We start from the raw sequence: 288,358 nt of genomic DNA on the forward strand, positions 1-288,358 counted from the left end.
GTCCTTTTGATTATAGGGGACTGGCATGCAAAAGTAGGAAGTCAAGAAACAGCTGGAGTAACAGGCAAATTTGGCCTTGGAGCACAGAATGAAGCAGGGGAAAGGCTCATAGAGTTTTGACAAGAGAATGCACTGATCACAGTGAACACCCTCTTCCAACATCACAAGAGAAGACTCTACACATGGACATCACCAGATCGTCAATGCTGAAATCAGATTGATTATATTCTTTGCAGCCAAAGATGGAGAAGCTCTATACTATCAGCAAAAACAAGACCGGGAGCTGACTGTGGCTCAGATCATGAACTCCTTATTACCAAATTCAAACTTAAATTGAAGAAAGTAGGGAAAACCACTAGACCATTCAAGTGTGACCTAAATGAAATCCCTTATGATTATACAGTGGAAGTGACAAATAGATTCAAGGGATTAGAACTAAAGAACTATGGATAGAAGTTCATGACAAAGTATAGGAGGCAGTGATCAAGACCATTCCCAAGAAAAAGACATGCAAAAAGGCAAAATGGTTGTCTGAGAAGACCTTACAAATAGCTGAGAAAAGAAGAGAAGTGAAAAGAAAAGCAGAAAAGGAAAGATATACCCATTTGAATGCAGAGTTCCAAAGAATAGCAAGGAGAGATAAGAAAGCCTTCCTCAGTGATCAGTGCAAAGAAACAGAGGAAAACAATAGAATGGGAAAGACAAGAGATCTTGTCAACAAAATAAGAGATACCAAGGGAACTTATCATGCAAAGATGGGCACAATAAAGGAAAGGAATAGTATGGACCTAGCCGAAGCAGAAGGTATTAAGAAGAGGTGGCAAGAATACACAGAAGAACTATACAAAAAGATCTTCATGACTCGGATAATCACCATGGTATGATCACTCACCTAGAGCCAGACATCCTGGAATTCGAAGTCAAGTGGGCCTTAGGAAGCATCACTGTGAACAAGGCTAGTGGAGGTGATGGAATTCCAGTTGAGTTATTTCAAATCCTGAAAGATGATGCTGTGAAAGTGCTGCACTCAGTATGCCAGCAAATTTGGAAAACTCAGCAGTAGCCACAGGACTGTAAAACATCAGTTTTCATTCCAATCCCTAAGTAAGGCAATGCCAAAGAATGCTCAAACTACCACACAATTGCACTCATCTCATACGCTAGTAAAGTAATGCTCAAAATTCTCCAAGCCAGGCTTCAACAGTACATGAACCATGAATTTCCAGATGTTCAAGCTGGATTTGGAAAAGGCAGAGGAACCAGAGATCAAATTGCCAACATCCGTTGGATCATCAAAAAAGCAAAAGAGTTCCAGAAAAATATCTACTTATGCTTTATTGACTATGCCAAAGCCTTTGACTGTGTGGATCACCACAAACTGTGGAAAATTCTCCAAGGGATGGGAATACCAGACTACCTAATCTGCCTCTTGAGAAATCTGTACGCAGGTCAGGAAGCAACAGTTAGAACTGGACATGGAACAACAGACTGGTTCCAAATCAGGAAAGGAGTACGTCAAGGCTGTATATTGTCACCCTGCTTATTTAACTTACATGTGGAGTACATCATGAGAAATGCTGGACTGGATGAAGCACAAGCTGGAATTAAGATTGCCAGGAGAAATATAAATAACCTCAGATATGCAGATACCACCACCCTTATGGCAGAAAGTGAAGAACTAAAGAACCTCTTGATGAAAGTGAAAGAGAAGAGTAAAAAAGTTGGCTTAAAGCTCAACATTCAGGAAACTAAGATCATGGCATCTGGTCCCATCACTTCATGGCAAATAGATGGGGAAACAGTGGAAACAGTGACAGACTGTAGTTTGCGGGGGCTCCAAAATCACTGCAAATGGTGATTACAGCCATGAAATTAAAAGATGTTTGCTCCTTGGGAGAAAAGTTTGTCCAACCTAGACAGCATATTGAAAAGCAGAGACATTACTTTGCCAACAAAGGTCCATCTAGTCATAGCTATCGTTTTTCCAGTAGTCACGTATGAATGTGAGAGCTGGACCACAAGGAAAGCTGAGCACTGAAGAATTGATGCTTTTGAACTGTGGTGTTGGAGAAGACTCTTGAGAGTCCCTTTAACTGCAAGGAGATCCAACCAGTCCATCCTAAAGGAAATCAGTCCTGAATATTCATTGGAGGGACTGATGTTGAAGCTGAAACTCCAATACTTTGGCCACCTGATGGGAGGAGGTGACTCATTTGAAAAGACCCTAATTCTGGGAAAGATTGAAGGCAGGAGGAGAAGGGGATGACAGAGGATGAGATGGTTGGATGGCATCACTGACTCAATGGACAAGAGTTTGGGTGGACACTGGGAGTGATGGACAGGAAGGCCTGGCGTGCTGCGGTTCATGGGGTTGGAAATAGTCGGACACAACTGAGTGACTGAGCTAAACTGAACTTCTACCACTAGATCATGAGTCCTGGGAGATCATGAATGATCTGTTTGCCCACTTGTCATAGTGCCTGGTATGTAGCAGGTTCTCAATAATATCTACTGAATGAATGACTAAATAGTGAAATGGATGATGGACATAAAGAACTTAGCATAGTGCTCAGGCACAGTTGTCTTCAATTACAGGTGGTAGTAGCTTACTTAATGTTAGAGTGGTGATGCCTGTAAGTTGTATGACTTTAGGCAGGTTGATTAAATCCCAAGTTGGTTTTCTCGTCTGTGTTATGGATAGTGTTGTTTTGAGTATTAACAAGATAACATAGGCAAATCACTCAGGATATGGTTTGGCACATAAAAGATAATTAGCAATGGTTATTGCTAGAGAGAAACAGTGCAAAATAAATTGAAGAATCAGGCAAATCCCTAGATTAATGTTGAGATGCTTTAAAAGGCATTGCGCAGCCTCTCTTTGCAGCTTCCGCTGTCCTTTTAAGTAGGCAGCCATTCATTCATTAAAATGTGCTGGTTGAACAGATACTATGCTGGGCACCATGCCAGCTGCTAAGAGTAGTAGCAAAAAAATGAGTAATTAACGAGTCTGAGTTTCTTTTGGGTTGATGAAAATATTCTAAAACTGATTGTGGTGGTGGTTACACACAACTCTATGAATATACTAAATTTCATTGAATTGGATACTTGAAGTGGGTAAATGAATTGAATGGCATGTGAATAATATCTCAGTAAAGCTGTTGTTGAAAAAACATGAACAGTAGATCTGTGTCTACCCCTTCCTACTTGGGCAGGTATGTCACCTCTCTACTTTAAAGTGGTAAAGAACCTGCCTGCAATGCAGGAAACTTGGGAGATACGGGTTTAATCCCTGGGTCAGAAAGATCCCCTGGAGGAGGAAATGGCAATCCACTCCAGTATTCTTGCCTGGGAAATCCCATGGGTAGAGGAGCCTGGGGCTATCGTTCACGGGGTCACAAAGAGTCAGACAGGACTGAACACGCAGGGCGGAGGTCTGGAAAATAGGAATAATAAGCGAACCTAACTCAGAGAGTTTCGGTGAGAATTAAAAGAAAGAATGTAAAGTGCAAACTTAGAGTTGGGTATGTAACAAGAGAGCTCCATCAATGTTAGCTAACAGGATACCCATCATCTTTATTAATATGTAAATGCTAAAATAGAAATTACATGAGTAGTGTGGGGAAAGTTACCCTAGTAGTAAGGGCTCTTAGCTCTACCGCGTGGCCGGCGGGGCGGGGCGGGGCCAGAGGAGGGGGCGGGGCGGGGCCAGGGGAGGGGGAAAGGGGAGGAGCAGATAACGTCTAATCTGGGAAAGAATCCATACACACAGAAAGAGGTAAAGGGCAGCCCTGGAAGAGCGAACAGCATGAGCAAGGGCATGGGGCTGAGAGACTGCCAGGTGAAGGTAAGGAGCTACTAGCAGTCTTACGGAGTTCAAGGCCAGCAGCTTGAACTCCACTGTGAAGACAATGGGGAGATCACCAGCGGGAAGTAACTGGCAAGCCTATGTACCAGTACAGTCACTACAGTGGGAGGATGGACTTTTAAAAGATGCTGGACTGAAGTGGTGGAGGAGTTAGGCGACTACTGCAACAATTCAAGTGAGAGATGATAAATGCTTTAACTTGGACTCTAAGACCATGGTATCAAGGCCAAGGCCCTTTCGATCATAAGGGACAGAGACTCACTCATAAATCCAAGGAAAGGCTGTATGTACATCCAGCAACCCCACAGAAGCCCTAGAGCAGGGATCTGGATCTGGGCAGGCATTCCAGAAACCAGGACTTGAACTAGGAAACCAGGAGCCAAGGCGGTTATCTTTCATGATTAACTCTTTCAGCATCTCTGCTCCTCTGTCTTCTCTTTTAAAATGAAGACACTTCTTGTGTTATTGATGGTTTCTGCTTTCCCATAACTCCTCCGTGTGTGTGCCCCAAGAGTAGTCTCCACCCCAATGCCACCTGAACTTCCATCTTCAGGGACCATGACCAGCTGCCTTCTTCTCTCTGTGCCACTTGGTTCCAATTTCTAAGACAAAATCTGAATGGCTATGCTCATCCTCTTGATTCAAGTCAGGCAAATCATGGTCCAAGGGCCTGCCAATAAGTGAGGCTGGTGCACAAGGTAGAGAATTTGGCCATTTGAGATAGCAGAGCTTTGATTACAGATTCTTTCAGTCACCTGAAATATGTCTTATATAGTAGGCCTAGAGGGGAAGGGATACATTTAAAATTTATTAGGCAATAAAATCAGTGTTATTAGGTAATTGTTCAAATGTGGGAGGTGAGCTGGAATGGAGGCAGGGATGAATGACATCAGGAGTTGGCCTGGGTAACTGGGCGATCTCTCAGCTCCACCGTCCTCTCTGGTGGTGTTGTCCTCAGGTTCTCAGGAAGCTTCTCCACTTGACTCAAAACCTCAGCAGAGAATGCATGATTCTTCCAGGCTGGGAAATGGGAGGCACGTTTACTACGAGGACACTGGGAAGGGTATAGGGTAACAACCAGAACACTGCAGTACTCTGCAACTAGAAACAGTGGTGTGCTGTCCAATCCTAAGCCTGAAGGGGGAGGGGAGGGCAGTTCTCAGAATCCAGAGAGGAGCCTGCCTGACAAGAGCTGTGATCTTTAGAGGTTTACACAGCCAGCCTTTGACATGATCCCAATAAGGAAGATGGGGAAAGAAACACCCTTACCTGACTCTTCTCCCTCCCTATCCTGTCCTGGCTCCCCAAGGGTTGCCTCCAACAGGAAGACAGAGGGCAAGGAAGTCCACTGAGGTATGTTATATAGCCTCCTTGGGGTGGGGGTGGGGGAAACAAGGGTAAGGCATCCAGTTCACTCTTCATCATGGGTCTGGAAGGAACCACTACTTCTTGATAAAAGTCACAAAATCTAAACGCGATTGTTCTGCTTTGCCTTGGGTAGGTCAGGAATCCATCCCTGGACCAATCACTGCAGTAGGAGCAGACAGCATACTCTGATTGGCTAAGCCAGAAGCTAAGGGTGGAGTCAGCTCTGATCCAACCTCCCAGCTGAGATGCAGGAAGGCAAATCCCCCAAGAATAATCAGGGTGTTGTTAACTGACCAGATTAAAAAGAACAGATGTTCCCTACTGCCCATAACGGAATCCATCAAGGACTTCTGATCGAGGGTGGGAGGTGGGGCTGGGATGTGGAGAGCGGTAGTGTTCCTGTTGGACGGATTAGGGGATGAGACCAGTGTGCCCTGCTGAATGAGTGAGCCTGGCAGTAAGGGATGGAGCTGCCCCTCTCCATGCCCCAGTTCCCTAGCAGGGGCCAAAGCTAACATCCTGTGGCTCCAGTGCTCACCAGCAAGCTGTTAAGTAACAAGTTCAGCCTCTCCTCAAGAGTGCTGATGTCACTGGTGAAGACCACCAAGTCTTCAAATATTTCTTGACATGCACACACTGCTACATTTATTTATTTTGGGCTGTGCTGGGTCTTCTTTGCTGCATGCGGGCTTTCTCCAGTTGCAGAGAATGGGGGCTGCTCTCTAGTTGTGGTGCACAGGCTTCGCATTGCGGTGGCTTCTCTTGTTGCAGGGCACAGGCTCTAGGTGCGTGGGCTTCAGTAGTTGCAGCATGTGGGCTCAGTCGCTGTGACGCCAGCTGTAGGGCACATGGGCTTCAGTAGTGTGGCACAGGGGCTCATTAGTTGTGACTTGCAGGACCTAGAGGGTGCAAGCTTCAGTAGTTGTGGCACATGGGCTTAGCTGTTCTATGGATTGTGGAATCTTCCTGGACCAGGGATCGAACCCATGTCTCCTGCATTGACAGGTGGATTCCTATCCACTGTGCCACCAGGGAAGTCCAAGACCACCAAGTCTTGTTTTCTGAATTCATTCCTTGCAGTTGAAGACCTCTCCAGACCCGCTGAAGTTTGCTGGAAGGTGCCACCTAGTGGAACATCCTATGATGTGCCACTTAGACCAAAGGAAAACTTAGAAGAGTTTTAGAGCCAAAAGTCATGAGCACTAGTTTGTTGAAACTTGGTCACAGATTGGAATCACCTAGGAATAACTGAGTCCTTCCCTCAGAGGTTCTGACTTAATTGGTCTGGGGTGCATGGTGGGCATCCAGAGTTTACAAACGTCCCCAAATGATTTTATGTGCAGCCAAAGTTAAGACCACTGGGCTATAGAATACCCAATCTTTTGTTTTACAGAAACACCCACAAACAATGACACTTCTCCAAGAGCCTCAGATTTCTAGGAAGCCCCTCCCCACTGCACCCCACCACATCTCTTTTTGTAATTTGCGCAACTTTCTTCTTTTATGCAAGAATGGAAAGCAACTATAGAGGAAGCCCTGATATTTATTTTAGTGGCAGTGCTAGGAGGAGGATTGCTTCTTCTGCATCTGATATTTGCATCTGACCCTTCTGACTAATACTGTACGATGTAGCCACTCAATGACGTAGGGTATTTGCTCTTTGAGATGTATGGCTTTCTCTTCCCTTTCAGATAATCGTATTCTGTTATACTTGAGGCACCTTCTACATCCACTGTCTTGATCCAACAGCATTCCTTTATAGTTGGCAGAATAGGTTTAATTGGCATCTCAGTGTGGAAATGACAAAGTAGGCTCCAAGCGAGACAGGCAATTTTCTGTCTAGAGGTCATTTCAAATAGGCTTCCTGCAAACTCTTTCTTTTTATTCAAACCAGGAGCTGAAATGCCACTAAATGCACACACTGGACTGAAGCACCATGTCTGGCTCCCCTTCTCCCATCCTACCTTGCAAGACTGAATCCCAGAATTTTAGAATTGAAAAACACCTTAACAAGCATCTGGTTCAAGTGTTTTATTTAATGCAATCATATTCTGTATTTATTGAGACAACTCTAATTCCTGTTACCACATATACTCCTGGATTCATTCATGATAAACATGATGCTCAGAGAATTTGAGTGACAGGTCTGAAGCTGCAATGAAGGTAAGGGCAAAATCTGGACTGATCCAGGCTTATCAGAGCCATGTGGGGAAATTTCAACTGCAGGACTTGTGTTCTCTTGCTCTGTATTTAGAAATTTGAACTTGTTAAATGACCAGCCTGGTAGAGAGAGCAATTTAGGTTACTGACACCAGTGTTAATACATTTTCTGAGTGCAGGTTTTAAAGAGGTGAATGTTTGATTGATGAATTGATTCATTTTCCAAATGTTTGTGGAGAACCAATTTGGGGTCAGGTACTGCATTAGACATTGAGGATAAGCTGGAGAGCAAAACAAACAAACAAAAACAAGATGCTCCCTGTCCTCATGGGGCTCACAATCCAGTGGAGGAGACAGATGTCAATCACCCTGTAACTGGAAACACTGTGACTGTTAAGGAAAGGCGTTGCTAAGAGGTCACAGAAATGGGGAGCTTAGGCAGGTTTCTCTGGGAGTGTATGATGACCTTGACCATCTCGCAGAAGAGGAGGGGCAAGAAGACTTCAGGCTTGCACACACCAGAAGTCCAACATTTGGAATTTCCTGTATTTTTCTGAGAGTCAAGGAGACCTCTCTCTCACCAGCTTGGAAATTATATTATGGAGTCACGATTATCCTCATTTCACCTATGAGGAAACTGAGGCTCAGAGTAGCTAAGGCACTTGGCCAAGGTTAAACAGTGTTAGAGGTGGACTGGTTATCACACTAACACTTCCTGACTTGCTGACCCATTCCACTTTCACATGCCCTTAGCTCAGCCTAGGCAAGACCAACCTGAGGGCAGAGCCCTTGACAAACAGGGTCAACCACATTAAGAAAGCCAAGGTGAGGCCATCGAGAAGGAAAGTCTTTTGTATCCTCATAAGGATATAGAAAATTCTTCATATTCTTTTCCGTTTCGGTTTATCACAGGACACTGAATATATAACTGTCCCCTTTGCTCTGTAGTAGGATCGCTTTGTTTATCCAAACTCCCAGGCCTTCCTTCTCCCACCCCACCTCCCCCTCAGCAACCACAAGTCTGCTCTCTTTGTCTGTGAGTCCATTTCTGCTTTGAAAATATGTTCATTGTGCTGTATTTTAGATTCCACATATAAGTGATATCATATGGTATTTGTCTCTTTCTTATTTCACTTTGTATGATAATCTCTACGGCCATCCACATTGCTGCAAATGGTATTATTATGTTCTTTATGGCTGAGTAATATTCCACTGTATGTATACCACATCTTCCTTACCCATTCATCTGTCAATGGACATTTAGATTGTTTCCATGTCTTGGCTATTGTAAATAGTGCTGTTATGAACATAGGGGTGCATGTATCTTTTCAAATTACAGTTTTGTCTGGGTATGAAAGCAACATTTCCTGTTCAGTTTCAGTTGATGACTTGATCAGTTTCCCCAGGAAAACAGCCTTATCTCATGTGCTGCTCACATGTCTCCAATGGTATTGTCTTGGTGAGTGTGATAAAGCCCTGAGAGGATCACTACCCTCACCCCCAGGCCCACCACCCATGCCTGGCACATCTTACATTGTGCTCAAAGAGTCCTGAAATTAGAGCTGGGTTTGTGGGCTAGAGTTTCTAGTGAGGGCTAATCCAGCTGATGTGAAGCTTTGATCAACAAGTCACTCAGATAAGATGTAAGAAACAGCTCAAATCCAATTTTGTGCAGACTCCTTCTGGGAGCTAGAAGGGATGGGGAAGAGAGAGACACTGAAGATTTTCCCATCCATGACCTCAGGTGCTATACTTCACTCAGCTGGCGATTACTTACACCTACTGTGTTGCAGGCCTGGGAGGAGCCACAGCTTAGCTCCCTGTGTTTGAGCAGGAGTAAGAGCTGAAATCCAGGTGCCCTGGCTCTGCTAGCTTTGCTATGACCTGGGCGGAAGTGGGCACCCTTTGGGCAAATTCCTCTACTTGGCAGGAGCACTCATTTTCTGATTCACAAAAAGAGAATTATGTGCTAGCAGAGTCAGGGCATAACATAGAAGGACCAAAACTTATGAAGTTCCTTCTTGCTTGAAGCTTACATCTAGTGAGGGAAATGAAAAATGATACCTGTTCTAAAGAAAAATCAAGCAAAAGGAGATGATGGAGGCACTTTCTGATATTTTAGATCAGCTAGTGAGGAAGCTCTCTCTAAAGAACATTTGATTTTTTTCCCTAAGAGATGGGAGGGAGAGAACCATGTGCAAAGGTTTAGAGGAAAAGAAGCAACGGCCCAGCAATTTTGCAAAGGCCCTGAGGCCAAAAAGGCCTCAACTTGGTGCATTTGAGGAATACAGTGATAAAACCAGTGTAACTACAAGGGAAAGAGAGAGGGCAAAACCTAAAAGTCAGGCCAAATGACAGAGGGCCTCATGGGTTTCTAGCACTGTGCTGGGTGCTGTAGAGGTGCTTACGTGTTGCAACATTGTGTTTCCTTCTAGGAAATTCCACTTTTGTCAAACAGAGAGGATGGAAATCCCATTACAGAAACACTGAACATCAGCTGCAGTGTAAAAACCATAGGGCTATTCAGAGCAGTATTGTTCACCATTGCCCACACTTAGATGAATAAATAAGCAAAATATGTGTATACATACAATAAATATTATTCAAACTATAAAGAAGGGTGAAATTCTGACACATGCAACAGCGTGGATAAATCTTGAAAACATTATGATAAGCGAAATAAGCCTGACACAAAAGGTCAAATATGGTATAATTCCACATATATGGAGTACCTAGAACAGGCAACTTCATAAAGACAGAAAGTGGAGTGGTGGGTGGTTACCAGGGGTTGAGGGGAGCAGGGTGAAGGGTAGAAATTGGGGAGTTAGTGTTCAGTGGATACAGAGCTTCAGGTTGGGAAGATGAAAATGTTCTAGAAATGGATGGAAGTGATGGCTGCAAAACAACATGAATGTACTTAATGCCACTGAATGGTTAAAGTGGTAAATTTTATATTATGTATATTTTTACCACAATAAACAATATTTTTTAAAAAGTCATAGGGCAATAAATATTAAAAATCACCCGGTAGCTTAAATATATATATATAAATACTATTAAAATATAACCTTCCCTTAAAAAATTCCTTGAAGGATTGGTAAACCTTGCCTGTGAGAATGCCTGGGTTTGGTGCCTTTCCCCTTCTTTGGAAGAAGGGCTGGGGATGGTTTTTTATTAGTTTAGTTTAGTTTTTTCTTTTTAATATTTATTGTGATATTCAAGATTCCTCTTTTTTCTTGAGTTGTGTTTGGTAATGTATGTCTTCTGAGAAAAATATTGTCATCTAAGTTTTCATATTTATTTGGCATAAATGCAATTTGTAACATTTTCTTACTATTTTACAATTGCAATTGTGATCATTTTCATTTGGGAAAAAACCCACAAAGTCACAGGGCTAGGATCTAGGGAAGGAAGAGTGGGTATTCCAGACAGAAGGAACAGCAAGTGCAAAAGCCAAGCGGCAGGAATGTGCCTGATGCACTCTGAGAACAGCAAGAAGGTCCACGGGCTGAGGCACAGGAAGAGTAGAGGGTGAGAGCTGTTCATTTGGCCTTACAGGACCTTGTAGCTCCTTCCAGAAATCCAGTGGAAGATGGGAAGCCATTAGAGGGATTTGAGCAGTGTTGATCTATCTACCTGATCTTTGTTAAATCAGGATCATTCTGGTTGCAGCTTTCTCTAATCTGAATCTCACTCACAAACAAGAATAAGAAAAGCACTTACCTCAGAGAGTAACTGTGAGCAGTAAAGGTGGTAAGGTTCGCTGAGGGTTTAACACGGTGACTGGCATAGAGTAAGCATCTCAGTATAAGGTAAGCACTGCTGTGACCAGACCAAAGACAGCATCCCCCTGAGGAGCCGTTTTGGAGGACTTCATGGAGGAGGTGACTGTTCAACTAGACACAGAAGGAGGGACAAGGTTTCCACCCATATAGATGGAGAAGAGGAGCAGGCTTTCTGAGTGGAATGAACTGTGTGGTCCACATCACATGAAGGAAAACAGCCAGCAGCCAGCAGGGCAGGACAGAGAGGAGAGAATGTTTGATGAGCTCTAGCAGTTCAGAGGAGAAGGCAATGGCAACCCACTCCAGTATACTTGCCTGGAAAATCCCATAGACAGAGGAGCCTGGTAGGCTGCAGTCCATGTAGTCGCTAAGAGTTGGACACGACCGAGCGACTTCACTTTCACTTTCATGCATTGGAGAAGGAAATGGCAACCCACTTCAGTTTTCTTGCCTGGAGAATCCCAGGGACCGGGGAGCCTGGTGGGCTGCCGTCTATGGGTTCGCACAGAGTCGGACACGACTGAAGTGACTTAGCAGCAGCAGCAGAAGCAGTTCAGAGAGGCATGTGGGCTCTAGAGCCTAGGTGATGGGAGTTTTGAAGGTTTCCTAGCAAGTGTCAGGATCTGAACTATGATCGCAGAAAACTGAATCCCCATCGCCCAGCCTGGAGTTGGAAGAACTGCGAGGCAGGAATCTTCAGGACGCCGGTCCAAGGCAGGGGCGGTGGAAGGGGCGTTGCTAGCAACTAGCTAGGCACAAGGGTCTGCGACTGGGCTGGAGACCCAAAGGATCAAGAGAACGCACGTACGTGGGGGGGGGGGGGGGGCGGGGGAGGAAGGCAACCAAGAGGGCGCGTCGACCCTGGGCATCAGAGAGGAAGCAATTTATTAATAAACGAAGAGCACTGTAGGAGCCACAGGCATCACCGTCGGAGTCCCGCTCCTCGGCCGGCCGGCTGCAGCGCCGAGGCGGCCCGACTTCCTCAGAACCCTCACCACAGCTATGGGCACATTCGCTCATCTAATGAAATTACGTGTTTAATGTTTTAGCCCCCAGACGTCAGGGCTAGAGAATCTGTTTTCATTTCATTCCCAAGCCTGGCACAGCTTGCCAAGGAGCTGAACAGGAGGTAGGAACCCACAAGAGGTTTGGAGAAAGGGGTCGCTCGGTGAGCTGACAGCCGAGTGCGACTGGAGGGCATTCCAAGTCCAAGGAGGCTGATCTCGCGCGAGGAGAGGTCCTGCAGAGACGCTGCGATGACCTCTCCGCCGGTGTGCAGGGGCCACAGACAGGTGGCGGGGTGGGTGAGGCTGCACTCCCCAGTCTACAGACGGCGTTCACACCTACCGCCGGGAACTCGGGGGGAAGAAAACCAGGGTGCACAGAACCGTGCGCGGGCAGCGCAGCGGCGGCCCCATTTCCCGCCTGGGAATACCAAGGCCCGGCGGCAAAAGAAGTCCGCAGGTCCTCCGGGCCGAGCCTCGCGGTGGGACGCCACAGCCCTCCTCCCAGGAGTGGAGTGTCCGGACTCCAGTACTATTTGCATATCCCCCGGGGAGCCCGAAAACTCTTGGCTGGAGTCCGGAGCCGAGGTGGCCGGGATGGACTTTGGGGGTCCCCTGGAGCGCGTCCCACAGCGCGCACCAGTTAGCGCCCAACTCGCCAACTCCGGGACTTTTGCAAAGCTCCCGCGGGCGGGGGAGCAGCCGAGGAGAGGGCCGCACCATCGCGGTCCGAGAGGGGGGAGCGGGCCGCCCTGGGCCCGTCGCACCCGGGCGGAGCGGAAAGAGCATCGAGAAGCCGCGGCCCGGGGCTCACGGCTTTCGGCAGCAGACACTGAAGAGGCCGAGGCGGAAACACGCAGCTCGGCGGGGCTCGCGGGCGGCGGCGTCGGCGGAGTACTCCCACCCCGCGGCGGCGGCGCTGTGGCGGAGCCCGGCTCCCCGGCCGGCGAGCGGCGGAAGTGCCGCGGAGTTGGAGCGGGGCCGGCGCCGCGGCCGCTTCTCTTCGCGGAGCTGCTGCCGCCGCCGGGCGGACGGGCGGACGCGCGGAACTGGGGGCGGCGCGGCGGGGCCGGCGGGGCGCGGCGGGGCTGACCGGCCCCGATGAGGCGGAAGGAGAAGCGGCTTCTGCAGGCGGTGGCGCTGGTCCTGGCGGCCCTGGTCCTTCTGCCCAACGTGGGGCTCTGGGCGCTGTACCGTGAGCGGCAGCCCGACGGCACCCCGGGAGGATCCGGAGCAGCGGCGGCCGCGGCCGCCGGACAGGTGAGTCCCCAGTTGCCATGGAGTTGGGAACACGCTCTCCCGGATTTCTCTTCTAGCCTTCGGTTGGTTCCTTCCTTCGCAGTCCGCTGTCTGTCTTCTCAGAGTCAGCGCCAGAGACGCCTCTGTTCTTCCCATTGTTTTAGGTGGGAAAATTGAGGCTCAGAGAAGGGCAGGGATTGTGCCCGCTATTCAGAAACCGAACCAGAGCTACAAACCAGGGCTTCTGATGCCCATAGGTTACCATCCTCTTTCCTGTTCCATCCTCTGTTGTGTTTCTCACCTCTTCCAGCATCTCTCCCTTTTGGAAGATCCTGTCTGCATCCCCGTATCCCAGGATGGCACCTTCTTCTGGAGGTGCCGGTCCTTCTATTTGGTGTCCAGGTCTTTTCTACTCCCCGCCCCCCACCTGCTGATCCCAGTGTTTCCTACTCAGGTTGGCCCCTTTCTTTTTTACTCATTTGCCCAAAGAGGCCTCTGGACCTCCTTCCTGTCCACAGTATTCACCCTCCCAGCCTTCTTTCTTTCCCAGATCCGGTGGATTCCTCGGAAGATGCAAAGATCATGCTCTCCTTGGAGCTTTAAGCCCTGGAGAATAGGGGTGTTTGAGCTCCTGCTCTTTGAGGGACCAGGTGCCTTTGACTTTCTGGGAGTCCAGAAGTGGGAGCTGTGGTGGGAAGACCCCCCACCCAAATTCCTCAGAGGCTATTTGTGCCCAGGGCCCTGAGCATGGAACATCAGATGCTTTCTGTCCCTTCTCAGAGTACTACCTGTGACGCCTTCTGAACTTGTCCAGGCTGATTAGGTGTGGTGTTTTTTTGTAGCCAGGACTGGGATTTTAATTATTTTTGCCTCCTCTGAACTCAGTTATGTACGTGTGTGTGTGTGTGTGAGAGAGAGAGAGAGAGATGAGTACATATAGACTGATAGCAAAAACTCTGTCACATCACTCCTACTCTCCCAGCTCCTGGCTCAGTAGGTGCCAGTCAGGATATATATGCCATGAACTGTTTCACACAGTGGGACATTTAAGTTTTTCTTGTGGGATTTGTTTTGTCTCATGGCAGGTAGATAATTTTGCATCAGGGTTGAACTTGACTGATGGTCGGCAGACAGGGGAAGAGACTGACTTTGGATGGTTTGCCCTTATCTTCCCAGGCTCAGGCTGCTTGCTGTCTTATGTACAGAGGGCTCTTTATGACAGGGCTGACCAATCTGAGGACAGCCTGTCGTTTTGGTAATTGTTGCAAACCATCCTGGAGGACCTGCTTACTCCTTCTGGGAGATCTTCCTGTTTGAAAGCCAAAGCCCCAACTCCCTTCCTAAACCCCCAGTTCAAACCCTGACAACTGACTTAGACCCATCTCTCTTAAATTCTGTATCCATATGGGTTTTTCCTGCATGAAATCTGTTCCCACCCTGGAGCAGCATCAGGGGCAGGAGGTCAGGGTTCTGTCCTCAGCTTTACTATAAACTTGTTGTGTGTATCCTTGATCACCTCCCATCTCCCTCCCTGAGCTCCCCTTTGGAGAAAGCTCCATCTGTGATATGTGGTCTCTGGTCCAGTTCTCTGTGATACCATCAGTGAGTCAGTGTGGAGTACAACAACCACTTCTGTTTCCCTTTCCTGAGGCAGGAGCCCTTTGTAGCATCCCTAGCTGTGAGGGCTCCATCCTGGACACAGCCCCAGATCAAGGGGGCATTGTCCTGCCCAAGTGCAAACTCTCCTTTGGAATAGCTGTAACCAGTTCTAAAATAGCTCCTGACATTCTGCCTCTGCCCGGAGAAAGCCCTCGTATTTCATCTGCTGTGGATGCCAGAGACGTCCTGATTTTCATTTTCTATAGACCCAGATGTGTAGAGAGAAGGTCAAGGTTAACTGCCGGTTTGGCCTGAGCTTTCAAAGTAAATTACTCTCTTGCACAAGAGGGGATTGATGGAGTAAGGCAGCCTTTGGGGCAGAGAGAGGGGAGCAACAGCTGGGCGCTGCTTGGAGCCCGTAACTGAAATGGACAGAAAGGCTTATCTAGGAAGGTCTAGTTCTTGTTCGTTTCTTTTGCTTTAGAATATCATGAAGGGGGAGAGGAGCCAGAAGTGGAAAAGGGATTTGGTGGTGATGATAGGGGATTGCAACTGATGATCTTTGCTTTAGAGAAAATATCGTGTCTCCTGGGAGCAGCAGAATGGAGCTGTTTCCCAAACGACCAGCTCTTCTAGGTGCTATAGGATTCTGCATTCGTCTGCTGCCTTTCAGGAGCACTCTGCCAAGTTTCCACACAGCCCCTTTTGTGTTTCACTCTCCTGCAGATGCAGAGCGCTCGGCCTGGCCCCCAGCCCCTCTGAAAGTCAGCTGGCCTCGAGAGAGGAGGCTGACTTCTCAGAGCACTGGGGTTCCGTCTCACGTCCCAGAGGGCTGGAACCTGCACAGACCACGTCAGGCTGCTATCTGGAGAATCTGGCATCTGGAGCACACACAGCTTCTTTCGACAGAGCTGACCAGTTCTGAGCTCAGCTTGTCACTCTTATAATTGCTGAGAATCATCCCAGAGCACCTAACTGATCTTTCGAGTAGAAATAACTACAGAGGCTCTGGAGGGAAGTCAGACAACGGACTTTACCCGAATGAAAACTGTATTCCTTGTGGGTTTGGGGGAAGTTTCTCTGATAGTAACATACTCACTATTTTAGTCGTTTAACTCTTTGATTTCTCCACTGGATTAAAGAATACAGGATTTTGAACTCAGAGGGTTTATCATCTGCTAGAATGTTAAGTCTGCGTAATTCATACTTGATTATGCTGGCTGTACCACTGGAGCTGGGTAGGACAGCTAATTTGTAAAGGACACAAAATGCTTCAAGGATTTGAGCATTCCTTTGGTTGAACAGCTGGCTTCTTGGAAAGTTGCAAAACCAAACAAGAAAAGCAAGTCTTGAAGCCATCTTCATTTTAATTTGAGGGGTGCCTCTCCTTCCTAGTCCCAATCTGTGTAACATCTTGGTGTGATTGTCTGGTCTGTTTCACATTCCAGGCTTGGGAGCTGGCTATTAAATACCCATGTTAAAGAAATACGATGCAGTCTCTCCCAAGTTCTGAGCCTTAATCGCTTATGAAAATGACTTCATTGGATAATAGCAGCTTGCAGTAGAACTTGGGATAATGGAATACCAATGGGATAAGAAGGTGGGATAATGGAATACCAATGACTTTAATTTTCAAATGTCAAGAGTTTTTCCTTATTGTGTCAGAGCTGAACTATTCTTAGAACATCCAGAAATCAAAACTTCCCTCCTCCTTCCACCCCGTTTTTTTGGCTTTCTGGTGGCAGACCCTTACCCATTAGAAAGTGAAGGACCCTAGTAAGGTCACCAGGGAATGATTTATCTTCCACAGAGGGGCTGGGATCCTTTAGATTGCTAATCCCTTCTCTGTCTGTTTGCCCAGCTGAAATCTGATGCCGCTGGGGAAGGGTTGTTGATTTACCTGAGCAAATCTGACTTCCTGCATTCCTTTATCATCCTAGGCTTGCAGGTTCCCTAGGAGCCCAACGGAGGAAGGTCTGGGAACAGAGGCCTGGGTTTTACTTCACTTTCTTGCCCCAAACTCACTGTGTGATCTCAGGAAAGTGGTTTAACCTCTCTGGGCCTTAGATTCTCCATCTGTGAAGTGAGGGCTTAGGTTCAGAAGGGGGAAGGTAAATGTGTGTCAGAAGAGCATTTCCCCTTCCCTGACCGGGGCAGACATTGCTAATCAGTCTCTTTTCCTCAAAGCCCAGACTTTGCCTTAACTGTTTCTAAATGCTGCAACTTAAGTGGAGTTAATGGCATGTTGAATCTCATCTGCAATGGAGAGGATAGATACTTTGTTAGGTCTTTCCCAACTCCAACATCCTGGGATTCTGTGAGTTTGTTTGTAAGCTTGTATTGGAAAGACCTGGTTAGTAGAAGCATGTTTAAATAGGCCACTGTATCTAACTTGTGATGAGACCACTGCTTTAGGGATATGTTCATACTCTAATGTCTTCTCTCAGACTGTGTTCAACCTTTAATCTGTTGGCTCCAGTGACACGATAACAACTAATGAAATCAGGAATGAAAAAGCAGAGGCTGATTTAAAGGATAACCATCTTGCTTGCTACCTTGTCCACAGTCAGCTCTTAGACAGAGATGGCATCAGGATCTCATCACTGAAAAAATGCCCTGAGGCAAACTTGGCAGCCAGTAGTATGTCCCATGGCAGCTGAATGCTCATGAGGGTGTTTGCAGTGGGCTCTGAATTTTGCATATATCTGTATGCCATATATGGGGCTTCCCAGGTGGAGCAGTGGTACAGAATCTGCCTGCCAATGTGGGAGACGCGGAAGACTCAGATTTGATCCCTGGGTCAGAAAGATCCCCTGGAGGAGGAAATGGCAACCCACTCCAGTATTCTTGCCTGGAAAATTCCACAGATGGAAGAGCCTGGCAGGCTACAGTCCATGGAGTTGCAATGAGTCGGACACGACTGAGCACACACACACACAGGCCATATACGTGTCAGAGTCAGCTAGGGAAGAGCCGATGCCCCAGGAGTCCTTCCTGCTTCACAGAGAACCTCTGTCTTCATGCCCAGGGAAAGAGGCAGCCTATACGTCCCTGAGTTGCTGTGGCTAAGGAGTGCTTCATGACTTCCCCTCCCAGAAATGTCTTAAGAGTAGAAACCACATCCGCTTCTGCACATAGCTAAAGCCTTGGCACTTGGAAAATAGTCAGAACGCGTTTGCTAAATGATCTCTGCATGTCAGAGCAGGAAGGGTGCTACAGAAGTTATCTAGTCCAAGCCCTGCCTATTGTAGATATGGAAACTGAGGCCTGGGAGAGGGGCTGTCAGTTGCGAGAGGGAGGGATGCAGACAGAACCCAGTTCTTCTCTGAGTTCTTCTCTAGTTCACTACGCTTATTTTTCCCCTTGACAAGGAAAAATTTTTTTCTTAATACTTGATCCTTCTCTACGATTATATCCCTCTTGAGCCAAGATTATCAGTCTCAGTTTTGGAGGCCAGTACTTATTGAGACCGATTATCTGCTGGAATTTACTGGGTTGTAAGTGTTTGTTGTTTTTTGCAGATCTATTTTTGTAAATTTTCCTCTTGAATTTTTACAGTTTTAAAGAAAGTGAAATATATTAAATTTGAAGGTGGCAGTGGGATCCAGCAGGGCCATAGAGGAGTTAAAAGGATGCGTAGCACGTGGCACCGTTAGTGCTCCTGTGGCAGACAGAGCCAGTCTGTGTTTAAGAGCCATGTCTGGTTCTGTCAGTTGAAGTTAACAGAATGAATTAAGTCATGTGGGCTGAGCTGAGTAAGGACCTATACTGCTCGTACTCAGTCGTGTTCAACTCTTTGCAACCCCATGGACTGTAGCCCGCCAGGCTCCTCTGTCCATGGAATTCTCCAGGCAGGAATAGTGGAGTGAGTTGCCATTTCCTCCTCCAGGGGATCTTCCCAACCCAGGGATGGAACCCATGTCTCCAGTGTCTCCTGCACTGGCAGGCAGGTGGGTTCTTTACCACTAGCGCCACTTACTGGAATATATTAATTCCTGTCATTGCAGTGGACTTCAGGTGTGGTGTGATCTAGAGGTTCACATTCTAGACTGAGCCCCTATGGTAGCAAAGAAATGGTTGTAGCTCTATCTGACCTCATGTCCACACCCAGATCCTAGAAGAGAGAGTCTATCTCTTCTGGTAGCTTCTTTATAAGAGAGTAGAAACTTGTTTCCTGTATACTCTAGCAAGAATCCTTAGGTGTTATTGGCCCAATTTGGATGTAACCATGCACACTTGTCAGGAGGAAGGGCTACGCTGATGGACCTAACCCACTCTGGAGCTAGGGGTGGGGCCAGGCCACTCCAATCACAGGAAGAGCAGTTTCTGGGGACAATAACTTGGATGCTCTTATGGGGAGGAGGGGAAATAAAATCTAGGGATGAAGCCAACAATTGTCAACTCCAGAATCCTGCTGACACAGTGTCCCAGGCAGTCACTACTGGGGCATCAGATTTGGGCCTCAAGGCAGAACCTCTTTGCCATCTTGGACTCAGTTCTGGTTACTGAACCTGCAGTCTGGAGGTCCCTGTTCTCATCCCAGCCCTGCCACCCCTGGCTGAGACTTTCCCTCTGTGGGTCTCAGTGTCCTCCTGGGAAAAGCTCGGGCACAAATGCTTCCAGCTAATGTAAGTAGAGGGTTAAGACGAGGAGCAGTTAAAAGCTGCCTTTATTTAATCTTATGAGTTCTGCAGCCGCCTGCCTTTCCCCTCATAGAGCTGTCCCTCTCCCTCATCCCCCTGCCCCCCATTAAAAGGCAGTTCATTGAAAATTTCTCTCAAGCTGAAAAAGAACTTCTGTCTCTTCAGCTTCCACTTTTTTTTTCTGCCTGGCCCTTCTTAGCTGGAGGAGGCGGAGTGTTCATACTTTGAAAGCTAGAGGAAGCTAAACAATTCCGCTTGCTGTGATGGGTGGGTGTGTATTTATCACTGTGTAGCTTTCTCTCCATGTGTCTCTCTCCTCTCTCTTATCTTTGGATGGTTCCTATTTGCTGCCCTCTGCTGAGTATAGATAGTAGAGAAAAGGGGAAAAGCAGGCCCATTTTTTCCTTCCCTTGGGTTCTGAGAGAATTCTGAGCTTCAGATGCTAAATTGTCTTCAGATTTCTCAGATGGTAGAAACCACAGTATGAAATGACACTGACAACATGGTGATGATGTGGATGATAATGAAGATAATAATGTTAATGACAGTGATTAACAGCAGCTACTGTTTGTTTAGCACTTATTCTGCTAGATGTTGGACTAATAAACCCTTTACCTGTACATCTTGTTAAGTACTCACAGTTATAAACAGGTGGGAACCAGTGAAGGCATGGAGGCTCACAGAGGTGCAGATATTTGTCCAAGGATGCACAGCCTGTGGTCACTGAACTGGTATTTGAGCCCATGAGTCTCTGACCCAGAGCTGAGGCCAATCAAAGGCCCTGCTTTCCATGCCGCCCCTCCACCCCGAGATCTGTGCAGAGCGGAGGGACCATGGCTCTTAGACTGAACTTCCTCGGTGGCAGAGAATGAGCCCACAAGGTCACTTGGTGACCTTGAAGAGGAGCCTTCATCCTACCCTGCTGAAGCCCCATTGGCAAAGTGACTTCCCAGTCCCCCTAGATTGAGACTGTGGGACAGTGTGTATGGCTCTCGTTTTGGAGCTACACTGCCTGATTCAGATCCTTACCCTTGGGCAAATCACTGGACCTCCATGCCGGGGATTCTTGGCCTGTAAAATGGGCATCATGTTAACTGTATAGGGGTGGGCATTCTGAGGGTTAGATGAGTCACCGCAGGTGGAAGCACCAAGCCTGGTACAGAAAGCACTCAGTGAATGTGGTACTGCTGCTACTTGTGGGCAGTGCCTGGCTCAGAGTTAGGGATCCATTCTTCGTGGCCTCCCTGTGGCAGAAGTAGGGAGGGATGCTTACATTGTCATTGTGTGGAAGGTGGATAGGTGGCCGGCCTCATGGCACAGACGTCACCAGTGGAGCAGGGCCAGATATTATTAATTAGGGATGGGAGAAGGTCATACATGCACAGGCTGCTCTGTGTACCCCACTCCCTGACTCTTTGGAATCTGAAGTAATCATTGGCCATGCCCACCCACTTTCTCATTTGGAAGAGAATACAGATCCTCTGCATCCATCTAGGTAATATTATTAGCCACTTCCAGGAAGCATTCTTTGGTTACTCCAGCCACCAAGAGTCGCTCACCCTGCCTTAGTTCCCCTGAGCCTTGGCATTCTCTGCCCACTTAGACCAGAGGCCCTTCCAGGAAGGCATGGTCTTGTCTGTCTTTCTGTTTCTCCCTCCCTGCCCCTGTCCATGTGTTCCATGAGCCTCTGGACCTCCATGTACCTGTTCCCTTGCCTCTGACACCCTTTTTCCCTGCCACCTGGCCCCTAAACCCAACTCACCCCTGCTGGGACAACTTTAGGAAGCAAGTCTCTCCTCTGAACCCCTTATGGAAGTGTATCATGCAGCGTAGTCAGCGTTTTTTATCTGTCCAAACCATCTGCTCCTGAAAGCAGGAACGAACCTCCATTCTAGTCGCCCTCTCTTGATTGCCCTAAGTATTTGCTGAGGGACTGAGGAGCAGGCAGGTGAGTGAGTGATGTGTGCATGCTAGGTGACTGATGTCCGGGTCCAGGAAGCCTGGCTCTTTTGGAACTGCAGGGTGCTTCGGCATCCCCTAGGAGCCCGTTAACAGTGGAGGCTCCAGGGCCCACGCCCAAGGAGCCTGCTTGAGCTTGTCTGGAGTGGGCCAAGGAGCCATGTATTCAATAGCTCCTGCTGAGAGTACAGCAGGGAAATCTCTCCGCCCACATCCCCAGCTTTCAGCACCCCCAGAAGGCGGACCTTGCTTTCCTTCCCAGGTGCTCCCTCCTCTCCTCCCAGGAACGCTTTGAACAGCTATTCCTGGGGAGTGCATTTATCTGCACTTTCTCCGAGTTGCCAGCCAGTTCTCCCTGAGGGACTCAGGTGTCTGTTAATAGTGGCACAGTGTCAAATGCAGACAGCTCAGAGTCCGGGATTGGCATCCGGTCTGAGCCATGCACTTTGCAAATCACTTTGCAGTGAGGGGCACGGACTCTCTGGGGCACTAATGCTCCACTTTCCATTGGTGCCTGTGATCTGCTACCCTTCCGGGATGGGTGCTGTGCCATCCTGCTGTGGGGGTAGGGGTGAGATGCCCGCAAAGGGGGCAGGTACTGAACTCGGGGCCTTCCTGGGGAGGGGTCGCATCATGGAGACCCTCAGGGCCTCTCCCTTGATCTGGAGAGAGCATGCAGTTGTGAACCAGCCCCCTGACTCCCAGGCCCAGCTCCCCAGCACTGCTTCCCCATGTCACGGTGATGATTAGATTACGTCAAGGATGAGAATATGAACAGAGAGCTTCCCTGACACATCCAGGGCCGCAGAGCTGGGAAGTGATGGAAGCAGGGCTCCAGCCGAGGTGTCTCCCCGGAGCGGAGCGGAGCGCACAGCCCGGGGCCTGTTCCTGCTGCCTCGCCACCCAGTGGGCCTCTGACCCTGGGTGACTCCATCCTCTTCCCCAGACAGGAGGAGGCCGCAGAGGGAGGCTATCGTGAGCCCCACGAGCCTGGTTCTGGGGTCGTGTGTTGGCTCTGGAATGCCCTTCCGTGAGCCGGATGCCTCCGTGCAGTGTTGGAGCAGGTCCCACAGCCACCTGGGAGCCTCGCTCCTGGGCAGCTTCCCCCAAAGCCTAGTTAACCAGGGTTGTATGTTCGGGCTGGTCCACCTCCTGGAGGAGGAGAGACCAGAGCTGTGGAGCAGAGGGGCCTGGCGGGGCTTTGGAGGAAGGGGTTTCTTAAAAGCAATAGGTTGGAAACATCTGGTGGCGGAGTGTGCGTGAAAATTACTTCCTGCTGGTGAAGCACATTGTATGTGCTCAACAGAAAACTGTAATTTTTGCATGTCTCCTCCTGAGTATTGATCAGAGTCTGCTGCTGACAGTTAAAATGTGTACGTGTATGCACGTCTGTTTGTGAAATAACCAGTTTCTAAATTTGGCACCTGACTTTAGTGAAAAGTTAGCGACTCTTGTGTTTTTGGGACACCAGGGGCTGTAGTTTCAATTCCTAGTTATTCTATTGGTAATAAACCTTAATGGCTGTCTCCTTCAGAGAATTTCTTTTATGACTTTATTTCACTTTTGTACTATATTACTTAAAAAAAAAACCACACACACCTTACATGGTGCTTTATTGGAGTTTGCAAACTGGTGGCCTGTGGGCCACATGTAGCCTAAAGGTGTGTTTTGTGTGGTTCACCCAATGCTGGCCCATGGATGGTTGGGTGTCTCTATTTTTAAATGTTAGTAAGTTGTCAGTACCTAAAACATTGAAATACTACACATTTTAAAAAATTTTCTTTTCGTACTCTTGGGAAAGAGCAGAAGAGTCTAGCATCACAAAAAGTGGCTACATCTGGGGAGCAGCTGCCCCTCTAGACAGGCTCCAGCTCTTGAGTTGACTGCCACCCCCACCACACTTTGTGATCTCAAACCTGGCTTCTTCACCTTTTCATGTAACTGCACTGGTCTCTGGGGACATTTGAGTTTGGGAGCCCTGCTTTATAAAACTTGTGTTCAGTTTGTTTTCTGTCTCATGGCAGAGGTAGGATGGAGTTTATGGTCCCCACTTGACAGATGTGACTACTGCAGTTTAAAGAGCATAAATGAGCAAGTAAGCTGAGGTTGGTCTTTCTGAGTGTAAGCCTAATGCACTTTCCAGGGGAGTGAAAATGTGGTTACTTAGAAATGTAAAATATAAGCCTTAGGCTCTTGAATCTATCTGAATGACTCCTGCTCTGTGTGAGCCTAGAAACCACTTGCCTTGCCTCTCTGTCTCTCTCGAGGTTCTGAATTTGAGGTCCACCCCGTCTAATATAGTTCATTCCTGCTGTGTCGGGGGCCGCCGTTGGTTCATTAGAACTAATGTGAACAGAGTCTGCTGTGTTTTCTGCCTGTGTTTCTTGGCATGTTAGGGAACCCCAGTATGTACATTCCTGTTATAGGGGGTGTGTTAGGAGTCTGTGAAATGAGAAGAAAGACACTTTTCCCAGCAGAAACGGCCTTTGGGAGGGGGCCCCTCAAAGGCATCCAGGGGCTTTTCTGGAAAAGAGAGCCTGTGTGAGGGCGGTTCACAGAATGCAGCCACCTGGGTCTCTGAGTAAAGGGGCCTTTACCAGGGAGATAGCTGCAGCTCTGGCCAATCCTCTCCCCGCCCCCCCGACCCTGCCCCGGCCCCTTTCAGGAACCTTCCCTTGGTGGTTCTAGGTGGCTGCTGGCGGGGCGGTGGAGGGTGGAGGTAGGGGCCAGTCCTGGGCCGAGAGTTCCGTCTCTCTCTACCCTGGCTCCTCAGCGGTAGTGCTGACCCCCATTGATCATTGCAGTCTCGCTGCCCGCTGTGCGCTGTGCCAGTCTTCTCTCCCCACTGTACTGAGTGCCCTTCTTCTTGTTCGGTCAGATGGATTCTTTACCACTGACTGTATCACCTGGGAAGCTGCTAAGTGCTCTTACTGTGCTCATTTTGCAGATGGCAAAACATGGGCGCAGGAAGCATCAGTAACTTCTCAGGTCTGCAGAGGAAACACGTGATAGGACCCGGACTCACACTTCTGACTCTCAAACCTTGCTTAACTGCCTCTTAATTACCCTGTTTCATTGATGCCTGTGGCAAGCCATTTGACCTGTCTTTGCCCCGATTTCCTTGCCTGTAAAGTGGGGATAATAGCTTCCTGGCACGTGAGCCGAGGACAGGTACAAGAGCCTTGTCAGCTTTCAGATCTGGAACTCTTCCTGCACCCCTCCCTTCGGGCCATTGCCAGGTTTTGCCATCTGCTGGGTTAGCTTTCCCACTGGGAAGGCCAGAGTCAGCCCCACACATCTGGGGTGCACCTCTCCTGACCTCCCTGTCCCCAACCTGGATCCTAGCTGGGCCACTGCTCTTCCCCTCCCCTGGCAGTGGGAGAGGTGGTGGAGCCCTGCCAGGAAACAATAGGGCACATTAAGAAGGCTGCCAGGTGCCAAGAGAGATATTAAAGGGACATTTGATTGTTTTCACCCTAATTGTCGGGCTTTTGCTCTCTCTCTCTTTTCTCTGTAGCAGATAAGGGGACCACAAACCCGGGTGTGGGTTTCATCCCTTTGTGATTGAGGGGGCTCTCTTTGACTTTGGGTGTGATGCACGTCTTTCAGCCCCTCTGATTCTCAGCCCTCTCTTCTCTCTGTATGTCTCTCTCCCTCTTCCCCTGCCCACTCCCCAGCTGTCCCCCCTCTGCCGTGTGTGGCTCTCTGAGCAAATATGATGAGAGATGAGACTGCAGAAGCCATCTGCCTACCACTGTGGAATCCACGATCCTAAGGGGGACTGTTTTTCATCTTGCTCCATCTCTCTCAACTGCATCTCTGCCGGATGGTCAGCCGTCATTGGCTTGAACACCTCCAGTGATGGGAGCTCACTTCCTTTAGCTGAGCAGAGTCCTAGGTAATCTATTGCAGCTCAGGGTGGCCTGGAGGATTTCTCGAGTGTCCACTACCCATCTTTGCAGGCTTCTCTCAAATCTTTCCTTTCCCAGAAAGTCTTCTCTGACCTTCCTGTTAGAATTAATCTCTGTTGCTTGGAAATGCATATAGAATTTAATTTATACAACTTTACCGGCATGGATGTTGTGCTGTTTTGCCATTTCTCTAGGCAGAGGGAAGTTATACTGAAGGAGCTTTCCCAGCAGGACAGCTGAGAGGGCTTCCACTGGAAAGAACGGGTCCCAGAGAGCTGTCATGTGGGCCTGGGCCTCCTCCTGTCTCTAGAAGTTCCACCCCCAAACGTGGCCAACGTATTTTATGTATTCTTGCAGTCCAGAGAATATTTTAGGCTTTACAGGCTTTGCGGTCTCTGCCACATCTCCCCAGCCCTGTCATTTTAGTGTGAAAGCAGCTGAAGACAATATATAAATGAATGGACATACCAATAAAACTTTATTTGCAAAATCAGACAGCAGACTGGTTGGCAGGCCCTGGTTTGCTGACCCCTGTTGTGTTCTCTTCCTAGTGGAGGAAATGCCTTCAACTGCTGTGTGACCTTGGGCAGGTCTTTTTCCAAGGACCCCCATCTCCCATTAAATGGATGAATGGACTCCTATGGGTTGAATCGTGTCCCCCACAAAAGACATGTTGAAACTCCAACCCCCAGACCCTCAGTATGTGACCTGCTTGGAAATAGGGTCATTGCAGATGTATTTGATTAAGGTGAGGACATGCTGGAGCAGCATGGTCTAGTGAGACTATATTGTGTAACTGACTGGAGTCCTGCTGTGAGGAGAGACACAGAGAGGGGAAGAGTCGGGGGCAGAGATGGGAGCTGTGCTGCCCTAAACCAAGGAGGCCTGGAGCTGCCAGCCGCGAATGAGGCAGAGGCTCACCCTCCCCTGGAGGCTTTGGAGGGAGCGTGGCCTTGCCAACACCTTGCTTTTGAATTTGTAGCCTCATACTGACTGACTGACAGTTTCTTTTTTAAGCCACACAGTTTGAGGGAATTCTTTATGGCAGCCCTGGGAAGACCATTTTCTCATCGGATTGTTTTGTGTGTGTCATGAGTGTGTCTGTGTGAAGATGGGCAAAACACTCTTAGCGAAGGCAGAGATGATTGTCCTAATCTCTTCCAACTACTTCAACTCCTCTTTAGTTTATGGGGAAAATCCTTACTTCCTATGGAGGATTAGCTTATTACCCTGTACATATGTATTCTTTAGCTAAAGTCATTCTCCTTGTCAAGAGATCAGCGTTTTCATTTTTTGTTTTTTTTAAAGGAAAAAAGAAAACCCACTTAGCCGTTATCCTTGAATACCAATAAGTAAACGTGTGTTACATTCTGCCTTTTACTTAACCGTATTGTCTCTCTTTTTTTTTTGAGTTCCAACTACCCTGGTTTCAGCAATTTATTTCTGTTTCTGGGCCCCCATTCTATTGATTTGGGGCGGGGATGGGGGCAGTTATTGCTATGTGATAAGTACAGAAAACAGCCCCTTCCTTCAGAGAGCTCCTGGTCTGTCGGGAACACAGGTTCACAGTGACGTGGTGCCCAACGCAGAGCAGCCTAAATACGGTGGGCGGGAGGGGTCAGCCAGGCACTGTGTGGCGCCAGGAGGAGGTCAGGAAGGATTTCTGAAAGGAGGTGACTTTTAGGGTGGCCCTGGGACGGCGGAGTCTGGCGGGCTGCTGTCTATGGGGTCGCACAGAGTCGGACACGACTGAAGCAGCTTAGCAGCAGCAGCAGTGAGAAAGGTTAGGAATTTGGTGAAAGCACGCATGTTGGAATTGAAGCCTGTCACTTGGCAGAGTCACCGAACCTTCGGGTGCCCAGTAGAGAGTAACTGCAAGGAGTGACGGCTGGGTCACAGGGGCTCTGCCTGGGAGGCGGGACCTCAGGACATGGGGAAGCTGGGGATAGACTTTTCACGGATCACCTTGACCAGATCCAAGGTGTGCCTCGGAAAGGTGAATGTGGCAATGCAGAAAGCACCGGAGCCCAGAGCACCAGGTGGAAGTCTATGGGAGTGGAGGGAGAATGAGTCCATTCATTCATCCGCTATGCCCTGCTGTGGGCCAGCTACTGTGCCAGGAAGCGAGACCACCAAGATGCATGACTCACAGCCCGCAAGCTTCAGACACTCATGAAGATGACTCCTCTGCAGGCTGCTTTGGTAAGACACAGTCCTAAGCATTTTACATACATGATTGTTCTTAATCTTCACAGCAACTCAATGGCCAACACACTATAAACATCCCCATTTTATAGATGAGGACACTCAGCACCAAGGACACAAAATGTTGCACCCCAGTCTACAGCTGGTCACTGACGGAGCTGTGGCTGGCCTGCAGGGTCCTGAACTTTCACCACTATACCAGCTGCATCTCTCGGGATCCAGTGGGATCTCCCTCTGGTAGAACAGGGGCAGGGTTCTATGTGAGCACACAGGAGAGCCAGTTAACCCGGATAGTCGGGGGGTGGAACAAGGAAGACTTCCTGCAGGAGGGACTCATGACCTAAGTCTTTGAAAGCAGAGCAGGGCTGGGGAGGGGTGAGGAGCACAGGGGTTCCCAGCAGAGAGGAAGCACAGCCAGAAGCCTGGAGTGGGGAAAACCACGTGGTGTGTACAGGGTCTCCTGAGTTCAGTGTTGTTGGCCTCTGAAAATAAAGCCAGGAATGGGCCTGGGAGAGGCTGGGATGCTGGTGGGGCCAGGTCCATAGGCTGGATTCCAAACAGTGGTTCCCAGAGATGTGAAAGGTGTTAGGCAGAGAAATCAGGTAATCAGATTTACTCTCTGATGAGTCCTGGAGATCTAGAGTTGAAAAAGACCTGGAAGTCATTTATGTCACCCATTGTCAGATGTCTGCACGTGAGGCCAGGTGGGACAGGGCACTCCCAGGATAGCACTGCAGGGTCAGAGCGCTCCAAGCGTGGGACGAGGCCCAGAAGACTCAGTCTGTGGTTTGCTGGCTTTGGGGCCTGTAGTTCTACTTCATCCAACATGTCATGAGCTAGCAGATTCTGACTGAATCCTGGAATATGCCCAGGCTGACTCTGTGCCAAACACTTGACATTGCAGGAGGAAGGGTCAGGGTCTCTGCTCTGTACCCTAGGAGCTGGGCAGGTGGTTCGGGGGCTGGGTGGGGAGAGGATGCACAGTGGCCTTTGAGCTGATCTGTTTGCTGTACCCTCTTACCTCACTCCCTCCCCACCTCACCTGCAGAATTATGAGGTCACAGATTTACCTGGGTTTGAATCCCAACTCTGTACTTTCCTACCTTTGAGACTTGGGGAAGTGATTGAATCTCTTTGTTTTTCCTCTGTTAAAATTTTTATGTAAATCAGGATTAAATTAATTCATATACACAAAGCACTTGAAACAGTGCCTGGCATATAAAAAGTGGTACATAGATGCTGTTATTATGTCAGGACCAGAATTTCTTAGCTTAACCCCAGTTATGTTGGCCAAGGTCCAGTGAGAGGAGAGAGAAACTACCTGGTGATCTGCACATGGAACTTGAGTATAAAGAACTGTTCACTGAGACAGGAGATTGGAGTAGTGAAGGATAGGCCACTGCAAAGTAAAGAGAGCTCTAAACATGTTCTGGAGAATGTGGGAGTAGCAGGTATAGGAGCATTCTGTAGCCTTGGCAGAGAGACAATTCCTAAGGAAGAGCTCCCTCCTGGGCTGAGACGGAGCACTCAGGGAAGATCCTCACCTTCCCTCACCCACCTTTCCCCCCTTGCTGAGATCTTGGTTTTGTTTTGGAGGGAACAGCTGCGCTTACTGAACGGCAGAGAAGTAGCTCTGGTGGCACACCAGCGAACCCTGCTGGGGGAGGCTCTTGGTGGTGGGGTAAGCTGTTCAAGGTGGGGTAAGCTGTTCTTGGTGGGGTGTCCCATGGAGCACATTCAGCTACCAAACTGCTCAAGGGAGTAGGTGTTAAGGGGAAGCTGCTGGCCACGGCAGCTGGATGACGCAGAACGTGTGCTTGCTGCCAGCGCCTGGACAGATCATCTGGCCCGTGGCCTGCCTTGCAAATACACCAGAACCAGGATGAAAACAAAAACAAAAGAGCCTTCCTCTTGCATGTCTCTCTAGCATCTACTCAGCATCTCTCTAGCATCTGCTGATCGCTGTTAACAACATGTTATCTGCAAGGGAAAAATGTTTTTTTAAGGGCCCAGATCCTTTTTTGCACAGCTGTCGAAGAAGGTAGATTTGAAGTCAAGAGGCAAGAAATTGACCAGTGGCACAAGAATCTTTCTGAATTGGGACAGTTAATACAGTGCACACACTGGATTCTGTACTAGCCCCAGCAGGGTCTCTGGTTGCTCCTTATAATCATGACGTGCCCCCCCCCCCAGGCAAAAATGTAAGAATATTCACACTAAGTGAATAAATGAAGATTATTAAAAACCTCATGTCCATCCAGGTCAGGTTTTGTCATTAAATGAGTTACAAAAAAGGTTTTGGATTCTGAAATCGAGGCTAAGGGATTGTTGACCCATATTATTTTCATTACCTTTCTCCACATAGCAGCCACAGTGGTCTTTTGGAAATGTGAATTGTGCTACTGGCTCTCCCAGGACCCATCAGTGGCTTCCTGTTGTTCTGAGATACAGATTCTGGGCCACTCTCCACACTGGCACCTCCGCCCTCCATTCTACTGACCTTGAACAAGCCACACATTCTCCTGCATAGAGCCTTTCCACACATCGTTCTCACTGCATATCTTCCGGCTGAACTACACCACCACACACACATGCACAAACGGCTTGGTTAACACTGCCCCACCTGTGATGTCTCAGCTTCACGTGTCCCAACCTCAGGGGAGCTTTCTGATCCAAAACCCCATCACCACCTGCACACCCACCAACTCTCACTCTACTCAAAACTTTTTTTCTTTAAAGCGTTGTAGTTTGTGATGATAAAAATAATAATTAGTGATTAGCGACTAATTACCTACCACACCATCTACATCCACCATCTCCCTACTACTGTTACAATCTTGGACATGAGTTTGAGTAAACTCTGGGAGTTGGTGATGGACAGGGAGGCTTGGTGCACTGCAGTCCATGGGGTCGCAAAGAGTCGGACACGACTGAGCAACTGAACGGACTGACTACACCATTAGCACCCTGAGGACAGTGGCTGTGTGTTTTCTCCCTCATTATTTCATCCCCTGTATGTTCACACAGTGCCTGACGTGACATATGTGATCAGTGAGAAAATGAACAAGCAATCTTGGATTGGATCCTGAACTAGAAAAAAATTAGCATAAAGGTCATTATTTAGAACAATTGGTAAAATTTGGATATTGATTGTAGACAATAATGTTCTGTCAGTGTTAAATGTCCTGCTTTTGATGTCATTAGTCATAGGAAATACCCACCAAAGAATTTTGGAATCAAGGATTCTTATGTCTTCAACTTTCTCTCAGATGTTTCAGAAAATAATTACGGATAGATAGGGAGAGGAGGAGAGAAAGGTAAGAGGAATGTGGGAAATATTGATGGCAAACATTGATGAAAGATTCATTGTGCATTTCTTCTCTGTAAATTTGAAAGTGTTTGACAAAAAAACAAAACATTTTTTTAAATGTGCTGAATAGAAATTAATGAACATAAGGGCAAAAGGATGCTAGGAGGAGGGCCCCCTCCCCCCAAGTGTGAAGGCCAGAGGGCAGGAGTGGGGCTTGATCCCTTTAGGGAACTTTGAGGAGGCTTTGTAGTTGGAGTGTGTCCTGGGGCTGAGGAAGGACCAGGTAGGGAGGGAGCCGGAGCTCTCATCTGGTCAGCCTGAGGGACTAGAGTACTCAGCCCATCAGCCAGCCTTCCCTTGAGTTGTCCACACCTTCCCCTCACACCTCCCCCTCAACTTCCATGTGGAGATTACCGAGCAAAAGCCTGAAAGCATGAAACCTGGGTCTCCTATCTGATTTTTCTTTTAGTTTAGTAACAGTGAAGCTCTCATCCAAGTATGAGGATTACTCCTTCTCCCCTAAAACTGTGACTTTCCTGCTGTCTGCCTGTGTTGAACTCACCATGTGGTTCCTGTTTTGGTTTTATATTACCATATAACAAATTATCCCAAAGTGTGGTGGCTTAACACAACGCTGATTACCTCACAGCCTCTGGGGTTCAGGAGTTTGGGCTTAGCTGAGTGGTTCTGGCTCACCAGGTTGCAGTCAAGATGATAGCTGGGGCTGCAATCCCATGAGGTCTTGACCGGGATTGAGAAATCTGCTTCTGAGGTGGCTCATTCACCTGGCTGTTGCTGGGAGGCCTCAGCTCCTCCCCGCCTGTATCTCTCCATAAGGAAGCTTGGGTATACTCACTTCATGGAAGCTTGCTTTTCCCAGAGCAGGTGTTCTGAGAGAGAGAGAGCAAGCTGGAAGCCACGAACCTTCTATGACTTAGTCTCTGAAGTCACACATTGTCACTGACGCTTTATTCTCTTAGTGAGAATGAGTCAGTAAGTTCAGCCTACTTGCAAAGAGGGGAGAATTAGCCCCCGCCTTTTGAGGGGAGTGTGAAAGAAAACTATCATACAGTTCCTGAAGGCCCTGCTGTGTGCTTGGCGTTGTAGGTGGTTGAGGATCCAAGGCACAGATCATTCTGTCCTCTGGATGTTTTCATCTGTTTAGGGAAGTAAGATGTGCTCTGAAACTGGTCATAAGAACCAGGATATCCATGGCAAATGAAGCCAGAATTGATAGCAAAGCAGGGCCCTTTAGAGCAGGTGACCCCAGGCCTGGGCCTTCAGGGTGAACAGTCATTCCCTTGGTTCTTGATCCTGACGGTCAGCACCATTGTCCATGACAGAGAATACTGATGGTAGCATTTGGTATTTTCACCATGATGGGCTCTGGGCCAAGCAGGACTGCCTTATAGCACATCTCCATGTGTGAATAGCATTCCTTGGAACTGTGAGACGAGGCATTCCTGATGCTGAGTACTTCATTTATTGCTTTGAACGTTCTTACGATGTTTTTGATATTATTCCCATTTTACAGATGACAAGGGTAAATTTAGAGAGATTAAATGACTTCTGTAAGATCCTGCAGCTGTAAATGGCAGGGGGTTAAGACCACAGGCCCTGTAGGCTTAAATTCCAGCTCCCTTATTTTATAGCTTTAGAGCCTTAAGCAAGGGACTTTAACCTTCCTGTGTCTCAGTTACCTCATCTGTAATATGCATATAAAACTATTTAATGTTCTCCACTCAGTGCCTGGCATGGGGTCAGTATTAGCTATCACTGCTCTCATTATCAGCTCAGATAGGCAGCTGTGCTGTCCCCAAGTTCTTCCCATTAGTTTGTTATAAAGGGTTGAGATGAGAAACGCAAATGGTAGCTACAACCATGCCCTCTTGTGCAGGGACCATGAATTTGAATGGAAAAGCAACTTGTCCAGGCTGAACATGCCAGCAGGGCTTAAGTGACTATTTCCAATTTCTGCTGTATTTCCAGGATAAAGTGAATGCTTCAAGAGGAAAATCTGCCCATTGAGTCCTCTGTGTCGGAAGAGGGACAAGGGGTGGCCGAGCTGGGTTTAGAGGCTAAACTAGAGTTGGCAACTTTCTTGGGAAGCGCTTTCCCTGTTGAGAAGCAAGGAGCACTGTATTGGATCTAGGTCAGGATAAAAGTCTGTGCTATGTGTCCTTGAGCTAATTACTAAACCTTTCTGGTCTCCAAGGGACTCTTACTAGACGAGCCTGGCAACCTCTCCCCTCCAGGGTTCTCCATCAGCAAGGAGGTGGGGAGGCTGTTTTGAAACCCATATAATTCAGGTGCTAGCCTTTGGGACTCTTCACTCTCTTCCAAACAAGTCTGGAGGAATCGTGGCTACTTTAAGTACCTGGAATACAGAAAGGCTGTTTGATAGAAGTCACTCCCCCTACACCCACACCCTCTTTGCTAAAACATTCTGGAGAAGAATCAGTTTCATTCTTAATTCTGAGGATCAAAACAGCTTCCAAACAAAATCAAGAACCAGGTGGATCTTTTTTGAAAATCCAAACCTGATCCTGAACCTACGGGGCTTATCTTTTAGAATTAACCTTTTTTTCCCCCTTATTTAATGAATTGGCGTTTGTCTTCTGTGCCAGTTCATTATGGAATTCATCCGAATGTTTCATTCACTGTGATCTTAGAAGCAGTGTGCGCTCACGCAACACGCCCCTACCCACCCCGCCCCCGTGGGAACAGCAGAACCTAACTTTGAAAAAAAAGTCTTCCTCCTTTCATTTTCTCACTTTGGACTAAAGTGCTTCCTTTTTTGTAAACTTAAAAAAAAGGCTAATTTTTTTCTTTTTAAAATTTGGATTTGCATGAACCAATTTTTAGAAAGATTACTGCACATCTCAGTGTATCCATCACCCCCCTGAGGCTCTGAGTGAGTCTCTGAATCCTCCGGTGGCGCAAAGTGATGGGCCGGGTGTCTGGAGTCTCCTCAGTGTGTCTCTCCTCCATTTTCTCCTTGTTAAATTGTCCTGATGGTGAGATGAAAGGGGGAGAGGCTGAGGGGAGAGGAGGAGGAGGAAGCGAAAATGTCAGCCAGGAGCCTGGGGCTGTCAGCGATTTCTGCTCCCCAGCTGTCTGACCAAAGAGCAATTACCTAAGCTTAGAGCCCTCGTCCCGTCTCTGAAACGGGGATAATGACAGCAGTTGCTGTGTCTCAGGGCTGTGTCCGTGATTACCTGAGGAAATGTATGTGGGAAAAATGCGTGATAAATGCCGTTATACTCTTGTTGGTGCTGAAATAGGATCGTGTACATGTGTAACTTGTGTGATTTAAAAAAAAATATTTTTCAAGGGTTGCTTTTATTTGTAGAAACAGAGTTTGAGTCGGAAGGGAACCTTAGGAATCTCTCAGTAGGATGTCTCACCCCGGGGAGGCGTCCTCTCCGCAGCAGCCTTCAAAGGTAGTCGTCTGGTCTTTGCTTGAATAGCTCCAGGGACGTGGAGGTCACCACCTCTCCCTTTTCTTCGTTCTCTTCATCACCCCAGTGCTTTCATTCTTCCAAATACAGGATAGGCAAGTGATTTTTCTTTTCCCTAAGATAGACAGCAGAAGAATAATGTCACGGTTAAAAATGAATGAGCGTGCCGTGGCATGCATTATGTAGATCTGCCGTCTTTACACATGGCTGCTGCAGGTATATTCGCTGCTCTCTAAACCATCTGAATTGCTTGTTTGGGGGGATCTGGTGTTATCTTTACCAGAAGCTACTCAGTTATGAGGACTAAGCCTCGCAGCTGGCAGAGTTCCGAGCAAGGCCCCCTTTGCTTTGAATTCCTTTCTTTTTTTCAGCTGGGGGTTTTTCTAGCTCTAGGAAATACAGATTTATCTGAGAAGTACAGTGTGTGGCAGTAATGGTTACTCTCTCTCCTTTCCCTCTTCACTTTTTCCTCTGAAATAGGAAGACAGGGAACACTTGGTGGATAGCCCCTTGGTCTCAGGCCTGCTTCTGCCACTGGTGTTTTCAGACCTTTCTGTTTAGGATGTAATGGTGAGGACGCAGGGGCGGGAGCTGGGACCACCTTCAGAGATCATCTCCAGCCAGCGCTTTGCAAACTGTGGAAGTCCACCTCGGTGCTTCAGAGATTTGGTTAACATTGTTTCAAATTGTGTTGATTCTTTTTAAAGCTGTAATAATGCCGAAAAAAAAATTAAAACCACTCATTTGTGTTTTATACTACCTTTTATCATGTACAAGGTTACCAGCTTATTCTTCCAACATCTGTTTAATTAAAGAGAATCCTGACATTGTAGGGCAGGTTGTGTTAAAAAAAAAAAAGTCATCTACTGTCCATTACATCAGAAAAGTTTTCTCAACATTGGGGAACTAAAGTGAAACAGAGAAACGGTTCTTTGAGGCAGGTGTAAGCTGCAAGCTGTTGCCTCTTAACTCCTGAGGTCAAATTATTTGTATTGATCCAAACCTCATTTGTCCTCACTGGTTAACCTCACAGTAAAAAAAATGCTGTTAACTTGAAAATTTTAAATTTATGATACTAAAGTGTAAATTCCTGGCTTAGACTTTACTCACTGAAACCTACCACCCTTTCAAAAAACATAGAACTGGCATCCCTTAGTGGAGTTTGGGTTCTCTTTTAGTCCATCATCACTTACTTATTAAATTGGGTCCCAGGTGGGTTGGATAACGACATGATACTTAACATTAGAAGACCTGCCTGTTGGCAGCTACATTTATATTTTCGTGTTCATGTCCAGGCTACTCATTTTCACTTGTGAGTGGACCCTGGCAGATTTTTCCCTTCTAAATTTTGTTGACCTCTGAAAGAGAAAAATTCCCCTCTCCTGTCCTCATGGATGAGAAACTCTTTCCTCTGCCCAGCACCAGGTGGTGAGGCTTTAGTTATAAGGATGTAACCTTTTACCTCCTGTCCAGTTTCTTTCCCATGCACTCAGAGGCCTGTTGGGCAGTTTGCCCTTAAAAGTCACTCCAGCAGCCATGGAGCATCTAGGATGAAGACTAGATCATGCCCAGGCCTCCTGGAGGCTGAGCAACCCCATTTCCTCCCTCTTCCTGATCTCACTGGGCCACTTTCCCCACCTGTCCGTCTGTCAGACCTCCCTACTCTCACTCCTCTCCTTCCCAACCTTTGTGAACTGCAGTGGCTCAGCATCCCGGTGATGCTGATGGAGCCCACGGTTTGTATATTCTGTGACCCCTGAGGAAAACGAGGCTCTCACAGGGTGTGTGGCAGGGGCAGGGGCAGTGGGGGTGGAGGGCCTGCCGCCTCTCCCCTTGGGGTTGGTATCTGTGCTCTTTAACGTTTCCTCACCCCAGCCCTGTCTGATGGCATGTCTGTCCCCCTCCTTTCTCATACCAGGAAAGCTGGTAGGAGATGGAGAGAGTTCCAACTTGCCTTCTAAATAAATAAAATCAGTGAAAGTTCCCACCGCCCCACAGTCAGCACATCCCTCCTTCCTTCCCCCCACCCTGCCCCCACATCAAAACAGATCTGGTTAGGGGGCCTCTCCCTCCAACATTACCCCTTCCTCAAGCAAAATAGCTCAGCAGGCATAAGCGCCTGGATTTTGATTTTGGCTCTTTCATTTGTTATGGTTGTGTGAAACCTCAGGTAAGTTGCTTGATCTTTTTGAGCCTCAGTTTTCTCCCCTGTGAAATGGAAATAGTTACCAATCATAGACATGCTGAAGGTCATCGTGAGACGGTGCAGTCAGGAGGGCTGTGCCTGGCCCTTTGTAAGGGCTCAAAAACAGCTATTAACTTTTTGGCGATGGTTGGCCTCTGGAGCCTGTTTTCCCCTCTACTAATAAACTGCGCAGTTTTAATTTACCTGTTTTACGCTGGATAGAAATGTTGGGGGTGAGGCTGGAAGAAAGGGAAGCATGCCACGGGCTTTGTCTCCTCTGCTCCTCCTGCCACCTCCCTTCCCTGTCCTGGCCTGGCCCTCCTGTTTGATCAGGAGCAAGGTGGTCCCACCTCCCACAAGCAGAGCAGGGCCTCGGCTGTGTGCTGGCTGCGCATTCAGCCCTCTTGGAACGAGCGTTTTCAGCCAGTGTTTCCTAGCAGGCTCTGGGTATCTTCTCTCTCCCCACCTTGTAGGTCCCTCTCTCATTTCAAAAGCCCTCCCAGGACTTCACGATGAAACACTTCCACCCTGGGCAAATCGTTTTCATTGAATTCTCCAGTTCGCTGTCTCCAGCACTGAAGAGAGACATTTTAATTAATTACAGTCCCCGTGGGCTCAGGGATCAATAGCAGTAAAGAGCCGTGGGATGAATTCCTAGCCTCTGCTCTGTTTCCAGCTCTCTCGTTGACCTTGCACCAGTTGTTCTAGCCCCCTGGGTCTTGGTTTACACCCTTCTAAAGTGGGAGTGCTTTTTTTCCTATAGCACTGGAAGCCTCCAAAAAGGTGTGGTAAACGGAAGCTTGTAAACTGTAGAGTGCAGGCCACAAATAAATGATTACTGAGATTGTATTTATATTTGCATCAGGGATGATTCTCTTCTGAGCCATTTCTAGAACTTTCTGGCTTTTGCCTCTTGATGCCTCAAGTCCAACTGGCAGTTTTCTGAGCCTGAGAGAAACAAGCAGCCCAGGCAGAATAAGGCAGGCGGGTGTGGAGAGAGGGTCCTGCTCTCCCAGCCCTAAGTTTCTCCTACAGGCAAGAGCGATCATACTAGCGGGACCTGGGATAAGAAGCCAAAGTCTGGGATTTTCCTGAGAGTCCTGGTCCCTGACCTTTCTGACAGTCACTGCTCTGGCCACTTCTGGCACCGAGCCTTCACAGTCACCAACAAAAGCCTTGTTTATTGCAGCCTCTTCTTCCTGCACTGTATTCTACACACAGCAGCCAGAGTGATCTTTCTGATGACGTTCAAGTCTGGTCCTGTCCCTAACCCTGCTCTGAGAACTCCCACGGCTTCTCACAGTCTTCAGGATAAAATCCCCAGTTCTCGGTGTGGCGGCCCAGGCCCTGCGTCACCTGGCCCTGTCAGCTTCTCCAGTCACCATCTCCTGCTGTCCCTCCCCCGGCTCCCTGGGGCCCAGCATAGCCCACCCAGTTCCTACCCCCCAGGCCTTGGACATGCTACTGGTTGGAAATGCCTCTAGCAGGTCCTCCATATGCTTCAGGTCTTTGCTGAGATGTCACTTCCCCCAGCAGACCTCCCTGACCTCCCTGTCTTCCTCAGTCTGGGTAGGTTCCCCTGGCACTCTGAGCTGGTAGATGTCGTGGCCCCATCTGTATCCCAGGACAATCGTCCCTTTCCTTGACAGTTTCCTGTCCCCTTGCCTACCCCTCCTCCCAGGGCGTGAGTCCCTTGAGAGCTGTGCATGTGTGACTCGGTGGCCCCAGCCCCAGTGTGCCTCCTGCCACAGAGTGCGTGCCAAATGATGGAGTCAAGAGTCGACTTAGAATGTGACCATTGGATGAGAAATCTGGAGGAACGGATCCCCTGGCCACTTGTCAGGCTCCGTCTTCTTGACCCACCCCAGCCCAGATGTGGAATTTCTGTGGGTGTGCCAGGAATCTGCATGCTTAACAAAGCACACACCCAGGTGCTTCTGATGCAAGTTTGAGGTCCTCCCAGCAATCGGATCCAAGCCTTGCATTTTGCAAAACAGGAAAGTGAGATCCAGAGACAGATAGTGACTTCGGCAAGATTCAGTCCCCACCCCAACCCTCCCTTGTCTCTCTCTCTCTCTCTCACACACACACAATTTCTGTGAGCTGAAGTAGGTCCAGTACGTTTTTCACTCCCAAAATGCTGATCTTCAGGAAAGCCACGGGAAGCACACGAGGGAATTTTTGTCTTTTGTCCCTGTTCTTGCCTTAGATCTAAACTAAGAAAACTTGGCATGTTTTTATTTTCTTTCCATAAAAAGTACCTACCTCAGAATATGGGCTACTTATTTTTAAAATTTGAAACAATTACTTTCACTCCAAGATGTGTGTAATTTTTTTTAAAACATAGGAAATCCCTGAGGTTTCATTTTTCCTTTTCAGAAGTGATTTGTAAGAGAGTACAAATTATCCTGCCTGATGCCACGACGCCTATTTTTATCCACGTGGGGATGCTGAGAGTGAACGGGGAGGACATATTTACTGTTGCTTAGAGTACCCGGTGACGCTGCCTCTCTTTAAAGCTCACTAGAGAGAAGCCGTGTAGCAGCAACTTGTGTTTGTAATTCATTCGACCAGCTCATTAGAACAAAACGGGGAGGAAGACTCCACCACGTGGGACAGATAAAGTGGAGCCTGTTCAGAGGAAAGCCCTGGAGACACCAGGGAATGAGGAAGGGCTAAAGAAGCTGGGCTTTCAGGTTTTCATAGAAGAAACTGAAGGGCTGGGATGGAGGGAGAGGGCATGAAAGAAAGCAGACCCCCGGCCGAGGGTGGGAAAGTCCTCCCGCTGAGGATCGGGAAGGACTCTCCAGTAGTGAAATCCTGCCAGCTAGTGTCCTCAAAAGTAATGAGTTTTCTCATCAAGAGAAATTTTCCAGGCTGGGGCCGTCTTACGGGCCTGTCACAGAGTATCTTGGCTGAGGGCTGGTCTGCACTAGATTAAGTCCAGGTCCCCTTCTTGCTGACTGGAGAGCAGGTCCACTGCACGCAGATCCACACAGAGAGCCCCGTAAGGGGAGAGTTCCCAGGTGGAGGCTGTGGGCAAGTGAGAAGGGAGCTTGTTCTTCATCTCCAGCTGATTGCTTGGGAATGTGAGCCCCATGAGGCCAGATCTTCAGGTTTTTCGAGAAAAGACAGACTTCTAGATTTTTTAGATGGACTCTGCTAAGTTTTAAATATCGTGTGAGCCAAATAAAGCCATCTGTGCCTGCTGGGTCTGGGCCATGCCTTGTCAGTGTGACCCCTCTGTTCCAGGATTCTCAGTTACATGAAGTTCAGTCTTTGGGGGACAGATGGGTGTGAACTGAATGAGGAGAGAAGGGTAAGAACTCTCTGTCCAGCCAGCAGATGGGGAAACAAGGACATCTGGAGTTTAAGGGGCTTCCAGAGAGACCTAGGGCAGGGTAGTAAAGCTGAGGACTAGAATCGGCTGAGGCTGATGGGCACAGTGAGGAGCGCAGTTTCCTGTCTTGCCTATTCTGACGTTTCACTTTTAGGCTTTTCTCTTAAAATCACATTTGATGAAGGGAGTGCTGGGAGGGTGACTGCCTCCTGAGGGTGGAGTTGGAGCAGGGATTCCAGCCTCCCCGTGGCCCTTCCTTCTCCGTCCTGCCTCCTCCACCGGCACCACATGCTTTAAGTTGACGGTGAGTGGCGCCCCCTGAGGTTGTGCTGCTCGGTCTGCACGTTTGTGCCCGGAGCCACGTGGAAACTCCGGTTCTCTCCTCCACGGATCTGTGTCTTTAGGCCTCCAGCCAGGGCTGACATCTCCATTATAACTGCTTTTGGGTGAAGGCATCGGGGTACCCAAATATCTCTTTCGAAACACACGCAGGAAAAGAAGAAAGGCCACAGGAATGCAACCTGACATCTGTCTCAGGCTCCAAGTATTGGACTGCCAGGGACTTGGGCACCGAATAAATTAACTTTGCCATGAAGCCAACCTCAAAAAGCCAGTCGTATCCAAACCACATTTATGGTGCTCCCCGCTGCAATCCGAGGCCTGTCTGCCTCACTTCCTGCCTCTCTTTATGCTGAGACAGCACTTTCAGGGGCGGCTTTCAGACCAACTTCAGGCTTTGCTTACTTGGCCAGTGAGTGACTGGCTTGCTTTATTTTGTTGTCGTTGTCTTTGTTTTAAGTAAAGTGTTTTAAGTATCTGTACTTTTTTCATACAAGTTTGTTGTATGAAGTACAGTAAACTGCCCACTTTAAAAGTGTATCACTTGATCAGTTTTAACATACATATATATCTGTGAAATAATCACCACAATCATAATAAACATTTCTATCATCCCCCAACAGGTTCTCTGTGCCTCTTTCTAACCTGTCTCTCCCTCTGTCTCCACGCAATCACTGACCTGCTTTCTTTCTCTCAGGATGAGCCTGCTTTTTCTAGAAATTTATGTAGAAGGACTTATACAGTTTGTGTTCCTTTTGCCTGGTGGGTTTGTTTTTTTTTTTCTTTCCTTTTTACTAATCATGATGATATGGAGATTCATCCATGTTCTTGTGTGTATCCATGGCTTGTTCCTTTGTATTACTGAGTAGTATTCCAGTGCACATTGTCATTTGTTTAGTCCATTCACCTGTAGAGAGACATTTGAGTTGTTTCTAGCTTTTGACTAGTATAAATCTAGCTCTTTTGTTTTTTGGGGGGAGGGGCTTGTTTTTTTTTTTAATTAATTTTTATTAGAGTATAGTTGTTTTATAGTGTTGTATTAGTCTCTACTGTACTGCAAAGTGAATCAGCTACATGTATACATATATCCCCTCTTTTTTTATTTCCTTCCCATTTAGGTCACTACAGAACATTGAGTGGCTTTCCCTGAGCTATATAGTAGGTTCTCATTAGTTACCTGTTTTGTGCAAAATATCAATAATCTATATATGTCAACCCCAATCTCCCCATTCATCCCATCCCCACCCAAATCTAGCTCTTGAACATTTGTGTACTAGTCTTTGTGTGGATATGTATTTTTGTTTTCTTGAGTAAATACCTACAGAAGCAAAAGAATGACTGTGTGGTGTGGCAGGTGTATGTTTAATTTGTTAAAAAACTACCAAACAGTTTTCCAAAGTAGTTGTCCCATTTTGCATTCCCACATCACTGCATGAGAGTTCTAGTTGCTCAGCATCCTGGACGGCATGTGGAATGGTAGGTCTTATTTGAGCTCTTCTCATGGTTGTGAAGAAATGAAATATACTTTTCTCACATGTAATTTGCTTGCTTTCATGAAGAACATTTCTTCATGTGTTTTTTAACCATTTTGTATGTTTGTGAAATGTCTATTAAAATCTTTTGCCAATTTTTAATTGAGTTGTCTCATTGAGGTTTAAGAGGGTTTTCAAAAATATATATATTCTATAATACAAGTCTTTTATCTGATATATGTTTTGTGAATATATTCTCCCAGTCCTTGACTGTGCCTTTTTGCCTTCCTAATAAGGGAAATTATCATCCAGTAAAGTCTGGAGCTGGAGAAGGCAATGGCACCCCACTCCAGTACTCTTGCCTGGAAAATCCCATGGATGGAGGAGCCTGGTAGGCTGCAGTCCATGAGGTTGCTAAGAGTTGGACACAACTGCAGTGATTTAACAGCAGCAGCAAAGTCTGGAGTATGTGGAGTTTCCAGAGATAAGACATTGAATAGTTAACAAATTCTGTAAACCCTAATGCTTCTGTAGAACCTTAATGTGGTCCCAACATGAAATGAAAGCTAATTTAGTATCACATCAGTTCTTTTCTTTTTAATAATTTTATTTATTTTTGGCTGTGCTGGGTCTTTGTTGCTGGGTGGGCTTTTCTCTAGTCATGGCAAGGAGGGTGCTAATTTCTAGTTGAGGTGCATCAGCTTCTCATTGCAGTGGTTTTTCTTGTTACAGAGCACAAGGCTTTAGAGTGTGGGCTCCATAGTTGTGGCACGGGGGGCTTAATTACTCTGTGACAAGTGGGATTTTCCCGAATCATCAGGAATCAAACCCATGTCTCCTGTGTTAGCAGGCAGATTCTTTACCACTGAGCCACCAGGGAGCCCTATCACATCAATTTTTTATTTGGAAATTATTTTGCGTAATATGAAAAACTCTACCATACTCGGTACTAGAAGAGATAGAAGGAAGGGCAGAAACTTCAAACATGGATACTCTTCTTAGGAGACTTGGCAGAAGGGTATAACACATGTGTTCTGATAATAGTTATTGTTATATGCTATGTGCTTTAGGGGCATGGAAAATAGGTATCAATGTTTGCAATGGTCAGGCTTGTTTTTTTTTGTGGGTGTGAAAGTCTTAGTTAAACACAGATCCTCAGGCTCAGCCTGGCAGGGAGGTTACAGCTTAGTCACTACCAGTGACAAGAGGAAGTTGTGAGAATGTGATGGCTTTTTTCTTCATGTTTATCACTAATCAGGTCCATCATCTGCGTGGTTTTGTCTTTTGTCAAGCATACCTATAAATTAAACACCAAAACAGGAAAAAGAAAAAGAGCAAAGCTTAGTATGTAGGATGAAGAGACCTGGGTTCGATCCCTGGTTTGGGAAGATACCCTGGAGAAGGAAATGGCAACCCACTCCAGTACTCTTGCCTGGAAAATTCCGTGGATGGAGGAGCCTGGTAGTCTACAGTTCATGGGGTCGAAAAGAGTCGGACACAACTGAGCGATTTCACTTTCTTTCCCTTTCATTTTAGTGGCGTGTTCTCACTCAGTCTTCAGAACAGTCCTCTGATACAGATTTTCCCCACTTTGCAGATGAAGAAGCTGAAGCTTAGGAAAGTTAAGTAACTTATCTAGTTCATACAGCTAGGACATGGCAGACCTGGATTCAGTCCCAAGTCTATCTGACTCCAAAGTCTATGTACCTAACCTTAGGCTAATTTGCCTCCCAAATAGAGCATAAGATAGGATGTGTTAAGATTCATCAGAGAGTTGTAAATAGAGTGTTGTAGAATAAGAAATGAAAAATCTTCCTTTTGGCTCTGCATCAGAAAGCACCTTGGAACAGTTCACATTTGATTTGGGCCTTGAATAATGTCCCCCGCCTCTGTAACAAAGATGGTAGAATGACACTTGAAGGGAACAGTGTAAGACAAGACTCAGAGGTGAGAACCGTCCTGGGATCTATTGACTAAAGCCTAGTATTCTTCAAGAAGAATGGTGAGAGAAAGGGTCATGAACATCAGTCCGTAAAAGGCCTTGAAAATCAGGCTAAGGTGTTTTGAATTTGATTCTGGAAGGCAGTTGTGACCATTGAATCATTTGAGCAGTAGGGTGGCAGGTACTTTTCACAGCAGCCATGTATCATGATGGGATGACGTCTAGATGGACAAGGATGTAGAAGAAGGACTGAGAGCAGTTGAGGACCCTGTCGTCTCTACTGTAGGTACTGAGGGCTGCAGCTAGGGCATTAGCCATAGAAATGGACAGGAAGGGATAATTACATAATTCAAAACTGAAAGCTACCTCCCATCCATACATGATTTTTATCCTGTTAACTTTTCTATAATCTGGGAATAATCGGACTCAGCCCCTGGTTGCCTCCTTCTTCTTTGTCCATCTGTATCTCTCGTACTTCATTGCTCCCAGACAGTGGCCAGGGAAAAGAGAGAAACTCGATTTGTCCTGTCTATAATTTGTTGGCTAATCTGATAAATGAAGTGGTGCCTGAGTGCGTGGAGAAAGCTGAAACTTTTGACCAAAGTGAAGTTTCATGTTATTCATACACTCCTTTATTAATTCAGCTAACAGTATTCATTCATTTACCTTTCCAATGTGTTTTGTACAAAATCAAGTAGTTCTCCAGTTTTTAGTGGCACTGAGTGAGTGTCCTACAAATTTAACTCAATTCTGATACTTTTCTACCCAGAGTTAGTGTCAGATACCACAGGTTAAGGACTCAGTCCCACAAGACTACCCCACTTCAGATGCCAATCACAAATCCAGGTTGTCATCTGTGCTTCTGGCTGTCTAGGTGTAAATCAGAGGTTCCCACAGCTCCTTCCTCTCGTTCAATTAGTTTGCTAGAGGAGCTCACAGAACTCAGAGAAACATTTACTTATATTTCCCAGTTGATTATAAAGGATATTACAAAGGATACAGAAGAATAGCCAGATGAAGAGGTATATAGGGTGAGGTCCAGAAGGGTCCTGAGAGGAACTAGGGTGAACCACCCTTCTCTCATGTCTGCCAACCCCCAGAAGCTCATCAAATCTTATATAAGAGTTTCTGTAGACATTAATCTGTAGCACCCCCTTCTCCTTCCCAGAGGTCCTTATGACCAGTCCCATCCTAGGACCATCTGGGGTGAGGGTGGGGGGGTCACCTTATTAGCATAAACTCAAGTGTACTCAAAAGGGCTTCTTATGAATGATGAAGGACAATCCTACCACTCTGGAGAAATTCCAAAGATTTTAAGAGCTTTGTGCCAGTAACCTGAAACAAAGACCAAATATACTTCTTTTTATACCACAACCATCCATTCATCCAAACATTTACTCATTCAGCAAACTGTCAGTCATTTGAGATATATATATATATTATTGGAGTATATTTGCTTTACAATGTGTTAGTTTCTGCTGCACAATGAAGTGAATCGGTTACATGTATACATGTATCCCCCCCTTTTGAACCTCCCTCCCACCTTCACTGTCAATCCCACCTCTCCAGGTCATCACAGAGCACTGAGCTGGGCTTCCTGTGCTTAATAGTGGGTTCCCACTAGCTGCCTGGCTTCCCTGGTGGCTCAGATGGTAAAGAATCTGCCTGCAATATGGGAGACCTGGGTCCAATTGCTGGGTTGGGAACCCACTCCAGTATTCTTGCCTGGAGAATCCCCAAGGACAGAGAAGCCTGGTAGACTGCAGTCCATGGGGTTGTGAAGAGCCGGACACTGTGGAGCAGCTAAGCACAGCCCAGCACCAGCTGTGTTACACATGGCAGAGTATGTATGTCAGTCCTGATCTTTCAGCTTGTCCCACCCTCCCCTTCCCTGCTGTGTCCACGAATCCGTTCTCTATGTCTGTGTCTCTGTTCCTGCCCTGGAAATCAGTCATTTGATGTTTATCAAAGTGTCTAATATGAGCCAGATGCTATGTTAGGTGGTGAAGATACAGTAGACAACACAGCCTCTGTCCACAAGAAGTTCATATTTTAGTGAAAAATTATTTCTGCCATCTTCTTCTGGGCTTTGTTATTATCTCACCTTTTCATGTATTTCCTACCCTCCATCTTTTCTTCCTTTTGAATTTTTTTTTTTCTCAATTGTCTCACCTTTTCATGTTTTTTTCTTCCCTGTGTTTTGTCTTGCCTTCTTTTGAATTTTTTTCTCATTTTGTTTTTTTCTTCTAAGAAAGTTCAGTGTTCTGTTTCTACACTTTGGTTAGTAAACCAAGAAATTTTAACCTGTATTTTGAATCTAAAATTAATTGATATACTTACCCTACTTCCAGTCAATACAGGGATCTTAGTGAACCCAACTTTGATCACTGCCTTCTCTGACTTAGCTGTTATGAGTGTCATTATTACTTTTAATTCCATAAGACTGTAATCTTATTGTTTATGCAAAATCTTCAAAATGGAATCAGTTTCCTTCTACCTGAAGCATATTCTTTTGAATTTAAGTAAGGGTGTCCTGATAGCAAATTCTAGGTTTTGCTTGGGAATATCTTTTGAATATGAGTTTGAGTAAACTCTGGGAGTTGGTGATGGACAGGGAGGCCTGGTGTGCTTCGATTCATGGGGTCACAAAGAGTCGGACACGACTGAGCGACTGAACTGAACTGATCTTTATTTTGCTCCTGTCCTTGCTGGACATGTAATTCTGTTTGATAGTTGTTTACCCTCATGTATTCAAAACATTATATACTGACTTCTAGATTCTTTTACAGCTGTTGAGAACTCAGGGGTCATATAATGATTATCCCTTTACATTAAAACTATCTTTTTCTGGCTGCTTTTAAGATTCCTGTCTCTCTTTGAGGCTCTGCAGTTCTGTATGATGTAGATTTTTAGAAACAGCTTTATTAAGATATAACTGGCATAGAGTAAGTTGCACATGTTTAAAGTGTGTAATTTGGTAAGTTTTGACATATGTATATACTTGTGAAACCATTACTGCATCAAGATAATGAACATATCCATCATTCCCCAAAGTTTCCTCTGTCCCTTTGTGTTTGTAACCCTTCCATCCTGTCCTTTTCCTTCCTCCTCTGTTCCCCAGGCAACCACTGATCTGCTTCCTATCACTATAGACTAGTTTGTATTTTATAGAATTTTGCACAAATGGAGTCGGCAGTATATACTCTTTTTTAGTTTTTTATTTTAAGCTGGCTTCTCTCACTGAGTATAATTATTTTGAGATTCATCCTTGTAGCATATAATATATTTTTCTCCTTTTTATTGATTGGTGATATTCCTTTGCATGGATATGCTGCTGTTTGTTTATCCATCTGTCTGTTAGTGAATAGTTGTGTTATTTCCACTTTGGGACTAGTACAGAGGTTTTGTGAATCTCTTTGATGTTCAAGTCTTTGTATAGGCATATGCTTTTATTTCTCTTTGATAAATATGTAGGAGTGGAATGGTTGGATTATATGTCAGGTGTGTTCTTTTGGCTCCCCCATGTCCATGGGTTCCATATCTGTGGATTCTATTCAACCAACTGGATTGAAAATAATTTTTTAAAAAAATTTCAGTAAGTTCCGAAAAGCAAAACTTGAATTTGCCACAGGCTGGCAAATATTTATATAACATTTACAGTGTTTTCAATATTAGGTATTATAAATAATCTAGAGATAATTTAAAGTATAGGGGAAGATACTATGCTATTTTATATAAGGAACTTGAGCATCCATGGATTTTGGTATCCTTAGGGAATCCTGGAACCAATTCCTCACATATCCTGATGCTCTACTTTATTTAGTTTCATAAAAATTGTAGTGGTTCCAATTTAAGTTTCCAGCAGCAGCATTTGAGAGTTTCAGCATCTTCACATCCCTCTCAACACTTAGTATGATCAGTCTTTTCAATTTTAACCCTTCTAATAGGTGAGTAATAGTATCTCATTGTGGTTTTACTTTGTATTCCTCTGATAACCAGTGATGCTGAGCATCTTTTTATGTGCTTATCTTCCCTGTGTATATCTTTTAGGTAATGTGTCTGTTTAAATCTTTTGCACATTCTTTTAAAAATGGGTTGTTTGATCTCTCATTATTGAACTTTGAGAGTTCTTTATCAGATATATAGTTTGCAGTATTTACTCCAATCTGTGGAAGGAGTGGTAGAAGTTTTAAATTTTGATCCAGTTTGGTTTATTAATTTTTTTATAAATCATATTTTTGTCATATCTAAGAAATATTTGCCTAACCCAAAGTCACAAAAGTTTTTTTTTCTTCACTTAATCGCTTTTGCACTTCTGTCAAAAATCAGTTTTTCATATATGTCTGTACCTTCTATTCTGTTTCATTCATTCATTGTTTCTTTGTTTTTCTTTATAACCAGTACCACACTGTCTGGATTACTGTCTCTTTATAGTTTGTCTTGAAATCAGGTGTTAGTTTCCAACTTTGTTCTTTTTTAAAGTTTTGGTTTTTTTTTTTTTTTTTTTTTTTTTGGCTATTCTAGGTACTTTGCATGTCTAGATGTGTTTTAAAATCAATTCTTGAATTAACTCTATAAGAGCGTGCTGGGATTTTTATTGGGATTACATTGACTCCGTTAGTCAGTTTTAGAAAAATGAACATTTTATCAATAGTTATTATTTTGCATATGTATAGCTTTTTGAATTGAGTTTTATTTCCTTTAGCAATGTTTTATTGTTTGTGTCTTCACATCTTTTTCAAATTTATCCATAGAATTTGATAGCTTTTAATATTCTTGTGAATATTATTTTAAAAATTTCAGTTAATTGTTGTTCATTGCCAATATTTTGAAATACAATTTGTTTTTAATATATAGTCTCCTGCAGACTTGCTAAACTTACTCATTAGTTCTAATAGCTTTTTATGTAGGTTATATTAGATTTTCTACATACACAGTCATGTCCTTTGCAAGTCTTGTCAATCTAGGTGACTTTTATTTCTTTTTCTTGTGTTATTACACTGGCTAGAATCTCCAGTACAGTGCTGAATGAAAGCTGTGAGAGTGGATATCCTTATCTTGTTTCTGATCTTTGGGTGAAAGTACTTAGTCTTAATGGTGACATTATATATGACTTTAACTGCAGGTTTTTTATAAATGCCATTTATAATATTTAGTAAATTCCTTTCCACTTCTAATTTCTTAAAAGGTTTTTTTTTTTTTTTTTAAATCAAGAAGCAATATTGGATTTCTCAGAAACTTTTTCTGAGATTACTGAGATGATTATTTGGTATTTCTTTTTTAATTTGTTAATATATGGATTATATTTGTAGATTTTGAATGCCAATTTTGCATTCCTAGGATAAACTCCACTGATTGTGATTTATTATACTTGTTATATATTATTGGATTTGATTTGCTAAAATTATATTTAGTATTTTAATATCTGTTTTGAAGAAGGAATTTGTGTGTAGTTTTCTTTTAATGTCTTTTTCTGGCTTTGGTGTTAGTCTATTTTTTTAAATCCTACTTGGGCTTAGTCTTTCCGAATCTTGGATTATTGTCTTTTATCAGTTCAGGGAACTTCTCAACCATCATCTCTTCATTATTTCTATTGTCCCATTTTCCCTTTTCTCTTCTACTGGACCTTTAGACATTTTAAAGACTTTTCCACTCTATCTTCCTTGTCTCATAACTCCTTCCATGTCTTCTTTTTTTTTTTTTCCCCTTTTTTCTCCCTCATTGCTATATTCTGAAAAACTATCTTGGAGTTCTCTTCTAGTTAATCAGCTATTTAAACTAGTTAGGCTACTGTCTTACCTACCCATTTTTTCTTTTATTAAAAAATTTTTTTTTTTCCTGTTAGTATAGTTCTAGTAGTTGTATTTGGATTTTTTTCAAATCTATTTATTCTTTTTTATAGTCTTTTGTTATTTTTTTCATATTTTAAATCCTTTTTATTTATTAAAGCATGTTAAACGCATTCTCTGTCTGATAATTTATGGACTTTTTTGGTGGGTCTGATTTTGCTGTGTGTTTTTTTCACTGCTTTTCTGGTGCCTCACTTCTTTGTGAAATACTTTGTGACTTCCCTGGTGGCAGACAGTAAAGCATCTGCCTACAGTGCAGGAGATCTGGGTTCAATCCCTGGGTTGGGAAGATGTCCTGGAGAAGGAAATGGCAACTCACTCCAGTATTCTTGGCTGGAAAAATCCCATGGACAGAGGAACCTGGTAGGCTATAGTCCATGGGGTCGCTAAGAGTCGGACACAACTGATTTTTATGCTGAGGATGTAGGCAGTTCTAGCTGAATGTGATTGCTAGTAGAGTAGACCCTATCCAACTCCTGACCCAGTGTGGCCTCTGACTTTGTCCTCTGTCCTGTGTGGTTAAAGGATGTGCAGATCAACACTGGTGTTAACCTGGTTCAGTAAATGCCCTCAAACAAAAACCAGCTTCACTTTTCTACCTCCCTCTGTATTCCCATTTTCATTTGATTTTTGGTTTCTGATTATTTCTTACTTTCTTGCAGACTTACCAGTACATTTTAATAATATATGATTTTGTCTCTATTGTTACTTTTTTATTCTTCTTTGGTTGTTTTCACTTAGTGGTTTGGTCAGAGTATCTAGTTCACCATACTCCTGGAAATGGAAGCTGGGTCTCAGACATTTTTATGTTGTGGTTGTTAGAAATTGTTTCTCCTGTGGGATTAATTGCCTTGATGTCAGTTTTTGTTTTCATTTCCTTTGGTAAACTCTAGAAAACCAAAGGAGGAAGGGGTTTATTTTTCCTATATTGTGGCCTGCATGCTGTGGTGTTAAGACCATCTAATGACCCCCTGTGCTTTACATCTTTCCCTTTTACTAAATCATCTATGCCAGCGGAGTTGAGATTTTAGTTTGTTTCAGTGTGATTAAAACACCTGTACTCCACCACAGGTGGAGTCAGCCCCTTGTTACATCCTCTCATACTATTCTTCCTGGGGGCCTGTTGCTGACCAGCTTTGTGAACCTTAGGTTGCTTTCCCCTTGTTTGAATATGAGGGAGATGGGCTGGATGTGTAAGTCCTAGTTACTGGTCCATTGGTGTCTTCCAGTTGTTAAAATTTTCACCAGTCCAAGGTAAAATGAAAAAGAAAATGGAGAGAGCAGTGAGTTTTATCAAAAAGCTCATTGTGGTGGTGCTACTGGTAGAGAACCCGCCTGCCAATGCAGGAGACATAAGAGACACAGGTTTGATCCCTGGGTCAGGAAGATCCCCTGAAGAAGGAAATGGCAACCCACTCCAGTATTCTTGCCTGGAGAATCCTGTGGACAGAGAAGCCTGGTGGGTTACAGTCTATAGAGTTGCAAAGAGTTGGACATGACTGAAGCAACCTAGCACACATAAACACATCTTTTATTTTATTTTATGAAACCTATTGTAGTAAATGATAGATTAGTCATCTCTCTGGTTTGAATGCATTTATTGAACAGAACACAAAGCTGACAACACTAGGTCTCTTCCCACCTTTCTGGGATTGGGTGGGGGGATCTTTTTAAGTCCATCAAAATCATAAGTCAAGGAATTGCCAGGTTAGATGACTGAACAGCTTCATCTTTTCCATTGTATTGAGGAGGAGAGAGATGACTTTTTTTTCTTATTAGCTAAAAAGTTAGGGTTTTGATTAATTTGGGGTTTTATTTTTTTACCATGGGCATATTAGAATAAGAGTTAAGCCTGTCTCTGGAGAGAAAAGAGGCCGTGGTGGGGCAGTACCTTGGTCCATCGTCTCAAGGTCATGCACATGTTTTCTAGGTCATGGTTTTGGTAGGAGCCTTATTGCTAGCGTATCTCTCCTGTGTACACCTTTTGGCTCTCTAAGATACTGGTGAGTTCTCTGACACTTGTATGCTTGCCTTTGCATTCCAGAATCCTAGAAACCCAGGTTTTTGTGCCTATCAGCTTTTCTGCACATGATCGGGATACACTGAGTTGTGGATTAGCTTCACCCCTGAGAGCCTGTTAATTCACATTCCCTTGCAGTTTGTCAGCTCAAAGAAATGCTGCAGGCATGGGCAGCTCTCTACCCTCAGGGGAGGGAGTGCCAAAGCCAGAGGCTTCAGCAAACAGCCCAGTGACCTGTGAGAATCTTTAAGGCAGTGGGAAGAAACTGGAGGAGAAATATTTTAAGCAGATTTTTATAAAATGTGACAGTGTTAGAAAGCCAGGATCTCTTCAAGGTCTAACTCTGTCTCTCACTGCTGTGTGGCTTTAGGCAAACTGCTTAATTTCTCTGGACCTCCAGTTTTTATCCTTAATAGAAAAAGAAGGCTGTTATCTGTCCTTCTACCTATATCTGATTGTTTTAAGATTATTTGGCTATAGAATGTAATTTGGTTATTATAAATGAGGTGCTGAGGATTGTAAAAATGGTCAAATGCCAATAAAATTTATTGATTTATTCAGTGCACTTATTATTAATACTAAATGCCTGCTCTGTGTAAGACATAGTTCTGTGGAATGAGGGTGTGCTGGTTCAAAAACCACTCCCTGCTTTCAGGAAGCTTACATTCTAGTGGAAGAAACAGATGACAAACAAACAAACATATTAATAAGACAGTGGCGATCGGTGGTGTGAGGAAAGTAACTGGTTGTTGTGAGAAAGTCAGGGGAGGGAGTTAGAGGAAGTTCTATGAAAAAGTGATGGTTAAGTGACCTGAACTCTGGGAAGAAGGCAGGAGAAGAGTTCCAGGCAGAAGGACCAGCAAGGACAGGGGTCCTGAGACCACAGAGAGCTGACTGACTTGAACACTGGAAAGACATACACGGGGCTAGAGGATCTACAGTTAATTTACAGATATATTCTAGATATTAAAAATCATTCCTAAAAATATATTTAGAATGTAGAAGGGAGAATACTGTGTGGTAGAGTGCAGGCTATGGAATCAGTTGCCCCTCGGGTTCTCATCAGCTCTGCCACTTAGAAGCTCTCTGACCTTGGACAAGTTACTCAGCCTTTCCAAGAAGCCTCAATTTCCTCATCTGTAAAATGAAGATAGTAAACCCTGAGCTTCATCCCTCAGAGGAGTGTTATGAAAATAAGATATTTTAGAAGAAATGATAAATATGAAAAAGCATGGAATGTTTAAAGAGCATTATTAATGGGAGGTAGGAAGTCTTGCCTCCTGCCTGGCTCTCTGTATCCTGGGCTTGTGGGGTTTGGAAAACAGTCAACTCAGAGGCGATGTGCCTTGGTTGGGGCAAATCAGTGCTAGTGTGCAGGTGGGAAGCCCGTTCCAGGGCTGTGTCCTTCGAGTGCTGCAGCAGTGGTGTTACAAGGAAGTAAATGAATAATAAATGAAGTGCTCTGGAGTCAGGCTGCTCCTGCAATTTTTCTGTGCTGAGGAAACTCAGCAGAAAGGACATGGCTTCACTGTGCTGTCCCTGCAAGGGGAGACCAGCTCTCTGCTGATGGTCCCGGCATGGCGAAGGCTCTGGTCTCTGAACACTGTGTGTGGCCCCAAGGGATGGAGACACTTAGTGGCTGGCAGTGGTGACAAGAGCCAGAAAGCCTGCTCCAGGTAAAAGGAAGGCTTATGAGTAAAGGCTAAAAGGGAAGGCTAAAAGTGCTGTGTGCAGATATCAAAAGCACTGATGTGGAGATTGCCACGTGGACTTCTTTTTCTTTCTTGAGCCCAAAAATGATGGTGTTTGCTCTGTGCCTGGCTTTGTCCTAACCACTTTACATTGTGACTCATGTCATTCAGAAAGAAGTTTATGAAATAGTGTTACCCCCATTTTACACATGAGGCTAGTCCTGGCTAGTAAATGGGATCTGAACCCTTGGAGTTGGCCATCAGAATCTGGCCACGTGGGCTGCGACCAGGGCCGTTGCCCAGGGCCCTGTGTTTAGAAACGTCCCGTGTTTAGATGGGCCATGCGCTTGGTTCCTTGCTCTGCTTTTGCCACCTTGAAATTTTTAGTGTATTTTTTTTTACTATATTCATTTAAAAATATATTTATCTGTTTATTCATTTGGCTGGCCCTAGTTGAGGCATGTGGGGTCTTTAGTTGCAGCATGTGGGATCTAGTTCCCTGACCAGGAATTAAACCCAGTCCCCCTTCTGGGAACAGAGAGTCTTAGCCACTGGACCACCAGAAAAGTCTCTTAATTTTTCAACAAAGGTCTCTATGTTTTCATTTTGCCTTGGGCAAAGTGTCATTAGTAATGGGCAGGGTCCATGCTCTTAGACTGTCACCGCATTATTCAGAATATTGAACAAGCTGCCTCATAAGGTAACATGTTCCCCACCTTGGAGGTATTCAAGCAGAGGCTGGATGACCCTTTGGCAGGAATTCTTTAGAGGGGAACCTCAGTGCCAGATGGAAGGGGTGAGTGTGTGAGGTTGAGGTAGACAGCCTTTAGCATCTAAGCTCCTCTGAGCTCTGAGATTCTATGATTCTGTAACTTTCCTTTCTACAGCTTTATGAAAGTCAGAAAATAGAGGAAACAGGCCCTGAGGGAAATGATCTAACGCAAAGAATTTTGTGGAAAAGTGGGACAGTTCCCGAAGGAATGAAATTCGTGGAAGGACAGAGAACCTGTGACATGTCCTTAGACAGCTGGTGGTGGCCGTGGGCCGCGATCCCCTCACAGCCCAGCACAGGTCTGCTTCTTTCCCCACGTTCATCAGAAATGTCCCCGACCAGCTGCGCATAAACCAGATGAGCGTGAAGTGGGGGCCCTCTTGATCTTCATGAGCCTGCGGAGTCCCCCCGAGGGTCACAGGCCACTGCCGCAGCTGGGCACACTGCTTAGGGCAGCACAGATGGGCTGAGTCTGACGCCACAGTGACACCTGTCCTTGGGCTGCGCTCTTCACGGAACCGCCGCCTGAAGACTGACTTGAACTGCGACTCAAGGGAGGCCTTTGTGGGTGACTTCCCCAGGAGTTCTTCAGCTGTTTTCTGGTGCCCTGGGGAGTGTGTGCGTGTGCGTGTGTGCTTGACTGAGGGTGGCAGTGAGAACGGGAGGAACAAATGGCTTTCCAGATGTTCTCTCGTGCCTGAGCCCCTGCCTCTCAATTCTGAGACCCTAAGCAGGTCATCTCATCTCTCTGAGCCCGTCTCTGCCTCCATAAGGGGACGTGAGAGGAGGCATGTCAGCACTTGACTGGATCCATTTTATCTCAGCGGTTTCGTTAACACGATTTGTACAGTGCCTTCAGGTTTTCAAGGAGCTTTTCACATCTGTGATCTCACCAGATTTTCCTAACAGCCAGAAGGTCATATGGCCTCATTTTATTGATCAAGGCACAGAGGCTACAGAGTCAGGCCTGGAAGTTCACAGTTGCGTGGGAAAAGGGATCCTTTGTGTTCTCCAAAAGTTTTTCCTTCTGTCTGTTGTGCTGATGACAGGGCCCCACAGTCTGACATTTACGTGGTCCCAGGCCTCCTTGAGTGCAGTGACATTCAGGAACCCTCGCTGGGCTCCATCCTGGGTCTGCTCTGGCTGGAAGGGGGGCTGGCAGGGTCACCTGGATCCCAAGCTCTAAAGCTAGACCCTACATGTTTACAGCTCCAGTCTGTCACTCACCAGCTTGCTGCACTGAGACAAATGGCTTAACCTCTTGGAACCTGAATTATCACGTGTGAAGTAAGGACCACCAAAGACTTGCCACACAAAGCTATTGTGAGAATTCAATGAAATAATCCATACAAGATGCTTAGCCCAGTGCCTGACCCAGTACATCTTAGCTGTCATCGTTGCTATTATTATAATCATTAGCACTTTCACACTAAACATCACCATCTTCAGATGAGCTACTTTCCATATTTTGGCCATTATAAATTAAGCACGTTTTTAATAAACTTGATTTTAGGCTTGAAGTGGTAGATTCTTCTGGTTTTCTTTTTAGCATCTGCTAGGAGTATTTTTAAAAGCTCTGCCTGAATTCACAGGGAGCCCCTGTAAATCCTCTTGAAAGCAGATCTCATCACTAAAAACCCACAAAACACCTTCGTGAGAATGGAGAAGTCAGGCCTTAATTTATGGCGTCCACTTCTCGCTGCCATTTGGCATCTTGCAAACTGCCGCTGCCATTAGCTGCCACTTTTGAGTATTTATGATTTTGCAGTTGGAGCACTTTGATTCTCATAACAGAAACAGGGTCACATTTAGAAAATGTACCCTACGCCGAGCTGGAAAATGAGATCCCCTAGGGTGGCTGATGAATGGGGTGCCCAGGGCAGTGTGGCCTGCCAGCCCTGCTGAACTGTGCCCTTCCTGCACACCCTGATTGGATGCTGTCTTTGTGTCTGAGGCCACAGCCTGCCAGGCCTGGACGTTCTGCTTGGCGGTGACCTGGGGCTGGGGCAAAAGACATGTAGTTAAGTACCAAACTGTTTTCCACGTGGTTGCCCTTGACAGGCTTGAGATTGGCAAAGACAGAGCTAGGGGTTTGGCAGGAATTCCTCGATGGTCCTAAACTGGTTCTTCACATCCAGGTAGTGGAGAGAGTTTGGGATATTACAAGCAAGGAAGTGTGAGTTAAGTGTGACACCAGCCAACACACTACACTGGCAATAGGCAAGACACTGTCTCCTACTTCAGACCTCCGTGTTTCTTGCGCTCAATGGGAAGATCTGGTCTTAGTGAGCTCTGAGGACCGTTCTTCCAGGCTATTGGTTCCCTTGAGGTGCTTTCTTGCCAGATTTTACAGGACATTTGGACAATAGAAGTTGAGGGTTTTCAGAGAAGGGAGCAGACCTCATCTTAGTTGCAAATTAAAAAAAAAAAAATCAAGGAACTTCCCTGGTGGTCCAGTGGCTAACTCTGTGCTCCCAATGCAGGAGGCTTGGGTTCAATCCCTTCTCAGGGAATTAGATCCCACATGCCACAGCTGAGACCCAGGGCAGCCAAATAAATAAATAAACATTAAAAAAAATCAAGATATTTATTGTGTATGAAGAGGAATACCACGTCCATCCTTCTGTAATACATCAGCACACTTGTGAAAGCCTATCCACCAGGAGAGTCTCCAAGACCTTGGACGGGTCTCTCCTCCTAGACTAATTTCTCCCCCTGTAAAATCCATCTAGGAGACGGCATCACATTATTAAATCTCTGTGTCTCCTTAGACTCCTCTTGGCTGTGATGGTTTCTCAGACTTTCCTTGTTTCTGGTAACCTTCACAGTTTCGTGTAGGAGTCCTGGTTGGGGATTTCATAGAACCTGTTGGAATTTATCTGATGTTTTTCTGATATTTAGATGGGGGTTATGAGGTTTTGAAAGGAAGACCACAGAGACCTAAAATTCCATTTTCCTCATATATATCAAGGGTACATACTACCCACGTGACATATGACTGCTGCTTTTGACCTTGACCACGTGGATGAGGGATAGTTTGTCAGATTTCTGCACAGTAAAGTTATTCCGTTTTTCCTCCTTTCTATACAGTACTGTCAGGAAGGAGGTCACTGTCCGTAGCCCTTGCCTTCCTCTTTTGGGCTCATTCATTTGTTTCATTATGCTATTGACTTCTGCTTACATGCCTGGTGCAGTGTTTGGGACCAGAGATAGGGAAGGATAGAGGACTGGGCCTCTACCCTCAGGGAATTTACAGTCTAGAAGGCAAAGCAGAAAGTAGACTTGAAGTCACACACACGTCTGTGGTAAGTGCAGTGACAAGCTTCCACAGGAACACAAAGGAAGTCCCCTCACACCAGGCTTTCCTATTTTATGTTTCTGCACTTTAAGTGAATTTTCCAAATTGCCTTCCATCTCCTTCAACCGTAAAATCATTTAAGATTTTAACATTTAAGTTAAAAAAAAAAGAGGCCAGCTTATTTCCTTTCCAGACTTATCCTGTGACTCCTGAATGTTATTTTTTTAAACATCTGCATCACACTTTCCCTGTTGAAAGCATTTTTTAGTCATTAATTAGCAACCCGCATTAATATGCAGATTGAATTAATCTATTTCAGGCAGAAGTTTGTCTTGAGGAAGCAAAATAGCTTAAGTGTTATTCCTCCCCACCTGCATTTCTCCCCTCCCCCGCCCTCTGTCCCAATCACTATTAGGATTATTGCTGTGATTATTAAATGCTGATGGGGCACCGCACGCGGCTGCCGCGCTTCCCAGAACTTGGGGGCGGGCACGTCCCTGTGCTCTGGACTCAGAGCTGTGCAGAGGCTGCCGTGGGGGATTCATTAGACTGAAATTGGCCTCATAAATAGTCATCCTCAGGATACGGTTCCAGCTCTCCTATTTCTATTTTAGTTGCACTAAGCTCAATTCCTGTTTGGCTCTGTTATTTTCTGAGAAGGCTTTGCCCTTAAAAAAAAAGTGACTCCTGCATAGTATACCTACCATTTATTGAGCTCTTACTACGTACCAGGAGCTCTGTACTTATATTCGATTCACAACACCTCCTGGGGACAACTTTGTGGTTTTCCTACCTGTAGAGATGAGGTGACTTAGCCTAGTGAGGTGAGGCTCAAGGCTGGTGAGGTCAGCGCTGGGACTTGAGCCCTACACTATATGGCTTCAAAGCCCTCCCTCTTCAGGCCTGTCTTTGGTCCATCCTTCAAGGCCTTCCGAGCCTCCCTCCCTGCTCACTTTTCATCCCTCTCCCCCCCATCACCATGTCCTCCCTTCTCTTCTCATGGTGTCAGGTGGCGAGGGCTTTCCAAGGGGGTTTCATTTCTGCCTCTTAAGAACTCTTTGGGGGTTAGGGGCTGACTTCATCCCCACTACCGAGGCGACACTGGCTCAGGACCCTTCTGCCTGCCCAGCTCAGAGCCACCATCCTAGGCAGGATACATCTCTGTCATCACCAGCCACCTGTGGAACACCATTTATTGGCCCCTGCTGGGATCCCAAATGCAAACGTTCCTTCCTTGCCCTCAGTGAGTGCATGTTCTACGGGGCACAGGACGCCTGGAGTTCCAGGTGTCTCAGTAATTGGGCGCTTGTTTCTGGTCATATAGTCATAGCTGTCTGTACTTTAATAGGCAGTTACTACATGCCAGACCTGCTCAGAGATGGACATCCTCGACTCCTGTTCATTCCTCACATCCTCCCTAGGAGTGAGTTTGTGGGAATCCCCATAAGAAAATGGAAGATCAGAGAAAATTGAATTACTTAAAAGACAGACACTTAGGATGTGGAAAAGCTTTTGTCCAGACCAAGATCTAGCTGAATCCAGAGCTGTTTTTTAAGTTACCCTGACTGCTTCCCTTTTAGTACTTTGTGTGTGTGTGCACACACACACATATATACATATGCAAACTTATACTTACCTATATCAGGTACTGGGCCAGGTCAGTAAAGAACATTATTCTGAACAGGATGCATCCTTATTGTTTTGGACCAACAGGCTGATGGGGTGACAGGCCCAAAAATAACCCTCAAATGTGATTTGAGTATGATAGATGCCACAGGCAGGCCCTAGTTGTGGATGACCTTGGGCAAGTCCCTCAATGTACCCCCAGTTTCCTCACCTGTGATATGGTGCGGGATATCTCACATCATTAGGATAAGGTTTAGAAGACAGGAAGTACATAAAGCACTTACGTGGTTAGACCAATGAATGGGAGCAAAAGTGTTAGTGAGACTCTAATCACAGGGTCGAGTACTCAGCAAGGGTCAGCTAGGCATAATTTTGGGGACCTCTCAGTCAGTCTTGTATCGACGATGAGATGTTTGGATGCTTAAGGACATGGACCATTTCTGATATTAGTAGGTCTTTTGGGTACCGGGTTGAATGTGAGCCTCCCCAGCACATAGAATAAACGTTCACCGATGGACTGGAAACCATCCTGTTTTGCGGCTCAGGGAGAGTCTGGGAAGCTGTGAAAAGTCCTGCAGGGAGAGCTGTCAGTCTTTATTTAGTAATCTCAAGTGTTGAGTCCAGCTTCGTGGGGGAGGAAAGGGAAATTCAAGGCCAGGTATACCGAGGTCTGTGAAACCATCATGAAGACATTGTTTCACTGTGTGCAGTAGAGTTAGACTTGGAGTTGGGTCCCTGTGGCCACCTCCTAGCTGCATGACCAAGGCCAGACACGGCAGAGCCTCCACTGCCTCATTTATAATTTGGGGGAAGAATACCTGCCTTGCGAGATTGTGACGGTCAAATAAGATAATGCTCGGAATGCATTTAACACAGCTTTCAGGGCAAAGTAGAGCTTAACTGCTCAGGAAATGGCTGGAGATGTTACTTCAGGGGACTCTTTGCCAAGAATCCAAACCCCACAGAGTTCTGTCTGATGGATGGTCTATTTCAGACACATGTCATTCCTACTTATGACTGCGGTTCTTTCTGGAAATGCCCATGAAAAGAATGTTAGATGAGAGGCCCCGCCCCAGCCCATTCCTGAGGAGTTGGCAATTCCTTGGAATGCTGGGCCTGAGCTGAGGAGCAGGGCTGCAGGCTTAGCCAACCCAGAGTTCTTGGATGGTGGAAAGAGACATCTGGGGGGAGAGGGAGGATGCTGACCTGTATTTTGAATGCTGCAAAATACAGATGAGCTCAAGCACAAAAGATAATCCCCAGTGATTATGACCATCCCGAGATCACCACAGTTGTATTTTAGTATCTGTCCATTCACGTTTTGTTGTTGTTATGTGTCTTAGTTCAGGATGCCATAACAAAGTACCAACGACTGGGTGGCTTATAAACAACAGAAATTTTTTCTCAGGACTTCCCTGATCCAGTGGTTAAGAATCCACCTTGCATTATAGGGAATGCAGGTTCAATCCCTGGTCAGGGAACTAAGATCCCACACGCCGTGGGGCAAGTAAGCCAGTGAGCCACAACTAGAGAAAGCCCGTGCGCCACAACAAAGACCCAGAGCAGCCAAAACAAGAACGAAAGCTTTTCTCACAGTTTAGGAGTCTGGAAGTCTTGAGGTCAGGGTACTAGCATGATCGGGTCCTGATAAAAGGAGCCTCTTCCACGTTGGAGACTGCCGACGCCTCGTTGTATCCGCACACAGAAAGAGAACCAGTGTGATGGTATTTGGAGGAGGGGCCTTTGGGAGGTAATTAGGTCATGAGGTTGGAGCTCTCTTGAATGGGTTAGGGCCACTCTTGAGATGCATTTAGATAGCAGCACTCCTTTCCCAAAGGACATTTGAGAAACCATAACTTAATCATTTTGTCAAGTGCTCACTGTATGGCAGATGCTATTTAATAAATTAACTGTATTAACTATTTTAATCCTCATGATGACCCCCTGAGGTAGAACTATTATCTGCCCCTGTTTTGCACATGAGAAAACTGAGGCACAGAGTGGTTAAGCATTTTGCTCAAGGTCACACAGCTCTGACATGCAGAAACTAGGAGTCTAGCCCAGGTTGTCTGATTCTGGATTGTGAATTATTTAATCGTAAGTAACAGTGCCTACTTTGGTTAAATCTCAAAGCGAAGGAGAGTTGTTTAGATGGGAAAAGCATGGCCAACTCCAGGAGCACTTGGGTCCTCCTGACGCATAGTTCTGAGTTAAAGAGCACCTGGGTGAAAACAGGAGGAGTCAAGTCATTTGTTCAGCAGATACAGTATCTCCCATCTGTCCCCTATGTGAACTACAGAGTGCTCAGGAGGGAGTGAGGGGGAAAAGCAGGAGTTGTCCCAGTTCTTCTAATTAGTGGCATTTAAATTTCTGAAGTGCTCGAGCTCTGAGCTCTAAAGGGCGCTTAGGGAGCTTCTAGTCCACAGCCCTCGTTTTACAGACAAGCATCAGCGGCCCAAGCAGAGAAGGTGGTTGCCCAGCAAGTGAGTGGCCGTGCCAGGAACCAGAAGCCACATCTCCAGCTCAGGGTAGCACCATGCCGGCAAGCTCTTAGTTTCTGTTGCCACATTCCACACCGGCTGGGGGTGAGAAGGCTCATTTTCTGCTAAATGGGGGCTTTGCCCACCCTAGGAACTAAATGGCTGCCTGGTGATGGTTGGATCACATAGTTAGATACCCTGCATATGGCCTACTTTACATGTTGCATGATCACAGCCACATTTGTGTTGAGAGTCATTCCAACTTGCTTCATCAAGAGATGGGATTCCAGCCCCTCAGAGGCTTTCCTGGGGGCCACCAGAGCAGGTTTGTTCTGTGAGCTCAGAGGGCAGTGCTGGGACTGGTGAGACTGGGGGAGTCCAGCACTTATCCATTTAATAAGTGAGTTTAGAGAATCTAATGCCAGGGAGGGTGCTTGGGAAAGAGTGACAATCCAGGAGACAGCAAGGACAGCAGATGTGGAAACACATCCAGTAAAGTGGAACAGGTTCTATGAGAGAAGTGGGTGCTGCAGCCAGAGCAAGCACAAAGCAGGGCAGTCACTTCCGCCTGGGAATAAGACTTCAAGGAGTCTGTGGCTCTGGGCTCCGTGTGGAAAGCTGAGTGTTTGTTTGCCAGGCAGGTGGAGGCCGGGCATCACTGGCTCAGAGAACAGAGCATAGTGGTGTGAAAAGTCCACAGTTTTTATGTCCCCAAAGTGGTTAGGTGTAGAGCATGTGGTCAACTTGGGGGGGAACCCCAGTGTAGGATAAAGATGGGGTGCTGATGCCCAGGAGCTGGAACTCAACCCCATAGATAGTAGGGTCTTGGGAAGCTCATGAGGCAGAGAGAGTGGCTCATCTTTGCAATCTAGAGAGCTCACTGAACTGTAAGGGTAGAGAGCAGACTGGAAGGGGGACCGGAGGCTAGGAGACCTGTCTGAAGACTTGTGTGGTGGTGCCAGGGCATGAGATGAGGACCAGAGCACACTGGCAGTAGGGCTGGACATGCAAAGACAGAGAGGAGGCAGATGTGGGGGCATCAAAGAGGTGGAGTCAGCACGACTCAGTCCTTAGGGGGACAAAATGATGTGGAGAAGAACAGTGACAGTGACGTGCATGAGGGCTTAGCTGTGTGCCAGGCACAGTGCTCTGCACCCGCCGTGGGTTATCTCATCAGCCTCACCACGGGCGTTGTCCCTGTAAAAGCACTGTCCTCCCCTCACAGTTGGGAAGCGGGCTCAGAAAGGTGAAGACTTAAATGCAGTGACATAGAGGACAATCTCCTGGCTGAGGTTTGCACCCAGGCAGTCTGCTTTCAGTGCCTGCTTTCATTATCCTGGACCACAGTTGTTGGGGTTTAAGACTTCCATCCCTGGGTGAGTATGGACACTCTCCTCTACTGCCTGCCGTAGAGAGGAGCTGGAAGGGGAGAGGGTGCCCTGGTCACATTGTCCTGTGTTAGAGATGGAAGTGTTTCAGGCTCAGGGCTCCAGATGAGGCGCTGAGAGGTATGCAGACACTGGGAATGGCTAGGCATGGTTTTGAAATAGTTTGCAGTGGCTTTGGGCGTTACAGCTTCGCTTTCTTTCCAATGCTGTGGGAAAGGGTCTGGACTGCAAGTCAGACTAGTTTAGTCTCTGCTGCTTTCCATCCACGGGACCCTAAGTAAGTCACTTCAAGTCCTTGGGCCTGCACTTCCCCGCCCCGGGCCCCCCCACCCTGCATAATGAGGTTGTTGGTGCGGTCCTCCTGTGTGTGAAAGTCACCTGGAGGGCTTTTTCAAACACAGATTTCTGGGACCCACTCCTAGAGTTGTGATTCAGTCGGACAGCTGGTAGGGCCTGAGAATTTGCATTCCTAACCACTTTCTAGGAGCTGCTGGTGCTGCTGGGGTGGGGACTGCACTTTAATACGACTGTCTTAGGTGCTGTCTCTGTCTCTTGAGTTTACAGCTCCATATCCGTGGGCAGGGGACACACTAGGCAAATGGACTCTCCCAAGCTTATACCAAAGAACATTCAGTCCACAGCACAGAGCATCAAACGAGTGAAAGGGGTAACACTTTGAAATGACAACAGAGTACAATACACCCTGCCTTTCCATTCTCTTCTTCTCTCTTTTAACCCTTCCCCACCACCAGTGACCCCAAGTCAAGATCCTTCAAATAACTTGTTTCCTTGTGTGGTTTGGGGGAATGGATGGGTCAGTGGAAGAACCCTACATAGCAGCTATCATCAGGGCTAAGACATCTGCCCTGAGCAGCTGGTAGATTGAAAACACCCAGGATGGGCATAAACTCCCCAAATCCTAGGGGCTCAGCAGCTTGAGAGAACAAACTTCTAATACAGTGGTTGTTGTTGTTCAGTTGCTAAGTTATGTCTGACTCTTTGCAATCCCGTGGACTGTAGCATGCCAGGATTCTCTGTCCTTCACTATCTCCCAGACTTTGCTCAAACTCATGTCCATTGAGTTGATGATGCCATCCAACCACCTCATCCTCTGTTGCCCTCTTCTCCTCCTACCTTCAGTCTTTCCCAGCATCAGGGTCTTTTTCAGTCAATCAGCTCTTCACATCTAATAGGGTAGCCAATAGGCTAACCTTCTACCTTGGTTGACAGTGAACTATGGCCTGAGCTTTGCCACCAGGGCAAGGAAAAGAAAATCTCTCTCTTGTTTTCCCCCAGAATACTCATTTCGGCCCCTTTAGACTTCAAGGGTATATAAGGGAATGTTTTTTTTTTTCTGACCACACTCCAGGCATGAGCAGCATCACGTGTCTCTGTGACCCTGTGCCAGGAATCTGATGAAGAAATTCCAGGGAGACAAATGGAGATTACATGGAAATCAATCACGCGCAGCTGGTGTTCTCTGCAGGAAACTGTTCAGTTTTATTTCCTTTTCATTTTTCTCCTCATTCCCTGGGATCAGCTCCTTTAAGAGCTTGACACCAGCTAGACTTGTGTGATTAAGTGGTAAACTTAAGTTGGCTGCTGGAACCTTCTGCGTGTTTCTGGGAGATTGATTGTTCAGGGCAACCAACCAAGACTCAGGGTCATGATTCTTCTGGACCACTAAGAGCATGAGGACTGTTTAAAGGTACGTCTTGAAGTGGGCTTTTTTATGAATTCCCCTTACCATAATTTTGGTAATTAATTATTTTCCCCTTATTTATAATTTTGGCTACTTTCAGCTGCCCGTAATGATATGGAGTTTCATAATCTCATATAATAAGAACCCTAGCAGAAGGGCAACTGTGAGATTAATTAACTCAATGGCTTAGCAGTATCATCTGAGATTTGTATTCTTGCTCACCTTTCTGCTTTGCCATACTCAACATGTTCTCCAGAAGTTAAAATTCCTCATTGTCTTAAGATGGCTGCTGTAGCTCCAGCTAGCACCTGTAGATGCGAAAAACTGCTGGATAGATAACTGGAAAAAAAAATCAGAGTTCTGTTAGGAAGGAGAAGGGGGCTGGAGTGAGAAACAAGGTTCAGAAACATTTAATTAGGTACAGACATCTTATCCTGGCATAATGAAACTTATGCAGTATGTCCTTAACTTATATTTCCTAGTTTTGTTTCCTGCTGTTCTCTTTGTAGATCCATTGGGCAGCCAAACAGGATGACCGTGTGCTATTGCCAGAATTTGCCATACATCTCACTCCTACCTCCTTGCCTTTGCTTAGACTGTGTCCAGTGTCGGAATACACCTAGTCAGTGATCCCTGTCTCTCAGCACAAAACATGTCAAGGGATAGGTATAGAAATGGGACCTTGGGATTTCCCTGGTGGTCTAGTGGTTAGGATTCCGTGCTTTCACTGCTGTGGCCCATCTTCAGTCCCTGGCTGGGGAACTGAGATTCCACAAGATGTGCAGAGCTGCCAAAAAAAAAAAGAAAGAAAGAAATTGACTTTCTGTTTTCCTTCCCATCCCTGTCTTTTAAAAACAGTCTCTTTATTGCAAAATAAAATACAAGATACAGAAACCACACACAGGAAACTGCAAACTTAATAAATTACTATACTGTAAATCCCCTTGCAGTGACCACCTGCCAGAAAATAGAACATTGCCAGTCCCTCCAGAAACCCCTTCTTGTGCCCAATTCAATCATCATTCCCTCTTACTCCCTAATAGTAACTTTACTTTTATAGCAGTCACTTCCCTTCATTTAAAAAATAGGTTTATCACACCAGTGTGCATACCCAACAGTTTAGTCAAGCAGTTTAGTATTACCCATTTTTAAATGTGAGATTTTTTTGTTGTTGTTAACTTTTTATTTTGTATTGGGGTATAGCCGATTAAAAATGTGGTCAGTTTCAGGTGAATAACAAAGGAACTCAGCCATACCTATTAAATGTGATTTTTTGAAGTCTCTTTTAATCTACAGCTTCCCCCGTCAGTTCTTTCTTTTTCTGATAATTTATCTATTAAGAACCCAGGCTGGTCATGTTTCCAGCAGTATGGATTTGACCGATTGCACATTTTTGGTTAAAGTTACCATGTTTGTCAGTTTTCTTTATTTTCTGTAAATCAGAAGCTTTATCCAGAGCCTCAGTCAGCCTGATGTTGATCCCTCTGGAAAGAATACAGGTGATATTATGTTTCTTCATCAGGAAGCACACAATTTCTCTTGGTACAGTATGTCCCCTACAGACAAAAGAGTTCTGCTCCAAGAGCGCATTCGTTAAGTCTTAACTTGTTTGTAAGTCCAACAAAGTTAGCCTAGATACCCATCTAACGTGATCAGCTATACAGTATTGTTCTGTAATAGGTTTATAATATTTGTCACACAAATAATACATAAAAACAAGCACAAAAAATAAAATGTTTTTAAGCTTACAGAATAGTACCTTGAAAAGTACAGTAGCAGTATAATTCAATAGCTGGTGCTACTTAGCAGTACAAGTTGCATCACCACTGCTTTTATGCTTGCTTCTGGACATCCTGGGCTTGAAATAATGAGATTGGACTCCCGTACTCTGTACAGTACTGTACCGTAAGTACACAAAAGCACAACCACTCTAGAGCATGCAGGCGTGTGACCGTGTATGCCGGACACCTGAACTACCTTACATGATTGGACATGCCAAACACACATCTTTGGAAGTTTGCAACTTGAGGGGTTGTGTCTAGGGGACTCGCTCTATTCTAATTCTGTTGTCTCTTCTTCATTTATTTGGTGGGAAGCTGTTCAAGTTGGATCCTGAGTCTATGACATACCCTTCTAATCTTTAACAGTAGCTTCTTTGCTCTCTGCTATATAAGATGTTCCAGATTCACCTGGCATGTCTCCTCTCTTGAACCTAGAATTAGTAATTTCTCTAAGAAGCCCTTTGGTTTCTTTTAGTGGGGAATGATATGTTAAGACCATAAAATGAGGACTAGAGATGCCTTTCGACATTGGACTTGTTCTGACCTTTTCATTGGACAAGGTTGGGTGATTATAAATGCATTTATATTTTATTTACATTTAAAACTAAAGTACCCCATGATGTATATATTTATGTTTTATTTTTTTATTTTATTATTTTGGAGTCACACCATGCAGCATGCAGGATCTTAGTTCCACAACCAGGGATAAGCACAGAGGCTTAACCACTGGACTGCTAGGGAAGTCCCTATATATGTTTAAATTCAAGATTTTAGACTTTTTTCCTTTTTCTCTGTTACATCTTTTATCTCCTTCACGTTAAAAACCCAAGTTTTCAGTGACACAAGAGATAGTAAAATTAAGCTTTTTTGTCTCATCTCATAAACACAACAATATCAGAACAATAATATTAATACCACTAAAATACGATTACTCAAAGCACTAAAAAATCTTTTTTGCATGTACTCTCCCCCTTCTCTCCCCATTGTTTTTGTAGTTGTCCTCTCTCTGTATTATACTACTCTATCCCTCTTAGCTTACACTTAATCTTAGTTCTACGGTAGTTCTTAGGTAGCTTGGTATTTAATGTTCATGGAGAAGGAAATGGCAAACCACTCCAGCATTGTTGCCTGGAAAATCCCATGGACAGAGGAGCCTAGCAGGCTACAGTCCATGGGATCGCAAGAGTCGACACGACTTAGCAACTAAACCACCACTACCATCAGCCTATGTATTGATACCTCTCTAGTCAGATTGATTGTCTGAACCCTATTTCCTATTAGATTCCTTAGGGAGGGCTCATGGGAACAAAAACAATATTTCTTGAATTCTCAAATGTTGATAACATTTGTGCCTTTTACACTAGTCTCTTTTGCTAGGTTTAAAATTGTTGGTTCACATTTTCTTGAGCACTTTGTATCAGTCCAATTTCTTCTGGCATAAAGTGTTACTTTTAGAAAGTTTGATAATCTAATTTCCTTTGCCATGGAAGTGCCTTGTCCCTTTTTCTTTCTTGAGTACCCAAAAGTGTACTCCCTCCCTTCCTCCCTTTCTTCCTTCCTTCCTCTCGGTAAATTTTCTGGATTATACCTTAGTATTGTCCTGGATTGATATTCTTAGTTATGCAGTTTGCTCTTTTAAAATGCACTTTCAAATCTTTACTTAAGTTCTAGGAAATTTTCCTTGAGTTATACTTTTAGTATTTTTTCTGTTACCTTGTTTTGTTTTTTTCCTTCAGAGACTCCTCTTAATCTATATGTTAGATCTTCTTTGCCTATCTTCATTATTTGTCACTTTCTCTTGACTTTTTTTAAAAATTTCTTCTGGATTTAAAAAAAACATTAACTATTATGGGGTTTTTTGTTTATTTGTTCATTGTTTCTTCTAGTTTAATCTTCATTTCCAGAGTGATTTCTTCTTTTATTGCTGATTCTTTTTTTGTTTTGTTGCCTCATTTTTTGTGTCTTTCTAATTCTAGTATGTTGTTCTTTCATATCTTGCAGCATTTTGTTAATGTCTTTTAAACTCATTTTTTAATACTAGGTTGCAGTTTTGATCTATTTTATGAGCATTTTTTTCCAGGCATGCTTTCATTGCCCATAGGAATGCTATCCTACTTTCTGGTGTGTTTTTTTTTTTTTTTTTTTTTAAGATAATAATTTAGCGTAATATTTGACATCAGTACTTTGCTGTCCATTTTTTGGTGAAATTCGTTTTCTTGAACTTTCAGAATGTGGGGTTTAGTAAAGTTTTTCTAACTTTATAGAGCTGCCTCTTGGTTTGTAGTATTAAAAAATATGGTGGCTTGCTTGCTTAGACATCCTGGCTCAGTTTCCCTCTCCCGCTTTTATCTGAAACCCCTCTTTCCTTTGTTGCCATTGCTCCCGTCCTGCTCAGTTTGAACTCTGCTCAGCAGTTTCTCCTCAGTGAGCCAGACCGCTCCAGCCCATCAGACCTGCATCCTGTGGCCGTCTTACGCTCGTCTCTTACTGGACTGGGCAGAAGCCCTCTGGGCTTCAGCTGCTGTTCTCGCACTGGTGCGTTGTTCTTTCCCGGTTGGCGTCTGCTGGCTGTTTGGTGTCCACTCGAGGACTGGCAGCCACTTTTCCCGTGGCTGCTTTTTATCCTCCTGTACAGACACAATAACACGTAAGACTGGTGCTTATTGGTGACTTGTTCTCACTCGCCCACTGGTATTTTAGGGTTCACGGGGATCCCTTGTGAGCTAATCTGGTTGCAATTGTTGTTCATGGGTTTTGTTATCTGTTTGCTTTGTGCAGTAATTCCGTGTGAATTCAGCTCTGGTTGTCGTCATTTCCAGAGGCAGGAAAGGAAAGTTGGGAGGGTACCAAGGCTAGGCCTTGTCAGTATCATAGACTGGTCAAGACCTTACCCTACAGGAAACCTTTCTTCTTCTTTTTTTAAGAACAGCTTTATTAGGGAATATTTAAATAAACTTACCCTACCATAACAGTCACCATGTTAAAGTGTACATTTCAGTGGGTTTAGTATAGTCACAGAGTGGTGCATCCATCACCACTAAAGCTTTCATTTCTTAGTAACCTTTGTAACATTGCCTCTGGAGTGGGGAGGTTGACAAAGGAGGAGCTTGTTTCCCATGGGGATCAAACACAGATTCCTGAAGGGGTTCTGCAGGCCCCTTGTATGAGTGATATCTGGCTATGAAACGGAGTGTGGCAGGTTGGGGAGATTATGGAAGTCCCTTCTCCCATCCGATGGGGCATCTGCTGGCAACTCAGCTGCTGTCAAGAGTTACTGTGCTGGGTTGCCAGGTCTTCCAGTTACTCAAGAGAAGCTGGACATTTGGATCTTTAAGAGAACTTTCTGGATTTCTAGTAGCTCTCAACATATGCTTTATTTTTTTAAAGCACTATGTGTTATCCCTTGTAGATTGGAGGTGACCTTAGGCCTTTAGTTTGAGACTTCTTTTCTTTGACTTTGTCTCATTTTATTTACTCTATTTTCATTTTTTAATTTGTGTCTTTGATCTACTTATTATTTCATATCACCAAGTGAGTGAGATTTTCCTGGTGTGTCACGGGAGCCAGGCGAGAACCTGGTAAGCCCCTAGAAGTTCCATTAGTTCAGTGTAGCCGTGTTCTTAAATGTTAGGAGTAAACAGTCCCATGAGAGAGAGAGGGTTTGTTAGGTCTGATTCTCACATTTGTCTTGGAACACCATCACACTATTGAATGAGATGGTGTGGTTTCCACCCTTGGTTCATAGTCAGCTACTGATGTTTTTGATGCTAGCACTTCTGTGTGGGCTTCAACATCTTGTCTTCCCAAACCCAGCTGCTAACACCATCCCCTCCCCTCTTATCTTGCACCCCAGCAGAAGAAAGAAGCGATAGTATTTGATTGAGCAATGCCTTGCTGTTACACCTCTTACCTCTGTGGTTTTGATACCAACACTGTGAAGTTGTTACTCCCATTTTAGCTGTATAGGAACTGAGGCCCAGAAAGGTTTAGCCATTGCCCAAGCCTCTTATCTGACCACTTACAGAGTCCTGTAAGTGAATCCTGTCTGCTGACTTTTGAATCCTATCAGTTGCCTTCAAAACCAGTGTTCTGTTGACTTCTTTATGCTATCTTGCCCTTATGACTGTACTTTTATCTGAGTGAAGCTGCCTGGCGCTAGCTTAAAGTTGAATTTTCAAGGTTAGCAAACCTCACTTCATCTCCACCTTCCTAATATTCTCTGTTTTTATTTTTTATTTTTTATTTTATTTTTTTTTATTGGTCTTGCTTAATCTCACAAGACCTCCAAAAATTGTCTGGTGGTGTAAGGTTTCCTTTCCTGCTTCTACACGAGTCAGTCTGCACGGCAATGCCGGAGACTAAGCTCAAGTAGAAGCAAGAAAGGCTATAGCACACTTGTATTAAGACTCTTTCAGTTGCAAGTGACAGAAACTCTTCTCATACCAGCTTAAACGTAAAAGGGAATTTATTGGATTATGTAACTGAAAAGGCTGGGGATGCACTGCCTTCAGGCATGGCTGAATCCTGGGGCTTCGGTGTCTGCAGTAATCTGTGTTTAATGTGGGCTGTTCTCCTCAAACGTGCTCTCCCCGTCATGGGGGCAAGAGGCCTCTGGCAGCTCCAGGCTTCCTCCCTGTAGCTGGGCAGCTCCAGCAGCAAGAGAAAGGCTCTTTCCTGATCCTTGTAGTCTTAGTCACTGAGCCACCCTCCTGTGTCCACTGTGGTTTATGACTTATCTCTAAAGCTTTCTTTGTAGACAGAAGGATACCATACTCTGGTATATGGGTCAAGTCTTCACTTATGGAACTGAGGGAGAGGCCAGTCCCCTAAACCTCATGCAGACAGTGGGAGAAGACTGGTTCCCCAAGGTCGTGTAGGTTCTAGAGAACCAAAGGAATGAAGACTGGGAGGGCAGTTTCATGCTTTTATATTTAAAGCAGCAGATATTTTAATGTTCAGTAAGTGTCTTTTGGACGATAAACCATTATTAACAAGAATTCTGACTTTCCGAGAAAGAAGGGCTGAGTACAGAATTTTAACAGCACTTCAAAACAGGTAATCTGTTATGAGCAATTCAAATATTCTGTTTTAAAAAAATAAAAGAACCACTGGGACATTTGCCAAACCCACACCTTTCATAATAGAAAAAGAAAAGCAAGCTTTATTTTCTCATGCATAACCATTATAGGTACAATATAGATTTTCTAGGGTCTTAATACAACTTCTTAGTGAGCAGTGCTTCATTTATCTGGCATCATTAGGGAGTGAGGTTTTCTGGGTGAGTGAGTTAAGCAGATATGTTTGTGCTTTTAAGATTTAAACTTGTAAAAAAATATATATTTATTTCTTAAAACAGAAGATGCTGATATAATAAACATAAATGTTTTCTAAGCCATTTTGCTCCACGCTTCCAGAAGTTAGGGTATATGTCAGTAGGTATCAGAATAAGCACAGATTGGACATGACCTTTCTTTTCGGGATGTGATTTGGTGGTGGTGGAGGTCGGGGGAATGATAATACTTTTGTGAAAATAGCCATGAGTACGTTATGAAATAGAAGGCTAAATTCTTAGGAATTTTTCAGAGGAAACCTGGATTAATGTAATTGCTATCTGATTTCTTCCTTTCCTCCCTGTGTCTCCCTTTCTCCTGTTCATGTCCATGAGTCTTTAGGGAGAAGTAGACCTCTTATACATTCAGAGGCTACTTAGGCTCTTTGCCTCTTCACCAGTATCTGTGAGCTGCTTTTTTCTTCTTCAGTGTGTATTGTCTTGAGCTGTTCTTCCTCACTGCTTGGTCTTGGGAATAATTGAGCATTGACAGGAAAGATCAGAAAATCAAGCTTTTAAAAATGAATAACATCGAAATTCACACATATACCTAAATTAATAGACTTGGCAAGACAGGAGTTTTGTTATTTTTCTATAAACTAAATCCAGGTGCTTTGGGACTTGTTCTGGAGGAGGAAATGACAACCCACTCTAGTATTCTTGCCTGGAAAATCCCAGGGACAGAAGAGCCTGACTGGCTACAGTCCATGGGGTCACAACTGAGCAACTGACACATGGGACTTGTTCAATGTGGATTCATACTGGGAAGAGATTGGTTATGTCTCTGAGACTCTGACCACCAGTGGCCTGGCTATTCATGACTATTCAAAACTCACAGCTTTGATCATGAAGTTGAATTATTGTTGGTACCCAGCAAGGCCTGTCTCTGTCATAGTTGATGACAAAAGTCCAAAATTTCAATTATATTTCTCTTGGATGGTGGTTTTATAAACTTTACTTAAGGACTTACCTGGTCCAGTGGTTAAGAATCTGCCTTCCAACGCAGGGAACGTGGATTCGATCTTTGGTTGGGGAAGTAGATCTCACATGCCACAACCAAGACCTGAAGCAACCACGTAAATATATAAATATTTTTAAACTTTAGTTCAGAAACCTTTTTTATTTTTATTTTACTCTTTATTTTGAAATAATTTTAGATTTACCAAAAAAAAGTTGCAAAAATAATCCTTTGTACTCTTCACCCAGCTTCCCCTAATATTAACATCATTCACAAACATAGTAGAGTTATCTAGACCATGAAACAGTATTCATCAATCTACAGACCTTATTTGAACCTCACCAATTTTTTTCCCCACTATTGTCCTTTTTTCTGTTCCCAGATCCCACATTACATTTAGCCATTATGTCTTCATAGTCTCTTCCAATCTGTGGTGCTTCCTCAGTCTTTCCGTTTTTCTTGACCTTGGCACTTTTGAAAAGGGTAGCCAATTATTTTGTAGACTGTCTGCCAATTTGGGTTTGTCTGATGTTTTCTCATGATTAGTTTGACACATTTGAGCAAAAGTACTACAGAAGTGACATGTGCTCTTCTCAGCGCATCCTATCAGAGGCATAGGATGTCTTATTACCAGTGACATTAAGGTCATGTAGGCCAGATTCCTCTAGACTAAATTACTATTTCCCCTTTTGGGATTAATGAGCCTCTTGTAGGGAAATACTTTGAGACTATGTGAATACCCAAATTCGGATATTTTTCTTCAAAGGATGTTTTATGTGAAAGTCTAGCATAGAAAATAAGTAGCAGTGACTTGTTTTTAATGAAGGGAACATGGATTGAGGGCAGCAGCCTCTTCCCCGTTCCCTCCCTAACTCAGTCACTGAGCCACCTCTGTTGAACCACCAAGCATCCCTGGATGCCCTTTGAAACTCACGGCTCTGGACTGTGGTTTTTGGTTTTGAGTTTTTACGATGTGTACATACTGCTGTAAGCCCCTGCACTCGGAATATTCTGCAAGACAATATTCTTTCAACATGGGAAGGATCAGCAGACATTTATGTTGCACCTCTGTGTACCAGTCTCTGTGCTGAATCGTGGGAGTAGAAAATTCATAAAACACAGTTCCTGCCCAGTAATCCTGCATCTTTTCTTTCAGAACAGAGGGGACTTTATAATTATAGACTCAAGGAAGAAATGTGAAAGAAGGAAACAAATGAAAAATCGACTTTTAAGTGGGGGAAAGATACTGGAGGATTTGTGGTTTGTGTTTTGAGTGAGTACAGAGGCCACTTTGACCTAACTAGCCATCAGGTCTTGGTCAAAAGTATACTTTCTCCCTAAGCAGTGTGTGTACTTTAGTGGGAAAAAGAGAGAGAGAGAAAGAAAGGCAGTTCTACCACCCCAGCCCAATAAAAGAACCACCATTTGGTCCTTTGATTCATCTTCCCGTATTTGAAAGACTCCAAATTCCCGTCCTTCATGGATGAGGTGTTTTAGCTGTCCATAATTATGTTATTATTCCAGACACTGTCGGCACGCTTCTTGCTGAGGAAAGAAGGATTAGGCCAAGGAGGCTGGAGCAAGGCTGCAGCCGTCATCTGCCCCATGCCTGGCAAGGGAGATTATGCCTCCGAAACGGAGGTTTCTGGCTGAACCTTTGTTACTTAATTAGTCGCCTGTCTCTTTTCCCTCCATGACAGTGGCAGGATCCAGGACGCACCCTCTTTTAGACAAATGCAAATGCCTCTAACGAAGTTTTCTAGTCATCCCTTTTCAACACATCTGAAAATTGTCAAAACCTTTCTGCTGCTGCTGCTGCTAAGTCACTTCATTCGTGTCCGACTCTGTGTGACCCCATAGATGGCAGCCCACCAGGCTCCCCCGTCCCTGGTATTCTCCAGGCAAGAACACTGGAGTGGCTTGCCATTTCCTTTTCCAGTGCGTGAAAGTGAAAAGTGAAAGTGAAGTCACTCAGTCGTGTCCAACTCTTGGCGACCCCATGACTGCAGCCCACCAGGCTCCCCCGTCCATGGGATTTTCCAGGCAAGAGCACTGGAGTGGGGTGCCATTGCCTTCTCTGCAAAACCTCTCTAGTCACTGGCAATTCAAGGGTGGGAGATAAGTTTTAAAGACCTGTGTTTCTCCAGGGAAGAAACTAGCAAATGCCATCTCTTTAAATTCTGTTTAACATGAAGCCTTTATTGACTGCTCGTGATGATTCTGCATAGTTTAATGCTCTTTTAAGTGATTATTATTTAGCTTCTTCACCAAGTCAGTGTGGCCTTGTGGATTGGTAAATTTAGATGCTGATCACAACCAGAAGCCAATGTATAAAATGGTTACAGTTTAATTAAGTGGTAATAGATCTTATGCAGTGTCAGGTTAAAGGGAATGTATAAATATTGCTTTATGAACCAGCTTCTGCAGACAGTAGACACCAGCCTCCCTCTCCCCTCTCTGTCTCATGGGATGAGTTACAGCATGGCCCTATTAACTGTATTAGAATGTGAGGTAGGGTGAAGGGGTGACCCATTATTAAACAGCCGCATCTAGCCAATCAGCCTTAAAAAACTTGATATCAGAGGTCAGTAAAGATTCCTGACACTGTTAATTTTATTTTACGAAGCACCATTGAAACACAGTGACTCATGCCTTCTCTCTGGTTTTTGATGGAGAAAAGGAAGAGATGAACTTTTGAAGCCTCCTAATAGATTTGCACTAAAGAGCAACCATTAGTTCTACCTGTTCACCTCATAGGTTGGGGACCTGGGAAACCAAGTCTCAGAAGGAGAGGGACCCGGCTCTTGGCCTTGTCTGGCAGCATCACATGCTGCTGGTGATATCAAGGACCTCAGGGCATTTACTCAAAACCTGAAGTCCCCGACTTCTGGGCTGTTCAAGAGATGAAGACCTTAGGCATCAGAGTTCATTATTCCACAGCTCTGTGTTCAGCACCAAGGGAAAAAGTGTCCCATTGCCCTTCTCTCACCAGCCAAGCAGGGCCCAGGCGAGAGTTTTCTTCTTCATACCTGAGGCACGTGACTCCCTCCACCTTGGTTGACCAGAGGGCCGTGGACTCAGAGTCACATGTGATTTTCCCTGAGGAAAATCGTGAGCCCAGGATAGGGGCTGTGCGTGGATTCCCCAGTACCTCTAACTTAGCAGTGCTCCTGTTTTGCCGTTGGTCTCTCCTGCACAACTGAAAGCTTGTGAGGAGAAATTCCTCCCTGCTTGGCTGTTACGGTGCCCCAGTGCCTGACATGGAATATGCCCTGAAATGGATGAAGGAACCCCAGATCTGTAAGTCTGCACCTTCAAAATGGGAATAACTAGACCCCCTTCTACCCTCTGCAGGGACAAGCAAGGTGACATATGCAGAAGAGCCATGAGGTGCCGCAGAAATGGGAGGAGTTCACGGTGGTTACTGGTGGTCGTGTGGCAGCGCAGGCTGTAGCTGTATTGCATTTAGCTCCTCCAGAAAGACACCCCTCATGTGTTCTTCTCCTCCACCTTACAGGCGAGGAGGGCTACAGATAGGTTGAGCTACCTCCCAGCTTCATGCAGGGATTCCAAGGCTAAGCCGAGACCTGGCCCCAGGTCCCTGACTCCATCCTCTCAGCTCACTGCGCCAAGTCCTCATCCCTGCTGGAGAAGCTGTGGAGTATTTAATTAGCTAGCCTGTGATGTGCCGCCTGTCAGAGCTCATTACTGTGGTGGGACTGGTGGGCGTTCCTCTCCAGATCCCAGCCCCTGTTGTAGTTCAGCGGCCCCAATTAACTCCAACACTCGAGGCAGCCCAGCTGCGCAGGTGTCCCGGAAGGCCACTTGGAGGCGGGCGCCCTGACCCCCCCAGCGCCCTGCAGACGTGTCCTCCTCCACCTCAGCCTGACCTGCTGCCCTTCCCCTGAGCTCCCTGTTGATGCCAAACAGGAGCCTTACGATGTTCGGAAACATTTCCCAGTTCAGAGGCACAAGATCATTTTGCTCGGCCCTGAGCTGGGCTCTCGCCAGAAGTCCGAGCGGGCTGGTGTGGTTCTCTTCCCAGAGGCTAAGTGCTCAATGCCCCAGACTCTCGGTGCTCTGGACAAGAGACGGGTGTGTCAGGATGCACCAAAACCAGGGGTGAATGGGTGCCTTCTCTGGACTGGACTCTGTTTTTATCCCTTTGTTTTATTGTTAACACCAGGAAAGGCACAAGGAGGTTGGGGAATTGGTCCAGGTGAAATCAAATGAAAAAGACATAGGAAGTAAACATGATGCAGAATTCATGATTCGATCTTGGTTTGAGGAGAAGATGGCTATACCAGCAGTTTGGATACAGCCAATGGCAAGTGTTGGTAGAGAAATTAGAACTTTTATTCAGTGCTGGTGAGACAGAAATGATACAGCTGCTTTGGGAAAGAGTCTGCAGTTCTTTAGCGGTTAAGCGTAGAGTTACCATTTGACCTGGCAGTTCCACTCCTAGGTGTGTATACCCAAGAGAAAGGAAGACTTACTTTCACACAAAAACTTGTACACGAATGTTCATAGCAGACTTATGCATAGTAGACAAAAGGTGGAAACAACTCAGATGTGTGTGAAATTATGAATGGGTGTACAAAACTTGGTGCATCCATACTATGGAATATTATTCAGCTATAAAAAGGAATGAGGTACTGAGCCATGCTAACTGAAAGAAGCCAGGCACAAATGCAAAAAAAAAAAAGCGTAAAAGATTGGTGAGCAAATGTGGTCAAATATTAATCATTAGTAAACATAGGTGAGGGATGTACTGGTGTTCTTACTGTTTTCTGTTGAAATTGTTCAAACTATTACAGGTTGACAAATAATATTTTTAAAAGGCAGGGTTGGTGGAAATTTTAGAGCTCCCAGAGGTTGAGGTAACTCAGAAGGCTTTCAGACTGTCCTCCTTGACCCTTTGTTTGCATCCAGGATGAGGCTGAGCAAACAGTTGTCTCAGCCTTCCTTCCTGGGGAATGAACTACATTTCTGAGCAGCACAGACCCCCACTTGGCTGTTCTTAGGGAGTGCCCGAAACCCAGAGCCAAATACTGTGGGCCCACATTTTTGACTGTCAAAGTAGAGACTTTCTTCTGACCTCCCGTGGTCCAGAAAGGCCGCCAAGGGTCCCTCTGCGCACAGCTCCCTTCCTGATCTTGTTCTGAAGTGAAGCCGAGTTCTGTCTCCTGCGTGGATAACACTAAATCACCAGCAAGCATGATTTCTGAAAAGGAGTTCTCAGTGAAGCTTTCTAAACCTGACATGTTCTTCTCTTGTTGGCAGTATTTAAATTTAGGGAAACATGTACGGAATCTTGTCAAGACTTTTGTTTCTTGTCCCACTCTCCCAAGTATGAAAACAATCAGCAGGGTCTCAGGCGGTGTTTAGACACAACCCTTCCAGAACAAATGGTGAGACTAGTCATCGAGAACGTCAGACCTGCAAGGGCCGCGGAGCTGCCTGATGCCTTCAAGGCCTTCCGCAAGCAAAACCCGCTGCTCTCCCACCTGGTGCCCGTCCAGGAAATAGAGTCCAAAGTGCTTGCAAAAAAAAAACCCTTTAAACCAACAACTGCTTTTACAGTCTGCAGGCTGATTTTTCAATGTGCAGATTTGCTATGAATTTATAGAGTGTTTTGATTCTAAATTCACAATGTGCATCTTTAATGGCTCCAAGTTGGGATAATTTCATGCTGTTTATATCCTAGCAGCAATGGTTTATGCATATTTCCCAAGTTATTACCCTCCTAGGAGAAGAGTGAACAACCTCCTTTTACAAAAGACAGTCCCATATGTCCTGGTTTAGTGCATCTCTCTTCAAAGATCATTTTGCACTGAGACGTGAGGAAAGCATGACAGCTGCTGGAGGCACCCACCCCACTTTGCAGTCAGGTGGGTTTGTGGGTTTCCTAGACCCTCATACCCAGCTCCCAGCTGGCCCTGCATTTGAAAATCTCCAGTAAGGCACCTGCAGTCTCCTAGACTGTTTCTGTTGAGACATTTTTCAACCGAAGGGGAGGTTGGGGAAAGTTGCCCACCTCTCTCTCCTCCCATCAGGAAAGAACTTTCTTATTGTACAACAAGAGCCTTTAGAAAATGATCTGAGAATTTTCTTTTTGGGAATCCAGCCTGAGGAGGTAATCAGAAATGTGAGGCATATGGGATGTTTATTGAAACTGAAAATAATTTTTTATTATAGTAAAATACATGTAACATGAAAAAATTTTAATAGTGGAAAATTGGAAGCAATTAAATGTCCAGCAGCAGGGGACATGATTCATCCATGTATTAGAATATAATTCACCCTTTGAAACCATTTTCAAAGAACTTTTAATAACAGGAGATTTCTCTTGACACAATGATAGGTGAAGAAAGCCAGTTCCAGACCTCCAATTAGGTCTTCAGATTTCAGACGTGTGCATTGAAACAAGATAAAACGGGTAACACAAAATTATTAACAATGGTTCTTATTGGCTAGTGGGATTGTGGGGTTTTTTTTTATTAATTTCTTTTATTTTGAGATTAATTGTAGATTTCACATGCTATTGTAAAAATATTTCAGAAAGATCTGGTATTGCCTATACCAAGTTTCCTATAAAGGGTTTACTTTTTTTTTTTTTCTACCTTTCTCTTTTTCAAATAATCTACAGTCAGAAAACAAAGACATGCACAAAAAATCTACAATTTTAGGGGAACATAAAATTAAAGACTATTATTTTTTTTTAAATGTATTCATCCTTCCGAAGAAACTTGCTCCCCTTTTTCTGTACTCATAGAGCCCTTTGCCTGGCCTTTTGGTTCACTGTAGATCTCAACACCTGCTAGTAGTGTAGTTAAGTGGATCCTTGCCCATGTATAGGTTTTCATACAGTGAGTTTACGTTGTAGAAACAAGGCATACCTTCTAGAAGTAACAGATTTACTCAAACTCTTTGGAGCAGAGAGGACAGAAATGCAGTAATTTTATATTAAAATAAAGTTAAAATAAGACACCCGAATTATAGAGTGGAAAGTAAGTTTTGAGACTTGAGATGAATATTTAAGACAAAGTCAAGTCACCATTTGAGAAGCACAGTCAGCAGCTGTTGAAGAAATGCTTCTTGTACTCAAGTTTCGCCCTCTGCTTCTGCCACTGGCTTCTTGTCCCAGCGGGGGTTATCAGGGAACACACAGCCCTGTGGGAAATCAGCAGAGCAGTGAGTGATTGGAGCCACTCTCCTTAACTGAAGAAAAAAAAAAGGTATTTAGATGTTCTGTCTGCCCTAGGGCCAAATCTTACTGGAACACACACTGCCAGGGAGTCGGGGACCTGGGGTTGGATTCTTGACCCCAGTGTTGACCTCTGTGGTAGCCTGGCAGGACATCACGTCCCTGGGCCTCATTTTCCTTACCCGCAGAATGAGCTGTTGAGACCAGACCACTGGTTGCTTAGGGCGCCATAACTCTAAGATGCTAAGGTCAATCAGCCTGCAGCATATGACTTTACCAGGCTTCCCAAACTCCTTCCACCTAACTGAAAATGCAGACTGAACCTGTAAGGATTTTAGCATCCTCAGAAGTTAGTCTTCATTGATTTGAGTATTTCTCTGCCTCTTTGGTGGAGAAGGCAATGGCAACCCACTCCAGTACTCTTTTGCCTGGAAAGTCCCGTGGACGGAGGAGCCTGGCAGGCTTCAGTCCATGGGGTCACTGAGAGTTGGACATGACTGAGCGACTTCACTTTCACTTTTTACTTTCATGCATTGGAGAAGGAAATGGCAACCCACTCCAGTGTTCTTGCCTGGAGAATCCCAGGCACGGGGAAGCCTGGTGGGCTGCCGTCTATGGGGTCGCACAGAGTCGGACACGACTGAAGTGACTTAGCAGCAGCAGCAGCAGCTGCCTCTTTGGTGTACCTTCCTGTCAACACTTTTCTTGTCATTTTTTAAAAAAGGATCTAGAAAAAGAAGATTTTAGATACTGATTAAGAGACTATCCCTCTTCCCCCCTCCCCTCTTTCTTTCCCCTAAAGATTATCTTAGGGATATCAAAAGCAATTTTTATAGGCAGGTTGATCTTTTATAGGAGATGTGTTTACAAAGCATGAAATTAACAATTTTGCACAGTGCCAAATAATTGCCTATAACATGGTGACTTTTGTAGTAAGTTTGCAGCTTGAGCAGTTATTAGCAAGGTCAGATGGTACGTGCAGTAATGCAATTAGCAGACCTCATCACCAAAACAGGAGTTAGCCAAGTACCTTGTGAGGGAACACATTCCTCCTTCTGAAGAGTTCGCCCATGAAGTAATTTCAAATGTTGAGAACAGTACAGTCTGTTCACGTTGCCGTCCAGCAAACCCTACAGTGCTATAGGGCCATTCCACTCCTGGAGCTTCAGGCGCCTACAAACCTACATACAAGGCTACACTCCTTGAGGGGCGGAAGAGGTTCACCAAGGAAGGTCCAAGCACTTTACTGCTCACAAGAGGGTTGGCTTTACCTTAGACTAAACATCACATTAGAATTAGGGAGTACCAGATGGCTATTAAGCTCAATAAATGTTAACCTCTCTGGGGAAGAGACAATAGAGCAGACACTTTTAGGCCAAATAGCTTGCACATTCCAGGAGCAATTTAGGATATCCTTAAGTTCATAAAGATGGCAACAGAATATTAAGTTCCATTTAGGAAAATCCACTCAAGGAGGCATGTTGGTGTGTGATTTTTGGACATGCATTGTAACTGGTAGTGTTAAGTGATGTATTAGATCAACCCTGAAATATCAGCATTGTAACCCCACAGAAATCTGTTTCCCACTTATGAGTTACACTCCAGCCTAGGTCTCAGGAGCATTCAAAAGGGAGTGGGAAGTTGGGGGGAGTGAAATTATTGAGAGAATTTCAAGGAACTTGGCTAAATTTCATTTGGAAAAATATAAAGAATCTGAGGTGCTCTGTCTTTTTGTGGCTCAGATCCAGGTGCATGGAAGGAAGGAGACTCTCTCTTGCTTTTTGTTCAGCTGACTGGCAGACTGTGTACTCTAAAACAAAGGGAGCAAATAACTGTGTGAGATGTGCTCTACTGCCTAGCTAGAGATCAGATTGCAAAAATAAAGGGTACGAAACTTGGAGACACACAGACCTGGGTTTACCACTTGCTACATCTTTGGCTTTGGGCAAGTTACTAAATCTTTGTAAAATCCTGGCTGCTCGCTGCAACTTGGAGATCATAATTGCATCTACCTCACAGGGGTTGTTTTGAGGATACAGTGAGGTGATGCACTGAGAAGAAATTATTCCAGAGACCAGCATGTAATATGCACCCATCATCCATCCTGTCTTTCCATTCATCCTGCTGACATTTACTGAGCACCTCTTGTGTCTGCTGCTGTGCCAGGTGTGCGCAAGCCAGGTGTTCCAGTGAGCTCCTCCCCTTCTGGAGAGTATAACCCAGGCACAGATATGCATGAATTAAATAATCACTGTAAATGAAGATCTCCTTACTAACCTAGTGCTCAGAAGCATAGGACTATCTTGTGTTTTCCAGAAACCTAGATTAAGAAGTCAGGAAAGACTTCCTAGAGGAAATGGCATCTGAGCTGAAATGTGAAGTTCATTTGGTGGAGCAGGAACAGGGTGTGACAGGTGTCCTCAAGGAAATAGCTTGTGCGAAGTTCTCATGGTAGGAAAAGGGAGGTGCCTCTGGGGAACTGAGGAAAGTGACTAGAGCTCTGAGACCCAGGGAGGCACGTGTAAGATGGGTAGGAGACGCGGGCAGAGGCCAGGCCGTGTAGAACCTTGTAAGGCTGTTAAGGAGTTTGGTTTCATCTGGGGGCTTCCCTGGTGGTTCAGACGGTAAAGAGTCTGCCTGCAGTGGGGCAGACCAGAGTTCAATTCCTGGGTCGGGAAGATCCCCTGGAGAAGGAAATGACAACCCACTCCAGTGTTCTTACCTGGAAAATCCCAGGATGGAGGAGCCTGGCAGGCTACAGTCCATGGGGTCGCAAAGAGTTGGACACGACTGAGTGACTTCACATTTCTTTCTTTCATCTTAAGAGGCTTGGGATTCCACTGGAAGTTTTTAAGCAGGGGCCCAAAAACTGTTAAGCTCCATAAATGTTGGCTATTATTGTTCCTTTCCAGGAACTTTTATCCTACATCCCAATGTTAGCTCTCTTACAGGATCCTGTGAATACATAAGTTTATAAAAAGACTGTTGATCCATTTGGTGATCTGAGAGCAGGATTTGTAATATGCCAGATCCACATGGTCCTGTTAGCATGTGCTTCCTCCTCTGGGTGGGGTTGGAAGGGCACCAAGAGCAGCCGGCATCAAGACTGAAGGGTGGCACTTTGAGAACCAGAGCGGGGCCAAGGTGGGCATGGCCAGGCCCACAGACTCTACAGGCTAAGCTGGGTAGACTTACACAGCCCATGCCAGGCCGCCTCCAGGCCTCCAACAGTGGTTGATACAGGCTCGCGGGGAGGACAGTGGTGCCAGGGAGAGAGGCTAGCAAGGTGAAAGCAAACTGGATATTGGCCTTAGAGAGTCTGGGAGAGAGCTCAGGGCTGGATTGGCAGAGCGTAGGGGGCACTGGGCTCTGCGTCAAAAGACCAAGGGAGACTCCTAGCTGAAGGTAGGCCCTTGTCTGAAGGAAGAAGAAGAGTCTGGCCTCTGAAACTAGTGTACAAAATCCAAGTGTTGGACCAGCATGAGGATGCGAAGTCCCCAGATGTGGGGTCCAGCAATCCTACCCTTTCTCCTGCCAAAGGCTAGATTGATCCCCAAATCCAGGTGACTTGGTTGAGGCTCCTGGTAGTGATCATGTGATCCCAACTCTAAGAACAATACTGGACACATCCACCTGTGACTACATTTGATCTGGGGAGTTCTTGTCAGCTATCTGGTTCAAAACTGGAGCTTCTAGAAGCTGCTGTCTAACAAAACTTGTGTTTCACATCTTTTGACCTTTGTCCACTCATCTATTTCCTGTGGTGAATCCTGAAGTTGAGGTAGGACAGTATGTTTTCCTCAGGCCTGACTTCTGTCTAGCTCCAATCTAGGTGTGAGCCTGGATCACCAGTCATAGAATTACCCAAACTCAGCATCATTCTGCCAGATAACAAAGGCAGAACCAGACTGGAGAGGACCTGGACCCACAGACTCAGCAGGCTCTTTAGAGATAAGAAGCAGATGGGTGGAGCAATTTCCTCACTGGTTTCATGGGTGACCCAGTTCAGAAGATGGTGAGGACTGCCTCCATGCATCTGTTCCTTCATAGTGATGCTTTCACGTCCATGGTCTCCTTTGAGCCCCCATATGCTGATGGAGTAGCCTGGGCAGCTGTTATCCTCCCCCCGTTCAGATGAAGAAACTGAGGCCTGGTCATCAAGGGTCACATGTGACATCACAGCTCCTGGAACATCAAGTGGCCAATTGGGGTTCAGCTACTCGGAGTGGCTTGTGTTGCTCAGTCTGTGTCTTAAAAAAAGGGAGGGAAAAAAATGAACTTGAACTAGAGACTCGATGGAGAAACAGTAGCCTGGACAAATATTTAAACTCTGGAACTGAGGGCAGGGCTATATGTAAAGGAGACAGTGCTTCAGGTGGGGTTAACAATGGAGTCAGGGGCTTTTGGGTATGATTTTGGTGCATTCAGGCTTTCCAAGTTCAAGGGCGTGAACAAGTGTGTCTTGTGTCCATGTCCGTCTGGTGAGGAAGCTCAAGTTAATACGTCTATAAACCTTGCATTCTTTGAGCCCTGATATTTTGGGTTGGCCAAAACGTTCATTCTGGTTTTTCCATAAGATTACACGGAAAAATCACAATGAACATTTTGGTCAACCCAGTATTTCAGACAATGGCCGCGTAAGTGCCACATGTCCAGTCATCTGTGACTCCTTTAGGAAACTAAAGTGCGCACCAGGAGAGGGAAGGAAGAATGGAAAGCCACACCTGCAGATAGAGTTCTCAGCACACTCAGGTCAGCCCACAGGGTATGTTCTTAGAAAACCAGCCTTCTACAGGTGAAGACTGCCCCGCCTGCTCTGCCTCCCTCTCATGGGATTTTTAAAGTCTTGTGAGATGAAACCGGAGAAGGCAATGGCAACCCACTCCAGTACTCTTGCCTAGAAAATCCCATGGGCAGAGGAGCCTGGTAGGCTGCAGTCCATGGGGTCATGAAGAGTCAGACACAACTGAGCGACTTCACTTTCACTTTTCATTTTGATGCATTGGAGAAGGAAATAGCAACCTGCTCCAGTGTTCTTGCCTGGAGAATCCCAGGGACGGTGGAGCCTGGTGGGCTGCCGTCTATGGGGTTGCACAGAGTTGGACACGACAGAAGCGACTTAGCAGCAGCAGCGAGATTAAATGGGGCCCTTCCCATCTGAGACAGCTATCTTCTCAGGTCTCACACCTGCCAATAATGCATCTTATAATTATGGCCTGCCTGGGAGCACATTTCTGCCTCCTGAGTGATAGCTGAAGTTTCTTGGCGAGTGAATGCCATCCACAACCAGCCTCTCTTTTCCTGCCCTGCTTCCTGGTGGCCCCTCTGTGGCCATCTTCCCCCCCTACACTGGCCTCCAGGGCTGCCTGCCCACAGGACTTCAGTCGTTTCACCGAGAAGGGTCCCCCAGAACATTTAAGACTTCTTTCCTGTCCCAGGGCCACAGGGAGGGCTGAGCTCCACTGCAGAGGAGCCACGCCAATCTGATTAATGAAGGTAAATAAGGGCGTGATTGGCAGTGGCTTAAGCTCCTGGCAGGTAACCTAGGCAACAGCAGGAGTCTGCACCTCCGCTGGCAAGTAACATGGAATCAATTTCTTCATGCATCTATGACCTTCTCTCTTGCTCAAAGTCCAGTTCAGGGGCCTTGAGAAGGAGCTGGGCTGTTGGATAATGTGGGGAGGGGAATTGCTGATCCTCTGCTGGGTTTACCCTGGGTGTTCTGTCCTCTGAAGGAACATGACATGAGCAGTGTAATTGGCAGACATAACGTCACAGGCCTCAGGGTCAAAGGCAGCTCCCAGCTTTCAGTTTGAGCCTTGGTTTAGCCAGCTCTGTGTCCCATCCCAGCTGCTACTTCCTAATCAGTTTCTTCACCTGTAAAATGGAATGACAGTAATGGTGCTACCTTCCAGGCTTGGTGTGAGAATAAGATCTGTAAATTGCCTAGCATAGCTTGTCCCGTAGGATGCCCTCTAAATGTTGGCCTTTGGGGTTTTTCTCTAGGAGAGAAAGAGGCTTGGGGTGCTCTGTCTTCTAATGCTCTCCCCTTTACTACCAGGAAGGAAAAGGGCTCAGCTTAGAGATGGGTTCAGAATGGGAGGCAGATAGGAAAGGGGGCCACAGATGGGCATTGCCAGGAGAACCCCTGAGGTGCAAGAAGCAGACAGGAAGGTTGGGGGTTGGGGGCAGTTGCCTGAGGGTTAGGGGACCAGTGGAAATGTCAGCAGCGTACCCTGAGCGGCAGTCAGGCTGTTGGCGGATCTCTTGAAGCCAAGGATAAGGAGATATTGCTCCTTTTAGCACTTTGGTTCCAGCCAGAGTTCCCGTCCAGCAGCCCCAACAGCTTGCTGAACACATACTTTTATAGGTGCTGTTCTTGACTTGAATGCAGGCCAGTTGAAAACGTGATTTTGGTTATTTTTCTATCATGTGAAACAAAGACCATGGGGAAATACGATCACATGAAAAAGACATGAAATTTTCCTGTTTAGTGAGTGAGGCCAGAAAATGCATAATGTGTGGTTTCAGAAGCTGTAAGTAGATTAGGGAGAAAGTTTGCAATCTGGGAAACATTTAAGACTTTTATGCAAGTTATAAAGAAACAGAGGAATGCCAGGAGCTTAATGCCCAGAATATCCCTGGCTGAATAACCTCAAACAAGCCAACCTCAGGGGCTCAGTTTCCTTATTCAAACTTCTGGGAGGAATGCTCAGTATATGGTTAATCATGCTTACCTCTAGGGAGTGGGTCTTGGGTTTGGGAGTGGGAAGAGATGTTTATTTTTCATTGTATATCCTTTTGACTTTTTGAATCTTCCACTTTGTACCTTTATTATTTTTATAATTGAAAATCAAATATAGGGTTTGTCTTTAAAAAATGCAAGGAAGGGTTGGCTTGGATCATTGGTTTTCAAACTTATTTTTTACCAGTAGAACCCTTGTCGTATAAGCTTACACAGAAGCCTAGTGAATGTAGGACAAAGAAGAAATTGGAGCCTTTCTTGCCAGGCCTCCCCTGCCCCCAGCTCCCAGTTGCTGCATCTCAAGGGATCCATTGAACATAGTTTGGAAATAACAGGTCTAAATGATTTCTTCAGTACCCCCTCTTCACAGTTCCAGGCTTCCCTTCTGTTTAGTGATGAAGCTGGGGCATCCTAGCCCTGGGGTACAGGCTACTGCTATTTTTTTTCTTCTTTTTTACTTTTTTTTTTACTTTATTTTTTAATTGGAGGATAATTGCTTTACCATGTTGTGTTGATTTCTGCCACACAACAACTTAACTCAGTCATAACTATACACATGTCTCCTCCTTCTTGAGCCCTCCCTGCCATACCCACACCCACCCACCTCTCTAGGTCATCACAGAACACCCGCCTGGGCCCCCAGTATTATATAGCAGCTTCCCACTAGCTAGCTATTTTCACTGCGTAGCTGCAGGCACTCCCTGCCCCTCTGAGGAGTCTGTCCCTGGGCAGGGGTTGGGGGGTTGGAACTGAGCTGTGCAGAGACTGAGTGTCGCTCAGACTCTGGGGAACAGGAGACAGGTCACCCTTAGATTCATTAAAATGATAGAGAAATGTTGTTAACAGCTGGGTTTTGCAGTTCTCACAGATAAGTCTGAACCCGGGGCTTTGATAGGCAGGATGCTAAGGGGATGGTGAAATGGTATCAGATGGGAGAAAACTCATTCACGTTGTAAAAATGTGGTGAGGAATGTAGACCCACTACTTGTTTACACTAGGTATTTGGCGAGTTACTTAGCTTCTCCGAGTCTCTTGCTGAATCTGTAAGAAGGGGAAGTACTTGTGCCTACTTTCTAGGACTGTCGGAAGTATAACATGAAATCGTAGGTCTCAGTGCTTGACGTAGTGCTGTGCACACAGTAGGTGTTCAGTAAGTGTTGGGAATACTAATCATCATCACCAAGCTCCTAGACAAGTCAGGAAATGGCCTTCCTGTTTCTTCCCGTGTATTAGTTAAATCTGTAGCCTCTCAGTACCTCAGTTTCCTTACCTGTAAATTCTGATTTGCTCAGGATGCTCAGGAATTGCAGATTGGTGGCCCGCTGGAGCAAATCTAGAGTGCAAATTTTTGTTTATCCAGGTAGTATGTTAAAAATCAAGAAATAGTCTCCAGAAATCTGAATTATCCAGACTCTCTTTTAAAAATGGAACATCTATTTCATTGGCACTCACTTGATAATAGTCATCTGATGCCAGGGTAGCCATAGCCTCCCCTTACACAGGCAAGCATTGGTTTGCGTTTTCACCAGACTCTGTCCTCTATGTCATCTTACACCTGGCCACCCCTCTTCACCTTTTGGCAGTTGAGTGGGAAAAGCCTAGACTAGAAGGTTTCAGGAATTCTGTGCCTTTATCATGGCTCTGCCACTTGTCCATCCCACGACCCTGAGTATATTCCTTCATCTCCCTGGACCACATATTGCCATCTATAAAATGAGTGAGTTGAGCTTCCAGTCTCGGCTTTCTTTGAGTGTTCTCTTTAGTCTATAAACATTTACTGAATCCCTTCTATATCCAGGAATTTTACCAGGCATTTAGGAGGATGCAGATATGACTAAGAACAGGTGTGGCCCAGAGATCTTCTACAGAGAGGCCACCCCAAGGGTGGACTGCAGAATGGCGTCAGTGCACAGTGCAATAAACACAGGCATTGAAGATAAGCATTTAGAAACTTTTATGGCAATTGGACTTTGCCATGATAGCCAAGTGCATGCTCAGTGGACGGGTTTTGTTGAATATAAATCAGTTCATGTGTTGTCGAACTCATGGTGAGTTACAGGAGGCACAAGCTGCCTACTCATTCCAGCTACTATTGCTGCTTAACAAACTGTTCCAACCCTTCATATGTTAAAACAACAGCAGTCATTTATTTGCTCACAAATCTACAATTTGAGGAAGGCTGGACAGCACAGGGCACCTCCATTCCACACAGTGCCTATAGGCTGTGCCGGGGCCGGCAGGTCCACTTCCAGCCTGGCCCACTCACGTGGCTAGCAAGCTGGTACTGGCCATCGCCTTTCCATGGGGACACTTCTTCAGAGCAGCATAGCTGGGCCCCACTGGCCAGTGTACTAAGAGAACTGGGTAGAAGTGCATGGCCTTATTATGATCTAGTCTCAGAAGCCACGTTGCATCTCTTCTGTCAGACTTTGTTGGCTGAAAGATTCACAAAGTTCTGCCTAGCTTCAGAGGGAGGGAACCTGGGTCCTTCCTCTTAATGCACTTGTGGAAAGGTTCTAGAAGAACATGTGGGACATAAAATTTTGTTGCAGCTGCCTTTGGAAAATATAATCAGCCACACTGTATGGAGGTGTATTCATTTAATGAACACAAACTTAGTGTCTTCAAGTGATGCACATTTATTAGCTCAAAGTTTTCTAGGTCATGAGTCCAAGTTGACTCAACTGGGTTCTCTGCTCAGGGTCTCACAAGGCTGAAATCAAGGTGTTGCTAGTCTGGGCTCTTGTCTGGAGGCACTAGGAAGAATCAACTTCCAGGTTCATTCAGGTTGTTGGCAGATTCTGTTCCTTGTGATTATAGGGGTGGGGTCCCCACTCCTTGCTGCTGTAAACCAAGTGTTGCTCTCTCCTCCTGGAAGCCACACACATGGCCCCTGGATCTTCAAAGCCAGCAATGCCATGTTGAATTCTTTTCACTCTTTTAATCGCTTTGACTTCTTATACTGCCAGATGGAGAAAACTGTTCCTTTTTGTGCAGCTAGATTATGTATGTCATGGTGGATAATCTCCTTTTGCCATATAACAGAATGTAATCAGAAGAGTAATATCTCATCCTGTTCCCAGGTGCCACCCACACTCAAAGTGGAGGGGAGTATAAGAGGATGAGGGTGATTGGAAAGCATTCTTAGAATTCTGCCTATCGCAGATGGCTTGGTTTTCAATGAATTAGAAATTAAAACAGTGGTTCTTCATCACAGATAGTTTGAAAGCACTGGTGTAGAACCCAGTAGAGAGGAAGGACATGTGTGCAAATGGATGTAATTTGAGACCTCAACGGCTTACTTCCAAAAGGAGAAGGGTACAGAGGTCAGTGGGAGGGAAGATTATTGTGTAAGTGAATGGGGACAGAATTAGAGTTTCTTGAGGATGTGGTGTTTGAACTGAGCATTGTAAGATAGGTGTGATTGGGCTCTTTAAAAAATAGGGTGGCAGACTTCCCTGGTGGTCCAGTGTTAAGAATCTGCCTGCCAGTGCAGGGGACACGGGTTCGATCCCTGGTCCGGGAAGATTCCACGTGCTGTGGGGCAACTAATCCTGTGCACAACTACTAAGCCCACAGCCATAACAAGAGAAGCCATCCTGTTAGAAGCCTGCACACTACAACTAGAGAAAGCCTTCACGAGCAAAGACCCAGTGCACCCCCGAAATAAAGAGCTAGTACAATTTTTAAAAGTAAGGTGGGTACTTCTCTGATGGTCAGTTGGTTCAGATTCTGTGCTTCCATTTCAGGGGGCATGGGTTTGATCCCTGGTCAGTGAATTAAGATCCTACATGCCATGTGGAGTGACCCAAAAAAAAAAAAAAGGTGGCAGGATTCCAACAATTCTATTTCTCTTTGGCACCTTTGGATGCAAACACAGAACTGAACTGAATCTGCTGAATTCTCTCTAAGGTAATTTTGTCTCTTCTCTGTAACCACAAATAATACTGCATAACAAATTACCGCAAAGCTCAGTAACTTCAGGCAACATCATGTATGACTGCTTACAGGTCCACAGGTCATCTGGCTGGTTTCTCTGGCCTCAGCTGGGCTCTCTCTTGCAACTCTGATCAGCCATGGTGGTGGTGGCAGGTACCCTGGGTGGCTGTGCTGGCCTTGGCTGGGCTCTCATAACTTTCAGGGCTGGCTGGCTGGCAGCTAGTCCTGTATAACCTTGATTTTCTAAACATATTTCTTCTTCCACCTGCCCCTCACCTCCTTCTAGCATACTAGCCTGGGCCCATTCCCTGAGAGGAGACTGAAGAACAAAAAGAGGGGGAGAGTGCAGGTCTTAGAAGTTTAGACTCAAAACTGGCGCACTGTCACTTCTGCCTCCTTCTTTTGATCAAAGCAAGTCTCCAAGCCTGCCCAGATTCAGAAGTGGGGGGGGAACAGACTCTATTTCTTGATGGAAGAGCCAGAGGATCCCATTGCAGAGGGTGTGGACACAGGGAGGGGAGGAGAACTGGAGCCACTTTTTCAGTCTATACCACAGTCATCCTGAAAACCTTTCTAAATTTTCTAGAAGAAAGCAACAAGAGCCCCTCCCAACTTCAGATCCATTGTTTCTCAAGCTAAACAAAGGCTCTTGGAGAAGTTTATATATGAAAAACCATTTGGAAAATGTAAAGTGGTCCATTAACCAGAGTTATAAGAAGCTAGACTTCTAAAACTGTCTGCAGTCTTTGTATGAATAGAAGACAAAAAACAGGAAGATTTCTGGGCAACCTTTTCACCTTCACCAGCCCATATTGTATTCATCCTTCAGTGGCTAGCCCCAATGCTCTCTGCAAAACTGCTCCCGGAACAATTATTTTGGGAGAACAATTCTTTTCCCAAATTGCAGTAGCAGTTTTTAGAATGAAATTATTTCAAATCTGGCCTTTGACATAGACAAAAACCATGTCTTTTATGATATTCCCTGAAGCACCTAACCCAAGGCCAACAAATAGTAGTTGCACAATAAATGATTATTACATGAATGGATGGATGAGAAAACAGATGGATGGCAGATGCTTCAGCAGTTGACTGAAGCTTTGTTTTAGCAGAATCTGATATTATCATAGACTTTTGTTTCCTTCCTTCCAAATAAGCATGTCAACTTGAAATCTTTTGTAGCTGTTCCATGTCTACATGCTTTAAAGAAAAACCCAGAAAACTGATTGCAGAAGGGAGGAACCCTGTTGTGTTTTTCCGCATAAACCCTGTCACATTAGCATAGCATTTCAAACTGAGGTCCATGAGTTCCCAAGGATATTGATCATTTTCTAGCTAGGGGTGAGGCGTGGGGGGAGGACTTCTCATCACATAAATTTGTGAAATGCTGGGTTAAATAGTTAGACAGCTTTCTCATTTGTGAGTCTTCATAGAGTCTTTAATATGCTAATATACATCTAATGTATCTCCAAGAGAGCATTAGAATATGTAAGGATTGAAAATTGGAAGCATTACTTTTTGTGGGGGAGCCAGGGCAGGGATGCAGGGAGGAAGGAATTGTGATAATACATAACATAATATTTATCATTTTAACCATTTATAAAGGTACAATTCAGTGGCATTAAATACACTCATGGTGCTATGTAACCATTACTGCTACACCCAAAACTTTTCATCATCCCCAACAATAACTCTATTTATACAAGAACAACACTTCCCCCCTCCCCGCCCCCGAGTGGCACATTACCTCAATTCTGCTTTCTGTCTCTGTGAGTTTGCCTATTCTAAGTGCCTATTCTAAGAAATGCACAACATCAGAGTTGTGAGTCAAGTTTTATCTGGGGCAAAATGAGGACTATAGACTGGGAGACAGCTTCTCAGATAGCTCTAAGAAACTGCTCCGGAGAGGTAGGGGGAAAGAGCAGTATATATGTGATTTTGGTGAAGGAGGAGAACATGCAATCAAGCACACATTTTTGCAGAAAGTTTCTGCTAATCTAGTGAAGAGGAACAGATGTCACTGTTAATGATTTTAGTGCTTTTCTAGATACGAAGAGATACAAGAATTAGGCTTGTAAAATCTTCTGAAAATATTTAGCTATTTTCTGTTAACTATTTAACTGATCCATTCTGCCAGTTTTTCCTAGAGCACAGAGCACCTCATGGTCTCCTGATCACTACCTTGAACTCCTTTCAGGATGTGTTGAAGGTCAGTAGCCGCAATGGCTATTGACTTCATCTTTGAGGAGGCAGATGGCAAGTACCAATTTTTAGTTGGCACCTCATGTAAGTGGAATCATATAACATGTGTTCCTTTATCTATTGATGAAAACTTGACTAATTTCTACCTTTGACTGTGGTGAACAGTGCTGCTGTGAACATTGGCACAACAATTATCTGTTTGAGTCCCTGCTTTCAGTTCTTTTGGATACATACCTAGGAGTGGAATTGCTAGGTCACATGATACTTCTGTGTTTTCATTTTTGAGAAAGCCACCAAACTCTTCCCCAGAGGCTTCACCATTTTATGTTCCCTCTAGCAACACATGAGGGTTCTAGTTTCTTTGTCAACACTTACCTTCTATTTTTTAAAAGTATAGCTCTCTTGGTAGTTGTAAAATGCTATCTCCTTGTGGTTTTGATTTGCATTTCCCTAATAACTAATGATGTTGAGCTCTAAGAGTCTGTTATTCATTCTGAATATAAGTCCTTTATTAAATGCCTGTTTTGCAAATGTATTCTCCCAGTCCCTGGTTTGCTCTTTGAAGAACAAAGACTTTTAATTGTAGTGAATTTCAATTTACCCATCTTTGACACTGTTTGTATCCTATTTAAGAAAGCTTTGCCTTGCCTAAACTTAGGTCACTAAAATTTGCTCACATATTTTCATCTACAAATCTTGCAATTTGGCTCTTATGTTTAGCTCTGTTATCCATTTTGAGTTGATTTTTGTGGATACTGTGAAGTAAGAGTTGAGGTTTATTTTTTGGCAGATGGATATCTAATTTTTGCCACTATTTGTTGATAAGGTAATAGTTTCCCTGTTGAATTTCCTTAGCACTTTTGCTCGTAATCAGCTGATTATCTGTCTGTACTCTCCACTCCATTCCTATTGATTGCGTCTTTCCTTACTCTAGAATCACACTCTCTTGGTCACTGTAGCCCTTGCAATTAGGACATACTAAGTTCTACAACTCTGTTCCTTTTGTTTTTTTAATCTTTTGGCCGTGCCATGTAGCATGTGGGATCTTAGTTCCCTGACCAGTTATCAAACCTGCACCCCCTACACTGGCAGCTCAGAGTCTGAACCACCGGACCACCAGGAAAGTCCCTGTTCCTTTTTTTCTAAATTGTTTTTGACTATTCTTCTAGGTCCTTTGCATGTCAGTTTTACAAAGATTGCATTGAGTGTCTAGATCAATTTTGAGATGATTGACACATTAACAATATCAAGTCTTCTGATCCATAAACATGATATATGTCTCTATTTATTTAGATCCTTGATTTCTTGGGGCTTCCCTGGTGGCTCAGATAGTAAAGAATCTGCCTGTGATGTAGGAGAACCAGGTTCCATCCCTGGGTTGGGAAGATCCCTGAAAAAGAGAATAGCTACCCACTTCAGTTTGCTTGCCTGGAGAACCCTCATGGACAGAGGATCCTGGCAGGCTACAGTCCATGGGGTCGCAAAGAGTCGAACATGACTGAGCAACTAACACTTGATTTCTCTCAGCATTGTTTTGTAGTTTTCAGTGACAAGGTCTTGCATAGCTTTGTTAAATTTATCCCTTAAGTATTTAATATTTTGATTCCTTTATAAATGATATTTTCATTTCCATTTCTTTTTCATTGCTGATACTTAGCAATATAATTGATTTTCATGTGACAGCATTGTATCCTTTGATGTTGCTGAACTCCCTAGTTCTGTTGATCCTTTTATAGATTCCTCAGCAATTTTTTAGTATACATAATTGGGTCATGGACAGATACTGTCAAAGAGTGGAGACCTAAAAAGACAAGGGACCTGCCTGCTGTCTCACTATGCAAAGTTGGGGGTCTGCAACCTGGGTCATCTGGACCCTCTTTCATGGCCCTCTCCACCACATCCAGTTACTTTGCAGGAGTTCAGGCCTCAAGAGAAGAAGTTTGTCATTTAAGATTAGATTTGAATGAAGTTTTTTCCTCTCACTTAAAAGTCTGGAGGTTTGCATTCCATGGCTGGTTTGGCAGTTCTGCTCCATAAAACCCTCAGGAACGTAGGCTTTTTCCCTGCAAATAGCTTCATTATCCCTAGACTATGGACCTCCATCTCATGAGCCTATATGGTGGCATTTGCATTCTAGATAGCACAGCAAAAGAATAAAGAGAAAAAAGGTACCCACCAGTGATTTCTTCAGGTGGATTCCATGAATGACTGCACAGCACCTGTGCTCACATCTCACTGGGTGGAACCCAGTCGGATCATACCTAGCACAAGGATGTCTGGAAAATATCATCTTATTCTGAGCAATCATATTCCCAGCTGAAATTTCTGTCACTGTGGAAGAGAAAGGGAACAACTGCTGGGGGATATACAGCAATTTCTGCCACAACCTAAAGGTTAGGAATACAGAAAAGAAATAATCTGAAAATTGTTGACAAAGAATTAGTCGATCTAAGAAAGAATTGGAAAATTTTATTCCAGCCACATTTGAGGATTATAACCTAGGAAGAGCATCTCAGAAATCTCTGAGAACTGTTCTGCCAGTTAGAAATCAAGGCAGAGTTATATAAGTTTTTTTAAACTGAAGGCTATACATTGACAGTTTACATAATCTGGATCTCAGCAGCATCCTGGTAGATCATGTGACCTCTTGCAAAATCAAAAAGGAATGTTATCTTTTAAGGAGTTGTCTTACTAATGCTGGGAGGGTGTTGCTGTTTATGGTTGAGCAGGTATTCCTACCCATCCTGGGGGTGGGGGTCGGGGGGACGTTGGTCCATGCATGATCCGGATACACAGTGTGCAGTGTGGAGAAAGGGGAGGCCGAAGGGCAGAGATTTTTTGTGTTTAAATTTTTCTTGTCTTGCTATAAAACATAAATTTCATTTCACAAAATGAAAAGAGGGAAAAGATGGAAGAGTTCAAAGTCGGTTGCATCTCTTTTACAGATTGTTTTAGGATCAGGTGAGCCAGCTGTCTTTAGTTTTACAGCCCATTAAGTTGACCTGAAGCCATTTAGTCAGAGGATAAACTTAACCCTCAGAACCACTTATGGTATTAAGTCTTTGTAACTATATTAGTTCCTGGAGGAGGAAGTAGCAACCCACTCCAGTATTTCTGCTTGGAAAATTCCATGGATAGAAGAGGCTGGTGGGCTACAGTCCAGGGTTTGCAAAGACTCAGACACTACTTGATCACACACACAATTATATTAGACATGTAAAGCCTTTGACTGTGTGGATCACAATAAACTGTGGAAACTTCTGAAATAGATGGGCATACCAGACCACCTGACCTGCCTCTTGAGAAACCTGTATGCAGGTCAGGAAGCAACAGTTAGAACTGGACTGGAACAACAGACCGGTTCCGAATAGGAAAAGGAGTACATCAAGGCTGTATATTGTCACCCTGCTTATTTAACTTATATGCAGAGTACATCGTGAGAAATGCTGGGCTGGAGGAAGCACAAGCTGGAATCAAGATTGCCGAGAGAAATATCAATAACCTCAGATATGCAGATGACATCACCCTTATGGCAGAAAGTGAAGAAGAACTAAAGAGCCTCTTTTTTTTTTTTTTTTTTTTTTTAGTTGGAGGCTAATTGCTTTACACTAAAGAGCCTCTTGATGAAAGTGAAAGAGGAGAGTGAAAAAGTTGGCTTAAAGCTCAACATTCAGAAAACTAAGATCATGGCATCCGATCCCATCACTTCATGGGAAATAGATGGGGAAACAGTGTCAGACTTTTTCTGGGATCCAAAATCACTGCAGATGGTGACTGCAGCCATGAAATTGAAAGATGCTTACTCCTTGGAAGGAAAGTTATGACCAACCCAGACAGCATATTAAAAAGCAGAACTACGTTGCCAGCAAAGGTCCATCTAGTCAAGGCTATAGTTTTTCCAGTGGTCATGTATGGATGTGAGAGTTGGACTATAAAGAAAGCTGAGCACCAAAGAATTGATGCTTTTGAACTGTGGTGTTGGAGAAGACTCCTGAGAGTCCTTGGACTGCAAGGAGATCCAACCAATCCATCCTGAAGGAGATCAGTCCTGGATGTTCATTGGAAAGACTGATGTTGAAGCTGAAACTCCAATACTTTGGCCACCTGATGTGAAGAGCTGACTCACTTGAAAAGACCCCGATGCTGGGAAAGATTGAGGGCAGGAGGAGAAGGGGACGACAGGGGATGAGATGGTTGGATGGCATCATCGACTCGATGGACATGGGTTTGGGTAGACTCCAGGAGTTGGTGATGGACAGGGAGGCCTGGCGTGCTGCAGTTCATGGGGTCGCAAAGAGTCAGACACGACTGAGCGACTGAACTGAACTGAACTGAATCATGAATAACCTTCCTTCATCTAGAAAAGATAAAGCAAAAGATGTCTTCTCATTCATTCAGTCAACAAAAATTGTTATCTCCTATGCTCACAGACCCCACAGTTTGAGGAAAGATAGGCAATGGTGACATAAGCACCTGAATGAATGTGAAATCACAAAGGGGAGATAAGGATGCTATAGGAACACACTCAGGGATTCGGAGCTAGTCAGGGAGGTCACAGAAGGTTTGCCTTGGGTCCATTTCTGTAGGAGAATTTCTAATAATTTCATAGCAGAGTGGTGTGTTCTGAGAAAAGTAACCTTTGTGCCATTGTGGTTATAGCTTATGTACCCTGTCTGGGGCACTGTCTGTGCAAGAGATCCTTGTCTAAGAACAAGGATGCCAGAGTGAGAGTAGGATCGGGGTAGGGGAGGTGGGGTTACTGCTCAGGAAGTTTCAGAGTACTTTGCGGCTTAAATCCCACAAAGAATTTCTCAAAGAGAAATGGAGAAGACCAAGAGTTCAAAGGTTTCAGGATGTCAGGTGGAGGAGGCCAGGATCATAGTCCGGTCAGAGACTTACTTTCCTTATGGACCAGGAAGGAGGCCAAAGAATTTGGGGAGCCCAGAAGGAATTTTCTAGTAACTGTAGTCATCTGTATGGAGGAAGAAAGCTTCCTGTCCTCTAAGCACCCAAGCCAATCTCGGGGCCCATCCATGTGCCATGACAAAGAAAGGGTTACTAGCTCCAGTGGACCATCAGTGGAGGTAGCGTCTCATCTCCCACTCAGCGGTTAGATTCTGTGTGGCTGAAGAATGGCACAGGGGAAGGTCCTAGCAATTGTGGGTGAAAGGAGGGCAGTGCCAGAGGAAAGGACAGCCATCGGGCATCTTATGCTTCTCTGCTTCAAGCAGCAAGACAGCAAATAGCAAGCAGCAAACAGCAAGAGAGCCTGAAGAAATCAGCCATCAGACTACAACCTACCAGGTGTACCTGACAATTCACTCTTCCAGCTTACAATAGGCATGGTAGATGGGTCCCGTCCTTTGGCCAATGTTGGTTGACTCATAAGGGCCACTTTGAGCACTGTATTGAGAAGGATTCTCAGAGTCTGGGAACCATAAGGAAAAATACTGCTTCATCCTAGTGTAATTGTGAGGAAGAAATGGGATGATATATGTAAGAATGCTTTATAAATTGCAAAACTGCTATCCAAATAATAACTAATAATGGTAGCTATGATTTTTAGTGCTTCCTAAATACCAAACACCGCCAAGAGCTTTACTTCTCACAATAACCTTTACAATAGATGCTGTTAATATCTAGCATTTTACAGTCGAGGAGCCGCAGCTTGGAAAAACAATATAATTTGCCTAAGGTCGCACAGCTAGTAAATGTAGAACCGTGACACAAGCCTCCATGTTTCTGACTCCAAAGCAAGTTCTTTTATAGACTTTGTTTTGCTGTCTTTAAAATGTAGGGGATGATGATGATTAATATTACTATTAATAGAACAGCTGTTCTATTACTGGGAAAGATTGAGGGCAGGAGAAGGGGGTGACAGAGGATGAGATGGTTGGATGGCATCATTGAAACAATGGACTTGAATCTGAGCAAACTCTGGGAGATAGTGAAGGACAGGGAAGCCTAGCATGCTGCAGTCCATGGGGTTGTAAAGAGTTGGATACAACAACATTCTTTTACTTGGGGACTCAGCCCTAATTCCCCAGCTAACGGGAATGTGTTTGCAGCCATTTTTCAATCCCTGGAAGGGTTAGAACTTGCCTTCTGTTCAGTGTACCAGTTTTGCCTTTCTTTCTCCTCACCCATCTCCATCCACTCTGCAGAGCAATGTAATGACCCTCTCTTATGTTGTACTCACTGAGCCTCTGAGAAGAACACTTTTTAGAGGGCTGCCTGTGGTTGTTCAAGACCCCTGGTGAACAGGGCTCAGAAGGATGAATCACTTGTGTACATTGTGCTTTCCTGGGAGCCGACCATCCTTCCTGCATCTTTCCAAGTGCAAGGATGCAGGAAGCAGCAGGCCAGTGTGGAGTAGGAACTATTAGCTGCGATAATGGCATGCATGGGGTGATTGGCAGTTTGCAGAACACTTTTCATACCGTTTTTCCTTTCCAAGACTCAGTTTTGCCATCTACAAAGTGGATGTAATGACAATAATAATACAGTAAAGTCTCATCTTTCAAAAGTCTCATCTTTCAAAAGTTCAGTCACTCAGTTATGTCCGATTCTTTGCAACCCCATAGACTGCAGCACGCCAGGCCTCCCTGTCCATTACCAACTCCTGGAGTTTGCCCAGACTCATGTCCATGGAGTCGGTGATGCCATCCAACCATCTTATCCCCTGTAATCCCCTTCTCCTCTAGCCTTCAATCTTTCCCAGCTTCAGGGTCTTTTCAAATGAGTCAGTTCTTCACATCAGGTGGCCAAAGTATTGGAGCTTCAACTTCAGCACTAGTCCTTCCAATGAATATTCAGGACTGATTTCCTTTAGGATTGATTGGTTTGATCTCCTTGCAGTCCAAGGGACTCTGAAGAGTCTTCTCTAACACCACAGTTCAAAAGCATCAATTCTTCAGTGCTTAGCTTTCTTTATGGTCCAATTCTCATATCCATACATGACTACTGGAAAAACCATAGCCTTGACTTGACGGACCTTTGTTGGCAAAGTAATGTCTCAGCTCTTTAATATGTTGTCTAGGTTGGTCATAGCTTTTCTTCCAAGGAGCAAGCGTCTTTTAATTTCATGGCTGTAGTCACCATCTGCAGTGATTTTGGAGCCCAAAAAAATAAAGTCTGTCACTGTTTCCATTGTTTCCCCATCTATTTGCCATGAAGTGATGGGGCCGGATGCCATGATCTTAGTTTTGTGAATGTTGAGTTTTAAGCCAGCAGAGGGTTAGCTTTTAATAAACTCATCACTTAAGGTGGAAATAACATAAAATCAGAATCACCCTTGGCAATTGTCTGTAGCATATAAAGACAAACCACCTCTCAAAAGCCCAATTTAGGCAGTTTCTCCTACAGTTTTAAAACCAATATCTTTTTCTCTGGTTGAAGTCATCTTGGTGCCTTCTGAGGTAATGAAAGTTCTTATTTCCCGAGAGTAGGTTCGCTCAGCAGCTCTGTGCTCACAGTACCAGAGGCCAGAGAAAACTGGACCCCTGGGAACGCCATCCAGGGAACAGGCTTGCTGAGCAGGGGGACAGGAAGATGGTCAGCCTGCCCAGTTAGGATTTCTTTCTCTTTCTTTTGGACCATGTGTCACTGAATTCCTGAGGCTTTAAGGAATATACACACATATATATATATACTGTGTTTGTATATATATATATATATATATATGATTCAGTTCCATTAGGTCTGATTTTCTGACTTGCTGTCTATGAACAGGATTAAAACTTAAAAATAACATGTGATGAAGCAGACACCAGGCTGGGTGAGGGGAGATCCGGACTCAAGACCCCAGCTCAGTCCTACCTGTATTCATGGTATCATGGGCCTATGGACCTTCAAGGTGAATTCATCACCCAAGTGTCCAAGTCTTTAGGCTACATTTCTTTACTCTAGACTTGCAGGACCTTCATGATTCTTTTTTTTTGAAAAAAAAAATACATATGTCCATCCCTGCTTTTACCTTCCTGCCTAAGCTGGCAGCATGTCTGCCTATACCAGTGTGATGACAGTCTCCTCTCTGGGTGCCACCCTCCGCCTGGGCTTTCTTCTCCACTTGGCTGCTAGAGGGCTTTCCAAATGCACCCTGATCTTGCCACCTCCTTCTGCAGAATATTTAATTTCCAAACGCTTGTGGGGAAAGAATCCTCCTTCCTGCCCACCTCTCATCCCCACCATTCTGCTCCTTCTCTGTGCAACACACACCCTCCTCTTCTTTTGGTCCCTGCTGTGTTTCGTATTTGCCTGGCCACAGGGTCTCTGCACATCCACTGTATGAAATGCTCTGTTCTCCTCTCTCTTCTGAGTTAATCCTGCTTATACTCCATCCATTTCCTAAGGGAAGCCTTCCCTGACTTTGTGATCTGGATAAGACCCTCCTTATCTGATCTGAAAGAAATGGACTCTCTTTGCACCATATATCCTTCTTTTCTGCACAGGGCACTGTAGCTATTTAAATTTTTTTGTGGTTGTGGATTAAAGCCTGTGTTCCCTGTGGCCCACACACTACTGTAAGTTCTATGAGAGCAGAGCCCTTATCTATCGTGCTCACAAATGTATTCTTTATATGTAGCACAGAGCCTGGCATGTGCTTGTATTCAGCAAACATTTAAGTAAATGGATGGATAGATGGGTGAGATACCCAAATGAATATTATCAAATTATCAGAGTGTTGTTATTTGTTTTCCCAGTGATTAACCCTTTGGAAACTTCCTCTGAAGAATATGATACAAGTTGCAATCTTTCTTTTAGAATGAAAGAGAAAAGTTACTGAAGGTTCCATGTGCCCTTTAGATAATAGGTATTATGAAGTATCTTGGCTCTTTTCTCTCTGCTATTTAAAAAGTCTTATAATGAGCTTTCACACCCTCCATAGCAAATGACCTTTTCTAGAGCCATCGGTACAAAACAAAAGAGTGAATTAGACGGGTGGAATGCTTCTGCCCTTGGGAGTACAGGATCAGCCTTTTAAATACCATGGTTCCTGTTTGTGAATGACCTTGCCCTCTTAGGGAATGGGGCCCCATCCAGATTTCAGATTCCGACATCCTGGTGTTATGACCACAGGGTTATTAGAGCCAGGAAAATTGACATACCCGATTACTGGGTGGAACGGCAGAATCGCCTGACATGGCCAACTTGATCTTGTGGTTGCAGTTATAGTGTCTCCAACCATTCATAAACAGCACCCTTTCGGGGTGATTGCTTTCTCATACTTCCTGGTCCTGGTTGTAGTGAAGGGTATATTTTCTCAGAACAGCAGCTACTAGGTAAGGGCTAGGGCTAGGTCAGCTCATTTCATCTGTCTTGTGCAATGTCCAAGAGTGGTCCTCAGCCTACAGTGAGGGTACATTTCCTCTGAAAACAAAATCATCTTTCTCTATGCATTTCTCCCAGGTAGAGAGGGATTCTGAGATTAACAGGTGGATAGGTAGTAGCATATTTTATTATTGTTCCTTGCTCAAAGACCTTTTGTGGCTCCCATCTGCCAAACAGCTCAAATGTAAGGCCCTCAGATTCTGGTCCAGACTAACCCTAACTCTGACTCTCTTTTTTCCTGACTTTCATATCCCACTCCCACCAGCCAAATCAGGCTCCTTGCTGTTAAAGAAACAGGCCCCTTGCTTTCTAACCTCCATCTCTGCACATGCTTCCCCTCCAGCTGGACTCTGTCCTCCCACTGCTACTAGTCAGACTCTTACTCACCCTATTAGGCCACTTTCAATTTTTGCAGGAATTTTTCTCTGATGGTCTTAGATAGAATTTAACCTTTGGCTCTTGTAAATACCTATAGAATTCATCTGTACAACGTCGAGGGCACTCACATGACAGTGTTGTGTGCTTTTTCCTTTCTTATATCCATCCTATTTGTTGAAGCTAAGAATGATCCTATTTCTCTTTATTTCCCCCACAGTTCTTTGGATATAAGTGAAAGAAAGAAAGAAAGTGAAGTCGCTCAGTCATGTCCGACTCTTTGCAACCCCATGGACTGTAGTCCCCAGGCTCCTCCGTCCATGGGATTTTCCAGGCATGAATACTGGAGTGGGTTGCTATTTCCTTCTCCAGGGGAATCTTCCCGACCCAGGGTGGGTAGGTGCTTTACTGTCTGAGCTACCAGGGAAGCCCTCTGTGGACATAGTAGGTCCTTAATTCTTCGATGGAGTCATCCTCTTTTATGAGATGAATGAAGAAATAAAAACAATTCAGCTTATGTCCTCAAGACTCATGAAGAAAGTACATTTATCCAGTTGTCCAAACTCCCTTGCTTAGAGTCACTTTATGCTTTTGGATAAATGAAGTCCTACCTGGCCCTCTTTGAAGGATAACCTTGAAGGCAACCTTGAAGAGAATGCTCTGCTCTATGTGTGTGTGTGTGTGTGTGTGTGTGTGTGTGTGAAGGTTATTAGAATAATCTACTTAGCAGATAAACAAATGTTTGGAATTATATAGAGTCATTTAAGCCTCAAAGCAAAATCATTCCGGTGCCTTTGTAGGGTTATTTGAGAAGGAGGTTGCAAGCAAGGAAACTGTCCTAAAATTTGCAGCAGAATCTAATCCATTATAGTCCTCAAACCCTGGACGAAGCAGGTGCCCTGCTCAGTTTTTCTTTCAGCATTGCAGTTTTTGAGCACACAGCTCTTTTTCCATTGTTTTGAAAACACCAACCAGCTGGGCCAGAGACATAAGCGTCCTCTCTGAGCGGGAGTTGCCGAGTCTGCAGGGTCAGGATTAGAGTATGTGTTTTAACAGACCTTTCTCCTTGGGCAAGATACACTTGGCTCACTTCACCACCTTTCTTCCCACCCTCCAAAGGATGCCAGGCACACTAAGTAGTGATTAAACAAAAGATTAAAATTCCATTTGTGTGTGTGTGTGTGTGTGTGGCTGTTTGAACACTAATCGATTCTTTCAGTGGAATGTTAAGTAAAAGCATGCAGCTACCAGAAGCAGTTATTTAGAGCAGCCAGTCAAAATCCAGTTCCAATTTATTGTTTAATGTGATTTCCACAATCATTCTGCCAGCCTCCTCCACACACTCTCCCTCACCGTCCTTGCCCTCTGCTCCTTCCAAACCCTTCTGCTTCCCGTAGCAAAAGGACATCTAGAAATAGCGGGGAAGGTAAGTAGCAGAAAATGGTTGTTGAAGGAAAATAATCACAGCTTTTATAGACAAACCTGTGAGTCTGTAGAATTAAAATTGCCTCTGGCCTGAAATCCAGACTACCTTTTTGCATAACATTAAGTGATGGCATTGCATAAGAATTGCTCTCTTTTAAGAAACACTGTTAGCATTTTTTTTTTCTGGTTGTGAAAAGTCTGTGGCATTTGTTTCTGTTGTAGAATGCCACTATTAACTAAGAACTTTCTTCTTTCCTCAAGAACAGTGAGTTTCCACATGGACACATGACCTCCTGTTAATGAGGAAATTCTCTAAATCCTGTTATCAGCAGTAGCCAGTTGAATTGGCTCAGGTGTTCAATAAGTTTCTTCTGCAGGGCTCACAGTTTTATTATTAGATTCCCATCCCTGTCCTTTCTCCCCCAGACATGGCCATCACATACACCAGATCATGAACTTTCTCCAGAAATAACCTATTAACAGTTCTACTCCTTTACCGAGGGGACCTAACTTTATGCCAGATACTGAGCTTGATGTGTTATGTGGATGAGCTCAGTTCATACTGTCAACAACCTGCACTTTATTCTGATAGTTTTCCCTATTAACCAGTCCAGGAAACTGGGGTCCATCTGCCCAGGGAGTAAAACCTAGGTTTTTCCAACTCTGGAGTCAGAATGCTCTGAGTCATCCAACTAGACTTCCTGCCCCATTGATGAGCAATCATTCATGCAGTCATACACCTGATACTTACTGAGGGCCTAGGTATTGACCTAGGAAAACAGTGACAAATCAAAACAGACATGCCCCTGCCTTCAGAGAGCTCACAGTCTAACCCATGGAAAGAACAGCCAGATTTGGTTTGATCTTTGGGGCTGACAAACTATGGGATTTTTGGCAACTCTGTTCTACTCTGTTAGCCTCAGGTTTCATAACTGTGGGTGAGACAGCTGGATTTTGGCAAGTGGTTTTCCACCGTTACTGTGAATTACATGGAGATATGTTTAAAGACCCATTGCTTCCTGGCCTCCTGTACCCAGATACTTTGATTTCATAGTTTCATGGTGGGGTCCAGGAAATTTTATATATAATGAGGGCTCAGGTCTCCAAAGAACCATCCTTTGAGAGCAGCTGATCTGGTTATAAACCCATTAGCACCTGCACGGGATCTGTGTTGTCACACCTGTGTTCACAGTGCTTACCACAGTGCCTGGCACAGAGTAGATCTTGATAAATATTTAGCTATTTGGAATGATCTATCTGTGGGGTTTCTATGGGTGGATGTCAGAGATTTCTGATCACAATTTTCATTAAGGTTTCTGGATATGATTCTAAGGGCCTCCTGGGCTCTGAATACTCAGTGGTTTTAGGATTGAAACCAACTCCTTCTTTGACCACTAGCTCAGACCTATTATAGGAAATCTTTTTAACATGTATAGTTAAAAAAAAAAGGCGGGGGGCTTCCCTGGTAGCTCAGCTGGTAAAGAATCCGCCTGCAGTGAGGGAGACCAGGGTTTGATCCCTGGGTTGGGAAGATCCACTGGAGAAGCGAAAGGCTACTCACTCCAGTATTGTGGCCTGGAGAATTCCATGGACTTCATAGCTCATGGAGTCTCAAAGAGTCGGACATGGCTAAGCAACTTTCACTTTCACTTTTCTTTCACTTTCATAGTAAAATCTGAGTCCTATATCAAGATGATTTGATCAGATGTCAATTTATAGTAGATCCTTAAAATCTGAAGGCTACCCACATTCTGTGTGTAAATTCTGAATGTCTTCTAATACAGTTTGTGATTTTCTTGGTTCACTTGAAAGTACTTTTTGGGCAAGTGGTGGTGTCTTTATTTTCCAGGTAGGAAAATGAAACTTATCCAAGACCACACTGCAAGCTCTCTCCACTAAAATCCAGAGTGGGAATCAAAGAACATGCCTTTTCTCTTCTGGCCTACTTATGTGCCCTTGGTTGGGTAGTTTGGTCTCTTTGGACCTCAGTTTTCCCGACTGTAAGATAGAAAAAAGGTGGACTTACTGTTTCTGAGAGGCTGCATTGCTTGGATACTTGAGAACCTCCTTGTAACTGTATGTTTAACTTGCCGAAGTCCCTGTGTTGGCAAGCTCCAAAGTCCTCCTAATTTAGAGAAGAAGTAAAACTAATGCTTCCCTGGTGATTTAGCCAGCAAAAAATCCACCTATAATGCAGGAGACCCGGGTTCAATCCCTGAGTCTGGAAGATTCCCTGGAGAAGTGAATGGCAACCCTGTCCAGTATTCTTGCCTGGAGAATTGCATGGACAGAAGAGCCTGGCAGGCTACAGTCCCTGGGGCTGCAAAGAGTCGGACACGACTGAATGACTGGCACTTATCATCTAAGAACTGAGACCACCTAAAACAGGCCATCTCTGGAGATCATTCCAGAGGGGCATGCATCATTAAGGCAAAGGCAGTGAGGTGGCAGAAGGTGTTAAGCATGAAACGCCCAGAATTTTGGAACCTTCATTCTGTACCCTGTCAGTTCAGCAGTTCACTGTTCATTCTGAGAATGAGATTCAGGGGAGTTGATCTCTGTGCAGTCACAGCTGTAAGATTCAGCCCCGTACCCCGTTCCCAAGAACATGAAAAGACTTCCACAAACATAAAGATGAGACAGCGTCCTTTCCAGAATCTTAGACTCTTGAAATGTCTTTGTAAAGGTCACCTCATCCTTGTTTTTCGGGGATCAGCAGCATCACCTAGGAGCTTGTTAGAAATGCAGAGTCTCAGGCCAAGCCCAGACCTCGTGTATAAGAATCCATGTTTAACAAGATACTCCTGTGATTATATTGCACAGGAAATTTGAGAAGCACTAGCCCTAACTCCAATCCTTTGGCCACCTGATGAGAATAACTGACTCGTTGGAAAAGACCCTGATACTGGGAAAGATTGAAGGCAGGAGGAGAAGGGGATGACAGAGGATGAGATGGTTAGATGGTATCATCAAACTCTGTGAACATGAGTTTGAGTAAACTCCAGGAGTTGGTGATGGACAGGGAAGCCTGGCGTGCTGCAGTCCTTGGGGTCATCGGACATGACTCAGCAACTGAAGTGAACTGATCCCTAACTATCCCCTCCTTCACATCCTGATGAACAAGCGGGCATCCTGTTCCTGGCCTCCCCTAACATCTTCTTCCAAGTGGGCCTGTTTCATCTTAAGACCATCTTTTGGAATTCCTTCTCCGTTTTCAGTTAAACCCTCAGGCATTCAGTAACTTCTGCCCTTGGCTCTCACACTAGCCTCAGGGCCTCACAGAACAAGATAAACCCTCCTGTGTTTCCCAAGGCTTCTCATCTCTGAGTCCTCATAGAACACACTTTCTAATCTTCCTCATGCATATCTGTATATGGAAGCCCATTGCAAACTCCCTGGGGCCTAGAAAATAACACAAATGAGAGATGAGAGCCGGGTCACATCATAGAGTCTTTGTGACCCCATGAATTGTAGCCCAACCACCAGGCTCTTGTGTCCATGGGATTTTCTCAGCAAGAATACTAAAGTGGGTTGCCATTTCCTCCAGGGGATCTTCACGACCCAGAGATGGAACTCACATCTCCTACTTTGGCAGGCGAATTCTTTACCACTGAGCCCCCTGGGAAGCCCTATTTCCACCCCCTACACACACTGGCAGTTTAAAAAAAATCCTCAAAAACCACCAGATTGTGTTTGCCAGTGACCACGTCTAAGGTTTTTTGTGACCTTCAATGATGATATCTGCTCAACTAGGATACAATAGCCCAGGTATGGTTTGACCAGCGCAGGCCAGGCAGGCTTATGACATCCTGAATTCTACACCAGTAGTTCTCAAATGGGAGTGTGCATCAGAATCTCTTGGAGAACTTGTTAAAAACCTAAGTCTCTAGGCCCCACACCTGGTTTCTGCTGCTGCTTCCTGGATGGGGCTCATTTCTGACGAGTTCCCAGCTGCTGTGAGAGCTGCTGGTTCACACTGTAAGAACCACTTAAGATTGGTTCCTCCTATTAAGATAGCCTGGGTTTGTAGAACCTCTTTCGTTCCACCAGTGACCTAACATAGTCAATGAAGTTCTCAGTCTTTGGGTAGCAGAAGAGGGAAAAGGAATTGGAGGGAGGGCTGGAGGAAAGATTGCTAACCAACCCTGATTGACCAAAGATTGACCAACCAATCCTGACGTCTAGAGGTAGAGTGCTTAACTTGGGCATATCCCTGTCCCATTCCAAGACTTAGTTTTCCTGTTTGTGAAATAGGGCAGTGGCCCCAGATCAGTTTTTGAGTTTATGTGTTTGCTTGTGTGGAGATTTGATGGTCAGTTTGTTTTTAGCAGAGGACCTTTAGAAATGAAATCTCACATAGAACCCCGGTATAGAAAACAGAAAGATGCATTGCTGGTCTAACTGAAGTGCAGGGGTCAAGCTCTTACTGTCAGTCTCCACCTTCTCAAGGCAGCACTGAGATGTCTTCTGCAGAAATATGGCTCAATACAGTTGAAGCCCCCTGAAGGAACTTCCCACTCAGCTCCTGTGATTTCTAAGACCCTGAGAACTGTTTGCAGGCACGTGACCTTTGTTTTTGCAGTTTTCTTTCCCTCTCTGACCATGACATATGGCATGTCCACTTTCAGAATTTTCTTCCTGCAAGTCAGAGAGGTCTGCAGGAGAGACACTGCTGAGGATTATTATCATTAGAGCTGTTGTAGGGATACTGAGCCCTTGTGGAAAATGTGGTAATGCAGGGATCAGCCAGGGACTTAATAAACAGGTATGAGGATGATTTTATTCCAGTGGCTTCTTGTTAGTGCTAATGTTCCAGCACACCACGCGTTCAGGGCCTTCGTAGGTAATTATACAGGAAATAGTACTAGTGGATCCTGCACGCCACAGTGGCATGAGCAGGTTTGCGGGCTTTTTAAAGGGCAAGGTCATGGGGAAAGCTGTTCTCATCTAGGTGAACACAAAAGATACAAATAGTGGTGTGGAGCAGTGTCAGGCCCTGGGCCTGACTCTTGGCATGGGAAAGCATCTGGCACCTTTTGATGACCCCAGACGCTGGAATGGAGCCTCTGGGAAACTGCTTCCTTAACAGGCCCACCAGGACAGACTGCCCTCCTGGAACTGACATAATAAATGTCTTCAGCTCCAGCCTCTGGGGACTGCTTTCCTGTGTATTCCTGTTTTCTTTCAGTCGTCCGAGCGCTTGTTCAGACCTTCCACACATGTCTGCCGGCTGCTCCCCCCCTCTGGGACCGGGCCTTCTTTGGGACTGCAGAGATGACCGTGACCCAACTCCTCCTCCTGTGCTCCGAGCTCCTTGAGCCCAGCCCACTCTGCCATGCTCCACCCACCCAGGGTGTGCGCTCTGCCTGCCTCGCATTTCAGCTTATCTGAAGTCCAGCCCAAAGGCCCCCGTGAACCCTTCCCCAGTTCTCCCAGGCAGAAGTGAAGTCCTCTGGCTCTTTCTCGGAACTTCTCACCCCAGGTTCATTTCCTCTGCCTCATCCGGTGCAGAGCCACTAGGCAGTGGTGGCTCTTAAGCACTTGGAAGGAGGCTGAACTGAGATGCCCACAAGTGTGACATACACACTGGATTTCGAAGACTCAGTACACACACAAAAAGAAACATAGACTTAACCTCAACATTTGCTTCTACTGCCTGTTGAACTGATCTTACTTTAGATGAGTGGTCCCCAACCTTTTTGGCACCAGGGAACAATTTCATGGAAGACAGTTCTGCCACAGTTTTGGGAACCCCTGCTTTCGATGGAGTATATGGAGCTAAATGAAATACATTATCAAAACTCACTTCACCTGGTTTAAAAAAAATAAAGTTACACATGTGGCTCATCTTGGTAGCTTACATTATATTTCTGTCAGTGTCATACTTGCCGCTTTCTCTCTTCTGTAAAAGGAGTGTCTGTCCATCTGCTTTCTCTCCCACAGGTTTATAAGTTCCCGGAGGGTGGGCACTGTGTGTCGTCTTTCTGAACTTTGCACACCCGCTGGCACAGGTGGGCAGCAGTAGCCAAGTTCTGAGGGAATTAATGAATGAACCACTGATGGCAGACGTTCATCCCTTAGGCCGTGTACTCGCTGGGTCTCTTTGTTATTAAACTTATTTTCCCTTTTCTTCTTTTTCATAGTTTTTGTCTTTTTTTAAGGGCTCACACAATCAGCTGAAGAAGAGCCTTTTCTTTGGAGACAGGCAGAGACTGAAGGACTGGCACGACAAAGAATCCATCAAGAGGGATGCTCAGCGTGCAGGTACGGAGGGCTGGGCATCCACGAGTGGGCCCCCTGGAGAGAGCTTGCACATGTGCGTGTGTATGTGTGTTTTATGGGGGCGTCTAGACCTCCTGCTGACTCCCTGTCCATTTGCCATTATCCCTTCCCCTGGTTTCCAAAGCCAGCCCTCTCCCCTCCTTCACCTGTTAGCTGACCCCTTTCTCCATTCACATCATCAGATCCACTGCTTTCAAGCCTTTGCCCTGAAACCTCTATGGTGATAGAAAATGTCTCCCTCCTGGAAGATACATTACCACTAAATGAGGAGCAGTAATAATAAGAACCCACATTTACTGAACACCAACAGCGAAAAGGCCCACGATCCACACTTTGCACGTTTTCTTGATGAAACCCCTAACCAACCTTTGTAGCTCATTTGATGAGAAGGAACCTGAAGCTCAGAGAGGTGGGGTAATTTACCTGCAGACCCACAGTGAGAAAGAGGCAGGCTTGAGACTTGAACCCAGGTCTGGAGGGCTGAGTTTTTCCCTCCCCAGCATCACAGCCACAAGGCTGAGTGAAACTCGTGGGCTTCTGCTGAAGCTTTCTTCACCTGATTAGCCTTTCGAACAGCTCCTGCTCCACTGCAGAGTTGGAATGAGTGAGGTTTACAGAAATCATGTGGAGAGTTGTCGCCAAAGGGCCTGCCTAGGAGCCAGGAGAGCAGCTCTGACGCCACGTACCAGCCATCTGACCCTCAGATAAATTCCAGACTCCTGGAGCCTCGGTTTCCCCTGTGTCCTCAGGGCCCATGCTTCCTACGTTGATAACCAAAGGGTATGGTTGTGAAGGTGACAGATAAAGTATAGCTTTACAATACTGAAAAGAAATATAAGGGGTTTGTGTTTTATTCATTTTTATATCAGAGGTACCCAGCACTATTGATTTTCTTTCTTAAAATGTTACACTGTGACAAAACCAGATTACAAGAAGCTCTGAATAGAGCTGACATAGTAACTGATGGTCAGGGAAATCAAAAGACACATCTGCCAGTGATTTAGAATGAAGGATTGGAATGCTACTTAGATTAGGAAAGGAAACATTTGATTTCCCAGGCACTTATACCAGAATTATTAGAACATTGGGCTCACTAGCCAGAAAAGAGTAAGCAGTGGTGACATTATTAAGAATAATAGTAACCAGCCCAAGTTGAACACTCACTGTGTGCCGGGCGTCTTGCCCTGCATTCCCCCCTTAATCATCACACTGAACCTTTTCATCCCAATGAACTCTAAGGGAAAAACCCAAGACACAGAAAAGCTGAAGGCACTTCCAAGATGACATCCAGGAGCAGCAGGGCTGGGCTTCAAACTCCCCTCTGTGCAGCTCCAGGGCCTGAACTCGGAATCACTCCCCTGCACTGCCCCCTCCACCAGAGCTTCCCTCCCTGCCCAAACAGATGCTTCTGCCCTTCTTTGTCTGCCTGCGGCATTTGTGTCCCTTGTGGGATCATGCTGGGCACTGGCCAGCAATGTCTTATCCCAGAACCATGCAAGTTACAGGCAGCAGAGTCCTCTCCATCCTCGGGCTGGGTCAGAGCAGGCACCACCCCGGGCTCCACCTCTCTACTTGCACCTTCTCATCACGCTGATGTTGACAGCATTTACTTTGCAAAGTAAACTGGGTGTTGCTCAGGCCATGGGCTCCAAAAGATGAGATGATTTTCAGTTAGCTGATTCTATTACCATTTCTTCCATTCTGTCGCCAATGGCAGGTGCTTGGTCTATTATTGCAGGGGTTGGGGGACATCAGCACATACCATCTGCCCCCCGGAAACCCAGAGGGTAATTTCCTGGAGCATCAGGGACTCTTTCCCCAGATGGCTGGTACAGAGAAAGGAAAGCTGGCACTGGATCCACCCAGATCCCTGACTAAGAGCCACACTTTTCAGGCAGTTCAGGCCTAGGCAAGGCAGATCGTCATTAGTTTGCTGACTTTAAAAAAATCAAAGCATCTTTGATCATTTGTGGCAATTTTGATTTACATGTAAAGTTTGAGTTGCCTGGAGAGGAATCACAGTATTTCCTCAAATGGTTAATAGGGTTTATCTTTACAGAAGGCTCTCAGGTATGCAGCCTCTCGTTTGACTATCTCAGGATGGTGTGGGTACCAGACAGGAACAAGCTACAGTTCACAGAGCTAGTATGACTGACCCAAGGTGGTTCAGCTCCTAGGAGGTGACCTGGCCTCCCATCCAGGTGGCAGACTTCAGGGTCAGGGATGTTAGGGGCTCCTGGCAGAGGGCGGGGGAAGCATGGGCATTGGAGCCCAGAGACCTACTTTTATAACCTGAGTCCTGGTTTTTCTTTTTTATTGCATAATTTTATTTGCTTATTATTTTTGGCTGCACTGGGTCTTTGTTGCCACACTGGACCCTCTCCAGCTGTGGCGAGTGGGGGCTACCCTCCAGTTGCCGTGTTTGGGCGTCTCGTTGCAGTGGCTTCTCCTGCTGTGGAGCCCTGGCTCTAGAGCACGCTGGCTTTAGCAGTTGTGGCATGCAGGTCCAGTCACCCCATGGCATGTGGATCCTCCCGGACCAGGAATCAAACCTGTGACCCCTGCGTTGGCGGGCGGACTCCTCACCACTAGCCCACCAGGGAAGTCCCAAGTCCCGGCTTTTCTCTCTGTAGAAAGAGGGCTCACGCGTCCACCCTGACAGCCCATTGTGGAGGTTACAGGAGGACAGAGCTGTAGTGCATGGCCCAGCCATGCCTGAGTCTCACTCCCTTCCCCTCTTTAGCCCTGCAGAATCTGGAGAAACACTCTGTATCAAGTGTAAGGACTTTTCTTAGTGATTTAAGCACGTTTTTCCTCTTCCCTTTCCCACTGCATTTAATTGGCAACCCTGATTTTGCTCTTTGCTTCTAGGAGACGGAGAACAAGGGAGGCCCTTCCCATTGACCTATGCTGAGCGAGTGGACCAGGCGTACCGAGAAAATGGATTTAACATTTACGTCAGCGATAAAATCTCCCTGAATCGCTCTCTCCCTGACATTCGGCACCCAAAGTGAGTATAACTTCTCTCATCTTCTGGGATCTAAGGATTTTTGCCCTTGACTCTTGTTGAGGATTAAAGGAACAGGTCCATAAAGCACTGCTGGAGGAGATTCCCTCTGTTATCCAGGGCCTTTGTGAACAGGTTCCTGTGAGCAGATTCTCCTAGAATTTAGAGCTGGTGTGGCCAAGGGACGGTATTGTTTCCCCTAAAGAGTTGGTCTCCTTTCTCTATTCATGCAGTGAAAACCAGGATCTCTGTATTTTCTCTCTGGACTCTGGCCCACAGGGAAGTCCAGACCTCAAGTTGCAAGACAAGTGCAACAACAGTTTCAGCCCTCCCTCGCTCCACCTTCTGTGTGTGACATTTTTATTTCTTTTTTTTTAAAACTCTTTATTTTAGCTATCCTATGCACCTTTTTGTCTGTGTATCAGTTATAAGCTATCCCAAATCATTTTGAGAGTGTACATGTCATTGTGATTATAAGGATAACAGTGACCGCTAACTTTGAACACGTAGTGTGTGTCCAAGCACTTTGTGTCGTGTCTGTTCCCTGCAGTGTAGGCCCTCTGATGATGCCCATGTTTACAGATGAGGAAACTGAAGCTTAGAGGGGTACTGCAACTCATGTAGGGCCACACAGTGACTAAGAAGCTGAGTCCGTTCTTGAGCTCCAGTTCAACCAAAAACTCTACTCTGGATTTTAAGCCATCCTGCCTTTCACTTTTGAAAGGAGTATTGTGGTGGTAATGGTGACTTTCTAATAGAGCAGTATGTCTTAAAGTTGCTGTGCTTCGGAATCACATGGAGGGCTATTAGTTGGAACACAAGATGTTGAGCCTCAACCCCTTACTTCCTGATCCAATAGATCTGGATGGGGGCCCAAGAACTTCATTACTAGTAAGCTCCCATGTGGTGTTCATGGAGTCCACACCTTGGGAACCACTGCTAGCAGATTTCAAAATTACTTCCAAGACAAAAAGAGACTCACAGACTTAGAGGATGAACTTATGGTTGCCAGGAGGGAAGGACAGGGAAAAGGGATAGTTAAGGAGTTTGGGATGGACTTGTACACGCTGCTGTATTTAAAATGGATAACCAATAAGTTATCCTACTTATTAACCTACCTACTTATTAACCAACCTACTCTATAGCACAGGGAACTCTGCTGAATGTTATGTGGCACCCTGGGTGGAAGAGGAGTTTGGGGGAGAAGCGATACATGTATATGTATGGCTGAGTCATTTCGCCGTTCACCTGAAACTATCACAACATGTTAATTGGCTGTATCCAATTACAAAATTTAAAAAAACTTTTTTAAGTTTATTTTTTTCGTGAAGGCAGTTCTGAGTAACAGTGGAGCAGAAACTGCTTTGCTCAGGGACTACAAAATTAGAGGCCAGGGAAAGATAGTAACAGCTAACACTTATTAGATACTTACTGTATGCCAGGCATTGTTCTCAGCCAGTGGTTCTCAAAGTGTGGTTGCCAGGCCAGCAGAGCTTGATAGACATGCAAATTTCTGGATCCTAGCCCAGGTTTACTGAATCAAAAGCTCTGTGTAGGGGCTCAGCCGTCAGGTGATCACCTCCAGGTGATTCTGATGCAAAGCTCAAGTTTTATATGTGCATTCTTTTTTTAATATCCTTTTCCATTGTGGCTTATCACAGGGTATTGAATATAGTCCCCCGTGCTGTACATTAGGACCTGTTGTTATCCATTCTAAATGTAATAGTCTCCATCTACCAACTCTAGAACCAATGGTACTTTAAGTACGTTAACTCAGCCAAACCTTCCCCAAACCCTGGGAGGTGGAATGAGGTCCAAAGAGTTAAATAATTAGTATTAGATGACATAGCTGGTAAGAGGTAGTGCCAGAATTTGCATGAGCGAGTCTGACCTAGAATCTGAGTCATTAGGTCTTTCCACCGCTACGAGCTCAGTTGGTAGAGTATAATAATAAAGAATCTTGGTAGCATGTTTGGCTACCTAAAAATGCTTTTTGGCCCCTTATTTCTTTCAGTCCCTGCAACATTACTTTAGGGTTGGCATTATTATTATCATCTCCACCGTATAGATGAGGAAAGTACACAACTATGAATTTTCACGCAAAGGTGTGCTGCTTGCCCAGACCTGTGGATTTCTTACAGTGAGGGGAGGGAGCGAGGGGCCTTGCAGGGCTTACCTGAGGGGTTGCAATTTGTTTCATGGTCTTCACTATCAAGCCTGGGATTTTTTTCATCTAAGTCTGAAAATGTAGTTCAGATATTTCTGATGTTGCTGGATTTAGAACTGTGACCTGACTCCAAAGGTCAGAAACTCAATTTATATGTTTAGCCCCTTGCAGAGTTCAGTTTCTGCACTAATTTCATCCTTCTAAAAGTCTAGGGAAGTTCATATGGGAGCATTATACTCTCACCTCAGCCACTGCTCTGTGGTTCTGTAGACTCTCAACTTTGGCTGTACCTGGGGTGGTTTTAAAAATTACAAAAGCCGGTGCCCCACCCCAACCACTGGATTCTGAATTTCTGGAGGTATAGCCTGGGTCTCAGGATTTTCTAAAATCTCAGGATGTGATTCTCACATGTAGACAGGGTTGAGAACTGCTGGTATGAAACAAGGAATATTTTTTTTATAATGAGAGAGAAGTTTTCATCCACTCACTCATCTGTTCATCTAGTAAGTGGATATTCATGTTCCTCTGTGTACCAAGCCCTGTTCTTAATACCAGGAACACATTGATAAATAAGCCCTATTGCTTCCTTAGAGCAGAGGCAGATGGCAGAAGCAGGTCATTACACCACAGATGAGAACCAGTGATGAGATGGGCATAGGGTTCTGCACCAACCTTTGCGAGACCTCATTGCAAGTAGAGAGCTAGGCAAGACAGTGCACATTCTTTGACTTACGGGGTGTCTCTCAGCTGTTAGAGGGGAAGTCAGTGGGGATGTGCCCCTTTGTCTCCCAGTGCAGTGCTGTCTCCCAACAGCCAAGAAAAAGAAAGGTCTTCCTTTTCAAGGAGTCCCAGGACCCACAGAGAGGTTTGTGAATAGAATTCAGGAGGGTCTGTAAACTTGAGTGAAAACAACTTTGCATTTTTCTTTTCATGAACCTCTCACTGAAATCTAGTGCTCACTTCAGTTATGAATGTAGGCAATGAAGCACCTATGATGTTGTCGCCAAAAGAAATCATCTACTTTCCCATCACTTTACAGATATCTTGAAATGTCACAGATACTCATCACTGCTTTGGGATGAAGGTAGATTTTAGAACTTCCGCTTGATCTTGTCATCTAATGTATTAGTGAAGAAGCACATTTATGACTCTATTTCACATTTCTTTATTATTTTGATAACTGTATTTCAGCCTAACTGGTTTTCTTTACAAGCTCATATATTGTATTTTATTCATTGTAAACATTATTTTGAGAAGTGACCATGAGCTTCACCAGCCTGGCAGAGGGGTTCAGGGTCTGGGTTTAAGGGAAGGAAGCCCAGTTCTGGGTGGGTGTGATTTCCACCTAAGGCTCCTCTATTACCAGTCCACCCACCCAGCCAGTATTCAAGTTATGGTGAAAGATGTCGCTTAATCCAGTGCTCCTGACGCTCCCCACCCCCCGCCTTTTTTAGAATCTTGTCGTGGAAGCTGGTTTTTCATAAATGAGTTGACAGGTTTCTTGAAGAACTTTTTTCTTTCTCCAGGGGAAGTGCAGTGGGCGGGGGATCTCTCCTGCAGTTTGACAGTGGATATGTGCAAGGAAATTAGAGCAGTCGAGCTGCTTGGTCTCGCTGGTTTCTTTTAGCTTAAACAACCTCTCTGGCAGGAGCTGAGGTTTATGTTTGCCTTCAGCTCCTTCAGACTGAATTTTGGCAACAGCATGTCAGGAGCAGAACTGAGGGGCTGTTTGTTTGTGCCAGCAGCATTCACTTCCTCCAGAAGCTGCATGGGGGACCGTACAGCCATGGAGAATGGAGACGGGCGGTACAGCCCCACTGGCTGGGTTTGCATAGGGGAGGTGGCCAGCTGGCTCTGAGCGGGCCTGCCCGCTGCACCTCCTGCCAAGGGAGCGGGAACAGAGGATGGCTGGTGGGCTGGCCCACTTTCCTTCTCCCCTGGGGGGGCCCTGGTGGCCTGTTTGGCAGCTGCACGTGGAGCCCCTCCAGGGCACAGAGCTGATGGCAGTGGAGTCCCAGCTGCTAGAAGTGTCCTGGGTCCAAAGATCCCTGGGCGAACCCTTCTGATGGGTGATCAGAACCCTTCTTCTGTGCATGGTGGGGATGAAAGCAGTCTACAATCCTGACCTGCCTTTTCCACTCCATGAGTATAGCTTTCAGTAATGATGAACTGAATGGCAGCTTTGTTGTAATAAAAGGCCCAAGTCTACCAGGTTCCCGGTTCCATGCTCCTTTTTGCTTTTTGTTCAGTTAACATGGTTAGTTTTCGGTAAGTGTTCGGTTTCTTCAAAAGAATTTATAAGCTCATATTATTATAATAGACCTGGATTCTATTGAGTGCCTTGACGTCCCCAACAAGCTACAAACGCAACAAGGGAGGGAGTTGTAGCCTATTACCTTTGACATATGTTTATTAAATATACTCTCTGAAAAAAATGATAACTTGCTGGCACAGGAAATTTAAGTCAATCACAGTTACCGCTATGGTAGTAGTAGAAGTAGCAGTAGTGATAATGCCCCAATATAAATGTACATGTAGACATAAAATTTGTATTTAGGGGCCAAGATATAACAGGAACCAAGTTTACCTGCCTGACTGAAACAACCAAAAGAAAACAAAAAGTAAAATATGTGAAATAATGGTTTTTAAAACTGTGGACTTCAGAGAATGAAGGACAGTAATCTCTAAGAGATGGGAAATAAATGAGAGAATCCTACAAGGACCTCACAACTTGTTCCCTAGAGTTTCCAGGGCATGGTGCTGGGAGGTCCCCAAGCAGAGCCCTGAGGACTTTGAGTTGAAGAGATGGAGCTGAGAGTCCAGAGTTCACAGACAGGGGACTGGAGAGGAGAGAGCTGTGTGGAGACTGATCTGCAGAGATCTCCAGACCCCCTGAGTACGGAGTAGACTGTGCTGATGGGTGTGGGGAAACTGGGGAAGGAGCCACCCAGAAGTTTGGGAGCAAAGAGTGCTCGCTCTCACACTGGACCGGAAACCGTGCCTCTTTCCTCCACTCGGACTGGAAAACCTCGTGTCTGTAACTCATGGAGAACTGGATCTCACACTTAGAAGAGTTTTGTGTCAGTGGGGACTAATTAGCCCTCAACTGAACAGTGCTCTGGACCAGTCTGAAAAAGCATAAATTATGCCCGAAAAGGATCAAACTGTTTCCAAGTAACTTCCTCCCAGGACAAAGCTTGAGAAACTATAACAAAATATTCAGCACCAACCAAGGTAAAATATAATCAGAGGCTATAAGATGTGCAAAAAAGTAGAGAAAGATGGCCCATAATGAGGAAAATACTTTTATCAAAATTGACCCCAAGTTGATGCAGATTTTCGAATGATCAGAGGACACTAAACACTTATTATAACAGTATTCCATGTGTTTAAAACATTAGAGCCTTGGAAGGTGTAAAAAGGCTCAAATTTGGGCTTCCCTGTTGGCTCCACATTAAGAACCTTTCTGTTGATGCAGGAGACGCAGGTTCGATCCCTGATCTGAGACGATCTCATATGCCATAGAGCGACTAAGCCCGTGTGCTACAGCTGTTGAGCCTGTGCTCTGGAGCCTGGGAGCCGCAACTGCTGAAGCCGACACACACTGGAGCCCCTGCTCCACAAGAGAGAAGCCGTCACTATGAGAAGCCTGAGTACTGCAATTAAAGAGCAGCCCCCGCTTGCCACAGCTAGAGAAAAGCTCACGCAGCAACAAAGAATCAGCATAGCCAAAAGTAAATAAATAAATAATTTTTTTTAAAAGACTCAAATTCTAGAAATGAAACTAGCAGTGTCTGAGATGAAAAATGCAATGTATAGGATGAATGACAGGACAGATATTTCACACACACAAAAAAATTAGTGAACGTGAGGAAAAGAAATTACTCAGAATAAAAACGGTAGAAAAACCATTTTTTAAAATGGATGAATGGATGAATGTTGATAACATTAAACAGTTGAATATTTATGTGATTGGAGTCCATGAAGAAGAAGAGGGAAATAATGGCCAGAAGTTCTCCAAAATGAATGACAACTATGAAATTGTAGATCTAAGGAACTCAGTAAAAACTAATCTCAAGAAGCATGAATAAAACAACACCAACACATCATAATAAAATTATTGAAACTCAGCAAAAAAGAGAACAAAATTTAAAATAGCCAGAGAAATAAAACTTGTTCTAGACAGAGGACTAAAGATAAGAATGACAGAATTTTCACTGAAAACAGCACAAGTGAAAACACGGCACAGCAACTGTTTTAAAACCACTGAAAGGTAAGACTCTGACATCCTAAACTTCCCTACCCAATGAAAATATAGAAATAAAGGCAAAATAAAAACTTCTCAGACATTAGAAAAAAGCTGAAAGAATTCATCACAGCAGTCTTACACTACAAGAAACACTGAAGGATATTCTTTGACAGGGGAAGATATCAGATGGAAATAGGAGCCCTCATTCTCAAAGAATGATCACTGAAAATAGTATCTATGTGGATATATATTATATGCTGTTTTTCTTCCTGTTTAAATCTTTAAAAAGATGTCTGACTGTGTGAAAAAATAACATATTATTGTATTTAAAGTATAGATAAAAATGTATCCCACAATAAAGGTTAGAGGAGAGAAATGATAGTATACCATTATAACATTCTCTGTACTATCTGTGAGGTGGTATACTGCCATTTGAAAATAGAATTTATAAGTTCAAAGCTTATACTATAAACCCTAAAGCAAGTACTAAAATAGCAAAAGCAAAGAGTTATAGCTAATAAGACAGCAAAAGAGGTAAAATGGAATCATGAAAAATATTCAGTTAATCCAGAAGGCAGAAAAACAGGGAAGAAAAAGCAAATATCAGAAAGGAAATGTAGAAAATAAGTACTAAGATGATGAACTTTCACCTAACCATATCAACAATCATGTTAAATAATCAAATTATTAACTATTTCAATGGCAAAGCAAATTGTCAGATAGGAAAGCAAGATCCAAGTACATGCTGCCTGCAAGAAGCACACTGTAAAGATAAAGATACAAATAAATTAAAAGTGAAAAGATAGATAAGATCTTCTGTGCTAAACTAGTAAAACCAGAATTGCTATATATTAATACTAGTCAAATAGACTACAGAACAAAGACTATTACCGGGGATAAAGAAGGTCATTTCATAATAAAGAAATCATTCATCAAGAGGACATAGCAATCCTAAATGTTTAAGGATCTAATAAAGTTTCAAAATACATGAAGCAAAAAGTTGTAGAACTGCAAGGAGAAATAGATGTAGCCACAGTTACGAAATTTCAATACTTCTCTCTCAATAACTGATACAACTAGTAGACAGAGAATCAGCAAGGATATAGTAGTCTTGAACAGCACTGTCAACCAGTGTGACCCAGTTGACATTTGTGGAACACTCCACTCAGTAGCAAAATATATAATCTTTTCAAGTGCATACAGAACATTTACTAAGATAGACTATATTCATGACCAGAAAACAAGTCTTCATAAATTGAAATGGATTCAAGTGATAGAAATTATGTTCTTTGACCACAGGGAAAATAAATGTTGAAATCAGTAATAGAATATTCCCTTAGAATTTCTAAATGTTTGGAAGCTATATAATTCAGGACTAACAGATGGGTCAAAGAAGAAATCAAAAGGAAAATTAGAAAGTATTTTGAATTGAATGATAATGGAAACTGAATGTATCTGAATTTATGAGATGTCACTGAAGTAGCATGAAAGAAGAAATTTGTAGCATTATATACCTATATTGGAAAAGAAGAGTGGTCTCAAATTGATGACATCAGCTTCTACTTTAAAAACTAGAAAGAGTAAGTTAATCTGCAATAAACAGAAGAAAGGAAATCTTTTTAAAAGATCAAAGCAGAGATCAATGAAATAGAAATAGAAAACCAATAGAAAAAAAATCAATGAACCTAAAAGATAGTTCTTTGAGATGGTCAATTAAATTGATTAACATCTAACCAGACTGATAAGGGAAAAAAAGAAAGAAGACACAAATTAACAATATCAATAATGAAAAAGGTGACATAACTACAGATTCTGTTACTATTAAGAGAAAATAAAATAATGTTCTGGACAACTTGATTCCTATAAATTCAGCAACTTTTAGATGAAATATCAAATACCTTGAAACTACCAAAGCTTACTCAGGATGAAATAATTCATTTAAATAACCTTATATGGGAGCCTGGCAGGCCGCAGTCCATGGAGTCTCAAGAATTGGACACGACTGAGTGACTAAATGACAATATCTAGTAAAGAAACTAGAATTATATTAAGAACCTTCCCACAAAGTAAACCCCAGGCCCAAATAGTTCCACGGTGACTTCCACCTCCTGAAATTAAGAAACCATACAAATTCTACACAATTCTTCCAAAAGATTAAAGAGGATGGAGTATATTTCAAGTCATTGTGGAGCCAGCATTACCCTGATACTAAAACCAAAGACAACATAAAAAAGAAAATTACAGACCAATATCTCTCATGAACATAAATGTAAAAATCCTCAATGAAATATTAACAAACCAAACTCAATAATAGTTCAGAAGGATCAGTGTGATTGAGTGGGATTTATTCCAGGGATGCAAAGATGGTTCAACATCCACAAATCAATCAGTGTGATTCACATTAACAAAATGAAGGATAAAATCTGTATGATCATCTCAATAGATGCAAAAAAAGCATTTGACAAGATTCAGCACCCATTTGTGATTAAAAAGAAATCTCAAAAGTGGGTATAAAAGGGATGTATCTTAATAAAGGCCATATGTGACAAATGCACAACTAATATTCTACTCAATAATGAAAAGTTAAAGCTATCTCTAAAATCAGGAACAAGGCAAAGATATCCCCTCTTGCCATTTGTATTGAAGCCCTAGATAGATCAATTAGGCAAGAAAAAGAGATAAAAGTCATTCAGAATGGAAAGGAAGAAGTATAACTGTCACTGTTTGCAGATGACATGACTTTATGTATAGAAAACCCTGAAGATTCCACCAAAAAACCATTGGAAATAATAGAATTTAGTTGGAAATGGATTTATTATCATGGTTTGCTGACTGTTGCATTATCCACAACATCCAGATGAAAGGATAGGGAATCAAGAAGAGGGAGAGCACTGAGGGGAAATGGCTCCCTGGGCCCAGGAGAGCTAGCAGCTTAGGTCCTATTGAGGGACCACCAGCTTCCTCCCATGATCATGTGGCCTTGATGTTGCTGGGGCTTGAGAACCAGGAAAGCCTGATGTTTATAAATATTCCCAGAAACAGACAGGGAATCTTCTAGAGTAGTGATGTGAGCCCAAACAGGAAAGGCCAGGGATATAAAGGAGTTGAGGTTTCCTGGCCCAGAAGGTATCACCAGTTGTGCATTACCCTGGGGACCAAAGGAAGCTTTTGGCAGAGCTTCTGTGTTCTTGGGCTCCTGCTGCATAGAGGTCTCCTGAAGATATCTAGAGCTAATCAAGTCAGGAATTTACGGTAACCATGTATGTGTGCTAGGGGCTCCTTTCTCACTCCTCCATCCCCATTCTGTAGCCCACCTAAGATGCAGCCTGCTCCTATTCATTTATATTGATGTGATCAAATGTCTGTCCCTGCCTTGAAGAGAACTCAAGGCTATTAGCCAATTAAAACTATCTCTGTAAGTCATTCATTCACTAGTTCAAATATTTATTGTGTGCCTACCATGTGTGCTTATTGTGTAGGCTAGTCCTTGGGGAGAACAGCAATGAACAAAATAGGATTTTATTTCCCATCCTAGAGCTTATATTCTACTGGGCAGGGGAGGTCATAAACAAACAAATGAACATACTAATTTTTCAGTGATATACGAGAAGAAAGAAGCAAGGTAGGAAGTAGAGAAAGTGATGGGAATAAGGCATGTTTTACTTCAGTGGTCAGGGAATGCTTCTCTGATAAGGTAACATATGAACATAGAAATGAAGAAGTGAGGGGCCTAGTAAAGCAGTTAACTGGGGGAAGAGCCCTGCAGGCAAAGGAAACAAGTACAAAGACCCTGAGACCATCGTGCTTGGCTGTGGTGCCCAGTGACCCGGGAGGAGAGTGATGAAAAGCAAGGCTGGAGGAGTATCAGAGTCATGGTGAGGCTTTGTTGTTGTTGTTCAGTTGCTAAGTTGTCACAACTCTTTGTGACCCCATGGATTGCAGCACGCCAGGCTTCCCAGTCCTTCACCATCTCCCAGAATTTACTCAAACTCATGTCCATTGAGTCAATGATGCCATCCAGCCATCTCATCCTCTGTCATCCCCTTCTCCTCCTGCCCTCAATCTTTCCCAGCATCAGGGTCTTTTCCAGTGAGTTGGCTCTTTGCGTCAGGTGGCCAGAGTATTGGAGCTTCAACTTTTGGTGGGGCTTTGGCTTTTACCGAAGTGAGTAAGATGGGAAGCCTTGGAAGGTTTTGAGCCAAGAGCACCAGGGTCTGGTTTTCATTTTCAAAAGGATCTCTTTGGTTGCTATGTTAGAATAGACTGAGGTGGCCAAGGATAGTGACGGGGAGACTGTTGGGGTATATTACAGGACAGTGACTCAGACCACAGTGGGAGTAGGCTGCTTTCTAAATACACTCTGAAGATGGAGATGACAGAATTTACTTACAGACAGTATGGATATAAGAAAAAGAAAGGAGTCAAGGATAACACTGAGGCTTTTGGCCAGAGCGGCTGGGGAGATGGAGTTGCCATTTACAGACTGGAAAGAGCAGGCTTGGGGGAAAATCAAGATTTGTATTTCAGTCAAGGTTATGATGTTCTTAAAACATCCAAATGAGGATGTCAAGTAGGTTGTTGAATAAATTGATGCCATTTATGTTGTGAAAAATGAAAATGGTAATGGGATCCTTTTCTGATTATACTATATATTACATTGTGGTTTTAATTAACTCACTTTCCTTGACTAACAGGAAATGCCTGAGGCATAACAGATAGTAAATCTCAAAATGACCCAAAATCAGCTGTGGTCTGTGGCGTGGTGTGCAGGATGAGAGTTTGGGTGGTGAGGGTGGTACACACCTTCCTCCATCCAAATACAGTGGTTGTGGATGGCTGAAGTTTGTTCATACCCCTCTCCCGCTCTCTACAGCGCCAGAGGTATGTCAGTCCTGCTGTAGAACAGTGACAGGCTTGGAAGATATATTTAGTACGTATTAGCAGTTCTTACCGTTCTTATCATGATTTGTGTGGTGCAGAAATCTCACTTGACACTTCCGTAATGGAGTACTTGAGTGTACGAGTAGCGCCCCAGAGATGCTCAGGCCGAGCGCGACCCGGAATCCCTAGTTTGCCAGGTTGTTAGCGAGGCAGTTGTGTAGGGAGGAGCAGTGGGAGTAGAAAGAGGCTTGGCCTGGATGATTGTGAGCTGGGGAAGGAAGACGTTCAGGTTCTCTGTAGCATCAGTGATCTTCAGGAAGCTTCAGTCATCTCTCCTCTGAAATTAGATTTCTCTCTTCTGAACAATAGTGTTCCTTCCACGACGACCATTATTGATCCATCAGACCTAATATTGGGATTTAAAGGTGCTCATACATCTTAAGATGAAATGGCAGCCAATAACACTTCTCAAATTGACTTCTTTTCTGTAATTTTTAAAACAGAGCTCAGTGAATTCAGCCCTTGTGTTGAAATTACAGAGATAAATGGCTTACACACAAAAATGGCTGCCTGTCAACTGAAAATCAAATGGGCCTGTATCCCTGACGATTTATGCTGGGCGAAAACCACTCAGCATCCACGTGAGCTGCTGTGTGATTTGTGTTCTTTTATCATTTCGGCAAATGGATGCATTTTCTAAGTCTTCTTGAAATGAATGCTACATCCTCCATGAATAATAACAATGCCTGCCATTTATCCAGGTGCTTGTGTGCCAAGCCTTGTGCTGAGGGGCCCATCAGCCTCTCAGCTCACCTGTGCCCACTATGAGGTTTGGGGTGATGATATTTTTCCCTCCTTTATGTTTCAACATCATCTTGTCATTTACAAAAACTCTGTCACAACTCTTTCTGAGATTCTGGCCTCTCTGAAATCATGGGTGTCTAGAGGGGCTGTCTGGTCCATTTTACAGATGCATGTACTGAACCTCAGGGAAGGTGAGTTCTCTGCTCCAGTTCACATGGTCCATAGAAGGCACAGGAGACTCAAACCTGGATCCTAGTCTATGCTCCTTCTGCTAAGACTGAGACCCATTCCTCACGGGGAAGGAAGGAGACATTTTTAAATTCAAATCCTTTGTGCGTGAAGGTTCTTGGGCCAGGTGTAGTGAGCAAGGTTGGCTAGATAAATGGACGCAGCCCAGACACTACTTGAGTTGCTGTTCACTCCCTCTGCTGAAGGTAACAGATGCTTGTCCAGGAGCAGATAAATTGCCCTCGGTGAAAGTGGTTACAGAGATGGGTTTGATTTCTAAGTGGTATTGGCCTCGCAGAAATTTAAGGAAAAAGAGAATAATGACTGGAAGATAAAGGCAATTATTAATTCTCTCCCTTCATTAAGATGCTATCGAGGGCAGCATGATGATAAGACAGGCAAAGCAGCTCACTTAGGAGCACTGTTACAGAAACCAGAATGGAACTCCCACCTGGTTATAAGCCTCCTTCTCCACACCTTTTTTGGGGGATGAATTCAGTAGTACTGCCACCTGCCTCCAACCCGAAATCTGCCTGGTAGAGAATGTTAACAGTTTAGCATTCTGTAGATTTTTTCATTTGTTTCTGTAACATATATAGACATAGCAAGAGCTTTGGGGGTTTTTGGTTTGGGGTTTTCCCCCCACAAAAATGTGGTTACACTACATGTATTTTATTCTAACTTTTTCACTATGGTCACATCTCCAGGACATTTCTAATAGCTGTGTAATATTACTCAGGAATCTCATCAATTCAACCATTCCTCTGTTGACAGGCATACAGGTTGTTTCCATTCTGGAAACCTAGGCAAAAACATCCTTGAACATGTTTCCTTCAGTTTGGTTCCTTCTTTTCTCGTTTCATAAATCATGAAGAATCTTGACATTAAAGCCCTTTTCCTCCTTAACCATGTTCACCTGACATCTGGCATCTAAGGGGAGGTGTGGTCCTTATGGTTTGTTATTTCATGCTGACAGTTCCGGGCATCTTGACCTCACATACCGCATTGATAACCAGAGTTCCTCCTTCCTGCTGTCAGCCCATGTTTAAAGTTTGAGTACTTGGTACACACTGTGTGTTATATTTGCAGAAGGATCAGTTTTAGCGTGTAGGAAAACTGAGTGAAGAAACTGTTGGATTTTGCTATGTACTTAAAAAAATTGTTTTTGTTATTGTTATTGTTGTTGTTTTTACACCTATCTCAAAACTAGATCTGATCTGAGCAAAGGGTTTTCCAAAATGTGAGTTCAAAGGGAGAAGCCAGAACTGCACAAACCAAGATCTTTAAATATTGCTTGTATTTGAAGTCTCAGGAAGGTTAGGCGGGCACAAAACTGGTGACGAACTGGTGGTGCAGAGGTGCGTAATTAACACTGATAACCTTTGGGATTCTCTAAACTGTTGAGAGGAGGGAAGAGCAGGTGGGTGCAGCAAAGCCTGCCTTGAACGGAAAAGGACCTTTATAAAGTTGTCAGCCTTGGCACATGTTGTTGCACTCATTTTCCAGCTCCTCTGGTTCCAGCCAGACTGTTAAAGAGAAACACACCCCTGTCTTATCCCCAGCAGGGTGAGAGCGGAGGGCTAGGGAGCCAAGCCCCTGCTGCCGAGGGAAGGCTTGCTGTCAGCGTGCCGGGAGAGGCCCCAGACCTGCGTCTGGAGGGATGATGAAGATGAAGGGCAGGAGCTTTGCACACTCCGCCCACGAAGACCCAGTTTCTTCCTTTTGTTCCAGAGCCTGGAGCTATTTATAACTTTCACAAAGCTTCTTGGGGGCTCCAGAGCTCATAAGACATAGTCTTTCTGAGACTGTTGTATTATAAGGGACTGTCTTCTACATACAAAATAGAGAAGGGAGAATTTCAGAATTTTGAACCTAAACCATGTGCTGGAAAATGACCTACACTGTGGCCTCGGGGAGGTGGAAAATCAGTTTTCTGAGCCAGATGCTGTACCAGGTGCATTCACATATGGTGTCTCTTTTATTCCGTGGGACAGCCTTAATTAGGAAGGAGTTATATCCCCATTTTACCCATGTGGAAACAGGCTTAGGGAGGCCATGACCTTTGCAAAGTGACCCACAGCTAGGTAACTAAGGCTAGACTTGAACCCGGATTTGAGGGTCTCTTCAGCTTATGCCCCTTCCCTGCAGTTTCCTCCTTAGAAAGTACCCACTATTTGATATATGGGTTTTCTGTCTCACTCTGTGACCCTGGGAGGGTCCCTCCCTATTATAGGCCTCAGTTTCCTCATCTGCAAAACTAAGAGTGCAAACCCAACCTTCATATTCAGTTCTTCTCATTGACTTTTCACATTGAAGCTGTGTAGCCTGGGAGCAATGCCTTTGCCTTGTTCCTCAATCCCGAAAGATGGTATCTTCTCCCACCCCCAAAACATACAAATCAGTTCTCAATAAGCCTTATCTAGACATCTGTTTGGTGGCGGAAGGCATGTTGGGTTAGGTGCTGTGAGAAATGGCTAAAATGTTGCCCATTTCTAGAAGAAGATTGTTTATCTAAGAGTGCAAGCACTGGGAACTTTTAAACAATAGAGTTACTCCACAGGATTTTCTAAATGATCATTCCTTTCAAAAAAGACTCACCCTTGTAATCATTGAAGGACAGTTTGCTGTCTGTAGTGTGCAGAGCATAGTGGTGGTGAATGGTGTGGTCCACAGGTAATTTTCATGATGTCAAGGTAGCCCAATTGGCACGGTATTGATAAGGCATTGCGAATCATATGAAACAGTAACAGTGTGCCCCAGCAGTCTTAGTGTCCATAACCTGGAGGTCCAGATTTCCATGTTAGTGATTTTTCTGGAGAAATTAGAAATCTTAATTCTAAAAGAGTCCATTATTTTCAAAGTTATAAAGAAAAATGAAGAACACTTCATCTAGTTCTAGTACAGTGTCTGGATGCTTGTTTTTTACTCCAGGGAATAGACTTTTTACCGGCTGCATGATTACTTCAGTTAATGGGGAATCCTCTGCAAGGAGACAAGGACAATAAAGGGCAGTGGGAATGTGGAAAAAGCCAGCTAGGCTCTCCAAGAGGAGCCGGGGAAGCTGTGGCACTGCTCCATCTCTCAGGGCCTGAAATAGGAAGGACTTTCTAAATCCAACCACCAGGTTTTCGTAAGATATCAGCAGCAGAAATGTCTGGATCCTTCTGTTAAGAGGCCTTAGCTTTTCTCCATGTTGCTTTGTGTCTGCTCCTCTCATTATCTCTGGGACTGCCTTTCTATATGTCAAGGTTGTGTACCCAAGAAAGAGAATTTGATTGACCTGGTGAACCCCAGTTGGACACAGATTTCTTGCTAAACTGTCAACCACAGACAAGTCAATGGATTAGCTGCCCTTGGGTCCAGGCTCTGCTTCTGCCTCTTGGCAGTGGATAGTGTCCACTGTTGCTGCTGCTGCTGCTAAGTCACTTCAGTCGTGTCCGACTCTGTGTGATCCCATAGACGGCAGCCCACTAGGCTCCCCCGTCCCTGGGATTCTCCAGGCAAGAACCCTGGAGTGAGTTGCCATTTCCTTCTTCAATGTGTGAAAGTGAAAAGTGAAAGTGAAGTCGCTCAGTCATGTCCAACTCTTAGCGACCCCATGGACCACAGCCTAACAGGCTCCTCCATCCATGGGATTTTCCAGGCAAGAGTACTGGAGTGGGGTGCCATTCATTGCCTTCTCCAGTGTCCAGTGTTAGGGAGTTAAATTTTTTATTTTTAATTGGAGGATAATTACTTACAATAATGTGTTGGTTTCTGCGATACATCCACATGAATCAACCATAGGTATACATATGTCCCCTCCCTCCTGAACTTCCCTTCTACCCCTTACCCCATCCTACCCCTCTAGGCTGTCACAGAGCACCAAGTTTGGGTTCCCCGCATCCTACAGTAAATTCCCACTGGCTGTGCATTTTAGCTGTGGTCATGTATGTGTTTCAGTGCTACTCTCTCAAATCATCCCACCCTCTCCTTCCCCCACTGTGTGCACAAGTCTCTTCTCTATGTCTGTGTCTCCTTTGCTGCCCTGAAAAAAAAAAAATATTATATATATATATATATATTTTAATATAGTTCCCTTCAGAATGATTGGATTGTTCTTTTTCAAGGTTGACTCAAAGAAATTTTTGAAATGCTTCCCTTTGATTTTGATTTCTTTTTTTTTTTTTTTTTTATTCTAGTGCTCCAGCATTAAGCCCTAAGGGTGCATCTTAAGGGCCAGTATATTAGATTCATCTTCATGCCCAAGGGCTCAGAAGCCTTTAGGGAATATTAAACTGAGGGCTGCTCAGTTGTAGATGAGTCCTCTCACTGCTTCCCATTCCCCAGCACAGCTCTCTGTCCAGGCCACTTTCTCCTAGTCAGTGAGTGAACAAAGTTCTCTTCCTGCAGCAGGAGAGAGGCTGCCCCCTTCAGGTCAGAGAGGATACCTCGGAACGATTTCTGCTTCTGTCCAAAAGCATCCTCAGGTCCAAAACAGATGCATGTGGCTGCAGGGGCTTAGAGGTTATTTAGCTACATAAGCAAGAGTCTTATATTGGTTTGGCAAAAAATTCATTCGGTTTTAAGTAAAAATAAAAGACACATTTTTCATTACCATCAAGAAGTGTATTGAACAACATATTTCCTAACTGAACGAACTTTTTGGCCAACCCAATAGTTACAACTGACAGAAGTCTAACTCAAACTGATTGAAGAAAAAACAGTGTATTGTCTCGTGTAACTGAAAAGGCCAGGAGTAGAGCTTGGCTTCAGCCATAGCTGGACCTAGGTTCCTAAATGATGCTAGCAGGAACCTCTCTCGGCTCTGTTTTCTGTTCTTCTAACTTCATTTTAACATAGAGAACAGTCTGTATGGTGGCCTCAGGCAGACAAGACTTCCATCCTTCCATGTTCATTTACAGAAAAAAAAAAAAAGCTTCCCTCTCTCCCGGCTGTCTCAGCCACAGTTTGTTCTGGTTTGCAAGTGCCCACCCCTCAAACAACCACGGGGCTGGGGAGCTGCAGTTGGCTGAGCCAGGCTCTCTTGCCCACCCTCAAGGCAAGACAAAGACTTCTCTCAAACCCTGTGGAATCAGAGGGTGGGAGATTCCCCAAGGAAAATCAGGATGCTCTTACCAAAAGAAGGAGAAGGAATACAGAGCAGGCATGCCAGACTTACTTTGTCCAGCTCCCTTACCAACATGAGAGGAACTTGGGATTGGCAAGAAGTGACTTGGAGTGTTGTATGGCAGAGCAGAAACCAGACCAGGACTTCAGTCTCCTACTTAGTTTCCTCAGCTTTTGTTTTTTTAATCTCTTCATTCTTCTTTTTGTCTGTGCAATTAATAGTATACTCTCCCTATAAAAATATTTATGTATACAGGGAAGATGGCTTTAAATCTAGGTTCCAGCCATTACCAACTTTTTCACCCCTGCCTTGTTTCCTCCTCGTTGTAATGGGAATAATGTATTCCCATCATTCCCCTAATGATGCTCTACATTGTAAGAGCATTGTGACAATTAATTAATGCGTATAAAGTGCTTACAACCTTGCCTGACATAATGAAAAACCCTTAGCAGATATAGTCCATTATCATCATTGTCATCGTCTACATTATTTTTAACTACTATCAGTACTCTATAGTTTCAATTTTTCATCATTTATTTACTTTGTCCCCACTGATGGCCATTCACTTTGTCACTACTCTCTTCACCATTTCAGAGTGTGTTAGGGGACACCCCTGGCCATGCCTCTTTGTCCTCATGCTGTGCATGTCTAACTAAACTTTGTCTGGTCAGGGTTGGGACCTCATTAGACTGTGAATCAAGATGGAAGAGGTGCTTGGGCAAGGGGTGGGATATTTTGCACTCAGCTCATAGTCGTCAGGTTTGAAACGCACAGGGACCTCTTCCTCTGTGGTGTCTTCTGAGACCAGAAATACGGAGCCACGAGGGCATCGCCATTGGTGTCGTGTGATGTGTTACATGTCCCTGCTTTGACCCTTCGTGAGGGCATCGCTCTGCCCTCTCCTGCCCCCAGGGGCCTCTTTCCGGCATCTCAGGAGGCCACGCTGTATCTGGGAGCCCACGGGGACCTAGAGCCATCAAGTCAGTGTGCCGTGTGCCATGTTGTAGAAACAAATATATGTTCATAGAGGAGCGCTGAGGAAGATGCCCTGCATGTTTCACGGAGGTCAGCCCCTGGTGTCAGGATGTTGCCGGCCTTAGCAGTTGTCTTCTAGCCTTTCTGTGTTTTCCAGCTTTTCATTCTGAGCAGTTACCACTTTTGTCATCAGGAAAGATATTGTAAACATTGTTTTAGGTACATACACTCTAGATTTGAGTTTGGGGCCCAAGTCACTTTCCTCTCAGGGCTCCATTTTCCCCAGGTGAAGAATGGGGTTAGCACTGCCCAGTTTGTCTCCCTCCCAGGGGTTGATGCACCTTGGAGACAAGAGAAGGGAGGGTGTTCTATAAACCTTCAGGCATGATGAACCAGGGGAGGGCATAGATTACTACTGTCTGGTCAGAGCCAAAGCCAGCCTCTTTGCATTGGGAGCAGTGCCCTGGCTTCCCCTTGCCAGAGACCACTCTCTGAAGGCCATCGGGTGAAGGGATGCTTCCTATTTATCACACACAAAAGGGCCGGGTGTGCCCTACTATCCAGTGTTGAGATCCTGAGACACGACACACAGACAGGTCTTAAAGGGGACAGCTAAGGTGGGGACTTCACAGGATGGCCTTCTCTCCTCCTCCCTGCCACCCCCACTCCCCCTCTGTCTGCTGCGATCTGAGGAGAATGGGGGCTTCTCCCATGAACTCCCAGCGGGGACGTGGCCTCTGGGCAAGTCCGTGGAACCACGTTTCCTGTGGGATACTGGAGAGATTCATTTCAACATGTCACATAATTTTCTGTTTAAACCAAGAAACTCTACTAAATTGGGACCAAACTAGTGTTGAGTGCCCATGCCAAACTGCTGTTTTGTGTTTATTTAGTAAATAAATGAGTAGGTGAATAGAGGAAGGAGAAAAAGAGTAAACCACCCCTCCCCCCTAAAAAAAAGCACATGATCAAGTCTGAGCCTTTTTTTAAGTTCTGAATAATCTTTAGTTCCAGATTGGGTTAAATTAGAAGTGAATTTAGTCTGTTATGGCTCTGTCTGCTTCCTTTAGTATATGATGGTGTGTCTACCCATAGACTGTGGGGCCCAACTTTGGGGTTCAAGAAAGCCAGGGCTCTCTGCTGGGTAATAGCTCTATTGTATTTCTCTCCATGGACTTCAGGCAGTTTATTACAGCTAACCCCCCTTCCAACCCGGCTTCAATCGAGTGAGCCTCCTGTGGAATTGGATGGAAGGCAGGAACTTTTGTAGAAAACTAGATAGCACCTTTCTTGGCCACAGAGGACTCAGACAAATTAATGGAAAGGGCTTTTTAAGAAGAGATGCTTTCCTTTATTGGTGAAGACCAACATAATGAAGTTGAAGAAGGTTTCCCCAGAGGGCTGGCTGAAATGATCAAAGGGGTTAGAGAAGTGGGGGAAGGGTTGGAGGAAGGCTGTGTGGGGCCTCGATAAAAGCAGTCCAGCCAGATGGATGAACAGGAAGAGGTATAAAAGAAGTCCAGAGATTGCAAGTAGAAAGAGAGACTGACCTGTTCATCAAAACTGGACTGCCAGAATTAGGGGCACCCTGTCCATGCAGCTGAAACTGGGCTCACAGTCAGATACCACAAGGTCAGTCCTGCCCTGTCCCGCCCCCCAGCTTCCCTTGATGCCTCTAGCAGAGGTAGGATTTAAAGCTAAGGAGACCGCTGACCCTGACCTGTTTTTTCCTCCCAACGCTTCTTTCTGAAAATTATCAAACATAAGGAAAGCTTGAAAGAATTTCACACAGGACACTCATGTTTCTACTCTCTAGATCCTGTGATTAACTTTCCTCTAATGATTTTATCACATACACATTCATCCCTCTCTCCATCTACCAGTCCCTTTACTGTCTATTTATTTGTTTATTTTTGGCCGCGGTGGGTATTTGTTGCTGTGTGTGGGCTTTTACTAGTTGCAGTGAGTAGGGGATATTCTGCAGTTGCGGTGTGCAGGCTTCTCATTGCAGTGGCTTCTCTTACTGTGGAGCATGGGCTCTAAGGCACACGGTCTCAGTAGGTTGTGGTGCACAGGCTTAGTTGCCTCATGGCATATGAGATCTTCCCAGACCAGGGATTGAACCTGTGTCCCCTGCATTGGCGGATGGATTCTTAACCACTGGACCACCAGTAAGTTGTAAGGAGAGCCTGGCTTATTTAGACAGTGGATTGCAGTGGCATACAAAAGAAGATATTTTCTTGTTATGCTTATTGTCCTAGGTGTCACAAGTTACCCCCAAAAAACTTCTTAGCAGCCTTGTGAAACCCCCTTGCATGATGCCTTTTACATCCTTGCTCCCAACTTCCACTCCTTGTGCCAGAGACTGGCACAAGGTGGATAGTTTTGTCATTCCCTCTGGGCCTGCCTGGTCTTCAGCTCCTCTTTTCTGGGCCGTGCGAAAATCTCTAATATCTCTATTGAAACATACCCCAACAATGAAAAGAAATGAAAGACGAAAAGATTCTTAAATTTTCTATCATCATGTTGTTAGCAATAATATTGGTATTGTTTTTCTAAAACTATTATTATATTATAGGGAAAAGCAGCCTAGTAATGTTGATGCTAAGAACCCTGATTTTTAGCAAAAGAGTTAAAATGTAAAACCAGACAAAAGCCTAAGAAAACTCCAGACCAGTTTCCCTTATAAATATAGATGTAAAAAGCCTCAACAAAATACTAGCAAACCAATATATAAGGATTATATAAGCAACATATAAGGATCATGCACCATGACTAAGTAGAATTTTATTTTACGTATTTTTGACTGTGCTGGGTCTTCTTTGCTACACACAAGTACCCATGAAGAGGCTGCCAGAAAGAATATTCTCGTCAAATCAGGTCAAGCCTCTATCTCCCACTACCAGTTTACAGGAGCCAACATAGGGCAGATAGAGGAACATGTTGAGAGACACCACAGCAATGCAGAAAGCAAAATGAAGACTGTGGGAAATACTCTAGGACAGATGACTGGGTTTCCTCAACAAAATAAAGGGTAAGGGGAAAAGAGACTAGGAGACACATCACCTAAAGGCACTAGGTCAGCCTTGTCTTGATCCTGGTTTTTAACAACCAGCTTTAAAAAGACACAGAACAGTCAGGGAAGTTTGAACATCAGCTAGATATTTTCTGATCCTAAGTAACTATGTTAATTCCTTGGAGCTTACCATGATATGAAAGGCCCAGGGAACAGGGCCTTCCACCCTCAGGTTTAGGATAGGGCTGGTGGAGAGCAAAGGAGACCCAGTTTATTCTTCCAAGTTCATGGATACATGGCTTTTCCTCCATGGAGAGGAACTTGTGCAAGGGGTGGGGAAAGAGGCAAGAGTACTATGAAAGGGCTAGCCGCCACATGGAAACATGAAGATGAGCAGCCGTGCTCCTGTCACAACTGAGGTACAAACAAGTTAGTGCGTGTAAACACCAAACCCCAGTGCTGCTCCTCCACCGCTGGGAGTTGTTGTTTTGTAACTTTCATGTACAGAGCTGGGGGATCATGTGTGTGTGTGTGTGTCTATGTGAGTGTATGTGTGTGTGTTTATGCGTGCTAGGATGCCAAGCAGAAGACAGTTCTGAAGTGACCGTGGTGTCCGCAGCTTTCCCTCAGTCCCTAGAGGCTTGGAGAGGAAGCAGGAATTGCAGTGAGCTGAACCATCAGCCTGAGTTCTCTGGGCAGCCTGAGAGCTGAACCTGTCCTCTTCATCTCCTGTGTCTCCCTCTAGCTGCAAAAGCAAACGCTACCTGGAGACGCTCCCCAACACCAGCATCATCATCCCCTTCCACAATGAGGGCTGGTCCTCCCTCCTGCGCACCGTCCACAGCGTGCTGAACCGCTCACCCCCGGAGCTGATTGCCGAGATTGTGCTCGTGGACGACTTCAGTGACCGAGGTAGGGCCCCTTTCACCCAGCTGCCCACCCTCCATGCTCTGTTCCGTGACTCGCCGAAGGGATGGCAGGTTTTCCCTTCTTCAGCAGCACTAGCATATGGGCCATGTGTGCTGATACTTGTTCCGTGCCAGGCCACGAACCTGGCACTGAACACACGTTATCTCACTTAGCCTGGGACTGACTTCATGGGACCAATTGAGATGTAGTTACCAGTCACCGTGAAGTGGGTTCTGTTTTTATCCTGTTTGTATCAATGTAAAAATGCATGAAACTGCAAGTAACAGAAAACTCTAGCTAACAGCTCAACAAAGGGGGTTATTCATTTATTCATTCATCTCATAAAGAGGTCCAGGGTTGGCACAGCTGCTCAAGTCCTTCATTGGAGAACAAGACTTGTTCTCTCTTCCTGCTTCCTCATCCTCATGGTCCTAAAATGGCTGCTGTACTTCTGGGAAGTCTACCTTTCAGGCAAGAAGATGGAGGAAGGGCAAAGAGAACAAAACCTCTTCCTTTGAAGATTTTGCCTTCTTATTCAGAATGCAAAGTCTCCCCAGTGATTCTGAGCCAGAACTCTGACATTTGGGCACCCATATCAGCAAGGGTAGCTGGGAAGGTGAGTGTTCTGATTTGGGGCCTCTTTATGGTAGAGATAGGAAAAGGAAAAAATTAGAGGAGGCATCAGGTCAACCCACTAACAATATCTGCCACCCCATTTTACAGATGTGAAAACTGAGACTCATAGAGGTTAAGTGACTTGCCCTTGGTCCCACAGCTCTTGGGTGGTAACACAGTGAACAGACCATGTCTTCCTGGCCCCACGCACAGTATCTTAACCTCTGGACCACACTGTAGAGCCTCTTCACTGAGTCTTACTCATGGGTTTGTGAGACACAGAAGTGGAGCCACAAATGAAATCCAAGAAGAATTTGTCCTCCAGCCAATGGTCTTACACTTATTCTTTGCATCAGAGCTTTTACCACTTGCAGTAAAATCAAGCAAAGCCCTTTCCTTTTCTCACCTTCTAGTAGGGGCACTAACAAGTAGTGAAGAGGAGCCTAATAATAAATAATATTATTTTTATCCAGAATTATCCAGAATAATCAAAACTTGAGTTTCTTGTGCCCCATTTTAATACTGCACCCCTAATTACCTGGCATATGTGTATATGTGTGCGTGTATATATACTCAAACATACACACATCTTACATTCAGTTCTTATTACCTCTAATTCTTCCCTCACTCGTGACATACACTCATTCTCAGGGGGCCCTTTAATTTTCCTTCTTTGATCTTATCACAGCAGAATTAAAATACCAATAAGTATAACATGTGAGCATTGTATGTATAAACATGGACCTGTCGTGTGTTTATCCTACTGGACTCCACATTCTGAGAGCTGGGTCCACCCGGTCAGTCTTGTTCACCACACATTCTCAGCTCCTTAGGCATACAGTAGGTGCTTAATACATGTTTGACGAGTGAATTATCAGAGCTCCTTTCTCTGTCCCTTAACACTTCTGCCATGGTTACAGTAGTGTCTTTATATGAGATGTATTTATGTCCCTGAAGTGAGGTCTGTGAGGCCTCCTGCAGGTGGGTCTGCGTGTCTCTGTAGCACCGTTCTTTAGCAATAGTTGCAGCTTTGCTCCTGGCCCTGGCACTTACTCGGTCTGTGACCTTTACCTGGTCACTCAACCTCTCTGCTTCAGTTGCCTCATCAGTGAAATGGAACCTGCCTCTTAGGTGGTCATGCCTATTAAATGGGTTAATATATGTGAGGTGGTTAGGACAGTACATGGCACTAAGTGAACATCAGAAATAAACATTTAACCCTGGCATCATCATTATTGTTGTTAACATTGTTTATGACTGGTTTGTCAGAGGGGGAGTCAGGGACAAATGTATAGACGTCAAGGTCCGGTCTCCCCCTTTCCATGGGTGAAAGGGCTTTGCAAATTGTAAAACACTAAACAAATGTGCTATTGTCCCACCTTCAGCCTAAATTGTCTTCCCATCTATTCACTGTTTTAAGAACCACGTCTATGGGCCAGAGCCATGTATTATCTCACTTTTCCTTCATGACAGCCTCTGAGGGAGAAGGCCCTGGCTTGGAGCACGTGCTTCTGTGTAAGGAGGGGCCCAGGGGTGCCTCAGGGAGCACTGTGAGGGCTGTGGAGAACCTGGCCGGTGCAGGTGGGGTCCACATAGCTCTCCTAGCAGGGTCTGTCCTTGATTTGTGAAAAACCGTTCGCTAAGAGGAGCTCCACTGCTTAGAGATGTGTGAAAATCACAGCGTAACTCAGCCTTTGCTTGTGCAGATGGGAGGCTGTCCTGGAGCCGTGGACCGAGCTCACCGAGAGCATGTGGCCGCTGGCTGCAGAGGAGGGATGAGCACCTAGCTTCCCCATACAGCCTCATCCCCCTCGCCTCAGCTTCTATGTGAAACGAACTTGGGAAAGAAAAGGTAAATTTTATAAGGCTGGCATTCACCAAGTGCATCTGTTTCTCCAGAGACCAAAAGTATCAGTTGAATGCAGTACCATTCCCAAAGCCTAGTAAGGGAGAGATGAGCACTGTCCCGTGTCACAGATGGGAATGAGAACCGAGGCCCCTTGATTGGTGCCCTTTTTTCTCAGTGACTTGGGCACAGAACCCAGAAGAGAACTCTTGCCTCCCGCCCCTCAGTCCTGCACATTGGCTGTCAGATTTCGCAACCTCCATTCTTCAGAAAAGCAATAATTCTTCTTATTTTAAGAAGAAATTCTCAAGGCAGCTTGGGAAGAAAACTTACTCAGCAGTGATTGTTTCAAAAATGAGATTTGGGAGAAACAATTTCAGCATTATAGAGAAGCCTGTCTAAAGTACGGCAAATATGGGCCATCGTGAAAGACAGATTTCTCTGGGCCACGTGAGCAGAGGCAGTTCTTTAGAGTTGAAATTCATAGATGCTAACTACGGGCTCGATTGGCACTGCCTGGCAGAAGGCATTTTCCTCTGAAATGAGCCTCTTCCAGGATCCTCAGGGCAACTAATTGTAATTCAGCTGAGGGTCGAGACCTTGGGTAGGAGACAAAATTGGAGCAGATGAATTCTTGAAATAAGATCCAGAGCTTTGTGCAGGGAGCACTGGGGACTAGAGCAAAGGCAGACTGGAATCATCCCAGCCTTGCTTGCAAATAGAGTGCTGTGGAGTTTACAGGGGGCTCCAGAAGCTTCTCTAATGTGGGTGCTTCCTTGAGGATTAGGAGGACACAGAGGTGCTTTTTCTCTAGTGGGAGAGAGAGATGAGGCGGGAGGATGGCAGGCCTGCCTCCAGATTGCACTGCCTGCATAGGAAATCTTTATTTGGAAAAACAAAAAGGGTCTTTGTTCATTTTTTCCCTTCTATTCTCCTTCCCCTTCTCATTTCCAAACAGTATCGGTTTTCCAAAAAAAATAGCATATGTAGTCATGGAAGGCATTATTGTCTTTGGATGAACTGTGGGCCTCCTGGAATGATGAAGTGCAGAAACAAAAGTCTGTGATACAGTCTCATTGACATCATCTCCCCCAGCTCAGCTCCCCAGCAGCAAACAAAAACATACACAGTACAGGGTTCCCTCGGAGGAGGTTCTTAAGCATTTGCAGAACTGTTGACGGCTTGTTGGTAGTGATTGGTGCTGGAGGGCATATGGACATTGCGGGGCCCATTAGTGCGTGTGGTCGAGACTCTCAAAATTGAGACCAGGGTCCAAGGTCTTCTTTCCACCATGAGCTTTTTAACTCTTCCCTGTGCTGTCACACCGGGCCAGCCCTGTTGTGATACACATAAGGAGATCCACTTGCACTGACCTGATTTGCCCTGCAGTGTCTCACTCTTGACACAGGCCCATGAGCGTCTGTCTGTTCCTCATTTCTTGTCATCTCTCTCGCAGCCCTGGTTTGTTTCCAGGACCACCACAACCTTCAGGATGGCCATTCCCCACTTTCACTGTATTGTTCAGGTTCTTTTCACCTTGAGTTTTCTGCTGCTCATTTTGTTGTTTCTGTACAGTTGTCCTGATCTCATTCATATTCATATATTCAGAAAATTCATGAAATGACTCTATGCCTGTCACTGCAGTAGGTGCTGGGGCTACAATGAGAAGGAAATAGACATCTCTTCTAAGGATCACACCCAGCAGGGCAGACAGACAGGGTAAGGGGCAATCATAAGATCATGGAACATGTGCCCCTTGCTGGAGGTCCAGGCGCTGTTGAACATGGAGAAGATCAGAGAAGAATTCCTGGAGAAAATCCCAGCTAAACTCGATCCTAAGGGATGAGTAAATACTGCCCAGGGTAGGGGAGCGAGGAGAATGTTCCAGGCAGAGGGAGCAGCGTGAGCACAGGCTAGAAGTCAAGGTGGAAACGTGGAAAGTGCAGAAAGAGCCGTCTGTCACCTCCTCACCTGGAGGCAATTACTGTTAACACTTAGGCTTCTCCAGTGGTTATTTTTAAATAGGCCTTATTTTTTAGAGCAACTTTAGGTTCACATCAAACTTAAGCTGAAAGCACAGAGAGCTCCCATCCACCCTTCCACCTACTGCACACATACCCCCCACACCCACACCCTGCTCAGTGTCCTACACCTGCATCAGAGGGGTAGATTTGTTCCGATGGATGGGCTGTATCAACGCATCATTATCACCCAAAACCCATAGTTTATATTAAGGTGCATTCTTGGTATTATATATTCTGTGGGTTTGGATAAATGTATAATGACGTATATCTACCATTAGAACATCATACAGAGTAGTTCACTGCCCTAAAAATCCTCTGTGCTCTGCCTTTTCATCTCTCCCTCCCTCCTAACCCCTGGCACCCAGTAACCTTTTTACTGTCCCCATAGTTTTGCCTTTTCTAGAATGTCTAATGTAATTGGAATCATACAGTATGCAGTCTGTTCAGATTAGTTTCTTTGACTTAGTAATATGCATTTAATGTCCCCCCGTCTTTTTATACCCTGTAGCTCATTTCTTTTTAGTGCTGAATAATAGTCTATTGTCTGAATGTACCACCATTTATTTATCCATTCACCTACTGAAGGGCATCTTGGTAGCTTCCAAGTTTGGTCAGTTATGAATTGTTGTTGTTGTTGTTGTTTAGTCGCTTGGTCATGTCCAACTCTTTGCACCCATAAACTGCAGCACGCCAGGCTTCCCTATCCTTCACCATCTCCCAGAGCTTGCTCAAACTTGTGTCCATTGAGTTGGTGATGCCATCCAGCCATCTCATCCTGTGTCATCCCCTTCTCCTCCTGCCTTCAGTCTTTCACAGCATCAGGGTCTTTTCTAATGATTTGGCTCTTGGTATCAGGTGTCCAAAGCATTGGAGCTTCAGCATCAATCCTTCCAATGAATATTCAGGGCTGATTTCCTTTAGGATTGACTAGTTTGATCTCCTTGAGTCCAAGAAACTCTCAAGAGTCTTCTTCAACACCACAGTTCAAAGCATCAATTCTTCAGCACTCGGCCTTCTTTATGGTTCAGCTCTCACATCCCCACTTGACTACTGGAAAAACCATAGCTTTGACAATGCAGACCTTTGTGGACAAAGTAATGTCTCAGCTTTTTAATATGCTATCTAGGATTGTCATGGCTTTTCTTCCAAGGAGCAAGCATCTTTTAATTTCATGGCTGCAGTCACCATATTCAGTGATTTTGGAGTCCAAGAAAATAAAGTCTGTCACTGTTTCCATTGTTTCCCCATCTATTTGCCATGAAGTGATGGGGCCAGATGGATGATCTTCGTTTTTTGAATGTTGAGTTTTAAGCCAGCTTTTTCACTCTGCTCTTTCACCTTCATCAAGAGGCTCTTTAGTTCCTCTTTACTTTCTGCCATAAGGGTGCCATCATCTGCATATCTGAGGTTGTTGATATTTCTCCCGGCAGTCTTGATTCCAGCTTTAGCTTCATCTAGCCTGGCATTTTGCATGACGTACTCTGCATACAAGTTAAGTGAACAGGGTGACAATATAGAGCCTTGACATACTCCTTTCCCAATTTTGAGCCAGTGCATTGTTCCATGTCCAGTTCTAACTGTTGCTTCTTGACCTGCATTCAGGTTTTGCAGGAGGCAGGTAGGTAAACATCATTGTACAGGTTTTTTGTGTGTACTTAAGTTTTCAGCTTACTTGGTTAAATACCAAGGAAGGTGATTGCTGGATCATACGGTAAGAATATGTTTACTGTAGGAAACTGCCAAACTGTCTTCAGGGTGCATTCCCACAACAGTGAGCGTGAGTTCTTGTTGCCACACCCTTGTCCACGTTTGGTGTTGCCAGTGTGTTGGATTTTTGCCAGTCTCCCAGGTGTGTAGTGGTTTCTTACTGTTTGGATCTGCACTTCCTTGTGACACTTGCTATTGAACATATAATCTGTCATCTGAATGTCTTCTTTGGTTCCCAGTTTCTGTTCAGTTCCATTTTCTTTTTCATACCCTCCCAACACCCCCACCCCACCTTCTTGCAGCCCCTCTGAAGTAATCCATGTCAATAAGTGTGGTGTGCATCCTTCTGGACCACTCTGCTTCATCATACTAACATGTAGTAACAAAAACAAATATTTACTGAGCATTTGTGCTCAGTGCATTCACCTATTCATCACTTCAGCACTAGTGTGGCTTCTGTCATTCCCAGTGAGAAAGCTACTGAACTCCATGATCTTAAAACCTCCTTTTTCTACTTAAAATAGGTAATATTTTATCCCCATTTTGCAGATGCGAAAATTGAGACACAGGGAGGTTAAGTAAATGGCCAGTCTGCTTAGATCAATGAGGCAGAGCTGTAATTTAAAACCATGCATCCTGGGAGGAAGAGAATGGGTACATGTATGTGTATGGCTGAGTTCCCTTAGTCTCCACCTGAAACTGTCTCCACATTGTTGAATGCCTATACTTCAATATAAGATAAAAAGTTAAAAATTTTTAAAAAGGCATCTAAATAAAAAGGAAGAAGTTAAAAAAATTTTTTTTAAAAACCATGCATTCTGACTTTAGAACTTTTGCCCCTAATCTTCACTGGTTTCTTCTCTTCCCCTTTTAATGGAATCAAACTGTACACATTGCTCTTCTTTTTGCCCCCATTAATGTATCACAGATATCCCTCATGCCAACAGCTATAGTGCTAACTCATCTGTTTTCTACTTGCTAGACAATAATAATCCACAATGTGAAACTACATTTAGTTCCTTTACATCACGCTTTATGTAGTGGACATACAGTCATGTTTCACTTTGTATCCAGGTTTCTTCCACTCAATTTTCTACAGTCATTTCCCATTGTCATTATAAAATGACTGTCACATCTCTCCTCCTCTGAGTCAGTTGTGAGATAGAGACAGGGTTCACGTAGCCCCAGAGTATCAGGTGCACTGTTGGGAGAAGCTGATCCAGAGGGCACACATGGATCCGTCTCCACCATGTTCCTCCTGAGCTGGCTGATGCAGGGACAGGCTGAGCGGCAAGGAGCTGCAGGCCTCCCTGGCAGAGCAGCCGGTAGCTGTGAGCTTGCCACAGAGGGAAGCATAAATTAACAGGACCTGTGGGGCAGCATAAGAGTTCGTACTTCGGCCTGCCCCATGTCCCCTCTCCTGGCCACCCTAGAAGTGAAATATTGGGAAGCAGTTCCATCTTACAGATGACAAAACTGAGGCTTTGAGAGATTGGTGGGAGGTGCCCTAGACTGCTTACCTGCCCTTAGAGGACTCTCCTCCTGGCTGCTCATCCCATTTCACAGGAGGTATCCATCTTTCCCACAATGGACTCTGTAACCTTTAGAATCACACTTCTCGTGTATTAGTCTCTAGGGTGTCTTACCACTAAGAAAATCCACAGGTTTCTTATCCTCTTCTCCTTTCATATAACATCTTGAATGCTTCTCTCTCAGACTCCAAAGGAGAAAACTGCTAAGAAGATTAAAGCTGTTAGAGAGTATCAATTATTTTTTAATGAGGGAAATCGATAAATCTTTTGGTGGCTATCTGGCAAGAACACAGCATGCAAGAGTTGATATGTTTATGGGATATTTTGTGCATCTTAAAAAAAATACACAGGATTTTATGAATCAAGCACTGTATAAATGATTTACTGGGATAGCAAAAAAAAAAAAATCAAATAAATACCTCTGCTTGCCTCTGAAGCATCAAAAGCTCTGATGTTTGGTAAAGAATGGTTCCTGTAGTGGAAAATAGCTACATTATATTTTCAGAAAGGTGATGCTTCTATTGAGGTGGGCAAGCCTTCTACATTTAAAAAACTCGCCCCTGCAAAACTGTGCAAAATTGCTGATATTCTCCTGATTCTCTTGTGAGGATTAACGTCTAACCTTTTCCACTGTTTTGGTGTTCCCTTAAAAACGTAATGGGGGAGAAGCAAAACCCAACGAAGCAGGTGATTGGAGGTCCTTGGAATAAGATCTCCAAGGAGAGAGCCACAGAGCTGCCCCCCCCCCCCAACTTCTGTCATAGTCTGTCTTCAGAAAGCCTCTGAGCCTCTCCACCAGCTTAGGTCTGACATGAATTGTTATTTGCTCAGGGTCTAAAGGGAGATGAGATTTGAGGCTGAAATAAAAGTAAGAGGTTCCTTAGTACCTAACTTCATCAAGTGCAAACCAACCAACTTTTCCTGTCAGCTTCTTTCAACTCAGTAAGTTGGGGGCTGAAAGGGCTGGTTTTGTCTGCCTTATAAAGGGGAAGAAGCAATAGCATCAATAGTAACAATGCTGCTTACACCTGGACAGCACTCACTATGTGCCAGACACTGTGGTAAGCAATTTAAACATAGTATGCCTAATTTTGGGGGCAGCCTCTTAGAAGCCAACATTTATTGCCTAATGGGAAAATTCAGCTTTAGTAGAAAATTTAAATCCAAGTACAAGGAGTTCACCTCCTCTCCATATCCCACCCCCTAAATAAAACAACTTTTAGGTAAAATCAACATCTTCTTGGTGAAGATATGAAGTACTCAGTCATGACATTTGATACACATTCATATGTCTAAGAAGTATGTTCTGTTTTCATTCACAATAAATGTAACTGGACAGGTCTGATATGCAGCTCAAGTTCCTCTGCTTGCTACTCAAAAGGTCAACATGCAGGAGACAAGTGATGGTAGAAAAAGAAAAATTGCTTTATTCAGGAGGCCAGCAACCTGAGAAGGTGATAGACTAATGTCCTAAGACTACCTTCAAGTTGATGGTTATGAGATAAAAGTTTTGAAAGCAGTGTGTGAGCGGGAACTGCAGGGTACACGGTCAGCTCATGGTCAGCTCATGCACAATTCTCAGATGGGTTGGCATCAAGATGAAGCTTCAAGCATCACACCTCTTCTGGTTTCAACCAGTCTGGTTGCGCTTGCAGTCAGCCGTCTTCTGGTGGGGATCTGCCGCCTGGAAAAACAACTTAGGAATCTGTGTCAGGTGTTTATCTATATCTTTCAGGGAACTGGGAGTTCAGTGACTCTGTGGTTGGTTTATACTCTAAAGTGTTATCAGTTTCTTGGCCCAGCAAGTATTCTTACTTTCTACATCTTCATAAATCCTAATCATTAACTCCTGAACCAGCCTTTTGGGACTCAGGGGAAGCCTGGGAGACTATAACATTTCTACATATAAGAGGCAGGTGGAGGACATGGTGGGGGTGTGGGGGTATGTCCTGGGAAGGCCCCATAGGGTCCTGCTTGGTTCCAAAATACTAGCCAGCTCCTCTAGATAATATTGATTCTAGCAGGTTAATGAAGCAAATCAGCCAAAAAGTTAGCATTAACTCTAACCTGCTGCCCAACACCAGACCCGTGGCCAGCAGTGAAATAGATTCATTGCCAGAAGATACTTAAAGCAGTTCTTCCCAACTTCCTTGCAGAACTTACAGCCCCCAAAAGGTTCAGTCACGTCTTTATCAGGCAGTCACAGCTCCAGAGCCAATTTTGGTTTGATTTGAATCCAGAGGCACCTTCAGATCTGTAAACACCGGAGGCTTAAAATGTTACCAATTTTCGTAGCCCAAAATAGGCAGTGCTTGACAGTTCTGAAGATCAGGAAGGCCAGATCCACACATTTATATGTCTCTTATTTATTCCAAAAATTAAAAGATGATTGCAGCGCTGTCAATCAATATCGTGTTCGTGGGCATTGAAGGCTTCATTTCTCTTTTTTCTCTTTTTATTCTCCTGCTTTCCTATCTCAAATAGAAGAGTCTCATGAAAATGTAATTTTCGCATGATTGTATAGAATAAAGAAACAGGCATAGGAAAACCATAGTAACATTCTTTCCTCTTGTGCTATTTAGGGATGTTGATTCCTGTAAAGTATTAACAGATGCAGACTGCCTTTTTCAACCTTTGGGATCCTTGTATATACTCAGGTTCTTTCCTTGAAAGACCAAACTACTTGCTCCTCCCAGAATGGTAAAAAGAAATAATTTTATTTGTTTGCTTTGTAAATGCAGACCTCTTCAGAGATGCCCACATTGTTTATGAGCAGCCAGGAATCTCAAAACAACTAATAACTCCTACTGTCTATTGGAGTCCTCTGTTGTTGTGCCTGTTAATGAATGGAATTTATTGGGCATTGCTAATAATATGTAGTGAGGATGAAAACAGGTGGAATTATAAGGTTGTTTTCTGCCCAGTCTTCTCAGAAACTTTTAATTTTTTTCCCCCATGTGCCATCATAATATATGGTCTAGAATATTTTAAATAATAACTGCACTCCAGTCTCTGCTAATGGAAAACTCAAACTTCCAGTTGCCTTCCCAGAAACCTCCACAGCGGCCAGATTTGTTTTAACTAGGCGAGAGGAAAGACCAGCCCTGACCTTTCCCAGAAAACATGTTTCTGCTGCCTTATGACAGAAGAAGGGGTACTTTAGCTCATGAGTGAATGAAGATGACCTATAAATAAGCCTTCCTCCTAAGCAGAGTTGACTCCCAGTATTCTCTGTTGTAGACACAGACCCTGTCTTTCTGGCCTTTCGAGCTGAAGGAAGGTGGGGGTGTAGTCAGTTTGGTGGACTGCTCTTTGCCTACTGTTCATTCCTTGTAATCCTGAGGGACAGTCAGTCAGTAACACCACCCAGCCGTGCTGAGGGCTCTAATCCACCTGGCCAGTGCTGTCCCATCCCCATGGCCACAGTGATTCATCCAGGGTGCCGGCCTGTGGCGCCAGCTGAGCCCCATTCCACCCCTGTCCTTTTCCCTCCCATGAACCAGTACACTGTCTTCTTGTGTGAACTAGCTGGGCCTGGGTTTCCATCACCCCCAACCCCAAGGCCGTAACTACCATCCTCCCTTTCATGGGTCAGGTCAGGATTAAGTGAGATAATGCGGGGCCCAGCACATGGTCAGTGGTCAGTAATGGTCCTTGTTAGTAGTGATGCCTTTGTGGTGGTGAGGGTTACCATCGCTGTTCTCTGAAACAGGATGATGAGCCCTCAGCTACCCCCATCCACCTCACAGTCTCCCTGTAGAGATTAGATGAAATCAGAATGTGAAAGAGCCTAAAGAGCTAAAAAGTGCCATAAAGACTTCCTGGAGGATACTGGTTGCCACAGAAGGAAAGAACCCTGAGGAGAACTCTCCAGTCTGGCAGCCAATGAGGAAAGTGACCTCATAGGCAGGTAGCCCACAACTGGAGTGTGTCCCCCATGGTCTCTGGTTCCAACTAGGTTCAAGTAAGACGTCTTAACTCTTATCCCTTTTGGCACCACAATTGACCAGGGCCCACAAGCAGAGATACTGATTCTGTGGTTCTGGGGTGGGCCCAATAATCCGTGTTAATCTGCATTCTTTTTAAAACTATTTATTTATTTGTTTATGACTGCATTAGGTCTTAGTTGCAGCACTCAGGCTCAGCAGTTGTGCATTGTACGTGGGCTCAGTTGCCCCTTAGTATGTGGGATCTCAGTTCCCCAACCAGGAGTCAAACTTGCGTGCCCTGCTTTGGAAAGCAAACTCTTAACCACTGGACCACCATGGAAGTCCCCTGACCTGCATGCTTAACAGGCATCTCAGATTATTTTGATAAGTTGAAATGCTGCTCAGATTTGGAAAACACTGGAATATAGGAACAGAAGACTGTGGATCACAAATATATACTTTATGATACAGTTGGATGGTGGCATCTTTGAATGTAGACCCTGGATTGCTGTAAGTGCAGAAAAGTCGTGGCCCTTATGGGAGGAGCTAAGTTAAATGCCTTCAACCTCAGTCAGACCCTGTTTTTCAGGATGCCATTCATAAATAATTGCCTCACTGTAACAGGCCTCTGGGGATTTATAGTCCCACATTTAATTTCAACCGCTGTTCATTAATCCTGATGATCTCACTTAAATTATTAAACAGTCATATTCCAATTTCGAGGGCACTAATTATATTCTTGAGAGGCTGTTATTATCTGGATGATCACATGCACTCAGCCAATACCAGACTGCTTTCTCCCCACTCATCAGAATTTTATACTTTTTCAGGATTTTGTTAGTTGCTGAGTAGGTGTGTTTCAGATGGCAGGATCTCACTGCCTAGGAATTAGGAGATATTAGAGCAGGGATTCTCAAATTCTGGTGCACGTAAGGATCACCTGGAAAGTAGGTTTAGCATGCAGATTGCCGGGCCCTGCCCCAGTGAGAGTCCAGCTTCCCAGTTTGGGTGGAGCCTGGAATATCATATCCAGAGCATCATATCCAGCTCTCTGGGGATTATGATCCAGAAGGTCCAGGGACCACCCTGGGGAAACTAAAGCCCAGAGAGGGAATAGCTCTTGTTCAGAGCCCTGCGGCAAAGCCACAAGCTACATCTCTGGCCTGTTGTAAGGACCAAATGAGATAATAGATGGGAGAGCACTTTGGAAAGCCTTTAGCAGTCTATAAATACAAGGATGCACTATTATTTTCAAACTGGAATGGCTTTGTGACAGAAATGGCTTGGTACTTTCTCTCTAAATTACCATAATCACCTGTTTGAGGCCCCAACCAAGCCCATAACTCTAAATTCACCAGGCATGGAATAAATTCCCCCAGAAATGTCCAATAAAATGTTTTCTGATGTGAGAATGTGCTTGTGTCCTTGCCTTGGGTCCTCAGTCAGAAACTCCCTCCCTTTTCCGTGGCCGTCCTAACCAACATCTCCAGTTTGGGGGTACCTGGCAAAAGCCCTGCTTTACAACTCATAGATTTTGGTCTTTTCTGGGATGATTAAATCTTACCAGTGAACAGTTTGCCCCCAAAAGCACTTCCTCCATAGGAGCTTGCTTATAACCACTTTCATGGCTTTAGATATAGAGAATCTCAAATCAAGACACCCGGGTTTTGGTTCTTTCAGCCCAAGGTCCTCACTTCCTTATGTTGGCTGCAGTGACCTCTAAGGCCTGGTCAGCAATTCTGAAGGGCACCTCTCTGCACCTGTGTCACGTCTGTCCTGCTGTGTCACAACTAACTAGACAGCTCTTACAAAAGTGTTTCATCATGTTGAGTTACATTCATCCTCCTCGCCGCACCCATCAGTGGGGTCCACCTCTGCCCTGCTCTTCCCATGAGTCCCTCCAGGTTTCTGAAGGCCCTGTGCAAATCCCCACCCCCAGGTTCCTTCCACTGCAAAATAAATTCCTAAAAAATGCTGTAGAGTAAATTCAAGAACAGACACTCCAGTTCTATTCACATTTCAACCTTTATTTTAAAATGTTTCTTCCACACTCCCACAGATCCTGTCTCTCAGCGAGCTCTCCACGTGTAAAACCTCGAGTTCAAGCTCTGCGAGTCACACACACACACAGTCTATTGTTAAACCTGGAAAAAATCGAGCCTCACCACTGATGGAAGAGAGCCTCGCGATCCCAGGCAGCATGACTGCAGAGCCCAGGGAATCCCCGCCCTGCTTTCGGGAATCTTCACCCAGCCTGTGCATTTTAGATCCGAGAAAGGGAGGCACTCCAGGCCCTGTGGTCAGGTGACTAGTTCATGATCAAGTGCCGCTCCCAGTGTGGGAGCACCTGTTGCTGGCCTGGCACAGCCCCCAGGGCTGTCTGGCTCCTCCGGAAGTCAGCCACACAGTCAGATCCCACTAGTGCAGTCAAGTATCCGCCCCCATTTTAACATTTTGCTAATTGCTAACACAGCATGTATACTACACTCTTTCAACAGGGCTGAACAACAGTTCTAGTCATCCAACAAAGGCATTTTGCCTTATGACAATTTATTTGGATGCTCGCCAGTGTCTACAGCTAACTTAATTACACAAGCCCACCTTGGCAGTAGCAGGAATCAAATTTTATGACCACCATCTCCTCTGCAGATATAGCATAAAATTATGCATGTGCAAATTAAATTTTTCTAAAACTAGATGCAAATTTTTAAGTTGTTTGGTCTTTGAATCCTTGGGTTCTAGGTTAAGAGAACTCTTAATCCCTAGGTTAAGAGTCAGACAGTAGGGTGACATTGAACTAGTACTTAATCTCTCTGTGCCTTACTGAGTAAAACTGAGTTATTTTCTTAAAGAGTTGTGCGGTAATTGAGATGTTGCTCACAGAGCGCTTGGAACAGAGACTGGCTCAGATTAACTGTGGGTTAACTATACCATGATCATTAATCCAGATGCTGTAGCATTTCTTGATTATGAAACTCTCTGTGTTCATCTGTTCCTTCTTTTCTTTCATCTCCCTTTGTATCTGCAGCTTAAGGACCCTAAAACTTAAACTGTCATTATTAATATTAATAATAATGTTTGAAAACAATAATAAATCCAGTGTTTATTGACATTTCTTATATGCCAGAAAGTGCTAATTCATGATCTTGCTGAGTCCTAGGAAATTGGCATTATTGTCCTGATATTACAGATGATGAAACTGAGAATTAGACAAATTCAGTTCATACAGCAAGCAAGCCGCAGAGTCAGGGTCCAAACTCAGGTACATTTGGATCCAGAGTACTATATTATTATGTGTTATCACCTCTGTGATGGTAGGAATAACATGGAAGGATTTCATGCTGTGTATTTTCCTATTTTACTTATCGATTCATTCACTCTTGACTCCCTAACTTTGAAAATCAGGGGGCAGGTTGACCTGGGATGGAATATCCACCTATCAGGAAAATGAATGAGAAACGGGACATTTTTCTGCCTTAATTCCCACATTTGATTTGCTGAGGAATTTTCCCCCTCTAAAGGAAAGTGTGATTTTCTTTCCATTCAACCTTCATGCTGCTGGAAAGTTTTAAATTATTCAAGACATTGAAGGTTTATTATCTGCTGCAAGGCTGTAATGTAATTGCAAGGTATCATTTAAAGAGCTGTCTGTCTGTGTGAACCACCTTGTTCTGAATACCTGCTCCTGCATAGAGCAAGAAGATATATATTTAAGAGTGGTGGTTTATAACTGCCTTAGATCAACCCTATTATTCTTCCTTGACGTCTAAGCCTGAAAATAAATGTCTGGTGATGCACGGAACATTAAAATCACTTGTGTATCATCAGTGGTTTATTTCTCTTCTATCATTTGCATCTTGATGGACAGCCATGTGTTTGAGGGATTTCATTTTCATTAGTCTTTGATCACATTGCCCATGTATAATGCCAGTTTGGATATTAACCACCCCAATTAGAGAATGCCTTTCAAGTATTGTATCACCCCCAATCATGCTATTCACACCATGTTCATCATAAAGATATAAATGCCAACTCCCATCTTATTATTTCTTTTGACACCTGTTTCCATATAGAGAGGTGGCCTTTCCCAGTGTTAATCATGAGTAACAAAGAAAATACCTTCGTGTGGGGGTGGGTGGGGAAGATTTTTCCTCCATAAATGTCTCATCAATTTAGTGGCGTTATGGAGTAAAAAGTTCATCAAGTGACTTTTCCAGGTATTGATATGGAACAAATAGACCAGTCTTGGTTCCAGCCCTGCCAGTAAATAATAGCTTTGTGACCTTGAGCAAATTACATCATCTCTTTGGGCTTCAGTGTCTGCATCTATAAAGTATGGATGACTTCTCACATCCTGGCAAGCTTTAAATCCTAGAACTTTAGAATGACTTTTTTCACCCCTTCCAGAGAGTTTAGAGTTAGGATTTGATGCCTGATAGTTGTCTTAATGAGTATCAGCTATTAGATACAGCATTACCCTGAAGAACAACTGAGGTCTATTTGCCCTTGCACAAAGTGACCCTGTGGCTCTGTTTTCAGAAACCCAGGTTTGGTATTTATATTTTTTTGTAAGTCTTCTCAGTTGCTGCATGACTCTTAGATGATATTTACTTCTTGTCATCTCCACTGTGTCTGTCCCTAGGAGTCTCTTCCCCTTTTAATGTGCTGTCTCAAATCAGCTTTGGAATAAAAAATCAATTTATTAAAGTTATTAGAATTTTATCTAAAATGGGGGTTAAATAGGTCCTAGGTGGGGGTAACTCAAGGCTCTCACCTAAGCCATGATCCATGGGTGCCAGGTTTAGTAGCCTCAGAGAGGGCCACTTAAATTCATATTTAATTCTAAATGGGAGTAATCAGGGAGGGCTTCCTAGAGGAGGGGGCATTGCCTAATGAAGGGGGTGTCCTGGTCGGAGGGGACTGCATAAGCCAAAACACAGAGGCAAGATCGTCTGTCAGCAATAGACTGATAGTAGTGATTGTGAGGAGACTGCCCTCTGAGTGAACGGCCTTTGTGATTCTCTGCTGAGTCAGGAGCTCAGCATTTCCCAGTCCCCACTGGGACATAATCTGACAAAGGGTTCCATGTAGGAAATGCAGTCTGCAAGACTGTAATTTTTTTTGGAGGACTCATCCTTTGTTTTTCCCTTTTCTTTCTTTTTTTACATTATGACAGTATAATAACACATTTACAAGAGACTTGGAAAATAGAGAACAAAGTTACATATAGTTCCACTATATATTCCAATTATTTTTTAAGTAGATAAGGAGATTGTAGTTTAAATTCTGAAATATCAGTACTTCCAGACATTTAAAAAATTCCAATATGTCAGTGTTTATGGGTCAGTGAGAACAGAGTGTTCGAAATCAGAGCTGGTGCAGGTAATGCAGGATCTCAGGTGACCATGATTATCAAATTAGAGAACCATAAGCCACAGTCCCTCCTGAATCCCTAGACCTGTGCCAATACAGGAGCCACTAGACACACGTAACTATTTACATTTAAGTTAATTAAAATTCAATAAAAGTAAAAAATTCAGTTCCACATATTTCAAGTGTTCAGTAGCTTTATGTGACTAGTGGCTGCTATATAGGGCAGCACACAGAACAGCAACAGAGACTTCTATCAGATGGCTCCTCTCTAGATGGCCAAGTGTAAAAGGACAGTCAGCATTCACACTACAGAGCAGGAGATTGGGGAGGGCGGCGGGAGCAGGATGCAGAGCTTTGTACAAAAGGTCAGGATTTGCCCTATGCTTGGACTTCCCTGGTGGCTCAGGCGGTAAAGAACCTGCCTGCAATGCAGGAGATGTGGGTTCGATCCCTGGGTTGGGAGGATCCCCTGGAGAAGGAGATGGCTACCCACTCTAGTATTCTTGCCTGGGGAATCCCATGGATGGAGGATGGGCTACAGTTCATGGAGTTGCAAAGAGTCAAACAGGACTGAGCGACTAATACTCTTCACTTCCACATGGCCAGGGCCTGGGCAAGATCCTGGTCCACAGTCCATAGCTCAGAAGTCCTCTGTGACCCATGCAGGGAAATCGATTTACTTCTCTCTGCTGGTGGGAGCACTGACAGTATATATCAAAACTCCTTAAAAATACCCTTTGATATAGCGGTCCCATCTCTAGAAGTTTTTCTCAGGAAACAATCAAAGATGTGCAAGTAGATGTATGGTCATGTGTATGTTCACAGCAGTGTTGTTTATATAGCAAAACTGTATGGAAATAGCCAATAGTGTGCTGGAAAATGATTACAACCAGCTGGAGTGAAGATGAGCTGCCCTCATTTGTAGCATTTGCTGATTTCTGTGCTGTAAAACTTCCTCCGTGGCTGATTTCAAACTACCAAAATAACAGAGTTGAGAACACTCACAGTTGCCTCTCATGAGTCTGCACAGCCCACTCAAGCACCCCACTGGCAAATAGCTTACCTGTCTGAAAAGAGGAGACTGATTAAATAAATCATGGAAGAAAATGCTGTGAAGCCACTGAAATCAGTGGTTCTCAAATTGGAATGAGCGTCAGAATCACCAGGAGGGCTTATTGAAACCTTGTCGGCTGGACCCCACCCTTAAGAGTTTCTGATTCAGTCTGTCAAGACCTGGCTGAGAATTTGTATTTCTAGCAAGTTCCCAAGGAAGACTGATCCTGCTGACCCTGAGTCATCTGTAGAACTACGATTATAGAAGAAAATTTGATGACATGATTGTCACTGAAAAGATTCATTTTTTAAATAAAAGTTACGTGAGTGTGTATGTATAATAATAATAATTGCATTTATTGAGTTCTTAGAATGTGATAACACCATGCTATTTAACTTGCATTATCTTATTTAATTATCCTACAGAGAAAGTAATGTTATTATTATCCATATTTTATGTATAAGGAAACAGGCTTAGAGAAGTGAGGAATCTGCTCTGCAGTCACACATCTGATGAGGGGTGGGACTGGAGTTTGACCCTAGAAGCTGACCTTGGGGTCTGCCCTTGGACCACTCTGGTATGCTGCCTCATGTGCTTTCACTCTTAGCTCGTCTGTGGCCGTACAACACTGAACACGACACAACACCTGTGGTTATTTCTAGATGAAGGCGTCTCAGGAGATTTCTGTGTTTTTCTCTGTATTTCTGTGTGTTCTCCAAATTGTCTACAGGGCAATATTTTTGTAATCAGGAAAAATATCCTGCTTCAGTTCAGACACTCAGTCATGTCCAACTCTTTGCGACACCATGAATTGCAGCATGCCAGGCTTCCCTGTCTATCACCAACTCCCGGAGCTTGCTCAAACTCTTGTCCATTGAGTTGGTGATGCCATCCAACCATCTCATCCTCTGTCATCCTCTTGTCCTCCTGCCTTCAATCTTGCCCTTGCACAAAATGCTGACATCGGGGTCTTTTCTAATGAGTCAGTTCTTCGCATCAAGTGGCCAAAGTATTGGAGTTTCAACTTCAGCATCAGTCCTTCCAATGAATATTCAGGACTGGTTTCCTTTAGGTAAACATAAATAAGAAAGGCCATTGTACCCATAATTTGGGATCTGCACACCTTGCCCTTGGCATCCTTTGAGTTGGGCACTTTGATTCATGGTCCTTCTTGTCTCTGCTCAGCCGTCAGCATCTATTCACCACTTGAGAGTTTATATAAAGTTTCCACTTTGGGGAGCTGGCCTGATCCTCACATCTAGCCTCTGGGTTAAGGTCTGACTGCTTCCATTTTATAAGTGAGTCACCTGAGGCTTATTAAAGTGAGGTGACTTGTCCAGGGTTACACATCTAAACAGAATAGTTTTCCCTTCAGTTATGGCTCGTTTATTTTCTGGTTCCTACTCCTACTTCACTGTGCAATCTAGTAGTTCCCATGTATTGAACACTTACGTTAGGCATTTTACCTACAGGACTGCACTAACTTCACAGCAACCCTGGAAAGAAGATGTTATCAGCAGTTTTTAGGAATGCTGTGCAGACTCAGAGAGGGTAAATGCCACCATGTACAAGGTTACAGAGGCAGTTTTGTGATTCCAAAGCATTTGGATTCATTTGGAGAACATTTATAAAACACCTACTATGTAATATTCAGCAGATACCTGATACTGGCCATTCTTTGCCTGACTCTGCACTCAGCACCCCTACCTGCCAGGGCTCAAGTGGGAAGGCTTGCTTTGCAGCCCTGGGCTCAGATCACTCTTTTTTTTTTAAAATCAATTAATTTATTTTTGGCTACACTGGGTCTTCACTGCTGCTTGAAGACTTTCTCTAATTGCAGCGAGTGGGGATTACCCTCTAGTTGCGGTGCTCGGGCTTCTCATTGTGGTGGATTCTCTTAACTACAGAGCCCGGGCTCTAGAGTAACAAGTTTAGTTGCCCCATGGAATGTGGGATCTTCCCGGACCAGGGATTGAACTCATGTCCCCTGTGTTGGCAGGTGGATTCTTAAGTACTGGACCACCAGGAAAGTCCCCAGACCACTCTTAAGCACCCTGCACTCCCCCCAGCAGCTCTGGTGGGAACAGCTCTGAGCACTGACAGCCCCTCTCCAGGTGGACACAAAGTCCCCTCTGTAGGGGTTTTCACCCGAGAAGCCTGGCTTTCGATTGAGTGCTTACTATGTGCCACACTCAGTATCAGTGGTTTGCACTCATATCACAATAATTTTTCAGAACAACGCCTCATAAGGTGTGCTAGAAGAATCCGCATTTCTCACGTGCAAACCCTGAGGCTGGCAGAGGGGAAGTGACTTGCCCAGCATCACACAGCCTGTCAGTGCTGAGCTGGGGGCTTCCTGGGGCTGGGCAGGCCGCTGCTCCTCACCACTGCCTTCTGCCGTGACACCGCCTGCCCTGAGAGCCTTGTCTGTCGTTCAGGCAGCAGAATGGAATTGGCCTGGGACCTGTCACTGACACATGCCATTTTTTTCAGTATGCCAGTTACACACCTGTTCGTGCAGATAGCTGTTCAATGGTACTTAATGCTAGGAAGCCTTGTCAGTGGCTGGTGTTCACTGGGTGAAACCCAAGTTGAATGGCAGAGACACCAGCAAGAGTGTGAATGATGGGTTGACCAGCAGGTGCAGTGATGGAGAGCTCTGAGCCCTGCCAAGTGCCTAAACACGTCCCTGCAGCCTCCAAGCCACAGCTGCACTCTCATGATTTTCTGGCTGTGTCGAGGGGCCAGACTTCCAGGCGTCCCCGTGGTCCAGTGGTTAGGGCTTCACCTTCCAATGCAGGGGGTGCGTTTTCCATCCCTGGTTAGGGGGCTAAGATCCCACGTGCCTTGTATCCAAAAAAACCAAAACGTAAAACAGAAACAATGTTGTAACAAATTCAATAAAGACTTTAAAAAATGGTCCATATCAAAAAAGGGGTCGGGAGGCAAACTTCCATAGCAGGTCCTTCCGAAGGTTCCCTCACATTTTGGGGTTGAGGAAGCCTTTGATTACACCAAAGACTTATATCAGGGTGTAGCTGTATATAGCAGGGAAGAAACTTCACAGGGCCCCCAGTTCAGGAAAGCAAAACTGTAAACTGTTTTAAGAGAATGAAATTTTCCTTTGTGGTAGGCACTGTGTCCTATGAAAGTGATGCTTGGATCCAGGGACCCTCACTGTCTCTGACCTACCCCCTCCTCTTTGGTACCTGCCCCATCCCTGAACCCAGGCCTGGTTTTAGCTCTGGGGAGTGGTGAGACGCTCAGTCAGCAGTTGTTCTTCCAAAGGGATTATTTGTAATAGGACCTTGGGTTTGCTGTCCGTATTTTTGTTTTCTGGGGCTGGTTATGGTTTCCATCTCCAGGGGCAGGAGGCCTTGGTGTTTGGGGTTTTGTTTTGTTTGAGGGTAGGGCGGTGGTGGTAGAGAGCATGAAGCAGCAGTTAAGAGTAAGGAATGGACAACTGTGACACTGCCACCACCACGAAAAGTCACTCTTTTACAAAAATGTTGTAATGTTGTGGTAAAAGCCACATACTATAAAACATACTATTTTAACCATACTTAACTGTGCAGTTCAGTGGCACTAAGTACATTCACATTGCTGTGTTAACTCTCACCATCATCCGTCTCCTGAATTTTTCATCTTCCTAAACTGAAGCTCTGTCCCCATTAGACACTAAGTCCCCACTCCCCCTCCCCATGTGGAATCTAGGTTCCCCAACCAGAGCCCGAACCCACGTTCCCTGCATTGGCAGGCGTATTCTTAACCACTGCACCACAGGGAAGTCCTACCACTGTACTTTCTGACTTTATGAATTTGACTCCTCTAGGTACCTCGTGTAAGTGGAATCAAACAGTATTTGTTTGTACCTACTGTATATTGGAATGCATAAAAGTAACCCTTTAAAAATATCCCACCACATATAATTTAATCATTAGCCAAATTCCAGGCCAAGGTTCTCACTGGGAAAGCACTTGCCATCCCACCCAGAGGAGTGGAACAGGGTTGCTGAGAGGCCTTTTGTCCCTTCCAACCCCCCACCCACTTTCCAGAGGGAACGTGGCTGTGGGGGACCGTGGAGGCCCTAGGCTGGAGTGGGCAGCATCTCTCAGGAGTGCTGGGTGGATGGGAGAGTTGGAGGTCACTGCGCCAGGCCATCTGCGCCTTTCCATGGCTCCACAGTCTCCGCTGGGCCCCTGCTGCCAACCAGGCTTCCAGTGGGATTTTAGGGTTAGCCTGATGAGCCGCAAGACGGTCCCTACCCTGAGGGGCTGGGGTCTAAGGGCAGGAGAGAACGGGCAGCAGGTGGTGGGGGTTCAGAGGTGAGAGCGACTTCTTCCCACTCTCATCTTGTCCTCCTGGCAGACTGTCCACCTTTCTGGACCAAGCTCTGTCCTGTCCTCAGACAAGACAGGGAGGGTCCACACCTCCTCTCTGCCCAGCTCCTGACCCCTCAGCTGGCGTGTCGCGCCTACCCTAGCTTTGTATGTCCGCTTCCCTATCCACTTCATGTCTTAGTTCCCTCTGCGTCGTGGGACGCTCTCCAATGCCAGGTGCATAGCGACATCATGAAATGTCTGTGGAATTAACAGATACGAATCAAACCTGGAATTAACAGATTTTTTAATCAAAACCCACCAGTGCTCTCTCTCTCCTCTCATTCTCTTCCCTGGTGCTGGGACACCATGTGTTGGGATGTGCGCTAAGGTGTGTTGCATGCGTTTTGTTGCTGACAGCTCTTAAAACAGCAATGTTTGTGAATTACTTCCTCTTATTTTACAAGTCAGAGCAAATGTATGGTTATTATTTGCCTTACTTAACTCACTGTCCTCTAGAAAACAGGACCTGAGCTATGATTAAAGGATTGCAAGCCCAAGGCAGTGAGGGTGAGATTAAAAGGGGGAATGAGGCGGGGAAGGAGAGGCTGTTACAGCCGTGGGTTCCACTGCACAGTGACCTCCAGCATGAGCACGTGTGCTCTCCCAGTAGAGGTTGGTGGGGGCGGGGGGGGTTGTTCTCCCAGGGTTACAAAGAACGGCATCCTAGTGTAGTCCATGAACTAGAGAAAGAAGGGCAGATTTTTCTGCCTGGCTCTCTGTTATCTCCTGTTTCCCTTGGGGCCAAATTCAGACTAACTTCTAGCCCATTGGCAGTCATTCAGAAAGCTAGATTCCATTCTCCGCCGTGATTTATGTGTTTCATCTAAGTCTCCATGTAACCTGATGTGGATGGGGTGGGGGATCAGGAGAGGGAGTGAGAAAGAGGAGAGGAGGGGAGGGGAAGCGGCTAGTATATCATTATTTCTGGCACTTGTACATTTGCTGCTCCCGTGCTTTCCTGGGTGGGAGGACAAACGGTGGCATCACAGCTCTGGGAGCTCTGGGTGTGGGCCTCGTGCACAACCCCGGGTCTATCCATGTGGGCCTGTCACTTCATGAACATCCTCAGTCATATGTGTTATCATCTCAACTCCAAGTCCATCTGATCAATCAGGCATTGTTTTTACTTATCTCATCCTCATTTCCCTAACCAGATTGTGGAGTTGTTGCGACGCTGTCAGTATATCATGTTGAATTATGACATGTGCGTGATGGATGTAGGACGCTCCCTTGAGATGTACTGAGCACATGCTGTGTGTCTGGCACCCTACAGCTGGGTTGGGACAGAGGAGGGCTGGGAGCTGCAGGTCAGGGTCACATGTCTGCCCTCACAGGCAAGACCCAATGTGGCCAGGAGGGCAACACCCAGAACCCAGCCTGTCTGTCTGATCTCACACCCCCCAGTATCCTCCTCTCTCCTCCTCATCACTCCCTTTCTACCTCCTCGAATCCCTTGTCCCCCACCAAGTCCAAGGTGATCGGCTCCTCCCACCTCTGAGGAGGCTTTTCTGATGCTCCAGCCCAGGGAGTCCCTCCCAGGGTCCTGGAACTTGCATGCCAAGCCTACAGCGTGGACCCTCAGTGTCTGCTCCCTCCTGTTCTGGGCCTGGCACCTGCCCCTCCAGCTGGAAAATGAGCAGTTGAAGGGCAGACACACATTGGGGGTGGGCCTGCTCAGAAACATTGTCCTCTGTGTGAATACCTGCTTGAAAACGATGCGTTTGAGGCAGCAGCTGTTATTGTGTGTCCAAGGGTGAATTTGGCAGTATCTTGACTTTTCATTCTAAGCAAGACTCTCCGACCCCTCACTCCTCTGCCTAGTGTAAGTTGGTTTGGTCCCAAGAATTGATTTGGTGGTATCCTGACTTTTCTTTCTTTCTTTAATTTATTTTTTATTGAAGAATAATTGCTTTACAGAACCTGACTTTTCTTTCTAAGTGAGACTCTCTGACCCTCTCAACTCCCCCCCCCCCCCCACCTAGCATGAATAAGCTTGTTTGGTCCCATCTTGTAGGTGAGGTCCCTGAAATTCAGAGGATAAGTGACAAACACATCACACCAACTCCAGACACCATCCCCCATTTCCACTCTCATTGTAATCCAGTGATGTTGGTGACATAGAAGTAGCCACATTTTAGAGATGAGGAAATGGAGACCCAGAAAGGATTAATAAAGGCCTCAAGCTGAGTCACTCAGGCCTAGAACTGGGTTCACCCCAAGGTTTACCCTGCCTCCCAGCCCCTCTCTCCTCCTCCAGTCTCAGATCCAGTGCCGTCCTCAGACATCTGGCCATAGAACTCAGGGAGTCTTCATTTCCTGACAGTCTCTGTTCTGATGTTTTAAAAACAGAGACTCTTTAATAGTTACTTTTATTTGTTTGTTTACTTGCCTGCTCCAGGTCTTGGCTGCGGCATGCGGAGTCTTCCATCTTTGTTGCAGCATGCGGGATCTTTAGTTGCAACATGTGAACTCTTAGCTGTAGTACGTGGGATCTAGTTCCCTGATGAGCTGTCAAACCCAGGCTCCCTGCATTGGGAGTGCAAAGTCTTAGCCAGTGGACCCCCAGAGAAGTCCCTGTTCTGAGGTTTAGAATACAAATGGACTCTGAACTTGAATTCATTGCATCTTCTAGAGGAATCATAAAGGTGTCTCCAGCTAAGAAGATGACATCTGCATTTATAAAGCCTTCTGAGTGTTCCTACCCTTTCTCTTGCACGTTCTCGAGAGCCTACAGCCATGCACATCTCTGGGTTGATGCCAGGGTTTGGTGGGGAGACACTCCCACATTGTCCAGACTGCCTCTTGAGCTTATGCCTTCCCATCTACATGTGAGAGGAACTAGGTGTGGAACCCTTGAAACTTGAATCACCTGATGCTTCTTTCAGGGACAGCAGGGAGATCTGCAGGCAGGCACAGTGTAGGTTCAGGGTGGAGGTGGGAGAGGATCTGGGAGAGAAATCCAGTGCTGGGCCTGAGGGAGGGAGCCCAGCCTATTGGGAAGCAAGTCCTGTCACCAACTCACTAGTCACCAGCGAGCCCCTCCCTGGGTCACAGTTTCACCTTCTGTGAGGTGAGTATGGCCTATATCTATGATTTTCCAAATTTTTTGGATATAGATATATATCTATATAATTTTTTCTTCCTTCAGTAGTAAAACATGTTTTTTAAAAATTATACATTTTAAGTGTACAGCATCCTAGTTCAACATCTATTTACACTATAGAGTGATCTCCACCACAGATCTAGTTACCATAAAAAACTTCTTTCCACAGTGACTTTACCCAAGAGCTTGACATGAAAATGATTTTTTTTTTCATTTAAAAATTGTAAATAGTTTTTAAAATATTTTAAAGACGATAAAGTCTTCTCCCCCTTAAAGGTAGGAGGATAACCTGGGTTCAACTCCAGAGCTCCAGGACCCACAAGTGAAAACCTCTGTGGTTTCTCAGCCCTGGGTCCCATAGGGAGGAGGGGCAGGCAGGGGTCATCCTGGATAAAGAGAAGTTTCAGAGGCTGAGCTCACGAGGGCCTTGGTTTCCAAGGGACCCCCTGTGCTTGAGATCAGTGATTCTCAAAGAGGGGTTCAGTGGATCCAAGAGTTAGGCAGGTTTTCATTTCCTTTTTCCTTTTGAGTTTTAATCAGTTCAACTATTATTTTGGCAACTATAAGGACACTTCTCTTTGCCATGAAAATTCACACTGAAAGTCAGAAACCTTGGTTTCCTTGGTTAGTATTTTTCAGATAAATCTCTGAGTATGTTTATGGAAGAGGCCTCTGTAATATTTTTCTTTCAAAAGGGACTGTTCATTACTTAAATTTGAGAAGCATTGGCTCAGTTCATGCCAGGAAGTCTGCCGAGTGAGCACATTTTGGCAGGGACGAGGGCCTCGTGTGAAAGAGCAGCCCGAGGAGGACAGGATGCAGAGGTGACTGCACTGCGGGGGTGAGTGCCAGGGGCAAAGGCTGCAAGTCAGTGTGCACACCTGGGCCTGCTCCTGTTAAGTATCAACCCTAGCAAGTCATCTGTGACCATATATATATTTTTCCCAGTGCTCAGAAGTGTATAGATTCAGTTGTTAATAGTGGCCTGGGCAGTGGAATTACACATGGTTTTTATTGTCTCTTTATTCCTGATCCGTTAAACTCCTTTAGTATTAGAGAACTCCATTTGGTAAATGAGTGCTCCTTTGCTCTAAGTCATAAATTTCTAGCTTTGAAGAGTTTATGTTCCTTTCAAGGTGTTGGATACAGCCCCATAGACCTGCTTGTTTGGCCTTCAAAGTATTTTTTTTAATATGATTGAATTGCCATTATTTAGAAGTTGGGAGAATGCCCATTAAAATCTGGTACTCCAGGTCTCCTGATGTCATGTCTGGGCCCACATTCCCATGTGACCCCAGCTGGGTTTGTAGGTTTCCATCTGGTCCATTTCACACTCGTCCCTCAGCTGCCTGGCCCCCATCTTCTCTCTATCCTGCACCCTTGAAGCCTTCTGTAGAGTCTCTTCCCACTGTGAGCCAAAGTGGGGACTTACATGAGGCCCAGGGTGCTCCAAAATTTAGGATTTAGGGGCCGTGACTGGGTTGGAAGAGATGGTTTTGAGACCCTTTTGTACAGGGCTTTACACAAGATGAATGGGGAGAATAAAACAGAGCATTTGGGGAAGCCTCCTCTGACTACATCCTCAGGAGGTACTGAACAATGGACCAAAAGCATTGTTGAGATGTTGGTACTCCTACCTAACAGTTCATATTTCTGAAAAGGCCAAATGGAAAACAGTCTTTACCACTTTTCTCCTGAGATGAAACTCACAGAATCCTGGGAAGGACTTGAATTTAGGACAGTAAGGTGCCCTCTGGCCTTGATGAAGTAGGAGAAATGGAATTTGAAGTATTGAAGGGATGGGGGGAGTGTCTTTAGAAGATGTAAACTGGGGGAGTGGGGGCTGAAAGGTAGAAGCCCTTTTTCCTGGCATTTGGTGTGACCATAGTAATAATAACTATGGCTAGCAGCGTTGATGCTCGGTCTGTCTCAGACCTGGGGCTTGCTGAGCACTCACACCCATGATCTTATTTCATCTTAACACCCTAAGAGAGGAGGTTCTGTATTATCCCCACTTCTCAGATGAAACAGAGGCTTAGAGCAGTGTAAGTGACGTGGCAGCGCTGGTCTGTAGAAAAGCTAGATATTCAATCTAAGTCTGCCCGCATTTGGAGCTTGGCTCTCAGCCACTGTGCTGTATGTATTCCCACTCCTGTGTGTCCCCTTCCATTTTTCACCTCTGCCAGTAATAATGACGTTCCCATCATCTGAATCTTTAAGCATCCTCTTATAGAAACAGTCCTGCCTGGCAAGCTGGAAAGAGGTTGCTATCCCCATGTAACAAGAAAGGGAGGAATCAAGGCCCAGAGAGGAAAAGCGGCCCACACGGCTAATCCTAGTTCCTCAGAGCATCTCCAGGACACTGTGCCCCATTGATTGTGACTGTCCTCTTCCCAACAGTCACGGCCCTTCAGAACTTGCTTCCACAAGCCTCTGCCTCGTTGGACGTGTGATCATCAGAGCTGGGTTTTTCCCCCCTGTTTTCCGCCTGTGTGTGTGAGTCTTGCCACTGGAGCCTTATTAATCATTTGGAGTTGAAGGTTACGAAGAAAAATATGCCAGAGCGTGACAGGCCATTAGTATTTGTGTTGTAAGGAAACCAGTAATCATCTTAATTGGTGCACACTTCGGGGCAGAGCCGGGCTCTGTTCTGAAGGCTTGTCTCCTCCATATACCATTAACACATCAAAAGCCACGGAAACATACCTCCCAAACCACTGCAGTCCGCAGAGGCAGCTTTCACCTCTGAAATTCAAGGCTGGTCAGATTAGGCCACCTTCTTCAGTCAGACCTGCTGGGCAGAGTCGCCTGACCCTAGGAGAGATTTATGAGGTTGGTGGAGCAGCCCTGTCTCTGGGGATTCAGGCCCAGTCCCGCAGTTTGGATGGTGATCAGATTTCCCTCCTAAGACACAGGTGGCCCCGAGGCCATGAGCAGCCTGGGGAAGGAGCACTTAGTGACTTACCCCTTCAGTGACCACCCCCGCCTCCAAATCCTGACAAGGTTCTGGCTTTTTTCTGAATATTTCCTTCCCTTTAAAAAACATGCAAACCCTCTCCTTCCTCACCTCCCTCACTAGAGACTCTTGGAGGGACAAGGCCCAGCCCTCTCTGACAGTCTTCCTTTTGTGTATCACCCCAGGCCAAGATTTTGTCCAGCTCCACGTTTATCTACTTTGTATTATGACGAGAGTAGCTATCTTTGTAAATAATTATTTTATTATATCAAATATGTCATTTAAAAATCTATCTTTTCCTACCTCAACCCCACCCTGCTTCCCAAGAGTCTCACCATTCTATACAGGCGCTGCTGAGGGGGATAAAAAAAAAAAAAAGGGAATTCCACTTCAGAGGGCGGTTTGGAAATATCCAGAAAATTTTAATGTGCATGTCCTGTGATCTAGGAATTCCATTTCTCAGTGTCTGTTCTAGAGAAATAGTCACGAGGAACATATCAGGATGCTGACTGCAGACTCTTTATAATAGTACCAAATTAGAAACAGCCTAAATGCCCATCAGCAGAGCCATTTATTTATAAACACACACACACACAAACAAAAGCAATACTTTTTCAGTGTTTTCAATGTGTATGCATATGTCTGGGTAAACATATAGAAAAAGGCATGGAAGGACATACTCCAAACTGCTATCAGTAGTTGCTTCTCACACAGGAGAGTGAACCAGGATCAAGGCATAGCAAAAGAAATTAAAGAAACTTTCTTTGCTTGCTTGTATTTGGAGTTTTTTTTTTTTTTTTAACAAGGAGAATATGTATATTATTTCTCATTTAATTGAAAAATAATACTATCATAAAGGAAAGAAAATGTTTGACCCAGCGGTTTATTTCCTGCAAGGTTCTAGAGATTTTAGCATGTCCCCTTTCTAGGGTTACAGAAGATGAGGAGATTTGTCTTAATTCTTTACAGGCTGCATTTTCACTTCTTAGCACGTAGTTGTCTGGATACTTGACGGTTTAAGGCCCTGCTTCCTTTGCACGGATTCTTTATTCCTAGTCTGTCCTTCCCCAGCTCACCACCCTAATGATTCCACTGAAACTCTGTTTGGGAGAGCACCACTCTCTGCGGGCCCCTCCCCAGGGTTAATCCAGCCCTAGGGTGCCGCTGCTCCTCTTTGCAGACGCCTGCAGTGTTAAAGGAAAGCATGGTGGTTAGGAGCACATGCTCTGCCGTCACACCAACCTGGGTTCAAGTCCCTACTCTGCCATTCCCCAGCCGCATATAGGACCCTCCATCTCGCCAAGCCTCAACTGCCTCATCTGTGAAATGGAGATGACAGCCCCACCTTATAGGACTATTGTCATCATTAAATGAGATGATATTAATACTTGCAGGATGCTTGGCACAGTATCTGGTGCAGAATCACTCTCACCATGTGTCAGCTGTTGATATTATTCTTGTAGCAGAAATATATCTTCCTCAGTAGACCTGAGGCTTCAGCTCGGTTGTCTTGGCTTCTGATCTGCTCACGCCCTCCCTGGCAGATAATGGAGGCTCTGCTAAGTGTTATTTTGCACTGAACTGTGCAGTAAGGAATATGAAGGAATAGTGTTCCGGACATTGGGGATTTTCTTCTAAGGGGACATGGAAGCCCTAGCAGATGTAAAATATTAAAAGAGGCCACCCAGACAGTAGGTTAATTGGTGATATTTCATTTATTTTCACAAATCTGATTTTCCACAATTTGCAAAATGACATGTATCCTTTTTTAAACATTTTCCCCTGCCTAGGGGAAGGCAGTGGTAACCCACAGGAACAGGACCACCAGTGGGGGAGAGGCAGGCCTGTGACAGACCCAGATAGAAAAGGCATTGAGGAGCCTGAGCCATTGCTGGCATGCCGCCGACCATGCCACCTGGCTTCTGGGGGGTGCCAGGTGTCCACGACTCTGCAACCCAGACAGCCATCTGGGTCTCTGTGTGGAAACAAACCCCTTACCAGGGCTGAGTGCCTCTCACCACAGCCAGCCTAGGCCAGTGTTTCCGCTTTGGTCTCGAGCTTATGATAGCCAGGATGTAAGCAGTTCCTTCTGTCGGGCCCAGCAGCGAGCATTAGAGGTGTGTGTGTTTGTGTATGTATTTGAACACAAGTTAACAAATCAGACTACATGCCTCGAACAACTAGTACACAACCAGAGGACTGGAACAATCTATCCGGTGCTGCTCTGGGTTCAGAATGCACAAACACCCAGCCCAGCACTGTGGAGTCCCCTTGGAGACAGCCTTCCAGTTTTCTGGCCCTTGATACATAAGTAGAATATTGAAAGCAAAAGTTGCTCAGCTGGGGCAGGGAGAAAAATTACAGGGGCAGATAAAATAGACCAGAACTTATGAACAGAAAACCTCATTCTGTCCATGCTGATTACTAAGTGCATCTCAGAAGGAGCCCCTGGGTTAAAGGAGCAGGTCCTCGGAGGTGGACCTTTACTACTCTCAGAGCCTTTTGTATGGGCAGGCCAGCTGTATTAGCAGGCATATCATCTTGGAACCATAGAATCAATCACACAGTCCCAGGGCTGGAGGGGGCCTTCAAGGCCATGTCATCTTTCTCCAGCATTTGAATCTTTTCTGTGGTTTGCATACGTTCAGCCTCTGAGTTCTTCCAGTGATGGACAACTACTGTCTTATGAATGATCTCATTCCTTTACTGAACACTCTCTTATTAGAAAGTGTCCTTTACTGGACACTCTCTTATTCCTTACTTTGAGCTGAACTCACTCTCTGCAAATGTTGTCTTGGTACGTTCTTCTGAAGGCCGACAGCATGGGGTCAGAGACAGGACATGAGCTGGAGGCAGAGAACCTGGTCTTCTCATCTACCTATTGTTGACTTTGGGCATAGTACCCCATCTCTCCCAGCCTCAGTCTCCCTGTCAGGCAAAATGGCACTACTCCTCTCACCTCGGTTAATTGGCAGATCAAGCAAGACAGCAGGGAAAATGTCGTGATGGATCTACATATACTGATATAGAGAGATAACTATAACATATTTGTTAAATGAAGGGGAAAAGACAGACTTCAGAAGAAATAGATAAATAAGCACAAAAACACTGGAAAACTGGGTGAGAAGTACACCAAACTACTAAGATAAATAAGCACAGAAACACTGGAAAATTGGGTGAGAAGTACACCAAACTACTAAGACCAGCCTCTTGAGAAACCTATATGCAGGTCAGGAAGCAACAGTTAGAACTGGACATGGAACAACAGACTGGTTCCAAATAGGAAAAGGAGTACATCAAGGCTGTATATTGTCATCCTGCTTATTTAACTTATATGCAGAGTACATCATGAGAAACGCTGGGCTGGAAGAAGCACAAGCTGGAATCAAGATTGCCAGGAGAAATATCAATAACCTCAGATTTGCAGATGACACCACCCTTATGGCAGAAAGTGAAGAGGAACTAAAGAGCCTCTTGATGAAAGTGAAAGAGGAGAGTGAAAAAGTTGGCTTAAACCTCAACATTCAGAAAACTAAGATCATGGCATCTGGTCCCATCACTTCATGGGAGATAGATGGGGAAACAGTGTCAGACTTTATTTTGGGGGGCTCCAAAATCACTGCAGATGGTGACTGCAGCCATGAAATTAAAAGACGCTTACTCCTTGGAAGAAAAGTTGTGACCAACCTAGGTAGTATATTAAAAAGCAGAGACTTTAGTTTGCCAACAAAGGTCTGTCTAGTCAAGGCTATGGTTTTCTTAGTGGTCATGTATGGATGTGACAGTTGGACTGTGAAGAAAGTTGAGCACCAAAAAAATTGATGCTTTTGAACTGTGGTGTTGGAGAAGACTCTTGAGAGTCCCTTGGACTGCAAGGAGATCCAACCAGTCCATCCTAAAGGAGATCAGTCCTGGGTGTTCATTGCAAGGACTGATGCTGAAGCTGAAACTCCAATACTTTGGCCACCTCATGCGAAGAGTTGACTCATTGGAAAAGACCCTGATGCTGGGAGGGATTGGGGGCAGGAGGAGAAGGGGACGACAGAGGATGAGATGGCTGGATGGCATCACCGACTCGATGGGCAAAGATGAGTTTGAGTAAACTCTGGGAGTTGGTGATGGACAGGGAGGCCTGGCGTGCTGCAGATTCATGGGGTCGCAAAGAGTTGGACACGACTGAGCAACTGAACTGAACTTTCCATTTTAGAAAGAAAAAGATAAAACATTCAGAACACTTGACATCCAAAAATGGAGTCCACCTGTATCAGTTGTAGTGTTTCTTTCCCTTTGGTCCACCTGAATCACTCTGGTGCGTGCCCTAACAGAATTCTGTGCAAGTGTCCACCTACAAAGAATGGCCTTAAACATCAACCAAAAGAATCAGCCACTGTTTTAGGTCCTGCCCCCAACTGCCTCCGGGCCTTTGCATCTGCTGCTCCCTGTATAGCACCTGGTAATCAGTCTGTGTCATACTGATGGGTGGTCACATCTGAAACACAACCATCTTACAAGCAGACTTGGATGTGATGGGCAGAGGCATACCCTTCTGTTAAACAGGGGGTGATACTTGAGTAGGAGTTTCATGAGTGGTTCTGATTTATCAGTTCACTGATAAATACCAACTCTGAAGATGGCTTCTGCTTCCTGATGGTACGTCCTATTTTTGGAGACTCGTGAGTGAATACCTGGATGACAGAGCCCCCTGAACATGCTTGATGTCTTCCCTTGGGTGACATGTTGAGTCATGTCATGGTGACATGGATTTTTAAAAAATAAAAGCCGCAAGTGGCAAGGAAAATATAGCAAGTCAGGATCATTCACCAGACATCTGTCAGCACATGCCACACTGCTATGCAGATGCTGTGAGGGACAGGAAAATAAATCACTCTCGGTCCTGCCCTCAAGAAGCTTGTTGCTGGGCAGAGAGACAAAAGTCCTGAACCTGGACATGCATGGAAAGCAGAGCGTGTGCTACATTCAGGGGCATCTGGAGAGCATCATTCACATGGATGCTGATTCAGGAGCACTTTGAGCTGAGCCCGGAGGAAAGAATAGGATGCCCTGGGACAGAGAAGCAAAGAAGGATGCTCTGAGCTGCAGGATTCGCAAGAGTAAAGGAACAAAGGCAAGAAAATTAATCAAGTGTTATCTGCAGAGAAAGGATCGGATACAGGGTTGAGGTGGGAGACAGGTTCGGAAAGGTGGGCTCTGGACGTTGCTGGGAAGCCTGAAATGTCACCCGATGACCTCAGTAGACCTGTGCTGTAGCAGCAGTGTGGATGGGAGGAGAGGAAAGGGATTAGAGGCCAAGATGACCAGGTTAGTCCCTGATGTGGAAGTCTCTATGAGTAGCTGAAGATCCCACAGTTCCTCCTCCGGTGCTAGCCAGTGAGGAAGCAGGGAGGAGAGAGGCCCAGATGAGATATCTCAGGACCCTGCAAAGCAGATTTCCAGAGGTTGAGTTGGGATTGGAGGGGTGGGTTGGCAGTAGTTAGGGTGGTAAGGAAAGCTCTGACATATGCTCAGCTTTCTCTTCCTGCACACCGAGCAGGAAAATATCCCCCAGGGGAAGGCTTTTGCCCTTTAACAATTATGAAACTGACAGGTTGACACTGTGGTTAAAGTGGAAGAATTTTTTTTTCTTCTTTAATAACACCTTAAATGATAAGTGTGGAAGCCGGCATCCGAAATGAAACACATGTTGCTCTCCAACACCTGACAACCTGACATAATTTAAGAGGAGCTACCAAGAACCCACAACTGAAATTGCCCATGAATCTGCTCCCCTGGATGGGCTCCAACTGGGTGAAAAAGTGGCGACAGCCAAGTCCAAAGGACCCAGCCTTCTATTCTCTTGTGTAGCTGATTGGTGGGGAGTAACTCTCAGAAAACAGGGGAGACTGTAATTAACTTGATAGTGGTAGTTCCTGGTGTATTTTTATTCATCATCTGATTATTAAACAGATTTATGGCTCTACCCACCCAGTAAAAAGGGACCAATGCATTTAGTTGAAATTAAAAGTGCAGATAAGCTGCCTGTTTAGATAATAGCATCTCTTTTTTTAATAGATTACTCATCTTCTGTGAAATAGGAGAGAGGAGTTAATTTGTGTGATGAAGTGCTTTCTATTTCTGGGAGCTGGCTGGTGGATGTGATTGCTTAAGGAAGGAGTGTAATTCATTCTTAAAATCACCAAAAGCATGTTCAGGCCAAATACCTGTGCCCTGAGGAATGGGGTAATTTGTAATGTGATGCCAAGAAACAGAGGGCCTTGTGGTTTCAAAGCAAATGTTTGGGGAAGGTGTACAATTTGTCTTTAGGTTGGAGGTCAGATCCCCATTCATTCTCAGAAAAGTGCCAGAGAAACACAGCAGACCTCAGAGGTATTGGAGGTTTGGTTCCAGACTACTGCAGTATAGCGGATATCACAATACAGTGAGTCACACACATTTTTTTGGTTTGCCAGTACATATAAAAGTATATTTACCCTATGGGATTCCCTGGTGGCTCAGAGGGTATAGAGTCTGCCTGTAATGCAGGAAACCTGTTTGATCCCTGGGTCAGGAAGAGCTCTTGGAGAAGAAAATGGCAACCCACTCCAGTATTCTTGCTTGGAAAATCCCATGGATGGAAGAGCCTGGTGGGCTACAGTCCATAGGCTCGCAAAGAGTCAGACATGACTGAACGACTTCACTTTCACTATGCAGTAGTCTATTATAAAGTGTGAAATAGCAGTATGTCTAAAGAAAACAGTGTATATACCTTAATTTTAAAAATACTTCGTTACTAAAAAATGCTAACCGTCATCTGAGTCTTGTGAGTCATATTAGTAACAGCAAAGATCACTGATCATAGATCACCATTACAAACATGAAAAGTGAAAAAGTTTGAAATATTGCAAGAATTACCAAATAGTGCCACAGAGACACGAGGTGAAAAAATGTTGTTGGGAAAATGGTTGATAGACTTGCTTGACATATAGTTGCCAACAAGCATTCAATATCTTTGAAGCTCAATACAGCAAAGTGCAATAAAATGAGCTTTGCTTGTAAACCTAACAAATTAAACCACCAGACCAAGAGGCCACTGATTGTAAGGAATAGTAAAAAGAGACAGATTAAGGCTGGAATTCACAACACTAGCAGTGTGATCGTGGGCAGTGACAGACCCTACTTGAGTCTCAGTTTCCACATCTGTCAAATAGGATTAACCCTCATAGGGTGGCTGTCAAGAATGTGTGTGGGGTGAAGCCAGCCAAGTACCTGGGACAGCGCCTGGCGCCTGGTAGGTGAAAGCCTGAGTCTGCTGCCCCGTGGCTTCTGGCTTCTGCTCAGGGACTCACTCTATTTCCACTCTGCATGGAGGGCCCCCTGGAAGTGTCCATGTGTGCAAAAATACTAGGAAGGGCTTTGGGCTTTACTGAACACTTGATGGATGAGGTAGAAGAGGGAGATTTACATCACAGATGCCACAGCCACCCACATACAACTCTTATCATTGCATTGTTTAGTTGTTAAAGTCGTGTCAAACTCTTGCAACCCCATGGACTGTAGCCAGCTGGGCTCCTCCATCTGTGGGATTTCCCAGGTAAGAATACTAGAGAGGGGTTGCCATTTCCTTCTCCAGGGGATCTTCCTGACCCAGGGAGCGAACACAGGTCTCCTGCATTGCAGGCAGATTCTTTCCTACTGAGCCACCTGGGAAGTGCACAGCTCTCATTAGACATCCCTTTTCTCCCACAGCCTCTGGTCCACACCACTGGGATGCTTTGCTCTCAGTCTTCCCACCACACAACACCCAGGCTCACTGATTCCCTTCTCCTCCTCCTGAAGATTCTGCCCAGAAATGTATTTTGTTACTGGAACGTGCCCATGCACCTTTCACCCAACTTCTCTACCTCTCTTGCCCACTGCCACTTATAGCTTACACACACGCCTCCCCAAAGTGAGCTCTCCCCCCTCCCCAGGTATGCCATGGTGCAGACTTTTCCAGAAATATATGTATGTCAGGGGAAGATTTGCTTCTGGGGATTGGAACTCCATCAGAAGTTATCCAGTGTTATAGGAAATCACATCAATAGCAGTGCAGCTTGTGGTACCTAAGTTGCCAGCCCACAGACCTGCACTGGTCTGTAAGGTGAACCAATATGTGTTCAGTAAATGACACTTGGAACTGCAAGCACTTGGCTACTTCACTGTCTTCCTGTAGCCATTCCAGATATTTACATATTGAAACACATGTTACTTCATTATTTCTTCTCTGTATCACAGTTGGGGGATCATACAGAATTTTCCCCACTTAAGTGTTAAGCACATTGTTATTTATGAATTTTATTCTAGGATACTAAAGGGGGGCATACAGAACCACTGCCAAATAAAGGGACCTGAGTAGGAGAGGGCTGAAACGCCTGAGTCAGAAGGTGAGTCAGCCCAGTGTCGGTGCCGTGTTGGCTTTTGATAGTTTGGACCCAGTTCCCATACATCTCCTGTGTCCTTGATCTTTTTAGCTGCTTCAGGCAGTAGGCCCAGAGAATGCAAGAGCCCCTATACATGCATCTGCCTAACAGCTGTTAGAGGGAGAGGAAAGACACCTAAATTGTGCTCTCTGAAGTTTTTGGTAGAAGGAAGTTGGCCATTTGGGAGTAATGACTTTCTCCAGGCATGTGGTGTTCCAGAGATCTCAAATCAATGCACAGGAATTCTAGTAATGACCTACTGAAGTAATCTATGCAGTAACTGTCCTGCTTATAGAACTGGACCCTCGGTACATTTTTATACATTCTTAGAAGTGTAATAACAACAACAATGGGGGTCTTTTACAAAGAGCACTAGCCTCAGGGGTCAGGGGCCATGGCCAAGGACCTCAGGGTCAAGTGGTGCATCTTCTAATACTGTAGATTCCAGACTGTGCCCAGAGCCAGGGTTTTTCACACTGTGGTAGACTCATTGGAGAGTCATGAAATCACTTTGAGGGGTCATGACCAGCTTCTTTTTTTTAATTTATTTTTTGGCTGTGCTGGGTCTTCATTGCTGTGTGAGGGCTTTCTCTAGTTGCAGACAGTGGGGACTGCTCTCTAGTTGCTGTGCATGGCCTTCTCATTGCAGTGGCTTCTCCTTTTGCAGAGCACATGCTATAGGGTGAGCAGTCTCAGTAGTTGCAGCTCGCAGACTCTATAGAGTGTGTGGGTTTCAGTAGCTGCGGCATATGGTCTCAGTATTTGCATCTCGTGGGTTGTAGAGCTGCGGGCTCAATAGTTGTGGCACACAGGCCTAGCTCCCCTGCGGCAAGTGGGATCTCCCTGGACCAGGAATTGAACCCGTATCCCCTGCATTGGCAGGCAGACTTTCAACCACTAGACCACCAGGGAAGTCCCATGACCAGCTTTTTAACAAAAGTAAAATACAAGAGGATAGAATAGAAGAAAACATATCACATCACACCTTGTGTTTCAGTTCTGTGTATGTGTACCAGGCCTGGTATAAAATGTGCTTCTCTTTATGGGCCGCAATCACAAGATTGGAAGCCACTGCTCCCTAACATAGGGAATCAGAATCTCCGAGGCTGTCCAGGCAGTTGTGTGAAAACCGTTCCCCTAGGGATTCTTTGAGCTGTGGTTTGAGAAGCCTTGCCATGAGCCTCTCAGGAGGTGCAGTCATTCGTCAGATCTTTCTCACTTGAAGGTGAGAGGAGGGTCAGGGCAGGAGGTGAAGGGGAAGCCCAGCCAGGTGGGGCCCACTGTGAGTCTGAGGAGAACAGGAGGACACTCATCTCCTCCACGGTTTTGCTCCGGCCGGGAAATAGTTTTGGATCCCTTGGAGAGTTCGTTTTTCAGTTATTCCAACAGGAAATATGGGCTTCTGTTTCTAATCGTTTGGAGACCCTAAAACATCATCGTTTCGTATCCATGGGAAGATTGGTTAGAGGACCAACATCACCACCCCCCTCACCCTCTCAGATACTAAAACCCATGGATGCTCAAGTTTTTTATATAAAATGGTGCAGTATTTGCATGTAACCTTTATACATCTGAATACTTTAAATCATCTCTAGGTTACTTGCAATGCCTAATACAGGGTTCAGTTCAGTTCAGTCGCTCAGTCGTGTCAACCCTTTGCGACCCCATGCACGCCAGGCCTCCCTGTCCATCACCAACTCCCGGAGTTCACTCAAACTCATGTCCATTGAGTCGGTGATGCCATCCAACCATCTCATCCTCTGTCGTCCCCTCCTCCTCCTGCCCCTAATCCTTCCCAGCATCAGGGTCTTTTCCAATGAGTCAACTCTTCGCATGAGGTGGCCCAAGTATTGGAATTTCAGCTTCAGCATCAGTCCTTCCGATGAACACCCAGGACTGATCTCGTTTAGGATGGACTGGTTGGATCTCCTTGCAGTCCAAGGGACTCTCAAGAGTCTTCTCCAACACCACAGTTTAAAAGCGTCAATTTTTTGGTGCTCAGCTTTCTTTATAGTCCAACTGTCACATCCATACATGACCACTGGAAAAATGCTGTATAAATACTTGCCAGCACACAGCAAATTCAAGTTTTGCTTCTCAAAACTTTTTGGTGTTTGTTTTTTTTTTTTTTTTTTTTTCTGAGTATTTTCAATCCATGGATGGTTCCATCCCCAAATGCAGAAACCACAGATACAGGGGGCAACTGTATGGTCACAATCACCTAGGTTTATTTCCCTGGGGTCACCATCTGCGTTAAGTTAGATAATTGTCTCAAATGTTTACATGTATCGGAATCACTTGGAGAGCTTGTTAAATTCCAGATCAACAGGCCCCACCCATCTGATTCAGTTGGTCTGGAGTGAGGTCTAAGAATTGGCACTTCAAATAAGTTTCCAGATGCTGCTGCAACTGTCTGGGGATCACACTCTGAGAATCACCCTGTTGGATCAGCAGAAAGGAATGTGCCTGGCAGGGTTCCTGACACACAGCAGGAGGACAGAAAATGCTTTCTTGATTAAGCTGAGCTAGGCACTTCCCTGTCAGGCCAGTGGTTAAGACTTCATGCCCCCACTGCAGGGAGTATGAGTTCGATCCCTGGTCAGCAAACTGAGATCCTGCATGCTATGCAGTGCAGCCAGTAAATAAACAAGTAAACTGAATTGAATTCTCTCTGGAAGAAAGGTCTTGACTATGGAAGGGTTGCTTCACTACTTTTAGCTGTGCAGGAATGGCTGGTTGGCAGTGAATTGTAAGCTTTTTAAATGTGTGAATTGTATGGTATGTGAATTATATCTCAATAAAGCTATTATCAAGAAGCGGAGGAGGAAGGGGGAAAGAAAGAAATGATTGTTTTTGTTTTTTCAAAAACACATATCAAAAGTAACTGTTGTGCCTTAGAATGTGTTATAAAAGACCTGTGTCAAAGGAGAATAAAAAAGGCCTTCTAGCTGAATTTAGAGGCCCCTGTCAGCTCTGCCACTCTCTGAACTTCCTCCAAGGACTCTGGGTCAGAAAAAAAATATGTCTCTCCTGAAGGGCTCATCTGCTTTCCTTTTCCAAACAGTAAATGATGCTTAAATGCCTATACATTTCCCCTATAAAAACCTATCCTGGTGCAAACATAGCTTTCCTTCCTGACCTCTCTTTTTAATTTTCTTGCTGTTTATATTTACTTGTCTGAAAGTTTTCCAAGTAAGTGAAAGCCTGATGATAGGGTGGAGGCTGTGGAATTGGAAACTGGTATCAAACCAGTCAATCCTGAAGGAAACCAACCCTGAATATTCACTGGAAGGACAGATGCTGAAGCTGAAGCTCCAATACTCTGGCCACCTGATGTGAAGAGCCAAATCATTTGAAAAGACCCTGATTCTGGGAAAGATTGAGGGCAGGAGGAGAAGAGGGCAACAGAGGATGAGATGGTTGGATGGCATCACCGACTCAATAGACATAAGTTTGAGCAAACTCTAGGAGATGGTGAAGGACAAGGAAGCCTGGAGTGCTACAGTCCATGAGGTTGCACAGAGTCAGACACGACTCAGCGACTGATCAACAACAAGCCCCCTGGCAGAGCGCAGAGACCAGGGGCTTGGCAGGGCAGTGTCGCTTCACATGGTTAGTGATGCCAGCTTTTGGATTAGAACACCTGGTCTGATTCCTGGCTGTTACCTAGTATCTGGACATAGACTGGCCCAGAGCTTTTCTGAGCCTCTTTCCCCTTCTGTAGCCCACAGGGACTACCTTACAGAGTTGCTGTAAGAATGAAATGAAACAGTGTGTATAGGTAACAGCACTTAACGCTGGGCCTGGGCACACAGTAAGCGCCGAGCAGAAACCATGACCATGACAGCGATGATGAAGATGAGGCTCTAACTCACGTTAACAGTTGACCTGCGTATCAAAACAGCATGCAGGGAGATGGTTTTGCCTGCCGGGAGCCCTTCCCTCTTCCAGATGGATTGGCAGTGCCTTAAAATACAGTGTCGAAGACTTAAGAGTGAATAGATCCATCCTGAAATCAGATGAGCTATGACACTTGAATAGCCAGAAGCCCAGCAGAGCTGAGACATGACAAGACCCAGAACACCTCGAAGTCCCAGAAGCCCGGCCAAGCGTAGGGAAGGCAGCCTTTCTCGTCGCGGCCTCTGTGCTATTGACAGCACCCCCGAGGCCAGAGAACCAACAGCGACACAGGGATTTGTAGGATTCGTGACGTGCTGCGTACTTTCCCCGTCCCCTTCCTCTTCCTCCTCGCCCCACTCTCACTTCCATCTTCTCCTCTTCCTTTGGGGTCCCACCCACACGGCCCTGTCCCACATCTCGGGGTTCTGCCAGCACTGGGGACACCCCGAGCTCCTTTGTTTTTGGTCCCCTCAGCAGGAGTCTCTGCAAGGCTTGATGGCACCAGAGATTGAAGCTCTGGATTCTACCTGGGAATTAATTTGATTACACACAGGAGCAAAGATTCCTGAACAAACTAAAACTGGATTTGCGTCCCGTCTTCACCACGTACCTGGCTGGCTGTGTAACCTTGGACCAGAAATGTCTTCTAAACCTAACTAACCTCATCTTGAAATGAGGATGATGAACCGTGACCTGCTTCCTTCACAGGGAAATCAAATCAGATCAAATCAAATCAAATGAAACGATGAAGGAGGCAGGCGTGTGGATTCAGCAGGGATTTGCAGACGCCTCTGGCCTCGCACCAGGCACGCAGGCCACACTGGCGAGCCAGAGCTCGCCCCTCTGCCACCTGCAGTGGAGGGAGGCAGAGTCAGTCAGTGCGCGGGGAGGAACCATGACCTGAGCTCAGCAGCGGGAAGAGCAAGCTTCAGGGCTCTGGGACCATCTGCCCTCAGGATCTGCTCTTGTCTGGGAGGTCAGGAAGGGCTTTAGTGAGGAGGTGTGACCCAAGATCTGAAGGATGAACAGGGGTTAACGAGGGGGATATGTGAAGAGGCTTGGACGCCAGCGATCCAGGCAGAAGGACTGGTTTGGACATGGACACTCAGGCAGAAGGGGTCATCATGGGGTCTTTGGATGCCGGAAAGAAGGTGACATATCGGGGGCTGTGAGGAAGGGAGGGGAGAATGAGACTACAGAGGGGGCAGTATCAACCACACACAGCCTGTCATCCTTGGGAAGGATTTGAGACCTTCTCCCAAGAGCCAGGGGGAGCCATGGAAGGATTTTAAGTGAGAGTGGAAGGGTGCCAAGGTGTCATCTACCTCTTTTCCGAGGGGCCGCATGACTGCTGCATGTAGACTAAAGACAGACAGGGTGGACACGGGGACAGAAGTCATGGCTATGCCAGTTGGCCACGGACCACAGCGGTCCAGACAAGGGACAGCAGTGGCCTGGATTGGGGCCATGTTCTTGCTGTCTGTCACTGTTTCAGTGCCAGGATGTGAGACCTCACCCTTCTGTCTCCGTGTCCTCAGGCTGTAGCAACAAGGCACCACAGACCAGGCAGCTTAAAACAACAGGAGCTTAATCCCTCACAGTCCTGGAGGCTAGAAATCTGCGATCACGGCATCAGTGGGGCCGCACTCTCTCTGCAGGTTCTCACAGAGGATCCCTCCTTGGCTCTCCCTAGCTTCCAGTGTTGCCAGCAACCCTTGGTGTTTCTTGGCATATAGATGCACCACTCCAGCCTATGCGTCTGTGATCCCATGGCCTTCTCCTGTGTGTCCAAATTTCCTTCTTGTAAAGGATACCAGCCATTGGATGAGGGCCTGCCGTAAACCTATGTGACCTCATCTCAACTTAATTACATCTGCAAAGACACTATTAGGTTATATTCATAGGGTACTAGGGTTTAGGACTCCAGCATATCTTTTGGGGGTCAGCACTCACCAACTTCTCATGCACAGCTTGCCAGATAGAAGCATCCTCAGAGTCATAAATGCTCTTCAGAGCAGACAGGAGGGAGAGGCGCCATTCAACCCAGGAGCCAGGAGGAGGACTGTTCCCAGGGAAATGTGTGTGTTACCAGGTGGGATATACAGGGAGGACAGAGGGAGAATAGGCCCAGGGTTCTGGTCATCACTCAGGCCTCAGCTGCTCAGAGATGTCAGCCAAGGCCCCCACTGTTTTGAGCCTTGGTTTCTTCTCCAGTTACCAGAATTGATGATAACTTCCCTGCCGGGCTCCCCTTGTGATGGCTTTGGGGAGCCTAATGAGATGGCCAGCCTGTATTTCCCGAGAAAATACTGTGTGCCCAGCACTGAGATAACTCACTGGGTATGTTCCTAGGAAAGGGACAGCTAGTCCAGAGGAAGCTGTAATATCCTTCCATATTAACACCCCCACCCCCACCCCCCCCCACTGCTGCCTTTCCCTAAGAGCACATTGGTTATAAGCACAGACTTCTTCAGCACCAATATCATCCAGTGGGTGGGGTGGGGATGAAGCAAGAGAGGCCAGAAGTGACAGTTCCAGAAGCTGAGTGATGGGTCCTTGGGGCTTCATTTTTCTATTCTACTTTTTAAAATATGCTTGAAATGGTATTTAATTTTTTAAAAAGTTCAACAAGGAAGCCTACATACAGACTCTCAAACCAGATTGCCCAGGTTAAAATCTGAGACCTGCCACTCACTGTGTAGACCTGGGCAAAGTTACTAAACCTCTCAGCACCCATGAGTTCTCATCAGTAAAACAGGGATACTAGCCATGACCTGCCTTGTGGAGTGTTTGTGAAGATTCCATGAGTAACTACATGCAGGGTGCTTGAGCTGGTGCCTGGCAAGGTGCATACTAAACATGTGGGGATCATTAGTTACAGAAATAATGGTCCCAAAGATCACTGTGTTGCTGGTCCAAAGTCATCACCTTCAAGGGATCACATCTTTAGCCTTGCAAATCCTCTAATTCAGCAAAGCGGTCCCCAGACTTTTTGGCACCAAGGACCAGTTTTGTGGAAGGCAATTTTTTCCACAGACCAGGGTCAGAGTGGCAGGGTGATGGTTTGGGGATGATTCTCATAAGGAACACACAACCTCGATCCCTCTCATGTGAGGTTCACAGTAGGATTTGAGCTCCTATGAGAATCTAATGCCGCCACCACTGATCTGACAGGAGGCAGAGCGCAGGCAGTAATGCGAGCAAGGGGGACTAGCTGTAAATACAGATGAGGCTTCGCTTACTCGCCCGCTACTTACCTCCCGCCATGTGGCCTGGCTCCTAGCAGGCCATGGACTGGTACTGGGCTTTGTGGAACCCTGTTCTAGCTCATACCTGCCATTTGGACTCTGTCTTGGTTTGGGTTTCCTGAAGCAGATCGTGAGATGGGATGTGACTACAAGTAGTTAATTTGACAGAGGCTTTCAGGAAACACCAGCAAGAGAGTGGGGAAGTGAGAAGAGGAGGGGGGAGGCAGCCAGGAAGGGCAACCACGGTGACCCCACGGGGAGCCCTCACAGAGCACATGCTCGGAGTCAGCCCACCTGAGGGGCGAGGGCGCTGGGGTGGTTGTCCACACGCACCGTGGTCCTTGGCTGAGGTCCACCATGTGGACGTAGACCCCCAGGCAGCATCAGGTGCTGGCAGGTGGGAAGCAGGCAGAGAGAGAACAAAATACTGAAGGGGTCTGATCCATGCTCTGCAAACACCTGCTGAAGGCCTTGCACCGATGGGGGCTAACCTTCGGGATCAACCTCACCCCTTGTTGGATAGCTCTGACTTATCCTTATGTTAGGAATTGTTGTTCAGTCACTCAGTTGTGTCCGACTCTTTTGAGCCCTTGGACGGCAGCACGTCAGGCTTCCCTGTCCTTCACCATCTCCCAGAGTTTGCTCAAATTCATGTCCATTGAGTTGGTAATGCCATCCAACCATCTTATCCTTTGTTATCCCCTTCTCCTCTTGCCTTCAGTCTTTCCCAGCGAGTTGGCTCTTCACCTCAGGTGGCCAAAGTACTGAAGCTTCAGCTTCAGCATCCATCCTTCCAATGAGTAGTCAGGGTTGATTTCCTTTAGGATTGATAATAAGGGCAAAAGCAATTCTGTTTTGCTTTCCAATCAGAGCAGCCCCTGGAATGGGCACGATGCTTCTGTGGCACAGGGCGGCTGCCACCTTGCTGCTTCAGGCCAGACATCTCTCAGCCCTGGCACATCATCTCAGCACTGAGCCATGATCTGGCCTCAAAGTCTTCCATAGCACTGCTTTAGCTACCCATGACAAACCTATGAGTATAGGCATTTCCATGACGCCTGTTTGCCGTCCTTGCCCTAGGGTTTATGAAGCTGGGGGGAGCCTGAGAGTGGAAGACTCACTACATGATTCTGGGCAAGGCATTTAACTTGCCCTAGCTGCTCCTCTCTGGGTCGAACAGAGGAGTTAACAGAATGGAGGAAGAGATGGGCTTTGATGTGGCGGGAAGAGCCAGCTCTCTTACAGTCAGGGATGGGTTTTAGACCTTGGCTTCATCATTTATAAACTGAGTCCTTTGGCTAGGTCACACCACCCATTCTGAGCCTCACCATGTCTTTTCATACAGGACAGGACCATAGTACCCCCATTTGTAGTGGTGTGGTAAGCAACAGAGATTATGTAGGCAGAGAGCTCCATGTGTGAGCAGAGCCTCAGTAATTGTTCCCTATAATTGTTATCATCATAACTATCATCATCTTCATCTAAAGTCCCTTCCAGCTTGAAAATTCTGACTTTATGAGATGTCCTCATCCAAGAAGATGGCATGGTAAAATAAGGCAACAGTCCTGATTTTGTGTAAATGTTCTTTCTAATAAGGACAGGAGGAACATAATTGCCCCTAAATAATTGCACCGACTTTGCCACAGCTGTCAGAAGGCCTTAATTGGTCCATCTGTAATGACTGCGGCCATCTGCGTGCGGGGTGATTTAGCGGTGGGTCTCTGCCGGAGCGGGGCCCTCATGATTAGAGCCGGACGGGGCTATATATCTCCCTCTGATGGGAGTAGTGGTGTGTGGTATAGGAGATTAGCTCATCCTCATGTTAATGACCGACCAGTTGAACCTAGCCAAGAAGCGCTGGTCACAAGACAATGACTATGGATTTTTTTTTTTTTTTAAGGTAGTGTTCCTGCCCTAACAGCAAACCTATCTGGAGTGTGATCGTGCCTCTTGCTATCATGTCTCGCTTCCCAAGAAAGTCTCTTTTGGAAAGATTTAGTCCCTCAATTAGGGCGAATTGATTTCTGCTCTCTACAGAGCCACTGTTCCAAAGAGAAGTGGGAAAGGGCAGGAGGAGCCATATTAATCTTTGTGAGCAAGCGAGAGGCGACCTGGAGTGTTTTTCAGCCTTGCCGCCTTGGGTTGTATCTGGAGTTAATCTTTCCTCTGTATATCTTTTAATTGCTCCGACTTGCAGGGTGCCAGACAACACAACACAAAACATACCTCATCTCTAGTCCTTAAAGTTTCTGAAGACTTAAATCAAGCGTCTGGAGCAGTGTTTCCCCAAGTGCACCAGCACGAAAGTGATTTTAAGTGGTACCTAAGATGATCTCAGGTGGCTCTGAGACTTCACATTAAGTAACATTGACTCATGGGGAGAGTACATTTTCTCTTTTCAGATCTCTCTTTCATTTCCTCTGATTACCTCCGATGGAAGGTCTCGGCTGGCTACCCTTATCTCCCTTCTTTACAAAGAGGGAAGCGAGATCTGGCTGAAATCTAGTAACATCACTTTATCCTTATTAGTTTGGCTTCTTTAATTCATTAGCTCTTTATCACAAATGGTACCGATTTTCCACTTATAGTGTTTAATGTTTCCTTTCAAAATAAAGTTAATTAAATAAAATTATTAGCTTGAAAAAAAAGTGAGTTGATTTAAAAAAGAAAATCTTAAGGAAGTTGTTGTAAGGTAAGTGGAAGTGGCAAAAATCATGCCAGTAATATGATGATGAGAGATTGGGAAAACACAGCTAGAGAGGCGGAAAGCCTCCTCTTTCTACAGCGAACCCAGCAGTTTCCTGGCTGTACGACCTCAAGCAAGTTTCTAAGCTTCTCCGAGCATCAGTTTTCTCATCTGTCATATGGGGAGACCTGTGATGCAGAGTACGAGTTTATGAATCAAGGGAGATAAAATATGTGAAGCTTCTTCGCAAATCATAATCTGCCTTCCCAGTGAAAACTGTTCATTTTTATACAGGGTTTAGAAAAATCAAAGGCTCAGATGGTTTTGGATCAAGCAGTCAAGGGGCCCTGGCTCTACTGTTAACTATGGCACCTTCCCTTCTCTGGACTTAATTTCTGTCTATAAAATGAAGAGACTGAACTACTCCAGTGCTCTCTAGGCTGTCTATGCATCAGAATTATCTGTGGGTCAAGTAAAACCAAAGACCCTGATGCTGCCTTCAGTCTCCCAGATCATAGGGAGGATCCATGCAACTGTATTTACAGTCAGCTCACAGATGATCTGGCCACATGCCCTAAATCAGGGGCACCTGTCCAGCTCTAAGCCCTGGTGGAGTGAATTCAGAGCAGGATTGTCTGACTTTCTTAATCCAGCATACTCTTTTTTAAGGCTCCTTCATATTATTTCCATAGCTCGTTCTCTTTTATTGCTGAATAGTATTTTCCCTGATTGGATATACTGCATTTGATTTATCTGTTCTTCAGTTGATGTGTATTTGGATGATTTGATTTTCACTTTGGGGATATTATGAATATTGCTGCTATGAACATTAGTGTACAACTTTTCATGTGGATATATATGTTTTGGTTCTTTTTTTAAATTTTACTTATTTATTTACTTTTGGCTGCACTAGGTCTTTGTTGCTGCACGTGGGCTTTCTCTAGATGTGGTGAGCAGGATCTACTCTAGTTGCAGTGCATGAGCCTCTCATTGCGGTGGCTTCTCTGGTAGTGGAGCATGGGCTCTAGGGCACACAGGCTTCTGTAGTTGTGGCACATGGGCTTAGTTACTCCCTGGCTTATGAAATCTTCCTAGACCAGGGATCAAACCCATGTTCCCTGCATTGGCAGTCAGATTCTTAACCATCAGAGAGCAGGATGTCCAACATACATTTTCATTTCTCTTAGAAATAATTCAACCTAGAAGTAAAATTGCTGGATTATATGGTAACTGTGTTCAATTGTTTGAGGAACTGCCAGACTGTTTTCCAAAGTGGCTGCACCATTTTATTACAGTCCCATTGACAGTATATGAGAATTCTTATTTCTCTACACCCTTGTCAACACTTATTATCTTACTTTTTCATCATAGGCATCCTAGTGGATATGAAGTATCTCATTAAGATTTTGATTTATATTTCCCTGATGACTAATGATGTTGAGCATCTTTTCATGTGTTTGGCCATTCCTGTATCTTTTTTCAAGAAGTGCCTATTCATATCCTTTGCCCATTTTTAAAAATTGAGGTAAAATCCACATAACATAAGGTTAACCATGGTAAATATATAATACTCATGTTAAAGTACATGATTCGTTGGCATTTAGCATATTCATAATGTTGCACAACCATCACCTTTATCTAGTTTCAAAATTTTTTGTCACCACCAAAGGAAACCCCCCTACTTATTAAGTAGTCACTCCTCCTTCCCCTCTGCTCCAGTTCACTGTAATCACTGATCTGCTTTCCAGGTCTGGATTTACCTAATTTGGAATTTCATACAAGTGGAATGCTATAATATGTGATCTTTTATGTCTGGCCTCCTTTACTTAATATAATGATTTCTAGGTTCATGCACGTTGTGGCATGTATCAGCACTTCATTTCTTGTTGTATGGATATATTCCATCTTTGTTTATCTATCTGTGAAATGATGTAAATTTGGGTTATTGTCACCATTTGACTGTTGTGAGCAATGTTGCTGTGAATGTTCAAGTAATCAAGAGATTTTTAGCTGTGCCGGATTCCTTGATCCCTTGCATTCCCATAAATTTTTGGATCAACTTGTCAATTGTCAGTTTCTGCAAAGAAGCCAGCTGTGATTTTTGATCACATTGAATTTGTAGATCAACGTAGGAGGTTGTGATCTTCACAACATTAGGTCATCTGATCCATGAACATTGACTATCTCTCCACTTATTTTGATTGTTCATTTCTTTCAACAGTGTTTTGTAGTTTTCAGAGTATACAGTTTGTACTTACTTTGTTAAATTGTAAGTGGTATTTTTACCATTTTAATTGCATTTTCAAATTGCTTTCTTATTTGCTAGCCTGTAGAAATACAGTTGATTTTTAAATGCTGATCTGTATCCTGAAATCTAAGTTTACCTGTTCTAGTTTTTTGTAGATTTCTTAAGATTTTCTGTGTAAGCAATCATTTCATTTACAGTCTTTCCAATCTTTACGCCTTTTCTTTGTCTTACCAATTGCACTGACTAGGAATTCTAGAATAGTGCTGAAGTAAAAAGAAAGTGGAAAGCCTTTCTCCTGATCACAGGAGCAAAGCATTCAATACTTCACCATTAAATATGATATAAACTATAGGTTTTTTGCAGCCATACTAGTTTTCATAAAGGGGCCTAACCCTGATTAAAATCAAGAGACACTAATGTTAAGGCTGGCATTTTTAGTAGAAAGAGAATGTCTTTGAGATTTATTTATAACAGCTTTTCCAGGCATGGGCCAGAAGCCAGCCTAACATTAGAATAAACAAAAAGAGGAATTGGTTGTCATATGTAATAAGAACAACTAGGAGTCTATCTGCTTCAGGCACAGGGCGATCTGGAGAATCAAAATGTTATCGGGATAATGTCCCTCTTCATCTCTTCACTCTTTCTACTTGTTGACTTCAGTTTCAGCAGATCCTCCCAGCATCTCTCATCACCTCATTTTGCTAAAGATGTCAGGAGCAGCTCCAGACTTAGAGCCAACCAACCTAGTAACTCTAGTAAGAAAAACGGGCCTCATTGTTCAATAGTTCTGAGAAAAAAAAGTCTCAGGATTCATTGTTTGGACCAACTCAGGTCACATGTCCATCCCTGAACCAATCACTGTGGCCAAGGGAATGGAATGCCCTGATTGGCCAGGCCCAAGCCACATGCTCCTCCCCTTGGGAACCAGGAAATGAGGTCAAACCCACCCAAGTCTGGAGGACTGAGAATGGGAGGGAAGAGGTAGTTTCCCCCCAAAAAGAATCAAAGTATTGTTGCCAGAAAAATGAGAGAATGCGTCCAAGCCAAACGTAAATCACAGCTGCCAACTCTGTCATACAGAAATTCTGTGTTGCAGGTCTGGCACTAACACTGGCCCTCTTTAAACTTCAGTTTCCCCCTTTGCAGTACACAGGTGGTGCTTCCTGCCCTTATTGGCCCCATCTGAGAGACCCAATAAGACAGTGTACCAGAAATCTGTCTAAACTGTAAAGTGCAGAGCACACGTAAAGAAGGGGTCACAAGAATGATTACTCAGCAGCTGTTCTTACCCACCTGTCCATCTGTTCTCCTCTCTCTGTCTTGCAGAACACCTGAAGAAGCCACTCGAAGACTACATGGCCCTTTTCCCCAGCGTGAGGATTCTCCGAACCAAGAAACGGGAAGGACTGATCAGGACCCGGATGCTGGGAGCCTCAGCTGCAACTGGGGATGTCATCACATTCTTGGACTCACACTGTGAAGCCAATGTCAACTGGCTCCCCCCCTTGCTCGGTAAGGGAGGCTTGCAAGGTGAAGCAGGCGGCCTGGAGTGCACCAGTGGCCACTGGCCCCAGCTTCTGCAGGGAGTCACCTACAGGGCTTCCCTTGCCTGCCTGAGATGCACCCAGCATTGTGCCAGGTGCCACGAGGGTGTCAGGTCTTCAGGGGTGCTCAAAGTGGCCTTACGAATCCATGCAGTCCTGCCCCTTCATTTTGCAGAGGAGGAAGCTGGGACTTTGAGAGGGGAAGTGACTTGCCCAGAGTCATAAAGCACGTTAGTATTAGTGATATGACTGCTTCTCCCAGGTCACTTCACGTGTCAGTGGAAAGCAAGCCAAGACTGCCTACTGCAAAGAGCTAAATCTTAGCAGTAGGCATCTTGATTTGATGATGTAAGGGACATCATCAAATCAACTCAGAACAGTGGTTGTTCATTGCGTTGCTACTGTGAGCCAAGAAAGTTGTAAGCTTTATCTCCAGTCCTCACAAAACCACACCAGGTTGAAAGTGTCCCCTTTTTATATTAGAAGAGACTGAAGTTCTGAGATAATGAGTGACTCGCTAGTTCCCTTGGGCAAAAAGTGTCAAAGTCCCAATCTGTCTGACTCCAAAGTATATCCTCTTTCAGGATTCCACACTGTCTGCCTAAGTTCATTTGCTCCTCGGGGAATTTCTGACAGCTGTCAGGGAAGGGCTCCAGACAGAGGGCAGTGTGATCCAGGAGTCCACACAACCTGAACAGGAGGGAGACCTGAAGCCAGGCTGCCAGGCAGTGAGGTGCCTCATGGCTGGTTGAATAACAAGGTCTGAATCCAGAGGTACTGAGCTTTGAGGAAGGCAGTGAGCTGCTGCCAACAGGTAGATGCTGAAGAGGAAATCCCCTAGTGGGGCTGGTGGCCAGGTGAGGAACAGGGATGGAGGCAGATTGGGGAAGATCTGTCAGTCCAGAGAGAAAAGTGAAAGCCTCAAAAATAGATGAGTATGGGACTTCCCTGGTGGTCCCGTGGCTAAGGCCTCTACACTCCCAATGCAAGGGACCTGGGCTCAATCCCTGCCCAAGTCAGGGAACTAAATCCCACATGCTGAAAATAAAAGATCCTGCATGCCAAGTCCTACATGCAGCAACTAAAACCAGGTGCAGCCAAATAAATAAATAAAATTAATTTGCAGGGCAGCAGTAGAGATGCAGACACAGAGAACAGACTTGTGGACACAGTGGGGGAAGGAGAGTGGGGCGAATTGAGAGAGTAGCATTGAAACACATACTCTACCATATGTAAAATAGATGGCTAGTGGGGATTTACTGTACGCTGCGGGGAGCTCAGCCCAGTGCTCTGTGACAGCCTAGACAGGAGGAATGAGGTGGGAGATGGAAGGGAGGTTCAAGGGGAGCGGACGTGTGTATAACTATGGCTGATTCATGTTGATGTATGGCAGGAGCCAACACTGTATTGTAAAGTAATTATCTTCCAATTAAAAAAGGGAAAAGAAAAAAAAATGGAGGGATATGCTCTCCATAAGAGAAAACATCGAGAGCAAAAGGACTCAAGATGAGGACAAGCTTGAGCATGTATCAGAATCACCTAGAAGATTTGGTAAAAGACAGAGTGCTAGGCCTGGCTCCAGAGTTGTTGGTTCGGGAGGTCGAGGTGGGGCCTGAGAAGCTGCATTCCTGACAACCCCTGGGTGATGCCAGTGCTGCTGGTCCGGGGACTACACTTCAGGGAGCACTAGTTAGGCCCCCATTCAGAAGTGAGGACAGAAGGCAAACCCTACACAGATTAATGGAATAACCCAGCATATTTGTTTCCTAACACAGATAATCATGAAACTTTAGTATGAGATTATTTGCTTCTGGCCCCAAGGGTCCAGGTTCCCACTGGGTTAGAATATAACCCAGATTTTTCTGGTAAACTATTTCATTAAACCAAGAGGTCTAGATTTGCCTCTCATGACTGAAAGAGAACAAAAAAGAAAAAAAAAAAAGCCTCATTCTAAATACCCTAATTTATAGTCGTGAAGGAACATCCCATTTGGTGGGTCATTCAGTGACTCATAAAGAGAATGAAGTGTTAGGCACGATGCTGAGCTTGTGGTCCAAATAGCCTTAACTCTGTTTCTATGGAAATATATGAGGGTAATTTTCATAACCTACAGGCATACATGGAAGAAATATTCTTCCTCTTTTTTTTCCTTTTTCCAATAGAAATGTGAACCAGTGGTGTAGATGTAAAAGTCTGTCCCTGCTAATATGAACAGCTGATATAGCCCACCCTGGCTTTTGTGTCCGAAGCCATAAGCATGCACAATTCACTCTGCCTTCTTTGGAGAGTAGGCATTTCTGAGCCTGAGAAGGATTTAGCCCTCTCTTCCCCAAAGGAAAGCCACTCTTGATCATCATTTTCTTCATTTCTATCATCATCAGCATCATGCTTCTGTAAGTCCCTTATCTTTTTAGGCCACAGCTGTTTTTGAAGGTGACAGTTATATGGTAAAGGAGACAGGCTAGGCATTATTATCCACATAGAGCAAATAAGAAAACTGAAGGGCAGAGAGGATGAGGCTCCTGCTTCTGAGCTGCTGTCAACAATCCTGGGCACAGAGGATGTCGGCAGAGAGGGGGTCACCTGCTGGGCTAAGCCTCTTGGCCATCATCCTGCTTGGTCTTCACAGAGACCCCATGTAGTAGTTGCTGTCTTCCTCCGTTCTGTCAGCCAGGAAACCGGGGTTCAGAGGCACCAGATAACATTTCCCAAGGTTATACTGTTCATAGGTGGCAAAACCAGGGTTTGAACCTGGGTACCGTATCTCCAGGTGAGGATGGCACCATGGAATGCCACCTGTCTGATGCCACCACCTTGACCTCACACCTCCCACAATGAGCCGGCATCCAGCAGAGCCTTGTGTCCTCAACCCACACCCTCCCTGGAAGGGAGGTCCCTCACATAGCCTTGAAGAATTAGGAAGGGAAGTGAAAGTCACTCAGTCATGTCCAACTCTCTGTGACCCCATGGGCTATGCAGTCCATGGAATTCTGCCAGCCAGAATACTAGAGGGGATAGCCTTTCCCTTCTCCAGGGGATCTTCCCAACCCAGGAATTGAACCAGGGTCTCCTGCATTGAAGGCAGATCCTTAACCAGCTGAGCCACAAGGAAAGCCCAAGAATACTGGAGTGGGTAGCCTATCCCTTCTCCAGCGGATCTTCCAGACCCAGGGATTGAACCGGGGTCTCCTGCATTGCAAGTGGATTCTTTACCAACTGAGCTATCAGGGAAGCCCCATTAGGGAGAAAGGGCCCTTCTCTAGATCTTTCCCCAGGAAGATTCTTCAGTTTCCTTAAAAATTCCTAGGGAGCCTTCCACAGGGCAGATCCAAGCTCCACCCCAGGAGATCCTGATTCAGTGGGCCTGGGGCAGCCCAGCCCTGGGGGTTGGGGAAGAACACTTGAAGACACCCTGCGTGCTTCTGACACTGTTGGTTCCAGATCTGTTCTTGGGGACACAGTGTCAAAAGCACCATTTTTCAAACTTTTATGACCGTGTACCACAGTTAGAAATACACTGGGGATATGTCAGTCCATTACACAAATGCACACACTGATGCAGTATGACTGAAATATTTCCAAAACAGTGCTTTCCCTCATCACCTAGAATGCACCCTGATATTCAGTAATTCACTGTTCTTTCTTCTTCATTACAAATACACACACATACAATTTCATGACCCACCTATGGATTGTGTATTGCAGTTTAGAAAAAGACAAAACTTCCACTTTCTCTCCTGGAAGAAAAATCTACTGTATAACTCAATGAATGAAGCCTGGGCCCTGGGCAGTTGCCAGCCTACCCTGGCCCTACCAGACTCCCTATTCCAAGCCTTGAACTTGATCCCTGGCCTAAGCAGCAAGGCACCCCAGCATAGCCCACTTGCCCCTCATAGCAGATTGTCTGCCCCAGTCACTGGCTGTAGTCAGGGCTTCTTGGCAGAAGGCACGCTGAAGGGCAGACAGTGAATTTTATAGAGTCTGCGTTTGTCTGGCTTGACAGGGACATAGAGCCATTTTGAGGTTAAGACCCCCATTTGCCACCTTGGATCACCTTGCAGGCAGAATTCCTGCATGGCCGAGGTCCACCAGGCCCTGCTTGCCCTGAGGAGCTCCTGGGATAGTTCTCTCACTCGTCAGTAGTTCTGACTGTTGGAAGAGGTGAACTGGCCTCTCTCGAAAGGACCGTTTGTTTTCTGATGGCAGCCAGGAGGGTCAGGCAGTCTGCCATGAGGGGTAAGTGCTAGGGTGCCTCGATGCTGGGCCACAAGTCAAGTTAGGACTCAGAATGGGGAGCCTGGCAGGGCCAGAACAGGGTCCTTCCCAGAAAGAAATTAATCTGTTTTCATAACAGTGCTGAGCATGATGGGCACCTGTGCTAAACATCCCCAAACGTTACTCTCTGCAGTACTCCTGCGACCATTCACAGAGGAGCACACTGACACTCGGAGTGCTATTTATGTTGCCGACCCAGGAACCCATCGTGGATGGCAGGATGGGCTGGGAGCCCTGGTCCATCTTACCTAAAGTTTGCACTCTTTCTTCCTCATGGAGTCTCAAGCTCAAGTATCCAGAGAAATCACCCAGGAAGCATGTTAGAAATGTGAATAAGTCGCAGAGCAGGATCATGCACGTAGCTGCTTTCCCATCCAGCCTCCCTAACGGGCATCTCTTGGCTTCTTCAGACCGCATCGCTCGGAACCGCAAGACCATCGTGTGCCCAATGATCGATGTGATTGACCACGATGACTTCCGGTACGAGACGCAGGCGGGGGATGCCATGCGGGGTGCCTTTGACTGGGAGATGTACTATAAGCGGATCCCCATCCCTCCAGAACTGCAGAAAGCTGACCCCAGCGACCCATTTGAGTAAGTATGAGTTACCCAGGTCAGTCCCAGTGGCTGACCCCAGGAACCCCTCCTAATGCACACAGAACTCAGGATCGCCACCTCTCCCAAAAGTCTAGTGTAGGGGGGGTGGGGCAGACCTCCCCAACCAGAAGCACAATCCCTCCCAGCTTGTCACAGAGCTTTGGCTCATGGACCACCAAGCTGGTCACTTCTTTGCCTACCCCAAGACTGGCAGTGGGGGTGGCAAGCCTAGTGCCCGGTTGTAGTCTCATCATCATCATCATCATCATCGCTGTCATTGTCATCGTCACCACCATGTTGTTCGGTCGCTAAGCAGTGTCTGACTCTGCGACCCCATGGGCTGCAGCACACCAGGCTTCCCTGTCATTCACCATCTCCCGGAGTTTGTTCAAATTCATATCCATTGAGTCGGTGATGCCATCCAACCATCTCATCCTCTGTCGCCCCCTTCTCCTCCTGCCCTCAATCTTTCCTAGCATCAGAGTCTATTCCAATGAATTGACTCTTGGCATCAGGTGGCCAAAATATTGGAGTTTCAGTTCCAGCATCTGTCCTTCCAGTGAATGTTCAGGGTTGATTTCCTTTAGGGTTGACTGGTTTGATCTCTTGCAGTCCAAGGGGCTCTTGAGAGTCTTCTCCAGCAGCACAGGTCACCACCATTTACTGCGCATTTTCTAAGTGCCAGGTGCAGTGCTGAGCACACTACACGCTGATCCTTTTAACCCCAACAGCCATGTGTAGTAAAAAATTACCATCCGTGTTTTCCATGTGGGGACACCAGGGCTCCAGGAGGAGCCTGTCCAGGTCCCACAGCTGTGAAGGGGCAAAGGCTTAATACCGCTGGAGCCAACTTTCCCATCCATCAGTTACAGCCTCTTGGAAGTATCAGGGAAGTAACAGTTTGTCCCCCAGTGGAAGACTGGGAGCACGGGACTGGACCCATCACATCCTAGAATGTGAATACTGGAGGGAACCAACGGGTCATGGGCTCCAAGCCCTTGCAGAAGAGGAGACTTGGACCCCAGGGCAGGGAAGGGCTTCCCTGAGCACAGTGTGGGCTAGCAGCTAAGCCTGAAACACAGCCCAGTCCCTCTCTGGTCCCCCGAGCTCCGGAAGGGTCTTTCTGACTGAGGGAATCAGTCAGCTCACCATCCCAGCTGTCACATGAGCCCCTCCAGCTCTCCTTCCAGAGGTGTGGGACAGTCTCTGGGCGTGAAGCCGAAGTCCAGCCTTTCCTGCTGGGTTAGTTTCCTGATATGTTTCCTAATTATCACTGCAATAATAACATACCACAGCTTACTGGTTTATCAAAACAGCACAGATTCATTCTCTTCAAGTTCTGGTGGTCAGAAGTCTGAAAGGGTCCTACTGGACTAAATCACAGCATCGACTGTGCCACGTTTCCTTGAGATGCTCCAGGAAGGGACCCATTCCCACGCCCTTTCCATCTCCCAGAGGCTGCTCTAGAGAACACCCGGATGCTGGGAAACATTGAAGGCAAAAATAAAATAAATCTTTAAAAAATCCAATTTATAAAAAGGAGGAGGAAGAGAAAGAAGTGTGAGGAGGAAGAAGAAGACGAGAAAGAAGAAAAAGGAGAAGAAGAACCACCACCACCCGAGCTGTCCCTCAGTCCAGTAACACCGGAGTCTCTGCGTGGGGACCCAGCCATCCGCTACTGGGTGATGCTGACACGTGGACAGAGTTGAGCACCACTGGCCCAGATGCTTCCCAAGGGACACTCCACCCTTTGTGCCCTCCGATTCCTTCCATAAGTCTCTCTTCTGTCTTGCACTAGGACAAAACCTGCCACAAAGAAATCCTGGTCATTTTCTGCACTCTTCCCTACAGTGCCCAGCAAGTGGGCATGCCACAGGCACAGTGCCATGTCATGATATTTGAAAGACACCGACTTCGGTGGCAGCTCATCCACTTAGAAACTACATGCCCTTGAGCAGAGCATAGGGCATTTCTGAATTTCAGATTTCTCCTTGTGAAGAGAGGGCTAGTAATAGGGTTTTGTGAGAGCTGGAGATAGCGTTGGTGAGGTGAGTGGCACCCACTGGACGCTCAGGACTGTTGTAATTATTACTGTTAAACACGGCAGGAAACAGACCAGGCTGGAGAAGAGGCCTCCCTCTGGAGGCGGAGCCCTCGAGCATCCAAAATGCCTCACAGCTAATATCCTGCCTTTTCCACGGCCCCTGCTGCTGGCATCCACCCAAACTGATATTTTTGTGCCGTTTTAGGTTTGATTTTCCATGAAGCACTGAGTCAGAACCACTCTCTGCCCCTCCAGGCATTACGGCCCCAGCCAGAAAAACCCAAACCCCACAACCTTCATAAGACAGAGGAAAGCTGACACTAATAACACCTTACTTTCCTATGGGACTGAATACTTTCTACACGGAGCATCAGTGTGAGCTAGGGAGAGTAGCTGTACATCCTCGTGTAGATGGGGAAGAGGGCTCAGAGAACAGGTTAAGTCAGTGCTGCCCTGTAGAAATGTAATGCAACTCACATGTGCCTCTCGGTGTCCTCAGAGCCACATTTAAAACCCAACTAATAAAAATAAATGAAATAAATAAATAAATGAATAAAAGGTAAAGAGAAGCAGACAAAATTCATTTTAGTAGTGCACTTTATTTAACCCAGTATGTTTAATGTTTAAATGTTTTAAATGTTCTCATTTTAACATGTAGCCCACACTTTGAAATTATTAATGAGATCTTTCCTTTTTCTTCATATTAAGTCTGGGAACTCCAGTGTGTATCTCACACCGCCAGCACCTCCCAGTTCAGACCAGCCACACATCAAATGTCAGTAGCCACATGTGGCCCCCATACTGGGCAGCAGAGGATTCTGGGGTTACACTGTCTGTCCCAGGTCCCACCGCCGGTTAGGGAGAGCTGAAGTTGGAGTGAGGGTTTCCTTGTTTCTGATCCCAAGTCCTGTTCACTCATCACCTATTTCTGGATTGTTCCTTCCCAAGAGGAAGTAGTATATTGTAGCCACATGGGGTGTGGCTGTAGCATAGATTGGAAACTCAAATCCCAGAGGTGCTGCTTTGTAGCTGCAAAGCCTTGAGCACGTCACCTGTCAGTACTCTGGTTTCTGCGTGCATAAAATGGGGCAATGATAACAGGGCCTCATGAGGTCAATGTGAGGAATAAATTCATTTTAGTAATAAATTAGTTCAGTGCAGCAGTGGGCAGATCTGAGCTCTAGGTCTGGGATCCAGGGAATCCCTTCTGAGGGTCCCCTCCTGTGCTGTCCAGGCCCGTCCGCTGCAGGAAGTCTGGCGAGGCGCATGGGGCACTTCGGTGCTTTCCTAATCCGTCCACTTCCTGAGCATGCAGTTCCCAAGGCCAGAGGGTTGTGGAGGCTGCTTCTGCAATGGTTTTTCTTTATGTGTGTGCATGCCAGGTCGCTCAGTCATGTCTGACTCTTTGTGAGCCCATGGACTATAGCCTGCCAGGCTCCTCAGTCTGTGGGATTTCCCAGACAAGAATACTGAAGTGGTTGCCATTTCCTTCTCCAAGGGATCTCCTTGACCCAGGGATTGAACCCATGTCTCCTACGTTGGCGGGCAGATTCTTTACCACTGCGCCACCTGGGAAACCCAGTTTTCTTTCTTTTTTTTTTTTTTTTTTTTGAGGGTTTGAAGTTGGAGCCAGACACGAGCACAACCACTCAGAGAGGTTTTCATGCAGTAAATGCTGGTGGCTCCTCCCAGGGGAACTGGGGGAGGCCACACCCCATGATTGATCATCTCAGTTCCTGGGCTCATGGTTTTTCCTCCCTTCTCTCTCCCAGCTCCTACTTTGTCCGTACCCACTTCAAATGCCTCCCCTCTGAGCACTCTTCCTCGACTCTTGCCCCAGCCTCTCTCCTCACCCCCAAAACATGGAGACAGAGGTGCCCTCCTTTCCCGTAGCACTGGTTGCACCTCCCAGAGACCCTCATTACACCCCACCTGGCTTCTGCACCCTCCCATCCTGAGGTGACCACCCTGCTACACCGACATCCCCTGCAGATTCAGTCTGACCCCAGTTTACCTCCAGATTCTTCCAGCATCTGCTCCTCAGCTGGCACTCAATGAATAAACTAATGAGTGAATGAATGAGTAGAGGAATCTTATCCCAGTTTCACTGCAAGAACAGGACTGTGGCTTCTTCTGTAAACTCTCAGCAGAAAAACATGCCTATGCCTGGGCTTGAAAAGTAAGAATCATCAAATCTTCTTATCCAAAAACACAGAACCTAAGCTCCATCCCCCAGAGATTGTTGTGTAGGTCTGGGGTCAGACCCAGGAAGCTGAATGTGTTTTCATCTCTCTAAGGCATTCTATAGTCTAGACAGGCTTAGAAAGACCTAATCCAGACCATTTAACCAGTGGGAGAACTGGAGATAGAGAGAGAGAGACATGGAGATATATAGAAATATGATGGAGCTAACAAGGCCCACAGAGGGAAAACACTATGATTCCATTCCACAGGCATTCTTAGGTGTTAACCATGTGAAGGAATCTGGGGTCCACTGGTTAAAACATAGCACTTATGAAGAAGGAAGAAAGCCAGGGGCTGCACTCAGAAGGGATTTGGATTCCCTGCTGGACACGAGGGCTGTGTTGATGGAACAGTGGGAAACGGCATCCCTGGGGAAACAGCAGCATCCGAGAGCGGGATACACACGGCCAGGACGTCCGCTCTTCACACCACCTCCTTCTTCCCGCAGGTCTCCCGTGATGGCCGGTGGACTGTTCGCCGTGGATCGGAAGTGGTTCTGGGAGCTGGGCGGGTATGACCCAGGCTTGGAGATCTGGGGAGGGGAGCAGTACGAGATCTCATTCAAGGTGAGCCAGCCCCTGGAACGCCCCCTGTCCTGGCAGGTTGCCTACCTAGCAGTGTCTGAGCCTGGGGAGACTGTGGAGGCCTCGGGTTCTGCAGACCATCGCTCAATGTTGCATCGTCCCTTCTTAGATGATAGTGTTGGAATAGGACAGGCCTCATTTCCACTAAAGAGATGGCGTGTCCCCATTGAGACGCCCAGCGCACCAGCAGAGGGGAAGAGAGAGCCAGATAGTCGAACAGGACACACAGGCTGGTGGAAAGCTCTGCTCTGAGAACGATCCCTGGCCCTCACAGAGGCCGACTTGTCCTTAGTGGTTCCTGGCCACCTGTCTCAAGTTTTCCCTTTGTGTCTGTTCCTGCTGGAGTTTGATATACAGAAACCAGGGGCTAAGAGCTCGAGTTGTGGCATCAGAAAAGTCTGGGCTCCAATCCCAACATCACTACTCAGTAGCAGTGTGGCTTTGGGCAAGTTAGATTACCTCTCTGAGCTTTCTTTCCTCATCTAAGAGGATAATAAGACTACCTACCTTACAGAAGTTTTGTGACGATTAAATGAGATAATATCTAGAAAATGGTTAGCACCCAACCTGGGGACACAGCCACCAATTAATAACTGGTAGAAATTATTAAAGAGTTGGAGAATAAATATTTACTATAAGCTATTAGACCAATCCATGGGCTGTAGAATCTTCTGATAATGGTAGTAAAGGAGACGATGGTTACTAGTTAACTATACAAACTTCTGAGGCCAACTTCTGCCCCTTTTTGTTGGATTTTTGTATTGATCTCAAGTGAACAATGAAGGCTTTGTCCATCTGTAGGGAAGACTATCTTGTCTTGTGCCCCTGTGGTCGGCTAGGGCCTACTTCTAACACCCTTGGAACCCTTGGTAAGGTATATCCCCAGCCCATGAGGAATGGCCAGCAGCATTACTGGGATGAGTCCTGTGAATGCACAGCCCTGATGTCCACCGAGTCTAGCATCTACTTCCTAGGCAAAGGACCATTGTCACACACACAACAGTTAAGGCTTCGGTGCTGGGGTTAGATTGCCTAGGTCAGGTTGTAGCCTCAGTTTCTACTTCCATAGAATGGGTATAGTGACCCTCTAATCTTCGCAGGGTTGTTGAGTGGATTAAATAAGACCGTTCTTGTTAGGTGCTTCTCAATAAATATCCTGAAATAATGAAATAATAAATAATGAAAAATTATTTTCTTTATTGTCATTGTCACTGCCACTGGCTGAGCAGTTCAGAACGGGGGACATTAATTCTCTGGCCACCTGATGTGAAGAGCTGACTCACTGGAAAAGACTCTGATGCTGGGAAAGATTGAAGGCAGGAAGAGAAGGGGATGACAGAGGATGAGATGGTTGGATGGCATCACCGACTCAATGGACATGAGTTTGAGTAAACTGCAGGAGTTGGCGATGGGCAGGAAAGCCTGGCATGCTGCAGTCCATGGGGTTGCAAAGAGTTGGACACAACTGAGTGACTGAACTGAACTGAGCAAGAAAACAACCTAGAATTCTCCTGAAACATTATTTTGGTTTGAAAAACCATCTTTTTCCATTTTACCTTCAGATTTCTGAAGTTATCTCCCATAAGGGAGCCAGCCCTTTAAATAAAACTAATATTAAAATCCAGGGGTAGCATTAAAAGTATTTAGCAGTCATGATGGCACCAGCCAGTCAGAGCGATGCCAGCTGTCAAAAAGCATCTATCCACTCTGGTATGCAGCAACTCAGGTGCAGCCTGGATCAGCGCTGGCAGGACCCTGTGCAGAGCACTTCACACGTGTTGTCTTATTTAATCCTTACAACAGCCCTAGGAGGGTGGTATCGTTATTATACCCGTTTCACAGGGAGGCAAGTGGAGTTCAGACCAAGGTCCCACACAGTTAGAACTAACAGAAGCAGGACATGAACCCCGGCCTGCCTGACTGCAGGGTCTGCACTCTGACCTGCTGTGTTGTACAGACCTCTGCAGGGGCGTGAGAGCGCTTGAGAGGAAAACTAGCCTCAGAGGTTTCTCTGCAATCTCTTACTTCCTTCTCAGTTTTTGCCTCCTCCTGGGGGCAGTTAACCCCCTCTTGGGGTTAATTACTAGGCGATTCTACAGCCTCTCGGTGAATTGAATTAGTAAGCAGTCTAAGTCAAAAATAGTTTTGCTCTCCCAACCAAGTCTGGTGCATCAGTAGAGGCTGCCCCTCATTGTGTGAATATGTATTGTGAGGCTGCATTCAGAAAAGGAGTGGTGATTGATTAGTGATGTCTGCCATGGGTGCAGGTTTGGTGGGTGATAGCACGTATGTCATTTATAATCTCTAGCCCTTGCAATTTAGTTTTCCAAATGCCACATCCTTACAGGTACAGTAGAACCACACATAAGGCATCAGAAGAGTTTTAACTTCACAGTTCCTCAGTTTACCAGTTAAACAAACTTAACTTATGAAGTTTGTTTCCAGAAATGGAGACATCAGAGTTCTGAGTTCTCACCAGAATATGAACGTCAACAGTATAATAATCTTTGTTTGTTGTATCCCAAGAACCAAAAGGATTGCCTGACAGGAAGAAAATGCTTAATAAGTAACTGTTGGTTGACTACCCAGAGCAGGTGTGTCATTGCCTGAACCAGCCTCCCTGGTCAGAAAGTCCCCCTGCAGAAAGTCCGTGGAGAGTGGTGATGGTAGAGAAAGGAGCACAAAGGAATTTCTAAAACCCAAGATGATCTCATTCTGTGTCTTTCAAAGACCCATCTGATGATGGTCATCAGGCAATCATGGCAGAACAAATGGCATTCTCCCCGCACAGTTTATTTACAAAAGACTCAGTAATGGGTGATGAGGTCTCTCATCCGGGAAGGGGAGGGAGGCTGGCTCCTGTTTCCATTTGATCCAATTATCTCCTCCACTCTGGAGAGGAAATGAGACTGTGTAATGAGGAGTCTCCCAGGTCTGGGAGGGAGACCCTTCTCCCTTGGCTTTCTCTCAGGCTGTGGAGCTGGCAGCAGCCCCTTTGCCAGCACATTGTCTCCCGGGCAGGCTTGCCCACAGCGGTGAGGGCACAGGGGAGCCCAGTTGTCTGCCTGAAATGCTGGGTGTTCAGTTTCAGCCAGAGCAGGGCATTTACAAAGGGCCAAATTGCCTCTGATTAATCTCTGCTGGGCTCCCTTTTCTTCTTGGTGACAGAGAAGAGAGACTGGTCTGAAAAGCATGAGTGTATTTTCAGAAATTAAGATAAATTGATACATGCCATCAGGGCTGATGGATTAATAATTTGGCTCCAATTTCAGACCAGGCCATCTATCCTGATGGGAAAACCGTAAAAAAGATGTTCCGAAGGCTCTGAAATTTCTAGAAGAGTCATTGACTCTTTTCTTCTTAGTCAACAGCTTTTCTTTCTAAAAGGCACAGTCACACTATGAGAGTTCTCCTGCCTGGCAGTTACACTCTTCCCAGTTCTGGTGGTCAGATAACTCTTTAACCCTGTAGCCTGGCCTGCACCCACCTCCATGAGCTGCTTACCATTCCTTGCTTTCTCTCCACCCTCCTCCCCACTGCATTAGTCTAGACTCTTAGTAACAGATAACCAATATCCTGGTCAATCTGGCTTAAGCAAAAAAAGTCAGAATTGATTGGCCCACACGACTGAAATTCCAGGGTAGATCCTCCAGGTCCAGCTGGATCCAGAGACTAACCCATCTCATCCAGGCTCCATCTCCCTTAGTCCCTCAGCTCTGCTTTCATCTGGGTGGCTTCCCTCTCAGGCAAGCTTTCTCTCATGGAAATACCCAGCAGCCCAGTGGAAAGAGTTTTTGTTTCCCCTCATTCCTATAGTAAGTCCCCAAGTCAAGTCTCTGACCTTCTGGCTCCTTGCCTATCCCGGAGCAGTGTTCTGATTGGTCAGCTGCTGTCTGAATCTGATCGGTCACATGCCCACCCCGGAGCCAGGAAGGTGGGATGAGCTGGTTCCCCAAAGGAAAGTCTAGGCACTGTGTGCAGAACAGAGGCGGGACAGGCAAACCACAGAGGTCCACCTCACCCAGCCATGTGGGATGCTCGCAAGCCCCAGGCTCACATGCTTTGCCATCTTTGGGGGCATGCACTGTTCATTTTTCCTGAAATGCCCTTCCTTAGTCTGGCCAACCCCACTTATCTTTCTGGGCTCAGCCTGTCTTATGCCTCCTCTCAGCCTTAACCTGAGCTCCCTGTGATGATTAGGGGCCACCCCAGGGTCACTTCCAGCGTGTCTCCAAATTCCTCCCACTGACATGACCCAAAGATTAACCTGTCTCCCTAACTATACTCTAAGCTCCCTAGAGGCAGGGAGGGAGTCTTGTTCATCTCTGTACCCTAGTTCCTGGCCCATCATAGGTCTTTTAAATACCTGTTAGTGGCATCAATTCCTATCTGATATCCTTTCTTCATGCTGCCCTTCCCAGCCTTACATCTCCATCTTTGGGTACTGGTGGTGTAATGAGAAAGGTACTCAGCAAGAAGGCAGGGCACTGGCTTCTCATCTCTGATACCTGTCCACCTGGAGACGAGCCAGTCGCTTGACCTCTCTGGCCCTCCCATCCCGCATGATACCGATAAAGTTTTCCTTCCTACCCAAGGTAGGCTCAAATAAAATGCTGTAGAGAAAGCCCTTGGCCTTACATGAGCACGAGAGTGGTTTGGATTAGAGGTGGTGGTGGCAGGATGAGCAGGAAGGGGACTGCACAACATCCTCAGGAGGCTGAGGTTAGGATGTCTTCAACTCTGAGCTCCTGGAGAAGTGTCCACAGGGCAACGTGGCTGAGCTAGTGTGAGAAGGACATGGGCTTTGGGACAATGAAAGTGGGCATATCTTTTGTTAGCAATTTGGCAAAATCTGTTACATTTCAAAACAAGCACATTCTTTGACCCAAAATTCCACCCTCAGCAGTTTAGCCGAGAGAGACAGAGCAAAGATTGAGGCAGGAGCTATTTGTTGAAGTGTTACTTACCAGAGGGGAAGACTGAAAATGACCTTCAGTGTGAGATCTTAGAGGATACATAAGTTAGAGCACATCCCAGCAGTGAAATATTATATAAAAGAAGTTTGATGCGCCCAAAATTAAATTTTAAAAGATGTGAAAAATTGTGTGTGATATAGTCTCATGTTTGGTATTCAAAAATATGGCAAATGCAGGGCCCTGGTGGCTCAATGGTAAAGAATCCGCCTGCCAATGCAGGGGACACAGCTTCAGCCCCTGGTCCAGGAAGATCCCACATGCCGGAGGACAACTCAGCCTTGTGCCACAACTACTTAAGCCCTCACCCCTAGAGCCTGTGCTTCATAACAGAATCCACTGCAATGAGAAGCCTGCACACCGTCATGAAGAGTAGCCCCTCTCCTCGCCACAACTAGAGAAACCATGCATGCAGGAACGAAGATCCAGTGCAGCCATAAATGAATAAATATGTCTTTTTTTAAAAATGTGACAAATGCAAACAACAACAACAAAACCTGAGAAGAGTATCATTACACCAGCTAATGTTTACTGAGCGCTCATAACATCGCGTGGTTGGAGCGGGGTTTTCAGCCCTGTCCTCTGACTTCAGACTGAGCCTCTGCCCTGCTGTCTCTGACCCATGGTGCCTTGAAAGTTTCTCACCCCCTTGGGGCATCTAGGGTGGAAGGGCTGCAGTGAGGTTGTCCCTTCCTATCCATGTGTTTCTGTAGCATTGAATGTGTTCATCATCACACATATCACTTCTAGAATCAGGAGAGAAATTAGGTTTAACAATAAGGAAAAACTTATTTTTTTCAACCCTCTCGGCCCATCCCCCCGCATACCTCCCAGTGCTTTGTTAGGGCCATTTGCCAGTTCAGGGAGGCATTTCCCCCAGGTGAGGCCCACAGAGAAGGGAGTCACAGTGAGGAGCCCCTAGGGAAGGATGGAGCCCCCTGAGTACAGGTCCGCTCCAGGAGGCAGAGGCAGCAGTCCCCACTCTGGGAGAGTGAGGTGGAGACCTTCTGAGGGCCTCTTGGGGCAGGATCAGCTGAGCAAGGGAGTGACAGAGAGCCACACGAGGGGACCAGAGAGAGCCTTGTTCCCAGAGGGAAACCCACACGTCTGAACAGAGGCAGGAGGCCTCAGGGGTGGGGTTTGCTTAGTCCAACGCTGATACAGTTACCCAAGGCCAAGCCAGTCCCAGACTGCCTTGTGCAGATTTAGAAAACTCCCAGACCTTGCTTCCATAGAGCTCACAGCGTCATCAGGAGGATTAAGTGAAACAGGGTGTATGAAAAGAAAGCAGAACACACAGCAGAAGCTGGTGAGGGTTGGTGGTGCTGTGACCTGATGCCCGAGTGCTGGCAGGTGGCAGAGCCAGGGCCGAACTCCAAATGTCCTGACTCTCAGCCCAGCGCTTATCTCACTCCACCTGGAGGGAGGGGGCAGCCTAGAGCAGGGCCCCAGAAGTCAGAACCAACCCCAAAGGGGTTAAGTTGCCACCCAGGAGGGTGTTTGGGGCCCCCACGCAAGTGCCAGCCTGCCGTCACCTCTCCCATCCCTTCCACTGCCCCGTCCAGCCCCCTCTGACTCAGACAAGTTGCAGCATCGCTGCCGGGAACCCAGCGCTGGCTCCTTCCTTCCCTGGATTATCTGAGGATGCTGGGAACTTGCTCTGCTGTGTGCAGCGCTTTCCTCCTGGCCATGTGTGACTTTCTAAGAGCTGTCTGCCGGGAACAGGGAGGCATTCTGCCCCTGACTTTGAGCAGCCATTTGAGATTCCATGAATGTCTCTGTGGGCACCTGCCCCTCCCACCATTCCTCCAGGAAAAAGGCTCGGAGGCCCGAGGGTCACCTGTGGTACATCACTCCTTAACCAGCACACAACCATCTCTTCCTGCTTCAGTCTTTTATCACTAAAAATGGCAATAATAACTTCTTCAGAGGTTATAAAAACTAAATGGCATAAAATATTTGTTTGGCCTAGAGACAGACAAAAAGAAGGCAGTCAGTGAGTGGTAGCTGTTTGGATCAAAACCTTCATGTTAAAAAAGGAAGCAGAACAGCCCGAGGATAAAGTACATTGGCTTTGAAATCACACCACCTGGGTTCTGGTACAAGCTCCATCAGCTAGTGGCTGTATGACCTTGGGAAAGTGACTTAACCTTTCTGGATTTCTTCATCTGTAAAGTGGCAGTAGAATGACCCTTACTTCATAGGGTGGGCGTGAGCGGGATATTAGTCAAAATGTGTTAAAAGCTTAGCTCAGCTCCTGGCGCATTATAAATAATCAATTATGATAGCTGTTAATGTCAGCATTGTGGTCAATGTGTATGGGCTGCGGTTGCAGGAAGACAGGAATAGGAGAAGCTTCGAGGCTGGTGAGACAGAGGCCAGAGACCTTGGCTCCAGGCCCAGCTCTGAAATGAACTCCCGGCAAGACCTGGGACAGCTCACCTGCCTTTTGGGCTGAACCTTTATTTCCTCACTGAAAGGACACTAATAACCCCAAACTCACAGCGCTGTCTAAAGGCATAGTGAGAACTGGCATTGCCACTGTCCTGAGAAGGGCTGTCTGTAATCCAGCTAAGCTCGTTCTCAAAGCGGTCCCCAGCCCAGCAGCACCAGCATCGCCGGGAATTTGTTAGACGTGTAAATTCCCAGACTCCACGCAGACCTGCCGAGTCAGACATCGTAGGAGTGGGGCCCAGCAGTCTGTGTTTTAGCAGGCTCCCCCGGTGATTCTGATGCTCACTCAGGATTGGAAATCATGGCTGTAATGAGTCGGTGAGGTCTTCCGCAGAGTGGAGGCTCAGGCTGGGGTGTGAAAAGGCCCCACGGTGGGTGGCGGGATGGCTCACAGGTACCAACACCGTCACCCCACTTTCAAGGCTCTGTATGATTAGGTCCATCCTTGGCTGCCAGTTTCTGATTCATCTCTTCCAGAAGGGTTTTAGAGCAAGGCCGACCAGCCTATGTGTGAGTGAATGAATGTTTGTACTGGGTTGCACTGTTCATGGAAAGGAAAGCACACGTGCCCAACAGAGAAACATGGGTGCCCTGCAGCTGACTCCCACAGCATCCAGGGTGTATGGACAGGTCAGAGGTGGCTGGAACAGGGGGCAGAGGCCTTGACTGCAGGCCTAGGGTGACCGCTTTGTCCTGCAAACAATATGAGTACCAAGAGGGATCTTTGTGGAAGACCATGATAGGGTCAGGACTAGGCTTGAAAAAGATCAAAGTGCAGTCTCAGGCCAGCCTAGTTCTGGGGGCCTCCACCCTGGATTCCACTCTGGGCTCTGCCGCGTACGAGCTGCGAGCCCTGGGGAAGGCGCTGGAGCTCGCCAGCCTCACTCTCCTCACGTGTGAGAGGTATGGCAGTGCCTTCCTCACTGGGTGGTTGTGAGATGGCCCTGTATCATATGGGAACCAAAACCTAACAGATCCTGCAACTTAAGTCATTTATTAAGGGAAAAAAAGCTCCAGTGTACAGCGGCCACCTCCCAGTTTTTGGCCAAGTTGACTAAACACCTCAGGATATCACTGAAACAACCAGATATCCAGTTTATTAATTTAGACACACATATGCTTTAAAGTATATTATTGATATATAAAAGAACATTGGGCTTCCCTTATAGCTCAGTTGGTAAAGAATCCGCCTGCAATGCAGGAGACCTGGGTTTGATCCCTGGGTTGGGAAGATCCCCTGGAGAAGGGAAAGGATACCCACTCCAGTAAAAATAATATATTAACCTAGAAATAAATTTAAATGAATTTTTAAAAACTAAAGTTGGGCTTTTTTCCTCTTACCAACTGAACCCGGTAACCATTATAAACATCTAAAACTAACATGAGTGAGATCCTTTCCTAAAACAGTATCTTGTTGTTCAGAACAACCTAATATGTCCAAAATAGTATGAACTTCTGGAAGACATGGATCCAATGTCATTCCTTCTTTCCTGAGGGAAGTTGTATGGCCTGTATGTGGCGTGCCCCACCAGTAGAGCCAGCTGCCACGTGCCCAGGTGACAACATTGGGTTTGCTCCGAGTCCTGTGTGCCTCAGAATTACCTCATCCCTAGGAGGGAGGCACAGTAATTCACCCCATATTCACCCCATATTGCAGATGAGGAAACTGAGGCTTTCAGATTCACAAAACTTGCTTAAGAGCCGGAACGAAGCTCATCACCACTACCCTTTGTTCTTCTTAAACTCACAGATAATGCAGAATAATTGGTGATGATTATTCTCTTAATTGCGTATTGATGCAGCAGCTCCCAAGCACTGGTGAATAGGGTTTGAACTTCACTGGGGTCCTCAGCCGAGCTGCCAACAGCAAAAGCCATAGCTGGCTGATGGCTTCTCCCTTCCATGGGCAGGTAGGATGCCTGTCCATTCCCGATTGGTTTCCAGGCAGCCATTCCCTTGAGAGAGAGGTTTCTCCCCACCCCGCTCGCTGGCGCATCCCCTCTGCGGGACGGCCGCTCTGACGCCTGGTCTCCAGGGCCCATTGTGTCTTCACACACATGCTCATCACCACTCGTTTCTTTCCTCCTCAGTTTAGGAGATAAGAGCGAGTAATTGTCTTTTATAGACACTGTAATGAAGCCTGTCATCACACAAAAGAAGTTTGCTAATAAAATAAATCAAAGCAGCAGAGGAAATGAATGGGGAGCAAGCTTTTACAATTAGATTTGTACTTGTCTAGTGGCATGGTGCTTCCAGGGAGAAGACTGGTGCAGAGGAAGCGGCACCGGGAAACAAGCCGGCAGGGTGTGCTCAGAAATTCCTTGCGGTGGACCTGGGCTCCCTGAGCAGGCCCAGGAGCAGAGGCCAGGGAGGGCACAGAGAGCGAGGGAGGCAAGACGGCTGACCCCAGAGAAGGGCTGTAAGATGCCATCTCAGCCGCCGGTCTTTGTCCCCATCCACATGCGACCGGGTCCTGGCCAAATGTGGGTGCCTCTGCAGCGCCTCTCCCCTCTGCCCGCAGCGGGGCTCTTCTCCTGCCGCTGCGTTACCTGGGGGAGAGAAGAACCCCTCGGGCAGCCAGGCCCGGTGACTATGCCCCTCCCGCCTGGCCCTGTCACCCTCCTGGTCAGTTTCAGGTTCTGCCACCAAGTCAGAAAAACGACACCATCTCTTTGCGCTTCACTTTCTCCATGTGGGAAATCGGGCCACAGGATATAAAAAAAAAAAAAGCTGGTGGTGTTGGGTGTATCATTCAAGGCAGTGGTCCTTCTCATCCTTTCGCAAAGAGAAGTGAGTAACACTAATCAGGTTTGCTGTGGCCCAGCATCAAGCTGAGTGCTCTTCGCGGCTTGTCTCAGGCCGTCTCGGCGGCCTTGCGAGGTAGCAGTGACTCTCATCCCCCCGGTCACGCGGCTGCACCGGTGGCACTGGCCTTAGAGAAGACTGTCTGCCCGTACCACCCCCTTGCTGCGGTTGTTGTGGGTCTTGGGGGGCTGCTTCCTCTGCTGTAAAGGCAGGGAGGTGGGGGGCCTGAAGGTGCACAGGTAGGTGCCCTGGGCAAGGAGCTGAACCTGGAGTCCATCTCCCCAGCCCAGAGCCAGTCAGGATATAAGTCAGTGCCTCCAGCTTTTATCATGTCCCTAGATGGAAAGTCCCCTGCAGCCTCAGGATCCTGCCAGATAACCAGCGAACACCGCAGCGGGGTGGTGCCTGCTGCGTATGCTGTGTTCTGAGTGGCCAGAGTGTGGTGGTTTTTTGGTTTGTTTTTTTTTAGGATTTATTTGTTTTAATTTTTGGCTGTGTTGGGTCTTCATTGCTACCTGTGGCCTTTCTCTAATTACAACAAGCAGGGGCTACCCTTCCTTGCGGTGCTCTAATTATGGCAAGCAGGGGCTACTCATTTCTCTTTGCGAAAGGATGAGAACTACAATCGCCTTGAAACGATACAGTATTTGCCCTTTCACCCAACACCGTCGTGTTTTTTGCTTTCATATATCCTGTGGCCCGATTTCCCACATGGAGAAAGTGAAGCACAAAGAGATGATGCCGTTTTTCTGACTGACTTGGTGGCAGAACCTGAAACTGAAGCCACGCCTTCAGAGTGGCTTCCCTTGTTGCAAAGCACCGGCTGTAGGCTTGTGGGCTTCAGTATCTGTAGCACGCGGGCTCAGCAGTTGTGGCTCTCGGGCTCTAGAGTGCTGGCTCAGTAGTTGTGGGACACAGTCTTAGTTGTTCTGCAGCATGTGGGATCTTCCTGGACCAGGGATCAGACCAGTGTCCTTGTATTGCAATGCGGATTCTTAACTACTGGACCACCGGGGAAGCTCCAGAGGGAGCTCTGAAGGGTTGGATGTACCCAGAGCTGCTCAGACTGCTCAGGTGCTCCCAGGGAACTCGGCGGTTGGCAGCAGCTTTCACTGAACAGGTATGCATCTCTCGGAAGGCAGTTTGCATTCGGACTCAGCTGTCAGTGAGTCAGGTCCAGGGCAGGGAAGCCATTGTCCAAAACCAGGACTCCTCCTGGGCTCCGGACATCCTGGGAATCTGAGGGCATTTTGGCTGCCTCAGACCTCTCAGTAGATGAGGGTCACCCTCAGGAACCTTCAGGCTGATGGCCAGCGTGGTCACGGCCAAAGAATCCTGAGGTCACAGCACAGAGAAGGATCTGGAAATCCATCTGCATAAAGGAAGGCTCCTTGCCAGGCAAAGCCGGAGACACAGCCTCGTTAGCTAATGCAAGTTTAATATGGAGTCGAGAGAGCTGGATGCCAGCCTAGTCCACTGCCCAGAAGACATTCAGCATAGAGCAGGGGAAGGTGTGCCCCACCTGCTCTGTGCCACTCCGCCTCCCTCAAGGCAGGGGCGGCCCAGCAACCCGGGCAATATCCGCCAGACAAAAGCATCGCTTCCACATCAGTCACTCTGTATAAAGGAAGAGTTATTGTTATAGGATGCTGGCGCCTGATCAATATCTCCTGCTTTGAAAATAAACTTCTTGGCTTGGCCCTGACATTAATCTACCATCAGGAGCCCATTATCTCGAGACCAATGTTCTGTTCTATTGACTTGCTCGATTTTTTTTTTTCTCCCCCAAGACCAGAATATAATTGCATTTCTCCAAGCAGCATTTCCACTAATTGCAGTCCCACATGTGCCTATCCCCTCATGGGATATGACTGTTTCCTTCCCGGGGAGGCGTTCCCTGACAGGTGGGGGTAGTGCAGTATATCCCATCTGTCTGTCCAATGAGTCCATCTAGTTACCTTGCCTTGGCTTCTGAAGAGTGCACATCACCATTCGGAAAGTCCCTGTATTAGGTATCTACTGCCACAGGAAAAAATAATCTCAAAGCAGCAATAGACAGTTATTATCTCAAAGTCTTGGAGGGTCAAGGATTTGGGAGTGGCTAAGTGAGATAGTTCTGCCTGGGTCTGTCACACAGTTGTGTCAGCCAGGACTGCAGTCATCTGAAGGCTTGACTGGGTCTGGAGGATCCACTTCTAAGCTGGCTTATTCACATGGTGGGCAAGTCAGGACTCTTAGCAGGAGACCTCAGCTCCTCACGACCTGTGCCTTTCCACGGGGCTGTTTGAGGGTCCTCACAATGTGGCAGTTGGCTGCCCCAAAGCAAGTGATCCCAGGGAGCAAGATGGGAGCCACATTCTCCTTCATGGCCATCATTTCTGTAGCATCTTGTTGGTTACACAGGCCAGTCCTCATTTGGCTCTTTTGGGAGGGAACTGCCTAAGGGTGCAAATACTGGGACACGGGGGTCACTGGGGGGCGTCTCCAGGGCTGGCCAGCACACTCCGGCTCCATGAGAGCAGGGGTCTTGGCCAACTTTTTCACTGCTGTATGTGCCCAGCACAGTGTTTGACACGTAGCAAGCAGTCCACAAATATTAGCCACATGTATGAACCCATCATTGCAGTATCTCACACTGCTGTGACTAGGGGCTAGGGCTTGTGGTAAGCTCCTCACCTAAAATACCTCATCCCCTGAACCTACCTCAGTTCATCCTTTACAGATGAGGAAACTGAGCCTCAGAGAAGTTAGGTGCCATCATCCAAGCCACAACGCTGGATAGTGACCGAGTCGGGATTTGAACCCAGGACCGCCAGAAAGGGGTCTGTTTAGGCTGGGCCTCTAAGAGGGTTGACTGTACTTGTTAAGAATTCTCATATTTTGCCATCAGACCAGAGTTCCTACTCAGGGGACCTCTGTGATGCCGGTTATGAAGGGAGACTCAGGAGCAGCACCGGCTCCCACACTGCAGGCAGCAGTGCCCAGCTGCGCAGCTGAGCGAGCCAGCCTGCAGGGGAGTCAGGGCAGGAGAAAGGTGACTGCTCAGGGTGACCCAGCAAGAGATTTACAGGCCCAACAGGGAACTCCAGCAGCCCATGCCAAAGTCAGCAAATACACAGCCTAGTCTCTACCAGCACAAAGTACAAAGTGATCATCACAGTCCTGCCCATAGAGCCCTCCATGCCCCCTTATAATTCTGACACTTATCCAGAGCTCAGATTCGAGTCAGCTCAGTTCAGTTCAATTCATTCGCTCAGTCATGTCCAACTCTTTGCAACCCCATGGACTGCAGCATGTCAGGCCTCCCTGTCCATCACCAACTCCTGGAGTTTACTTAAACTCATGTCCATTGAGTCGGTGATGCCATCCAACCATCTCATCCTCTGTCATCCCCTTCTCCTCCTGCCCCCAATCCCTCCCAGCATCAGGGTCTTATTAGTCAGTTCTTCATATCAAGTGGCCAAAGTATTGGAGTTTCAGCTTCAGCATCAGTCCTTCCAGTGAAGACTCAGGATTTCCTTTAGGATGGACTGGTTGGATCTCCTTGCAGTCCAAGGGACTCTCAAGAGTCTTCTCCAACACCACAATTCAAAAGCATCAATTCTTCGGCTCTCAGCTTTCTTCAGAGTCAGCTCAAACTGCGTTTAAATTTCTGGCTCTACCACATACTAACCCTGTGACCTCAGAGAGGTTTCTTAGCTTCTCTGAGCCTCTGTTTATTTATCTGTAAAATGGAGCTCCGTTACTACCTAACGTTATGGGTTTTCTGATGAGGCTTCCATGAAACTGTGCGTGTGAAGCTCACAGCAGAGTGTTTGGCTTGGAGTCAGCACTCGATGCCCTGAGCTGTTTTTGCTGCTCTTGTCATCACTGTGTTTTCCTACATCCCTGGTCCTGTGAATGGGGGCTTTATTACACAATCCAAGCTGATGCTTTCTAGGGATGCACAAAGGAACGCTGGCCTTTGAGGAGGCTGTGAACTGGGGGCAGAAATATCATCTCTCACTTCTCATCCTGCAGGTGTGGATGTGTGGAGGTCGCATGGAGGACATTCCCTGCTCCAGGGTGGGCCATATCTACAGGAAGTACGTGCCCTACAAGGTGCCTGCTGGAGTCAGCCTGGCCCGGGTAAGCTGGTAGCTTCCCTAGGGGGTGAGAGGTTGGCCTGACTTCAGCAGATCAGAGGCACCCCATGCCCTAGGCCTAGTGGTCCCCAGGTGTGAGGATGTGTGCCATCCCCACCCGCCAAGGAATTCCCTCATGGTCCAGCAGTTGAGACTCCAAGCTTTCACTGCCAAGGGCATAGCTTCAAGCCCTGGTTGGGTAACAGATCTCACAAGCCACACAGCACAGCCAAAATAAATAAATACGTGAAAAAATTTGAAAACTTACTTAAAGCCCTGCTTAATCACTTACTAGCTCTGTAACCTTGGGAGGCTTGCTCTTAGGCTCTATTTACTCCTCTGCTTCAAGGAAGCTCACTTTTTCCAACTCTTAGCGTGGCCAGAAGACTTAAGGAGATAATTCAGTTTCCCAAAGTGTGACCAGGGAGGTGATTTTAGGTGGTAGACATAGGAACATTTTTATTTCCATGCGTTTAAATTATATGTGGATTAGTGTAGCAGAGTCATGATTTCACAGACATTGTGACTTAGGATAAAGCTAAAGTTGGTGCCAAGTTAGACTAGGGGTGATTTAAAGAAACATGTTAGATAAAAGTTAATATAGGTAGAGTGGCATGTTTGAGAAAGACTGAGATGGTACTTAGAGTTTCTCAGGTGGCACTAGTGGTAAAGGACCCACCTGCCAATGCAGGAGACATAAGAGACATGGGTTCGATCCCTGGGTTGGGCAGATCCCCTGGAGGAGGGCATGGCAACCCATTCCAGTATTCTTGCCTGGCGAATCCCCATGGACAGAGGAGCCTGGTGGCTCCTCTCAGTTCATAAGGTCACAAAGAGTCAGACACAACTGAAGCGACTGAGCACGCACATGCATGAGATGGTATCTGAAAGGTCTGGGCACAGTGGTGGTTAATAAATGTTAGTGTCCTCTCCTCATCCCCTCTCCATTTTCATGCCCAAAATTCTATGTTAAACTGTTTTATTGCCTTAAATGGTTTATATCAATCATCACTCTAATTAGTGGCCATTATCTACAAATGGAAATAGCCAGAAATTTTTATTTGTTTTGTATTACTAATATTTCATTAAGCCATAATAATAAATTTTAAAATATTAAGAGTCTTGAAAAAATCAAGAGGACTGCAAAAGAACAATGAAGGTTGGGAGAGGTGGGGGGCAGAATCTCAGAGGGTAAAGACAGCCAGGAAATTTGGGGGATCTGGAAGGGTCACAGTATAGCTTTGCCTCTTGGAGACCCCCACCCTACCCCTGAAGACCCCCACCCTACCCCTTGCCAACCTGTTTGGCTTCAGTCCACACAGCCTCCTGCCCAGGCCACTGCTTCTCCCTCCCTTGTCACCTGACAATCAGCGATGTGCAGAATTGCAGCCGAGGTCGAAAGAGCCCTTGTACTGTGACTTACAAGGAAGACCAAGATGGTCAGAGGGGCAGTAGTCTTCCAGGATGCTGGGCTTGGACTACTATAGGGACTGGTGTTGATGGAAAAGAGAGCCAGCAATGCCCTCTAGTGGTCGAAGATTCCAACGACAGCCACACTAGCTATCCCTGCTTGGGACAGCCTGGTCCTATGCAGGTGTGAGTTCCAGTTCTGCAGGAGAGGCAGAAATCACATTTCCTCTGAAATATTGTTGGCAATCCCAGAAGAAGGTGCCAGGCAGAAAGACTCCAGAGTCTCTCAGTAAGCCCAAGACTGTGACTCTTCCAGCTGCTGGAGACTGTGGGACCATTGAGACACCTCAGACCCCTGAGAAGGACCACTCCCAAACTCCTTTCCCTGACCAGAGCTGTCATGTCAATATGACTCACCTGGGAAATACACGCCATCACTCCCTGTTTATTGATCCATGGATGAACAAAAACTTCCTGTGAGCCAGGCCTTGTTCAAAGTTGGCATCTTACATACTTACCTCGCTTAGTTCTCTTAGTTGTTTTTAATCATTTTAGAAATGAGGACAGTGAAATGTAAAGACACAAAGTAACTAGAGCCAGAATTCAAACCCACTTAGGTCTGATTGGTGCCTGGCACAGTGTAATTATCCTTTAAATAGTGACTGCTATTGTTATTACCAGTATGTGTTGGCATCAGTATTAACAAGGTTGGGAAGTTGATTTCAATGTCTTATCTGAATCCTGTGTTGTAACATTTCAGCTTTTTTCACCTGTCACTACTGAGTCAATCTATTGGCTTTAAACCCGTTAGCAGTCTGCATGGTGCCCATGTAGGCTGGCAGGACCAAAGGTGCCTCAATCAAGGTCTCCTGACTTTTTATGACAGTATCTAACTATTTTTGCTTAGTTCCAAATTATAATTTACATGTTTTTCTCAGTGTTTTATCAACCAGATCCTTCTAGAGCATTATCTCCTAGAACATCGTATTGATAGATTTGAGAAGAGATATTCTGAAAGTCCCACGACAGACAGATAAAGAGGATAACCAAAATCTTACTAAAGGTGTACAGACTTGGAAGGACAAAGAGACAGGCAGCAATAGAACAGCGATTCACAAAGAATGAATGGCCACCAGCTCGCCTGCCTCAAGAACCAGTAACCAGGCAGTTTGTTCACTAAAGTTGCTAAGACCCTTCTCACCTGTGCCTCTGGCCAAGGGGTCTTTGGGAAGGCAGTAACAGAAACCCAGTCAAGCTCGATGAAACAAAAGTTGACTTTTGTTTAGAGACTTATTCCAAGATTCTGGGCAAAGGTCTGTGATCCAAGCATAAGAAGAGCACGGGGAGCCTCAGGTAGGACTGGAACCCAGAACTAGAAAGGCGTTGTTGTTCGGTCACTAAGTCGTGTCCGACTCTTTGTGACCCCATGGACTGTACCCTGCCAGGCTCCTCTGTCCACCGGATTTCCCAGGCAAGAATACTGGAGTGGGTTGCCACTGCCTTCTCCAAGAGATCTTCCCAACCCAGGGATCAAAGGAAGGTGCTCGATCCCTAGGCTGGGAAGATCCCATGGAGAAGGGAACAGCTACCCACTCCAGTATTCTGGCCTGGAAAATTCCATGGTCTACACTCCATGAGGTCGCAAAGAGTCAGACAGGACTGAGCAACTTTCACTTTTACTTTCAAGGGTAAGGATAAGAGGAACCCACAGCCCACTAAAATCTCAGAGTCCTTTTCATGACTCTAGCAACGGGAGAAGTAATAGACATAAATGTAAAGGTCCTTACTTTGGTCCAGTAACTGTACAAAAGTTCAAGATCTGGGAGAAATTACTTACTAAACCGTCTGGAAAATATAATACTCATTAAAATAGTAATTTAAGTATCAGTTAAAATTAGAATATTATTTGATTTTATCCTTTAAAAAGGACACTGATGAATTTCAGCACCTTTCCTTGGTCAGTTTGGCCATCCTTGCCTATGGTTGGAGAGAAAACCATGATGGTCCCTCATCATCTCTGTGGCTTCAGATAACCAGTGAGCCAGAGGACCTGAGTGGAAGACCAGGAAAAGAAAAGTGTTCACATGTGCTGGCCCCTTTAGGCCTTCAACTTCCTCTCAACACGATTGCTTTTTATTGTTGTTATTTTTTATTTCTTTTAACGGAAGGTGGGGGGGGGGGGTACTGCACTGCATGGCTTGTGGGATCTTAGTTCCCCAACCAAGGATTGAACATTGAACATGGGCCCTCAGAAGTAAGAGCGTGGAGTCCTAGCCACCAAACTGCCAGGGAATTCCCAGGGCACAGTTTTAAATTAAACCCAGCCTCTGCCGTGCAGGGGCCTGGTGGGGATAACAATGTTCCTGAGTTGATTGCTGACCCACTGTCAACCTCTTCAGAACTCAAGAAAAAATGAGGCAGCAGCAAGAAATTTTGTAGTTTCCTACTCCCAAACTCAAAGCCAGCAAAAGTGAGGAGTTTCAGCTTCAGTACCAAGGCTTCCCTTCTCCTTACTCAGCAGTCAGCAAAGTATTTTTGTGTGACCTATGAGCTAAGAATAGTTTTTACATTTTTAAATAGCTTAGGGGGAAAAAATCAAAAGAATAATAATATTTTGTGAAACGTGAAAAATCAAATTTCAGTGTCCATAAAGTTTGATTGGAATACAGCCACACCCATTCATTGATGCAGTGTCTAGGGCTGCTTTATAGCAACATCAGAGCTGAGACCACATGGTCTGCAGTGCCTAAAATGTTTACTGTCTGGCCCTTTACAGAAAACATTTGCCAACTGCAACCTTACCTTCTGCCTCTAGGGCAGTCATTTACACCGAAGTGTGTGTGACTGATGTGCTAACTCACTTTTATTCTTCAGAAGGAAATCTGGATTGCAAAAGGGGGAAAATGATATGATAAAGCCTAGAGAATAAAATGGGAGGGGAGCGGTATGTGGGGTTGGAGGAAGATGTTTAAGAGCAGGGAATTTCCCCTGAATTCTGATGTTTTGCTCTTCCAAGCCAAGTAAGAGGTTGTCAGCAGGTGGAGTCTACACTGCGGGTGGAGTGAGAGATTCTCATCACAGTTACACAGAAGAATTCACTTTTCCTTTCTCTCCGAATCTACTCATAAACAGGATATTTCCTCACCTCTTGCTGCTTTGACTTGCAAGTAATACGGTTATCTTTTTTTTTTTTTTTTATCTTTGTGCTTCGTAATAAAAGTGGCAGCAACCTTAATACCTCAAAGGATTGTTAAAAATTCTAGCTGCTGAGGGAATTTTACCTCCTGGTTGCAAATTGTAATTCGTTTTTACTAGCCAACTTGGGCAGAACTCTTAGTTGAATGTGACAAAAGCCCAACTCAAATTGGGTTAAGCAGAAAGCCAAGTTACTGACCCACGTAAATGGAAAGCTCTGTGCTAATTCTGGCTTCAGACAAGGCTGGATTCTGGAACCAAAAAAGTAATGTGTTCCTGGCTCTAACCCTCAGGTCTGCCTCATTCTGGGATGACCTAACCTTGGACGGGGTTTTCAAATGCCCCAGCGGCTCTCCCTGGCATCTTACCCATCGGATCTTACCCAGCAATTCTTCCAGAACTAATGCCTCTTGGTTCTGATTGGCTTGAGCAGGTCACATGCTCATTCCTGACCAATCCGTATGTCCCTGCTATCTATATTCCCATTGGCCAGGCTGAGCCACGCGGCTTTCCTTCGGCCGTCTGAAATAAAAGGCAGGGGTGGGTCCCCAAATTCAGTGGGAGGCAATCTCTAGGAAGGAAGGGGCACAAGATGGTCAAGAAAACCGGCTTCAGTGTATTTACTCAACCGTCAGCTATAGAGCTCTTAAAATGTTGATTTAAAAAATGGAAATATTGAAGGTTTAAAAACAGTGTGGCAACAGCACTTGATACAACATAAAATAAGAAAGGTTGACCTCAACCTCACAGACCGTTTGCACCCCCTGCCCTCCTTGACCCTACGGAAAGCCTGACGCTCGCACCTGCCCGTCTCCTTCAGAATCTGAAGCGAGTGGCGGAGGTGTGGATGGACGAGTACGCGGAGCACATCTACCAGCGCCGCCCAGAGTACCGACACCTCTCCGCTGGGGACGTGACTGCCCAGAAGAAGCTCCGTAGCTCCCTGAACTGCAAGAGTTTCAAGTGGTTTATGACCAAGATCGCCTGGGATCTGCCCCAATTCTACCCACCCGTGGAGCCCCCGGCCGCAGCCTGGGGTGAGGTGAGTGTGAAGGCTAGGGCCCGCAACATAAATAGGTCTTCGAGTCAAAATGCACGCGCAGGGTCCATAATTTAGAGAAAAAAGTGCCGGTAACGCAACACTGTAAATAAACTATGTTTCAATTAAAATTAAAAAAAAAAAAAAAAAGCTTAGTGTCATCTAAAAAGTGCCAGAAGAGGTGTAACATACAAACTTTCTCCTTTCTTTCTCTGGTCTCTCTTCTTAGCCTTGGGGTGGTGGTTTTTGTTTGTTCGCTATTTAATGTTACAAGTAGAAAAAAATTAAAACTTTAAAGTATTGCATGAATTTTACTATTCATCTTTATGATCTGCAGTGCCAGTTTTAAAGGCCAAGGGAACATTCAATTTATGTACAACTGGTGAAATTTCACAATCCATATTGTAGACCTCACCCATGCATATGTATTTCTTACCAGAGCCGTGGAAACACAGCACAGAACTAACTCAGCTGTACTTCTTTCACTTCTTGATATGGTACACATCCTATCAACATCTTCCTGATGAGTGGGAAAGAACTGAAGGAAAAGGAACTCTAGGTTGCCCCTTCCTTCCCTTTGCTTCTGTGCTATTTGCTGCTGAAGTAGTTGGGTCATCCAGGGAATTAACGCAAGAACGAAAGGACATAGACTTCCCTGGTGATCCAGTGGTTAAGAATCTGCCTGCCAATGCCAGGGACTCGGTTTTGATCCCTGGTCTGGGAAGGTTCCACATGCTGCAGGGCAGCTAAGACCTCATGACCCAACTACTGCAGCCCAGGCGCCCTAGAGCCTGTGCTCCGCAACAAGAGAAGCCGCCACGATGAGAAGCCTGCACACCGCAACGAAGGCCCAGTGCAGCCGCAAAGAAAGAAAGGACACGATAGGGTTTCCCAGTCCCTCCTGTGTCTTGGACACGTTCCTTTGTGAAGCTGAAGCTGGTTCTGGTTGGAAAGGAGGATGTAGCCTCTGGGACAGGCCAGCACCCCCACTTAGACACAGCTGTGACACCCTCAACCCCTACCTGCTTTGAGCGTTGCTGAGTTCCCGTGCCTCTGGGGGACCCAGGGACTGTCCTGCAGGGACTCAGAGATGCTGTATGTGAGCACGGCAGAGAGGAACAGCAGGCGCTCAGAGTCTGCGTCAGCTCTGCCCACGTGCGTGCTCTGTTAGCCCATGAGATTTCACTTTCAGGTCCAAAAGTAAAATTATTAGGACATTTTAGACAGTGACAGCACAGCTTTAAACCGAACGCAGACTCTGAGTAAGGGACCCTTACCCGCTGCCCTTGTCACACACCCAAGAAGCGAGTCCCGCTGGAGGAGGCAGGCAGTCCGTCACCGCATCCCGGCTCCTGGGTCTCTGGCTGAGAAGACCACTCAGAGATGGGTATAAGGGGACTTGTGGAGGGGGAGCATACACGCTGGGGCTCCTTCTGTTGTAAGTGACAGAAGTCCATTCTAAGGTGGAAAGGGCAGTGATTGATTCTCATAGAAATCTTGGGTAACTGTGGCTTCAACTGCAAACGCCTGGATCCAGGGGGTTCAAATGATGTCAGTCTCTTTTTTTTTCCTACTTAACTGTGCTTCCCTGTGTGTTGTCCTCATGCCGAGAGTAGCAAGATGGCTCTGGGAAACCTTGGGCTGAGAGAGCCCCAGCTTGGCCAACCTAACAGGAAGTAAGCACCTCTTTCCCAGTAGAGTCTGCAAAGGTTCAGGATTGAAGTCTTACTCTTGGATCCGCACAAATCACTATGGCTGTTAGAGGAAGAGGCGACAAGAGTGGGGTGGATGTTCTGGCCACGGGATGAGCCAGGAACCGTGGCCCCCAGGAAAATCAGAGCATTGTCAACCACAACACCCTGGAGAGAAGTATGTTGGGCTGCAGACGCATCAGGTGTCACTTGTGCAGCCAATTAGAGGGACGTTTCCCCGCTAAGCCCTCTGCCTGGCCCCACCGGACACCAGCGCATTTTCTAGATGAGGTGCCTCTTGATTTCCCTCATGAAGCTCTTCATTTCTTTGCCACCTCATTGGCTTTCTCCCCCGTGTTAGTTCAGGTCCTCCAGGAAGCAGGCACCAAGAGGGGATTAGGTGAGCAAGACACTTACTGGGGCATCGCCGGAGAGAAATGAGCAGGGAGGCGAGGAGAGCTGCCAGACCGGCCTGGCTGCCCTCTGGAAGAGGGGAGGAAAGGAGGAGAGTGGGGGAGTGGGGGAGAGCCCCAGCCGGAAGTGAGGCTTTGAGGAAGTCTGGCTGTGCTAATGAGCAGTCCAGGCAAATCACCTGCCAGAGGAGTCCACCTCCCCCGGGGACGGGCCTGCCTCTCTCCGGCACTGCTGGAGGCAGCCCAGGGGAGCGCAGCCTCCCCTCGACACAGTGGACACAGTGGCGGTGTGGCTCACAGCAGCGGGACGGTGAGATTGCCTACAGCTGGACACTGGAGCTGGCCTTTTCTCTGCCCCCGACACCCTCCACCCCTCCATCACATGGGGAGCCATGTCTGTGAGGTTGGAGCTACACGACATGATGCCGGCCCCTAGCACAGTGGCCTGCCTGCAGTCCGTACTGGCTGACCAGCGCATGCTGAGGCCCCTGCACTCACAGGGTGTCCTCCCCCGCCTTAGTAAGACTCTGTTCCTCTTTGGAGCCTCCCATTCACCTGCCCCAAGGCCCAAGAGCAAAGACCCTACACCTTTTCTAAAGTAGTCTTCAAGGCATAGCCTCTACATCACCTGTAATGAGGGTAAAATTTGATCCCTGGATCTGCTGGGTCAAATTGTCTGGGAGAGGAGGCGGGAGTCGTCCTGTCCACACCCCCTCCCCTCCAAGCCCCAGCCCCACCCCAGGACTCTGCACACTCTAATTCAAAGCAAGGTTGAGTGGAGCTGCTCTCTCTGTTCCCTTATTAACAGGTTCTGTCCTACCCACCAGTCCAGGACGAACTTCATTAGGAGAATTCAGCGCTCTGACCACTGACATCCCCTACTTTGCCTCCCTCCTCCCTCCCCAGCAGGGGCCACGCTGGATATCTCCAAGCACCTCACTGCTTGGTCCTCTCTGCTTCTTTCTCATCCAGATCCGCAATGTGGGCACAGGGCTGTGCGCAGACACGAAGCACGGGGCCCTGGGCTCCCCACTGAGGCTGGAGAGCTGCATCCGGGGCCGCGGGGAGGCCGCCTGGAACAACATGCAGGTAGGGGCTGCTCCTCGGACTGGCCGCTGGGTTCCCTGTGCCGTCATAATCCTGCAGTGCTCATGTGGTCAAGGCTGGTGGGGAGAGGCCCAGGCAATGATGAGTGACAGGTCAGCCCAAGGGACATGTTATAAGAGCCTATTGGACACTTTGGAAAGAGGAATCCTGCACATCAGTCTGGACTGTTGGTTACAAGTGACAGACACTCGGCCCGAATGGCTGTCAACAGAAAGTTTCTGGCTCATGTCACTGAAGTCTCGATGATGTCATCAGGCTCTCTCCAGGGCCCCAGCTCTGCTTCCCTCTCTCTTGGCTGCATTCCTTGGCTGACTGTCTTCCCAAGTGGTGGCAGAGGTGGCCACCAGCGGCTCTAGGCGGCCGGCCGCCCGGTGAAAAGGCATGTCCCTTCCATGAGTTCCAGAAAAGACCTGGGGCTCTCACATGCTGGGTTTCCTGAGCCAGTGATGATGGAGGTATGACACAGTCCTCTTAGTGACCTGGGTCACAGGACCCTCCTGGGGCCTAGGGTGTGGTCATCCTCACTCAAAAGATAGGGTGACACAGGAGAGAGGGTTGGATATATCCCACAGGATATAATCCAGAGTGAGGAGTGCAAGCCCACCATGTAGAAAGACATGCCTCTCGCAGGAAACTGCACGTAGCTTTCCCTGGTCCCTTCCCAGGTTCACCCCACTGTTAACTCACACGGTATCCACTGAATCTTGATTCAAAGACACGTGGTTTATAGTCTCCCTGCTGTGGATTTTCTGGCATTTGGGAAGTGTACACTGATGTAAGACTATAATACGGGTCCTTTAAAAACAGATCAGGAGGGCTGCACAGCATACACGCTGAGATTACACCACCTCCTGGCAAGCACAGAACCAGCCTCCTAGCAGGCACAGTGCCAGCCTCCGGAATGTGTGACTTCCTCCCCCATCCTTTCTTGAAAACCATTCTTATTAGATAGTGGCTCTTACTGACTAAGGGCTTCTCAGGTGGTGCTAGTGGTAAAAAATTTGCCTGCCAGTGCAGGAGATGCAAGAGATTCAGGTTCGATCCCTGGGTCAGGAAGATTCCCTGGAGGAGGGCATTGACAACCCACTCCAGTATTCTTGCCTGGAGAATCCCATGGACAGAGGAGCCTGACAGGACAGTCCATGGGGTCACAACGAGTCGGACACAACTGAGCAAGTATGCCTACATGCTCATTCTGAGAATTCTCAAGAATGCTCAATTCTCTTCTGAGAATTCAGAAGAATTCTCCATAGCCCTGTATGGCTGCTCCTTGATCCTGGGGCTGCAGAAGAGACCAGGAGAAATACAGGGCCTGGATAGAACAGGTCTAGGGAGCTCAGCTTCAGAATAGCTCCCCTTGCAGGGGAGAGTCCACACGAAGACAGAGGATTCGCTCAGGCTGACTGCAAACTGTGCCTGGAGTGTGGGTGTGCCAGCCTCCACCATGAGGCAGGGAGTGTGCCAGCCCAGTTGCCCCACTGGGATCTGTTTCCCGTGGGGCCCACAGCCACTCTGAGTGGTGAGCTGTAGTGAGCCTGAAAAGGAAGAAATGCAAGTCTAAGCTACAGCTCCTGACCTGGAGGAGGCCTGGGAAGTCAACATTCAGGGAGCAGTAACTGGCTAACCCCACCACCACCACCACTGCAATTCCCACCTCTGGCCAAGATGGAATTACAGGAACTGGGTTTACCCTTCTACCAGAAGCATCCAAAGAAATGGACAAAATATGTGAAACGACTGTTTTCGGGAGAGCGCACGTCAACCCTTGAAAGACAGTGACCCTTAGAAGACAGGGAGCCAACAAGCACAATGGTTGTCCTGGCTTCCTTCCTTGAGAGAGTTCCCAGGCCACAAGTCAGGAGGGGAGAAGCCCGGGGGAGCCAGGCACCCGCCCTGAGTTGAGGAGGCAGCGCAGAGAGTGCAGGAGGTCAAGGTGGCCAGAATTCACAAAACGGAATCCTGGAGACGTGGAGAGAGCCGGACACAGGTAATGCCTGAGATTTACAGAGGGCCCCCCTGCATATTCAGCAGAGTACTGACGTGTGTGAGGAAGCTCCTGGGGCTGGACAAAGAACCAAAGAACTTGAGAGGATTCATATGGAAAACTGGACGGGACCTAGAATAGCCAAAAAAATTTTCAAAAGAAATACAAAGTGAAAGGACTGATCTTAACATATATTGTTAAAGTGTCACTGATTAAAGCAGTGCCATATTGACATAAAGAGAGAATAGAGACTCCAAAAATAGATCCATCCACACTCTTTAAAGATGTTCAAGGGAAATTCAGTGCAAAAGTATAATATTTTCAACAAGTAGTGCATATCCATGTGCAAAAACATTTTTTTCAATAAATACCTTATACTACATAAAAATATTAACTCAAAATGGGTCATTGACTTAAACGTAAAACTGAAACCAAAATTCTTTAGACGAAAACACAGGCAAAAGTGTTTGATCTTGGTAACCCAAGCAATGGTTTCTTAGATACAACACCAAAAGAGAGTTCATGAAACAAAAAAATTGATAGATTGGACTTCTTCAAAATGAGACAAGTCTGTTCTTAAAAGACACTGTTGAGAAAATAGGAAGACAAGCCACAGACTAAGAGAACATGTTTACAAAGCATATATCTGATAACAACTATAAATGTTTGTGAGTGAGTGAGAGTCACTCAGTCGTGTCTGACTGTGAACCCATGGACTATACAGTCCATGGGATTCTCCAGGCCAGAATACTGGAGTGGGTAGCCAGTCCCTTCTCCAGGAGATCTTCCCAACCCAAGGATAGAACCCAGGTCTCCCACATTGCAGGCAGATTCTTTACCAATTGAGCCACCAGGGAAATGTTTAGAGTGTAAAATTTCTCAAAACTCAATAAGAAAATAAGCAATGCAATTTAAAAATGGGCAAAAGGTGCATAGAGATTTTAGTGAAGAAGTCATGAAGTGAAGTGAAGTGACTCAGTCGTGTCCGACTCTTTGTGACCCCATGGACTATAGCCTACCAGGTTCCTCCATCCACAGGATTTTCCAAGAGTACTGGAGTGGGTTGCCATTTCCTTCTCCAGAGGATCTTCCCAACCCAGGGATCAAATCCAGGTCTCCTGTATTGCAGGCAGACGCTTTACCGCCTGAGCCACCAGAAATGCTTAACTTCATGCACATCAAAAATGCTTAACTTCATAGTTATAAGAGAAATGGAAATTAAAATCATAACCTATTAGAAAGACCAACCATACCAAGGGTTGGCAAGGATGTAGATGAATTGGAACCATACACTACTGGTGGGAATGTGACTGGTACAACCACTTTGGAAAACATTTGGCAGTTTCTTGGAAAGTTACACATTGATGTTTCTTGTGATCCAGCCATCCCTCTTCAAGGGGTTCATCCAAGAGAGAAGAAATGTCCATGTCCATACAATGGCTGTACACACGTGTTCATAGCAGCCCTATTTGAAATAACCAAAAACTAGAAACAACCCAAATGTTCAAGAACAGATATATCGAGTATCATGCAGTGAATGAATACAGCTTGGCAACAATAAGGAATGAATTGTTGATAAATGCTGTAGTTACAATGTGATTAAATCTCAACAGAAGTGTGTTGAGTGAAAGAAATCAGACAAAAAGGATCGATATTGTCTGATTCTTTTTATATAAAATTCTAGAAATTGTGAGCTCCTCTTTTGTAACAAAGAAAGGAGTTGCCTAGGGGCCTGGGGAGGGGCAGAAGGAAAGAGATCACAGAGGGCAGGAGGGTGCCTTTGGGGTGATGGATATGTTCACTACCCTGATGATGATGATGATGGTGGTGGTGTCACAGGTATAAGCTATGTCAAAATGTGTCAAGCTGTGCACTTAAAACGTGTGCAGTTTCTCACATGCCAATCAATTATTCAGTAAAGCTGCTGAAAAAAACAAAGTTTATCAAACCTATATAAGATATGAACCTGGTTTGGATCTTAATTCAAACAGATTGACTCTGAAATGTACAAGGCAATCTGAAAACGTATGTACTTGAGCTATTTGATGACATTGAGAACCTTCTGGTAGCTTTTCATTATTATCAAGGCACTTACTGGAGTCATGACACCAGACATGATAAGATGTCCAGAATTTGCTTCAAAAGAATGTGGGGATGGGGGATATGGTGCAGGGGGAGCTCTAACAAGATTTGCTGTGATTTAATAATCGTTGAAGCTGGGTCACTGGGACAGGTATCATCAATATACTTTTTATATATAATATTGTTTATTTAACCCTAAATATCAAAATTATCATTTCAACATGTAATTGAAGGTATTTTTTCCTTTAAACACAGTTTTATTTTTGGGGTGAGACTACCTTTTGCTTTAACCAATGAAAATCTAGCAGTTGCTATAAGTGTAAAATAAACAATTTTGGAGACATGGTTAAAAAAAAGAGAGAGAGGGTAAGTATTTTTATATCAGTATACAGTGTTCTGAACCCCTGTGTTTAAAATTTCCTGTAATTGCAAAAGCAGAGAATCCCCTAGCTTGGCTTTGCTGTCGGCGTCATGGCGTCCCTGTGCATGCAGGTGTTCACCTTCACCTGGAGAGAGGACATCCGGCCCGGAGACCCCCAGCACACCAAGAAGTTCTGCTTCGATGCCGTCTCCCACACCAGTCCCGTCACCCTCTACGACTGCCACAGCATGAAGGGCAACCAGCTATGGAAGTACCGCAAAGTAAGACAGGGTGTGGTGGCGGGTGGACAGGGGAGCCTGCTTGATTTTAAAAAAAAAAAAAAAGTGCCTCCCCCATTCTCCCCAGAGCCCCCTCCCCCATGCATTTGTTACACAAACCTCCCTGACTCTCCTGTCATCAAAAGAAATCCGAAACCCAGCTTTAGTGTCTTTTTTTTTCTTTTTCTATTATTTTTAATTTTTTTTTAAATTCAGCTTTAGAATCTTAAATGTTGGCAGCTGAGTCTTTTTTTTTTTTTTTAACCACCTTGAAAGCAAATGAAATTTGACTGGAGATGGGCACTGATTAGGGTCCCAGCCCGGAAGTGGCAGACATCAGTTTTGTCCTCATCCCAGCAGGCGCTGCTCAGGCACGTGGCAAGGCCAGCCTCAAGGCAGGTGGGCAGTGTCCACTGTGTGGTGGGGAGGCGAGCCGGGCAGGCCCGCGAGCCCCACCCCCGTCCCTCGCCGTCGTTGCTGCTGCTTGTGCTCACTTGCCCCGCACGGCCCGGCTGACCACCTACCTGCCTGTTTCACAGGACCAGACCCTCTACCACCCCGTCAGTGGCAGTTGCATGGACTGCAGTGAAAGTGACCACAGGATCTTCATGAACACCTGCAACCCCTCCTCTCCCACCCAGCAGTGGCTGTTTGAACACACCAACTCCACAGTCTTGGAAAAATTCAATAGCAACTGAAGCTATTGAGCCCTGAACTATGAGCCCTCACGTTCCCGCAGTGAGCCAGGCAGGGTCCCCTCCAGCACTCCCTGCAGCCTCCCTCTCCGGAGGAAGGCAGGGCTCCCAGGGCTCCCCCATTCTGTACAAGGTGCTGGCCAGCCAGGTCATGGCAGAGGGGGCTCTTGAAGCTGGGCTGGGTGTCTGCCCAGCCCTGCAGGCCCCAAGTGGTGGAGGCATGGAGAACAGACCCCACGAGAGGCCCCACTCCAGAGCAGAGCCCGCTGCACCCCTGGCGGTGGCGTGGAAACCCAGGAGAGCCCTTTCACCCCGTCATCATGTTCCCTTGAGCGGTACACGGGAGGAATGCCAGGATAGCCCTCGGGCACCCAAAACACAATCCTCCAAGGCTGCCTGAGCTTCAGCTGGCTCATCCATGATGGTCCTGTAGCGAGAGAGAGGCAAGTTGTGTCTGTAGGCGCCAACTTTAAGCAACAGTGCCACTCATCAGCAGCAGAAGGGCAAGAGTCGGGGCCATTGGTTTCAGCCTTTTCATTTTGGCCTCAGCTTGGGATAACTGCAGTTACTCCCCAGCATCTGTTCTCTGTCATGACCCAAGGAGATGCAGTTAGAAGCCGTGCCTGGGGCCCTCCGAGTTCAGTACTGACCGCCGGCCAGCTGTCAGGCCTGGGGCAGAAGTGTGGTCCTCCTTTGCCACCGTGGACAGCCCGGGCGTCTCCCCTGGCTCTCGGGGTGCTCAAGATGCCCATTTCAGTGCTCTCCAGGCTCGAGGACAGTCCGGCCACCAGCTCTTCAGGACTGGGTTTCAGATGGCCTTGAGTCTGTGGCGCAGGCATAGTAGAAGACCTCCAAACTAGAAATTCTGCTTGAATTTTCCCCATCAGCGCTTCCGTCTCTCTCTCTCTCTCCCTTCCTCTCCCTCCCTCGGGCAACTGCCTGCCTCAACAGGAGCAGAGGTGTGACGTGCTGGCCTCACAAAGTCTGGAGGCCGCCGAGGTGGACCGCAGGCCGGTTGCCTAGCCCCGACTCATTGTGGGTTTGGTTCTCATTTGGAATTCTAGAATTTTTAAAGAACTCTGTACTTGGGTCACCAACTAGAGTGCCACATAGGATTCTGGTATTTTAGCATCCAGTATGGATTTCTGGAATGCTGTGATTGAAGGAGCCAGTCAACTGTAAAACCTTCAAGGCAGCCCCTAGCCTAGAAACAACCTGTGAAGTCCAAGGTTGGTGGTGTTGGGGGACGGGTGGGGGAACCCACGTCCATCCGCTCATACCAGAGACCTGGGTGTGACGCAGTCCTCAGCCCAGGCCAGAAGCTGTGCCATCCCCACCACAGTCATGGCTGCGGTGAACACCCCAGCGTCCCACAAACAGATATGCACTCCGCTCCATGACGGGCCTCTGTGTTTACCTTTTGCTTTGTTAATTATGTGTCAAACTCCCAGAGGGCTCCCAAACTAATAGGAAGTGTTTCTCTAACCAGCCTGCCACCCACTGATTCAGAAATGGAAATCGCAGTCTACAGCCCATTGCTCCCGCCAGCTAGCCCAGGAAGTCCTTCAAATCCGTGTTCCAATTAGAGTTGAGCCTCTCGATTGTGTTATTTACCAGTGAAATAACTGAGACATAAATCTGGGAGCAGAGCCACGGATCTGCCTTTGAGATGCTGGCTGATCTCGTCAGTTATCTGGGGAGGGAAGTAAACTCTCCCAGCCACCACCGCCCCAGTGAAGCGTGCAGCGGGCAAAGCCTCGCTTCCACCTTCTGCCTCAGCACAGGTCCCACTCTGGCCACCTGTCTGCAGGAGAGGCGGCCCCATGCTTAAAAAGCTTGCTTGTCCATCTTGTCTTTTCCAAGTGAGTGCTATACCTTTCGGCAGTAACCCTCTTTAGGAAGGAGTCAAAAGATGGGGGCCCTTCCAGAATCTCGGAAAGCAAGAGTGTTGCAATTTGGGAGAATTGAGGTAGGATTCATCATCAGAAGTAATGCAGTGATATTAAAATGAAAACTGTGCCTTTTAAAAAGAAAAACATGCAAACGTACAGCCAATCCCTAAACTTGAATCATTTCCTAGTGCCTTGCTAGATGTAAGGGGGCAGGGTTGGGGGGGTGGGGTACATTTTTGGTGATGTGTGCAATCCCTGTTGGATGAGTGTGTGTTTCCTAATGTCTGATTTCAAGCAGGAGGCGTTGGGCCTAGAGCAGTATCTGAAACAGCAATGCCCCCCAAGGGCCGGAGGGCCAGGTGTTATTCCATTCAATGCGAGTAACACCCTGAATTTAAAGGCAACTGGATGGCTCTTTTAATCCATGGCCAAGAAGGGTCTCAGCCACCCCTGGGAGAGGGGCCTGTTTGGAAGCCACGTCTGCAGCCCCCATCCCACCCCCAGCGATTAGATTTGCAATAGGTCCCACTCCAGCAGGTGACAGTGTTCTCGGCAAGACCAGGACGCATGTGGAAAGCGGGAGCAGTGGCAAGCAGTCTTCATGTGTCCTCTTTTCTATCCTTTGGTTCTCCTTTTGAGGCTGGTTTTGCACCCTCAACAAGGGATGGGTAGATCCTCTGAGCACTCGGACATTTGCAGTTGCTGAACCCACATCTGTGGGTGCCAAGACTTGACATAGCTTGTAATCAGGGAAGGAAGGAGAGAAGTCCATTCATTAACAGACCAACCATTCGCACATAATAGCCATTCACTGTTGTGTCTTCATTTTGGAAAACCACCTGTCTCAAGGATCTGTGAGACTGTGGAGGTGCTGTCAGCCAGGTGATGGTGAGAATGTGGACTCCTTCTCCTCTAAAGCCTTTCTTCTGAGCATGAGGTCACAAAACAGGGTGTGCCTACAAAGTATCACACCTGTGTGGCCCCCAGCAGCCTTTCCAAAGGGGGACTACAGGAACATTTCAGAATGCAAAGAGCATCTTCCCAGTAAGTTCAAGGCCATGGAGGTAATGCTAAGTGTGTGGGCACGTGCGAGAAAAGCCATTCCACCTTGTGCTTCCAGCTGGAGCTTTCAACTTTTAAAACCATTCAGGAGCTATCAGTTCCCCATTTTTGGAAGAAATAACTCAAAGTCAGAAGGGAGTACATCCACAGAAGAGATCCGATGGGGGATGCAACCTCAGAACCTGGGGAGAAATAATGATTCTTTTTGGAGATGTAGAATATGGATTCCCAAAGTCCACATTATATTCACCACCTGTTGAATTTCTTTTTCTCTTTAAGAAATAGATGATGTCCTTGAAGATGGCTCCACATTTTTGGGTATGCATCTCTATATTTCTAATCTCTGAAGTTTCAAAGGAGCCGCAAAGCACTTTACAGAAGTAACTGAGAAATCTGGACACCTTGCTTCAGAGATCCCTGGTTTGCACAAGACTGGGTGATCTCTGTCATTCTTAGGAGGCAGTGCAACTTTGATTAAGTTTTCTGAGGATTTCTAAGTATGGGAGAAGGGCAAGGAGTGGGTCCTGTCCTGGAATTCTTTTCTGCTTTCAACTGATGCTTTTTTAAAAAATTCAAGTAATAATTTAGTTCTAACTAGATCTTGTGCCAAAGCCCACTGTCACCTCTGGGGTGGGAGTTGCATCTACATTCCAAGTGACAAGGTCCTCTTAATGTCTGCTCTCAAAATGTCTTTTGATTCAGCTGTGCCGGCCCACAGAGCTGGGTTCCTGCTGTGTTTCAGACTTGAAGGAGGATCCCAGAGGGATTACACGCAGGGAATATCTGAGAGGTCAGATGTGGGATTCCATAGAGAAAGCTTGAGACCACCAGCCTCTCATCTCCTGCCTGGAAAAGTGAGCCTTTGTGAAGACCTGACTTACCATGTACAACTGTGATTGTGACTGTTGTTGAGTAAACCTCCAGACTTTTCTCTAACGTGGTCTCTGGCTAATTCCTTGTCTGCGCCTTTCTCCAGTCCTTCATTCCCTGTGTATTCATTGAGCACCCACCCACTCAGGGTGTCTGCTGGGTCCTGGATAAATTCCCTACACCCATCATTCTAAGGAGGAAGACAAACCGCAGGCAGCTCACCACGATGACTGCAGATGTGAACAGGGCCATGGAGGTTATAAAACAAGGTATTTTAGAGACTGGAGTGGGGATCAACATGAAGCAGGATAGTCAGGGAATGCCTCCGTGAGAGCTGAATGACAAGAAGGGAGTCTGAACCAAGAGGCAGTCTGGGCAGGAGCATTCTGGGCAAAGGGAACGGCCAGTGCAGAGATCCCGAGGCAGGAAGGAGTTCCTGTGTTGGAGGCAGGGAAGGAGGTGAGCTCACAGACTTAGCCCAGGTAGCCCACAAAGGATCTTGCAGACTACACCCAAGAGTGGAGGATTTCAGTGACAACATGAAACAAGTTTAGCTCATTTTCTGTGCTCACCCATGAGCCACAAGTCCCTGCATACCAAAGCATCACAAAAGCTTTGGATTATCAAAGCTTTTGAGGGTTGGATTACATAATACCATGTGCTGGAAAGAACCCTGGCTGGCCCTGCTGTACAAGGTGAGATCTTATGCAAATCCTGCCCCCCAGCTAGGTCCCAGTATGACACCGTGAAGGGAGTTTTCCCATGGTTCTCCCGCCTGTGCTCCTGTAGTTGAGTCTTGGTGTGGGGATGCAGGAGACCATGAGCAGAAGCTCTCCTGGTGCTGTCATTCAGCGCCCACTAGAGGGCGCTGTTGACCGTGGCTTGGAGAAGGTTCCTTTACAGACCTGGGATCTGTGCAGGTTTGAATCCTGGACCAAGAAAGTAGATACTGTCTTTCATAACTTGCATTTCTTGTTTGTTTGAAAATCTTTTATAAACACCCATAAATTATAAATGTTTTAATGGTGTCTTTAAAGAATTTACTAGGAAATAAAGTGGGGGCTTCCGTGGTAGCTCAGACAGTAAATAAACCACCTGCCTGCAATGCACGAGAACCACGTTCAATCCCTGGGTCACGAAGATTCCCTGGAGAAGGGGATGGCAACTGACTCCAGTATTCTCACCTGGAGAATTTCACGGACAGAGAGACCTAGTCGGCTACAGTCCATCGGATCACACGACTGAGCGACTAACACTCTCACTTCACTTTTTTTTTTTTTCAAAAGGAGAGAACATTCCAGGTGTGGGGCAACCTGGCCAAACGCCCTGTGCAGGATCGTGATAGGTATGAAGGTCTGTGAGGCTGGAGCAGAGTGGGGGAGAGAGGAGGGAGGCGAACCAAGCCAGACCCTCTGGGGCCCTGTGGGCCATGTTACAGGGTCTCTGGTCTTTAATTCAAAGCCAGCAGGAACCATTAAAGGTTTGAGGCAGAGAGAGCATAAACTGTGCCCTTGAACTGAAGTCTAGAGCCAGGAATGAGTTGCTCAAGGTGGTGGGCACGTACTAGGACCTGGAGCCTGCAGAGTGACAAATCTAGGGCAGCTGGCCCGCACGTGTCTCATCCATTTCAGCTCCTGTCTTCCCAGCACTACACGCGAGCAGAGAACCCAAGGTAAGCAGAGCACGTAGCCACACACACAGTGGGAGCCCCTTCGTGTTGTTGCATGCTTACTGGGAAACAGATTCAGAGAAGGTGGCAATTTGCTCAAAGGTTGGCATCCTTTTTTTTTTTCTCCTTGTGTGATTGGGGTTGGGGCTTTGGAGCCTGGCACTTAGTAAGGGTTCAGTAAGTACTTGACAAATGGACGAATGGATGAATGGTCTAGTCTCAAATTAACACTCACAGCCCACAGACCCTAGAATGAGTTCTCCTGTCTGTGTGTCCCTCAGCAAGTCCTTTCTCCTCCCTGGGCCTCAGGTTTTCCTTACAGCCATGAGAAGAAGGGGAGCAAGTTAAATAAAGGTCAGCATGGAACCTTCTAGTCCTCTAGATCTTGCCTCTCATATTTTGAAATGGCCCAGATCTTGTTAGGGATTTATTTTCCAAGTTCGCCTAGGAAGTGGGGTCCCCTCCCGATTCTCTTATTGGTGCCTCCCACCCTCAGGTTTCTGGGCTTCTGGTGGAGTGGGTCCAGGAGTCGGCATCCAGAGCTGGCTTCCTGCAGCTGCTCACAGTTCTGCCAATCTCTGGCCTCAGGCAGCTGCCTCCTCTTTTGTTCCAGGCTTAGCATACCTGGCTTCCCGGATGGTGCTCAGGGCAGTCTGCAGCTCTTTGCCTTCAAGTCTGACTTGGTTTGGGGCTGGCATAGTGACAGCCCTGGGCACACTTCACACCCACTCTCACAACAGAACTCCACAGAAACAAAGGAACACGGTGAGCCCTCAGAAAAAGCAGGTTTCTTAGCAACTTTTACAGCCTTTGTTCATGAGCTCCTTGGAACTGAAGCAGCATCTGATCTCCTGCCAGCTCCTGCCTGGGGATGGGGAGAAGGGGATGGCGGGTCTGCCTTTGCTGGAGCTGGGAGCTCAGCTCCCCCACCACTGGCCTGTCAGTCAGCCTGGGAGGCAGAGCACTAAAAGCCAAATTTGTCCAGGTTCTAAGAAAAGTCCTCGCCATGGTTTCTACACAGCTGCAGAATTCAGCCAGCAAACATGTACTGAAACGTATTCTGTGGGCTTATGGTGGCCCCTGGTCTGTGCCCAGAGTAGTGAATCCCAGCGCTGTCCTTGGCCTGGGAAAGACAGAGGTGAATAAGGGACCACCTGCACCCTCTCACATCTCTTGATAAGAATAAAGGAGGACCCAGGCAGGTGAGGGGAAAAATTACTTGACTCCACCTGGACTCTACATGTTGCAGCTTCCACTGGGATCTTAGTTCCCTGACCAGGGATTGAACCTGCGCCCCCTGCATTGAAAGTGTGGAGTCTTAAACCACCGGACCACTAGGGAAAGTCCCCTTGCTGCAATCTTGAGGTCACTTGTGGACACGTGCAGTGTAGAGTGGTGGAAGATTGGAGTTGCCCAACATGCAAGTTCCCAAATGAGGTCAATTCAGCTCTCACACCGTAAACAAGAGTCCTTCTTGCCATCTTACTCTGTGCTGCGCTTCTTACGTTTTTGTGCTTTCATGGGTGGTTTTGGTTTTAAGACGCCCTGCAAGCATAGAGCTGAAGTGCTTGCAGCAGACGGACAAGTGGGTCTGGAGATGGAAAAGCCCTGGCCTGTGTGGGCACCGGAGCCCTACTGGGAGGGGTGCAAGCCCACAGTCCATGTTTTAGTACCTCTTTGTTGATTGAATTCTGCAGCTTACATGATTTACTACAGGCCTTTAGAATAAAACCCAAACTTCTTAGCCAGGCCCCAAAGCTCCTTTGGAGCTGGTTCTTGGCCGCTTCTCCATCACCCACATCATCCATCAGGTGCCCACACAGGCCAAGGCCTTCCCATCTCCAGACGCCGCTGGTCCCTCTGCTCGGAATGTTCTCCACCTGCTCGGCAGCTTCTTCTCCCCCTTTGGGTCTCAGCTCAGCTGTCAGAGGCCTCACTCAAGAAGCCTCTCTATCGAGAATAGACAAACACACATCATTCACTCTTTCTCAGCAACTCTGTAGCTCCCCTTCTCTTGCTTATCCTGACAAAACAGTCCATTCCCATGATGCACAGTAGTTTTGTTCAATAAAGTTGCTTTGGACGCCAAATGAGTGAACCCAGAACTATCGCTCCCAGGGGAAGCACAGGGTTAGGTTCCTCCAGCCTCTGGTCACCACACTGTCATCACGCCATCAATACATAACCTTGTTTTATGCGTATTTCTGTTTAAAGACACCTCATTTCATATAGATCATTAGTTCATTCACATTGAAATCACAGCCAACAACAACACTATAACTCAAGCTGCAGTGAAACTGATCTAACATATATCTTTTCTCCATCAGGCACAACCCAGCCTTCTTAGGAACACAGGACAGCACCTCAGCACTATGCTTACAGGACATCTAAAACCAAAAATCACCAACAAAAGCACAAAAATGTAAAAAATGTGGCACAGAATCCTGGCAAGAGGACTCTTGTTTACAGTGTGAGCGCTCAATTGACCACAGCTGGGAACATGCATGTTGGGCAACTCCAGTTTTTCACCATTCTACACATGAACATGTCCACAAGTGACCTCAAAACTGCAGCAAGGGGACTTTCCATAGCAGTCCCGTGGTTAAGACTACACACTTGCAATGCAGGGGCACAGGTTCGATCCCTGGTCAGGGAACTAAGAACCCACATGCCTTGGGGCACAGCCAAATTAATTAATTAACTAATTAATTGCGCAGGTTCGATCCCTGGTCAGGGAACTAAGAACCCACATGCTTCGGGGCACAGCCAAATTAATTAATTAATTAATTAAAGTAGCCTCTAAAACATGCCCCCAAGTATCAGTTTTGAGCTTATATTTTAGTGAGTAGAAGAATTTGCAAACAAGAAATTAATGAATGAGGATTATTTTAATTGTTATTTTATTTCTTTGTTTGGGTGTTTGATGTCTTTCTCCTTCACTGGACTTCATGAGGGTAAGGCTCTTTCTGTACTGGTCACCATTTTATCCCTAGCTCTTAGCAGAACTGATTCGGACTTTGGAAATTGTTGAGCCATGATGAACCAAATACTTCCCTCTGGAATTTTAGTTTTGTGAGATTTATTAACACTCATTATTTATTTCAGCATTAGTTGTGTATTTAGTTAAGGCCAAAATGAAACTGCTTTCTAGGGCTTTTTTCTGATCACACTCACAGACGATTGATAAATCAAAAGTTGACTTTTTTTATGGGCATTAGAATTTTCCAGTGAGCCAAATAATTACATGCAGTCTCCTAGTCTTGGCTGAATTATTCCTTAGAAACTTGCTTGGTGACCTGGCATTGAAGAAAGAAGTGGATAGGGCTAAGGGAACATTTGCCTTCCCTGTGACAGAGTATACACAGGCCCCTAAGTCCATACATAAATTCACTTCTGAAAATGTGACTAACGTCAAAAGTCAAACAACAAATGTATTCTGTCAACAGAGCACATCTGTTCCTAGGTAATAAAATGTGGTATAACACTGCCAATTACACCTGCATTTTTGGACACAATCTTGGGTGATATATATTCAGTCTTGGCTAATATATCTTCAGTTTGATTGTTTCCCTTCACAAATCAAAAAACAGGCTTAAGAATATTTAGTGGAGGCTAAAGATTGATCCTTTCAACAAATCTAATTGTTTCTGTATCAATTATAAAGAGTTAATGGTATCCTTTTTTCCTTTTTAGAACAGCTTTATTGAGCTTTAATTCACCCATTTAGAGTACAGAACTCGATGTTCTTAGTATATTCACAAGGTTATGAAGCCATTACCACTTCCCAGTTCCAGAACACTTGTCCCCCTAGAGAGAAACCCTGTGCCCATGGGCAATCACTCCCCTCCAACACTCAACCTCCCAAGTCCCTGAGCCGCTGGCAACCACTAAATCTTACTGTCTCTATGGATTTACCTTTTCTGGACATTTCACATAAATGGAATCATAAAATATGTGACCATTTGTGTTTGGCTTTCCCTTAGCATGTTTTCAAAGTTCATACATATTGTAGCGCATATCAGTACTTGATTCCTTTTTATAGATGTCTGGGTAGATCACATTTTCTTTGTCTGTTCATCAGTTGATAGATTTTTGAGTTGTTTCCACATTTGGGGCCATGTGAATAATGCTGCTATAAACATTCACGTACAGGTTTTTGTGTGGATATATGCATTTGTTTCTCAGGTAGAGACCTAAAAGTGGAATTGCTAGGTCATCTGGTAATTCTGTGTTTAACATTTTGAGGAACTGCTGAACTGTCTCCCACAGCGGCGTCACCATTTTGCATTTATACCAACAGATGCACATTTCAGTTTCTTCAGATCCTCACCAGTATTTGCTGTGGTCCGTCTTATTGACTGCGGCCATTCTAGTAGGTGTGAAGCAATATGTTAGTGTGGCTTTCATTTACTTTTCCCTAACAATTAGTGATGCTGAGCATCTTTGCATGTGCTTATTGGTCATCTGTATACTCTCTTTGGAGAAGTGTCTATTCAGACCCTTTGTCCACTTTTTAATTGGCTTGTCTTTTTGAGTTGTGCTATGTATTCTGTATACAAGCTCTTTGTATATGTGATTTATGAACATTTCCTCTCATTCTGTGGATTTGTTGCTCACACTTGGTATGCAAATATGTCACATCACTACTGTTAGTACTTTCATGTTTCCATTCACAGAATTTTATGAGATTAAGATGCAATAAAATAATCAAAATTTCCCAATTATTGCTGGGTAGATGGATATGGAGACCACCCATGTAGAAGCCAAACAGTTGGCAGATAAACAGTGCCACCCTGCCATCTTGTCATATGATGTCTCCTTCCCTAACATGCAGAAACCTGAGCTCAGTAGAAAGCTTAGAGGTGTTAGCATGTAACATACGAAATAATAACTGCCATTTATTGAGCACTTACTATGTGCTAGACATTGTGCTAAGTGCTTTATATTAATCACATTTGAGCTTCACTGGTGGCTCAGAAGGGAAAGCATCTGCCTGCAGTGCAGGAGACCTGGGTTCAATCCCTGGGTCAGGAAGATCCCCTGGAAAAGGAAATGGTTCTTGCCTGGAAAATCCCATGGATGGAGAAGCCTGGTAGGCTACCGTCCTTGGGGTCGCAAGTCAGACATGACTGAGCAACTTCATTTTCACTTTCAAAGTCCTGTAAAAGAGAGATTAATCGCTGTCATGTCCGATTCTTGGCAACCCCATAGACTATAGCCCGCCAGGCTCCTCTGTTCATGGGATTTTTCAGGTATGAATACTGGAGTCAGTTGCCATTCCCTTCTTCAGGGGAACTTCCTGACCCAGGGATCAAACTTGAGTCTCCTGTGTCTCCTGCTTTCCAGGTAGATTCTTTACTACTGAGCCATCATCTCATTTTACAGATGAAGAAAACTCAGACTCTTATTAAAGTTTAAGCTATCAACGGTTCTCAGTGAGTAAAGTGGCAGAGCTGGGATTCAAACCAAGTGCTTCTGAGTAAGGAGTCAGTCCTTGCTCTTATCCACAATACCAAGAGCTGCGCTCAAGTGCCAGACTGCAGACCACGGCCAGAGTCACAGTAAGATCTCATAGGTCTTCAGTGGAATGAGGAAAATGAGGCTAAATTTATACCATTTTGGGGGCTTCCGTGGTGGCTCTGTGGTAAAGAATCCACCTGCCAATGCAGGAGCCATAGGAGACTCGAGTTCAGCCCCTGGATCAGGAAGATCCCCTGGAGAAGGAAATGGCAATCCACTCCCATATTCCTGCCTGGGAAATCCCACGGACAGATGAGACTGGTGGGTTATAGTCCATAGGGTCACAGAGTCAGACGCAACTGAGCACAATTCCATTTAGATGACTGGCCTTTGAGATTCTTCTTACTGTTTTGGTATTCTATATTGCCTACTAATAGTACCAAAAGAGGCATTTTTCTTACTATTATTATATAAGAAATATAGTCACATGCTAAAATATTCAACTAGGGAAAATGGTTATTAACTTCAACTTCTTTCTACCTTTCCTCCCTTGACCTGCAATCTCTACTATAGAAGCAACCACAATTACTAGTTTCTTGTGTATCCTTCATATACATGTGTGTGTATATGTATGTGTAAAATTTTCTTGAAATACAAATGGAACTTCTACTCTATATACTGTTCATATTTTCTTCACTTAATAAATATCTTGGTATAGTTGAACACTGAAAAAATATTGGCTGATTCTCTACTCAGGTGGCCACCAGAATTGGAGAATTAGTGTTGCAGACAGGGGAGCAACATCAACAAATAATCCAGGAATGGATTTCAATGTATGACAAAAACCACTGCAATGTTGTAAAGTAATTAGCCTCCAACTAATAAAAATAAATGGAAAAAAAAAATCCAGGAATGGTTCCTGCCTTCATGGAGTTTATCCTGTATGAGGAGAGATAGTCACACAACAAAAATAATAATAAAAGAAATTAATTACATGTTGTGATGAATGCTATAATAAGACACTGAATAAAGAATAGTGATGGGCAGGGGGGAACCAACTGCTCTTCATCAGGATAGACTCTCTAGGAAGATGACACTTAAATTAAAATTTGAAGGATGAAGCCTTCAAATAGAGGAGCAGGCGGAACAGCATTTCAGGCAGAGGGAACTGCCAATTCAAAGCCCTCAAGGTAGGAAGGAGCTTGGCTTATTTGAGGAGCTTAAAGAAGAATAACAGAGCTGAGGAATGAGGAGCAGGGCAAAGAGATGGCAGCCTCCCAGGATGCACTGGGAAGCTGATGAGCGGCCTTAAGGAGGGTGTGGCATGGTCTAGGTTTGCTCCCTAGAGAATAAGTGATTTAGGAACAGGCCAGTGAAACATTCCAGGCAAAAGATCATGCTGGGCTGGGCTGAGCTGCTGGCTGTAGAAAATGAAGGGGAGAAATTCTGACTATCTATTGGAAATAGAAGAAAATGCCTTGATGATGGGTTGGCTTGAAGTAGAGGGAGAGGGAGGGAGAGTCAAGGATGATAACGGTTAGAGTTTATGGATTTGGGTGTCAGAAAAAGTTAACTTGAACATTGTGGTCTGCAATGCATCTAAAGCTTTCCAAGCAGAGCCGAATGTTGTTATCTGGAGTTCAGAAGAGAGGTCTCAGCTAGAACTATAAAACTGGGGGCTACTGATCTGCTATTTTAAATACCTGGGGGTAGGTTTGGGTATGGAAAAGAATGTTAGTTGCCCATTTAAAAACCTAGCTTTTCTTTAAGACTTTAAGTTCAACTTATGAACCTTGCGATTCTATTATAAATCTAGTAAATTTTTTGTATAAAGATAAGAACAATCACTTTCACTTGTTCTGTGATTACTATTAATTCTTAAGTTTAGTAGATTCAGTCCTCCTTACACATTGAACAGACTTACAGCCTTAATTAATCAAATTTCCTTAGACATTTCCAACTACAATTACTAATTTAATATGCTTGATTTTCTCAAACATTTGAAATGGCCAACAGGGTAGACTTACAAATCTAAAAAGCCAGATATTTCTAAGCACTTAAGCAAATGTTGTAAATTAATTACCTAAACTTGTAAGTCAGACTCTCAGGGCCATTTCAAGAATCTTAAATCCTACACAAAGCAGGATAAGATCACAGAATCTTCTCCCTCCTGTATTCATTCCTGCAATATCTGACTATTTATTCATATCTCCTTTCCGGAGTTATAGATTTATTCCCCCAGCAAGGAGACTGGAATTTTTTTCAGATATTACTATTTGTAACTAATCTATATAATAGCACAAGGAAAGTTTATGATAAAGGTTTCTTTTGTTGTTGTTTTGTCTCTTTTTGTGGGTTGGTGGGGGTGGAGGCAGGTAAAGCAGAAAGGATAGCATTATTGCTTTGCCAGGAAAAGGGAAACACACCAGGCCTCTGCCTTGAAAAACTATGTCTCAAGCCAGGGAATTTGATGAGGGTTTTTATAACAGTGGGTCAAAGATGGGGTCTGACAAGATTAGGGTGTGAATAGGGCTTGTACTCCTTTAATCTCACCTCACATAGTTGGTCTCCTAATCTTGATGAACTTCTCTGGTTTCTTTAATCTTAAAGGTTTAACTCTTAAAATTAAAGGTTTCTTTAATCTTGCCTCAGATGGTTTCTAGGCTGCTCCTCAACTGTTCCAGTCTACCCTTGGGAACTCAGGGAAGGTCAAGGAGACTGGAGTCTTGCCTGGCAAAGTGCATTGCTTCTCTGTTCTTGGAGCCCTGTAATCCAGGCCACCCGACAGCTATTCCTATTTCCAGGCAACCAGGTGATTCCTTAGCTCATGGCTCCCTTCCTCCATCCTCAAAGACAGTAACTTTTTATCTCTCTGACCCTTCTGTATTAGTCACCTTTCCCCTGAAGAAAGACTATAAAATTATATGTAAAGGCTAGTTAAAAGCATGTGCCACCCCCCCCCCCCCGTCAAAAATACATAGAGGATGGAGGTAATTAGGAGAGAAACATAACAGTAATTTAAATGGAGAAAGGTAAAGATTTCTTAATTATAATGGGACTGTAGTAAGGAGGCATTCCCCAGTAAGAAGTAAAGAGAACTCACTCTCAAGAATACAGGAGTAGCAGATATAGGAAATCCAAAAAAGGGACACATGTATACGTAAAGCTGATTCATTTCACTGTAAAGGAGGAACTAACACAACATTGTAAAGCTACCGTACTCCAAAAAAACTAATTAAAAAAACTATACTTCAACAAATAACTTTTTTAAATAGATGGCCAAATAAATGATGGCCAGTGATATAGTATCATATTCTAATAAATACTTCAAACACAAAAATAATAAGAATAACATATATAAGGAGCAGACAATACTTTCTTCTAGGGCTCAAAGTATTGAAAGACAATACTTTCTTTTAGGGCTTTCTTCTAGTTGCTCAGTCGTGTTCAACTCTTTGTGGCCCTTTGGACTGTAGCCTGCCAGGCTCCTTTGTCTATGGGATTCTCCAGGCAAGAATATTGGAGTAGATTGTCATTCACTTCTCCAGGGGATCTTCCCAACCCAGGAATCTAACCCGCATCTCCTGTGTTTCCTGCGTTGCAGGAGGATTCTTTACCCATTGAGCCATCAGGGAAGCCCACAAGAATAAGGACCCCATTCCCCTCCCCACCAGAAGGATGGTGATAGGAGAACCTAGTGCAGAATAAACTGTACTGCAGCACCCTGGTGCTAGGTGCAAATGCTATTTTGAAAAAATATAGGGAAAAAATATGGAAAATGTAGGAGCTCTTATCCATACCAATCAAGTTTGAAACCATTATCACACACTGCCTTGTACAGATAACCAGGTGTTTTTCTGTGTGTCTGTCTGAACTTCCCTGCTAGAAGCTATACTCTTTTAAGCCTAGGATTATATTTCATCTTGTTCCTGTGGCCAAGCCTGAAATGAGTATACACACTATATGCTCAATAATTTACTTTTGAATTTATGAACTCCAAGGGAAGAATCTTATTAAACTTGCCTTTTTTTCTATTAATTTTTATTCTGTTTTTTCCTACTAGAAAGGCAAGAAATGTTTATTGGGGAAAATGCAAACATAGAATAACAGGAGAAAAATATTAATCCTATTTCCACTCCCCCACAATAATTACTGTTGATACTCCAGTGTATTTTTTATGTACAAATAGTTGTTTTTCTTTTTTAAAAACATAGATGTACACACATCATATCCTATACGCAGGGTTAGGTTGTTGATTTAACCATTTCCAGTATGGAACTTTTCAGCTCTTTTCAAATTTTCCCATTATAAATAATCCCATAATGAACACTGTTGTGTTTAAAATATTTTCTAGTAGGCCAGTTTCCTAAAATGGCTGTCTCACATGCGAAATTACTAGGCTACAGGGTACAAATACGTTTAAGGTCTCTGAAGAAAACTGAAGATCACAGGGCATCTGTTTCTAAACATGGAAACTGGTAGTTTCCCGTTTTCAACAAGATACAAACCAGAAGCCTCTTCAATGCCACTAAGTACTACTAAAATAGGTACACGTGCGACTCTAACGCTCCCTGTCCCCTTCATGTCCCTCCCCTGGTGAAAATGCCTCCCAGCCCTAAAAGACTGCGTGACTGCCTGACCCTGGACTAATCCCTTTGGGCCTTTGGCCCTCATTTGTCCCCAGGCCACCCAGTGGAGAGGTGGCCCGACTAGGCGTGCTGGAGCAGATCTCCCTACGGCCCTGGGGGTGTGCGTGACATTCTGGGCTCCGAACCCCAAGTCCCAGGCTCTGCAGGGCGCGGCCACCTCGCGAGTAAACCCGGAGGCTTAAAGCAATAGAAGCCTCAGCTTACAGAGCTCCAGGGAGGGCCCAAAATACGGCAAACCCTTCTCCACGCCGAGATTGGCCCAGCCTTTTTCTGCATCTCCTCCGCAGCCCCTCCTCTTCCCCGCGCGGTTCTCTCAGTCCACCCTCCAGACCTAATCCTGACTTCCGATTCTTCCCAGCTGAAGGGTCACCCAAGCCCCTCGGGTCCCAGTCCCTCTCCCCTTCCGCACCGACCAAGCCTATCCCAGTCTCCACAGTGGGGAGTCTCCGCCACCCCTAAGCTTCTGACCGCCTTACAAGACCCGCCGTCAGACCCCCATCACCTCCTCTCCATGTCTTTCCACGTATCTGTCCCGATTGTCCCTCTGTCTTTCCCGCCATGACTGTCTTCCTATCCGGTTTCTGTCCCGCGGATCTGCGGGTCCTCTGGCCCTGGTCCTTCGTTTCACCCAGTCTGAACCTGTCATGACAGAACCTCTCTCTCTAGGTCCCCCCCTCACAAGCCCCACCGCGTATCTGTCCCTCTGAGCCTCCGCCCACGACTGTACTTCTGTCCCCAGAAGGTGATACTCTGTCCCTGGAGTCTGGCCCTCCGTCCAACCGGGACCCTGCTAACCATCCCTCCCCGAGCCCAGAAAGTCTGCGGCCCGGCTCGTCTCCCTCACCCGGGGAACTCTTCCCTCTTCCACTTTCTCTACTTTGAACCCATCCCAGCAGAGTCCAGGAAGTAGCCAGGCGCCGGGGACTGGCGGCGATGGCGCCCAATGGGACGTGCCAGCGGCGGCGGAGGCCACGCCCACAGAGGAAAGGCTACCAATGGGCTCTCGGAGGCGGGACTTCCGCTGTCCCGCGGAGGGCGGGGGGGAGCGAACTGTTGTGGTGCGGAGCGTTGGGCGGGCGGCGGCCGGGCGGCCAAGGGGCTGCCTCGGGACTCGGGGCGCAGCCGAGCGGCTGCAGGGGTGGGGCGGGCCAGAGGAGCCGCGGGGCCCGGGCGCCGCGGGTTCGAGGCCGGGCCCCGCGCGGGGAGGCCGCGCCACCCCGGGGGAGCTGCCCGGCGGCGAGTTTGCCCGGCAGCCGAAAGAAGGCGGGAGCCGGCGGGGGCCCTCAGAACCCTCTGGCAACCCGGGCCCGGAGTCCTCGGGGAGCTGGTGCTTCCTGGGACGCCCTCCTGGACGTCTCCTCCGAAGGGTAACGGTTCAGGGCCCCCGGTAGAAGGCGCCTCAGGGTGACTCCCGGCGGGGCCCTGCAAGCCGCGGGAGACGACCCCGGGGCCGCGAGCAGGGAGGAAGGGGCTTGGTGGAGACGCGGGCCGGGAACCGAAGGAGCCGGAGCGCGGCAGAGCGGAGCCGGGCCTCCCAGGCGCGGGGCCGGGCAGCGCCTCGGCTGGAGACGGACTCTGGGACCCTCGAGCGCGGGGGCCTCGGCGACCTGCCCCGCGGGGAGCGCGGCTGCGGAGTGGCCTACGGGGGACCTTCCCCCAGAGGGGCCGGCCCGGGGCGAGGAGATGAACGGCTTTAGCACCGAGGAGGACAGCCGCGAAGGGCCCCCCGCCGCCCCCGCCGCCGCCCCGGGCTACGGCCAGAGCTGCTGCCTCATCGAGGACGGCGAGCGCTGCGTCCGGCCCGCGGGCAACGCCTCCTTCAGCAAGAGAGTCCAGAAGAGCATCTCGCAGAAGAAACTCAAGCTGGACATCGACAAGAGCGTGAGTCCGCCCCCGCCCCCGCCTGGGTCCCCGCGCCGGGTGGCTCTCGGGCCGCTGCCCCTGGCTGCGGGCGGGACTCGGGGGCCCTCCCCGCCCTGGGCCTCGCCGCCCTTTATCTGCAAATTGATGAGTTGGACTCGGGCTTGCAAAGGCCGCTCGGCGTTGACGAGCTCTAACTAGGACTCTGCCCAAATCCGGGAGGTTGGTGGCGGTTCTGCTCCGAGGACCCTTCCTGCCTGGCAAGATCTGACACCAGTTTTTAGCGCGTTTTATCGGTGTAGGTAGAGGAGCAGGAAGAGGTGGGTTCATTTGGTTGGCCCACGGAGGGGCAGGTGATGAAGGGACCCGGCTCTTCTCCAACTTCTCCCTCCTTCTCGGATCCCTGTTATTCCTTCAGAAAAGGAAAGGTGGCAGCTCCTTTCCTGTCTGCGGCGGCCTCAGCTTCTGCACAGGGTCGCCGAGCTCGCTCCTTAGCAGGCAGCTGTGGGGAAATGGGATTTTCAAGGATGTGGCAGAAATAAGGCCAGGACCTGGTCGTGGGAGGTGGCTCAGGCGGTCAAAGTGATTTGAAAGGAAGAAATCCTACTTTTATAGAGTTAAGTTCTTCAGAAATGCCCTGGGAGCGGTGGGGGTGGGTAATTTAAATTTGAATAGAAAACTTTTCCGGTGCGATTTCACAACTGTAGTTAATTATTCTAAAAATTCTGAAGGTGTGTCTATTGTCAACCAATTAAGAACTTTTTCCTTTGACATCTGTTGCTGTAAGCCTAAAGTGGCTGCCAGGTGATTAGGAATTGAAAATGAGTTAGGGGGGTATTTAATATTCAGGTCGACCAGCTAGATTAGATGGCTACCATCTCTTCTCTTTTAAGACCAAAATTTCTCCACTTTGGGGGGAAATCAGAGATTGCTCATTAAACTGAAAGGACACCCACTTTTTCCACTTCTGATGTTACAAGGGAAACTGAGACCCAGAGATAGGAAGCGAGGGTGCCAAAGTCACACAGCACCTAAGGGGCTGGTTAATTGAATCTGTTGTCTGATTTACTTCCGGGCCTCACACATAAGGCTTGATTAAGTCTTCAATAAATAAAAAATTAAAAATATCTTCCATGCGCTTTCTTCTACACTCTTACTCTCACGTCCAGTTGTTGTTTTAAGCTAACAATTATATTTGCAACTTTCCAATGGAAAGATGCTATTTTTAAGTGGTTAGGGGTGAATTGATGGCTTTCTCACTACAAGTTTCTATCAGTGAATGAAAGGAATTCAACCGAGAGCAAATAACTGGCTAGCCACAGTGGTGGCCTGGAATGGGACAATATGGAAGTGAAATGCTCAATTCAAGGACAGCAGTGGATTCATCCTCATGGAAGCACTGCCCACCTTCTGTGTAGATGGTTGGAAGTCTTTACTTAATATTTTTTCCAGTCCTTAAGAAACAGAAATTCCCGATTCTTTTAAACCCACCCTCTGAGCAGTTGTGTTGCTGCATCTGGGACTCCATTTTCCTGGTGACCCCTCTGGAAAACCTGTGAAAACCTGTGTAGGGCTAGGTTGACTTTGATACACACTGTCTGGAAGAGAGGCAGCCTGAGCCCAGTACTAGAGTCCCCAAAAGGTAATGCTTTTGAAGGAGTAGGATTTCAAGGCAGACTCACTCATAGTTTGTTTCAAGGTGGTGTTGTAGTGTCATTATTTCTGAAAGGGATTCTATTTCATTCTCACAGGCTTAGGCAGGAATTCAATTCTAAATAACTGCTGTGTTACAAGAATTTTTAGCTGTTGCAGAAAGTGAAACAGGAAAAAAAAAAAAAGCCTTTTCTATCACCCTCCTTCCTCCACCCCCAACTCCCCAAAGGCCACTGAGCTTTGAAATTCTGAAAACCAATATGTACTTGAAAATGGTTAAGGAAGAATAATGACTATTTATCTTATAAAAGGGTCTAGCAGAGAACCTTTTAAAATAATAGCACCTTAAATCCAACTCAGGCAGTTTAACTCCTTCTGTATAGGCATTGGCAGTGTTCTGTGATTTATTAAGATATAACATGCTTTCAAACATCACTCCAATTGACATATATCTGCTTTTTTCTGGAGGAAAGTGGAAGTGGAGAGCAGTCTAAGGAAGGTATTGCAGTAGGAAGGACACGTGCCCGGGGTTAGAAGGTCTGGATGACCTTGGCCAGGTCATTTCCTCACTTAAGGTGGCTTTAGTTTATATCTCTAGAAAAGGAGATGGGAGCCGGGGGGGTTTGCACTAGTGATTGCTGAGTTCTTTTCCATCTAGGATTCTATTATTCTAGCATCTTGACCTGAAAATCTCCCAGTCACAGCTTTAGGAATCATGCCTCTGCCTGTTCTTTTTCTAAGTCTGTCAGTCTGTGAATTTGAAGAACAGCTTAGTCTTACATGTGAAACTAGCTAGCATGGGGGATGTAGGATATGTTGTGAATGTGCTTTCTTCCCTGATGAAAGCATGTCCAGTCGTCTATGCATCAGCTGGATGGGATTCTTTGAGACTGTGACACGTGCTGTGTCTGAAAGTCCTTTGACAGAGTTGAATCTGGCAAAGTCATTCAAATTTGTAGCCATATGTAAATGTGGCTTTTACTGGCCTAAGCTGCTTTTAGATGCAAGGGGCTGCTTGTGTTGGTACAGCAATGTTTATTGGATACCTGCTGTTTGCAAGACACTATCACAATGTAAACATAAAACTACTCATGGCTCACTAATCTAACCACATGAAAGTGCTGATTCATGTGAATAAGAAACAGTTTCCATTATTTTCTCCACAGAAAGGCCTGAATTAACTACGCTGGTTACCTATCAGCTTACTTTTATCTTTAAGCAGTAGAGGAATAAACTCAAATTCAGAAGTCTCTCAAGAACATTTGTGTAACATCTGGTTCAGTGTCAACAACCCCAAGTCATTTACACAGGCATTCAGTTTGTTAGGTTCTTGAATGGTTCCTCCATCTCAACCCTGGTACTTATATTCTTAATAAAAACACGTCCTTCACATCTTAGCTGCTGCTTCCACCTTCACTTACTATTATGCCTCCAGCCTCCATTAGAAAATCAGCAGTGGTATCCAGATTCTTTTATGTGGTTTCACCTTGTGAGAATCTCTGCACCTCTTTCTGCTTCTCTTTGTGGATTCCATGAGTGCTGATGCAAGAATTATAAATTGATACATAGAAATAGTTTTTCAGAGGGTTGTCATGGTACAGTAGTTGCTATTGTCAATGTTAAAATAGGATGGCCTGTTATCCTATCATTACCACAGTGCCCACTTTCCTGCTCCCAGGGGCAGTGCATTCCAGCCCCATGTAAGTTACTCACTCCTACAGGTCTGAAGATGTCATGTCGCAGGGGAACTCTGTCTTGTTTGAAGGAAAGTCTAAGCTGTTCTCATGTCCCAAACCCCTGAATTTCTCCTGATGCTCCTGCACAGGCAGTCACTTTCACCTAAGTGATACAGTCTCCTCAGGGCGTCCTCACTCACACCTTCTGTCAGCCTCCTTTGAAACTTCAATCTTGGCTGTCCCATCCAGAATGCTTCCTATCTCCCTGCAGTCTTCTTCTGGTCAGGGACTTCCACTCCAGTTACCTCAGCTGCAGGAGCCCTGCCCTTTGCTGTGTCTGTCACATGTGTTGTGTTTATCATCCAGGGGGAACTTGATTTATAATGAACTGCCCGGTGTGATATTAGTGTTCTCTTTGAGGAAATGATGGCTTGTATCTGTTTCTTCCTGTGGTCTCTCCAATGCCTCACAAAGGAGAAAAGGCCAATAGTTTGACAGATACCTGTTGCTGTTTCCATGGGATTGGCAACTCTGACTTTAATTTGCTTCCCATCAGGTAAGGCATCTGTATATTTGCGATTTTCACAAAAATTTCATCCAGAGTGTACGAAATAAAAGGAAGAGGAAGACAAGTGACGATGGCGGAGATTCTCCTGAGCATGACACTGACATTCCTGAGGTAAAAGTCCAAAACTTCACCTTGAGAAAGCTGGGAGAATGAATTCTGACCTGATCCTTACCTCTGGCCTGGTCTAAGAAGTAACTTAGTCGCCTTTGTGTTGCTGTGGTGTATTTGAAAAGTGAATCATAGCATCATAGTAATATGGAATCTGAGGGCTGAAAGCTTAGAAATCAACTGGTCTAACTGCCCCACCATTTTACTGATAGGCACAGACACTCAAGGTCACACACTCAGTTTGGGGGCCCCAGTCCAGTGCCCTCTTCAGTATCTGTGCTGCCTTTCTTCAAGAAGCCCCTGAAAAGTATTTAAATACAACCACAATGCTGAGTTTTTCAGAACTTTGGTTTTGCCCTTAAAGATGGAGACTGAGTATGTATGGATTGGGGAAGTCACTTCCGCTTTGTTTCCTGGTCTGCAAAATGAAGGTGTAAATTGTCAGGTCCCACCAGCTTGGATTTTCTATCACTCTCTGATTCCTGGTCCAGGCTTATTCCCAAAGATCTATTCCAAGGTCAGTTACACTGGCACAGAGTTTCTCAACAGTGGCACTGTTGACATTTGGAGCCAGATAATTCTTTGTGGTGGTGGCTGTCCTGTGCCTCATAGGATGTTCAGCAGCATCCCTGGCCTCTACCCACCAGGTGCCAGGCATGCCACTACTCCCAGTGTCTCCAGACATTGCAGGTGTCCTCTGGGGGCAGAATTGTCCTGCTGAGAACCATCGCTTCTCAAACCAGAAGGCCACCATCCCGTCAAAGTGCCAGTGTCTATTAAGCAAGGTTAACAGGAATGAATATCGAATTTTCATTCTGTCTAAATTGTTTTCACTTAAGACTCAGCAAAAGAAGAACCATTTATAATGTACATTGAATATTTGACGCATGAATATTTCATAAGGCAACCGCCTGTTAGCACTCAGGGTGAAAATGACTGTGTAGGAATAGAAAGAGTAGGCGGGCCTTTGTCTGCAGATGCGGAGGAAAATCTTTGAAAATATGGCCCTTTACCCCTGCCCCTCTCTGTGTCTCCTTTTCTATCACTGGTTTACAGTATCTTTCTGATGCATTTAGTATTATTATTTTACGAAGGAATGGATGTATTCACTATCAAAATGCTTTTCACAAAAAGAAAAAGATCTGAGGAATGTTTGAAAAGAATGAAGGACTTTGGTCCCTCATATTGATCATTCATTTTGTTTTTAAGTGCTCTCCACCTGCCTGAAGCAAGAACATCTCTTTTAGAGGCAGGTAAAGGCAGCCCAACTTTCCGGGCCTTCACTATTTCATGACTGTGCAGCTTTCCTCTCTTCCTTTATTAGAAAAAAATAAAAGAGTCCTTCCCCCTCTGTTACCCAGTCATCTGCAGAGACCCAGACCCTAGCCTGCTGATTTGTACATCTACTACAGTAGCTTTGAGCTGTCTCTGGGTGGGGGGCTGTTAAGTATCCTTACACCTGACGGCTAGGCCTAGGGGAGAACTATCAGAACACTAGTACATCCTGCTGTCCTCCTTCATGCCCCTCTGTCCACTCTGGGCCGAGCTCTAACCTGTCCTCCAGGATGTCTGTCTGCTTTTCCCTTTTCTCTCCTTGCCTGCTGCCCCCTCCAGCATCAGCACCCCTGCTTTCCCATCTCATTTCTGGATCATCACTGCAGCAGTTCCCTCTGTCATCCCCCCGCACCCCAGTCAGTCTTCCTACAAACCACCACAGATTCATCTTCTGGGGATAGCACCCCCCTCCCCAAACCAGGATCACTACTTCTGCTTGTCAAGACATGCTACCACCCAGTCTCACCCTTTAAACCCACCATAAGTGCCTCTGATCTCCTAGCCCGTGTGTTTCTCCCCTGACTTTCTGAGCTCATGGCCTTCTCTATAATTCCCTACTCTCTGTTCCTTGCTCCCTTTTGAAACCCTGCCTGTCCTTAGCATAAGCTTCACCACCTCCATCAGCCTTCTAGGACCACCCCTCCCTGGCCAGAATTCTGCTTCCACTGTTGTTTCTGTCCTCCCAGCCAGTAATTAGTCCTCAGTGGGCCATTTCTAAGACTTGTCTGTAGTCCTCTCCCTCCCCACCCCTACCTAGCATAGTGCTAGGCACGTGGGGGCATTTGATGAGTCGTGGCTGGTCAGGTGATGGATAATGTGTTTCTTCTCTTCTCTCTAGGTTGATCTGTTCCAGCTGCAGGTGAACACTCTCCGACGTTATAAACGACACTACAAATTGCAGACCAGACCAGGCTTCAATAAGGCCCAGTTAGCAGAAGTAGGTAGACAGACTTGCCGTCTAAAGAGGGAGCGCAGCACTGTGCTGCTGACTGTGACCTTGATTCTCCCTGTGTATGAACCCCTCCATACCTCTAGAAGCAACTTCCTCTTCCCTCTTGCACAATTTAGAATCCCCCAGCTTTAGACCTAGAAAGGCCTGATTTCCATAAAAGAAACCAGGGCACAGAGAAAAAGAAAGGACTTGCTTAAAATCACATAGCAAGTTGGTAGCTTGGAATCTCACGACTCCTGATTCTAAGTCCTGAGAGTTCTTTTGTTTGCTTGTTTGTTTGAATCTTGTTTTGCAAGATTCTTTCCAGATACGTTCCATTCTGTACATGAGGTGTGTCTGATTAATCATCCCTAAACCTTCACTCATAGTCTGCAGGAGCTATTTTTCTTTCTTTGTTTTCTTTCCTTGATTTTTTTCTACTCTGATATTGGTAATAGAAGTGTTTATTATAATGAATGGAGCACAAGAATGTTTTCTCCAGCCCTGAGTCCTTATCTAGTTCAGGGCGTGGGATGGGGTTGGGGTGCTCCATTGGCCATTATTTTAATATACTGACAGCCTGCCTTGATGCTCTGTCCTATTGGTATGTATATGGGCATCCTCTCATCCTTATTTTCTAAATGTATTTTTCTCTCTTTTATAGAAAATTTGGAAATGATGGAAAATACAATCCAACCACCCAGAGACAACCACTCTGTAGTTTTCATTCTCTGACTCCCTTTTTATCTGTCCTAGAGCCCCTGGTCCATTCAGAGATTTCCTTATGGGCTCACATCCCTGTTGGTTTTTGATCTTTACTTGAGAGCTTTCTTGCTGATCCATCATTTTTTCTTAAACCTCTCCTTCGCTAGCATCCAGCTAAAACATAGAAGTACATAAGCCTTTCATACTTCAAAACCAGTGTCCACCCCCGGTGGGAAGGATGGGATGAGATGGGGCAAGTGGAGACTGCATTCTCAGGACTTGAAATAGATCAAAGTATTGGGAATACGTAATATATGATGAATTTTCCTTCAAATCTGATGTCTTTCAAGAAGCAGTTACATACTATTTAGATGATTTTTTTGGGTCAGACCTTTACATCTGTTCAGTTGGCTGTTTGACACAATTTTAAAAAGACACTTTTCGGCCCAGTTCCAGGGTCTAAGAGGTTATGGTAGCAGCTGGTCACCCAGAGCAGTCCCAGTCTCCTCCTCCATGGAGATGACCTTGAGACTATGCTGTGATGGATAGGCTATCTGCCCCTGAAATAGGACTGCATCTTGAGAGTGCTGTGGGTTAAAATGTTGCTTTTGGAAGCCTGGAAGCCAAATCCCCTAAGCCTGGGAAAGAAGGGCATTCACATTCTCTATTCTGGAGCACTGCGGGGAGTTGTGCAGTAATCATAACTCCCTCCCAGCTCTGGAAGCAGCTTCCTGTTTCCCTTTTACACAGCTGAGAATCCACGGCCCTGGCTTATTAACATGCTTTCTTGGGCTCTGTTTTTCCCTCCCGTATAGACTGTCAGCCGACACTTCAGGAACATACCTGTGAATGAAAAGGAGACCCTTGCTTACTTCATCTACATGGTGAAGAGTAACAAGAGTAGACTGGACCAGAAGTCAGAGAGTGGCAAGCAGCTTGAGTGATGACGAAGCACACCTTCAAGGAATGAAGTATAATACTTAATGCACAGGTGACATCTGCTACATTTAAGCCCATAAAGACTGTTAAATTTTATTGTAAATAAAAAAGTTTGAATAATGAATACTGTAAATCTTTTCGGGCAGGAGGATTATATTCTCATGATTCAGCATGTTTATACACAGACTTTCTTTTAAGGCAACTACCGGACTAAAAAAATCACAAGATCGGAAAAAGAATGAAAGGAAAACAATGCATTACTGCATTCTACAGCGCATTAAGTCAATTCTGCTGGACACGTGGGATGACAGATATTTTGGTAGTCACCTTGTAGTTCCACGAGACCGCTTGTGAGGTATAGCCCTGGACCAGCAGCGAGGTACGGCTGGCAGAGAGGTGCATGAGCAAACGTCTGCCAGGGGCGTAGACGCCACGCTTTGTCGATTATCAGCAAATCATTTGAGCCTGGCCCCTCACCGGCTCTGTGCTGTGCACACAGTAGGCACTCAGGCAGGGTTTACCGACACATCCAACTGAACTAGCAGAGCCAGTCTTGGGCTTCCCACCTCTTGGTATCAAGGCCTCTGCTGTTCCTGTTGCTCACCACTTCACTTCTAGAGCGTGAGGAAGTCCTGATGCACCAGCAGGAGGTTTCAGGTCAGACCGGGACTCCAGGGCAGACTTATGTGCCAAGCTGTATTTGTGGAGGTGCCAGAAACCCTGATGCAGAGTCCCTCCTGGGAGCCGTGGCCCGTTGTGCACCCCTCCACGCTTCATACTTCAGGGTGAAGTGATGTACTGGGACTTCAGTCATTCTCCTGGGCCAGAAATGCTTTGACACATGGAGATATTTAGTGGTTTGGGGCTCTTGTTTTCAGAAATACTAATCCTTAATTAACAGCCACAAGGAAGCTGCCAAGGACCAGGTGGTTTCTGCTCCGAAGTCCAGCTCTGGGATAGAAAGTCTGACCAGCTTTGGCCTCCTTGGGGGTCAGCAACAAATCATGGGTTTGAGCAACACAGGTCAGTGCCATCTGATGTTCATTTTTGTGAGCAATTTGCCTCTCTTTTAGGGGGAAGGTTGCTAAAGTGTTTTTTTTTTTAAGTATTAATAATTACCTGATTTTTTTTTATGTTCAAAACTTCAGATTCCTCTATCTAATTATATCAGAGCCAAAGTATCCTTTGAAAACAAAGCTTTATATCCAAAAGTATGCTTTTGCAAAATTTTCTAGTCAGTGTATTGGAGGGCAGAGGATGTGGACAGGGAATGGGAAGAAAAGAGAAGAAAGGACTTGAATTCTAATTTCTGACCACCTTGACAAAAGTTGTGGTCAAAGGTACCGCTTTCTAACTCAGTTTTCATTCTGAGTTCTTCCTTAAGCCTTAAAAAATAGAAGCAGCACTGGACAGCATAGCCTGGCAGAGTGTTTTAGTGTCTCATAGATGACTTAATCTGAGCATCCACACAGAGAGGTCAGAACAACCCCCAACACATACACACCCAGCCGGGTGGTAGAGTGGCCAAAGGTGTCAGTTCCACGGAGCGTGCTTTCTGTGGACAGGGCTGGGGCCACCACTGTCCCTCAGTAAAGCACCGTGTGTTCAGGTGCAGCCCAGCTTTCACCAGTGTTCACCACGCATGTCTAGCAGATTGCAGCCTTTTAAGATATGTATAAATGAATGTACATAGAGCATACTTGAGACTGAGTGGATTTTATTTTCATACACCTGGCCATGGATGGCACATCAGGGTGCTCTGTGTGTGTTTTCAGTTGTGCAGATTCAATAGGTGTTTAAAGAGTCTCACTACTCACAGCTGAAGGCTCTTGATGTGTGGGCATCAAGAAGGCTCTAAAGTAGATTTTTTTTTTACCCCTGAGGAGCTGAGTTAGAATGGCTTTGAAGGCATCAAACACCAAGCCCCCTTTATCCAAGATAGTGTTTTCTCCTCAGGCTGGAGTTAGGGGGCAGATAGGCTTAGGACATTGGGAACCTGCTCTCTGGAAATGTCCACAACTCCTTGAGAAAAAAAGTGTATTTTTCTGATGTTTGAACCAGAGTTGTGGACGTGTAGGTCATGTCACTGTTTCTTCAACAGCAGATCTGTGTTCCCAGTTAAGAGACAGCAATGCACTTCTGTACAAGAAGCTGTGGTATTAGGTCCCATCTGTTCAAGAGTGGCTGTGAGAGTGCTTTCGTTCCCACATGAAGCCTGGGAAGCTTCCCCCTCAGCCAGATGCTGTGCGCCCTCAAATCCTGTGCCAGCTTTCCTCTAAGGAGAGGGCCTTTGGAGCGTGGAAGTTGTGGGTGTCTTTTCAACCTTCGAAAGCATCTTAGATGAGAGAAAAGACAAAACTCTCTGAGCTTGTATTTTTCTTGTGTGCAGAAATCTATTTCATCAGACCACTAAGCCACTTGCCTTAGCCTCTTCTGCAGTTTCCCATGGTTTGATCTGGAGCAGGAGACGTCTACCTGTTAGAGGTGGCCAACCCTCCAAAGCAACCAGGTCTGGCTGTGGGGAGCAGTGGGGCTTGGGGAGCGCAGTGCTCATCGTGGCTGCCTGCATTTCTCTGCCACCCGGCAAGGACTCTGCTTCTCTCTACCTGTCACGTCGCAGCATTGCCTTCTCTGCTGTTGGTGCTCCTGGGCAAAACTGGAATATGCAATCCAGACTGGCTTTGTCTTCTTCAAGAGCATGGCTCCTGCCTCAGTTCCAGCCTGCTTCGTTCTTTCCTGTGCCCTGAAGAGTGTGTCACATGGAATTGTCAACATCTTGCCATCCGTGTTGCTTCCTTTTAAGGTTTTTAAAAAACAAATGGACAGACTTTATTTCAGTGAACAGACTCTTAGGTTGGCAACAGCATGTGAAAAAGATCATAGCCAAATCCCTTGAGAGATTGCAACCAAAGGATTCAAGACCAGGGGTGTAAAAGGAAGAGGAATTTCATGTATGTGATGTAGCCGCCAAGTTGTTAGATGTTCCTGTCATAGCTAAATAGTCACAGCTAGTCTTCCAGAGAGCAGATATGAATAACTGCTTACAGCTGGAATGTTGCATCTAACCTTGGCATTTCAGCTGTTTATTTGTGGGAACTTTTTGTTAACATCCTGGAGGGCACCTGCATGGTAGGAAGGAGAAAGCCAGAGTGGGAACTTACTCAGGAGCCCAACCACAGATCCCAGAGCTGTTACTGCACGGAAATCATCTGAGGACTCTGTCATTACAACGACAAGATCCAAACGTTGGGAAAGGACCTCTAAGTCATCCAGTCCAGTCTCCCATAGGTGCTGACATTCTGCCTACAACCGTCCCACCAAGGATTGAGCATTCTGGGCTTAAACACCTCCGAGGACAGAGAACTCACTACCTCCTGGGGAAGCCTGTCCTATCTTTGTAAACCTCTGGCTTTTCTGTGTTCTCAGTAATTTCCATCTTAGTCTCTGCCTAATGGGGGCCAAGTAAGTTAGCCAAGGACTAATCGCTGGCACCATCCCAGGGTATAGTGTTTGTCTTTGGGGAAGGAGCAGCTAGCAAACAGACACTTTGGTGTCTGAATGTTCTCCCCTCTAAGTATCATTAGTCCATTTAGTTCCTTATTGAAGATGTTGAGGAAACCCCAGTTATACTCCCTCAGTCTTGCTAAAACTGATGGAGGAGGTCAGGGGAGAAGACAGTGCTTCCAGAACTGCTAAAAAAAATACCTTAGGACAGAAGAGGCCTTAGTTTTGTGTTTGCCTCACAAAACTTAGGAAAAGTTTTAGCTGGAAGATTGTAAACTGTGATCATGCTGTCCTGGAGTTGAAAGCTTAAATAGCCCCTAAGGACTTATACCTTAAGATTCCTGCAAGTACTGCACACACTGCTTTTATGGAGAAAGCAAAGCTTAGGAACTTGGGGGAACCACATGTCTCAGTGTCAGAGAGGTGCCATATTTTCAAGCTGGAAACTCCTTAAAGGTTGCCATTGCCCAGTCATTGATTTTTAGAGATGGGGAAACCAAGATTCGAAAAGACTTGCCTGAATGCTTTGGCATCATCTAGACCCACTTAGCGCTTGTTCACTTCACAACTCACAGCGTAGCTGGAACCCATTCTGCAAGGGAGCTGCTTTCAGGTCCTTGAGACCTGCCCCTGAGCAGAGGTCCCCCAGGCCAGCCTGGCTCTCAGGGACTATGAACCAACCTGCAGAACTCCAGGCTGTGAGACCTGACTGGGAAGGCCATCAGTTGAGTTTTGTAAAATGAATGGGAAGGGAGATCAGAAAAAGGCTGTACTTTAAGACCAAGGTTCCAGAGTCCTAGTGGGAAATGTGGTGGTGTCCTAGAATCTAAGTTCTCATGAAATGCGCTTGCCTTTCAGGTGGCTCAATCAGGTGACCCTGACTTGAGCAGACACAGCTCTGTGGCCCTGCCATTTGCTGCCCCCATCCCTGTTAGCGAGAGAGACAGTTGAACTGAAGGACAGGTGAGCTCAAGACCACGCCCTGGGAAGCGTGGTGCTCTAGGGGTGCTTTTGTATTCCTTTCATTTTATTACAGACTGTTTCCAAGTTCATGGTTAGGAAGGGTAAAGTCAATCCCATTTTTTGAGGTGGAATCCAGCCAGAGGCAGGGTGGGACTTTTCTTACAGTAGGAATGTCTACAGTCATTTCATCTGGCTTGCATCTTCAAACACAAACTCTTCAATGGCTTTCATTTAATGAACATATCTTTGCCAATGGCAGAGGCTTGTGCAGGATCCCTGTTACACATGTCTGTTATCTGTTGAGCCCATCAGAGTGTTTTAGGGGTGCGGGTTGGTTTGGGTTTGGTTTTTTTTTTTTTCCATTTTGTAACTGCCTTATCAAAAAGCAAGTGCCCTTCCATTCCAGGCCTCTTCATTGTACATGTTTCCTGCCAATTGGGGGGATCATTTGTATTTTAATTTTGTAATCTATGGCTCTGTACTGTTGAAAGGCTCTCAATTCTGTGGGGTCTCCTTAGTATGTATATGACTTTTCATGTTGCAATATCACACAGATGGGATGGCCCGACTTTTGCTCTTAATAAATGATCTAAATGAGAAACAAGAGACACATTCTGTTGTTCGCTTTGAATGCCCGCATGGAGCTCAGATCTTTCACTTGTGCGTTCGGCCCCTAGCTGTGTAGGACAGTGACTGAGGATATCCGTCTTCCCTCCATTTGCCCTTCCACCCCCAGTGCACCCTGCGTGAGTGCAGGTCACAGAAGTCTGACCCTGCCCTCCTGCTCACTCCTGTGCAAACTGACTGCAGCTGATCAGCCGGAGTTGAGCCTGAGTGCTACCCAGCATAGCAGGTACCCCGGCCCCAGAGTTTCACTCTGGTCTCCGGTTATCCATGTATAGTTGTCCACCCATCTACTGGATGGATGGTTGCAAATTGAAATGCCTACTGGGGGGTGGTGCAGAGGGAGTTGCAAACTGGAAAATCCAGGTCCCTTCTAAGGGCAGCCACCACTGTGTGTTACACATTGTGTTGAGTCGTTCAGTCGTGTCCAACTCTCTGCGACCCCGTGGACCATAGCCCACCAGCTTCCTCTGTCTGTGGGGATTCTCCAGGTAAGAATACTGGAGTGGGTTGCCACGTCCTCCTCCAGGGGATCTTCCCGACCCAGAGATTGAACCCAGGTCTCCTGCATTGCAGGTGGATTCTTTACCATCTGAGCCACCAGGAAAGCTAGCCTATTTTCACCACATGGGCATGCACACTCTGAAATTTTAAACAAATCTTCAAAGTACAGTTCACCCCCTCAGCACCCTCACCCTCTCCCATTCTACTCCCATGCAAATAGTGTGGAGGTGGATTTCTCAGCATCCTAGGTGGCAAGGAGAGTGGGGAGTCTTGTCACCTGGAGCCTTCAGGGTCAGTGATAGGTTGTTGCTGAAGCATGCCATTTTTCAGAGTCACCTTCCTCCTGAAAGCAAAGGAACATCCAGTCTTCTACCATGCGGTCTCTTGATCTGAGATATAACATAAGTAGTTCCTTCCACTTCTGTCTGTGCCCTCCCTTTCACATGAAACTGCTGAGGGCTGCCTCTGACCCCTCACACACTGCAACTAGGAGAGGTGCTTTATTGCCAGGCTTCCCCTAAACTGGCCAACCCCTGCTGAAGTCAATCTCATGTGAGGATCCACAGACATCAGTTGTGATGGACAGTCATGACGGAAGGATGAGCCCACATCTTACTGAACCATTAGGACGGAGGTTCTACTGGGGACCAGACATCCTTTTTTCAAAACAGAACTTTAGAATGTTGAATATCAGATCAGCTGAGGTCCAGCCTTTTGGAAGGGTGGCACTTGCCACCTCCCACCACCATCAGACTGTTACAATGCCAATTCCTGGGCCCCACCCCAGACTTTCAGTATGGAAAGCTCAGGGGCCGAATTCCAGGAATATGAGTTTTTTAATTTCCCCAACTAAGACTCAAGCTTATTAGAGTTGAGAAGTGCAAAACTGGTCCAGCGGTTTCTCAATTCAGCAACTTCAAACTCATCAGGAATACTGGTTAGAAATTTCCAGTAAGACCTACTTAATGAAACTCTTTGCCAGGGCAGCCTAGGAAAAATCCCCTGGGGAATTTGCGCATCCAGATGCAGATGGCCCTGAGTCCAACCATCTAAGGCCCAGGAAGGCAAAGAAGCTACCATTAGCCTCAAGCAGCTCAGAAAGATCAGAGCTGAGCAAATACAGTGACGTGCACAGCGAAGACACTTTGAAGATGAATCATTGGAATAGATGCTCTTCCCTCTGGAGAAAAAACAAAAAACAGAATGAAAATAATCCACAGTGTAGGAAGACATGTAGGAAGACAAAAAAAATGTCTGGAATTGAATCTTCCATTTACTTAACAGTTCTTTAGTTTGTAAGGATCTTCTGCATCCAGATATAATAATAGCCATTGAGTGCAGTGTGCAGGCTTCCCAGGTGACTCAGAAGGTAAAGAACCCACCCGCAATGCAGGAGACGGAGGAGATGTGGGTTCAATCCCTGGGTCAGGAAGATCTGGAGAAGGAAATGGCAACCCACTCCAGTGTCTTGCCTGGGAAATCCCATGGACAGAGGAGCCTGGAGGGCTACAGTCCGTGGGGTCACAAAGAGTCAGACACGACTGAAGTGACAGCACACGCAGGCAGTGTACACACCAGACAACCTGTTACTAATTTTACATGCACTGGTGTATCCAGTCTCACTACAGTCACATCAAGTAGGAACTGTTACTAACTCCAGTCTATAGAGAAGGAAACACAGGCCCTGAGAGGTCTAGGAACTGTCCAAGTAACAACAAGAGCTGGAGGCGCTCCTAGGAGTGAGTCTGAGGATTGTCCAGCCGAGGGACACTCGTCAACTCCACCACCAAAGAACTCGGGAGCACCACGCTCGGCAGCTGTGCAGCTAGCTGCAGCAGTTCCCCTTGTCCTGATCAACTGGACTCACTCCACTTTAATGAGGGATTCCTCGAAGTCACTCAGACTCTAGTTAGGAAATTTAATAGGGTTTAATGGAGGTTAACAAGGCACATCCAACTTTCCAGCCAGGTTCTAACTTACCAGAGCTGAACAGAGATTAACAAGCCCAGAAGGTGTAACGGCACCTGCATGATTTAATGGGGTTAATGAAACTGTCAGAGGCTGGCTGAGAGGGACAGACCCGGAGCACGCCTCTGTTAACGAGTCAGTCTGCTGAAGGTCAACAGACATTAAAAAGCAGATGCTGGCCCTGGCTTGCCCTGGGGCCAAGGGCTAGCAAGGAAAACAAGACCACAGCCAGCGTGCCAACCATGCTCCCTCCGGGTTGGTGGGATCTGGAATTTTATTTTCTTCTTTGTGCTTTCTTGGTATTGTCTACATCATTTAGAATAAGCATGAATCATTTTCACCAAAACTGTAAAATAGCAAAGCAGGTTTTTTTTTAAGTGCTCTCAAATGCTCCCTTTGTATAGTTTGTTACATCATCCTAAAACCTGTAGAAAACAGTAAGAGAAATAAAAACAGAAGCAGTAATACATTCTTAAATTAAGGCAGCATGTAACCGCTATAGAGGGCTGTCACCTGTCACCTCCGAGGGTTGTTGTCACACACCACAAAGTAGGGGTGTACAGAGTGACACGTCAGGGGGACAGTGAATCCTCCTCTGTCTCCCAGACTGCTGCAGTTTCGGACCTGAGCACTTACTATCTGCCAGGCCCAATATTGAGCTCTTACGTGCTATTAGTCTATTTGATAGATAAGGAAACAGAAATGTTAAAAGGTGAAAGGGCTTGTCCCAGGTCAGCAGAGAGTGGTAGGTGGGGATAAGTCAAACACAGGTCGGTCTGACCCCAGAGTCCAGCGTGCCTGGATGCCTACTAACTGGTTAAGCTAGCATTTCACAGGAGCATTGTTTAGAACAATGAAGAACTCTCAAATATGTCAAATAATAGGGGACTGATTTTAGCAGTATTACACTTATGTCAACATTGTGAAATACATAATTACATAGAAGGGTGTTCCTATCAGTTTAGAAATAGCAGATATGTATATTTATGTATGCATATTATATGAATATATATGTGTGGGTGGGTGTGCATATTTATATATCGTATGTATACAGTTGGCCCTCCATATCCACAAGTTCCAAATAGATTACAAAGGGCCGACTGTACCATGCCATTTCATATAAGGGACCTGAGCATCCATGGATTTTGGTATCTTTGGGGATCTTGGAGCCATCTCCCTGTGAATCCAGAGGGATTCAGACTTTATACACTGCATGTGTGTGTGTGTGTGTGTATGTATGTATACACATGTTTATACACACACACATTCCTGAATCTGTGATTATGGGCATATCTGTAGGCATAGCAAAACATCTAGCAACTCCATGTGTAGCCTGCTGTATCTATATGATTCAGAGTACAGGAGAAAGGTCAGGGAGGAAAGGGCTCTCTGAAAATCAAGGGGGCTTCCTGGAAAAAAGGCTCCTCTGTAGGCCCTTGAGGGAAATGGAAGACAGGAGACAGGAGTGAGGGCAAGTCCAGTCCGGTACAGAAAGCCTCACACGCTGGTCTGAGGAGCTTGTACTCTGGAGTCACCAAACCTGCTATCATTAAACAATGAAATGTGATGAAGAAGATGTTTGTGTGTCTACTGGGAGCCAGGGGGAATCTGGAAATGGATTCTGCCCTCCAGGAGCTGGGAATTTCAGAGTTCAGACCCAGACAGGGGTGGAAAGCAGTCCTTCCACTGCTGAAATCCTAGGATCTGTAAGGAAGCCTCGGAACCCCCGAGTTCTGATGAAGGAGCCGGGTGTAATGAGCTCTGAGGTCTTGGAGAAGCCAGTGAGGCTTACAAAGTGTGATGAGCTTAACGCAGCCAAGGTGGCTAACGAGACTTCATGAGAGTTCACGGCCACCAGCAAGGCTGGACTCTGCTAAGGGGGCAGAGGTAACATACCTGTGCCCAGCTAGACCCCTCTGAGCATCCTGCTCAGGAGACACAGGGCAGCAGGAGTCGGAGGGCCCCAAGGAGAGCCAGTGCCGCCAAGGGGCAGGGGTCAAACTCGGCTATGTCAGCAAGCAACTGCCTGAAATGAAATCATCTGATGAAGCGCAGCACTGCCGGAAAGAATGAGGTGTAAGAGATCTCAGCTTGCCTACCAGGGTTTAGCTCAACTAGGTGAAACTGAAACTTGGCTGAGCCCACAGTCCAAGGAGGCCTTGCCATCTCCAGTGGTAAGGGTATTTTCTTTGTGGTTGCTCATATCATCTTCAAATGCATACTATTCCTGTTTCTATCTAGGAATATTTTCAAAACTGAACATGAAAAAAGAAAAGTGGTGAGGATGACCTGTAGAAATGGTAGCATTTATTTGTTAAACACCTACTACGTGCTGGACACTGGGCTAGAACACCTAAGTTCACAGTTCTAATCCTCACAGAAACCTTCAGAGAAGTTGTTACCATCCCTAGTTTTCAGATGGGTAACTGAGGCTCAAGAGACGTTAAAAAGCTTACCTTATGATGAGCCGGAATTTGAACCCGTATCAGTCTGACCCCTCCATACATCATGCGGCCTCTACCAGAGAGAGTAGAATACTGGCCGTGTGGTGGAGATGGAAGAGTAGTAAAAGCTATTAGAAAAACTCAGGATCCCAATAGTCTAGGATGTTTAAAGGGAAACAGCCCCCTGCATTCTGTTAGCCCAGAGCAATAGTGACAGAAGGATGTTGTTACCAACAGAAGATTATGTTTTGTTCAGTAGCTCCCATCCAAAGAAACAGAAGGAAAAAATATATATATGTGATCCATCTTACACTCCACATAGTAAGAAAATACAGATCCCTACCCCAAGGTGCCTTTAGAAGATCTTGGATTGCAAAACCCTGATGTCCTTTGTTGGATGCTTTTGAATTGTGGTGCTGGAGAAGACTCTTGAGAGTCCCTTGGACTGCAAGGAGATCAATCAGTCCTAAGGGAAGTCAGTCCCAAATATTCATTGGAAGGACTGATGCTGAGGCTGAAGCTCCAGTACTTTGGCCACCTGATGTGAAGAGCTGACTCACTGGAAAATACCCTGATGCTGGGAAAGATTGCATGCAAAAGGAGAAGGGGGCAACAGGATTGGATAGTTGGATAGACTCAATGGACATGTGAGTGAAAGTCACTCAGTCGTGTCCGACTCTTTGCGACCCCCCTACAGTCCATGGAATTCTCCAGGCCAGCATACTGGAATGGGTAGCCTTTCCCTTCTCCAGGGGATCTTCCCAACCCAGGGATTGAACCCAGGCCTCCCACATTGCAGGTGGATTCTCTACCAGCTGAGCCACAAGGGAAGCCCAAGCATACTGGAGTGGGTAGACTATCCCTTCTCTAGTGGATTTTCCTGACTCGGAATCGAACCGGGATCTCCTGCACTGCAGGCAGATTCTTTACCATCTGAGCTATCAGGGAAGCCAATGGACACAAATCCAAGCAAATCTCAGGAGATAGTGGAGGACAGAAGAGCCTGGCATGCTGCAGTCCACGGAGTTGCAAAGAGCTGGAAGTGACTGAACAACAATGACAACAACATCCCTCTGGAGTTAACCTCATGCCCAGGACTCCTAGCTCTGTGAACTTTCTGGGTCCCCTCTCTGCTCCCCTCAACTTCCAAAAGAAGTTAGAAAAAGTGTGCCCTGGGACTGTGGGATCACTGCTTTAAAGTGAAAGTGAAGTCACTCTGTCGTGTCCGACTCTTTGCGACCGGATGAAATGTAGCCCACCAGACTTCTCTGTCCATGGGGTTTCCCAGGCACGAATTACGGAGTGGGTTGCCACTACTCAGGGGAGAGAATTAGACTGATGCGCTACACTGGATTGGCCACCAGGTGGCGCCCTCCCCTTAGTCAGTGGCAACCCCAGGCCACCTGGCAAAGCTCAGGGCTATTTTCTGTTCCCCTCACAAGCTGCTGTGTTTGGTAAATGCCTTGATTCATATCAATGCAAAAATCTGGACAGTCAGAGCAGAAAGGGACTTAGTTCTCTGGTCCTAACGCCTCATTTTACAGATGACACCAAGGTCCAGTGGGAGCAAGGAAGTGCCCAAGTTCACACAGCAGGCTGAACTCTTGACTGCTGGGTATATTACTTTTTCCACCAGGCTAACTGCTCTCACTCTCCCCTGAACACCTCCCACACGCACCCTGAGACTGCCAGAATCCTCCTACCCTGAGCCAGAGCTGGCTCAGCTTCCCTGCCGTTCCCTGCTGTTTCCTCACCAGGCACAATAGCTCAGGTTTACCACTTCCTACTCTGGGCCAGCCTGAGAGCTTCCCACTGGTTATTTAACCATTACTGGATCTTGCAATGTCTCTGCAAGCTATTCTGCTTTCCTTTTTACAGAAGAAGGCTCAGAGAGGTTAAGAAACCTGCACAGTGCCACACAGCTCATCTAACCAGCTCATCTGGCTGTGAGTACAGGCCCTCGGGCCAATCCCAACCTCCTTGTTGATACCTGCCTGGTCTCTTATGCTGTATTCTCTGTTTCAAAACACTATCAAAGACCTTTCCGCCTCCTTTGCCTGACAAGAGTCCAGTGGGGCGAGGAAAGGTGTTGTTAGCCCATCTTAGAGATTAGAGGACTGGGGCCCTAGAGGGTGATTGGTCGTCTGAAGTCACCTGACTCGTGGGAGACTTGGACATGGAACAAGTTTCCACCACCAGCAGGACACTCTGGAGGACTCTCCACATCTCGTAGCCCAACCTACCGCCCTGCTGCTGTCCCTGAAAATCATGGAACTCAGTGGCCAAAACTGCAGGTTTGGAGATAGGCGGGACTGCGTCTGCCTGCCTTGTGTAAGTCATGTGACCGTTAACTACACACACCCCCTCTGTGGTTGTTGGGATGAGTAAGTGAGTCCATGTAGGTTAAGCAGTGCTGTTGGGTACACAGGAAATGCTTAGTAAATTGTGGCTGCTTATCGATATGATTAACTAAAGCTCTGTATCTAATACTCTTGCTACACAATCTGTTAGGTCTGTGCTGTCCAAATGATAGCCACTAGCCATGTGTGCTGGCTTTTGAATGCTTAAAACAATCCAAACTGAGATGTGCTTTAACCTGTGTAAAACACACCCCACTTTCAATCAGTATGGAAAGAATATGTAAAATATCTCAATAATAATTTTTATGTTGGCTACATGTTGAAATTATATTCTAGGCATATTGAGTTAAATACATATATCAAATTTAATATTAAATATTGCCTTGGCCAAGAAGTTCTTCTGGATTTTTCTGTATGGTCTTATGGAAAAACCAGAACAAACTTTTTTGGCCAACACAATATTATATATATTTAATATATATTTTTGCCTCAATAATAAATTCACCTGGTTCCCTTTATTTTTTAATGTGGCTACTAGAATATTGTAATTACTTACATGGCTCCCTTTGGTGTGCTGCATCAGGGAAATATACTATATTCTTACACTAAGGGCACTATGCCACTTAGTGCTTCATTGGACAGTTTCAGAAACTCAGCTGTCTCAGCCTGCCTGCCCCTTGGTTTGTCTTAATGATGCGGGCTATAAGGGCTTTGAACCAGGACTCTACTCACTGGCTATGTGCCTGTGGGCAGGTTGCTGCAACCTCTGTGCCGATCTTTCCAAAACAAGCAAACCAAAATAAATCCTCACTGCCTCACAAGGCTATTGCAAGGATTAAATAAAATAATAAAAATAGCTCTGCCGTGGACACAACACTAAGTGCTCTACGCGCTTTATCTCATTCAGACCTCACAAGCCCCAGGAAGTTGGGGCATTTTGTAGATGAGGAAACTGAGGCTCAGAAGTGTTCAGGAACTTGTGCAGAGTCTCATGGCCACTGTCAGGTTCTAAGCCCCGCCCTGGAAGGAGTGGGGTTAAGTAGACAAGGGGGAAAGAAGAGTACAGCTCCCCAGGTGACCTTGGGCAAGTCTCTCCTCTCTGCAGGCCTCAGTTTCCCCTTCTGTAAAATGACAGAAATGTTTGGATGGTGTATAAGGATCCTTGAGGTCCCAGTATGATGGGGTGCTTGAACATTTCAGGGAACATAAAATTTCTGGATGGCTTCGAAAGTCCGATGCCTTCCGTTGTTCATTCTGTGGGGATAAATGTGCATTTCTGTTTGTTTTAATAACATTTGTAGGAGCTTTATATAGTGTCTATGTCTGCTTACATTAGACGCTGTGTATTATAGTTAAGAGTCTTTCACTATTTCCCATATAAACCTTGTTTTTTATGGGTTTGGGAGAGCTCAGCTGTAAAAACTCCCTTGGTTGAAAAAAAATTTTTTTTCAAACAATTTAGGTTTAAATCAGGAGGCTGATTTCAGACACTTTAGGGCCTGTGTATTTTTTCTTAGCAGTCACTTTTCATTTAAAAAATGAGATTGGCTGATTTCTTAGTTTCATTTCTTTCATGAAGATTTAGGACTTCCTTGTTGGTTCAGATGGTAAAGCGTCTGCCTACAATGTGGGAGGCCCGGGTTCAATCCCTGGGTTGGGAAGATCTCCTGGAGAAGGAAATGGCAACCCACTCCAGTATTCTTGCCTGGAAAATCCCATGGACGGAGGAGCTTGGTAGACTACAGTCCATGGGATCACAAAGAGTCAGACACAACTGAGCAATTTCAGTTCACTTCACTTAAGCTGGTTGCTCAAAGAGAATGAGCCAGAGCCTTTTCCAGTAGAGACCTAGGCCTGCTGACTGCCGGCTAATGCCAGCTCAGTGTTTGACTGTTGTGTGACCCCGAGAGCTGGTCTTGTCACTCCCAGAGTCTTCCTTTCTCCTTCCACCTAGGGGAGCATAATTCCTGCCCTTCTCCCTTCTCCCTTCTAGTAAGGACAAAGATGTCCATACTAGACATTTTTGTCTAGTAGAAATGAAATAGAAATGAAAAGTACCAAGGAAAGGTAAATGTACTATACAAACATCAAAGGCTGGAGCAAAGAATAACATGGTGTTTTTCACCAGCAGAATGTAGATTCCTAGAATCAGCGTTACAGTTAGGAAAGAACCTGGAGGTCAAGGAGCCCACCCCTTCCTCATTTTATAGATGGGATCCATTCTGAGTTGGAACAGAGGAGGATTCCAGGGGAAGACTATAGTTAGAATCTAGATCCCTTTACAAACCCCTTCTTTCTTTCTCTACTTATTTTGGAGACCAAAGAAGATCAGACCAAGAGAGGCTGTATTTGTATGTACACATACACACCCTGGCGGTGCTCCAGAATATGGGGGAAACCCAAGTCCCCGGAGGCAGCCAGACCTGCTCTTTGATCCAAGCCCAGCCTGCCTTTTACCATCTATGTGACCTTGAACAAAGTTCTTCACCTCTCTGAGCCTCACCTGCCTGAATATTAACCTCTTAAGGCTTGAATGAAATAATACATGCTAAGGGCTTAAATAATGTCCTTAATAAAATTTAACTTTTTTTTTTCAATAAAAAGACTACATTTACTGTGTGGAAGGAATAATAAGCCCTTCAAGACAGATATTTACTATTGTATGTTAACTGGTGATGATTATTAGGAATCTCATTCATTATTTATACCCACAGTGCCAAGCACAAGGTGGATGCTCAATTAATGCACGTTGAATAAACAGTGTACTGAGAATACCCTGGCCACAGGAGAAATTAGAAGGAAGTTTCAGCTTAATTTTTATTGCAAAAATAATACTTATTCATTGTATAAAAATACATATATACATATATGGCTAAGCAGGAGGAAAAGTCAAAATTATCCTTATTCCTACAATTCAGAGGTAGAAGTGTAAATGTTTTGGTGTACAGCTATCCACGTTTTCTCCATGAATGATATTTATGTATTTATTTTTATGTAAAGCAGGTTACTAACAGTCTTCAGTAAACTAAGAATGTTTTATTTTCCCTCAGTTATATCAAGAACAATCTCTGTATCAATTATATTTTTTCTTAGGGGCTGAGTAGTAACCCACTGATGGATTTATTTAACCAGTTGTGTAATTATAACACTTTGGAGATCCCTCTATCCATTTCACTCTTTAGTAGACTAGTTCTGTGCTTAAAGCTTTATAACATCAGTATTTTCTTACAGCAAACTCCTGGAATTTACTTTGAAGTTAGTGATCATACTCCACTCCCCGTTTAAAAAAAAAAAACAAACGATGTCCTTAATTCAAATTAATAATGATACCATCTGTCACAGCCAGGTGGAGGTAGGTTTCCCAGAAAAGGCGCTGAACCCTGGGAGAGAATGAGAAAGTAAAAGGCAGGCTCCAAAGCTACTCCATGGAAATGGAGCTAATGACGGAGGAGAGGGTTGAGAGCCCGGTGTAGGAAGGTCTGGACCCCTGGTGAAGAAGGTCTAGAGCCTTCAGCGAAACTGGTTCGTGAAACCCGGAGCAACTCAGCTCTGCCCAGGGGGCTCTGCTTTTGCAGCTGGGAGTGAAGGCTGGAAATATGGCCCGAGGGTTCCAGGCGATGGAGTTAAGTCCTGGGGAAACTGAGAGGACATCCCAGCGACCCCCTCAGTGGGCACTGGCTGGCCCTGTGTCTCCCGGGTGCCAGGTCTGAGATCAGGACCAGACGTGACTGGGACCGATGTGAGGTACTCAGCTGTCTTCTCCAAGAGGGTTTGCGCCCAGCGGGATGGGGTTTTCGGAGCCGGCTGCCGCGGTCGGTACCCCTCGGTACCCCCTCTCCTTTCACTGGACGGGGCTTCGAGAAAGCAGGACCGGGTGCGCATTCTTCCCGTGCCTTGGATACTTCATGGTGCTAAAAATAGTCGCGGGCGGGGTACTCCGTGTATAGCGAGCTGATGGTCTGTAAACTCAACTGGAGTCCTGGGTTCAAATCCAGAAAAGGTCCCCTCCGTGCCGGGGCACCTCCGTCGGCTTGCTCCCCGAGTCCCAGTTTCCCTGTGCGTGCCTGGATTTTTAAGGCGCTTCCCAGCCCTCGGAAAGAAAATTTAAAAAAAGAAAGCTCGATTTTTCTTTCCTGCTCCTCCCTGAGGGGTTTGGGGCCTCAGGCCGTGTATCAGGGCCGCGCAGCTCATTACCGCGAGGTGTTGCCCTCGTTAAATCGCGGGCCTGTTTGATCTGGCGGCGGGTGGCGAGAGGGAATAAAGAAAAAAGTAGGGGACTCAGAGTAAAGAGAAGCTCACACCTCCGCCGCCGTTTCCTCGCGCCCATAAAACACCTTTTATTAACTCCTTCGCGTCCGGAAAGGCCCCCGTGGCCGCTCAGCCCCGCCACGGGTGTTTACAGCTCAAACTAATGGGGCCCCATATTCACCCCGATGCGGGTACGAGGGGCCTGGAACACGCCTGGCCCCGGCGCTGCCCGAGTCTGCTTTCTAGGCCCCAAGCTCCGGCCTCCAGCTCCGGATGTGGAGCGGGAAAGCGCCGAGAGACCCGCGCACCGGCGTCCTGGCGCTTGGCTCGCAGAGCGCGTCGGAGACCTGCCCGCACTGCAGAGTATGCGTTCGCTCCCGCAATCGTGAGATAACAAAAGCGCTGAGTACAGAGCCTCGCACACAGTTGGCACAAACCAAACTGGTTGTCTGTACACTAATATTCAGGGACAGAGACGCCAGCATTAGCCCGCCCAGTTCAGCCCGGCACGCATCCGAGCCTTAACAAATGCAGCCAGTTTTATTTTCACCCTCACACCTAGCCGTGGAGGCCCACGTGGAGGCTCAGAAACCGCCGCTCTCCTCCAAGGACCCGAAGTGTGCGAGTTAGCCACCACGCCCCTCACCCCGTCCTTTCGCACGAATCCGTACTCGCAGGAATACTTGTTGAGTGCTTTGCTGCTAGGGGGAAATGCCTCACAGCGACCATGAGCACTCACAAACTCCCCTTCCTCACGTCTCAGATCAGAGCTGCTCCGTCTTGTCGAGGCCTTACAGGGCGCTGGGTCTGGTGCCCCGCAGCCGTTTGTCGGCCCCACCTCAGCCACGGGGCTCCGTGTGAGTTCTTGCACCAAGGCACAAATTATTATTGTTAAGTTCATAATTTCACAGAAGTGAACGTATTCCGGAGGGCATTCCCCTCTTCCGAGCCACCCTGCCCTTGTGTAGCCTCTCGTTTGTGAGACAGGCCCCCTTCCCAATCGCCCCAGGCCGCCGATGGCAGACACCGATGTGCAGCACCCATCCACAGACAGGCCCAAATGCTGGCCCACAGAAATCCTAGGCTGTCATATCTAGGTCTAATGCATTTCCAAGTTTCCCTTCTTTAGGTTCACTATAGCTATCATGTCTCCCCATCATCTTCTAAGGAGAACTTTGCTTTTTATACCAGGAGTAAATTCTTTATCTGCCCCCTTCCCTTGATTTAATTTGCAGTTTGGTTCGACATTTTATCACAGGAAAAAAAAAAAGAAGTAGGAACAGGAGGTTCTCCAACTAGCAGAAACGATGGAGAAGACCGGGGATAGCCGCCAATATATCACACAGGCTTCTGCTGATTTCAAAAAATGTTTTATTAGTCAAGAGCATAGATACTGCTTTGGCAAAAGGAGGGGATGGTGAGTGGTCATATAGATTTGAGGTAGAAAAAGGGTGGGGATGAGGGAATTAAACACCTGAGCAAAGCAGGCATGGTAGGTAGTTTAAATACATAAAAACTTTTCAACATAGGGAAAAGTTTTTATTTACAAAGGAAGGAAGGAGGGGAAAGGAAGAAAAGAGCCGTTTTCCTTGGAACTAAGTAGGAAGTGCAGTGACAAAAAATAAAATACAATAAAAACATCACTGTTTGAGGAAAAACAAAGGCAGCCCTTTCATCTTCCTGGTTTGGTTCTCTTTCCCTGGCAGAAAACTATTGATTCCTCTTATTGCATTTTAATTAGGGAGGAGAACGCGTGCGCGGACGCGCGGAGGGTTTTGACGCGAAGCCGAGAGGGGCGCGAGAAAGAAAGGCAGATAGTGGGATGGGGAAGGCGTTAGGGGTCCTGATTTCGCCCCAGAAGGGTTGGAAGGTTACGTCCTAGCGTGCTTGGGTCTCGCAGTCCTTCCTTCTCGAATCGTGCAGCCAAGAGCCGCCCTCTCGGTTGCCGTGGGGGTGGGGATGGTTTTATATATATATATATATATTTCTCTTTCTCTTCATGTATTAAAAACAATTTCAAATGACATTGCACGTGCGATTGAAGTGTGTAGTTGCAGCCGGCGACCTGCCAGCACGCAGCGGAGGCTAGGCGGGATGCTCCCGTAAGACCCTGGCATCCGGAGCCGGGCACTGGCCTCCGCCTTCTCTCCTCCCGGGCTCTGGGTCGGGCAGCTGTGGCGGGATCCTCGGCGCAGGCCTCGGCTCACTGGTTTAACTCCAGCGCCCAGACTTGCTGCGGCCAGCCTGTGCGCCCTTTAATCCTCTTCTCGCCTGGGCCCAGGGCAGGAGGAAAGCCTTCGTGCTGCTGCTGCCAGAGGACACACACAGAGAAGGGGCGAGAGAGACAGGTTTAAATGTTTCTGCTCCGCTCGCCCAGGCGTAGAATAAAAGTAGGGGTGGGGTGAAAGGTGTTGGGAGCAGTAACTGGGAGCCTTTAAATAAGTGACGAATTTTTGTTTGCAAAATAGGCAAACAGGCTCATAAATTTGCCTTTATGCGCCGAGTTCCCGGGGGACCCGGATGGGCTGGGCAGCTTCTGGGGGGTTGGTAATGAGAATTTTCTGCGGCTGGTAAAACTGTTGCTCGTAGGTTTGGCTTTATGGCGCCGAATGGGGACTGCAGGGTTTGGGATGGGAGGGGTGGCAATCAACACTTTCCTCGCTCGCGGACCTGCACCGGCGACACATAGCGCCTGAGTATGGATACCGGGCTGGGTTCCTCCAACCGGCTCTGGGCGCTCAGAAGTCTCCTCGAATGAGGGAGGAAGTCGGTCTGGCCTAGCATCCCTTTTCCCGGCTACTTGAAGAAGGCAGCGATGTGCAGGGGGTGGGGATACGCCCAATAACTGCTTCCACCCAGGCATCCGGATCCCCGGGCCTGCACCTCTTCCAGCCCAAGGCAGTGGTTTAGGGATTCGCTGACCACGGTTTTTCCCAGTCTCCCAAAGTGACTTCCCTAGATTAGCACAGCTCTTGCAGGTCAGAGAAAACCCAGGGGGCTCTCTAGTCAACTCCAACGAACGGTGGTCCCCAGGGCACCAATCTAGAGAAACTAGGTGGGTTCCCCAGGCTGGGAATCACTGTCTTCAGAGGCCCCAGAGCCCTGGGCCAGGGAAACCGACCTCCAGAAATTGTCACTGGAGAGAATCCAGAAAGGCCTAGTAGGGACTGGGATCTCCAAAGCCAAAAGAAGTCTTCAAGGTGACTGAGGAACCAGTGGTGGGGAGTGGGGAGCAGGGAAACGTCCTCTGGGCAGAGAATAAACTGACTTATTCTACCGAAGTAAACAACTCCTTGGGTAGGTGGCCTCCACATCCTGTCCAGCTCTGGGCCTCAGTTTCCCTATGTACAATGATGAAAATAGACCAGCCTCTTCAGCAAAGATCTTTTGAAAACAGCAGCTGAGCGCATATGCATAAATTCACATTCCGGCAAATGTAAGTAACAAACTCCTACAGCATTCTTAACCTGGCTTCCAGGAGAACCCAGGGACGAATAAGGACCCCTCGAAAATGTAAGTGAAATATATGGTTTGTGCATTTTCTCGGGGTCTGAAGCTTCCAATGGACTCTTAAAAGGGACCCTATGATCATGTCCGAAAAGGACGAGGTTCCGTCTAAATTCACAGTCTTACAAACACTACCGCATTACATATGAATTCAAACATGAATCTACCTCCCTTCACGCAAATAATCCCACAGTTCGACCGGCTCAGAACTCCCCGCAGCCTCTCAAAACCTTACGCGGGGCGAGGCAGACTCCTTCCACTGCGTATTCGGCCTGCGGGTGCTCATTGCGCCCGCGCCCTTGGCTAGAGCACGCAGGCCCCCCGGACTTACCAGCTCTCTTTTCCGCTTGCTCTCGCGGCCGCCATCCGCCTTCTTCAGTTCGGCCTTGAAGGCCTCGGGGTCGCCGGCCTGTGCGTCCTTGGCCAACACGTCCATCAGGTAGGCGATGTAGCTGGTGGCCAGGCGCAGAGTTTTGATCTTGGAGAGCTTGGTGTCCGCCGGCACGTTGGGGATACACTCGCGCAGCTCCGCGAACGCGCTGTTAATGCTCTCTGTGCGTCTCCGCTCCTTCTTGGGTCCTGAGCCTTTCCGCCGGCCCAGGCGGCCGCCGAGCGCCTCTAGCCGCCCGGGGCTCTGGCCGGGCCTGGCGTCTGGACCGTAGGAGGCGGCGGCTGCCGCGGCTGCGGGCGGTGGCCCGCCGGCGGGGAAGTCCGGGGCGGCGTCAGCGGGGCTCAGCAGCCAGCTCTGGAAGTAGGGCCGCTCCTGGTGACAGCGCGAGGCAGGGCCGAAGAGGAAGGGCTCGTGGAGCATGGGGTGCGCGGGGTGCGGATGGTGATGGTGGTGATGGTGGTGATGATGTGCGTAGCTGCCCACGAGGTTCATGTTGGAGCGGCCCCTGGCCTGCGCCGCCAGCCCGATTAGCGCCGCCCCATGCGCCCCAGAGGCTGCCGGGGCCACCCGTGGGCTCTGGGGCGGCGCTCTGGTAGGCACCGGCTTTGAGAGATTCTGGGGCAAGGTTGAGGATAACACTCGCAGCCCGCCGTCTTCTTGTCTGCTTCGGTCGCAGGCCAGGACGAGGATGCAGAGAGACCAGTTTAACCCTTCTGCGGCCTCCACTTCAGGGTCTGGCTTATATAAGGCCGGGGCTTTGATGTCAACCTCTCCCTGGAGCCAATGGCAGGGGGGCTGGGAGGAGGAAAGGGGGATGGCCGTCCCTGGTTTTAAGCTCTGCCACTCGACTCTAGCCGCCTGCGGGGACAGGGAGGCGCCCAGTCTCCGCCCCTCCCCCTTTCTCCCCACCCACCCTCGTCCCCAGTTCCCGAGTTGGGGCTTCGTAATTGAGGCACAGGCCTGTCAACGCCCAGGTCGCCGTCTGCCACCTCCTCCCCATGTGCCCAAGGAAAGGAATCATGGAGTAAAAAGGCCTTTACCTAGATTTTACAGATAGGGAAACTGAGGCGCCGAAAAAAATAAAGATTCTCATTTCTAGACCTTCCAGAATCCAAGATAAGAATTCCAGAGGTTACCAATCCTGAGCTCCATCTGCTGTACTTGGCCTCAGAGCCAGAATATGAGAGCGGGACGCTGGTGCAGGACAGGCCCCTAACGTTCTCCCCTAAGCCTCCTCAGTCCTTAGGCGCCGGCCCATCCGGCCGCACTGCAGCAGGCCCCGCAGCTGGCAGAGCATCCGCCAACTTTGGTCAAGTCTTGTATCTGCAGCGCAGGCGGCCATTCACCGGAGTAGAGGTCGGGGACAGGAGGTGGGAGGAGATGGGTGGCGAGTAGGGAGAGGAGGGCTCTGGGCCCACAGGCATTTACTAGTTTGTTCCGGGCTCCAGAGCTTGAGATCACTCTTCTGGCCTCGGGGCGCCTGATCTTGTCCAAAGACCGGCCGGCTGACGAAGGGGCAGCCTCCTCTCCGCCGAATTCGAACGGAGGGCCCAGAACTCAGCTACGTTGGGCCGCTGCATGCAGGCCACCGCAGCTTAGGCGTTCGATTCTCGGCGCCAAAGCTCACACTGCGAGAAATCAGCGTTTGGCGGTGAACTTACACCGAGGAGACCACCACCTCAACACTCTGCAGGGCTCACGCAGTGGGAGAAACTTACTACCCACTGGCGTAGACACCGTCCTGGCCGCGCAGACCTTCGCGATTTTCCTCCCGATAGGGCCCTTCCACTCGTCGGATTCTGTCCCCAAGGGCCTTTATCTGGGCTGCCACTGGGGCTTGGGAATTTCAGGGTGGCCGCGCTTGCGGCTGAAGTTCTCAGTCTTACCTCCCTGATGGGGAGCTTCTCAGCTGATGTCCTCATACCTGGGCGCCTAGAGCCTCACCCGCCTTTCTCAGTCAAGCCCCTTTCCTAGGTTGGGTAGAGGGAGTGTACCCCTTCTCTCAAAAACAATCTGGAGGGGAGGGCGAAAGGAGAAGAGAAATACATGTCTGCTCTTTTTAGACGTCAAATTTACTTCTTCACCCATTTTTTCAACAAGTATTTGCGTGTACAGTAAATATTTGTGTTGACCACTGCTATCTGCCTTGCACAGTTAGCAACCCAAAGGTAGAGGGAGAAAGGTCAACTAGCTCATTGCACAGATGGGAAAAGTGAGGCCCGGAGATGAACGATTTTCCTTGGGCTCGGGTAGCCAGTGGATACACAGTATTCTTCTGTACAGAAGGAATGGGGACAGTGCAGGGGGGGAAACGGACAAATACTTTGTCCAGAGCCGGTTCCACTTGTGGGAGCTCGGCAGGGCTGTGGGCCCTGGAGGTGCGTGGGGGAGGGAGGTCCCTGTTTCCTGCCGGAGGCGGCTGGAAACCCGCCGCTCTCCTGGGCGCCTGGCGCCAGCAGCGCTGGGGTTGGGCCGAGCGCGGAGCCGGAGGCTCGCAGGGAGGGAGCACCCCCGCGCCCAGTTGAGCCGCGGCTCCGCGGAGTCCCGGGCCTCCCTGGCCTGAAGGCGCTCGGAATTGAGGGTGTGCGGGTAGAGACAATAATGACTCTGTGATGGACCTCAGTCGACACACACCCAGCCGTGGTCCTAGTCCGGCTCGATCTCTCAGGACCACCGTTACACATGTACATATAGACGCACGCAGCCTCACAAAAAATCACCAGCATACACCGAAGTCTAGGCATTCATGCAGACGCCACAAAATATGCATATTATCTCGGTAACCTATTTACACCCATGTGACATACAACAGCATTTCAATTTTCATGCATTCCTAGAATTTTACACGTTATCTCTTCGTCACCCACGGAGCGTGCATCTAGCTTCAGATGTGTGACAGCTCTGGGCCACTCCCAACCCTCCATGTAGGCACACTTACAGACACCATTACCGCAGAGACACATCAGCTCCACACAAATAGCACCGCTGAAGGGCTTGACATATACTCTTACTGTCACACTTGTGCACAAGCCCAACCAGTTTGTATCTGTTTCTTCCTGTATTTCTTACTGTATACAGTATTTATAACACAAACTTCTGAAAACCCATCCCACATTTCATGCATTCTCAGTTCTCACAAACACACATAAGTACAGTCACAATTACTACTATATATACACACGTGCTCAGAAAAAGAAGTTTTCGCATGTTTGTCCATTACACACGGGCACACAAATTCCAAACACTGAGACAGATTGACATCCATTCTGTCATACCCACATAGTCACAGTCACAAGCCCTGGAGGTGAAGTTAACAACAGTATGCACATTATCACAGCCCCCCTCCCCGCCCCCCTCCCCTGCCATGATAGGTAGGTAGGTACACACAGTGACGCACACACTCCCAGCTCCAGCACCCGCCCTCATGTGTCGCGAGCATTTTCCAAGGTTACATAGGTCACTCAGGGTGATTTGAATACTCTCCAAATATCCAGCCTGGTTAGTGTGGTAGGGAATGCATTATCAGTACTGAATGATGAATCCCAGTCTCATGAGATGTCTTGAAGGGTCCCCAGATCTCCTGGCAGTCCCTTCTGGGTTGTTAAAGAGCAGGGTATGTGTAGTCACCTGGGCCCTAGAAAGCACTGCTCTCCACCCACAGTCAAGAGGTTGAAGTAGTTCTAGCAGAGCGGCTCCAGAATCTGGGACCACAGCCCTCGGGGACCACTGGGGCTCAGACTGGCAGCACCCAGGGGAATGGATGTCAGGGAGATGGCCTGAGTAGAACACAAGGCGCCTAGGCTTCAGACCCACCTTCTGGGAGACCCCAATGGGCTTTGAAGTCCAACCTGGCTTAGATGCGTGTGGATCAACAGTGGGGACCAGGTAAAGGTATTCTGTCTCCCCTTCCCAGGCTCTATGGTACGCAAGGTCTGGGACCCAGGAGTTTAGATGACATTTTTCTGAACTGAGAGGCGAGAGATGAGCATGGAGTTCTGGTTTTACCTAGCACCTCACTGTGTTCCTTTCCCTCTCTGAGCCTGTTTCCTCATTTTCAGAAAAGAGGGATAGAACTGATAGTCCGGAAACGGGAAATTCCCAGCTCTGGGCTATTTCCCGGACCCCGGCTCTAATTCCTCTCTGGGGGCTCTCGGACCTAGCTCTTGGCTTTTGGGCTCCACTAACAAAAGGACTCTATCGCACCCCCCACAACCACAGACCGAAGGAGCGGGAGTCGGGGACTCAGGAGTGGGGTGGGCCGTCCTATCCGCCAGTCTCAGATTCCCCCCCACCTCACCTCCCTTCCACATCCCGCGGTGCTCGCTCCGGCAGCGTCTTCGGGAGGTCTGGCACTCCCAGCATTTTTAAACGCTCTCTTCTTTCTCCAGTTAGGCTAGTGAGGTCGTGCGAGAACCCTCATTCCATTTTACGGGATCTTAAGCACAAAGAGGTTAAAAATGTGTATTAAAGGAGCGTTTAAGCGAGTCTCGCTGGAGAATCGCGCCCGCCCACCCGGACTGAAACTCCGCATGGGCATTCATCCTGTCCCGGTGTGAAACTTCGCATCCTCTGTAAACTGGGGTGCGGTTATACCCGCCGCAGAGGGCTGGTGTAAGATTAAGCGAAATTATATAGGTGAAGCTCCTGGCACCTGATGGTAAACCTGGATAAATGGTGGCTCTGTTTTTAGGAGTACAATATTAATTCCACAGGGAAAGTAAGTTACCGCGTCACTACAGAGCCCGGGTGAGGGAGGGCATCCACCATCCCCTCGCAGGGCTCTGTTCTGAGCTGACGGCTCCCGTTTCTGACCGCATCGAGCCTCCGTCTTTCCCCACCGACCCTCCAGAACTCCACTGTCAGGAAGGAGGCTGGAGATGGGGGATACCGAACAACGACAGGTCGGGGATAATGTTGCCAGAGTCCTGAATTCCAGTTCCGGATCTCACCCACCCGCATTTCATTTGCTGAAGTGTTTGGCGGTGTAGTTACCGCCTCCTCCAGGACTCAGTTCTCTCATCCGTGCAGTGGACCGGCTGTATTCAAGCCTCAGACGCCTGGGAGTCCTTCTCCGGCCCGCCCTACTCCTCCCTTATTCCCGCCCCTGGGACTGGCAGGCCTGGAAGAGCCTGAGCCGCGGCGCCTACCGCAAAACCGTCTCCCGCTGCGTTCCGTGACCTTGACGCCACCAGCAATCCCCGCACCGGACCCCTTATCTAAATAGGGCCGTAAATCAAGGACCTGTCAGGGCCCGGGTAATTACAGGAACTCCATAAAAAGGACCCGGCCGGCCGCCTGTTTATATTAGCGCGGTGTAAAATATTCTTGCTGTCTTGAGGAATCGCGTCGCGCAGTAACGCGCCATAAATCAGCCCGCGGGCCATTTACCCCGCAGTTTGAGTGCGCAAATCCCTTAAACATTTCTCTGCCGCATCTAGAAAGTCTAGGACTTTCCACTCTGGCCCAACCTGCTCCCCAGGGTTAACCCTGGAGTGGGGTGCGTGTGGGGGGTTGGGGGAACAATCGGGGTAGGGAAGAGACAGAAAGGTGGGTCTATATCCCCGAGATGTTCCTGGGGTGAGCTTTTGCCTTCACCAGTGTGTGAGAGTAGCAAGACTACTGAGATTTCGTGTTAAAACCTGCTGAGAAACCTATCAAGAGAAGGGAAGGGTCTTCCCTAAGGACACACAGCCGAAGGGTGGCAGAAACTTGCAGCTGAAGCCTAGTCACCTAAGGGAGACCTGGATTCCACGGAAGCCTCTGTCTCCTCTTATGTCCCCCTTTCCTGGGATGAGGTGTGGACTGGCCAGAGAGGGTCCAAGCCACCAGCTGACATTCCACTGTCTATCGTTTAGCTTCGAGAACCCCCGAGCTTCCTGCAACTGTGCACAAAATTATGTGCGAATGCTATTCTCTGGCGGGGTTGGAGGGGAGCTCTAATTCCTAGTCCAGTCCCCCTTGTTTTACAGGTGGCAAAACAGACCTAGAGGATGGGGACGCACAGCTAGAAATCGGAGACCTTGCTGCTAAAATAATCCCTTCTGGTTTATCTCCCCCACACTCTTTCCTAAAGAAAAACTAAGATTGTGCGGTGTGTGTGTGCATGGGGGGTGGGGGAATGAAACCCTGTCCATTCTTAGGTTTGTAACAGCCTCAAAATTACGGAATCTATTTAAGGTAAACCTGATGCTGCCCATTGCCCAATGCCTAACACAAATCAAGCTTATGGAAAAAGAATATTAAATTTTCCACGTTTTCCCTCGGGTCTGGAACCCCAGGATTCAAGGGAGAATTAAACATTTTCCTCTCCCATTCCCTTTCTCTTCCGAAGTCCGTAAATGACAACGTGTTTACACAAGTTTTTATGTCGTCTGAGCTTCGTCCCGGCTCCGCTTCCTCCTCTGTGTATTTTCCGCGCAGAGAGATGTCTGCTTCAGGACGCGTTCAACCTAAACAGAACCCCGTCTGATTGGAAAATGTATTTATTTGAAAAATCGTAACTCACAGCTTTGGTGAAAACGGCCCCCAAATTTATGGGATAGCTTGGGGCGCGGCGGTCGTAAATTAAAAAGCACTGGACAACCCCCTCCCCCAATCCCCGCAGCGGCACCAGTCAGGTTCTCAGGAGCACCCAAGGACTAGCCCCCTCCCCGCTCCACCCCGCCGCAGTCTGCAGCCTCAGCTCCAGCCTCTTGCTGTGGCTAAGTGGCTGTGTTAGGAGGCAGGTGGATTTCATTCTGGTTCCTTTCACCCAGTCGGGTTAATTTCAGGGTAGCCTCACCGCGACCTGTTTCAGGTGGTCGGTTCACAGTGAACAGTGCTCTGTTGTGCACCGGTCTGTTTTAGGCATCTCGGGTTTTCTCTTTAAGTCCACGCTGGAAAGTTTCGTGGTGGCGGGCTGCTTGTCCCCAGTCCCTAACCGAATGATCCGTGGGGTGCCAGGCTGTCTCATGCCGAGAGGTTTACCTCTGGTCAGTGTCGTGGTCAGTTTCACCGACCGACTCCTGCTGCCCAGGTCAGGGAAGTTTTTTCCTTTCAGCCCAATCTGAATTCCCCTGGAGGATGGAGTCAACACACTCCGCATAGTTGCGCTATCCTTCAGCCAGCCTGCGCCAGCTGAGGACTAGGATTAGAGGCTGGAACTGCGAGCACATCCTGGGGGACAGGCGCCGCGGCCGCCGGAGGTGGGGAGCCGCGTAGTCCAGGCGGACCTGGACGCGTGGGGCCTTCACCAGCAATCGTCTGCTTCCTTCTGCAAACCCGGGCTGAGCCATATTGCTCCGTCTTTTTTTTTTTTTTCCCCCTTCACTAACGATCAAGCGCCACTTTGGCAGCATACCCACGGGGAGTAAGGCAAGGTCTCCGCTCCCAGTTTGTCTGTCTAAGCGCTGCTGCCTCCGGGAGAGGCGTTTAGCTACTTAAAACTTATGCCTTTTGCACTCGTTTCTTCAAGGTAGGCAAAGGAGCGCTCTGGAGCGACGCAGTTAAGCGCAGGAAGAGCCGCAAAGTAGTGCGGGAATCCCAGAATCCGAGGTGGTGCGGTAACTCATCCCAACCGGTTCTGCCGCGGCCACCTGCCTCGCAAGCCACTGATGTATACGCAGTAACGTTAGTTGGCAGAAATGCAGTACCTTTATTAGGCAGAGAAAACCCAGTTAGATTAACCTAGTCCGTCCAGGGAGATCAAGAACTGGTGTGAGGTAGCATGGGCCCGCAGTGGTGAGGGGACAGAGCGCTGCTCTTCCGCCAGGTTCCCTTAACGCGGGGGTCTCGGGTGGGACAGGGAGGACAGCCCTCCTTCCTCAGGCCTGCTTCCTTCCAATCTAAAATGGCCTTGCTCTAACGAGTGTTGGGATCTGCACATTCTCCTCCGCCCCGGACAGCACTAGAGCCAGAGATGGACTTTCAGAGCTGCTTGGAGTCCGAGGTATTAATCTTGGAAACATCTATGCTAAGCCTTTCCGCACTGGGTTGGGAGGAAGAGATCAGCAGCTGGCTACACTTACTGGTACACATTCCGGGCTCCTCAACTCTTTCTGCGTAGAGGCGCTCAGAACCCGAGCCTGTGGGCAATAAACGGTATCATTATTAATCTTATTATTTTAAACCGGGCCAGACTACATCTGTCATCTTTCCCATAATGGTCAATTGTAAACACACTTTACAAGAGAAAAACAAAAAAAGGGATTTAATGCTGATGCTGGGAAAATGCTTAGCACTGGCGTTGCTGGGGAATTGGCAGGCTCTCCAGTCCTTTGGGAGAGAATTTAAGTGCTTAGTAGTTTTTTTGGTTTTTTTTCCCATTGAATTTCTAAATCTCTCAGGGGTCTTTCTTTGTCTCTTTAGTTTATCGAGAGAAGTCCTTCCTTTAAAAGTCAGTGACGAATCAGTGGGCCTTGCCTTGGAAATCAGGAGAGAGTGGAATAGGAACCTGCAAACTTGGCAGACAGAGTCTTGATCATTTTCACTGTCACTGTCAATCTTCTTACCAACCTGGTCCTCAGTTTCAGCCTCTTTCTGCCCTAGTGTTCCGCCTTGCTGCAGCAGTGCGTTGGTGTGGAGCAGGGAGATGAGAGATAAGCGAATGATAGAAAAAAACAGAAATCAGAAAAGAAAGGCAAGAGGCATGTGCGGTGACTGGTGAAAGGGGAAGGATGCTTTGGTTTTATCTCATTATCAAATATTAGAGCAGGTTTCCTTCCAGAAAGTCTGAGTTTGACTGCCTTTTCTTGGTATAAACATCTCTGTCTAGCCACAGAGACACTCCTGTCCCCTCACACACACACATAACTACCCCCCCACCCACCCACCCTCCACACACACACCACAGGACACAAGATTGTCCTCATCAGCTTACCCAGACCATCCAGAGCATGGAGCAAAGAATAACAAGAAAGTCACAGTGAAACCCAGCTCCCAAACTCAAACCAACTGCTGCCGGTTTTTAAATTCATTTTCATCTATGTAAGCAAGCCCCCAACCCTGCCAAAGTCTATTTTTTAAAACAACGACAAAGGTGACAGGAGAAAGAGAGAACAGAGAGGAAAGCCTAGAAACCAGAGCAGAAATTAATTCAATTACCTCTTTTCCCCTGCCATAAATTCCGCAGAGGAAATCAAATCTTTCTGTGCATGTGTGTAAAACCCGATCAGTCTATGGAGCTTGCCGAAACCCATTATGTCTTAAACTGGGTATCCTAATTGGATGAATGTGAATGTACCAGGCAACCAGGCATCAACTGAGCCGAGATTTTCCAATGGCATTCTCCATGGAGCCAGAGAGGATAAACATCAGTTGGAACCACATGCTAATCAGTTTGCCCTCAGAGAAGGGGAACCTGGGCGCAGAGGCATCCTAACATTTTGCGTCAGATTGTAATGGAATATTTCTTGTAAACAGCCGAGTGTCTCTCCCAGGCACTCACCTGACATGTTTCTTGTTGTTTAAGTTCAGATCTGACAGATGATGATAACCTGGAAAAGAGAGAGGTTGTAAATGCTGAGGACTGTAAGGCTGGGCAGTGTAAAGGACGCCTGCTCGAGAGTTGGGACAGAGCTGTGATTTGTAGGACCCCAAAAACTTGTCAGGCCGCTCCGGGCAGGCAGGGCAGCCGGGAGAGGGGAATAGCGTTCCAGGGGGGAGAAGCACACAGAAAGGAGAGCTATGGGCTGCTTGCTCCAGGAAGCACGCCGCTTGTTTTGTGTTCCGTTTTGTGAGATGGAGACTGCCCCCTCCCTCGGACCCTCCCCACGTCGCACTCCCCTCTCTCAGGGGCACGCTGATTTATAGCACCTGTTAGGAACACATAATGGATGCAATTAGCTGTGGCACTAGAGGAAAAACTTAACAGGAAGAGTTGACTTTATTCCAATAAAAGATAAATGTGTCTGTTTTCATGAACTTAGCTCATTAATTTCAACTTCTGGAGCCAGTTTTTTTTTTTTTTTTTTTTTTTTAGAAAAATCATTGCTGTTTTCTTCTTGAAACTCATGCGTTCATTCTCGAAGTTTAGTAGGTATCACACTCCCCTTGTTGAGCAGGTTTCTAACACAGGGAAGAGGAGGAGTGGACATGGGATGGGATCTGCATTTCAAGAAAGTCCTTTAGTAAATTCTGATTCAGGAGCCAGGGATATTTTAGACTTACATCCCTCAGGTAGAGACTCAGGAATAACCTATTTAATGACAACAATTCTTTGTCTTGGTAACTGTGTGACTAGCAAAGTTAATATACATACACAGTTAAATATGACAGTGTCTGTTGTGGAAAATTTAGAAGATATAGAAAAATATAGGAAGAAAACTCAAAACTTCCTTGATCCTAACAGGTTATTTAAGCTCCCTGGGCTGTAAGCTTTCTCCACAGAATCCTATAGATCCCCAAAGGAGACAAGGCTCTTGTGTTCACCTGTTCTAACCCTTAGCACCCAGCACACACCTGGCAGACAGTAGGACCTCCAAAAATTATTCACCAAAAGAAATAATTGGTTAAACAGAACTGTAGGATTTGATGATCTCTAAAGGTACTTCCAACCCTGACATTCTATTTTTCATTCTCTGCTCTAGGGAAAAAATGTAATTGCATAAACTCAGATATATTTGTCACTGGGACGCTTGACATTTAAACAGGTGTGTTTTTCTTCTCCATGTCTTGTCACTTGATCTGACAGCTTTCTGCTGCTCTATCTGATGTTAGTTTAGGGTTGTCCTTGCCTGAGGCAGCCCAGCTATCGCCGTGGACTGGAACTGAGCGGGGCGGTCCCCACCTTGTACCAGAGAGAACAGTCAGAGTAGATTTTTGAAGACTCCAGCAAAATGGCACAGCCTAAGAAAGAAGATAGTGGGGTGTCTGCTGTTCACAAATGTGAATTTTGGGGACTTACCTGGCAGTCCACAGTGGTTAAGACTCTGGGCCTCCAATGCAGGGGGTATGGGCTCAATCCCTGATTGGAGAACTAAGATCTCGCGTGCAGCACAATGTGGCCAAAGCAATTCTTTCCTGAAACCATGAGCCAGGCCCCTCTCCTTCTGTCTGGCTGTACTAATGGCATTGGCAACGGCATTAACCTTCAGTAGAGGGCCATGCCCTCTACACAGACTCTTGTTGAATCCTCTGAGCAACACTCTTAACTCCATTTTATAGATGTGGAGTTAATGCCCAAGGCCACTCAGCTAGGACACTGGAGAAGTAGAATTAAAACCCAGGTCTCCTTGATTCCAGAGTTCTTGTTTTTAACCATTATAATGATGTGTGTGTTAGGGGGTAAGTAAGGGTATGAGTACAGTTGGGAACTTCCCCAGTGGCTCAGCAGTAAAGAATCTGCTTGCAATGCAGGAGCCACAGGAGATACAGGTTCGATCCCTGAGTCAGGAAGAGGAGGGCATGGCACTCCAGTATCCTTGCCTGGAGAACCCCCATGGCCAGAGGAGACTGGCAGGCTACAGTCCATAGGGTGGCAAAGAATTGGACATGACTGAAGCGACTTAGCACACACGCACAAGGGTATAGTTAAAATGCTAAAAATACTTTTATTTCTCCAACAGTATTTTAAACAAAAAAAATTTATATAATTTTGAAAAGTCCATTGATAGTTATTACAAAATATTGGCTATATTCTCCATGTGGTACAGTCTATCCTTAAGGCCATTGTAAACCCAATAATTTGTACTTCCTACCCCACCCCCACCCCTTAGACTGCCCATCCCCTCCATAACCACTAGTTTTTCTCTCTATATATCTGAGTCTGCTTCTTTTTTTTCTTGTATTCACTACTTTGTTGTATTTTTTAGATTCCACATATAAATGATATCATACACTTTATCTTTTTAAAACACTATTAATTGGAGGATAATTGCTTTATAATGTTGTGTTGGTTTCTGCCAGACAACAACATGAATCAGCCATATGTATACATACGTCTCCTGTCTCTCTCATACCCCTACCCCCAGTATCTTATCTTTTCCGTCTGACTTACTTCACTTAGTACAATGCCCTCCAAGTCCATCCATGTTGCTGTAAATGGCAAAAAATCATTCATTTTTATGGTTGAATAGATATAACCACATCTTCTTTATCTACTCATCTGGTGGACACTTAGGTTACTTCTGTATCTTGACAATGATATTTAGTGCTGATGTGAACATTGGGGTGCATGTATCTTTTTGAATTAGTGTTTTTGGTTTTTTTTAATATATACCCAGGAGTGGAATTGTTGGGTCATATAGTAGTTCTATTTTTAGTTTGTTGAGAAAGCTCTACCATGTTTTCAACAGTGACTGCACCAATTTATATTCCCACCAACAGTGTACAAGCGTTCCCTTTTCTTCACATCCTGTGCAACATTTGTTATTTGTGTTCTTTTTGATAAGAGGCATTCTGACTGGTGTGAGCTGATAGCTCATTGTGGTTTGATTTTTCACTTTCCTGATGATTAGTGATTTTGAGCGTCTTTTCATATGCCTGTTGGTCACCTGCATTTCCTCTTTGGAAAAATGTTCTCCAACAATATCTTAACAATAATGTACTCTCATGAAAAAAAGAATATAACCTGCCACCCAAACAATGCAACTCTGTCACTCTCTCACCCCCAAACACTATATACTAAGAAACCTCTCTGCTACCGAGTCCATGTTCATCAGTTTTAATGGTAGCATCAGGTGGGCCACAGGTTGCATCTAAAGAGATGATTCATCATAATGAGGTTATCATCTGTGAGGAAAGGTGCCAAATCTGTTCCACTCAGTACCGTATCCCCAGTACTTAGTACAGTACCTACACATAGAATTTACTCAGGAAATATTTGTTGGATGAATGAATGGTAATTTACTTAATACAGACAATTCTGAGGAGAAGTCTCTACCTATATGATTACCCAGAAGTTAATCTTACAATACAGCCCCATCACATGGTAGGTGCTTAGGAAGATGTGGTTGAAGGAATAATCTTGTAGGAAGAGATCTCGCACATGGAATTACTAAAAGAAAGTCTCACCCAAGTTAGCAAAATGGAACTAAAATAGATTCTCCATCTTAGTTAAGTCCCTTGCTGCCTCCTTCATAAGGAATGCCACGTTTTCTGATCTCAGCTCTGTGACCCTCATTCTGTGATCCCAGGCCCTAGTCGCCCCCAAGGATCATCCAGGCCTGAAGGTCTGAGTGTTTGCATGGTCCTAAGTTGTGTGTCCATCACCAAGTCTAGCATTGCACAGTCAGACCTCAGCCAAGTTCCTTGGAATGATTTGAGGTTTGCATCCAACCCTTGGTTCCAAAAGTCATACTTTGTACCTACTCCCATTTATACTTTTAGAATGCATTTTTAGGGAAAAGGTGGATATGGCCTAATGGTGAGTAAAAAGGAGAATATAAAATTAAACATACAGGGGGACGTCCCTGGTGGTCCAGGGGTTAAGACTCTGCATTTCCACTACTGGAGGCTGAGGTTCAGTCCCTGGTTGGGGAGCTGAGATCCCACATGCCACACAGCATGGCCAAAAAATAATAAAAAATAAAATAAATTTAAAGATTAAACATACTAGGGCTTTTTTCAAAATAAGAAAGGCTTTATTTTAAAGACAAAATGAATAGCATGAACTGATATCTAAATGAAAGTAAGTGATTTCACTGGGGTTTATAAAAGAGAAAGATGAACTCAGGTGTCAACTAAATATCAGAACCATAAAAGAGGCGCATGAAAGAAGACATCCTAAAATTATTGTTGGTAGAATCATTGGGAATTATGGATGATATCTTTGCTTTTCCTCAATTTCACAAATGTATTATTTATTGTATTTTATAATTAAAAAATAATTCATATTCCAAACTAAATATAGGACTTAAAATATAACTTCTGTGACAGGAGACAGTCAATAAAAAAAAGTTCCAATTCAACTTTGGCAACAAATATAATAACAACAATAACATTTACTTGGCATTCATAATGTGGTAGGCAATGAATTAAGTACTTTACATAGGTTATCTCAATTATCTCAAAGTACTTTATTAAAAAAGTACAGTTTGTATTCACATTTTGCAGATAAACTGAAGCACAGAAAATTTAAGTAACTTGCCCAAGGTTCTCCAGCTGGTAAGAGGCAGAGTTGTGATTTTTTGAACCTGTCAATTCTCCAAACACATTTATGAAAGGATGGAAAAAAGAGAGAGGGAGAGAGGAAGAAAAGATACCGGGGTGGGAGGAGGAGTTTTCCCTTTGGTAAGAATACTTGGACCAATGAAATGGATGTCTGAGGTATCTGTTGTCTGAGCGTAGAAATCAGCTGGGGGGTAGTCAGAAATGCAAAGTCTCAGCTTTGCCTCAGATCTACAGAATCAGAATCTGCATTTTTAAAAACATTCCAAGGGATTGTTTGGGAATTGTTGGCATTCCGAATTTGGGAAGCCCAGTAACTGAAGATAGTAAATATAGAATCCATTTGGAAAAAAAATAGAATCCATTTGTGTTTGTGTGGACTGATACAACCTTGTCAGAAATGGGGTCAGAGCTTCATGGATCAGTTTTTTCAAAGTCTGTTTCATGGGCTGGGAAAATGTCTTAAAGGATTGCTATCAGAAATTTGAAAAAAAAAAAGAGAGAGAGAGAGAACAGAATAGTAAAAATACCAGGGTGCTTCTCATACAGGAAGGGTAAATGTTATTACATGAAACTTTTATTTCAAAGGTGTGGGTGTGTGTACTGGGTCTTGAGGTATGAGGTCCATCTTATTCACTCTCTGTCAAGAAAAGTTTTAGCAACTGGTATTCACACCATGGCTGGAGGCAGCCATGAAATTCCAAGCTGACGTTTAGAGGTGTGGTGGGTCTACTTCCTGTTTCTGATAAATGTAAGAATTCCGAATGAAAGAGCGAAGTGGATGGGAGAAGAACGGACGGCTCCGAAATCACCTATCTTCCTGTCCAGATGCAGAAACCCAGGCCCAGGGAGCAGAGAGACTGGCCCAAGGTCACACAGTAAAATGGAGACTTTCGGCTTTGGAAAGGCGAGCCTACAGTCAGGTCTTTCATTCCTTTTTTGTCCCCAACCATGAAAGACCTGGGAGGCTGGGGGGATCTGGCCAGGAGGCCGAGCAGTTGGGGACATGACTGTGGAATGTGTTGGGGAAACAAGACGCCTTCTCTTGCAGGTCCAACAAGCCAACAGGCCTATGTGTGGCCAGAAAGGGCTCTGGTTATCTGCCGTCCGCCTCTGTTTCGTTTGGTCTGTCAAGTCCAGCAGCAAAGTGGCCCAAACGTGTGAGGTTTGATAAAAGTTGGAAGGTAAGAGGAGGGAGGTGGCAGGACGTCAGGGACCAGAGTTTGAGAGACGTTCCAGAACCTCCTCTTCTACATTTCCTCTCAAAAGGCTGGGAAAGTCAGAGGTCCCTGCTCTCTCCCTCCACAGCCTCCCCTCCCCCCCGAGACTGTGGCCAAGACCCCAGACTTCTCATCTCATCTCGGGTGGAAGAGGATAAACTCTTAAAACTTGGGTGCTGGGTCAGGGGATTTAGACTTTCAAAAGAAGTCTAGCTTCTTTAACTTCCTTTTATTTTTTAATTCAATAAACAATACAGGGCGGGGGGGAAGCAATACAGAGAACATAGGAAAAAGAAGAAAACACATAATTTTACCACCCCAAAATTAACTATGTTGCCATAATTTTGTGAATGATTTTCAAAGTGGGCCATAGAACCTGTCCTGTTCACTTTTCTCACTTGGTGATGGGTTGTAAGCATTTTTTTTTCTTTTTTTCTTTTGGTCAATGATTATTATTTACATTACTGGACATTTTATAAGAAAGAATTATCATTAGTTGTTTATTTTAGATAGGACAATAACTTTGTGCCTATTCTTTTTTAAAAAGTCCTTTTAGAGATACCTACTGACATTTTCTGAGCCAAATGTCTGGAGGAGTAATTCAGTAGGAGCAGAGTGAAAATAAGGTTGGCCATAAGTTGGAAATCATTGATACTCTGCTGTATACCTTTTAAAATATAGGGGTTTTGCAGTATTCTTCTGTAACATGTTTTTCACCAATTTTGGTCACAGGTTCCTTTGAAAATCTTAAGCAAGCTATGAATCCACTCCCCAGAAAAATCCACTTTTGCTTACAACACCCACAATTTTAGGAGGTTCATACCCCCGTAAGACTATTCGTGTACCCAGGTTAAGAACTCCTGACCCACAGCATGATTTTTTTTTAAAAAAGACTTCAGAGTATTCAAGCAGATGTATCATAACTTTACTTAACCAGTCCCCCTATTCTTGGGAATTTTCATAGTAATTATAAATATTATTAATAAAGCATTCTATTACATATGTCTTTGCATACATATTATGACAAATTCCTAAAAGTATCAAAGGATATGCCTGTTTTAAAGGCTTTTGTTACAGCATATCACGTTGGCTCCAGAAAGTTTTGTGTAGTTAATGTCTGAACATCAGTTCCCAGCATTGCAGTCCCGCCATCTGGATGTAGCCTGGCTTAGGCAGCCAGCAGCATGTCCTTGGGGGAATCCGTCCTGGCTTCCTGAGTCTCAGTGTCCTCACCTGCAAACTTGAGGAGGTTAAGCCAGCTGACCTCCAGGATCTCCCATTATATTCTGTGATTCTTCCAACCCAGAAAGTCTGGCTAATTCTGCATGGTCCTCCTAATTCTGCATGGCTAATTCTGCAAAGGCCCCATCATTGTCATTCTGCCTTTGCTCATAGAGAAGATTCCACATGCTTCTAACCCTGCTCCCAGTTGGGGGTGGTGGGGCCAGCTTTAGCAAGTTTCCAAATTAGACTGAAGGTTGGAATCCTGACTCCAACCAAGGGTAACTGTGGGGAAGTGACTTAACTTCTCTGTGCCTCAGCCATTTGTTAGATGTTTAATATCTGTACATACCTCACAGGGTCAAGGGAGGATTAATTGAGGTAATACATGTTAAAGTGCTTTGAACAGTGCCCAGAACATAGAGCACACTCACCAAGTACTTGCTATTATTAATATTATTACATCTCTCCCAGCCAGCACTCCCCGCCCCTGCCCAGGACTTACCTTTGCCCGAAGGGTGATGTGCAGATTCCTCAGAGTGGAAGGCAGCCTTCGGCAGCACCTGTCCACACCTGCCCTACAGCCTGCCTCCCCCTTGCATCACACACCCTGTGATTACCGCCAAATGGAACAATTCCTACATCCACCCCTTCTCACCCTCATGCCCCGACTTCTCCTCCTTGGTGCCTTAGCCAGAATTTTCCTCTCCACCCCCAGGGCATCTCCTCCTGGTGCCTTCCAGAGGGTGGTCAGGGATCCGGTCTATTCATACCTGGGCCAGACTGAGCCTTTAAGTCCCTACCATACAGTGGCCTCAGTCTCCTACTTTATACACTGTCCTTAGAGATCTGATGGTCTCTAAGGTCCTCCAGTTCTGGACAGAATGAGACCTGGAAGATCCTTCCCTTGGCTTCTGGCTTCACTTATGCTCACTTAGTGTCCCTCCCTGGAAAGCCCTGTATGTCACCACAGCACCGTGGCCCAGCTGCCGTAACCCACAGACCTCGCCGACAGCCTGTGGTCAGAGCGGCACCATGGGGACTGGCCGGTCATGGCCAGGATTTGAGAATCCAAGGTCAGGAGCCTCCAGAGCCGGCGGGCCTCTTCCACTCCAGTCTGGGGACCTCAGTGATATCATTTGTCTACTAGGTCACTCGCTTCTCTCACCTGAGGGGTATGGCGTGTATCGAAATGCCTAGACCCTTTGGAGATGGCATTCTGCAGATTTAGGGCTGTTCAGGCCAGGTTGGAACCTGAGTCTCACAGCACTGGGTGACCCTGGGCTCAAGTTCATCACACCCCAAAATGACTGGACTTGGTTTTCGCAAGAGACTTTCAGACCTGATATTCAAGCCCCAATCTGCCAAGGCCACATATCTGAAATGTTGTTTCCAAGGCCTTTCCTCAAGTAGCCACTATTGGAAGTTACGGAACATATAATATAGGCATTAACA

The 288,358-nt window shown here is 46.1% G+C and overlaps 3 protein-coding genes and 1 long non-coding RNA gene across 6 annotated transcripts in view; 2 read left to right on the forward strand and 2 right to left on the reverse strand.

The window, feature by feature from the left end:
* Positions 1–13,174: 13,174 nt before the first annotated feature.
* On the forward strand, positions 13,175–228,377 carry GALNT10 (polypeptide N-acetylgalactosaminyltransferase 10). 3 transcript variants are annotated; one of them, XR_011486940.1, is made up of 13 exons: positions 13,175–13,442; positions 110,063–110,165; positions 113,055–113,193; positions 135,366–135,532; positions 185,915–186,100; positions 190,818–191,001; positions 195,741–195,858; positions 210,129–210,236; positions 215,658–215,879; positions 218,953–219,069; positions 223,646–223,795; positions 224,332–227,759; positions 228,144–228,377. XR_011486940.1 is itself a non-coding variant. In XM_070465683.1 (12 exons), the coding sequence occupies exons 1-12, from the start codon at positions 13,284–13,286 to the stop codon at positions 224,488–224,490; spliced, it is 1,812 nt and encodes a 603-aa protein (XP_070321784.1). In that variant the 5' UTR covers positions 13,175–13,283; the 3' UTR covers positions 224,491–228,377. The 3 variants fall into 3 exon arrangements, 1 of the variants encoding a protein (XP_070321784.1); XR_011486941.1 differs by having other exon boundaries at positions 224,332–225,716; XM_070465683.1 differs by having other exon boundaries at positions 224,332–228,377.
* A 12,760-nt stretch (positions 228,378–241,137) lies between these two features.
* On the forward strand, positions 241,138–254,937 carry SAP30L (SAP30 like). Its single transcript, XM_020905582.2, has 4 exons — positions 241,138–241,970; positions 245,835–245,957; positions 248,128–248,226; positions 249,741–254,937. The coding sequence occupies exons 1-4, from the start codon at positions 241,773–241,775 to the stop codon at positions 249,867–249,869; spliced, it is 549 nt and encodes a 182-aa protein (XP_020761241.2). The 5' UTR covers positions 241,138–241,772; the 3' UTR covers positions 249,870–254,937.
* A 13,665-nt stretch (positions 254,938–268,602) lies between these two features.
* Positions 268,603–270,869, reverse strand: HAND1 (heart and neural crest derivatives expressed 1). The gene is made up of 2 exons (XM_020905774.2): positions 270,318–270,869; positions 268,603–268,787 (listed from the first exon to the last, which is right to left on the reverse strand). Exons 1-2 carry the CDS (start codon positions 270,867–270,869, stop codon positions 268,683–268,685), a joined length of 657 nt encoding a protein of 218 aa, XP_020761433.1. The 3' UTR covers positions 268,603–268,682.
* A 7,131-nt stretch (positions 270,870–278,000) lies between these two features.
* Positions 278,001–288,358, reverse strand: part of LOC110145447 (uncharacterized) — an 11,390-nt gene continuing 1,032 nt past the window's right edge. The window contains exons 2-3 of the long non-coding RNA XR_002316214.2: positions 279,802–279,850; positions 278,001–278,440 (exon numbers count right to left, since the gene is read on the reverse strand). This is a non-coding gene — a long non-coding RNA (uncharacterized lncRNA). The remainder of the gene's footprint in view (positions 278,441–279,801; positions 279,851–288,358) is intronic.

This window comes from Odocoileus virginianus, chromosome 3 (genome assembly GCF_023699985.2).
Source record: "Odocoileus virginianus isolate 20LAN1187 ecotype Illinois chromosome 3, Ovbor_1.2, whole genome shotgun sequence".
Classification (NCBI taxonomy): Eukaryota; Metazoa; Chordata; class Mammalia; order Artiodactyla; family Cervidae; genus Odocoileus; species Odocoileus virginianus.

Coding starts and splice junctions, on each gene's coding strand:
- GALNT10 (XM_070465683.1), top strand. CDS start 13,284: ATGAGGCGGAAGGAGAAGCGGCTTCTGCAGGCGGTGGCGCTGGTCCTG. Junction 13,443..110,062: donor CGGCCGCGGCCGCCGGACAG/GTGAGTCCCCAG, acceptor TCTTTTTTTAAG/GGCTCACACAATCAGCTGAA. Junction 135,533..185,914: donor GGACGACTTCAGTGACCGAG/GTAGGGCCCCTT, acceptor TCTGTCTTGCAG/AACACCTGAAGAAGCCACTC.
- SAP30L (XM_020905582.2), top strand. CDS start 241,773: ATGAACGGCTTTAGCACCGAGGAGGACAGCCGCGAAGGGCCCCCCGCC. Junction 245,958..248,127: donor ATGACACTGACATTCCTGAG/GTAAAAGTCCAA, acceptor TCTTCTCTCTAG/GTTGATCTGTTCCAGCTGCA. Junction 248,227..249,740: donor ATAAGGCCCAGTTAGCAGAA/GTAGGTAGACAG, acceptor CCTCCCGTATAG/ACTGTCAGCCGACACTTCAG.
- HAND1 (XM_020905774.2), bottom strand. CDS start 270,869: ATGAACCTCGTGGGCAGCTACGCACATCATCACCACCATCACCACCAT. Junction 268,788..270,317: donor GCAAGCGGAAAAGAGAGCTG/GTAAGTCCGGGG, acceptor GTCCTCTGGCAG/CAGCAGCACGAAGGCTTTCC.